Raw genomic sequence first — 288358 nt, 5'->3', positions numbered from 1 at the left:
GAAATGCTTTGTGAAAAGAAAGCTGGAAGAACTAAGGTTCTCCTGGGTCTGGCCTCTTTTGTATTCGTAGTACGCAATCATTTTGATGAAGTCTTCTTTCCTTGTTTTTGTTAGAAACAGCTCTAAAGACAGTGACTTGGCGCCAGATGATCTTAAAACTATAAGAACGTCTCTGTATGGATTAATAAAGTACTTCCTGAGCAAAGGTGGGGCGCATGAGGAAGTGCAGAGCATCATGGGCTATATAGCAGCCATCAACGATGAGGAGCAGGTATTTAGCATGCCTGTGTTAAACTATGGTTTCTTTTCTCTTGTCATTCTCTATTCCATCTTCAAAACGATGGGAGTGGGGGCAGCGGAAGAGATGTAATGCATGTAAATAATGCATATTGCAAATACAGCATATTGCATAAACCGTCTGCTAAGTGCAAGCACCGTATTTTTCGCTCTATAGGACGCACCCGACTATAGGACGCACCTTGTTTTAGAGGGGGAGAACAAGAAAAAAAAAATCTCCCCCTCTCTGCTCAGCACCCCTTCAGCGAAGCGGCAGGATAAACGGAGCCCCTTCCATTTCTCCTCCCGCTTTGCTGAAGGGGCACTGCGCAGCTCTCCCTCTCTGCTGAAGCCAGGAGAGTCTTGCTCTCCCGGCTTCAGCAAAAGGAGCCCGAAGCCTTTGGAGCGCAGTGGGAGTTCCCGTTGCGCTCCTAAGGCTTCAGGCGGCTATCCTTGAAGCCTGGAGAGTGAGAGGGGTCGGTGCACACTGACCTCTCTCGCTCTCCAGGCTTCAGCGAAAGCAACGCGTAGCCTCCGGAGCGCGGAGGGAGCGCTCCCTCTGCACTTCGGAGGCTTCGTGTTTTTATCGCGGAAGCCAAGGAGCCTGCATTCACTCCATAGGACACACACACATTTCCCCTTAATTTTTGAAGGGGAAAAAGTGCGTCCTATAGAGCGAAAAATACGGTATTTCATATAAGGTAACAGCCTCTTCCACAAACTCTTCTTTCTTAAAGGGGATTCTATTTGTTTTTACCCTGCTATGTGTGGCAGATGGAGTTCTGCAGCCCGTGGTTTGTAAATCCAGATCACACTGCTGTCTTGTGCAATTCTTTCCCCTTCCTCCAGAGCGAATTCCACCCTCCCTTCCATGCAGTCATCTAATCACGGCGCAGTGCTATCTCTGCATCGGCACTAAGCAGGATTCACTTCTTAACCAGGGTTTGAAGTAGCTTTGCTAAACCTGGTTCAGCAGAACTTCCTCAGTGCAGGTTGCTATGCTAAACCAGGGGTGAGGAATTAGATCTGGCCAGCTCGTTGGATCGAAAACTGGGGGGCCCCTCCCTCCATGAGTCAGTTTGACTGCCCACCTGTCAGGGACCTGATACTGTATAAAGTCAGATGGTTCAACTTGAAAACCCATGGCTGCAAAGGAAGACTCATGAGCTCTCTCAATTTTTCATTTCATCCTTTGCACCCTCAACTTGAATTCCAGCTGTGTCTGCAAAGGATGAATTTGGTAGCGCCTTCAGTTCTTCCTTCTCTGCTTTAAAGTGGCACCTTTTGAATTTGGTGCATTTTGCCGTTGCCAAAAAAGGGACGTGGGTGGTGCTGTGGTCTAAACCACAGAGGCTAGGGCTTGCCGATCAGAAGGTCGGCGGTTCGAATCCCTACGACGGGGTGAGCTCCCGTTGCTCGGTCCCTGCTCCTGCCCACCTAGCAGTTCGAAAGCACGTCAAAGTGCAAGTAGATAAATAGGTACCGCTCTGGCAGGAAGGTAAACAGGGTTTCCGTGCACTGACCAGTCCATAAGGGATCAAATACTTATTTCACTCATTATAATGCACCTCAATCTCCGGCTTTTGTCTTTTGGGTTTCTGGGGGTTTTCCTGTTGTTATTCTGTCTCTGACAGCTACAATAAACCTACCATTAAAATTATGGACTGGTCATTTCTTCGTCAGAGGGCAAACGGGCAAATTTAGCAGGGGATCAAATACTTCTTTCCCTCGCTGTATATGAAACTGGCATGGAACAGAAATAGATCCATCCACCCCTACTAGATAACAAATCCACACAATTTGGGGTTTGCTGCATCTATTTATTCTAAAAGACAGAAGTAGGAAACTTGGGAGTAAAACTGTCTGATTGGCAACAGTTGGTTGAACCCCTGTCTGTTCAACCCCAAAATTATTTCGGCTGCTTAAAACTCAACCGAGGGCTTGTCCACACATCACCTAGAAAGTACGGATCTAAGAGGTTTTCTGCTTGTTTTTTTGTTTGTTCCCACACTTTCCCCCGGAAAACCTGCTGTTTACCACTGAATGGGAACAACCATCAATCGGTGGAACAACCAATTGACATTTGTTCCAGTTAAGCAGTAAAGAGCAGGTTTTCCCGAGGGAAGGCGGTGGGGTGAGTGTGGCTGAGCCCTGAGTATCCGACTTGAACATCCAAGCAGCTCAATACCTCTCCGCCTTTTTCTCTTGTTTTGCCTTTCCTGGCAAGTCTCTGATCCCCAGCTACAAACGTTCGTGGAGAAAGCATGCAAATCCCAGTTAGGGCTGTGCCTGACTCGAATTGGGTCCATTCCAATTCCATTAGGGGCGCTGGCATTTTTTAGAAACCCCTCGCTTCAAATAATCACCCCCCATCTCTGGAAATGAAAAGCTGTTTACAGTGCGTGAGATTGAATAGTGAGAACTGTGTGGCTTTTGCACTTTTGATTCAGTTTTGTTCTCCCCCAAGCTCTGTGGCGTCCTGGAAGTACTTTTCAGCCTGCTCCACACCAGCCCAACTCGAGACCAGCTTTTCTTGTTGCTTTTTGAGCCAGGAAATGCAGACATCCTCTATGCTTTGCTGCTGAACCAGAGGTACTCGGACGGACTGCGGGAGCTTGTGTTTAAGGTAACTTGCTGCATCTCCTCTAAAACGATAGATCTAGCAAGATGAAGCCACATTTTCTAGGAAACATCTTTCTTTTGGCACAACTGAGTTCTGCACACACCGATGAAAGCTTACATAGAATGCACGCCGATAGCTTTAAAAAATATATCTCCCTTTGCTGAACTGTTGTACAGTTGTAGCTTCAGCTTCTGGAAACTGACTGTCATTAGCTAATGTTAAACTCCAATACTGTGTATATTTGCTCAGAAGTACCGTATTTTTTGCTCTATAAGACTCACTTTTTCCCTCCTAAAAAGTAAAGGGAATTGTGTGTGTGTCTTATGGAGCGATTGCAGGCTGCACAGCTATCCCAGAAGCCAGAACAGCAAGAGGGATCACTGCTTTCACTGCGCAGCAATCCCTCTTGTTGTTCTGGCTTCTGAGATTCAGAATATTTTTTTTCTTGTTTTCCTCCTCCAAAAACTAGGTGCGTCTTATGGTCTGGTGTGTCTTATAGAGCGAAAAATACGGTAAATCTTGCTGTGTCTACCTGCTCGCAAGCAAGTTGGTTTAGGATTGCAGTCTTCACCTGAGAGGAGTTTATCGACTTTTGGGTTTTTTTTTAATAATAATGTCCTTGTTCAAGCTGGCACTGCATTTATGGCTGTTTTTAATCTTAGTTTGATGGTGTGTTCTGAGCTCCCGTGAGGGTTCTGTAGAGCTGCGATTTATTAAGAATAAATAAATGTGCCCGTTTGAAATTTGTTCTAATGACATACGGACCCTTAAACGGCTTAGAAACAATACAAGCGCAGTCTAGAGAAGAAATGGACCCTCTTTATGGTTGTTTCTAATATCATCTGATAAATCTCAACACGAAAGCTAGCTCTCATGTATTCTGAGACACAAACGTGGCCGAGAAAATAGTAGCCAGGGTGGGCCTGTGTAGATTGGAGTCGAAGTTGGTTCTAAATGACTGGGATTGAGGCGTTCCCAAAGTAAAGGAAGGATTGAACTCTGATTAATAAGAATACACACAGAGGCTTGAACCAGCAAGACTCTGGGAAGGGTGCGTATAATAATCTGTGTCTCCACCTTCCAGCCCAGGTCATTTTATTCACAAAAGAACTTTTTACAGAGTGTTCGTAAGAACCAATCAGATTTCTTCTGAGCACTGCAACAAACCCCACGTGGGGACAAAGTTAAACTACCAAAACTAATTAAGCACACATATTTCTGGGGTGAACAAAACAGAACTACAAAGGAGTGCATTTGGCAACCCCTGAGGTCATAAACAAGCAATACACATGATAAGAAGGATGGCCAGGAAGACAGCGATCATTATCACCTTCAGGTGAGATCTGTTTCCTTGCCCTAAGATTAACATCCTAAGATTAACATATCAGAAAAGCTACAGCAAAGAAACTGCCCACTGTCTTTGATGACCCAGGATGCCTGCTTGGCGAAGCAACTGGCAGTGTACGTGACTGGTCAAGAAAGAGAAATGGAACAGGAATGATCAAGAATCATATCAAAATAGTTTAAACCCAGTCAACGCAATGCTTTCATTGCTGACACAGATGGCTTACTCTATATTTGTTATAATTCCTCATAGCAATCCCACCTGATCACTACATGGGATGGCGAAGACCAGGGCAAATGTCTCACCTCTGTAATCCTGCACTGTTTGGGGGATGAAGCCATCATGAATAGGAAATTATTCACCTTCCACCTCCAGAACCCAGCCAGAGTTGTGTTGCTGGTTTCTTGCTTGTGAAGAAGGGTCTTTGGTGTGCATCAGTGCTACTGGGGAGGTTTGGATCTGGCTGGCCACATAGGGAAGACCTTCATGCAGCCTTTCTTTGCAGATCATGGGGCAGATGTTGAAGTGCACCAAAGTCTATGAGCGGAGCAAACAGCGTATGAAGCTCAGAGAAGTCGGGTATTCCGGACTGGGACTGCTCCTGAACGAATCTCCAGTGACCACATCTCTTATTAAGAACCTTCTCAACCAAGTTCTTCATGCAGGTACTTGGGTGGTTCGATACTAATACTAATAATACTAATACTAATAATATTTATACCCCACTCATCTGGCTGGGTTTCCCCAGCCACTCTGAGCGGCTTACAGTGAAGGAATGGGTTTCCCAAATCTAAAGCCTGACTGTGCAGTCAGTCTGAAACGGCCCCCAAAATCCCCATTTTTCCTTCTCCAAGGGTGCATTAGCTAAAAACCATTAACTTGAGCACTTGAGCAAATGCATAACAGGAACCCAGCTGTATAAACAAAGCCCTCTCCTTTATCAGTCCGTGACGCTTAATGGATGGCCTTGTCAGTTCCGATGTGGAGATGGGATGGCAGAGCTGGGGCTTATCTTGTGGGTTGTAAATATCCTGACACACTGACGCACAGACCTTGCAAGACACCCCCGCGCTCGGGGATGGCGCCAGGAGTGCTCTTAGAGTTGGCGACCTTCTTACCCCAAGATGAGGAATACAGGAACAGGAACATCCTTTTATGGTCAAGAGTACAGGAACAGGAACATCTGTTTATGGTCATGGATGTCAACTTACGTGTATGAACGTACAAGGCTGGATTCCTGGGGAAGGGGGGAGAGGGTGCCTGGAGGATATATATACTGTGTGAAATTTCTCTTGCTTTTGTGCTTGCTGTGAACCTATCACACAGTGCCTTCTGCTATCCGGAGAGCAGAATAAACTCTTTCTCTGAACCAAACCTCGGTGTCATTTGACTCCTTCCTCCCTGCTCTGGGAGCAACACTCACCCTACCAATCGGTAAAGTCTAATAAGGCTACAACAGCACACACACAAACACACAGACACACACACACAGCATTACAAACTTCCCAATACAGGGCTGCATATCTTTCTCACCATCCTCTAAACCATGGCTTGCCAACCTGGCGCCTACCACCCACTAGTGGGCGTTTCAGGATTCTAGGCGGGCGGTAGGGGGTTCTAAATATTATTTTTTGTTGGATGAGCCTCAGTTTAAGCTCCAGAGACACCCTTGTTACAGCACTTTAAAAAGTTCCCCACTGTGTTGTTGAACCCTAACAATTTTTTCTTCTCGTCTGAGATCTGAAATAGGAAAAATACATTTATCAGTTCAATTCATTGTAGTGTTTTCATGGCAAAGTGCAAATACACGAAACCCCCCAACCCTCTTCAATTTGGTGGTTGGAAAAGGGACAGAGATGGACTCATGACATCTTCCCTTTTTCTCATCATGTGTGTCTTGAATCCTTACTCTACAGATCCAGTTGTGAATATATATTTTTTATAATATTTTTTATTAATTTTAGCTTACAAAATTTTAAAGACATACCACACAAATTATTACATACATATTCTTATTTGGACTTCCATCAGCTCCTCTGATAATCCTCCGTCATAATCACATCTCCTGCAATTCTTAACTTAATATTGCCTTTACATTTCTTAACAGATCATCTCTCCCTTTCCATTTTTACAATATTTCTTAAATTACTCCTCACAGAACTTCTTGTAAACCTACAAATGTAGTTTGATCATCACAAATACTTTTCAAATACTCTGTAAATTTAGTCCTGTCTTCGGTGAACCTCTGGTCCCGCCGGTTTTGGATTCTTCCTGTTAGCTTATCCAATTCTGCATAGTCCGTTAATTTCATCCTCCATTCTTCCAATGCTGATAATTCTTCTTGCTTCCATTTTTGGGCCAGTAATATTCTTGCTGCACTTACCGCATATAAAAAGAGTTTACAGTCTTTTCTATTTATCTCATTTCCAACAATACCCAAAAGAAATGCTTCTGGTTTCTTTATAAATGTATATTTCAACATTTTTTTCAACTCATTATGTATTATCTCCCTGAAGCCTTTCACCTTTTTACACTCCCACCACATATGATAAAATGATCCTTCTTTTTCACAGATCCAGTTGTGAATTACAGGGACTTTATTGCAGTGGTTCATCTGGCTCACAGAGCAGATATCAATGTCCGAGTGGCCATCTGTCAAAAGGTGAGTTGTTTCTGTTATCGTTTTGGAGTGGGCCAGGTGGTAGACAGGAACATCACTGGTGAATCGCAAATAATGGGTCTATGGGACGAGGTCTGGGGAGAGACAGTAGAATTCTTAGGATATGTCCAGAAGTTGATGCAGCGTGCAGTCCTGTTCACATGGGGCAGAGGATTGGGAAAAGGCACCTGGTGGCTATGTGGAACTGATCCTGTGGGACAATGTTCATATCTCTCATCTATTTTTTTTTTTTTTTTTTTTGGTAACCTGGTGAAGATAATATGAATTGGCTGCATTATAACTATAAGAATTCCTCAGAATTCGACTCCTCCACTTTTACACAGTCCATTTGTCTCTCTTTTTTGTAAAATTTTTATTTTATTTTTTAAAAATATATAAACATAAAATAAATTAATTAAAAATCCATAGAATGAGATTCCTCTGAATCTCAAGGTTTCCCCCCATCTCCTCCATGGGTCCTATATACAATGTTTACAACTGCATATCAGCTCATATCCAGTTTTTCCATCAGTCTAAATCATGGGTAGGCAAACTAAGGCCCGGGGCCCGGATCCAGCCCAATTGCCTTCTAAATTCGGCCCCCGGACGGTCCAGGAATTAGCGTGTTTTTACAGGAGTAGAATGTGTCCTTTTTAAAAAAATGCATCTCTGGGTTATTTGTGGGGCCTGCCTGGTGTTTTTATATGAATGTGTCCTTTTATTTTAAATGCACCTCTGGGTTATTTGTGGGGGCTGCCTGGTGTTTTTACATGAAGAGAATGTGTGCTTTTATTTAAAATGCATCTCTGGGTTATTTGTGGGGCATAGGAATTCGTTCATTTCCCCCCCCCCCCCCAAATATATAGTCCAGCCCCCCACTAGGTCTGAGGGACAGTGGACCAGCCCCCTGCTGAAAAACTTTGCTGACCCCTGAAATTGTCCATAAGTTTTGTTACTTTACAAGTGTGGTTAAAATCTTGCTAATGTTTTCATCTGCCCACAATTACAAATAAATAAATTAGAAATTTTCCCCATTATTTTTTAAAGTTCTTGTCCTCTTGGTTTCCGAGCTTCCCAGTTAATTTTGCCATTTCATCATAGTCCATCAACTTGGTTTGCCATTCTTACCTGGTCAGAATTGTTTCTTCCTTCCATCTCTGGGTTAGTAACATCCATAAGGTTGTTGTCACATACAAAAAATGTCTTTTCCTGGTCCTTTGGAATCTTGGTACCTATAATTCCTAATAGAAAAGCTTCTGGGTTTTTTTTTGGCAAAAGTTTTTAAACATTTTTTTCAGTTCATTATAGATCATCTCCCAGAAAGTTTTTGTTTTCTTACACCTCCTTATTTTTCTTTACATTTCCAGCAGATATTTGTACTTGTTCTATTTTTGCTAACTTAGTAGGGGTCAAATACCACCGGTACATCATTTTCATATAATCTTCTTTCATTGTTCAACATGCCGTAGATTGCAAATTTGTTTACACAGTACACTTGTCTCTTAAACCATCTATTTAAAGTTTGATCTGTTGTATTATAATCCCTGCTCTGGTTTTTAAAAATGCATATTGTTTTAGGCTGAAATTATTATAAAGATGGCATGTGGCATGACTAGAGATGGGAAGGCTTGGGGGGGAAAGTGGAAAAATTGGGGAAAACCCCCAGTTTTTCCAAAGCCATTCCCCCCCCCCCGGGGAAATTGAAAAAAGGTGTGTAGAATATTCAGATTATATCAAACTGCCCCCCCCCCCCGGAAAAAAAAACCGGCTTGGGGAAAAACCAGGAAAAAACTTGGGTTTTTCCCAATTTTTCTGGTTTTCCCCCAGGTTTTTTTCCCGTCTCTAGGTCACACCTTTAAATTCTCAGACCTATTACTTAAGTTACCGTATTTTTCGCTCTATAGGACGCACCCGACCATAGGATGCACCTTGTTTTAGAGGGGAAGAACAAAGAAAAAAAATTCTCCCCCTCTCTGCGCAGCGCTCCTTCAGCGAAGCGGCAGGAGAAACGGAGCCCCTTCCATTTCTCCTCCCGTTTAGCTGAAGGGGTGCTACGCCTTAGCTGAAGGGGCACCTACCCTTCAGTGAAAGGATCCCGAAGTCTCCCGCTGCGCTCCAGAGGCTTCAGGTGATTATCTTTGAAGCCTGGAGAGAGAGAGGGGCCGGTGCGCACCGACCCCTCTCGCTCTCCAGATAGCCTCAGGTTCCTTTCACTTGTGGGGCTGGCGGTGGGGAAAGCCAAGCGTCCCTCACCGCCAGCCCCAGGGAGCAGCAGGAAGGCTGCACGCAGCCTTTCCGCTGCTCCCAGAGCTTGTTGGGGCTGGGGAGGGAAGCCCGGGTCCGTCCCCCCCAGCCCCAGGGACCACACATTTGCTCCATAAGACGCACAGACATTTCCCCTTAGATTGTAAGAGGAAAAACGTGTGTCTTATGGAGCGAAAAATACGGTACATGCTGGTTTAGCATCCTGGTGGCTCTTTCTGAGGCAACGTGATTTACAGGCACACAGAAAGCTCTGAAAGGTTCCTCTTGCAGATTGATGTTGGGTCTTCAGCTTGCCCGCTTATTGCTTTCTGCAGCTTTTGCAAATCCTCCATAGCCAGCCGGATTCAGCGCAGCAGATTTCTCAGCAGCGTGGCTGGCAGGAGACGTTGGCGAGGCTCTTCCTGAAAGAGAACGCCGAGGTCAGGAACGGTGCGAGGGAGAACAGAAACGACTCTGCCAGAGAGGGTGAAAAACACGCTCCGGGTAAGGAGTTTCAGAAACACTCTTCTTCAAAGGCCGACGGGGGAGACGCTACCAGTTTTGCATCTGTCAACGGTTCCTGCGATCGGTGGAGCCTAGAAGACAGCAAGCCTGGGGTGATGCTTGAAGATCCGTCCGGCGCAGAGATGTCGTTCATGGCTGAGGACCAAGATGAGCTGTGGCAGAAGAACCCTTCTCACCTGAGCTTGGACCTGTCGAGCGTTGACTCCTACGAACTGGGCGACGGTGGGAGTCAGATGGTGGACAGCCTGCCCAGCACCCCTTCGCCTGTCGAGAACACCAAAACATTCTCTGGGCATCTTGAGAAGGAGCCAAACTCTGCGGCGGAGGTGGCATTCCCGGCAGATCTCTCATTATTTGAAATTCGCGAGGTAATGTGTTCGTCCTTCTTCTGGGCAAACTTTTGCGGTTGTTCCCATCGCCGCCCATCCAGTAAAGTTTTAAAAATTACCGTACTTTTCCGTGTATAAGACTAGCTTTTTTTCTTTAAAAATTATGCTAAAAAGTGGGGGCATAGCTGTCAACGTTTCCCCCTTTTAAAGGGAAATTCCCTTATTCCGAATAGGATTCCTCGCAAGGAAAGGGAAAAGTTGACAGCTATGAGTGCGGGTCGTCTTATACATGGATAGTGCATAGGGTGGACGTTTGATTGGTTGCTGCTGCAGCTGTCAACGGCTGTTGGGCGTGTGATTGGTTGCTGCGTTAATAGCTGACGCTGATTGGCTGACTCTGCGGCAATTGGGCGGGCGATTGGCAGCTTCTGCCGGCGAGGGGACAGATGAGAGGCAGATTTTGCGACGCATGCAGGTGAGTGATTTTCGGCAATCCCCCTCATTAAAAAGCTCAATAGCCCTGGGTAACAGCCCCCCCCAAAAAGCTCAACAACTCTGTGCCATCTCCCCCCATTTTCTTCAGTTTGAAACCCCTTATACATGGGGGCGTCTTATACATGGAAAAGTACGGTAATCAAAATTCTTTCACAGTTAAACTTTTAACGAAAAGAGAGAGAAATAATGCGTGTTCATTCGGTTTTGCTCAAAAGATTTCAAGATTTGTGCTTTTCACATGGTTTATCAGCGCAAGTTGATTTTCTGCTCTCCCTGAATAGTTCACACTATTGTGGTTTTCACTGCTCGGTTAATTACCTTTTCTTTTTATAGTGTATCTTTTAATATCATTGGATGCCACTTGGGGGCTGGTCAGCTTAAAAAAAAAAAAAGATAGAGAGAGAGACCATAATTTCTAAAATAAGTACATATGCCATCAGTCCCTGTTCCAAAGGATAAGACTTGTTAGGTACTCATAGTAATAATATTATAATTCCTTAAAATGCACGATTGTTTCCATAGGCATGTGAAGAAGATCTCATACAATTACTCACCGATGCCCTGCTTTGTGTGATGTGGAGAGGCATAGAAAGATCTGACGATGCCGCTTGGGTTGAGAGGGGGCAGGTTTTTTCTGCCCTCACCAAATTGGGGATATCCAATGAGCTGCTACGGCCAACGGATGAAATAAAACTCAAGTGAGTTTATTTTAATAATTTTTAAATATATATATACATACGTGTGTGTGTGTGTGTGTGTGTGTGTGTATATATATATATATATATATATATATATACACACACACACACACACACACACACACACACACACTTCCCCTTGCCCAAAGGCCACAGGGCAGTTTTGTTGTTGTTTAGTTGTTTAGTCATGTCCGACTCTTCGTGACCCCATGGACCAGAGCAGGCCAGGCACTCCTGTCTTCCAGTGCCTCCCGCAGTTTGGTCAAACTCATGTTGGTAGCTTCAAAAACACTATCCAACCATCTCGTCCTCTGCCGTCCCCTTCTCCTTGTGCCCTCCATCTTTCCCAACATCAGGGTCTTTTCCAGGGAGTCTTCTCTTCTCATGAGGTGGCCAAAGTCTTGGAGCCTCAGCTTCACGATCTGTCCTTCCAGTGAGCACTCAGGGCTGATTTCCTTAAGAATGGAGAGGTTTGATCTTCTTGCAGTCCATGGGACTCTCAAAAGTCTCCTCCAGCACCAGAATTCAAAAGCATCAATTCTTCAGCGATCAGCCTTCTTTATGGTCCAGCTCTCACTTCCATACATCACCACTGGGAAAACCATAGCTTTAACTACACAGACCTTTGTCGGCAAGGTGATGTCTCTACTTTTTAAGATGCTATCTACAGCATAGTAAATAACACAATGTATGCACAACATGTGTCCATAAAAAGGTAAAAGACCAGCTGTATCAGCTCATTCTTCCATTCTAAGCAAAGAGTTGGGAGAGTCTTTGCAACCTGAGAAACAAGGTGTGATTCGTTTTCTTATTCCATCACCCGTATTGTAATTGGAACACTGTTTCGTGTGTCTGGAATTAACTTCACAGAACCTCTAACTCCTATTATTATTATTGTTGCTGTTTTTGGCATATACCTGTCTCAGGAGACAATGGAAGAGTCAGACCACTGGAGAGTTAGCATGTCTTCTGTGATGTGTTTTATTGCAGTCAGGGCAGATGAAGACGTTATTACTGATATATTATTTACCCGCCCTTTGCCCTGAAGCCCCAGGCTGGGTTACAACATTGAAACAAAATTTTAAAAGCAGTTTAAAACACCTCCCCATAGCAAGAAATACGGTGGCAGAGCTGGATACATAATCAGGTCCTTGTTCTCTGAAATTCATAACGTTCGCCTCCTTTGAATAACACGTTTCCTCTTTGAATTTAGCTTGCTAGAGAAGATGTTGGAATGGGCAGTCACGGACAACAGAGACACTAAATCTCTCCCAGTGTATTCAGAAAACGCCTTCCGGCTCCTGCTTATCGTGCAAGATTTCCTGCAAGCGGAAGGGCTTGTTAATTCAAGTCTTTGGACGGAAAAGGTAGGAATGAATCTGTAAAAACAAGAGACAGGTTGTCGGGTGGCTGCTGATGCCTTCGCGTCCGGCCTGCAGACAACAACAACAACAACAACAACAACAGCAACAATAATAATAATAATTTATTTATACCCTGCCTTCCCCAGCCAAGACCGGGCTCAGGGCGGCTAACAAGCAATAATAAAAACAAGTTGATTAAAATACAATTTAAAAGATTAAGGTACAACATTAAAACATTAGGATGCAGACTCTTCACAGGAGGAGAAAGGAAAAAGAAAGAGGGGGAGGGAATCAAACTGATTCTAAGCCAAAGGCCAGGTGGAACAACTCCGTCTTACAGGCCCTGCGGAAAGAAATCAGATCCCGCAGGGCCCTGGTCTCATGAGACAGAGCGTTCCACCAGGCCGGAGCCAGTGTTGAGAAGGCCCTGGCTCTGGTTGAGGCTAATCTAACTTCCTTAGGGCACCTCCAGCACTCTCATATGTTAACGTCACAGGGGCTATTTCTACTGCTCTAGGGAGCGAGTTCATTTTTTTTTTAAAAAAAGACACATCTTGGGACTCACACTAATAATATCAATTAATAAATATATATAGTTTAATGTTTAAAACGTGATTGGATTCTAAACACCTTCTCCATGGCAGGGATCCCATTTAATACATTAATAGGCAAATCTTGAAGTTTCTACACAGTACCGTAATAAATAAGAAAAGCAAGTATAGCTGCTGTTTTCCTAGTATATAGGTCTGTCTGTTTGGAAGCTCGCTGGCAGCGTGCAGACACAGCCCTTGAACCCTTGCTGGTTTGGGGTTTCTGGGGGAGATGCAATGGTGTTAAGATTCAGGGTGTCTTCCACTGGTGGAGCCCTTGCCCTACTCTGCCTCACTTCCAAATTCACTTGTTCAAATTCATTCATTCAAATTAGCATGTGTGTGTGTTCTAATTTTACGATTTTAAGTTGTGGGGGGGAGTAATTTTTAAAGCAATCCTGGGTTGCACATTGCTTGGTCTCGCCGTGAATCGAGATATGTATTTCACTGTTCCTCTGCTTTAATGCTTTTTTTTTTTATAAAAACCATAACGTGTTTTCTCCTTCCCCTGTGATTTCCTAATGGTATTTCTCATAGCTCTTAGAAGAGTTGGTGACTCTCATGGATACCTTGTCCGTCTGGTACTCTTCCGGCCCAGAGTATGTGAAGTTCTACCAAGTACAAGTCCAGATGCTCCTTGGATTCATTGGACAGGATAATTTGCAGGTTTGTTGTCGTGCGTATTGTACAGCATGCAGCTGCTGCGATGCGGAATAGTGCTAGCAACATCCAGGGTCTGTATCATAGCTGTCAACTGTCCCTTATTTGGCGGGAAACTCCCTTATCTCAGCGCCGTGACCCGCTGCTGTCCCTTATTGATGATGTCCCTTAAATTTCCCGGGTTTCAAAGGAAGCAGCTCCTCTCCCTTCCTCCCTCCCTGCCGGCCAGGGAAGAGGGAGGCTCCAACTGTGTTGCTTGGCTGCGTTGCTCACCCAATAAGGAGTCTAAGAACGACTGGGGGGTGGAGCTTGCATGCCTTGTGCCGATCAAATCGGCCGCGTTGCCTGGGGACTTGCCTTTGCTCAGCACTTCCCAGCAGAGAGGTGACGGCGGTTTTCCTTGCTGCATCCCCTTTGCTGGGTCGCTGCACTGTGGGAACCACCGCTTGAGGCTTCGTTTGGCTGCTGGCTGGGCTTTCTGCCTTTGGCTCGGAGGGGCTCAGAAGTTGAACATACCTGTTTTAGGAAAATCCCTTATTTTGGCTGCTGATCCCTTATTTTTGAGGCTGCCGGTCCCTTATTTTCAAATCTGTAAGTTGACAGCTATGGTCTGTATAGTGTGTTGAGAATTAGATTTCATTTGCCATTCTTCTCTGGTTGGGACTTTATTAAACTGTTGGATTATGCCGAAATGGCAAAACTGTCCGGAAGGCTCCAAAACCAAAGAAGACCAAAACTTTAACAAAGAATGCGAAGAATGTATAATTTATCTTGGAGACCACTGCAAACAGATAAAAACATTAGCAGGATTGCAATAACACTTGTAATGTAGCAAGTATTAGGGAAATAATGGAGTTATGTAGAATAGGGACTCTTGAAAAATATGCAGTAGAAAAGGTTAACAATCGGACCCATGGAGGAGAAGGTGGGAAGTCCAGAGATTCAGATGAATCTTTAAATGTGGATGTGTATAGTTGTATTGTTACAATTTTATACTGATAAAATCAAATAAAAATTATTTATAAAAAAGATTTAAAGTGGGCAGGAGTATACAAGTGAGTTTATTGTGATGAGAATAGGTCATTGTGAGCCTCAAACTCCCCCTTCTTTCTCATTTCCTCTTCTGCAACAAGAATTTTCTCTTTGTAGTTTTGGCTCAAACTACAGTTTGCTGTTCTCTGCAAAGAAACAAAATACCGTACTTTTCGCCCTATAGGACGCACTTTTTCCCCTCCAAAAATGAAGGGGAAATCTGTGTGCGTCCTATGGGGCGAATACAGGCTTTCTCTGAAGCTTGGAGAGCGAGAGGGGTCGGTGCGCACCGACCAGGCTTCAGGAAGCTATAAGCAAGCCTGGGGAGCCCGCGGGAGTTCCCGCAGGGCTCCCTAGGCTGTGGATAGCAGCCTGCTGCACGGAGCGCGGGGCGCCCTGAAGCAGAGCGCCCCGCGCTTCGGGCAGACATCGGGCAGCCCCACAAGCTCAGGGGACAGCAGGGAGGCGCAGCGCCGCCATCCCGCTGTTCCCCGACCTGGTTTGGATTCCTCGACCTGGTTTGGGGGGGGAATAAAGGGGGGGGGAATTTCCTTTATTTGCCCCCCAAAAAACTAGGTGCGTCCTATGGGACCAAAAATACGGTAGCTTTGGGGAAATTTGGGGGCACTTTGGCTGATGTGGTTGCCCCCTCTCTCCCTCCCTCCCTCTTCAGGTTTGCGCAATGGCTGCAGCCAAGCTAAACACCCTCCTTCAGACCAAAGTGCTGGACAACCAACTGGAGTCCTGCTACCTCCTGGGCAGGCTGGAAGGCATTCTGAGCCGATCGATCAAGGAAAAGACAGAGACCTACTCCTTCCTGATCCCTCTCGTCCGGACGCTGGTTTCCAAAATATACGAGCTGCTCTTCATGGATTTGCACTTGCCTTCCCTGCCTTCGACGAACGGGAGCCCTTCCTTTTTTGAGGACTTCCAGGACTATTGCAACACGGAGGAATGGCAGACTTATATTGCCAAATTTGTAAGTCGCAAGGCCCTCCTTCGGCCGTCGTTTTTCCTTTCTCCTTCAGGCGATCACACGGGGCCCCCGGACGTTTGACGGTCTGTTGACCCTGTGCCACCACTGTGATTGCTTTCTTCTCTGCCACCACCCCGTGGACACACGGAGTCCAGCCAGTTGTTAACATTAACAAATAATCAAGTTTATTTTTAAATGCAGGAACAAGCTTATGGTTTCAGTTAACTTTTCTTGGCAGTTTCTTAATCTTAGTTCCTAACAACTTCAAACTGATTATCCCCAACTATCTGCCTGACTCTGAAGTGAAGGCCCAAGACAGGTGTTGATCATTATGTGAGCTGCGCACAGGTGGTCTGAAGCCAGCTACCACCATTCCTGTGGAGCCTCCTTTTATTGAGACAAATATGCAAGCCAGGCAAATACATTTTGGGCTGTGACCTTTACACATCTTCCGTCCCGAGATTGTGGGGTGGTACAAAGCTATTTTGGCACCGTCCCGAGATTGTGGGGTGGTACAAAGCTATTTTTCCACAGCGTCATTTTCCCCTTGCACAGTGTATGACGTAGGAGACAAAAGGTCTCTAAGGAAAAAGGTTACAGACAGGACACTGCTGACTTCTGAGACTGCAAAAGGTCAGACATAGGTGGAACGATGTACCAGACAACTGTGGCTTGTCTGGGGGGGGGGCGGTTTCCCTGCACCCCAAGGTCACGCGTGCAGGCAGACGTGGCTGCCTGCTGGTGGGGAGTGTGCTCCTTCCGGACCCAACCCCCCACTCTCCGCGATATCCCTACATGACTCCACCTAACAATTCCTCTCACTCTCTCACAATACAACTCTACCAACCCACACCTAATCCTCCCTCTTCCTTCTTCACCTCCCAAACCTCAACTGACTTTCGTATTGTTTTGTTTTTATTTTCAATGCAGAATCATAACAAAAATTACAAACATTGAATCCAAAATAATACTATACAAACAAAAATTGCCGGAACATATAGGAAAAAAAACAGAAAACGAAAAAAAAAAACAAAACGAAAAAGCACACATCTACAGAAAAAAAACACCATTATCATTACGTACATAAACACAAATTGACTTCCTTTCTTTGTTCTGAGACCTCAAAAAATTTACTCTTACTGTATTGTTGTGTCTAGTTAGATTACTTCCACCTTGGTACTTTTTTTTTTTTACACCATTTTTCTTTTTCTTTAACCCTGTAAAGCATCATTCATTACATACCAATATACTAACTCCAGAACAATGTTTTTTCATATACTCTTTAGCACAACCCCATTCTTTTAATAATTTCTGGTCCGATTGTCCCCTTATGTAAGCTGTGAGTCTTGCCAGATTTATGTATTCACAAAATTTAATTTGCCAATCTTTCACTGACGGAATTTTTCTGCCTTTCCAGTTTTTAGCTATAAGCATCCTGGCAGCTGTTGTTGCATAAAGGAATACTTTCCTTTGATTTTCGGGGATATCATTTGTAATTAAACCTAAAAGGAATGCCTCCGGTTTTTTTCTGAAAGATATTTTAAACATCTTTTTGAGTTCTTCATAGACCTCAACTCACTTTCAAAACCTCCCACTCTAACTTTTACTCCTCCCTTGCATTCCCACTGGCCAATCACATCACACACTCATTTAACCCTTTCCTTATGACCCATCTAGGAGTCAAACGCCACACTCCTGCACAGGACAGAGGAGGCGTGTTCACTATAACCCTCTTAACCTTTTGTGCACCAGATCATTCCACATATGAAACAGTACGAACTCAGCACTTTCAGCGACGGCCACGAGCGCATGGCAGTATTTTGGAAGGATTGTTATGAGGAACTGATGGTCAACATCCACAAACGAGAGCGGGAGCGAGGAGAAAGCAAGCTCAAATTCCAGGTGACCTTTCATTACTTCCCAAGCAGACACCGCAAGAACTCTTCCTATGGCATCATTGCCTGGCCATGAAGATCCCAATTTGGTCCAAGGGTGGGGGTGGCAAAAAACCTCTCATGGGTAGTCAACCCGGTGCCCTCTAGATGTTGCTGGACTAATAATAATAATAATAATAATAAATTTTATTTATATCCCGCGCTCCCCAGCTGAAGCCGGGCTCAGGGCGGCTAACAACAGTAAAATAGTGCAACATTCTAAAAATATTTCATTATAAAAATTAATTAAAATCAGATTGATGGCAACCAAAGGAGGGAGTCAGGCTGCGCCCTGACCAAAGGCCTTGTGGAACAGCTCTGTCTTGCAGGCCCTGCGGAAAGATGTCAAGTCCCACAGGGCCCTAGTCTCTTGTGACAGAGCGTTCCACCAGATTGGAGCCACAGCCGAAAAAGCCCTGGCTCTAGTTGAGGCCAGCCTAACCTCTCTGTGGCCTGGGACCTTCAGGATGTTTTTATTTGAAGGCCGTAAGTTCCTCTGTGGGACATACCAGGAGAGGTGGGCCTGTAGGTACGAGGGTCCTAGGCCGTATAGGGCTTTAAAGGTTAAAACCAGCACCTTAAACCTGATCCTGTACTCCACTGGGAGCCAGTGCAGCTGGTAAAGCACCGGGTGAATGTGATCTTGCAGCGAGGACCCCGTAAGGAGTCTCGCTGCAGCATTCTGCACCCGCTGGAGTTTCTGGGTCAGTCTCAAGGGCAGCCCCATGAAGAACGAGTTACAATAATCCAGTCTGGAGGTGACAGTCGTGTGGATCACAGTGGCTAGGTCAGGGCGAGAGAGATAAGGAGCCAACTGCTTAGCTTGGCGGAGATAAAAAAATGCCGCCTTTGTTATAGCTGTAATCTGTGCCTCCATGGAGAGGGCCAATTGACAAGCCAATTGACTTCCTCCCTGGCTGTTCTGACTGGGACTGGGGTGGTGGTGGATGTAGTTCAAAACATCTGGAGGGCACAAAGTTGGGGAAGGCTGCCCTAATCTTTGGCACCAAGGCTTGCTGAAGACACCTTTTGTTTTCAGGGCTGGTGGCAGATCCGTGAAATCAACTGGATCTCTCTTCCAGCCTTGGGACTCTTCATTTGGAGAACGACTCAACGGAATGATTTGCTTCTTCTTTGCCTTTTGCTGTTTTGGAGAGTATTAAAACAGCCCCTTGTATAGATGTTTCCATGTCCTTTGACAACCCCTCTTGCATTTACAGTCGCACCTTGGATCCCGAACGCCCTGGAACTCGGACGTTTTGGCTCCCAAACGCCGCAAACCCAGAAGTAATTGTTCCAGTTTGCGAACGTTCTTTTGGAACCCGAACGTGTGACGGAGCTTCTGCAGCTTCCGATTGGCTGCTGGAGCTTCCTGCAGCCAATCAGAAGCCGTGCCTTGGTTTCCGAACGTTTTGGAAGTCGAACGGACTTCCGGAACGGGTTCCGTTTGACTTCCAAGGTACGACTGCATTTAAATGTTTCAACTTTCTCACCTCCAGGAGTTTTTTGTGGAGCCGTTCAACCGACGGGCAAGGCAAGAAAACCTGCGTTACAACAGCATGTTGAAGCAGCTGAACAATCAGCATACGGCAACTCTCCGACAGTGGAGAGCTGCCAAACTGTACCTCACGTGTGAGCAGGGACCCTGGGCTGAAAGGTAGGTGGAGGGTTCCCTTTTCTCTTGCTCCTTCAGGTAGCATTTTGAATCTCTTTGGAACGACTCTATGTGTCTTGTACATTAAGGTTCGGACTACCCATGTGTGGTGATCACACAGGGTCCCCGGACGTTTCACCATTTATTGATCCCGCTGCCACCACCCAGGCCCTACCTGGTACAATACGGAGTCCAGTCAGGCTTAAATTGGAACATAAACTTTTGTTTATTTATTGCAGTTTAACAAGCGTGTGGTTTCGTAAACGGTCGCAGTCAATTACAATCATGGGGTGCCTATCCAGACCTATAACTTCCGCTACCTGCTCTCACTCACTAAACCACCTCTCAGATATTCACTGTATTTTTCTCTGTATAAGACACACCAGACCATAAGACGCACCTAGTTTTTGGAGGAGGAAAACAAGAAAAAAAATATTCTGAATCCCAGAAGCCAGAACAACAAGAGGGATTGCTGCGCAGTGAAAGCAGTGATCCCTCTTGCTGTTCTGGCTTCTGGGATAGCTGTGCATCCTGCAATCGCTCCATAAGACGCACACACAATTCCCTTTACTTTTTAGGAGGGAAAAAGTGAGTCTTATAGAGCAAAAAATGCATTACTTGTCTCCCTAGCCCCTAACTATTCCTGACTCAGCTTATTTCACTACACTAACTCAACCTACCCACAAACTCTATCCCAATTCACTCCCACTCCAACCAACCTCCCAACGAACTCCTCCCTTTGCCTCTCCCAGAGCTGGTTTTATAGTCCCTCTGACTCCACCTCCCTGGGTCCTGATTGGGTAACCCGTTTAACTATTTCATCTCCAGCACTCTCATGTGTTAACGTCACACCATGTAAAGTTTTGGCGCGTGGCTCATTTTCCAGCAAATAATTTCTGATGCACACATTCCTATGCACATATTCACACACCCCTGAGCTTCAGGATTTTCCTCCCTAGTTAATCCTTTTCACAGTTCAGTTATGCAAAGACCCATGACCATTCTGGTACTTTAAACATATTGTGGAAGCTAGGGCTTTGGTGGATCAATACAAGATCTTGCCGGGAAAATGGGGACAGGGGATGGCATATAAGGAGAGGTAGATTCTTTTCTCCATCCTCACTTGAAAATGCCTCTTCTAACATATGGCCGTGCTTGTCAAAGTTTGGGTCTAAGGGGTTTTTTAAATGTGTCTTGTCTAATTGAGGACAGACTACCGTATTTTCAGCTCTGTAGGACGCACTTTTTCCCCTCCAAAAATTAAGGGGAAATGTGTGTGCGTCCTATGGAGCAAATGCAGGCTCCTTAGCTTCAGCGATAGCAACGCGAAGCCTCGGAAGCGCAGAGGGAGCGCTCCCTCCGCGCTCCGGAGGCTTCGCGTTGCTATCGCTGAAGCATGGAGAGCGAGAGGGGTCGGTGAGCACCGATCCCTTTCGCTCTCCAGGCTTCAGGGATAGCCGCCTGAAGCCTTTGGAGCGCAACAGGAACTCGCGCTGCAGCTATCCCTGAAGCCTTTGGAGCGCAACGGGAACTCGCGCTGCGCTCCAAAGGCTTCGGGTTCCTTTTGCTGAAGCCGGGAGAGTCTTGTTCTCCTGGCTTCAGCAGAGAGGGAGAGCTGCACAGCGCCCCTTCAGCCAAGCGGGAGGAGAAATGGAAACGGCTCCGTTTCTCCTGCCGCTTCGCTGAAGAGGCGCTGAGCAGAGAGGGGGAGATTCTTTTTTCCTTGTTCTTCCCCTCTAAAACAAGGTGTGTGCTATGGTCGGGTGCGTCCTATAGAGCGAAAAATATGGTAACCTGTGACCTTCCAAATGCAGTTGATCTCCAACTCCCATCGCCCCCAGCCTGCTTGGTCAAGTAGAATATGTTGTAGTTTAACAACATCTTGGGGTCCACAAATTAGCCACCCTAGAGAATCCTATCTTCCCTGGAAGAATACAAGCCAAAAACGATGCTTATCAAAGACTTCTGTGCCCCACATGCTAGGGAGTTCTCCAACTCAGACTGAAGTAGATTACCTTTGGGGGGAATCCCACCCTGTGAAACCCATGCAGAAGCAGGTCTTCCACCACTGTCGACAAACCATTGCTCAGGGCTTTAAGCGACTGCAGCTTGTTTGTGAATTTTGAAATCCACCTGCAGCGATATTCGTCTGTGATTTAAAGCTTTTTCTTTCTTGTTTATTTTTGTTGGAAACCCTTGTAGCAGTTAAGTTCTGTGTCTGATGCATGTCAAATTATTTTGGGTATATTCCTTTCGCCAGGAAGCTAAATCGTATTCACTGGAAACTTTCAAATGTGGAAAATTACTCACGGATGAGGCTAAAGTTGGTACAAAATTACAATTTCAACTCTCACCAGGAGGCCAGTGCCCTAAGGGATAATCTAGGTGAGATCTAATATCTTTTTTTGAATAAATTTTATTTTTGCATTTTCTGTTTTACATAAACAAATGAATCAAATACATAAACATATAATCCCTTCTGACTCCCCCCCCCAGCTCTTAATGTAATGATTTCCCCCTCTGCATCTCTTTCATAATTCTATTCTTATAAATCCTTTGTCAGTCCATAGTTCAAATTTTTACTACAAGTTTTCTGTCAATCCAACAATGTATGCAATTGTTTACAATAGCTTTTCAAATCAATTAGAAACCTTCCCCATTCTTTATTAAAGACTTCCTCTTCCTGGTTTCTGATTCTCCCTGTAGGTTTTGCCATCTCGTCATAGTTCATCAATTTTGTTTAGTGTGTTTTATAAACTCATTTTTTTAAAATCTTAAAATAGTCTGATTCGTCTCTGATCTCTCCCCCCCCTTGACTTCAGGAAACTATGTAGTCTAAAATACGTTTGTGCAAATCAGTTTGTTCTCCCCCCCCGCATCCCTTGCAATGATTATAACAGTATAATATGAACAGAAACCATTTGATTTAATAGAACTTTTGTGTGGTTAACTTCCTTCAGCGATATACCGTATTTTTCGCCCCATAGGGCGCACCGGCCCATAGGGCGCACCTAGTTTTTTTGGGGGAAAATAAATTTTAAAAAATTATTTCCCCCCCAGGCACCGGGCTGGGGTGGGGGAAGCCCGAGCTTCCCCCGACCCCAGCCCCCAGAACAGGCTGCTATCCGCAAGCCGTGGGAGAGCTGCGTGTCAGCGCCCCCCAGGCTTTGGGGTGCAGGCAGCTCTCCGCAACCCGTGGGAGAGCTGTGCGAAGTCGGCAGCTCTCCCACGGCTTGCGGATAGCTTCCTGAAGCCTGGAGAGCGAGAGGGGTTGGTGCGCACCGACCCCTCTCGCTCTCCAGGCTTCAGCAAAAGCCTGCATTCGCCCCATAGGACACACACACATTCCCCCTTCATTTTTGGAGGGGGAAAAGTGCGTCCTATAGGGCGAAAGATACGGTAAGTCTAGCAGAATGCAGCTGACTTTGTAAAATCTCGCTTTATCTCAAAAGGAGTCCAGCAGGTGCTGCCATCGAGCGAGGCTTTGCTTCTGGAGGCTGTGAAGCAAGTGAAAGTCAGCGATATGGAGGATGATATACTTGAATTGCCAGATGAAGATCCCTCATCTAATACAAGCATGTATGTCGCAAAGCCTGGTTATCCAGAGGTTGGAATCCAAAGAGCTGCTTTGTTCTTGCCCAAGGGCGCAGTAGGATTTCCAATATAAATTTGATTTGAGTAGCTGATGGCCATGCCTTTGTCACAGATACTCCCCCCCCTCCAGGTCCCCTCTGTTTTTAGAAGTTATTTTACACGTGGGCACGAGGAAACTGCTTTCAAGAAGCACAAACCCGGAGGTTGAGCGGAACTAATTTTGCAGGTGTTTTGGACGCCAGACCAAACGTCTCTCCAGAAAAGAATGGTTAAATCTGTTCTGCACAGGTCCACTCTGTGTTGTTGTTGTAATTAAAAATGTGACTTAAGCTGATTGATCAGTCCAGCGTTTTAAAGATTATTTTATGCATGAGGAAAAAAATGTTAAGTCCCACATTTAGGTACAAAAAATACAAGTACAGTATAGGTTGAGGAAACCTGACTTGGCAGCAGTACATGTTAAAAAGATCTGTGTCCTGGTGGCTCACAAGCCGAACATGAGCCAGCAGTGTGATGTCCACATCACAATTAGTAATAGTCTGAATCTGTTCTGAGCTAGACAGACTACATCTGGAATACCATGTCCAGATCAGGGCTCCACATTTTAAGAAAGAGATTGGCAAACTGCAATATGACCAGAGAGGACAATACGGTGAGAAATCGGGAAACAAAGTCCGATGAGGAGTGATTGAAAGAGTTGGCTATGTTTAGTCTGGAGAGGAGAGATGATCTGAAGGACTGCCATGAAGAAGATGGAACACACCTGTGCTCTGTTGCTCTAGGTGTCAGGACTAGAGCCAATGGGTGGAAATTGCAAGAAGCAACTTAAGCAGAGGTTGGATGACTATTTCTGTTGAGGATGCTGTAGTTGGATCTTGCATTAAGGAGCCCGCGTTGAGCAGTGGCTTGGATTAGATGGCTTCTAAGGACCTTTCCAATTCTATGATTTTGTTTGCAGTGGTGGTCAGCTCAAGTTGGAACCTCTGCCCAAAAGGTGAAAAAGATTAGACCTTAACCACCACGTTTGTTTGATGATGATAATCAGAGATGCGTTGCTGTACTAGGAACAACATGAGCAGCTGCAGACCACCTACTTGCTGCATTTAAATCAGAACTCAGCTCTTTTATGCATGATAAAACTGCTGTGTATATTGTTAGGGGAGAGTGCAAAGAGAGCTATGGGTGGGGGGAATAGAGACTTGCATCTTCTGAAGCTCCCCGTTGAGTCTAGCCTGTCATTTGGTGTTCCTGCTGCAGGGATGAAAAGGAGGAGCAGAGTCAGAAAGAAAAACTTGTGCTCTCTGAAGACTGTGAACTTATTACAATCATTAATGTCATCCCCGGCAGGCTGGAGGTCACTACCCAGCACATTTACTTCTACGATGGCAGCATTGAAAAAGAGGAAGGTGAGGCCTACGATGTAACAATAGCGAGCATTGTGTGGACAGTTTTGCTGTACGCATTTTAACTTTGGAATTACCATATTTTTTGCTCTATAAGACTCACTTTTTCCCTCCTAAAAAGTAAGGGGAAATGTGTGTGCGTCTTATGGAGCGAATGCAGGCTGCGCAGCTATCCCAGAAGCCAGAACAGCAAGAGGGATCGCTTAGGGCTTTAAAGGTCACCTCACCACCAACACTTTGAATTGTGCTCGGAAACGTACTGGGACAATAAGTTATATGCCCGTTCAACATATTTCACAACAATGACCATCTTTTCTTTCCAGGTATAGGTTTTGATTTCAAATGGCCTCTTTCTCAGATTCGAGAGATTCATTTGCGTCGCTATAATTTGAGGAGGTCCGCTCTGGAGATATTCTTCGTTGACCAGACCAATTACTTCCTAAACTTTAAAAAGGAGGTATGTCTTCTTAAAGGGTGAAATTCGTAACAAGGTGACCTCTGGCAGTTGCCGCATGGTAAAAAGATGAACAGTTTTCAACTCAGCTGTACAATGTAAACATTCCTGACTGGTTGAGGATATACTGCACTATTTGTTGATTTGCCCAGAGAATTTTTTTATCTCAAAAATCCAGCTCTTTGAAAAAAGTAACTATAAACCTACTGAAATCGGCATTCCATCATAGCATAAGAGAGTAAAGATTTGTCTTTTTGTGTAACTTGTTTTTTATTACTTTGAATGTTTGATGTACATAATTCTTTGATAAAGTGCTAAAGGGGAAATCAAAGGCGTGGTTTTATTGATAAGCTGTTAAATTGGCTGCGAAACAGCAGGCTTCTAAAGCAAATTCATTGGACTGGCTCTTGAAAAAGACAATTGTATAACCAGACATAGAAGATTAATGGGCGATATTCAACATTAGACATATTCAGACTGGACCCATTGAAATCGATGGACTCAAGTAACTAGTCCAATGATTTCAATGGATCTGCTGTGAGTATGACTTAGTTGGATTGAGTAGACATAAAAAGTTAATTTTCTAGAAAGCAGGAGGGATAATATTTGATTCAACAATCATTAAATTCATGTGTGGGGTGGGAGGAAACAGTAAGGGAAAAATTACATTCTTTCCAGAATGCTTATTTGGCATTTTCTTGGATGAATTAATCTATTGTAATCTGTTATAGGCAAGAAATAAAGTGTACAGCCGAATTCTGTCTCTATGTTCCCCAAATATTAGTGGGACAAGATCTCCACAAGAATTATTTAAAGCATCTGGACTGACCCAGGTAAGAAGATGTTGCCAGGAATGGCTTGGGAATTTTTTTATTTTTAATTATGGTTTCTGTAGTAGGGTAGAACCTGGGTAGCTTACTCCTGTCCTTTTAAAAAGCCAGGAACCTAACCGTTCTCTCTCCCAGTGATTTCCCAGCTTCAGAACTCAGGAAAAACCCCATTTTGTTTTATATCGGGGATGGGGAACCTGTGGCCTTCCATTGGCCGCTGGACTACAGCTCCCATAAGCCCTGAACACTGGCTGAGCTTTGGGGGCTGATGGGAATTGTAGTCCAACAAATCGCTGGCAGGTCACAGGTTGCTCATCCCTGCTTTACAAAACATCCCCAGTAGTCCGCTCTGCTGACATAATAATACTTTTTGCAAACCACTTTTGAGTTGCAATGTGCGATAAAATTACGTAAAATAAATATACAAAAGGCAACCTCCACCTCTTTGTGTTCTGATCCCTCTGTTAAGAAAAGCCTGTTGGCAAAGTATAATACAATAAGCCCTAATTTGTGATGTGTAAAAGATGGAGTTCCCATTTCCAGATATGACTGGGTTTTTTCCATCCTTCTGATGTTTGGTTAGCCACATCAGACACAAAATTTCTGATTTGGATGCAGCATGCACATTGCCATAGCTGTCAACTTACAGATTTGAAAATAAGGGACCAGCAGCCTCAAAAATAAGGGATCAGCAGCCAAAATAAGGGATTTTAGTCAGCCAGCAGCCAAACGAAGCCTCAAGCGGTGGTTCCCACAGCGCAGCAACCCGGCAAAGGGGATGCAGCAAGGAAAACCACTGTCACCTCTCCGCTGGGAAGCGCTGAGCAAAGGCGAGTCCCCAGGCAACGTGGCCGATTTGATCGGCACAAGGCATGCAAGCTCCACCCCCCCAGTCGTTCTTAGACTCCTTATTGGGTGAGCAATGCAGCCAAGCAACACAGTTGGAGCCTCCCTCCTCCCTGGCCGGCAGGGAGGGAGGGAGAGGAGCTGCTTCCTTTGAAACCCGGGAAATTTAAGGGACATCATCAATAAGGAACAGCAGTGGGACATGGCGCTGGGATAAGGGACTGTCCCACCAAATAAGGGACACTTGACAGCTATGCACATTGCCCGTAAACATGACAGGGAAGCTTGCACATGAACTTTATTGGTTAATCACTTGTCATATGGACCCACCAGCGCTCCTGCTCTTTGAGCACTTGTAAGGCGGACCGGTGTCTCTTTCCTAGAAATTCCTAACGGACTTCCTAGAACCAGGAATGCCCAGGGGTTCCCTCGAGGAAAGCCATCACTGTCAAACAGTAACACAGGCTTCCTCAACCTCGGCCCTCCAGATGTTTTTGGCCTGCAACTCCCATGATCCATACCTAGCAGGACCAGTGGTCAGGGATGATGGGAATTGTAGTCTCAAAACATCTGGATGGCCGAGGTTGAGGAAGCCTGTGGTAACACATGTCTACTCCAGATGGCCATTAGCAGTGCAGAACCGGAAGGAATTCCAACCAAAGCCTTGTGGTTTTGTTTACAATTTTAAGAGACTTTGAGCCATTGTGTTAGGGCGGGACGAAAGTCCAAAATAAATAAACGTGTAAACTTGAATTTCCCCCTTAATTTTGTCACCTGAAGATATGTTGTTTGGTTCATTCAGCTACAGTGGTACCTCAGGTTAAGTACTTACCGTATTTTTCGTCCCATAGGATGCTCCGTCCCATAGGACGCACCTAGGTTTTTTTGGGGGGGGGGAAATAAAGGAAAAAAATTCCCCTTTATTTCCCCCCCCCCAAAACCAGGTTGGGGAAACCGAACCAGGTCGAGGAACAGCGGGATGGCGGTGCTGCGCCTCCCTGCTGTCCCCCAAGCTTGTGGGGCTGGCCGATGTCTGCCTGGCGCGCGGGGCGCTCTGCTTCAGGGCGCTCCGCGCGCCGGGCGGCAGGCTGCTATCCGCAGCGTGGGGAGCCCTGCGGGGAACTCCTGCAGGGCTCCCCACGCTGCGGATGTCTGCCCGGCGCGAGGGGCGCTCTGCTTCAGGGCGCCTCTCGCGCCGGGCGGCAGGCTACTATCCGCAGCCTAGACTGCCTAGGCTGCGGATGTCTTCCTGAAGCCTGGAGAGCGAGAGGGGTCAGTGCGCACCGACCCCTCTCACTCTCCAGGCTTCAACGAATGCCTGCATTCGCCCCATAGGACGCACCCAGATTTCCCCTTCATTTTTGGAGGGGAAAAAGTGCGTCCTATAGGGCGAAAAATACAGTAATTCGTTCCAGAGGTCCGTTCTTAACCTGAAACTGTTCTTAACCTGAAGCACCACTTTAGCTAATGGGAACTCCTGCTGCTGCCGTGCCGCCGGAGCACGATTTCTGTTCTCATCCTGAAGCAAAGTTCTTAACCTGAAGCACTATTTCTGGGTTAGCAGAGTGTGTAACCTGAAGCGTATGTAACCTGAGGTACCACTGTACTGGCAAGATGTGTGGCCTAACCGTGATGCTCATTAACAGCTTCGATTTTTCGTTTTCTTTTATTTGTAGAAATGGGTGAACAGAGAGATATCAAACTTTGACTACCTCATTCAATTAAACACAATGGCAGGACGAACCTATAATGACCTCGCGCAGTATCCTGTAGTAAGTTTCCTCCCCATCCAGTGTCTTCTTTTCAGACTAGAATTCAGTATTTACATTTGTGGGGAGAAGAGATGTCAGACCTGAAACCTGTTTTCTCTTCCCCATTCAAGTTTCCGTGGGTCCTACAGGATTATACTTCAGAAGAATTGGATCTCAATAACCCAGCCGTGTTCAGGGATCTGTCCAAGCCCATTGGCGTGGCGAATGAAAAGAACGCCAAGGCTGTACTGGAAAGGTACTGTATTTCATTTAAAATGACCAAAGTATTTAGTTAAATTTGCATTCTTATTGGGGTTTTTTGGGGGGGGCGGGGAACTCTTAGTATGTTTACCGTCCTATTCTGTGTTCCATCTGATAATGATGCTGTTGATTCAAATGGTGGTAAAGAAATTCACGGAAGCCAAACGTAGGTGGGAATCGATAGATGCGAGTTTAGTTGTTAACAGCGTTTTGAGACACACTTGGCCCAAACCAGCAAGGAAGGAAGCAATACTTGAAGCTATGGGTGGGGCGGTGGTGGTGGGGAGAGCAAGAATAGCTATACAGTGGAACCTCGGGACAATTCGGAACCCGAACGCTGAAAACCCGGGAATGAATGCTTCCATTTTCGAATGCGCCTCGGAAGTCTAGTGGCTTCTGAGGCGTGTTTCTCCATTTTCTCAATGGAACTTGCTGACCGCCCATTGCGCCTTGGTTGTCAAATGTTTTGAAAGTCGAACGGTCTTCCAGAACGGATTGCATTCAACAGCCGAGATACCACTGTACAGTGGTACCTTGGTTCCCGAACTCAATCTGTTGTGGAAGTCCGTTCGACTTCCGAAATGTTCGCAAACCAAGGCGAAGCTTCTGATTGGCTGATTGGCCCCGGAAACAGTGCCAACAGCCGAAACGGATGTTTGGCTTCCAAAAAACATTTGCAAACTGGAACACTTCTGGGTTTGCGACATTCAGGAGCTAAGCCGTTCAGGAACCAAGGTACCATATTGATTGTATTGACAAATAACCATGGTAAAGAAAATAACCATGGTTCATTATTGAGACTTTGTGCTGTGTACAGCCATAGTAAGGTAAAGGTAAAGGGACCCCTGACCATTAGGTCCAGTCGTGGCCGACTCTGGGGTTGCGGTGCTCATCTCGCTTTATTGGCGGAGGGAGCCAGCATACAGCTTCCGGGTCATGTGGCCAGCATGACTAAGCCACTTCTGGCGAACCAGAGCAGCGCACGGAAACGCCGTTTACCTTCCCGCCGGTGCGGTACCTATTTATCTACTTGCACTTTGATGTGCTTTCGAACTGCTAGGTTGGCAGGAGCAGGGACTGAGCAACGGGAGCTCACCCCGTCGTGGGGATTCAAACCGCCGACCTTCTGATCGGCAAGTCCTAGGCTCTGTGGTTTAACCCACAGCGCCACCCGCGCTCATCTTACTTTCAAACTAATGCTTGCTCTCCCCAAAATATGTGTGTTGTTCAGTATTTCCCCCACTGTTCTAAAGTGAGCATAGTTGCAACACCCTGTGATAACGCCGTTTCCCAAACATTTTTGGAGGAAGAGTGTTTTTAATATCACAGGTGCTAACCGGTAACAGAATAACATATGGGTTGGGAATCCTGAAATGTTCATATACCCGCAATCAGCATTTGATTCAATTGGTGAGAGAATTCAGCTATGAAACCCCTATTGTCTCTCTCTTTTTTCTAAAAGATATGAGAACTTTGAAGACCCACTTGGAATTGTCGACAAGTTCCACTACGGCACTCACTATTCCAATGCAGCTGGAGTCATGCATTACCTCATCCGGGTAGAGCCTTTTACCACATTGCACATCCAGCTTCAGAGTGGCAGGTATGAGTATGACATGAATCAGTCGGAAACATCTCCATCCGTGCTGTCTCGGTTAAGGATGAACCCTCCTCTCTCTGGAAAGCACATGTCTCTGGCATATTTTGTAATGGAATTCTACAAAGCATTGATCCAGAGCAGAACTGCGACGTATAGTTGTTGTTGTGTGTTTAGTCGTTTAGACATGTCCGACTCTTCGTGACCCCATGGACCAGAGCACGCCAGGCACTCCTGTCTTCCACTGCCTCCTGCAGTTTGCTCAAACTCATGCTGGTAGCTTCGAGAACACTGTCCAACCATCTCGTCCTCTGTCATCCTCTTCTCCTTGTGCCCTCCATCTTTCCCAACATCAGGGTCTTTTCCAGGGAGTCTTCTCTTCTCATGAGGTGGCCAAAGTATTGGAGCCTCAGCTTCAGGATCTGTCCTTCCAGTGAGCACTCAGGGCTGATTTCCTTCAGAATGGATCGGTTTGCTCTTCTTGAAGTCCATGGGACTCTCAAGAGTCTCCTCCAGCCCCATAATTCAAAAGCATGACGTATAGTTAGCAGAGTAAAAACACGTTGCAGGATTCCCAAAAAATAGACCAGAGGCAATTGTATTTCATCCAGTAGAGCTTTATTGCTACTGAAGGCACATGAGCATAATGTTCACGAATCCGATACATTCAGGACTGGCACTGTCCATAAGAAATCCATTTGTAGCAGGCTTAACTTAAACTTACAATACCTTATAATAAGTCTAAACTAAGCACACTGTGTACAGAACCACCACACCAGAAAAGGAAAAAAAGATAGAAAGAGAAAGGTTGAAAACCAGGCTCCTTCTGGCCCTACTTTTATAGTCAGCACGGCCTTGACAGAAAGAGATAACAGGACCAGTTTTTAAGCCAGCTGTACTCAGCTTATCTGAAGGAATAACCCAAACACCATGAACTTTCTGCTTGCTTCTTTCACACAGAGAAGCTTCCAGAAGCCCCTTGAATTAATTAGAATAGGAAAGATCTCTGCACATCAGGTCAATACTTTCTGCACTAAGAAATGCAAACTGATATATTTTATTTTCCCCAACCTGGGGAAAAAACAAGACAGTTACAGGATCATATCATGACATCTCTGCATACTGAAAAAATGCCCCCCCAGGAGGTAAGCACTTTTGCAAACATTTTCAGAGAAACCACACATCTTACAAAGTATTGGGTTAAAACAGGGGGCAGCAAACTTTTTCAGCAGGGGGCCGGTCCACTGTCCCTCAGACCTTGTGGGGGGCCGGACTGTATTTTGGAAAAAAAATGAACCAATTCCTGTGCCCCACAAATAACCCAGAGATGCATTTTAAATCAAAGGACACATTCTACTCATGTAAAAACACGCTGATTCCTGGACCGTCCGTGGGCCGGATTTAGAAGGCGATTGGGCCGGATCCGGCCCCCGGGCCTTAGTTTGCCTACCCATGGGTTAAAACATTAGTGCATTCCATTGGACAAAATGAATGTGGATTTTACATGGATTGTAAGCTAATATTCGCCTGAAATTGCCCAGCTGCCATCCATAGAATGAGACCCACAAGTGTGGCGCAGTGGTTGCGCTGTCATTTGAGGGACTTAGCTACGTTAGTAAAGAAACAGCAATTTTAATGTGATGCAAACACGCAACACCAGATGGCGCCAGAAAGCAGGGAATTTTAAAACACGATTTTCCATAGGACTTTCCTCTCTTTCGTTTTAACGATCTAATTTCTGACTTATTTATAGCACCTCCCCCGGTGTTTAGATCCGCCCTAGGATTAAGAAGGTACAGGTTCAGATCCCCGCCTCTTGGGAGGTTTTCTCAAGATGACCCTGGACCATTTGCCATCTCTTATCCTAGCCAGCGTATTTGCTGCCCAGAACTCCTTGGAGTAAGAGAGGAATAACAATGCAATAAATTAAGAAAAACGAGGCCACACACCTAAACCCTTGTGCTAGCGGATAAATCTCATTGGACATTGGGGCTTACTAAACATGCTAGGATTTTGCTATAAAAATATACAGGAAGGTGGTTGGGATTATTATTTAAATTTACTTACTTGGTTTTTCATATTAAAACTTTACAATCACACATCGAACATACAGCATAGAAACAAGATTCCAAAGAATCTCCAGGACTTCCCGCCTCCCCTTTGTGGGTCCTTTTGTTAATCGTTTCCTCCTGCATCTTTCATGATAATCCAAAATCTCTTACTTCTCCATTGCGTCCAAAATTCACCATTAAGCTACAAGTGATATTCCAACCCTGCTAACGAGTTTAACTGTTTACCATGGTTTTTAAGATAAGTTATAAATATCCTCCATTCCTTATTAAAATTTTGGTCTTCCTGAGTTCTGATTCTTCCCGTCATTTTGGCTATTTCGGCATAATCCATCAACCAGAGGTGAATCAAAGCTGCTCAGTTAAAAAACGGTAATTTGCATTGGCAGGTGCACAATAAAGAGTTTTACTCTTTGGGTTGCTTCTCACATTTTACAGATAAGGAATAACAACTTGCCAGTTATTTACCGTTGTTATGAGAATTATGGACGTGGGTGGCGCTGTGGGTTAAACCACTGAGCCTCTTGGGCTTGCCGATCAGAAGGTCGGCGGTTTGAATCCTCGCGACGGGGTGAACTCCTGTTGCTCGGTCCCTGCTCCTGCCAACCTAGCAGTTTGAAAGCACGTCAAAGTAGATAAATAGGTACCACTCCCGCGGGAAGGTAAACGGCATTTCTGTGCACTGCTCTGGTTCACCAGAAGCGGCTTAGTCCTGCTGGCCACATGACCCGGAAGCTGTACGCCGGCTCCCTCGGCCAATAAAGCGAGATGAGCACCGCAACCCCAGAGTCGGTCACGACTGGACCTAATGGTCAGGGGTCCCTTTACCTTTACCTATGAGAATTATAAGGTCTAAGATACAGTGGACGCTTGGGTTGCGAATGTGATCTGTGCGGGATGCACGTTCGCAACTCGCAGCAGCGCTTCTGCGCATGTGCGGGTTGTGATTCGGTGCTTCGGCGCATACACGACCGCCCAAACCTGGAAGTAACCCACTCCGGTACTTCCGGGTTTTGTCGGGTCTGTAACCTAAAAAAACGCAACCTGAAGCATCTGTAACCCGAGGTATGACTGTATAAAATAAATGTTCGTAAATGTGCCAGGCAAACACATACGTAAATATGTTAACCACGTGTCTGAAACAGTTCAGTGACCTCAAATATTCCTCTGCAGTTTGGATGGAAATGGGAAAAGCCTCTCCATTTTTCTCTGTGCTCACAAATCCTGCCTTAAAGGCACATTTGTGTATGAATAGGGTGAGCCTGTGACCTGGACTCAGGAATTAAGTATTTACCATCACAAAAGAATGGCCAGGCTGTCCAGGTAAACCCATTAACAGGTTTCCTGCCGGACAGGATTCTGCTGTAGACTGCCCCTTCTGTGATGTATGTGTGATGTATTGGGGGGGTGGTCTTGAGCTTGTTGTTGCTGTTATTTAGTCGCTTAGTCATGTCCGACTCTTCGTGACCCCATGGACCAGAGCACACCAGGCACTTCTGTCTTCCACTGCCTCCCACAGTTTGGTCAAATTCATGCTGGTAGCTTCGAGAACACTGTCCAACCATCTCATCCTCTGTCATCCCCTTCTCCTTGTGCCCTCCATCTTTCCCAACATCAGGGTCTTTTCCAGGGAGTCTTATCTTCTCATGAGGTGGCCAAAGTATTGGAGCCTCAGCTTCAGGGTCTGTCCTTCCAGTGAGCACTCAGGGCTGATTTCCTTCAGAATGGAGAGGTTTGATCTTCTTGCAGTCCATGGGACTCTCAAGAGTCTCCTCCAGCACCATAATTCATGGTGCTACACCATAATTCTTGAGCTACAGATTGGCAATTTCAAAAGTCTGTATAAGGGCTTTCACACTACTGTTCTGGGTTCCTCTCCTCCCTTGCTGAGTGGGGCCCCCTGTTGCAACAGTTCAATAAAGATCAGGCTCACTAGCTGCTTTGCTTCCCAATATTCTCTGCTGAAATAGATTGCTCGCATCTTCTTCCCTTTGGCAAATGACTGTACTGTTGAAATGGCAACGAGATCACCCTGGCCTATTTATTCTGAATGTTTGTAAGTGATGCCAATAAAGGTTTGATGATGATGAATACAGTGGTACCCCGGGAAGTACTTAATTCGTTCCAGAGGTCCATACTTAACCTGAAACTGTTCTTAACCTGAAGCACCACTTTAGCTAATGGGGCCTCCTGCTGCTGCCACGCCGCCGGAGCATGATTTCTGTTCTCATCCTGAAGGAAAGTTCTTAACCCGAGGTATTATTTCTGAGTTAGCGGAGTCTGTAACCTGAAGCGTCTGTAACCCGAGGTACCACTGTATTCTCTGGTTGGCCTCTGTTATTTTCTCCTATAGATAGAGAACCCATATAAGGACCCACATACGGGCTCTTGGGTTTAATAACACCATTGTGGACCACATGATGGTAGGATTGGGCCATTTAAGCTGTCAAAGGAATGCAGACAGCTGTGCTGTTTAAGCAGAATCCTGGTGTTTGCATTGATAGTACCCCTCCTTACGCCTTGGATTGCATTCAGAGATTTCTCAGGGCACATGTCCCATGTGTTCTCTAACCCACAGATTTGACTGTGCGGATCGGCAGTTCCATTCCATTCCTGCTACCTGGCAAGCTCTCATGGAGAACCCCAACGATGTGAAAGAGCTCATCCCAGAATTCTTTTACTTTCCAGAGTTCTTAGAGAATCAAAATAGTAAGTAGTGGAATGTTTTTCTGGCTGTGCGTTTCCCTGAGGAGAAGCTGCCTGGTTATAGTTAACTATTCTAAGTAAAGTGCTTGGCTGAAATTTTGATCCCCTAGTTGCAGGGCACATAGAAATTCAGATATAGCTAATAAATGTGGGAGTTGTTTTTAGCCAAATTACTGGTTTTTAGAGGTGGGGAAACTGATGCCTCACAGATGATGTTGGGACTCCATCTCCCAGGTTCCTCATTCCTGATATATTCTGTTGTATAACTGTTTCTGAAATCCATTTCTGTGACAAAGTAATCATTTACCTAAGCAGCATTTTTTTTGTCCTCTCACCTCCCTTCCATATGGACTTTTAAAAACTCCTGATAAATGCTTCATTTATCGTTTCTGAGCACAATTCAAAGTGTTGGTGCTGACCTTTAAAGCCCTAAACGGCCTCAGTCCTGTATACCTGAAGGAGCATCTCCACCTCCATCGTTCTGCCCAGACACTGAGGTCCAGCGCTGAGGGCCTTCTGGCAGTTCCCTCGCTGCAAGAAGCCAAGTTACAGGGAACCAGGCAGAGGGCCTTCTCGGTAGTGGTGCCTGCCCTGTGAAACGCCCTCCCAGCAGATGTCAAGGCAATAAGCAACTATTTTACTTTTAAAAGACAACTGAAGGCGGCCCTGTTTAGGGAAGTTTTTAATGTTTGATGCTGTATTGTTTTTAATATTCGGTTGGAAGCCGCCCAGAGTGGCTGGGGAAACCTAGCCAGATGGGCTTGGTATAAATAATAAGCTGTTGTTGTTTTGTTGTTTGTTTTTCATGGTTAACAGCAACCTAATTGTCTTAATTGCGGCTCTACAGATTTCAGCTTGGGTCAGCTGCAGATCTCGAAAGAAGTCGTGAATGATGTTCTTCTCCCGAAATGGGCGCAGTCACCAGAGGACTTCATTTTTAAACACAGGAAAGCTTTGGTGAGCTATTGATTGCCCTCTGAGTTCAGTGGAGTGTCGAAAATGCATATAGCACATGCTGCCCGCAAGGTTTAAGCTGTACGTTTTGTTGGTACCGTTTGATTTGCATGTACAATAATTCGCAGCGGCCTTGGCTGCCACTTTTCCTGCGAGTGCTGAAACCCGTTCTCTCGGTCTGTCCTAGGAGTCGGAGTACGTCTCTGCTCATCTCCACGAGTGGATAGATCTCATTTTTGGCTACAAACAGAGAGGGTCAGCTGCGGTGGAGGCCATGAATGTGTTCTATTACTGTACTTATGAAGGTACCAAGCTATGTTGTTGTTGTTTAGTCGTTTAGCCGTGTCTGACTCTTCGTGACCCCCTGGACCAGAGCACGCCAGGCACTCCTGTCTTCCACTGCCTCCTGCAGTTTGGTCAGACTCATGCTGGTAGCTTCGAGAACACTGTCCAACCATCTCATCCTCTGTCGTCCCCTTCTGCTTGTGCCCTCCATCTTTCCCAACATCAGGGTCTTTCCCAGGGAGTCTTCTCTTCTCATGAGGTGGCGAAAGTATTGGAGCCTCAGCTTCACGATCTGTCCTTCCAGTGAGCACTCAGGGCTGATTTCCTTAAGAATGGAGAGGTTTGATCTTCTTGCAGTCCATGGGACTCTCCAGAGTCTCCTCCAGCACCATAATTCAGAAGCATCAATTCTTCGGCGATCAGTCTTCTCCAAGCTATACGTTACTCTTAAATCATTGTATCATGTGGGAAGGAGTTAAATGTGATTTACATGGCAAAATCATTGCACCTTGCTGATTTCTGCCTCATAGCATTCTACGGCTAATTCCCATTGAGCTGCAACATCGAGGTAGGGTAGGGTGCGGGGAGGCAAAGTGTTAGGAAAATGTTCTTTAAGAAACAGATAAAAGTTCCTGGAAGCTTTAAAGAGAGTTCCAGAATTTTCTTTAGTATGTAGGAGTGGCATTCTCGGCTTGTCTGGTGTCAGCTGGAGGTGAAAATAAAGGGAGAAAGTTGCAGGCTGCAATTTCCGCACAAGGAAAGCGCATGTGCGCACACACGCTGTCAGCACGCACACTGACAACAAGGTTGGAAATAAGACAATGTGTGCTGCTGATATTGTGGGTTTTGCTGTGTCAGGATTGTCAATTACTGGACTGAGATTATACTGTGCTGGAGAGATAAAGAAGGAATGCAAATAGCTTGTATATAAAAGTAACAGAAATGATTGTGGGTCATCCCACGTCAGTTCAACGTGGTCATGCCACGCACCATCTCGGATTTTGATGAAACCTGGTGTACACCCTTCCCTTATGGTTGAAAGAAACCCCCTTAAATTTTTCACCTCTGTCTCAAACGGTTTTAATTTTATAGCACTTCAAAGTTTTGTGAAAACTGTGTTTCTGTTCCTCTTGAGAAGACATAAGAGACCCATAAATTTTATTCTTTGTTGAGAAAGAGCATGTCTTTGCAATAATTTTCACCATCAAAAACTTTTGATTCCATCATGCCCTCCCACTGAAAATTTAGGTTTTCTAAACCTCATTTTCCACCAAAAAAACTACATTTATACATTTTTTTAGGCATTTATAAAATCTTTTGAGTGTCTGTGTATTTTTCCCTGAAATCCTCATCATGTTATTGAGCTCTGTGTAAAATTTCAAAGAGATCTTATCATTGGTTATGGAGAAAAAATATAAAACGCACACAAGGCTGAGGATCTCAAGAGGGACAGAAACACAGATTTCATGAAAACTTGAAGTGCTATAAAACTAAAACTGTTTGAGATAGATGGGGGAAATTTAAGGGTTGGGTTTTTTTCAACCATAAGGGAAGGGTGCACACCAAGTTTCATCAAAATCCAAGACGGTGGGTGGCGAAACCCTTGTTTTTTGCATTGATTTGATGTGGAATGATCCTTGTGCAACCAGTCAAGCATTAAAGAAGCTCTTGACTGGAGCTTCTATGACTCCTGTTCTTGTCCTCTGCCTCCGAGGAAAAACTATAAACAGTAAGAAGTGGTTTTACTGAGGTGCCACCACAGAAAAAGAAAAGCGCAGAAGTGTGCGGGCAGTAACCTTTAATACAAAGGTCTCCATCCCTTAACGAAGGAGCATCATGGGAACAGTTGCAAAGGAGGCAGCAACTACATGCCTCCCAGTAACAGATAAATTAGGCGAAAGACCTTGTGTCTAAATTGTGTAATTAAATGAATGGGGTGCGCTGTGCTGATTTGTTTACTGTCGTCCCAGGAGCTGTAGATCTTGATGCCTTGACCGACGAGAAAGAAAGGAAAGCTTTAGAGGGGATGATTAATAATTTTGGACAAACACCTTGTCAGCTACTCAAGGTAACTCCTTTGGCGGCAATAGAGAACACAAGTTTGCTATCCAGGCTACTTCCTGCACTGAAACACTCCTTTTGCATATGCTTTGGGTGGAGGGGAAGAGAGGGGAAGAATATATTGTTTCTGGTGTGTGTGTGTGTGTGTGTGTGTGTGTGTGGTCCAAAGGCACACAAGGCCTTTGAGTCTTGTCGAAATTAAGTTGGTCTAGCTCTGGTCAGGGATGCAGGTGGCGCTGTGGGTTAAACCACAGAGCCTAGGACTTGCCAATCAGAAGGTCGGTGGTTCGAATCCCTGTGACGGGGTGAGCTCCCGTTGCTCGGTCCCTGCTCCTGCCAACCTAGCAGTTCGAAAGCACATCAAAGTGCAAGTAGATAAATAGGTACCGCTCCAGCGGGAAGGTAAACGGCGTTTCCATGCGCTGCTCTGGTTCGCCAGAAGCGGCTTAGTCATGCTGGCCACATGACCCGGAAGCTGTACGCCAGCTCCCTCGGCCAATAAAGCGAGATGAGCACTGCAACCCCAGAGTCGGTCACGACTAGACCTAATGGTCAGGGGTCCCTTTACCTTTAGCTCTGGTCAGTGCCTGGGAACCACACGGTCACCACCTTGAGTTCCACGGCAGGAGAAATGTGGACTGTGAATGTAGAAAAACAAATAAATATGCAGAGTTGAAAACTTAAATTTGGCTAGAGAGCCCCTTGTGGGGCAGTTTCATCCTGCCATCATTGTACTGGATTTACTAAGTTATTCTCCTAGGCTCCTTGCAAAATGTGCTTGCCCAATAATTGTGCATGGTTAGGCATGCCTGAATTCCTAGTAAGTTCGTTGCCAGGTGTGAAGAAGGCTTCCACAATTGCGACTTTCCCTGCTATTTATGTTTTACCCAGGAGCCGCATCCTGCGAGGCTGTCTGCGGCGGAAGTGGTGCAGAAGCAGACCAGAAATGAAAACGCCGCATTTCACCTGTTTCAACATCTCCCTGAATTGAAGTCATTCTTCATTGAGGTAACATCTTGACAACATTGCATAAACATGAATTTAGAGAGAGTTGGCTTGAAAACAATGGGGTTATTTCTAGCTAGGCCAATGTCTGCAGCCATTCCGCCTGTCTTGCTCATTGCAAGGCTTAGGGTTACCTATTTGTGATGCATGCAATGTATTCAAAAGGCTTGGGGCCCTGGCACTGTTCCACAAAATCAATGAGTGTTAGTCTTGACCTTTCTTCACCCACCATCCCTTCTTGCAAGGCGATTAACAGTGCAATGATTCTTCAACATCAACTTTGTTGGACTGGTCATGTTGTGCAGATGCCTGATTATCGTCTTCCAAAGCAACTACACTATTCCGAACTTAAAAATGGAAAGCGTAATGCTGGTGGTCAACAAAAGAGGTTTAAAGACACTCTCAAGGCAAATCTAAAAAAATGTAGTATAAACACAGAGAACTGGGAAACACTGGCCTGCAAGCACTCCCGTTGGAGAACAGCCTTTACCAAAGATGTCATGGGCTTTGAAGACACTCAAACTCAGAACGCAAGGGAGAAACGGGCTAAGAGGAAGGCACGCTTGGCAAACCCTCACCGTGATCAACTCCCGCGTGGAAACCTATGTCCACACTGTGGAAGGATGTGTGGATTCAGAATTGGCCTCCACAGTCTCTTACGGACTCACTGTTAAAACCAGGCATAACAAACTCGGCCCTCCAGATGTTTTGGGACTACAACTCCCATCATCCGTAGCTAACAGGACCAGTGTCAGGGATGATGGGAATTGTAGTCTCAAAAACACCTGGAGGGCCCAGTTTGCCTGGTTAAAACCATGTTCATGGAAGACAATCTTACTTGGCTACGAGTGATTGCCAAAGAAGAAGATACCCAGTCCTTATCTCATATGCACATATTTGGGATGGAGTGGCGAGGAGAATAACATTGCTAGGAGCATACTTTTCTGACACTTCCTTGCCCTGTGCCTTTAGGGTACATGAGCCCAAGACACTGGTTTTCGACTGGTGGGTCAGAAACCTGCAGCCGGACTCCCAACTCCCATCAGCTCCAGCCAGCATGACCCCATTGGTCAGCGTTGATGAGAGTTGGAGTCCGGCAGTATCTGCAGGGCAGCTGATTTCCCATCCCAGCCATTATTGGGATGCAGTCTGACGAAGTAGATCTCAACAGCAGCCCTACAAGCGGAAGAGGGGGAAAATGAGGGTGTGGATCCCCAAATGCTTGGTTGGGCTGAAGGTTGACCCTTGCTCTAAAAATGTTGGAGACTGCTGCACCAAGAAGATTTGCACAACTTGTTGATATCATGGGGAGCTTTGCCAAATACTGTCTGCCCAATCTCATCCAACTGTTGCCAACTGAAATTATTATTTTTTTCCACCCACCCACTCCTCTCTCTTAGGGGATCAGCGATGGGATACCTATTGTTAAGTCCATTGTCCCCAGGAATCAGTCACGTTCTTTCATGTCACAAGGGAGCCCAGAGATTTTGGTGAGTAGGATGTGACGAAGAGTGCTGTTGTTGTTGTTTGGGATTATCAACTGAGTTTGATAGTGATTTGTATGCTCTTAAGCCTTAAACGGCTCAGGACCGCAATACCTCAAGAACATCCTCTTTTCATACAAACCTACCCGGACCCTGAGGTCATCTTCTGAGGCCCTCCTTTGTGTGCCTCCTCAAGAGGTTCGGAGGGTGGCAACACGAGAACAGGGCCTTCTCTGCAGTGGCTCCTCATCTGTGGAATGCTCTCCCCAGGGATGTTCGCCTGGCGCCTTCATTATATACTTTTAGGTGCCAGGCAAAAACGTTCCTTTTTAACCAGGCCTTTGCTTGATCTGATTGACATCCTATGCCCTTTTAGAGTGTGGTTTTTTATGGGGGGGCTGTTGGGTTGTTGTTATATTTTTATTATGTATTTTGTGGTTTTATATCTTGATTTTATTTTGTGAACTGCCCTGAGACCCCCAGGTATAGGGCGGTATATAATTAATAATAATAATAATAATATTGATGCTGTTGCCCTATATAACTGTGAAAAACCACAAACATGGAGTGTTCTTTCAACTGAGCTCATTTTGCCCTGGTCTGAAGCACTTTCACTCTCTTCAAGTAGATGAGATTATTATTACAGTGCCTAGTAAATGGCAGTAAAGATGCATCTCTACCCTCATATTATTATTATTATTATTATTATTATTATTATTATTATTATTACTGCTACTACTACTAAAATCTAAACAAGGGGGGAAGTAGGAGGGGAAAGAAGAGAAGGAAAATCAGCTGTTCTCCTCCTTGATATTGATCGTTGTATAAATGTAGCTAGTTAGACGCACTGCTTTAATCGTTGATCGTTTCTCTGCTTTCTCCCACTGCACATCCTCCTGAAGGTAACAGTGAGTCAGAACTGCGTCATTGGAACTCATGGGTGGCTGCCATACGACAGAAATATCTCCAACTATTTCACTTTCCTGAGAGATCAAACTGTGACAAATCCCAAGTGAGTAAAATATGAATAAAGATCATTTTCTGGTCTTTATCGTGCCATGATTCAGGAGGACTTTCGTCAGACGTCTGACGTGTTATCCTTGGTTGTAAACAGCACAGATGTAGGTGCAGTGGTACCTTGGGTTAAGTACTTTCGTTCCGGAGGTCCGTACTTAACCTGAAACAGTTCTTAACCTGAAGCACCACTTTAGCTAATGGGGCCTCCTGCTGCCGCCGTGCCACCACCGCCCGATTTCTGTTCTCATCCCGAAGCAAAGTTCTTAACCTGAAGCACTATTTCTGGGTTAGCAGAGTCTGTAACCTGAAGCGTATGTAACCTGAAGCGCATGTAAGCTGAAGCGTATGTAACCCGACGTACCACTGTACAGAGGGAAAAAATGTGTATTAAAAGCTGGTGTCATGCAGTAGTTAGAACATGGACCATAATGTCTCAGAGCCTCTACTCAGATCTATGCTCAGCTGTGAAACTCGCCAGCTTTGAAAGTATTTGAGTGGTTCAGACATAATGCCAAGCCATGTGGATAAGCAACGAGAAGCCTTGGGATCACACCTTCTGTTATTCTTCCCACTCCCAGTCATGGTTTGAGGCAAACCACAGTTTCCATTTTGTCTGAGCCAGCAAACTATGGCCAGCTCTTCATGGTCACCCTTATCTTAGTCACTTTGATAAGAGAGTCACCCCTTGCTGTCAGCATCGCCCTTGAGCCAGTGCCAGCGACTGGGCTCAACCACTACAGCCCCGACTGGGCCAGGCGAGCTGGGGTAGCACTTCCAGAGACCTTATTCTGCAGGAAGCAGGTCTAAGTGCTGTGGACTCACAACTCAGAGCTGTGAGCACCGAATTCACTTCCAGAAGACAGTCATGCACAGCAGAGTATAGCAGAGTATAAATCACTCAGAGAACAGCTCTGTAGAATAACTACTTTTATTCTATCTACAACTATTATACAAACTATATACAGAGCTAAATGGAGATGCTGGACTGCACTGAGTGTAACAGCTGCTTTCTGCAGCGACCTTATCTACACACAGATAACACTCAGTCTCTCTAACACTCAGTCTCTCCCTTTGATGTGAGGCTGGAGCGGAATAAGTAGCGAGCAGAAACCGCCCCCTCCTCTCTGGAAAATCAGCAGAGAACATCAGCAGATTCTTGCAATGGGAGGGGTGAAATCTCCTCACTTGCTACCTGCCATAGTAAAAGGCCTTTAGCTAGTATGAGAATAATGATGCTCATTACTGAGATTAAATATACACAATGAGCTTTGGGAATTTTGATAAATTACAAATTGCTTCCCTGTCTTTTGCATAGCTTTATTTCATTTTCTGTATTTGTGCGGGTGAGTTTAATGAACTCATATTTATCTTGAAATTATGTTATTTGAGCTGAGCATTGTAAGTAGTGGAAATTAATGCCTTTGAGGAGGCAACACAGACCTTAACGTAACCAATTGTTTGCAGAACACAACGAAGCGTGAGTGGTCCTTTTGCGCCAGGACTGGAGATTACACCCAAGTTGTTTGTAGCATCTCACGATGCAAAGCTGCTATTTAGTGGAGGCCATTGGGACAACAGCATCAGAGTGACGTCACTCACGAAGGGGAAATTGATGGCACAGCATATTAGGCACATGGGTAAGTCATTTCTGATAACGGGGAATGGGAGAGGGAGCATAGCTGTCAACTTACAGATTTGAAAATAAGGGGCCAGCAGCCTCGGAAATAAGGGATCAGCAGCCAAAATAAGGGATTTTCAGAGCACAGGTATGTTCAACTTCTGAGCCCCTCCGAGCCAAAGGCAGAAAGCCCAGCCAGCAGCCAAACAAAGCCTTAAGCGGTGGTTCCCACAGCGCAGCAACCCAGCAAAGGGGATGCAGCAAGGAAAACCACCGTCACCTCTCCGCTGGGAAGCGCTAAGCAAAGGCGAGTCCCCAGGCAACACGGCCGATTTGATGGGCACAAGGCATGCAAGCTCCACCCCCCAGTCGTTCTTAGACTCCTTATTGGGTGAGCAACGCAGCCAAGCAACACAGTTGGAGCCTCCCTCCTCCCTGGCCGGCAGGGAGGGAGGGAGAGGAGCTGCTTCCTTTGAAACCCGGGAAATTTAAGGGATATCATCAATAAGGGACAGCAGCGGGACACGGTGCTGGGATAAGGGACTTTCTCGCCAAATAAAGGACAGTTGATGGCTATGAGATGGAGAAATGGGTACTTCAGTATGTTGCTTTGATCAATTAGCAAGAGTCGTGCACAAACTAGAAATGCAAAAGGAAGTCCCTTATGGAATGGATTCCCCCTCCCCCCAGCGCAGAGAATTAGAGCTATCTCTGTTGCTTTGGTGCAATAGTAGTTCTGCTTCCCAAAGTGATCCTGCTAATCTCATTGGATGATTTGGAGCCCAGATAACCCACCAAGGCATTGGTCTCCCTGTCTTCTCTCCCCCCTGCCCAATTTATTTTTATTGATTTTCCAAATTATTACAAATCAACTCAAAACAAGTTAAATTACCGTATTTTTTGCTCTATAAGACTCACTTTTCCCCTCCTAAAAAGTAAGGGGAAATGTGTGTGCGTCTTATGGAGTGAATGCAGGCTGCGCAGCTATCCCAGAAGCCAGAACAGCAAGAGGGATCGCTGCTTTCATTGCGCAGCGATCCCTCTTGCTGTTCTGGCTTCTGAGATTCAGAATATTTTTTTTCTCGTTTTCCTCCTCCAAAAAACCAAGTGCGTCTTGTGGTCAGGTGCGTCTTATAGAGCGAAAATACAGTAATACAATTTAATACAATACAATAATATTAATACAATCAGGTTTCCCACTCCTGTTCCATCATCATTTCCATTCCTGATTATCCTCATTTTCTCGGATAGGCACATCCATTCTTATTTAGAGTCTGGCTGACACCCTTCACTTGCCGCTAAACCATTCTTCCAGCTGGCTGCTTTGCAGCGCAGAATCACACACCTGTTTTTGTAGAAGCTGGCACGCCGCAGTCCCTTTTAAATTGCATTTTGAAAGTTGGGAACGTATCTTGCTGTCCTCAGCTAATCGCTGTCCTTCTCTGTTCAGATATAGTGACATGCCTGGCTATGGATTTCTGCGGAATCCATTTAATTTCGGGCTCAAGGGACACCACTTGTATGATATGGCAAGTTGTTCAGCAGGTAAGTTAGCTTCGGCAACCAGCAATGGGTTGGGAAGGGTTGGAGAAGTGTTGTGACCTTGAGGTGTGATTGTCTTAAGAGCCAACTCATGCTTTCTGTGGTTGCTGAATTATGGAAAAATGTGCAAAATGTACAGGAGCAACTTGGGGCTCTGCGATGGACGTGTGCCAGCAAGCCATTGGGATAATGGCTGACAAAATAGGCTCTGGTGCTTGAAAGCTCATGTTAAGGTGCCAAAAAACCTCTTTCTTAAGATTGGCTGTTAACTCCTCGGAGCGTTCTGCTGCACATTGAAGGTGCAAATCTCTTGTTCACACTTTTGAGGCTTCCTGCAAGGAACAAGCAATTGTAAATGTGACAAAATGTTGCCCGCTGCCCTATATTCCGAATTGGGTCTGAAGGATCCCTTAAGGAGTGTGACTCACAGTTCCTTCGTTTATTTTTATTCAAGATTCCGATATTCCCTTCTTCCTCCAGCCTCAAGGAAGTCGATAGAGAAACCATCACAGAAAACAACACATCGTTTATACCACAGAGTCGTAGTTTTACTGATATTTACTAATATCGGTAAAACCCCACTTTAAAATAGTTTACCCCGTTCTGAGTACTCCAGCTTTTTTAGGAGTGTGGTAGCTGCTTCACAAGGCTGTGTTGATTTTTTAAAATGATGATCTATTTTATTTTATTTTAAATCACGTTTTCACAGAGAAATGAGTGATTCCCCCGGGCCTAAGGGCAAAACCACACTGTTTTTATTGTAACTCACTCTATGTGGGGCTGCCCTTGAGACTGACTCAGAAACCCCAGTGGGGGCAGAATGCCGCTGCGAGTCCCCTTACGGGGTCCTCGCTGCGAGATCACATTCACCCGGAGCTATACCAGCTGCACTGGCTCCCAGTGGAGTACAGGATCAGGTTTAAGGTGCTGGTTTTAACCTTTAAAGCCCTATACGGCCTAGGACCCTCGTACCTACGGGACCGCCTCTCCTGGTATGTCCCACAGAGGACCTTACGGTCTTCAAACAAAAACATCTTGGAGGTCCTGGGCCACAGGGAGGTTAGGCTGGCCTCAACCAGAGCCAGGGCTTTTTCGGCTGTGGCTCCGATCTGGTGGAACGCTCTGTCAGAAGAGACTAGGGCCCTGCGGGACTTGATATCTTTCAGCAGGGCCTGCAAGACAGAGCTGTTCCACCAGGCCTTTGGCCAAGGCACAGTCTGACCCCCTCCTTCTGTAATCCAATGGTTCTAGCCCAATGGTTGCCATTAATTTGATTTGAATTAATTTTATAATGAAATGATTTTAGAATGTTGTCTTATTTTATTGTTGTTAGCCGCTTTGGCTGTGGAAGGGCGGGATATAAATAAATTATTATTATTATTATTATTATTATTATTATTATTATTATTATTATTAGCATTGGCTAAAACACTTTCCAAGGTATTTTGGTGTGTATGGTATTACACGGGTCTGTGGCTGTGTATTCAAATCTGCCTGGACTTGCATTTTGTGAATACAATTGAACCTCTGTTTACCATCGCCTCTTCTTACTGTTGTTCCAAGTCGCGACCACGGCAAACCTGGAAGTAACCTGCGGGTGGGCTGCCGTTCGCGCATGCGCAGGAGCGGTGGCCGCCGTTCCCACATGCGCACAACGGCGCCTCTCCCAGCGACCTGTTTCGACCTCTGGACGGACCTCTGGAACGGATTATGGTCGCAAATAGAGGTTCCACTGTATATACCAGCAGTAGTCTGATTCAAAACATGACTCTTACCAGGATTATATGTTGCAATCATTTTCTGTACATTGATTTTGTGAGAAATTGCTTTGTTAGTTGCATCTAAGCGCATTGATGTTTTGAAAGGGCCTTCTGTATGGTTAAAATATATATTATTGTTATTTACACCAGGGAGGCGTTCCTGTAGGCCTGGCATCTAAACCATTGCAGATTCTGTATGGACACACCAATGAAGTTTCTTGTGTTGGCATCAGTACAGAACTGGACATGGCTGTGTCAGGGGGCAGGGTGAGTTTGCTTGCTATTTCCCCAACACTGAAAGCAAATAACCGTCCCGTGATTTAATTCTCAAGTCTTGGGCGACCTCGTTCATGTGCTTCGTAGTTACCCCTTGCATTTACGCTCGCGAGTTGTGTTTTTAGGCTGCACTGCTGCTAGGCAGACTTAATCTGGGAATAAGTACCAATGAACACAGACTTAATTCTACATATGTACAGGATTGTACCGTTGCATGTTCAAAATGTGACGTCCTTTAAAGGGAAGGGACGTTTAAAGAAGATTGGGAAATATTTATTGAGTATATGGGGGGAAATGGTGTACGTTTGGAAATGGTGGCAGCATTAAGATAAATTCAAACAGTGTAAATAAGTTTTGATGGATGTAATAATGGAATGCTGAATGGTTTAGTTTATATAAAATATGCAGGGATTTATGTTATGCGAAATGAACCATGGAAAGAGAAGAAGGGAAGTCATTGATATTTTAAAGTTGATTAAATGAATTTTTAAAATAGCAGTATGTTTGTGTGTGTGTGTGCGTGTGTACGTATATTTATATTTATATTTATATTTATATTTATATTTATATTTATATTTATATTTATATTATTTATATTTATATTTATATTTATATGTATGTGACGTCCTTGGCATTGGGTCTTAGGATTTTGTTTTTTGCTTTTGCTTTCATATTTATTTCCAAAATCGTTCCTTCTCCTCCTCCTCTCTTTTAAAGTGAAGGGTGGAGAAGGAAACCCAGTGTATCTGACAAAATAAAAATGTAGAATTAAAACATGCACACACATTGCAGATCAGGGAAAACCCAAAACGGCTCCAAACCTGTCAAATGATAAGCCAAGCAATTAATTGATACTGTATAGGTGGAGCCAGAAGGGACGCGGGTGGCGCTGTGGGTAAAACCTCAGCGCCTAGGACTTGCTGATCGTATGGTCGGCGGTTCGAATCCCCGCGGCGGGGTGAGCTCCCGTCGTTCGGTCCCAGCTCCTGCCCACCTAGCAGTTCGAAAGCACCCTTAAGTGCAAGTAGATAAATAGGTACCACTTTACAGCGGGAAGGTAAACGGTGTTTCCGTGTGCTGCTCTGGTTCGCCAGAAGCAGCTTAGTCATGCTGGCCACATGACCTGGAAGTGTCTTCGGACAGTGCTGGCCCCCGGCCTCTTAAGTCAGTCACGACTGGCCCGTACGGGCAGGGGTACCTTTACCTTTACCTTAGGTGGAGCCAGAGCAGAAGATGGGGAAAGGCAACTGATGCTGATTTTGTCCCCATCTTCCACCCTGATGTGTTCTACAAGGGCTGAGACTGCTGAGAAAGGATGCCGCCCCCTGGACGGGTTATAAGGCAGGCAGGAGGGCAGGCAGGTCCATGGGCAGGGGCACGTTAAGGATGGTGGGGCTGTACCCCATTATTGGACCAGCCTACACTGCCTCCCCTGTGTGTCCATTTTGTGTGTGTCGCTCTATTTCTAACAGAGCCGCTCTCATCACTGGGATTCTCAGTTCAAAACACCCCTGTTTTAAACTGAGTTTTAAAACACCCCTGTCTGTACTGCTGTCATGCAGAATGCTTCACATGGTTCCACATATGCTTAAAAAAAATACATTGAAACTTGAAGGAGCGTCTCCACCCCAATCGTTCAGCCCAGACGCTGAGGTCCAGCGCCGAGGGCCTTCTGGCGGTTCCCTCGCTGCGAGAAGTGAGGTTACAGGGAACCAGGCAGAGGGCCTTCTCGGTAGTGGCGCCCGCCCTATGGAACGCCCTGATGTTAAGGAAATAAACAACTATCTGACTTTTAGAAGACATCTGAAGGCAGTCCTATTTAGGGAAGTTTTTAACGTTTGACATTTTACTGTGCTTTTAATATTCTGTTGGGAGCCGCCCAGAGTGGTTGAGGAAACCCAGCCGGATGGGCGGGGTATAAATAAATTGTTGTTGTTGTTGTTGTTAACGTCTTAGAACCCTTTTTGAATGCGTGGCTTTTTCTTTCTCCCTTCTGAACAGGACGGCACTGTGATTGTGCATACGATTCGGAAAGGTCAGTATGTGAAGACTCTGCGGCCGCCCTGCGAGAGAGCTCTCTCGCTCACTGTCCCAAATCTTGCTGTCTCCTGGGAAGGACATATAGTCGTCCACACCAGTGTAGAAGGAAAGACAACTCTCAAGGTATGGGGACAGCCAGACTCACAAAGGCCTAGATGCATGTGTCTTGTTTTATTTTGCTTCCAGGCTAGGGTGGGGTTTGGAGAGGGAATCAGTGGTACTTCTTAAGTCAACTGGGCACTCTTAGGCCAATTCTTACCTTCCCCCCCCCCAGCTTGCCACCCTCCTAACCTACTTTTATACAGTGATACGTCTGGATACGAACAGGATCTGTTCCAGATCCCTGTTCGCATCCCGAAGTAAACGTAACACGCGATTGCGTGTCTGCGCATGCGCGGATCGCGTTTCGCTGCTTCCGCGCATGTGCGTGACATCATTTTGAGCGCATGCGCGAGCAGCGAAACCCAGAAGTAACGCGCTCCATTATTTCCGGGCCGCCGTGGAGCGCAACCTGAAAATATTCATCCTGAAGCTACTACAACCCAAGGTATGACTGTATTGTGAACCATCCTGATACCTTTGGATTAAATAATATAGTCATACCGTGGTTGTCAAATGCCCTGGAATTCGGACGTTTTGGCTCCCGAACGCCGGAAGTGATTGTTCCAGTTTGCGAACGTTCTTTTGGAACCCAAATGTCTGGCGGGGCTTCCACGGCTTCTGGTTGGCTGCAGGAGCTTCCTGCAGCCAATCAGAACCTGTGATTTGGTTTCCGAACGTTTTGGAAGAACGGACTTCCAGAACAGATTCTGTTTGACTTCCAAGGTACGACTGTAATAATAATGATGGTGATGATGATGATGATGATGATGATGATAATAATAATAATAATAATAATAATAATAATAATATCCTTCTTTCTTAAGCTTATGGGCTCAGATTCTCCCAAAAGTGTGTAGTACACCTAGCACGAATTGAAGTTTATTTATTTATGTAAGAACATAACCTTTAAAACCACCACATCGCTCTTTCATATGTGGTGGACATGTAAAAAGGTAAAAGAGTATTGGCAAATGATTTATAATGGATTGGGAAAAAATGTTTCAAATTATTTCCCCCAAAAAACAGGGTCCTTTCTGTTGGGGATAACTCAGACTGAAATTCTCAGGTGTCAGAAAAGGTGATTTATGTATGCAACAACTGTGGCCCGTGTTTTGTTAGCCCCCAAAAAGAAAATGAGCGGAGTCCCAACCCAGAAAAATTGGCAACTTAAGTTGACAGAATATGCACAACTTGCAGACTTAACATATAGAATAAGAAAACAAGAAGAACATACGTTTAAAGAAGATGGGGAAATGTTTAATGAATATATGGAAAATAATTGTGTACAGCTGAAAACACCGGCAGCATTAAGATAAATTCACCGGTGTAAATAATGTTTGATGGATGGAATAAAGGAAAACCGATTGGTACAGCTGTTGTAAAATATGCAGGGATACAAGATATGCAGAATGAACCATGGAAAGAGAAGAAGGGAAGTCATTGATACCTTAAGGATGCAAAACGGTTATCTGAAATTGTAAAACACAAAATGAATCAAAATTATGTTTTTAAAAAAGAAGCACAATTTAAAATTGCCGCAGGCTGGTGTGAGCAAAAGGTTCGCTTTTCTCTCTGTCTCTCTGCCTCTTTCTTTCTCACAGCATTTATCTGCCTCTGTTCTGAAGAAATGCCTTCATTATGCAGTCTCCTGCAATCAGTTCTGCTTTGTTTTTCTCAGGATAAAAATGCACTACATCTCTATTCTGTGAATGGAAGGTATTTGGGCTCCGAGAGCCTGAAAGAGGACGTGTCGGATCTGTGCCTGGCTGGGGAATATATTGTCATGGGGAGCCTACAGGGATTTCTATCCATACGAGATCTCCACAGGTAACGAGAACGGTTGGGAGGGGCAGGAAGTACCGTATTTTTTGCTCTATAAGACTCACCCCCCCCCCTAAAAAGGATGGGGAGATGTCTGTGCGTCTTATGGAGCGAATGCAGGCTGCACAGCTATCCTAGAAGCCAGAGCAGCAAGAGGGATTGCTGCTTTCGCTCTTCTGGCTTCTGAGATTCAGAATTATTTTTTTCTTGTTTTCCTCCTCCAAAAACTAGGTGCGTCTTGTGGTCTGGTGCGTCTTATAGAGCGAAAAATACGGTACTTCAACTGAAGCTGCTTCCATGGCTGGGGCTGCCAACTGCCCAGCGTTCCTTGGTTCTCGACTTAAAAGTTTAACCGTGAACCAACTGTTGACGTTTGCTTAGCCACAATCCCAGCCCTCGGGGCCGCCGAAATAAATTAAGGGTTTTCTTACTATTTGCTGGCGGGAAGGTAAACGGCGTTTCCGTGCACTGCTCTGGTTTGCCAGAAGCGGCTTAGTCATGCTGGCCACATGACTCAGAAGCTGTACGCCGGCTCCCTCGGTCAATAAAGCGAGATGAGAGCCGCAACCCCAGAGTCGGCCACAACTGGACCTAATGGTCAGGGGTCCCTTTACCTTTATCCCTATAATTCCCAAAAGGAAAGCTTCTCTTCTTTCCGTTTCAGTGCGTATAGAGTTCTAGTTGCCGTTGTCACATATGCAAATATGTGACAGATATGCAAATATATGTCAAAAGGTCCCCCCCCCCCCCGCTTTGTAACCATCTTCGTCCTTTCTGACGTTGGACCTCCCACTACCATAAGGGGTACCAGTCACTGTCAATATTCTCCCTACAGATAGGTAGCCGTGTTGGTCTGCCATAGTCAAAACAAAAAAAAAATTTCCCTTCCAGTAGCACCTTAAAGACCAACTAAGTTAGTTCTTGGTATGAGCTTTTGTGTGCATGCACACTTCTTCAGATACACTGAAACAGAAGTTGCCAGATCCTTCTATATAGTGAGAAGGTGGGGAGGGGTATTACTCAGAAGGGTGGTGGGAATGGGTGATTGGCAGATAGCTGTGATGAGCCTGTTGACGACTCTTAACGACTGCAATAGGTCTTACAGGAAAAAGCAAGGGGTGAGAAGGTGAAAAATGGCTTTGTCATGTATAATGAGATAAGAATCCAATGTCTTTGTTCAGACCAGGTCTCTCCATGGTTTTAAGTTTGGAAATGAGTTGCAATTCAGCAGCTTCTCTTTCCAGTCTATTTCTGAAATTCCTTTGTAGTAATACAGCTACTTTGAGATCTTGTATAGAATGTCCTGGGAGATTGAAGTGTTCTCCTACTGGTTTCTCTGTCTTGTGATTCTTGATGTCCGATTTATGTCCATTTATTCTTTGGCGTAAGGTTTGGCCTGTTTGTCCAATATAGAGAGCTGAAGGACACTGTTGGCATTTGATGGCATATACAATGTTAGACGATGAGCAATTAAATAGTCCCGAGATGGTATGTGTGATGTTGTTGGGGCCAGTAATGGTGTTGTCTGGGTGTATGTGGCAGCGAAGTTGGCATCTGGGTTTATTGCAGGCTCTGGTGCCAGTGTCCGTGTTACGTCTGGTTGTAGTATTATTGTGGGTTAGGAGTTGTTTAAGATTGGGTGGCTGTCTGTAGGCAATGAAAGGTCTTCCTCCCAGAGCTTGAGAAAGAGAACTGTCATTGTCCAGGAGAGGTTGTAGATCTCTGATGATGTGTTGTACTGTTTTAACTTGGGAGCTGTATGTGATGACTAGAGGTGTTCTGTTATTTTCTTTTTTGGGTCTGTCTTGCAGCAAGTTCTCTCTGGGTATCTGTCTGGCTCTGTTGATCTGTTGTCTAACTTCATCTGCTGGGTATTTTAGTTCTAAAAAGGTTTGCTGTAGAATATTCTCCCTGTATCCAGACATCCTCATCTAAAATATACCTTTGGCGCATTTCTAACCGGGCTGTTCTGTTTCCATTTATTTCAGCCTCAGCCCCAGCACCTCCCCGTTGGCCATGCGGCTGCCGATACGCTGTGTCTCTGTGACCAAAGAGTCCAGCCATATTCTGGTGGGCCTCGAGGACGGCAAGTTGATCATCATCGGCGTCGGGAAACCGGCAGAGGTAAAACCTACCCTCAGGAACTTTATCTACCGAACGGTGGGCAGCTCACTTATTTCTGCTTTCCAGCTGGGCAAGAGGTCGCCTCTCTGGCAGGGCAAACGTCTCAGCAAGCTTGAGCTTTCCGAATGGAAGAAATAGTTTTCGAGATGTTCTTGCCGTTTCTTTCCAAAAGGTCTTCTGCTGGAAACAAGAGCGTAGAAGGGAACAGTACATTGGGAGCTGGGGCAGAATCAGGTGGACTAAAATAGAGGTTTTACTATAGCTGAGATTACAACTTTCTGCTGCTTGCTAGATCGGGAAACTGTCTGAACTGAACTTGCCTGCTGTATAACATTTCATTCTAAACACTAATGCGGCACTCCTGTTTGCAAGTTACGGAATTTGATTTCGGAAGAACACTGAACAGACAAGGATGAACTGCAGATTTTTCTTTGTTTTGGCTTTACTGCATTTGGGTTTGACCTTGAAAGCTATATTTATAAGCACCACCTTATCCTTGCCCGTTAGAGTTAAGAAAAGGGCAAATGCTGCTATTTTGTTCTGGGATGGCTCTTAAGCTGCTGTATTCAAGTATCACTTGTATAGCGTTCATCAGGCACTGCACAAAAACAGGGTCTTACCGAACTTTTTTTTTTTTAAACACAACTGCACCAAAGTATTTCGGTGCCATTGAGGAAAGATGCTGACATAAGCTTTGTGGACCAGTGGAGAATGCCACATTGCATTGAGTTTGAGAGAATTCCTTCTAATTTCACAGTGATGCCTAATAGGGCATTCCTAAATCAAGCAAACCTCTGGACTAACATCTCCAGAAGATTCTAGGAAGTAACTGATAACTATCTCCGATTGATTCCTGAAGATCATGTGAAAAAAGCTCTGCAGTTTGTTTTCCTATCTCAAGCGTCACACGGTTTGAGCACTCCACAGATTTCTGAAATGTTTTGCACCGCTTGCCTCTGGTCCTAACTTAAACCTGTGCCTGAGCCATTGGTTTGCTGAAGTCAAAGGCAACCAAACATTGCACTAGCAGTATTCCTTTCTCGTATGTTATATTGTATTGATTAGGTAATTGCTGGGCCCCACAAAAAGCTGCTCTGGAAGGCAGAACACTAGAGGGGGCTTGGAGGGATTAGCAAAAGTTGCTTCCATGACTGGAAATCTCTGCAGGATCTTAGCCTGTTCTGCAAACTGTGAAGGGATAAATCTGTTTGCAGAAGGGCATATCTGATTCCAATCTAGTGTGTGCTGTTGAGACCACAGATATTGATCTGCCTTTAACCTCACCAGCATGATTGGGCCATACATATGTCAGCATAGGCTTTAACTTTTATGTATTTATGTCAATATACCTTACATGTTTTTTTAATAGTGATTCTTGCACTAATTATTTCACCTGAGCAATTTAAATGTGTACAGATTTGGTGCAATGAATGATCTTATTTTTGCTGTGCAGAATCGTCTTCCTTCTGATTCATTGTCAAGCGTTTTAGTTTTCCTGCTAAAGCGTAGCATTTTGCTAGCTGCATTTCTGTCCTCTGCTTGTTTGGAATGAAAGTGAGCCCCATTGTGTTCCATGAGACTTGTTCCCTAGCAAAAACTTAAAACTGATTTTCTTCTCTTACACTGGACTTTTAAAAACTGTGCTTATTAAAAACACCAAACCAACAACCAACACCACAAAGCCAGAGATCTAAATTCCATTTTTTCTCTGATTTTAAAGGAAGGCCAGAGTTCTTATAAAACCACTTGACATTAAGGCCCCATAACAGTCAGAAAGCACAAGACAGACATCCATGTTGCTTTGCTTATTTGTGTGCCCTAAAATTGTCCAAGCGCTGAATTATTTTAGGAATAAATTGCCCATTATGTTTTGTTTTGTGTGTGTGTGTGTTCGCGTGAGCTATATCTTGTGCTGTCTGTGCTTTTCCAGAATCTCCTGAAGTTTTTATTTAATTTATTCCCCTTATCCGCTCCCTCCCCTTCTTTTTGTTTCTCTCAATTACCCGAAACAGATGCGTGTGGGACAGCTCTCCCGAAAGTTGTGGGGTTCAAGCAAACGCATCAGCCAGATTTCATCAGGAGAGACTGAATATAACACGCAAGATTCCATGTGATTTCTGCTGCTGCCTCCTCTTGGGGAATTCCACACATTTATTTAATCTTCTGATTATTTTCCAATCGTATCTTTCAACTTGCTCAGTTACGTTTGAAGCGACAGCACAGTTTCCACAGCAGATATGGGGAATAAGCCTATAGCACATGTCATTTTTGTAATTGTGTTAATATGTTAGAATTGGGCGAGATAAGCTGATTCGATATTATTTAAGCAAATGAATTGTTTGTGAGAGATATGTATGCATTCATATGTTCATATGTGTATATTTGTGTGTAATGTTTGTTTGTACATATATGTGTGTGTTTGACACTTAACTGACATTCGCAGGATAATGATGGCAATCATGGGTAAGTTCGCTGAATATCTGAAAAATTGATTTCTATAAGCCTTTTGCATACATGCCAGTGAATGCGGACAAATATTCTGAGGTCAGCATTCACTGGTATAAAAGCTTTTGAACACTTGCCAAATTTGTCTGGGTTATGTGATTGTCCGCATCACCAAACCATTGACATTGACTGTAACATAATATATATTTATATAGGTTGTGATCCAGTAAATTCATTTACTTGTGCACAAGCAAATGGGTATGTGCATAGCTAGTTTGTCGCTGCCCCATTCTGTGAACTAGCTTGTTGTTTAAAAATTGGCCTTGGGAGAGCAGGGAGTGTTGCCCAAAAAAGAAACAGAAGATCCAATTTAATACCTGAGCAGGACATGGGCAGTCTTTTGGATCTTAACCAATGCCTCTAAATTTCCTGTCCGTTATAAGACAAACAGACTTCCTTGTTTCACCTCCAAAGCTTCCATAGTTCCAGAAATCTAAAAATGAAAATTATTCAGACTCAGCTTGTGGGGTGGGGAGAGTTTTCCGTGTGCTCTTCAGTTGAATTCTGCAATTGACGTCAGAATCGTATCAAGCAGCTGGGAACTATTCTTCAGGCGGTGCCTCTGTCGTCCAGTTTGGATGTCGTGCGTTGGATTGTCAGTACGTTAAAAAAGAATGTGGACTCTGAACCGTTACATGCCGCTGGAAATTAAACTTGAGAGGTAGGGTCATTCTGAAAAGAAAACGTGCAATATCTAGGCACCTGATCCAGCAATTGCAGTCCTTTTTGCACAATAGCAGATTTTTACACAAAGGGATGGCGATTCCAGGTCCAGCGCATGCAAACAGTGCTTAGTGTGGTGTGCAGAGATGCTGTCTCCAGCAGCGGGGAGTTGTGCATGGCTGAAACCCACCTGCACACTCCCAAAAGTGATCAGCAATTTGCTATTGTTTCCGGTCCTTTGGTAACGAGGAAGAGATGGTTGTGCACAAGGCTGCGGTATGCTAACGTGTCTTTTTCGAAGGACATTTCAGATACAGCAGAAGTAAATGGGAGAATCTAAGCGCCACCTGCATTTTCGTTATTTCTTTGGACCACGTGGGAGCCACGGTTTCCTACGCATGGAACGCCATAGTTTTGGGTGAGAGCTGAAAGATCTGTTTGTTTGGGATCCCAGAGCGTTCTTTGATGGTTAAAGCCAGAGGCCTTGGTTTTAGACCTGAATTTGGGGAAATTTTGACCTCTAGGGCAAAGTCTTAAGTTGTTGTTGTTGTTGCAATACGTTGTAGGGCTTTGCTCGCTTGCTTGTTGGAAGAGTATCGTTTAAAACACGGTCTTTTATGGAACCGGTCAATAAGTTGTTATTTTATTATCACGCTCCAACAGACTGTGCAAAACTGGTTGAAGTGAGTGGATCACTTTGCTCAAATTTCTTTCCAAGCTGGAAAGATGTTGAACTACATGAGAAATACAAGCAATTTTCAGTTTATTCCTTGACTTTTGTGCAGATGTCTTTGGAAATTGGGTAATTTGTTTCCGGGATGAAGAGCCTTTGGCCTGCCAGATTTTGTTCAACTCCCAACCCCAGTCAGCACAGCCAAAGATCCAGGATGATAGGAGTTTTTAGTCCAGCAACATCTCTGCAGGCCACAGGTTTCCCATGTCTTCTGATTTATTTATTTAAAGGATCAATGCTCTTGTATTGTGCTCTTTAACAAAGGTTATTTAAAAAAAGGATTTAGTGGGTTTGTTTTAATAAATCTGGCTCGGGTGTGTAGAAATTCTGATTGGAAATAACTTTGCTGCTTATTATAGGGATCAACTGGGATTTCAGGGATTAAAGCAATTTTCACACACGGCTGAAATTGAGAATGTGCTTATACAAGGTGGGAGCAAGTTAAAATGAAAGCAGTCGTTATTGTAGCAATACCAAAGATAATCTGGAAGCGTTGAAACATTTATGAATGTGAAACTGGTTCATTAAAATTTAAAAGTGAAGGAGTATTGATCAATATTCTGCAATGAGTCACCTTTTCTTTTTTTAATTCAAAAAACTAGGTGATGTAATTATGCGGTTACGGGTGGGTTTCTACAGTGTATTGTTTGGGGGCATAATGTTGATGGTTATTTTGGATTTTTATTTTTTTTAATAACTATAAAGAAATGTCAGGCTGGTGAACAAAGACGAATTCAGGGGAGCAAACTAGAGAAATTGTGGGAACTGTTCACATGCTTGTTCTTTCTCCAGTGATATTTGGAAGGCGTCCCAGCAAAACGCTGAGTAACTTATGAGTCTTCTGACTGTTGAAGAAAATAATTACGGAAAGCCAACATGGTGGCCTCACAATGTCGTTGGACGCATTGCCATCAGACCCGGTCACTGTTGCCAATGGTTGGGGAATGATGGGAGTTGCAGTCCAACAATGCCTTGAAGGCATCATGTTGGCTGTGGGTCAATGGAAATATTGGGCACATGGAAATTTATCCGTCTTCGATCTGTGTAGAACTTCCCTCCACAGCCGAGTGGTGCTTATAGACTGAGTCCTTTCACGCCTTCAACTACGCTTCCATTCAGAGAATGGAAGCCTGGTTTCAGAAGTGATCCTATGCCAAACCATGGCTTAGCTCAGGCATAGGCAGACTCGGCCCTCTAGATGTTTTGGGACTACAACTCCCATGATCCCTAGCTAACAGGACCAGTGGTCAGGGATGATGGGATTTGTAGTCCCAGAACATCTGGAGGGCCGAGTTTGTGTTATGTCTGGCTTAGCTTAAGGGTAGGGCAGTACTACGCTTAGGAGAAGAAGAAGCTGCTCTTCTTATGGAGAATACTGCCATTTCAACATCTTCTCTTGCAGTCGCGGTTTGGCTTAGGGTTATATGACGGGTGTGCGATTTCAGGTTCCCCACGTGCGCTGTAACTGCCAGGTCTGTGCCATGTGCTACCCCAGTGGCATGGGTCATACCAGGAAACCAAATGCTTTGCTGGCTTCTCTGTAAACTCCTGTACAGAAGCATTCAGGTTCCTCATGCCACTTCGTAGCATGTCAACAAAAAGTCTTCACTTTGAGAACACTAAACAGAGCTTTGAAAGCAGCAATAATGGCATTTTCCCGAAATCTGGCAGCACCGTGCAAGAGCATGTAGGGAAACTAATGATCATTGTTGACACGAGAGGGGCAGGGCCATTTTGCCATTTTGTTGTTGGCTTTCCCCAATCCCCTCTTGCTTGGCTACAGACATGCATGTTCTTCCCCACCGCGATGCTACAAGGAAAAAGAATACGGAGGATGTTCTTGTACTGCTCAACGGCCGTTTTGAATATCCCAGCTTTGTTAATTAGCAACCTGCCCTGGAAATTGTGCTGCTATTTAAAACCGATTTTTCTAAACAGAAAACAAAAATTAATTTACCATGTGCCTCTGCATTTGCTTAAAACACCACAATTAAAATAGAAACAGGACACTAAGCCTTATGTATATATACAGGCAAATGATAATCGCATACTGATTATTCTGATAGTGCAATTCTGATTACAAATGGGTTTTAAATGCCAAAAATGCCTTCAGATTTTGGGTGGACGTGTTTTTGATATATTTAGGTTCAACTAGTCCTTGTGTAACAACAGCAAATATTTCTGTTAGTCTGTGCAATACCTTTCCTCTTTTTGGGGGGGGGGTGCTTCTAAGGTTAAATAATACACTGTGTTTTTGACGGTAAGGTTTAATAATTTTAAGTCTGTATGTATGTATATTGGCTAACACGGAACTGATGTACAGCATGGTGGGAAATGTTCTAAAATTTGCACTTCGTAAGATTTACAGATTTGTAATTTAACCCTTTTTAAAAGGCTTGCTCAACGTGTACATAAAATTGATTGTCAAATTAGGTTTGTATATAATGGGTCTGCAGCCAATTAAATAAAATTGGACGTGTGTTTAGCCTCTCTCCTTTTTCGTCGCCCCAAAGCACTGTGCCTGCATTCAAACATCTGCAGGGGCACCTCGGCTGGATTGCAAGGTGGGGCGCTCCGTGTGCAAACAGGGGCTGTGCAAACAATTCTCTTTAGCCAATCTGTTGTTCAGCAGGGATGGCAGATGGTAACTCACAAACACGGCTGGAAGTGTCCTGTCCAACCCCAGGAATACCTTCACATCTGATACGAATCTATGCGTGGCTTGCACACCCCCACACTTTTAGCCCTTGTGTGTTCCGATACATGCCTGGAAAAAAAAAGATTTTCGGCCCTGGCTGAGCTGTAGCCTACACAGAAACTATAACTTCTGCTATGGGAACATTTCCTCGGGCCAGAATAGCTGCTAGTCGGTGAGGGGGAAGCATGTGAGAATAAGAGAGTTGCTGTGAAAGAATGCACAACTATATTTACCGTATTTTTCGCCCTATAGGACGCACTTTTCCCCCTCCAAAAATGAAGGGGAAATGTGTGTGCGTCCTATGGGGCGAATGCAGGCTTTCGCTGAAGCCTGGAGAGTGAGAGGGGTCGGTGCACACGGACCCCTCTCGCTCTCCAGGCTTCAGGAAGCTATCCGCAAGCCTTGGGAGCTCGGCGGGAGTTGCCACCGGGCTCGCAAGGCTTGCGGATAGCAGCCTGTTCTCGGGGCTGGGGGGGGAAAATAATTTTATTTATTTATGTCCCCCCCCCCCCAAAAAAAAACACTTAGGTGCGCCCTATGGGCAAGTGCGCCCTATAGGGCGAAAAATACGGTAATAATAATAAGAAGTAATAGTCAGACTACAAGGAGGAAGGGTTGCAAGACGGTAGCTGCTCCCTTTAAAAAAACCAAAACTGGAACTGATCTATGTAAGAATTTGATGGCCAGCGACCTTGGCCATAGAATACAAACACCATTTTCATGGAACTTGAAAAGGGTGAGATTTTTGCCTCCCCAATAGTCAAGACCCAGCTTTCCCTCGCAAAGTAGCTTTTGCCTCCTCCTACAAGCAGCAGTGATCCTTCGCGTAAACCCTTTAGAGGCAACGAACGAAGTGAATGGTTAAAGTAGGGGTGCCACACACACTAACTCTCCACCCCCCCCGTCATCAAAGTCCAGGACAGCTTCTCTCCCCCAGGTCTGAGCTCAGCAGGTAACTGCTATCACCTGTTCATTCAACATTGTATATTTTCTCCACCTCTGTCTATGGGTACAAAAGGCGATTTTACCATAATTACAAGCATTGCATAGCCAGCATGTGCATTTCAAATGATCTATATCAGGGGTCAGCAACCTTTTCCAGCAGGGGGCCAGTCCACTGTCCCTCAGACCATGTGGTGGGCCGGACTATATTTTGAAAAAAAAATATATGAATGAATTCCTATGCCCCGAAAATAACCCAGAGATGCATTTTAAATAAAAGCACACATTCTACTCATGTAAAAATGTGCTGGTTCCCGGACCATCCGTGGGCAGGATTGAGAAGAAGAATGGGCCGGATCCAGCCCCCGGGTCTTAGCTTGTCTACCCCTCATCTATATGCTTTGTGGTACATTTTAAGGGAATTATTAAGAACGGTCAACAGGACAGAGGGAGAAATAGGTTCCAGACTGAAAACATACTACTCACCAAAACAGGTGTGTTGGGTTCTCCGTGGTACCGCGGGATCCTTTTCTCCCGAGTTTCCTGCAATAGTGATACAAAAAAGAATTACCTAGCAACTATGAATTGTGGGACACGGGTGGCGCTGTGGGTTAAACCACAGAGCCTAAGACTTGCCGATCAGAAGGTTGGTGGTTCGAATCCCCGCGATGGGGTGAGCTCCCGTTGTTCGGTCCCTGCTCCTGCCAACCTAGCAGTTCGAAAGCACGTCAAACTGCAAGTAGATAAATAGGTACCGCTCCGGCGGGAAGGTAAACGGTGTTTCCGTGTGCTGCTCTGGTTCGCCAGAAGTGGCTTAGTCATGCTGGCTACATGACCCGGAAGCTTTACACCGGCTCCCTTGGCCAATAAAGCGAGATGAGCGCCGCAACCCCAGAGTCGTCCGTGACTGTACCTAATGGTCAGCGGTCCCTTTACCTTTTTTATGAATTTTGTACTATACTGCAAATGTCTTTTTGAACCTGGCAAACAAAATATTCCAAATATTAAACATTTGTTTATTTTTCAAGGCATATTAACACCACACATTCAATCTATTCATATTCTTCAAGATGAGGCTTTTTGAGTTTTGTGCACCTCTGAGACTCAAAGGGGGGCGGGAATCACCAACTCTTACCGCATGTTTGTGCCGGCCTATTTGAGACTCACTATGCCTCTCACGGATTGCTTGGGGGGGGGCAAGAAGCCGTTGCAGAGGCCCAGCAGGCATTTGAGCATCTCAAAACACACAGGCCTGGCCAGGATGCTAGAAACATTTTCTGAATTGAGGAACCTCCATCCCCCCAAAAGCTGAATGCCATGGTATAAGCAGGTTTGCAGGCCAGAACTCCTCATGCTAAACATACACCTATTTACGCTCAAATGCAACAACCGCTTGAAAAATGTGTGAATTTCTTCTTCAGCTGTTACCTGGCAGCAGCGATCTGCACTTGTTCTTTAAGGCACCTCAGTTCCCAGGCAGATGGCATTAACACTTTTTAAAAAAGTGGGCAACCCTGTTCATAAATCAAGTGAGCTATGTCCAAAGCCTCAAATAATAATAATAATAATATCTTTATTGTCATTGCCCCCTCTCAGGGACAACGAAATTACTTGACTGCTCCATAAAAACACTAATTAAAACAATACAGTATAGTACAGCAAGGAAGATTAGATGACTTTCAAAGTCCAGGCTTCCCATTCAGGGCCGAAATCGCTCTGGAGAAGAAGCTGTTCTTAAGACGGCTCGTTCTTGTCTTCATCGTCCTGTATCTCCGTCCCGACGGCAGGAGCTCGAAGAGACAGTGACCAGGATGCGATGGATCTTTTACTATGTCCAGTGCCTTCCTATGGCACCTTGTGGCATAAATCTGCTCTAAGGTGGAGAGTGGGCAGCCAACAATGCTCTCTGCTGTCTTAACAACTCTGCACAACCCCATCCTGTCCTGGGTAGTACAGCTTCCGTACCACACACATAAGCCATAAGTGAGCACGCTCTCAATTTAAGACAATTTATTTCACTATTATCACTGAAGAGCCTCTTACCTGTTCTGTTCAGGCATACCAAACTATGGTTTGTGGTACCGTAGACAAGAACCCAAAGAGGGACTGAGTTTCCAAACACAAGCAACCATAGTTTGGAGATTTTTATTTATTCCGGTTTTTTGTCCTCTTTAGTGCTCAAAAGACCACTCCCCTCTATGAGAGTTGCTGGAGTCAGAGTGATCAGTAAAAGCATAGGCTGTCCATTCAGACATCATCCCAAACCACAAGTATAAACCATGGTTTGCAAACCCACTTCCAGCCACACCTTCCGATTCTGTTCTGCCGTTTGCTCACAAGTCACCCTGCCAAACCATAGGTGGTTTTAAACAATATCTAAATTCAGCCACTTGTTGTTGTTTAGTCGTTTAGTCGTGTCCGACTCTTCGTGACCCCATGGACCAGAGCACGCCAGGCACTTCTGTCTTCCACTGCCTCCCACAGTTTAGTCAGACTCATGTTTGTAGCTTCGAAGACACTATCCAACCATCTCGTCCTCTGTCGTCCCCTTCTCCTTGTGCCCTCCATCTTTCCCAACATCAGGGTCTTTTCCAGGGAGTCTTCTCTTCTCATGAGGTGGCCAAAGTATTGGAGCCTCAGCTTCACGATCTGTCCTTCCAGTGAGCACTCAGGGCTGATTTCCTTAAGAATGGATAGGTTTGATCTTCTTGCAGTCCATGGGACTCTCAAGAGTCTCCTCCAGCACCATAATTCAAAAGCATAAATTCTTCGACGATCAGCCTTCTTTATGGTCCAGCTCTCACTTCCATACATCACTAAAATTCAGCCACTACCCCCAAGCAAATTAAACAAAAGCCAATTAAAAAGGTGTAGGGTTTCTTCATCAATTTATAAGCTTTATAAAGGCGTTTGTACGTTGCAATGGCTCAATGGAGAGCTCCAGCTCAGTTGGCCAAGCCTGAGGCTTAGATCAGAATGCATTTAAGAGCCTCAGAAAGTCTTCTTTAGGGCAGTGACACGTTTTTGCTACAAAAGACTAACATGGTTCCCCTTTTGGAGCAAATGCATCTCATTTCTTTCCTCCTTTTTGTGTGCTTAAGCGCTTGTTTGTGCTACCTCAAGAACTTTTTTCCTAACTCGCTGCATCAGACCATTGACGTAAAGAGAGAAAGAGAGAGAGAGACTCATATGACCCAAATGACTTTGTGCTTTGTACACCTGAGACCCATATGGCCAAAAACCAACCCAGGAAGAAGACTTGAGGGATGTGACTCTAAAAAAAAAGATGTCAAAGCTGTTTCAGCCAGCATCTGGGATGAGAGCTAACAGGGCATCCTATGATGCAGAAGTCATTCACATCCATGGGACTTCCTCTCAGAGAAGTGGATATAGAATTGCACCCTACAGGCAAAATCCTATGCGTTTCTATCCAAAAGCGAGGGCTGCTGAGTTCAGTGGAACTCAGGGTTCCTGCTCTGCTTGCAAAAACTCTCCGGTTCAAGACAGAGCTTGGAGAGTTATCAGCAGCCGATTCACTGCAGACAATACTGAGAAAGATGTGAGGATAGCCTGACTCAAAGGAAGGCAGCCTGCTACGATCACACTTGCATTCTAGTATTGTGCTAGACTGCAGCTGAAGTCTAGTTTTCAGCTGACAGGCCTAACAGGTAAAGGTAAAGGTAAAGGGACCCCTGACCATTAGGTCCAGTCGTGACCGACTCTAGGGTTGCGGCACTCATCTCGCTTTATTGGCCGAGGGAGCCGGCGTACAGCTTCCGGGTCATGTGGCCAGCACGACTCAGCCGCTTCTGGTGAACCAGAGCAGCGCAAGGAAACACCGTTTACCTTCCCGCCAGAGGAGTACCTATTTATCTACTTGCACTTTGACGTGCTTTCGAACTGCTAGGTTGGCAGGAGCAGGGACCGAGCAACGGGAGCTCACCCCACCTTGGAAGAATGGCAGATGAAAGTGATAAACTATATGGGACTGGCAGAAATGACCGGCAGAATCCGAGACCAGGGAAAAGAGACGGTGGAAGAAGATTGGAAGAAATTTAAGGACTATCTTAAGAAACATTGCAAAATTATTGAAGGCTAGAACAATGTTGATTCAGAAATTAAGGAGTTAAAAGCTGTAACGATTATGTGATTAAGAAAAGAAAGGTTAAAAAGTACATAGAAATTAGGGAAAGGATTTGTTGAATTGACTTAATTAGAGAATGGAATACAGAAAGGGGAGGTATGAGGAGTTCGGGAAAGTAAGTTTTATGAATATAAGGGATGGAAACTATACCAGTTTTGTATGTGTGTTTTTTCTTTTTTGGATTGTATGTATAGTTATTGTTTTTGTTTTTATTGTTCTGTTTATTCTGTTTTATATAAATTCCTAAACTTTAATAAATATATTATAAAAAGAAAAAAGCAACGGGAGCTCACCCCGTTGGTATGTCAGAAGGAAAATGGATTGATATTGATTAGCAACTTCGTATTATTTTGTAAGTTGCCTGTTGCTGTTTCAGTTTTTAGTGCACTGCTTAAACCTATTTTTAACACATTAAGTAATGTACAGAAAAAATATATTCTAATCTCATCTAAGAAAGCAGATCCAAAGTTCAAGAAGCACAAGAAGAACATACGTTTGTATGGAAGATTGGAAAACGTTTACAGGTTTACAGTGGTACCTCTGGATACGAACGGGATCCGTTCCGGAGCCCCGTTCGCATCCTGAAGTAAACGTAAGATGCGATGGCGCATCTGCGGGTCGCGTTTTGCCGCTTCCACGCATGCGTGTGATGTCATTTTGAGCAACTGCATATGCACGAGCGGCAAAACCCGGAAGTAACACGCTCCGTTACTTCCGGGTTGCCATAAAGCGCAACCCGAAAATATTCATCCCGAAGCTACTTCAACCCGAGGCATGCCTGTACTGAGTATATGGGAAATAACTGTGTACAGCTGAAAACGCAGGCAGCATTAAGATAAATTCAACAGCGTAAATAATTTTTGATGGACGTAACAATGGAAAACCGATTGGTATAGTTTTTGTAAAACATGCAGGGATACAAGATATGCAAAACGAACCATGCAAAGAGAAGAAGAGACGTCACTGATATCTCAAGGATGCAAAATCTCTATCTGAAACTGTAAAACAGAAAATTTAATAAAAATATTAAACGAAGCTCTGGTTCATAAGCAACCGCTGCAAGACTTTTTGCACCGGAGGGCAGCGGAGCAACCTGCCTAGGAAAAAAAACAAAAACCGTCGGCGAGGCACTGAATATTGACCAATATTTACCAATGAATTTTGCTTCAGCTGTCCTTGCAGCTTCGACGGGATCAAGGGCTTCGGGAATGCTTTGTAACCCAAAGCCTAAGGGAGTGCAACAGTGCAAAAAAGTGAAAACAGTGCAAAACAGTGCAAATGCACCGCTTTTCTTCCCGGAAAGTGTAAGGACTCCAGACCAGGCGCTGCAGCAGCAGCTGCGCGCGGAGAGGCGCTGCAAAACGCACCCTTGGGCGCAGCTGGGACTGGACCTCCATCAGCCGGGTTGCGTGGGGGGGGGGGTGCGTGCACGCGCGTTTCAAGGAAAAGTCCCGCCCCCCTCCCCGCCTTCCCCGCACAGCCGATAGCTCGATTGCTCTCGCCTCTCCCGTTGCTCGGATCTCCGCCCTGCTGCCGCCCAAACTGGGGCGAGGAAGGGCTGCTGCCATGCTGGACTTCGCTATCTTCGCCGTCACTTTCCTGCTGGTCCTGTTGGGGGCCGTGCTTTACCTCTACCCGGTAAAGGCTGCACCGCGCGCGCGCGCCGGGAGATCAAAGGGGAGATCAAAGGGGTTCTAGAATCTTGGGGCGCCGAGAGAAAGTGCCCGCGCGGAAGCGGGCGGCGCGTCCCCCGCAGCGCTAATGGCTTTACTGGGGAGGGAGTCCCGCCGTTGGGTTTAGTTAGTGGCACTTAGTGGCACCGGGTGAGCAGTGGCGTAGCGTGGGTTGTCAGCACCCGGGGCAAGGCAAGTAATTTGCACCCCCTAACCCGTGGATTTGCGCCCCCTAACCCTAAGCCCCAGATGTTGCGCCCGGTGCGGCCGGCCCCCCCTGCACCCCCCACGCTACGCCACTGCGGGTGAGCCTGCACCGGAGGTAAGGTGTGTTTATTTAAAAGCATAACAATCAGTGGCGTAGCGTGGGTTGTCAGCACCCGGGGCAAGGCAAGTAATTTGCGCCCCCTAACCCATGGATTTGCGCCCCCTAACCCGTGGATTTGCGCCCCCTAACCCTAACCCCCAGATGTTGCGCCCGGTGCGGCCGGCCCCCCCTGCACCCCCACGCTACGCCACTGATAACAATAACGACAACAGTAATAATAATTTATTATTTATACCCCGCCTATCTGGCTGAGTCTCCCCAGCCACTCTGGGCGGCTCCCAATCAAGTGTTAAAACCAGTACAGCGTTAAATATTACAAACTTCCCTGAACAGGGATGCCTTCAGATGTCTTTTAAAGATAGGATAGCTGCTTATTTCCATCACATCTGAAGGGAGGGTGGGCGCCACCACCAAGAAGGCCCTCTGTCTGGTTCCCTGTAACCTCACTTCTCGCAATGAGGGAACCACCAAAAGGCCCTCGGCGCTGGACCTCGGTGTCCGGGCTGAACGATGGGGGTGGAGACGCTCCTTCAGGTATACAGGACCGAGGCCGTTTAGGGCTTTAAAGGTCAGCGCCAACACTATGAATTGTGCTCGGAAACAGCACAAGCAGATATTACTCTAGCGGACATTCCTGCATTGCAGGGAGTTGGGCTACTCGGAAGTAAGTCCGAAGTTCTTCCCCTCCAACGATTCTGGCCGCAGCACTTGACCCATAGCTGTCAACCTTCCCTTTTTTTTTGCGGGGAATTCCCTTATTCCAGCGCCGTTTCCCGCTGCTATCCCGGATTATTAGATATCCTGTAGACAGGTGAGGCTGCTAATCCCTTATTTTCAAGGCTGCTGATCCCTTATTTTCAAATCTGAAAGTTGACAGCTATGACTTGACCCCCAACTCTGAACAGACTACGGGACCCAGAATCCTTTGAGGGAGGGGACGTGCCTCCAATACGCTTTAAAGGCATTTTTGCAAAGTGGGGACTACAGTTCCCATCGTCCCTGACCGCTGTCACAGCTTGCTAAGGGTGATGGGAGTTGTAGTCCCTAAAAAACAGACAGGGATTCGAAATTTTGGCGTAGTGTGTACATGTGCAGCTGAGCAGGGCAGAAACCACAGGAGATGAAAGCAAGGTGGTCTTTTCGAGGAGGAGGGGGCTAAACTTCAGGAGCAACTTTCCAGTAGCTAATAATAATAATAATAATAATAATAATAATAATAATAATAATTTATACCCCACCCATCTGGCTGGGTTTCCCCAGCCCCTCTGAGTGGCTTCCAACAAAGTATTAAAATACAGTAGTTTGTTAAACATTAAAAGCTTCCCTAAACGGGGCTGCCTTCAGATGTCTTCTAAAAGTCTGGTAGTTGTTCTTCTCTTTGACATCTGGTGGCAGGGCGTTCCACAGGGCGGGCGACACCACCAAGGAGGGCCTCTGTCTGGTTCCCTGTAACTTGGCTTCTCGCAGCGAGGGAACTGCCAGAAGGCCCTGGGCGCTGGACCTCAGTGTCCGGGTAGTTTATCCTTGGCTATGAGCCATGGCTGCCGATGTGCGACCTGATGTTCTGCATGTTTAACGGGAGTAAGGCCCTCACTGAAGTCGGTGGAGCTTTCCACTTAGTACAGGTACGCAAGTTTGCTGGCTGACAATACGGTCTTAATAGTTGTTTATTCAGAGGCTGGCTGCTAGGGGGCCTGCTCCCTCGCGAGTGTGTTGAGGATCACAGCCCTTCGCAGAGGAGCCCACCATCTTCCTAGCAAGCCAGTGCTATTCCGACTGGCAGGGGTGGTCCTGATTCGAACTCGGATCACGTTTCACATACAAAGGGTCCCGCTTTTTTCAGCGTCGGGTCAGGAAAGACTGCTGCCTCAAACCCCTGTGGATGTGCTGCCGTTTGATATCTTGAGTTGATCTATCTTTCTGCCCTTTGAGCATTTCAAACTTGGGGGGGGAGAATACTTTTAGATATCCACTGTTGCTTTATAATGGTCTCACTTAGTACATCTGTACTAATGTGCAGCGCATAATCTTGATGTTCCGTTCAAGCCTCCATTTACGTGGCGGAATTCCATCAACCGCGGATTGTGGTTCTGATTATTGCTCCTTTCCTTCCTTAGTCTTCCAGACAGGCTTCAGGTATTCCAGGGATGACTCCGACAGATGAAAAGTAAGTAGCTTCTTACATGTTCGATTGGGGCAGCGATGGGAAATCGTGTCTCCAGATGTTGCTGTGCTGCAACTCACATCGTCCCTGACCATTGGGCAAGCTGATCAAGGCTGATGGGAGATGGAATCCAGCAAAACTTGGCAAGCTGCAGATTCTCCACGCTTGATCAAGGGCCTGAATCTTTTCCTCTCCATGCACTGCGGATTAATATTTTCATGCACAAATGGGCTATGTTCTGATCTTTCTTGGGAGCCAGTGTGGTGTAGTGGTTAGGAGCGGTAGACTCGTAATCTGGGGAACCGGGTTCGTGTCCCCGCTCCTCCACATGCAGCTCCTGGGTGACCTTGGGCCAGTCACACTTCTCTGAAGTCTCTCAGCCCCACTCACCTCACAGAGTGTTTGTTGTGGGGGAGGAAGGGAAAGGAGAATGTTAGCCGCTTTGAGACTCCTTCGGGTAGTGATAAAGCAGGATATCAAATCCAAACTCCTCTTCTTCTTCTTCTGTGAGGCGTTCCCAAAGTAAAGGAAGGATTGAACTCTGATTAATAAGAATACACACAGAGGCTTGAACCAGCAAGACTCTGGGAAGGGTGTGTATAATAATCTCTGTCTCCAGCCCCTGGCCCAGGTCGTTTTATTCACAAAAGAGCTTTTTACAGAGCGTTCGTAAGAACCAATCAGATTTCTTCTGAGCATTTCAACAAACCCCACGTGGAGACAAAGTTAAACTACAAACACTAGTTAAGCATGTATACTTTTGGAGTAAATGAATGAAAACTACAAAGGAGTACATTCAGCAACCCGGGAGGTCATAAACAATCAATACACATGATAAGAAGGATGGCCGGAAAGACAGCGATCATTATCACCTTCAGGTGAGATCTGTTTCCTGGCCCTAAGATTAGCATCCTAAGATTAACATATCAGAAAAGCTACATCAAAGAAACTGCCCACTCTCTTTGATGACCCAGGACGCCTGCCTGTGTAAGTGTGTACGTGACTTGTCAAGCAAGAGAAATGGGCAGTAGAGGAAATGGCCAGAGATGCAGAGGGTTGTGGGATTTGATCAGAAATTACTGTCAATGTATCAAACCCAGTCAACACAATGCATTCATCGTGGACACAATGGCTTGATGCATATTTTATAATTCCTCATAGTAATCCCACCTGACCCCACACTCTGGATATTTGCACTCCTACAGAGGTGCTGATAGGGAAAGTTCCTATGGGGTACCTGTGCCGCTGAAGGACCAGGTGCACAGCCTGGGAGTCATTTTGGACTCACAGCTGAACACAGAGCCGCAGGTCAATTCTGTGTCCAGGGCAGCTGTCTACCAGCTCCACCTGGTACACAGGCTGAGACCCTATCTGCCTGCAGACTGTCTTGCCAGAGTGGTGCATGCTCAGGTTATCTCCCGCTTGGACTACTGCAATGCGCTCTATGTGAGGCTACCTTTGAAGGTGACCCGGAAACTACAGCTAATCCAGAATCCGGCAGCTAGACTGGTGACTGGGAGCAGCCGCCAGGACCATATAATACCGGTCCTGAAAGACCTACATTGGCTCCCAATACGTTTCCGAGCACAATTCAAAGTGTTGGTGCTGACCTTTAAAGCCCTAACCGGCCTCGGTCCAGTATATCTGAAGGAGCGTCTCCACCCCCATCGTTCAGCCCGGATACTGAGGTCCAGCGCCGAGGGCATTCTGGCAGTTCCCTCATTGCGAGAAACCAAGTTACAGGGAACCAGGCAGAGGGCCTTCTCGGTAGTGGAATGCCCTCCCATCAGATGTCAAGGAAATAAACAACTACCTGACTTTTAGAAGACACCTGAAGGCAGCCCTGTTTAGGGAAGTTTTTAATGTCTGATTTTTTATTGTATTTTTAATATTCTGTTGGGAGCTGCCCAGAGTGGCTGGGGAAACCTAGCCAGATGGACAGGGTATAAATAATAATAAATTATTACTAGTACTACTACTACTGCTACTCTTGCCCAAAGGTTCATGAGGGCTGTCACATCCCTGGGTACCCCATTGGCAGCAAAGCTGTGTCCAGTGTATACTCCTTGTATACACCTTGCTGTGTCCAGTGGCTCCACCAGGAGCATTCAGAAGTGAAGATCTCTGCATGGAGCACAGGGAACTCCAGCAGGTCTTCAAGTGCCAAAGGTTTGTCACCAACTGCAACATGTCTGCCATAGCAAAGGTGTCTGTGGCACAGACAATAATGCCGACTTGGGCAGTGGATGGTTCTAATGGACCCCTCTATATCTTTGCATGTTCAGAATTTTGATGGCAAATTGTATGGGTGATATTCAACTGAAAGTAATCAACCAAGTTGTTCATTAATTTCAGTGGAGTAAAATTTAGTTGTCCTACCACCCGGTGGTCATCTCTGTCCTTTCTTCGTTCCAGAGATGGAAACCTCCCAGATATCATCGCTAGCGGTAGCTTGCATGAGTTCCAGGTGAATCTCCATGAGAAATACGGCCCTGTGGTCTCTTTCTGGTTTGGACGGCGTCTTGTGATTAGTCTCGGGTCCATGGATCTCCTCAAGCAGCACATCAACCCCAACAAGACCTGTGAGTGCTCTTCCTTCCTGGTGTTTACAAAAATACGAGTTGGGTTTGAACCGTAGAAATGACCGCATTCATTGTGGGATAAGCTTTTGAGGCGGGACACGGGTGGCGCTGTGGTCTAAACCACTGAGCCTTGGGCTTGCCGATCGGAAGGTCGGTGGTTCAAATCCCCGCGACGGGGTGAGCTCCCGTTGTTTGGTCCCAGCTCCTGCCAACCTAGCAGTTTGAAAGCACACCAGTGCAAGTAGATAAATAGGTACCACATGCTGGCCACATGACCCGGAAAAACTGTTTGCGGACAAACATTGGCTCCCTCAGCCAGTAAAGCGAGATGAGCGCTGCAACCCCAGAGTCGTTCGCGACTGGATTTAACTGTCAGGAGTCCTTTACCTTTAAGCTTTTGAGAGTGGCGGCCCGTTTCATAGTGCAAGAACTCAAAGCCGCCAGTGATCTCTGCGTGTGTGAGAGAGGGAGACGCTCAAAACTTACTCCAGTCTTCCCTGCTGAAATTTGGTGGGGCAACGTGGAGAAGAGATGTTTGACCCAGAGGCTGCAGTTTACTTGACTCTGACAACTATTTAAATTTCTCCTGATGCTTTTTGAAAAGCTCCTTGCCTTAGAGGATTGTGGTATTTAAGTACCGTATTTTTCGCTCTATAAGACGCACCAGACCACAAGACGCACCTAGTTTTTGGAGGAGGAAAACAAGGGGGGGGGGGATTCTGTATCTCAGAAGCCAGAACAGCAAGTGGGATCGCTGCACGTGTTTAGTAACACTTAAAAATGGTTTCTGGACAGCTGGACACCCAACGCCTAACCAAAGCCGTCGCCTTCATGGCCTTAAGGGATCTTTGGACGTTCATATGTATTACAGTGGTACCTCTGGTTAAGTACTTAATTCGTTCCGGAGGTCTGTTCTTAACCTGAAACTGTTCTTAACCTGAAGCACCACTTTAGCTAATGGGGCCTCCTGCTGCCGCCGCACCGCCAGAGCACGATTTCTGTTCTCATCCTGAAGCAAAGTTCTGAACCTGAAGCACTATTTCTGGGTTAGTGGAGTCTGTAACCTGAAGCGTATGTAACCCGAGGTACCACTGTACTGGGTTCACTTTTTTAAAAAAAGTATTAAACTTGCTGTGTGGCATTTGGGGGCGCTTTTGCTCATGCCGCTGCGTGGATCCCCGGGCTTCTGCAATTATTATTATAATTATAATAATTATTATTATTATGTCACTCTTCTGACTGGATTGCCCCAGCCATGCTGGGCGGCTCTCAGCAAAATATTAAAAACACAGTAAAGCAGGGGTCGGCAACCTTTTTCAGCCGTGGGCTGATCCACCATCCCTCAGAGCATGTGGTGGGCCGGACTATATTTTGGGGGTGGGGAAATGAACGAATTCCTGTGCCCCATAAATAACTCAGAGATGCATTTTAAATAAAAGCACACATGCTACTCATGTAAAAACACGCTGATTCCCGAACCATACGCAGGCTGGATTGAAAAGGTGAATGGGCCGCATCCGGCCCACGGGCCTTACGTTGCCTACCCCTGCAGTAAAGCACCAGCCATTAAAAAGCTTCCCTGAACAGGGCTGCCTTCAGATGTCTTGTAAAAGTCAAATAGTTGTTTATCTCCTTGACATCTGATGGGAGGGTGTTCTTCAGGGAGGGCGCCACTACCAAGAAGGCCCCGTGCCCAGTTTCCTGTAGCTTCACGTCTCTGGCAGGGAGGGAACCGCCAGAGGCATCAAAAGCAGGGCATCACAGACATCAAACAGAAGCCGAGGCGGCTTCTGCGAATCCATAATATCCCGCTGAATTTGGCACAGCTGAGTGGTGTAGTGTTCAAGCCACCGTGAAGCTCAATGGATGACCTTGGACCAATGGACGCCTCTTCTGAAAACCTATCTCGCAGGATCGTTGTGAGGATCAAATGGGGAGCTGTGAAATCTAATGCAAGAAATTAAGTGTGGAAAGGCGTGTGTTCGGGTTGGGGTGGCATGGAGTTCAGTCCTTGCCCAGCCAGGACGCCCACCGTGAGGTGACCTTGGTGCTATGGTTGCCCCTCACAGGGGTATGAAAGGAAAATATAAGTTAGATGTGGATTGCATGGCACTATAACTGCCCCGAGACCTCTGGGTATAAATTCAATAAATACAGTGGTAGCTCGGGTTACATACGCTTCAGGTTACATACACTTCAGGTTACAGACTCCGCTAACCCAGAAATATTACCTCAGGTAAAGAACTTTGCTTCAGGATGAGAACAGAAATTGTGCTCCGGTGGCGCAGCAGCAGCGGGAGGCCCCATTAGCTAAAGTGGTGCTTCAGGTTAAGAACAGTTTCAGGTTAAGTACAGACCTCCGGGATGAATTAAGTACTTAACCTGAGGTACCACTGTAATAATAACAACTATAATTAAGAATGCAAGGGAGACTGGATATTTGAAGACACAAGAATTACAAGCAATTTGTGACATAACACCAAACATTCCTCTTTGGACTCTCAGTCTACTTTGTTTTGTTTTTGCTTTTATGCTTTTTCAGTCAAAAGTAATACAATTGGTTCAAACAGAAATTGTTTTACGCTCCTTAAGAACAGCTTCCCGCATACTGCAATGTGGATTTCTGACAAGCGCCCCCAGAGTTACGGTGGTTGTTGTTATTTATTAAATTTGCATACCGGCCTTCATATGAAGACTGCAGGAAGGTTTGTGACCTAAAAACACAAGGTGAAAGCACAAAATACCTGACGACGACAGGGGGCCTGTTTCAAATTTGGAGAGAGTGCCGTGGGCGCCGTTAACAAAATGGCGGCCATGGCGTCTGTGTGGCGTAACGCCAAATGGCTGCCACATCTAAAAGGACGGAAAAAGATACCGGACCACAAAATGGCTGGGGGCGTGCCTCTTTCCACATGAATGGGGAGAAAAGGCGCCTACATCAGACGCCATGCTTGCTTGCAAACAGAAGCTTTTTGCACTTTTCCTCTTCAGAACATGGCAGAGGGTGGGTGCCCAGTCTGGGCATCAGTAAAATGATCAGGAGGGGGGGTTCCGTGTCGGCAAGGCTGAGCCGGCGTGGACAGAACTCGAAAGGGAATCGCAAACAGACTCTTGTGCATTTAGGATTTGATTTTTGAAGAGATATTTATGGTGCGTTTCTTCTGGTGTTTCCCGCCACGGTCGTAATAATGCGGAGGTGCCTTTTACATGCGGTAAAAACCCTGGAATATGGCAAGGAGGGGTCTCTGTGAAGAGTGCCAGCTGCGTTTTTTGCTAATTGAATTGAACGGCAGATGGCTTGGAGTTTTTGGCAGTGCTGGGCAGGGGATATTGCCGGCCAGCAAGGTGGCTTGCATAATAAGTGGATTCTGCCGCAGCGCTCCTAACTGCTCTGCTGGCTTCTAATTTATCTCCTGTGATTGAAAAAACTCTTTCAAAGAGGACCGCCTTGGTGGTCTTGTCAAAGTGTGTCTCGGAAACTAAAATGGAGGGGAGGGCTAGAATTGTATGGAAGGCACCTTGTCGGAGGAAAGGTTAAAAAGGTAAAGGGACCCCTGACCATTAGGTCCACTCGTGGCCGCCTCTGGGGTTGCAGCGCTCATCTCGCTTTATTGGCCGAGGGAGCCGGCGTACAGCTTCCGGATCATGTGGCCAGCATGACTAAGCCGCTTCTGGCGAACCAGAGCAGTGCACGGAAACGCCGTTTACCTTCCCGCCGGAGTGGTACCTATTTATCTACTTGCACTTTGCCGTGCTTTCGAACTGCTAGGTTGGCAGGAGCAGGGACCGAGCAATGGGAGCTCACCCCGTCGCGGGGATTCAAACCACCAACCTTCTGATCGGCTAGTCCTAGGCTCTGTGGTTTAACCTACAGCGCCACTTGCGTTCCTTATACTCCTATACTTAAAGGTAAAGGTAAAGGGACCCCTGACCATTAGGTCCAGTTGCGGACGTCTCTGGGGTTGCGGCGCTCGTCTCGCTTTATTGGCCGAGGGAGCCAGCTTCAGGGACATGTGGCCAGCATGACTAAGCCACTTCTGGCGAACCAGAGCAGCTCACGGAAACACCGTTTACCTCCCCGCCGGAGCGGTACCTATTTATCTACTTGCACTTTGCCGTGCTTTCGAACTGCTAGGTTGGCAGGAGCAGGAACCGAGCAACGGGAGCTCACCCCGTCGCAGGGATTCAAACCGCCAACCTTAGGATCAGCAAGTCCTAGGCTCTGTGGTTTAACCCACAGCAACAAATCTATTCCAGGGGTAGCTTATGTGGGGGTTTTCCCATCAGCCCTAAACAGCATGGCCTTTGGATTGGGTGTAGCCAGCATTTTTGTTGGGGGGGGGCAGAACTTCAGTTAGCTATGTATTTTTATTGTTTTGTATTGATTTGGGGGGGTGGCAGCTGCCCCTCCCTGCCCTCCCCTTGGCTACACCCATGGCCATTGGAGAGGGATGGTGGGAGTTGTAGTTAAGCAACAAATTAAGGGCACCACGTTGGCCACCTCGATCTGCTGTATGAGGAGCATTGGTAGATACCAACTCTGCCCTGGTATTTTTTTGGCAAGGAAGCGAGAGAAGTAGAAACTGCTCCCCGTTAAATGTTTTGACAGACCCACGCGTCACTGAATACTGCTCTTTTTGGGGACGTCGCATGGATTTCTGTTGGATTTTGGATTTTCTCTCCCTCTACCTAGCGGATCCCTTTGAAACGATGCTGAAGTCCTTGTTGCGGTACCAGTCCGGCCTCGGCGGAGATGCTGGCGAGAGCTGCTTGAGGAAGAAGCTCTATGAAAACGGAGTAACCAAGTGTCTACAGAGCAACTTCTCAGCCATTCAGAAGGTGAATTGCCTAGTCTTGAGGGTTCACTGCGTTGCTTGGTAGCAATGTAGGTGGGTAGGTGGGTGTCTCTCTGAGCAAGGCAAGTCCCTTTTGAGGCACCGGCAAGGTGGTGGACGTAATGAGATGCCAAGTTATTAGGGCTGTTGTTGTTGTTTAGTCGTTTAGTCGTGTCCGACTCTTCGTGACCCCGTGGACCAGAACACGCCAGGCCCTCCTGTCTTCCCCTGCCTCCCGCAGTTTGGTCAAACTCATGCTGGTAGCTTCGAGAACACTGTCCAACCATCTCGTCCTCTGCCGTCCCCTTCTCCTTGTGCCCTCCATCTTTCCCAACATCAGGGTCTTTCCCAGGGAGTCTTCTCTTCTCATGAGGTGGCCAAAGTATTGGAGCCTCAGCTTCAGGATCTGTCCTTCCAGTGAGCACTCAGGGCTGATTTCCTTAAGAATGGATGGGTTTGATCAACTTCATGCAGTCCATGGGACTCTCAAGAGTCTCCTCCAGCACCATAATTCAAAAGCATCAATTCTTCGGCGATCAGCCTTCTTTATGGTCCAGCTCTCACTTCCATACATCACTACTGGGAAAACCATAGCTTTGACTATACGGGCCTTTGTTGGCAAGGTGATGTCTCTGCTTTTCCTAATATTGCTGTTGCTAAATCTTTCATCATTAGCATGCAGAAATCTGCTTGCTTCCTCCCCAGTTAAATCTTGCCCGTTTACTTCCATCTTACATTCTTTAAACTTTGCAAAGCATTGTCTTGGCCCAGAGTCCCATCTGTGCTCTGAGATGTGGAAGCTCCCAGGTGAGTTGGCATCCACATGGACTTCTTTCTTGGAGGGAGCAGCTTCATACTCTTGTCTTTGGGGATGTGCAGGCCTTTTTTAATGACGCGGGTGGCGCTGTGGGTTAAACCACAGAGCCTAGGACTTGCCGATCAGAAAGTCGGCGGTTCGAATCCCTGCGACGGGGTGAGCTCCCATTGCTCGGTCCCTGCTCCTGCCAACCTAGCAGTTCAAAAGCATGTCAAAGTGCAAGTAGATAAATAGGTACCGCTCCGGCGGGAAGGTAAACAGTGTTTCTGTGTGCTGCTCTGGTTCACCAGAAGTGGCTTAGTCCTGCTGGCCACATGACCCGGAAGCTGTACGCCGGCTCCCTCGGCCAATAAAGCGAGATGAGCACCACAACCCCAGAGTCGTCCGCAACTGGACCTAATGGTCAGGGGTCCCTTCACCTTTACCTTTATATGATGCAAACTACTAATAATTATAAATAGCAGAATGTAGGCACCCTATATATAGAAATGAGCAAACCAGTGATATTTTAGGGAGCAGGCTAGCAGGCGGGGTCCATTACTTACATCGTAGGAGCCTACACAACACAAAACACTGTTTTTATTTTTTTTTAGAGGAGGAAAACAAGAAAAAAAATATTCTGAATGAAACAGTGGATGTATCATTTTTGTGGTTCATGCTGTGGCCACTGACATGTGATTTGATGGTGAATTTGGGGTGACCCAACGCAAAAATCCTGAGGATCCATGTGGATCCGTGCTCTGTAACCACGTTTTTGCACCATTGCGGCCCCACGCAACAGTGTGTGTGTGATTTTTTTGGTGCAGGCTGTAGCCATGGACATGCTATGTGATCTGATGGTGAATTTGGGGTGACCCAATGTAAAAATCCTGAGGATCCGTGGACTTTTACCTCCCCCCTCCCAGGCAGCCTCCGCTAGCGTCCCTTATCTCTCTCCCGATCCCACCGATCAGCTGTTTCCTTTCAACACTCCCTTCCCTCTTGTTTGCCTTAGTGTCTTTTCCTTAGCTGGAGCAGTTTTATGCTCCTCCTTTTCTTCTAATTTCTCTCCTTATTGCTTTAGTCTTCCTGTTTCCCCCCTTTGCGAGTTTGCTGTCTTTACCTCCCCGTTCCCAGGCAGCCTCCTTTATCTCTAGCGTCCCTTATCTCTCTCCCCGCAAACGACCAGCGGCTTTGTTTCAACACCCACTTCCCTCTTTCAAAAAAAAAAAAAGCATGATCTGCTTTTTGCCCCTGGGCAATTCAGCTCCAGGGACCATGCATCCGCCCCATAAGACGCACAGACATTTCCCCTTACTTTTTAGGAAGAAAAAATGCGTCTTATGGAGCGAAAAATACGGTATATTGTGGCATTTTTGTATTGGATCAGATTGTTAGAAGGGGTGCGATCTTCGTTGTTTCTTCAGCTTGCAAACTGCCTTGCATATCGTAATATAGAAAGGTGGTCTAACAAATTAAAAGCGAAATGAAATATCGATAGCCGTCGGGACAAGACAAGTAACAAATGCTTCCTTTACCTTAGTTCGTTCTCGAAGTGTAGCTTTATGAGGCTTTGCCCTCGGGTGGGAAAAAATATTGTGCCCGGGAAAGGGAAAATGGGAGTCAAACAGACACTCAGGGAATAGTTCGGAGAAAAAGCTTTATTTCTACCATCCATGAACTGGTAGATGGAGCAAGTGTGATAGTTCACAAAACAAGCACGAGTTCACAGTCATGTGCACAGAGCATATATTCCCCTTCCAGTTCCCTCCCCTTTCTCCTCCCTCAGGAGTCCTGCCCAATGTTGAGGTTCCTGAGCATGTACAGAAAGCTCCTGTCTTGGGACTCTTGGACTCTTGGCACCCTTCCCAGGAAAGGGGGAATGAGAGCGGTTCAGCATGTCCAAGATGTTGCAACTGAATGAGATAAAAGTCAATTCTTAGGCCTGCTCTGACAGAGTCTATTCATTAGCTTTTTGAAGCCTTCTCGTACTGATAAAAGTAATGCAACAGCAGAGCAAATGAGCAGATGCTTAGCTGCTGAGAAAATGATTTTGAAAAGCTTTGAGAAGCTTTGAGCCTGCTTTGGGGGGGTGACTTCAGGCCTAGGTGGGGTCACCTGTCCTCACCTTCCTTCAGAAGTAACTTGGGGGGACAAAGCAATGGTTTGACACAGGATCTCTCTTCTTTTCTTCAAGCTGTCAGAAGAGCTCCTTGCAAAATGGCTATCCTTCCCCGAATCTCAACATGTGCCCCTCAGTCAGCACATGCTTGGCTTTTCGATGAAGGCCGTCACTCAAGCCGCAATGGGCGGCAGGTTTGAGGATGACCAGGAAGTGATCCGGTTCCGTAAGAACCACGATGCGGTAAGCGTCTGGAAGGGGAGAGAAAGAAATGTTATTTCTCAAGTCCTTGCTTCTGATTGTCTTGCAATCCCTGCACTTTTTGATTCCCAGGCACATTTAGCCTAAAACAGTTGAGGCCAGAGTGGATAAAAATCTCTGATTAAAAAAAAGAAAAATCGGATTTTAAAAAAATTAAATCGAATTTTTGAAACAAAATGCTTTTGGAGGAAAAATCTTTGTAAAGATAGTTTTCTATTTAAGTCACGTTATAGTTCAAAGGCTATTCATCAGGAAATAAGGATTTGTTTTAAGTTTTTCATGTGTGCTAAAACTCAGTCTAAGTTCTTTTAAAAAAAAAAAAGTTTAACCACATCATTATATGCTATAATGTTACAGTGGTACCTCGGGTTAAGTACTTAATTCGTTCTGGAGGTCCGTACTTAACCTGAAACTGTTCTTAACCTGAAGCACCACTTTAGCTAATGGGGCCTCCTGCTGCTGCCGTGCCGCCGGAGCCCGATTTCTGTTCTCATCCTGAAGCAAAGTTCTTAACCTGAAGCACTATTTCTGGGTTAGCAGAGTATGTAACCTGAAGCGTATGTAACCTGAAGTGTATGTAACCCGAGGTACCACTGTATTGTTTTAGCTAAATAAATTGTTTAAATTGTTATTAATGAAATGATTGCTTTTCTCCTTCCAATTAAGTACAGCAGGAAAGTTGTCCAAATATAAACAATTAACTTACTAAACCTCACAATAATTTCATAACTGTCTATATATTTCTAATAGTATAACCAAATCAGTAATTTTTTATATATAGTGGTACCTCGGGGCCCTAAGCTATAGCTTGTTCAGCTTATACGTAAATCCGGCACTTCTCCCACCAGCTGCAAGCTAGAGATTAAGGCTGTGGCGGACCTTTTCTTGGTCTCGCAAGGCTATGTGACACCAAACCGAGCCCCAGCCTTTGCCTCCAACTCCAGAGGAAAGATGGGGACTGAAGTTTTGGATGCCCAAGGTGTCCAGAACGGTAGGCTTGCGTGGAGAGGAGGGGGAGATTTCTGCCCACCACCAACTTTGACGAAACGAAACTGTGAAGCCCTCGTGGAGACATTTGCCCATAGCCACTCGGCCAGCTTCCTAAGCGATTTGAAAATGAGCTTTTTTGCACCCTGACGTTCTCGTTGCCATGGATCTGATTATGCCTTTTGCTCACAAATAAATATAATTTCACAAGTACAGTGGTAACTTGGTTCTCAAACTTAATCTGTTCCGGAAATCCGTTCCAAAACCAAAGCGTTCCAAAACCAAGGCGCGCTTTCCCATAGAAAGTAATGCAAAATGGATCAATCCATTCCAGACTTTTCAAAGCAACCCCTAAAACAGCAATTTAACCTGAATTTTACTATCTAACGAGACCATTGATCGATAAAATGGAAGCAATAAATAATGTACTGCAGTCACACAATCAATCAGTAGCTGAACTGGGTTCCATGCAGTCACAAAAACAAAAAAAGAGACACAAAAATGCAAAATACCGTATTTTTTGCTCTATAAGACTCACTTTTCCCCTCCTAAAAAGTAAGGGGAAATGTGTGTGCGTCTTATGGAGCGAATGCAGGCTGCGCAGCTATCCCAGAAGCCAGAACTGCAAGAGGGATTGCTGCTTTCACTGCGCAGCGATCCCTCTTGCTGTTCTGGCTTCTGAGATTCAGAATATTTTTTTCTTGTTTTCCTCCTCCAAAAATTAGGTGTGTCTTGTGGTCTGGAGCGTCTTATAGAGTGAAAAATACGGTAAATTAACAAAAACAGACCTCAGCGTAACACTCAAAACAGAAGTGTGGCACTCAAATGAGAAGTGTAACACTCAAAACGGCTTCTGAAAAAGACTTGCACACCGGAACACTTACTTCCGGGTTTGCAGTGTTTGGGTTCCAAGGCGTTTGAGAACCAAGGTACCACTGTAGTTGTAATTTCTGTTGCCATGATCCCAAGTCCTGTATTGCTGAGTTTTGTAGCCGATCATTTGTTGGAAGGAGCATCCTGGCTCTGTTTCAGCAGCGCTCTTTTGGACCATTCGGTGTGATTTATCCCAAGGGATTGATCTGCCCACTTTCTATTAATGGAGCCTTACCTTCAGCTGTGCCAGTAACTGCTGCGTAAGCCTTCCTCCTTGAAAATACCGCTCTAATGCAGTAGTCGTCAATCTACACCTAAGGCACGTTGGCTTGGATCCTAAGGTCAGTTGACTTAAGGAAGTTCATGGAAGTTAAGTTTCCTACCCAAAGAAGAAGAAGAAGAGTTTGGATTTGATACCCCGCTTTATCACTACCCGAAGGAGTCTCAAAGCGGCTAACAATCTCCTTTTCCCTTCCTCCCCCACAACAAACACTCTGTGAGGTGAGTGAGGCTGAGAGACTTCAGAGAAGTGTGACTAGCCCAAGGTCACCCAGCAGCTGCATGTGGAGGAGCGGGGAAGAGAACCTGGTTGCCCAGATTACGAGTCTACCGCTCTTAACCACTACACCACACTGGAGAAGCGGAGACGCGAACCCAGTTCTCCAGATTACGAGTCTACCGCTCTTAACCACCACACCACACTGGAGAAGCGGAGACGCGAACCCAGTTCTCCAGATTACGAGTCTACCGCTCTTAACCACTACACCACACTGGAGAAGCGGAGACGCGAACCCAGTTCTCCAGATTACGAGTCTACCGCTCTTAACCACTACACCACACTGGAGAAGCGGAGACGCGAACCCAGTTCTCCAGATTACGAGTCTACCACTCTTAACCACTACACCACACTGGAGAAGCGGAGACACAAACCCAGTTCTCCAGATTACGAGTCTACCACTCTTAACCACTACACCACACTGGAGAAGCGGAGACACAAACCCAGTTCTCCAGATTACGAGTCTACCGCTCTTAACTACTACACCACACTGGAGAAGCGGAGACGCGAACCCAGTTCTCCAGATTACGAGTCTACCGCTCTTAACCACTACACCACACTGGCTCTTTTTTTGCAGGTAACCCACAGTTACCTTCAAAAAAGGCACCCCTCCACCCCAGAAACCATAGCTAAAGGAAATGAAGAGCTCTTGCTGAACCATGTGGTTGGGGAGAAGATGGAAACCTTTTATTCAGTGAAGTTCCTTATGTTTTGTTTTAGGATTCGGGCCAATGAGAGCCAGTCTCTTATTGCAATTACAGTGGTACCTCGGGTTACAGACGCTTGCGGTTACAGACACTTCAGGTTACAGACTCCGCTAACCCAGAAATAGTACCTCAGATTAAGAACTTTGCTTCAGGATGAGAACAGAAATCATGCTCTGGCAGCATGGCGGCAGCTGGAGGCCCCATTAGTTAAAGTGGTGCTTCAGGTTAAGAACAGTTTCAGGTTAAGAACGGACCTCCAGAACATATTAAGTTCTTAACCAGAGGTACCACTGTATAGAACTAAAGCCCTAATTTTTATTTTTCCGGGGAGACTGATTTAAGACAAGATGCTTAATAAGACTTGGAAAGATAATGCGATTCATCTGCACTTGTTTCAGATCTGGTCAGAGATTGGAAAGGGCTTCTTGGATGGGTCCCTTGACAAAAGCACGACTCGGAAAAAGCTGTATGAAGATGGTGAGTTTAATTTCGGGGTCCGTGCATTAGCCCTGCAGGTGTGGATGCGGCAATCGCATCCAGGCTGCAAAATCCATTTTCTTTTTGTGTAGGTATGCTTGCCTATTCCTTTTTTTAAAAAATAATTTTTATTGACTTTAACATATAAATTATAAAATGTACCACAAAACCTATCACTTATACAATCTTTTTAGACTTCCATCAGCACCTCTGATGATCCACCGTTTTAACCACTTCTTATGCATTTCTTAACTTCATATTGCCTTTACATCTCTTAACAAATCATCCTTCCCCTTCTCCATTTTTGCTATACTTCCAATAATACACCTCACAAAACTTCTTGCAAACCTACAAACGTCGTCTGATCTTCACAAGTACTTTTCAAATAGTCCGTAAATTTGCTCCAGTCTTCCGTGAATTTCTGGTCCCGCTGGTTTCGAATCCTTCCTGTTAGTTTATCTAGTTCTGCATAGTCCATTAACGTCATCCTCCAGTCTTCAATCGTCGAGGTATGCTTGCCTATTTCACAGGATTTGCCCAGAATGTCTTCAAATCAATAGGCCTTCAAATCAAAATGTCTTCAGACCATTGCCCTGGATTTGGTTCTCTTTTAACTGTTTTCACAAGGAAAAAAAAACCTCATCCCTGCCACTGCAGAGAGAGGCTTAGAAATGTGAGGTTAAGGGTAGTTTGGTTTTAAGCAGAACTTCCAGGAGGTATTGCTCCAGCAATCTACTGTAGTACAGCCTCTGGCAAATTGAATAAGGCAGAACGTAAATTTTCAAATACTTTGTGCTGTCCTTTGCAGGCAGTGTGTTGTCCAGTGCAGCTATTACATCAGATCGTCTGCCTTACGGAAGTGAATTACACGCAGCTAGGAACATGTGGTTCTTGAACCAGTCCGATGTCCGAGAATCCCTCTCTGCATTCATCTTCCCACTCCCCAAATCGGTGTGCCCATTAAGTGGATTGCACATAGCCACAGGCCTTTACACTTTAAAATAAACTGGGCACATTTTGTGTAATACTTTTCATATTTGTAGGCAGGGGAGAGACTCTGGTTATTGGTTTAGTCCGAGAGCAGCTAACTAGTGACCCACAATACAGTCATATCTTGGTTCTCGAATGCCTTGGTACTCCCAGGCTTTGGCTCCCAAACGCTGAAAACCCGGAAGTGTTCTGGTTTTCGAATGTTTTTCGGAAGCCGGATGTCCGACGTGGCTTTGGCTTGAGTGCAGGAAGCTCCTGCAGCCAATCGGAAGCTGCGCCTTGGTTTTCGAACATTTCGGAAGTCGAACGGACTTCCGGAACAGATCAACGTATTTTTCGCTCTATAAGACGCACCAGACCACAAGACGCACCTAGTTTTTGGAGGAGGAAAACAAGAAAAAAATATTCTGAATCTCAGAAGCCAGAACAGCAAGAGGGATCGCTGTGCAGTGAAAGCAGCAATCCCTCTTGCTGTTCTGGCTTCTGGGATAGCTACGCAGCCTGCATTCGCCCCATAAGACGCACACACATTTCCCCTTACTTTTTAGGAGGGAAAAAGTGACTCTTATAGAGCAAAAAATACGGTATGTTTGAGAACCAAGGTACGACTGTATGTTGTTGAACCCCCAACTTCTATATATCCCCGATAGCATGGCCTGCCATCAGGGATGATGGGAGTGTTAGTCTAGCAGCAGGATCCCTGGTAGCTATTATTATTCTCTCTCTCTCTCTCTCTCTCTCTCTCTCTCTCTCACACACACACACACACACACACACACACACAGACACAGAGACACACACACATTTTTCAAAAGGACACAGTAAGCAATAAATCACGTCTGCATTTACGTGCCGAGAAAGTGATGCTGAGATCTCTTGACAATGCGCTCTGTGCAGCCCTCCCAAAAGGGGAGCTGCATGTGAAGGGATGTGCTTAGCTCAGATTCCACCTCTTCAGAGTCCAAGATGGATGGTGGCTAAAAATATCGTACTTAGACTTAGAGTGGTTTGTAACTTTAGGAATGTTGTGGCTCAATATTCAGCTGCCTTGTATGGGAGAAAGCGTAGAAAGACAATTACAGATTTATTCATTTCATTATTTGCTTGGGGGTGTAAGAAATGCTTCTTCCCCTCCATGCTATATATATTTTTAATAAATTGCGTTTTCAAAAAAACAGGGAGCATATTTAACCCCTCCCCCCCATCCCACTTACAACTTCATACCAAATACAGCATGTATACATATACTATATGACTTCCCTTCCACCCTTTTCCTGGTTCCTTTGCTTTTCTACTGCTCTGTGTAATCCACACCTTTTAAATCATCTAGTTTGTTATCTATTAAATACTCTGCCTATTTCAAGTTTGCTGGATCAAGACCTGCTAAGCTATGTATTTGTCTATAAAAGTAAAGGGTAAAGGGACCCCTGACCATTAGGTCCAGTCATGGCCGACTCTGGGGTTGCGGCGCTCATCTCGCTTTATTGGCCGAGGGAGCCGGCGTACAGCTTCTGGGTCATGTGGCCAGCATGACTAAGCCGCTCCTGGCCAGCCAGAGCAGCGCCATTTACCTTCCTGCCGGAGCGGTACCTATTTATCTACTTGCACTTTGAGGTGCTTTAGAACTGCTAGGTTGGCAGGAGCAGGGACCGAGCAATGGGAGCTCACCCCGTTGCGGGGTTTCGAACCACCGACCTTCTGATCAGCAAGTCCTAGGCTCTGTGGTTTAACCCAAAGCGCCACCCGCATCCCTCAAGTCTCAGCTTACCAAAGACTTATTAGATACAAATATGAAAGTATTCTCAAAATGTACGAAGTGTTGTTGGAGTGGGAAACTAAAGAAGGATCTGGGAAGGTAAACTGCGTTTCTGTGCACTGCTCTGCTTCGCCAGAAGCGGCTTAGTCATGCTGGCCACATGACCCGGAAGCTGTACGCTGGCTCCCTCGGCCAATAAAGCGAAATGAGCGCCGCAACCCCAGAGTCGGCCACGACTGGACCTAATGGTCAGGGGTCCCTTTACCTTTAACTTTAAGCTGAGACTTTTGTTCTGCAAAGCCATTTCCTCACACTATTCATTCCCCCCCCCCCATATATGAGAGCCAGTGTGGTGTAGTGGTTAAGAGCGATAGACTCGTAATCTGTGGAACTGGGTTCGCGTCTCCGCTCCTCCACATGCAGCTGCTGGGTGACCTTGGGTCAGTCACACTTCTCTGAAGTCTCTCAGCCCCACTCACCTCATAGAGTGTTTGTTGTGGGGGAGGAAGGGAAAGGAGAATGTTAGCCGCTTTGAGACTCCTTCGGGTAGTGATAAAGCGGGATATCAAATCCAAACTCTTCTCCAAATACATGCATATGGCTCTGTAGGCTCCCCTTTGAGAAGATGCACCCACTTAATGATGTTTTGGGTTGGAGGCAGTAGGTGCCGTTCCACAGTGCAGAGGGCTTTGGAGAAAGAGATCTGCATTTAATCTACAGCAGCTGCGGGAACCGTTGGTCCTTCGGATTCTGCTGAGCTCCAACTCCCATCAGCACCGGGGAATGGCCAGGAATGATGAGAGTTGCCATTCTTCAACATCTGGCGGTCCAAAGTTTCCCCACGCGTGATCTGTAATGCATGAAGCAGCCCTCACGAGGGAGCGGACTGCAAACCGCCTGGCAGGGTGTGTCAAGGCGGACTCTGAGACAATGTCCTCTGCCGGCTAATGAAAGAACCGTTTTGTTTTCCTGTGCCCGAAGCTCTGATGGAGATGGAGATGGTCTTGAAGAAAGTCATAAAAGAACGGCAGGGGAAGAATCTCAGCCGAGACATCTTCATAGACGCTTTACTGCAGGGGAAGCTGAGCGACAAGCAGGTATCTACATCTGTGCTGTAATTAACCATTAATGGAAGTCCCGCTAGACCCGCTGGTAATTGCATTCTGCTGGGCTTGATTAATTTAATTGCCTGCATTGTTTCTCCCGATTTTAATCTTCATCCGAGAGAGGAGGAGAGAGGGGCGGCGGAGGGTTTTCTCCTTTAACAACCTTGAAGCTTTAAATACCGTATTTTTCGCTCTATAGGACACACTTTTTCCCCTCCAAAAATTAAGGGGAAATGTGTGTGCGTCCTATGGAGTGAATGCAGGTTCCTTGGCTTCAGCGATAGCAACGCGAAGCCTCCGAAGCGCAGAGGGAGCGCTCCCTCCGTGCTCCGGAGGCTTTGCGTTGCTTTCGCTGAAGCCTGGAGAGCGAGAGGCGTCGGTGCGCACCGACCCCTCTCGCTCTCCAGGCTTCAGGGATAGCCCCCTTAAGCCTTTGGAGCGCAGCGCGAGTTCCCGCTGTGTTCTGGAGGCTTCAGGTTCCTTTCACTGAAGCCAGGAGAGTCTTGCTCTCCCAGCTTCAGCAAAAGGAACCCGAAGCCTGAGGAGCGCAGCAGGAACTTGTGCTGCGCTTGGAAGGCTTCAGGGATAGCTGCGCGCAGCCCCTCCGGCAGGGAGAGGCTGCACGCGGCTATGGCCTCTCCCTGCTGGAGGGGTTGCGCACGGCTATGGCACAAGCCAAGACAGCGAGCGGGATGGATCCCGCTCGCTGTCTTGGCTTGTGCCATAGCCACGTGCAACCTCTCCGGCAGGGAGAGGTTGTGCGCAGCTTGTACGCTGCTCTTTGGGGCTGGGGGGGAAATAAGATTTTTTTTCTTCATTTCCCCCTCTAAAAACTATGGTCCGGTGTGCCCTATGGAGCGAAAAATACGGTATATAGATTTCTATTTGATTACTCTCTTTGCTTTCGTCCCGAGAGAAGCGTTTGAAGCAGCTACTTCTGCTTAACATGGCTCCATGCAGCATTGACCTTTGTGGGGGAGCGGCTAGCCCGCGGCTTGCAAGGCATGCTGGTCCAAGCCTTTCAGGTTCCATGTTTGAACCTCAGGCCGCCATCTTGGAATCCTTGAGCAGCCGGCATTTAAAGGCCGCTGCTATGACTCATCCTCCTGAATGAGTCAGAAGCAACTTCTGTTCCAAGCGTGACTTCCTCCCTGGAGGGAACCGCCAACTCAAGTTGAGTGAGCATGTTCCTTGGCAAGGTCATTTCTCGTCCAAAGGGAGACCCTTTGGGCAAGCAGTCTGGGACCTTTAATAAGGCACAGCATTCATGACACCAACTTGAGTTCAAACCCCACTCAGGGGAAAGGGACAGGGTTGGGGCCCCCTTGCCAGTTTGAAAAGCTACTCATGTCTGGAGCAAAAGAGAGGGTGACCCTGTGACTCAAATGTACGACACTCGCTCCACAGATCAGCTCATTAGCCGTTTGACCACCACAGCAGTTGAGCACCATTGCTGGTACAGTGGTACTTTGGTTCTCAAACTTAATCCATTCCAGAAGTCCGTTCCAAAACCAAGGCGCGCTTTCCCATAGAAAGTAATGCAAAATGGATTAATCCGTTCCAGACTTTTAAAAACAGCCCCTAAAACAGCAATTTAACATGAATTTAACAGCGATTTAACATGAATTTTACTATCTAACAAAATAATTGATCCATAAAATGAAAGCAATAATCAATGTACTGTACTATAAAATAAATAAGACAGTATTGTAGATGATAAAAATTATTTTTTTCCCCTTACCTGCAGTGATGATAGTCATTGTTTGGATGGGGGGCTTTTATCCATTTCCGCGGTCACACAATCAATCAGTCAGTAGCTGAACTGGGTTCCACATAGTCACAAAAACAAATTAACCGGAAAAGCCTCAAAAACACAAAATAAATAGCAAAAACAAAAGCGCCAACCTTAATCAGTTCCGGAAGTCCATTTGACTTCCGAAATGTTCAAAAACCAAGGCGCAGCTTCTGATTGGTGCAGGTGCCCCGGAAACAATAGCAGACAGCCGCATTGAACGTTCAGCTTCTGAAAAACGTTCAAAAACCAGAACACTTATTTCTATGTTTTCAGCGTTTGAGAACCAGGGTACCACTGTACACCCTATTGAACACAGTGGTGGACAAATATGAGGGCTCTTTGTGTGTCTGTGTAGGTTTTTGAATGTTTGCGTGACGTTGCACATTTTTTCTACTCAGAACATCTGTAAAGGGGCTATGGAAGATAAGTCATTCCTTCTGTTCCCAAGTTTTTCCTACTATATCTGTAATTAGCAAGTATAGAATTAATTCCAGGTCCTAATATTGTTATTATTTTACATATTCTAAACAAACTTCTTATTTAGACTATTAATAACTAGAGCAATTACTCAGATCCTGCTATTTTATTATTTGTCCCCTCAGCCAAGATTTTGGATGGGATAGTGACAATTTTTACCATGTACTGATTCGGTCCCCTGAACCAGACTTTGTTTCCTAGATTTTGGAAGACACAATGATATTCTCGCTGGCAGGGTCCATAATCACAGCTAAGTGTAAGTACACAAAACGGAACCTAAAGCGTTGTGCAACTGACGGGCGTAGACTTGTGCCTGTGAAAACTCAAGACACAATAGATTTTAGTCTTCAAGGTCCTAGGCCAATGGAAATATAGAAAGTTGCCCATAGGACCAAGCCTAGTCATAGGTGAGCAACGGCAAAGAGTGTATTATGTTGGGACTCTGAAGTGAGACCTACGTAGCAGAAGTTGCACCTAGTTCCATTCTCCACACAGAGGCAGCTTGAAGTCCAAAATAGTTTACTGGGGCAGAAGATAAGGCTTCAGTAAAACAGTTCCAGACATTGATATAGGCATACAGCTTGTCGGCTTTGCAGATACAGATATATACAAATATTTCTGTTGATGCAGCAATTCAAGACTTAACACAGACTCCGACTCCCAGACAAACCCACTGATTGACCAATGAACTGACATGCCTTAATCAACTGGCTTGGCTGACCCTACACCTGTGGGCTTATCCTATACATGGGGTGATTTGTGCCCAAGAAGGAAATTAAACCCTTCCTCCATGTCCAGTTCTTGCAACATACTATGTTTGATGAATTAGGACTAGGAAGTCTTGGGTTCAAATCACTGCTCAGCCATGAAGCTTAATATTGCCAACTGCCCTGTGATCCTTGCATGAAGGATGGTACAGAAATTTAATTAATTAAAATGGATGACCTTGGGTCATTGCCTTTCCAGGCTAACCTACCTTGTCGAGTAGTCCCAAAGATAAAATGGGAAATTCCCACATACAGAGTCCTGATGAAGGACAGAATATTATTTTGATCATTATATCAGAATCAGAATTGATGCTTTTGAATTATGGTGCTGGAGGAGACTCTTGAGGGTCCCATGGACTGCAAGAAGATCAAACCTATCCATTCTTAAGGAAATCAGCCCTGAGTGCTCACTGGAAGGACAGATCCTGAAACTGAGACTCCAATACTTTGGCCACCTCATGAGAAGAGAAGACTCCCTGGAAAAGACCCTGATGTTGGGAAAGATGGCGGGCACAAGGAGAAGGGGACGGCAGAGGACGAGATGGTTGGACAGTGTTCTCGAAGCTACCAGCATGAGTTTGACCAAACTGTGGGAGGCAGTGGAAGACAGGAGTGCCTGGCATGCTCTGGTCCATGGGGTCACGAAGAGTCGGACACGACTAAACAACAACAATCAGAATCAGGTTTCACTTGATTGGGGTGGCTTGAGTAGGGGTGAGATTGGTCCCCATCCATCACATGAAGCCATTTTCTCCAAACCACAGCCAACCGCCCCATACCCGATGCTGTACATGCCATTGGGCATGGCGCAGGTAGAGACATGACTGCAGATGCATGATCATGAGCCTTAAAAGTACGCTTTTTGTTGTGTGCCGGCGAGAGAGGCTTGCTGTTACAGACTGTCAGCAGATCAGTGGTAAGAGCAAGCCAGCTGGGATAATGGAGTTCTCAGTAGTGCTGAAGGGATGGGTTTCCCAAATCTAAAGCCTGGCTGTGCAATCAGTCTGAAACGGGCCCCAAAATCCCCATTTTTCCTTCTCCAAGGGTCCATTAGCTAAAAACCATTAACTTGAGCACTTGAGCCAATGTATAACAGGAACCCAGCTGTATAAACAAAGCCCTCTCCTTTATCAGTCCGTGATGCTTAATGGATGGCCTTGTCAGTTCCGAAGTGGAGACGGGACGGCAGAGCTGGGGTTTATCTTATCTTGTAGGTTGTAAATATCCTGACACACTGACGCACAGACTCTGCAAGACAGGGTCTGTCAGCCCACGGCTGGAGATAGAGATGGCGTCAAGGGAAACTCCTATAGCTGAGTGACTCTCTTAACCCCAAGATAAGAGTACAGGAACAGGAACATCTGTTTATGTTCATGGATGTCAACTTACGTGTATGAACGTACGAGGCTGGATTCCTGGGGAAGGGGGAAGAGGGTGCCTGGAGGATATATATACTGTGTGAAATTTCTCTTTCTTCGGACTTGCTGTGAACTGACCACGCAAGTGCCTTTCTGCTACTCCGTAGAGCAGAAACCAATAACTCTTTCTCTGAATCAACCTCGGTGTCTTTTGACTCCTTCCTCCCTCTCTGGGAGCAACACTCACCCTACCAATCGGTAAAGTCTAAGAAGGCTGCAGTGCAGCTGACCCCTGCCCTAAATGGGGCATGGGGAAACTTCTACAGGCTTGAAGTTGCAGATAGGTGGAAACATTAAGCCTCACTTGGCTTAGTCCCCCCCCCCCCCCCGCGCGTGGTTTGCCATGCTGCAAAGGAAAAATTGGTTGCCTGACACCATAGCGATGTCGGTTGATTGACAGGTAGGCAGTTTCCCACCCGCCTGTCGAAATGGCCATCTCGTGGGATGGATCCATATCCATGCTCTAGAGATTTCCAGCTCCTTCAAAAGCTATTCTAGCCTAGGGGCTATGAGCTAGAAGTCTATCATCTAAATCTGGGCTCTGCTTTAAACTCACTGGATAGCTTTCAGCAAGCTACTATCTCCCCAGCCTCCACCTGCAATGTGGGAATAACAATAATAATTGTCTACTTTACAGGGTGGTTATAGCGCTGGCTGAATCTTACATGTGGCGCACTTAGGAGAAAGCACTTCATAATTGCTAAGTAGCAGCCTTACTTCAAAAGAACTCTTTAGCCTTTTGAAATGTCCTTCTGGTTTTTGCAAGCCTATATTTTCATTTCCCCAGAACAGCTGTTTCCTCTTTGTGGGTAGCACTGCTTCGTATGATCTGATCTTTACATTCTGCGTTTTTGCTTTTTTTTTTTTTAGCTACCGTACAGGAACTGTAAATCGAAAGCAAGAAATTGCTGACTTAACATATCCTCTCGTCTTCTTCTTTTTCTTTTAACAGTGTGCACCTGGGCAGTTTATTTCTTGACTACCTCAAAAGAAATTCAGGAGAAGCTTTACAAGGAAATGGACCAAGTTCTTGGAAAAGGTCCAGTCACACCTGTGAAAATTGAGCAACTCAGGTACTCACTTGGTTGTGTGTGTGTTTTATGACTGTGCTTGGGACTCAACAGCTACAACTTCACTGATAACCTAACCAGTTTTGAGAGCAGGATTGTACCACACACCCCTGGATCTCTTCCACGCTGTTGCGATTTGGCATGTAGGAATCTCATGCAGGCAAATTCAGCTTGTGCAATTAAAGACGATTTGGCGCTTGTGTGCAGCAGCATAGCTGTCAAACGTCCCTTATTTGGCGGGAAACTCCCTTATCCCAGCGCCGTTTCCCGCTGCTTTCCCAGATTGATATTATCCCATAAATTTCCCAGGTTTCAAAGGAAGCAGCTCCTCTCCCTCCCTCCCTGCTGGCCAGGGAGAAGGGAGGCTCCAACTGTGTTGCTTGGCTGCGTTGCTCACCCAATAAGGAGTCTTAAGAACGACTGGGGGGTGGAGCTTGCATGCCTTGTGCCGGTCAAATCGGCCGTGTTGCCTGGGGACTCACCTTTGCTCAGCGCTTCCCAGCGGAGAGGTGACGGTTTTCCTTGCTGCATCCCCTTTGCTGGGTTGCTGCGCTGTGGGAACCACCGCTTGAGGCTTCATTTGGCTGCTGGCTGGGCTTTCTGCCTTTGGCTCAGAGGGGCTCAGAAGTTGACCATACCTGTGCTTGGAATTGGATGGATACATCATTGACGGCCCACTCACCCTTGCCGGGGAAAAGGTCTGTCTGGAGCGAGGGCACATGGTGGGGGAAAAGGAAAGGAGCTGGTTGAGTACAGTGGCAGGCGGCGATCTCGTGGGAGGGAGGGCTGTTGGATTTGTTTTGGAGGCTCCTTCAATTGACTGTTATGGGGGAAAGGAAAGGAGCTGGTTGACTAAAATCCCTTATTTGGGCTGCAGATCTCTTATTTTCGAGGCTGCTGGTCCCTTATTTTCAAATCTGTAAGTTGACAGCTGTGTGCAGAAGTAAAGGTAAAGGTAAAGGGACCCCTGACCATTAGGTCCAGTTGTGTCTGACTCTGGGGTTGCGGCGTACAGCTTCCGGGTCATGTGGCCAGCATGACTAAGCCGCTTCTGGCAAACCAGAGCAGCGCACGGAAACGCCATTTACCTTCCCGCTGGAGTGGTACCTATTTATCTACTTGCACTTTGACATGCTTTCGAACTGCTAGGTTGGCAGGAGCAGGGACCGAAAAACGGGAGCTCACCCCGTCGCGGGGATTCGAACCACCGACCTTCTGATTGGCAAGTTCTAGTCTCTGTGTTTTAACCCACAGCGCCACCAGACATCTGACTTCTTGCAGTAAGGAAAGTGATAGGAAAAGTCCCGGGCGAATTTGGATTGCAGTTGGCTTGATGCAATGTCATCATATAGCCTCTCTGCAAACAAATCTGAATGAAGGACTTACAACCTCCCCACGGGTTTTATGCAAACAAATCAGGATGAACGCTCAAGAAGCCGGTCATCCAGACTGACCTTCCACTTCTTCTGTTACCCTCTCTTACACCAATTTCCCTCCTCCTTTCTACGTTTTGTTTAAGTCCAGATATAACCATGGTCAACACAAACCAGAACTGAAGTGGGTTTGCAAACCCTGGTTACGAGGCAATCTTGTAACATTGTTGTTGTTATTTGTCGTTTAGTCGTGTCCGCCTCTTCATGACCCCATGGACCAGAGCACGCCAGGCACTCCTGTCTTCCACTGCCTCCCACAGTTTGGTCAGGCTCATGCTGGTAGCTTCGAGAACACTATCGAACCACCTCGTCCCCTTCTCCTTGTGCCCTCCATCTTTCCCAACATCAAGGTCTTTTCCAGGGAGTCTTCTCTTCTCATGAGGTGGCTAAAGCATTGGAGCCTCAGCTTCACGATCTGTCCTTCCAGTGAGCACTCAGGGCTGATTTTCTTCCGAATGGATCGGTTTGATCTTCTTGCAGTCCATGGGACTCTCAAGAGTCTCCTCCAGCACCATATAGTGGTACCTCGCAAGACGAATGCCTCGGAAGACGAAAAACTCGCAAGACGAAAGAGTTTTTCGAGTTGCTTCGCAAGACGATTTTCCCTATGGGCTTGCTTCGCAAGACGAAAACGTCTTGCGAGTTTGTTTCCTTTTTTAAAAAAAACCGCTTGAAGAGGTGCAGTTGCGACTGACCGTGCTTCGCAAGACGAAAAACCACGCAAGACGAAAAGACTCGCGGAACGAATTAATTTTGTTTTGCGAGGCACCACTGTAATTCAAAAGCATCAATTCTTTGGTGATCAGCCATCTTTATGGTCCAGCTCTCACTTCCATACATCACTGCTGGGAAAACCATAGCTTTTACTATACAGACCTTTGTTGGCAAGGTGATGTCTCTACTTTTTAAGATGCTGTCTAGGTTTGTCATTGCTAGACAGCATCTTGTAACATTAGGCCCTGATTTTTAAGCAAATCCATGGACCAAAGGTGGAACTGAAAGACTCAGGGGGCATGGAGTACGTGAGCCCCACATCAGAATCTGTGCTTCTTTTCTTCAAAGAATGGATAGCAGTTTGGGAATGTTTTGCACCTGCGTTCTGGCCAGTCGAAATGCAATTTGGACCCTAGTGGATTGATCCTGCTACAAGTTGCACTGTAACTTAACGTGAAGCCCTCGGTTTTGATTCTTACCCTTACAGAATCTAAGAAGCCTGCTTGAGGAGTCTGAAGAAGTGTGTCCAATGGGGTTGTCATTGTTGTTGCCGCCTTTTTCTTGCTTCAAATGAAAGGCTTGCAATGGGTTTCTCTGTTTGCAGATATTGCCGGCAGGTTCTGTGTGAGACGGTGAGGACATCAAAACTGACACCAATTGCAGCTCGGCTGCAAGAGCTGGAGGGCAGCGTTGACCAGCATATTATTCCCAAAGAGGTAGGACTGGAAGCCAGCGCTCAAAGCCTCCCTTTCCTTTAATCAGAGAAAAGTCATTGTTAACATTTGTTAAAGTTTGGAAACCTCTCAGAGACGTTTTGCATGAAAAAGAAATAATGATATTTAGATTTGAGGGCTGAAAATAATGTTTGCTCATAGAAAGTGGATTTGTTGGGTGTTATATGGGATTAGGGACGTGGGTGGCACTGTGGGTTAAATCACAGAGCCTAGGACTTGCCGATCAGAAGGTCGGCGGTTCGAATCCCCGCGACGGTGTCAGCTCCCGTTGTTCGGTCCCTGCTCCTGCCAACCCAGCAGTTCGAAAGCACGTCAAAGTGCAAGTAGATGAATAGGTATCACTCTGGCGGGAAGGTAAACGACGTTTCTGTGCGCTGCTCTGGTTCGCCAGAAGCAGCTTAGTCATGCTGGCCACATGACCCGGAAGCTGAATGCCGGCTCCCTTGGCCAATAAAGCGAGATGAGCACCGCAACCCCAGAGTCGGCCACGACTGGACCTAATGGTCAGGGGTCCCTTTACCTTTACCTTTATATTGGATTGGATGAAGCGAATATTGTTTTTATATAGCAGACATAGGAAGAATCAGAAGTTCTTTACTTTCTGAATCTTATTTTTCGCCTCTTTCTTTCTTTCTTTCTTTCTTTCTTTCTTTCTTTCTCTATTTCTCTCCCCCCCCTTTTTATGTTTTTATTGTATCTAGATCAAAGCGTTTGTTTGGTTCAAAAAAGAGGAAAGATACTAAGTTTTGTATTTTTCCTCTATAAGACTTAATAATTTTTTAAAAAAAGTTTTTTTTAAAGTCTCTCTTTCCTATGGATGAAAGCTAATATTTTGTTTTTATTATAGGAATGCTTAGGTAGAGGTTTATGCATAAGGTTAAGAAACCAGGGCGTTCTTTTTCCAGTAAGCCAGGCTATGAGATCACCGAGACTTTTGCCCACGTCTGAAGACCCTTCGTGTAAACCACGATTAAAAAGAAAATCTACTAAGTAACCTTGGTTTCCTGTATCACCCAAGCTATGGGTTACTAGCTTCATTTAAATCAGGGGTAGGCAACCTAAGGCCTGGGGGCCGGATGCGGCCCAATCGCCTTCTCATTCTGGTCCGCGGACAGCCCGGGAATCTGCGTGTTTTTACATGAGCAGAATGTGTCCTTTTATTTAAAATGCATCTCTGGGTTATTTGTGGGGCATAGGAATTTGTTCACTCCCCCCCCCCAAAAAAAATATAGTCCAGCCCACCACATGAAATGAGGGACAGTGGCTGAAAAAGGTTGCTAACCCCTGATTTAAATGGTACATTCACATCCTCCCTCATCCTGACCCCCTCCCCCAAGCTGTGCTTGCTTAGAGCCAAACCCCACTTTTCTCTAGGCAAGTGTGCTCAGGATTGCATCCTGATGTCCGCTTTAGCAGAGAGCATCAAAGCATTCTTCGCATCCAAAGGGAAGGCTCAAATGAGCCAATCTGAAAGACAAACTAGAATAAGACGTCTTCCATCAGTCTTGTTTTAATCAGCTTGCCTAGAAGTTTCTATCTTAATTTCCATCCGTAAAACAAAATGAAGCCTGCAGGGCCTGGGTTTTTTTGGTGTTTTGCATTCCTTCATTTGAAATACATTCCACCCCCCCACCCCCCCAATAATAGCAGTGTCTTATTGCTGGCCTCCGAGCAGATGTCTGCTTTCGCTAGCAAAATACCCCCCCCCTAAAAAAAAACCCCACTCCTTTCAAATTTAACAACTGGAAATTAGATTGGTTCACTTCAAATTCATTCTGCAAGGTGGCTGGATTTTGCATGAATAAAGCTTATCCAGTTTCCATCCTGTACCCGTTTGCTGGGAAGAAAGGCCTGTTGAGAGGTACAGAATCCCTCTGCAAAGCCCGCAGTGGTCTGCTAGGGTGCGCCGTTTGTGTGCGGCAAATGTGGTGTGTCATCTGACCTGGCTAAAGTGATGCATTTTTCATTTCGTTTCAGACTCTCGTGCTGTATGCGCTCGGTGTGGTGTTACATGACAGCTCGACTTGGCCGTTGCCCTATAAGTATGGAAACACAAGTAACTTTATCTATTTCTGTCTTTCCCCTTCCCTTCCAGCTGATTTTGCCATGTGTTTCTAAATGGATGGTTGTGCTGTAATAATAATAATAATAATTTATTTATACATACATACATACATATATACATACATACATAGGGACGCGGGTGGCGCTGTGGGTTAAACCACAGAGTCTAGGGCTTGCCGACCAAAAGGTTGGCAGTTCGAATCCCCATGACGGGGTGAGCTCCCGTTGCTCAGTCCCTGCTCCTGCCAACCTAGCAGTTCGAAAGCAAGTCAAAGTGCAAGTAGATAAATAGGTACCGCTCAGGCGGGAAGGTAAACGGTGTTTCCGTGCGCTGCTCTGGTTCGCCAGAAGCGGCTTAGTCATGCTGGCCACATGACCCGGAAGCTGTACGCCGGCTCCCTCAGCCGATAAAGCGAGATGAGCGCCGCGACCCCAGAGTCGGTGACGACTGGACCTAATGGTCAGGGGTCCCTTTACCTTACTTACATACATACATACATACCCCGCTCATCTGGCTGGGTTTCCCCAGCCACTCTAGGTGGCCTCCAGCAAAATATTAAAATACAATAATTCATCAAGTATTAAAAGCTTCCCTAAACAGGGCTGCCTTCAGATGTCTTCTAAAAGTCAGATAGTTGTTTATTTCCTTGACATCTGATGGGAGGGTGTTCCACAGGGCGGGCGCCACTACCAAGAAGGCCCTCTGCCTGGTTCCCCGTAACTTCACTTCTTGCAGTTAGAGAACTGCCAGAAGGCCCTTGGAGCTGGACCTCAGTGACCGGGCTGAACGGTGGGGGTGGAGACGCTCCTTCAGGTATGTTGTTGTTTAGTTGTTTAGTCGTGTCCGACTCTTCGTGACCCCATGGACCAGAGCATGCCAGGCACTCCTGTCTTCCCTTCAGGTATATTGTAGAATCATACTTTGGGTTGAAGTAGCTTCAAGATAAATATTTTCGGGTTGCGCGCTGCGGCTACCCGGAAGTAACGGAGCGCGTTACTTCCGGGTTTCGCCTCTCGCACATGCGCAGACGGTCAAACTGACGTCACGTGCCTGCGCAGAAGCGTCAAATCGGGACCCGAGCATGTGCGGACGCACGGACGCGGGTTGTGTTCGCTTCTGGATGTGAATGGGGCTCTGGAATGGATCCCGTTCGCATCCAGAGGTACCACTGTACTATTTTAGAGGCAAGGGGGAGGACTGCATGTTGGAATTCTCCCCAGTGTGTGTTTGTTGTTGTTTTGTTTTAAAGCCCTGCTCATGGAAAAATAGCATGTGGGAAAAGAAGTCTTCTCTTGACCTGGCTTCCCAGGATAGCTCAGTTGGTAGAGAACGAGACTCTTAATCTCTGGGTTGTAGGTTTGAGACCCATACTGGGCAAATGTTTCCTGCCTGCAATGTAGGAATATGCAGTTGTCCCATGCAGGGATTGAACCTGCAGCCTTGGCATTATCGGCACCACGCTCTAACCAACTGAGCCATAGCAGCCAAGGGAATATGTGATGATAATAATAATAATAATAATAATAATAATAATAATAATAATAATAAATAAATAAATAAATAATTTTATTATTTATACCCTGCCCATCTGGCTGGGTTTTCCCAGCCACTCTGGGCAGCTTACATAAAAAATGGTAAAACATTAAGACATTAAAAAATTCCTGTTACAGGTTTACCTGTCGTCTGTAGGGAACGAAGCAGTCTTTCAGGTATTTGGAGCCTAAGTCATTTAGGACTTTAAACAGTAATGTGAACACCTTGAATTGGGCCCGGAGGGAAATGAACTGACAACCGGTCTGTTGTGCTGCTTGTATGGGATGGCGAGAGGTGATATAGCCTCTTGCCATATGATTGATGATCTGGAAATTGCTTACAGCTGTATTGCATTAGACCTCTCCTTGATGCCTTCCTTTTTAACAGACGGGAGGTTTTAGAAGTGCGGGAAAACCAAACATCCCCCCCATACAGTCCCAGAACATGGTTCTGAACGTACAGTTCAGTTCTATATTTTTTTGAACCTAATTAAACATCATGGGTGAGGCGAAAAGCCCCTTTTGTTAAGACGGATTTGCACCCTTGCTTTCAAACTCAGGGCTTTGCAAATGTGTTCTTGCAAAATGCTTTTGGTGGCATTTTTTTTTAAATCGATAACTTCCTTTTCTGAACGTTCATGACCTTCTGTGGCAAATGCTGCGTGCAGGATTTTCTTTTTAAAAACAGGTCGCTGTGAGAAGGAGATGTTGCAATCGCAATTCATAACGAAATCTGTGGTTCGGAGGAGGAAACATCAATCATGGGTTTTTGTTTTTAAGGAAATGGAGGTTCTACCTCATTCTTTCCAGACTCATTTTTATGGATTCTTGGCTTCAGATTTTGACTTCTTCAGCATAACAGGAACTGCTCTAGCTCCCTTTGGCCTCCAGATGGCAACTTTTAATAGCTTGGGCACCGTAGCTCTGGGGTTGCTTACTGATTTCAGTTCAGGGCGGAAACACAATAGGGCTTAATCTAAAGAAATAAATTCAGTCCAAGGGCCCCTGTTCTCTTTCCGGCAGCCATAGCTTTCTTCTTGGAAAAAGGAAGCAGAGGAGCAACACAGCCAATAAGAATCGTAGATGCTGATATAGTCTCCAGGAGTTCCACAGGAAGAACTGGAAGTGCAAGGGCTGTTGTCCCTTTTAAAAAATGGCTGCCACACTCTTCTCTTGGGGCCGGGGAAGGGTGAAAAGTAAAAAAATGGCTAGGTGTTGGATATTGGGAGTACAGTGGTACTTCTGGTTGCGAACAGGATCCGTTCCGGAGTCCCGTTCACAACCTGAACAGAGCGCAACCCACGTCTGCAGGACGGGATTCGCCACTTCCGCACATGCGTGTGATGTCATTTTGAGCGTCTGCGCATGCAGCGAAACCTGGAAGTAACTAGTTCCATTACTTTCGTGTCGCCGCGGTACGTATCCTGAAAGAACGTAACCTGAACCTAACGTAACAAGAGATATGACTGTACAGTCGTACCTTGGTTTTCAAACGCCTTGTGACTTGAACGTTTTGGCTCCTGAATGCCGCAAACCCGGAAGTGAACGTTCTGGGTTGTGAACTGTTTTTGGAAGCCGAACGTCCGACGCAGCTTCTACGGCTTCCAACTGACTGCAGGAAGCTCCTGCAGCCAATCAGAAGCTGTGCCTTGGTTTTCAAACGTTTTCGAATGTCGAACGGACTTCCGGAACGTATTCCGTTCGACAACCAAGGTACGACTGTATTGTTAAAAAGTCCGCAGCCTGTGAGATCTACGACTAAACAAAATTGTCAACCACGGAAATGCTGTCTGGATTTTCTGCCTTAGGCTCTTCAGTGGTCTGCAATTGATGTGGAAACAGACACATTCCTCATACAACACTTGTCTTTAGGGCAATGTGAGCAGCGGAGGGAGAATGGGTTGTGTGTTTGTGTGCGTGTGCATGCATAGGTGTGACCTGTGCAAAGTTATTCTCTGCTTGCTTTCTAAATTCCTTGTGGAGAACCTGTGGCCCTCCAGATGTTCGTAGACTCACAAGGTTGGAAGGACAAAATTTTTTTTTTCTTCCAGTAGCACCTTAAAGACCAACTAAGTTAGTTCTTGGTATGAGCTTTCGTGTGCATGCACACTTCTTCAGATACCCTGGTAACTGGAAGGTTGGAAGGGATCATGAGGGTTCTCCAGCCCAACCCTCTGCCATGCGACACTTTTTTGACCAGTGTGGGACGCGAACCTGCGACCCTGAAATAAACAATCTCATGCTCTACCTACTGAGCTATCGCCATTGCATGTTGCTGAACTACAACTCCCATCTTCCCGCAAATCCCAACTGGCTTTTAAGAAAAGGGTGCAACACTCAAACAGCTGAAGGTTTGAAGAATAAAAAAGTAAATAATTCTTTTCACACCCAGCGAAATACCATGCATGCAAAATAGCACATGTGCTGCAACACAGCCTCTACTCAATATTATTTTCTGCCGTGAATGCTCTTTCCCCTTTTAGCTTTGGAAATAAACAGCCTGGCATCATCTTAATTTTCAATTACCATCCAATAACAGCCTCACTATAACAATACCAAATTATAATACAATTACTAATACCAGTCATTCAAATACCAAATTATTTAACGCCTGGCATCATCTTACCGCCTTGTCAGTCCCTCGATGATGGCAATCTTGACGTTAATTTAGACTAGGCTGTATAATTGCTTTTAAAAACCCACTGACCTGATGGTGAAACAAGCTTTTCATTCTAATGAATCATCAGCTTCTGCACAGGTACTTGTTCGCAGCCTGGCTGGCTTGAGAAAAATTGGGAGGAAGCTTTGTGCAGGCTGGCTGGCAGGCTGCAAGGAAAGAAGGAAGGAGAGCAGAGAAATTAGATTGCAGGGCTTTTGAGCAAGCAGTACAGAATCGAGCGAGAAAAGGGTTCAGGCACACAGACACTGAGGCCCTGTGTATTTTGTACTGATGTACTTTCTGGCTGCCTTATAATGGCATTCTTGCAGACCTAGTTTTTGGGGTCAGGGAGGTTTCCCCAACCTGTCCACAGTGATCCATGCGACGGTCACCTCCAGGCTTGACTACTGTAATTCGCTCTATGCGGGGCTGCCCTTGAAGCTGTCCCAGAAACTCCAGCGGGTGCAGAATGCTGCAGCGAGGCTCCTCATGGGGTCTCTGCCATGGGAGCATATTCACCCAGTGCTTTTCCAGCTGCACTGGCTCCCGGTGGAGTACAGGGTCAGATTTAAGGTGTTGCTTTTGACCTTTAAAGCCCTTCACGGCCTAGGACCCTCGTACCTACGGGACCACCTCTCCCGGTATGCCCCACGGAGAGCCTCAAGGTCCATAAATAGCAACACCCTAGTGGTCCCAGGCCCTAAGGAAGTTAGATTAGCCTCAACCAGAGCCAGGGCCTTCTCAACACTGACTCCAGCCTGGTGGAACACTCTGCCTCATGAGACCAGGGCCCTGCAGGATCTGATTTATTTCCGCAGGGCCTGTAAGACAGATGAGGCTGAATTTTAATATTTTAATGTTTCAATATTTTAATGTTGGAGGGCGGGGCATAAGTAAAAATTATTGTTGTTATTATTATTATTATTATTATTATTATTATTATTATTATTATTAATTTCTTCTTTCTCTTGTAGATTTGATCCAGATAGATTCAGTGACAACTCTGCCATGAAAAACTTCTCCCTTCTGGGTTTCTCAGGGAGCCAGGAATGCCCTGAACTGAGGTGAGCATATTTTTTTATTGGGGGGGGGGAGCAAGAACAGAGCATCTCTGTTTCTGTGAGGAGTGAGGCAGCAAGAGAGAGGGGGGGGGTCTTTTGGGTAGCATTTTCTCCAGGTCATTTCGCCTAATGGATTGTGTGATCTCCTCCGTTGCCCGTTCTTGCTTTGATCCTAGAGATAAGATGGAAGGGAATTTTTCTGTCCACTCCTCTTTCTTACTCTCCACCTTGCCTCCCGAGTGACTGGGGCCTCCCTACAAAAAAAGGCTCTCTCCGGAGGGTTTGGGGTGGGGTATAAAGCTGAAGGGACCCCTGACCATTAGTCAAGTCGTGACCGACTCTGGGGTTGCGGCGCTCATCTCGCTTTATTGGCCGAGGGAGTCGGCGTGCAGCTTCCGGGTCATGTGGCCAGCATGACTAAGCCGCTTCTGGCGAACCAGAGCAGTGCATGGAAACGCCGTTTACCTTCCCGCCGGAGCGGTACCTATTTATCTACTTGCACGTTGATGTGCTTTCGAACTGCTAGGCTGGCATGAGCTGGGACCGAGCAACGGGAGCTCACCCCGTTGCATGGATTCGAACCGCTGACCTTCTGATCAGCAAGTCCAAGGCTCTGTGGTTTAACCCACAGCGCCACCTGCATCCCATGTTTGGGGTGGGGTACTGTCATGAAATCCTACTCGTTATTGATCCAGAGCAGATTCCAGCGTATGCCTAGCAGAGTAAAATCTTAAAACATGTTGCGGGATTCTCAAAAAAATAGAGGCAATTAATATTTCATCCAGCAGAGCTTTACTGCTACTGAAGGCAAATGAGCATAATGGTCACGAATTCAATACATTCAGGATTGGCGGAGTCCATAGAAATCCAGTTGCAGCAAACTTAACTTAAACTTACAATAACTTATAATATAAGTCTAAAACACAATGCTAAGCATACTATGTACAGAACACCACACTAGAAGGAAGCGAGATAGAAAGAGAAAGTGAAACCCAGGCTCCTTCCGGCCTATTTTTATCGCTAGCATGATCTTGACAGAAGAGATAACAGAACCAGTTTAAACCAGCTGTACAGTGGTACCTCTGGATGCAAACGGGATCCGTTCCGGAGCCCCGTTCGCATCCAGAAGCGAACGCAACCCGCGTCTGCGCATGTTGCTGCTTCCGCGCATGCGTGTGACGTCATTTTGACCATCTGCACATGCGTGAGCGGTAAAACCCGGAAGTAACGCACTCTGTTACTTCTGGGTCGCCGCAGCGCGCAACCCGAAAATACTTATCCCGAAGCTACTTCAACCCGAGGTATGACTGTACTCAGCTTCTCTGAAGGAATAACCCAAACATCAGGTACCTTCTGCTTGCTTTTTTCACACAGAGAAGCTTCCAGAACCCTCTGGAATTAATTAGAATAGGAAAGATCTCTACACATCAGATCAATACTTTCTGTTCTAAGAAATGCAAACTGACAGGTACCTCCTGAACATTGCGGGATGGGACACAGGGAGAGGAGGGGAATTGCCCCAAATCCATTTGGGGGCATTCCCTGCCCTCCCTTAGGGTCCCACACTCCAGAGACGCGTTTTGGAGGATCCAAAGCTCTGACTTTTTCTTCACTGAGGTCCAGCACCGTGGGCCTTCTGGCGGTTCCCTCACTGCGAGAAGCCAAGTTACAGGGAACCAGGCAGAGGGCCTTCTCGGTAGTGGCGCCCTCCCTGTGGAACGCCCTCCCACCAGATGTCAAAGAGAACAACAACTACCAGACTTTTAGAAGACATCTGAAGGCAGCCCTGTTTAGGGAAGCTTTTAATGTTTGATGTATCACAGTATTTTAATATTTCCTGGAAGCCGCCCAGAGTGGCTGGGGAAGCCCAGCCAGATGGGCAGGGTATAAATAATAAATTATTATTATTATTATTATTATTATTATTATTATTATTATTTGCCTTCTCCTCCCCTCTGGTTACACAGGTTTGCCTACACGGTAGCTACAATCCTGCTGACCGTGATCGTGAGGAAACTCCACTTGCGTGCTGTAGAAGGTCAAGTCGTGGATACCAGATATGAACTGGTCACCTCGCCGAAGGAGGAAGCCTGGATAACCATATCCAAGAGAAACTGAGGCGAGCCGCGGAGTTTTATTCCAAGAGAAGAATCCTATTAGTGCCATCCGCCGTCTTCCGTTATCTCACTGTAATAATTTTTCGGCATTCTTGGCCTAAAATACTTCCCCTCTTCTTTAATGAAAATGGCCTAAGCTAGGGCTGCTGTATGTTCAGAATTCCCCAGACTTAACCAGAATATGGCAGTCAGAAACAGCATCTGGGTGAAAATCGCTGACATGTCCGGGAAAATCTGGACGTATGGCAATCCATGTCTAGATTTTGGCGAATTTCCTTAAAAACAGTTCAAAAACTTATTTTCATTTCACAATAAAAGCTCAACAACTGTTGGCAAAACTAAAAAAACAGCTCAAGAACTTTGCCCATCAACCACTTTTGTGTCCGGATTTTCACTTTTTGAAACATGGCAACCGAAACACTGAAGATAATCAGGTTGCCTCTAACAAAACTGTAATATAATCTGAAGGATTGACAGAAGAGGATAATTTTATAGAATAGATGTATTGCAGACTAAGCTCCCACCACCGAAAGCTGAAAATAATTAGAGTTGCAAAATAGCCGCACATTCTGTTTTAGATGCTCTTATGCTGTACACACCCAATGTGTGTATAGGTAGGTTGAGGTAAGGCATTTTGTATATGCACCATTAAGTTCTGGCAAACTTGTTTTTATATATGAAGGAACACTTTTTATTCTTACAGGGGCGGGAATCACTTTTTCAGGACTGTGTCGTTGCATGGGAAAACACAATTTTTGGTGTAACGTTTGATGAGTTCTAGCCTTAAATTAAGCCTTGACTTAGCTACAAAAGACTGGCTGTTAAGAAGGTCAGCTTAGAGGCCAGAAGCCCGTTTTCAATAAGTATAACATCGTAAAACCCTACCATTGTCCTTACTTCTCCATGAGCTGTATTGGAGAAACAAGTTTCGAAACGGAATTGAATAAATCCGTGGGTGAATATTCAAGATCACACGCAGAAGCGGATTAGTTAGTTACAGCTTCTCATTTGTATGCCTAGTCCAGGCTCCAATCCAGTTTTAAGTCAGTTGCGACTAATCCCCATTGAAAGCAATGGAACACATTCATTGTAAGTTGGAGACACCCCATTGCATTCAATGGGACTTGGCCGCAACTGGCTTAAACTGGATTGGGACTGATCAGGTTCAGGAATGATGCACAGCAATTGTATCGATGAATTGTCTCTGTGTGCAGGAGTAGTTCTGAACTGAATTAATCCAGAAGAACACACCTAAGGACGTTGCATTTTTATTTTTTCAACGGAGACCTCTGGGAAGAGCTGCCTTTCTGCCATACAGGTTTGAGGGGTCAAACCAGCTGCGCTACCAATGCAGTGTTTTGTTTTCAAAAGTAGCTCCGATCAAAATGAATCTCTGTTATGCATTATCATCAACCCATTTCATATACAGTGGTACCTCGGGATGCGAACGGGATCCGTTCCGGAGCCATTTGCATCCCGAACAGAACGTAAGACCCGGCAGCGTGTCTGCGCGTGCCACATTTTGCCGCTTCCGCGCATGCGCGTGACGTCATTTTGACCGTCTGCACATGCGCGAGCAGCGAAACCCAGAAGTAACGCGCTCTGTTACTTCTGGGTCGCCACGGAGCGCAACCTGAAAGCACTCAATCTGAAGCGTATTTATCACGAGTTATGACTGTGTTGTTGTTTAGTTGTTTAGTCGTGTCTGACTCTTCGTGACCCCATGGACCAGAGCACGCCAGGCCCTCCTGTCTTCCACTGCCTCCCGCAGTTTGGTCAAACTCATGCTGGTAGCCTCGAGAACACTATCCAACCATCTCGTCCTCTGTCGTCCCCTTCTCCTTGTGCCCTCCATCTTTCCCAGCATCAGGGTCTTTTCCAGGGGGTCTTCTCTTCTCATGAGGTGGTCAAAGTATTGGAGCCTCAGCTTCAGGATCTGTCCTTCCAGTGAGCACTCAGGACTGATTTCCTTCAGAATGGAGAGGTTTGATCTTCTTGCAGTCCATGGGACTCTCAAGAGTCTCCTCCAGCACCATAATTCAAAAGCATCAATTCTTCGTTGTATGACTGTACAATGTTCCAAATTGTTTTCAATACCAGGTGCCCTTTTTTTTTTAATCAGAGTTCCTCTTCCTGCTAACTTTTTAAACTGCAATTCTTCTACCCATGCAATTAGCTTCAATGAAAAATAGGCAATTAAAAATAGTCAGCAAAATTAGTACACTAAGTTTAAAGGCTTGTGACCGGTTAGCAGTCCCGGATTTTTATTTTTATTTTTTCTTTCCCTTGCTGAGCTTTCTACTTAATGCTTGAAAGAGTCCTCTCGATTGTGCTACAAACCATTGCTTAGGCTTAACCTTATTTGAATTCCCCACCTCCCTGCGCTTCGCCTGGGGTGCCCTATGCTTTTGTATGACACCTACAGGCAACAAGCATTTTAGGCATGTCCCCAATTGATGCACGATTCCCAGAGTGTGGGTCCTTTTGGCCCCGGAACGGGGCTGGGAATGGATCTCCCATGCAAAATTGTTGCCATCTGTACTGGGGTGAATCAAGCCCTTTCCAGAAGCCGGAATCTCTAAGATTTTGAGGTGAGCGTTTGACTTGATCACTGACCAGCACGATAAACTTGTTTCTCGACATCAACACTATGCAACTTTGGAAGAACCAGGCGATGGACGATAAAATGCCTTAATGCTGCTTGCCGCAACTTTGTGGCCAGGTACTTTAAACCTTTTGAGTGCCACAAGATGCCTTTTTATCCTCCGAAAAGCAGGAAGCAGATGACCTACTTATACAAAACGGCCAAAACGCAGCCGCCAAGGGTGCAAAAGACTTTCCAGGGCTTGTAAGAGGATGCCGGGAATCTTGAGTACCAGTAAGCATGTTCTCAGCTTCCTATCTGCATTTGCAACACCTGCAGTAGGGTATGGCCTGCTGTCTCCCATGCATGCGGCAGAAAATGCGAGAACATCTTGTAGACATGGAGGCTCTGCATCTGTGATTGGATTATGCAGGGAACACATGCGGAAGAGTTTCGATGTCTTCAATTTTAGGCATGCAGAGCTCTGTGCGTCTCCCGCTGTTTGCATGCAAGTTGCAGAATGGGTCGTGCTTTGCCCAACATTTCAGTGAGTGTGGTTTATAAGGCGAGACTAGAGTGTGCATTCTTTGACTTCAACCGCAGATAGGAATTAAGAACTTATTTTCGCATTACTTGGTCCCGGACTTGTTTGGGTGTGCTGTTCTCCTGCTTCCTTTCTTTCCTTAAATAAAGTATGCTTTGACATAGTTTGATTGCTGGGGAAGCCTGCGGTTGTTTTTAACATGGTTTTCTTTACAGGTTGAGCCTAGGGTGGAGAATCGCAGGATTAACTGGAACTGCTCCTTCATCAGGTTGTGGCTGGCGTTCGAAACCCCCATTGCTCTAGACGCCTTTTGCGACAGGGTATTTCATGAGCGTGAGCAGTTTCTGAGCTCTGGGTGCAGGACTGCACCTAAGATTTCAGATTAAACTGCAGAGTGGGAGGAAAGGAGGACCATTTTCTGCCTCCCCTCTTCCAGCTACTCTCTGAAGACTGGAGAAGAGACCCTCTTAAGAATATTAGGGGGGCGGGCAGGGGAAGGACTAGACCAGGCATAGGCAAACTCAGCCCTCCAAATCTTTTGGGACTACAACTCCCATCATCCCTGACCACTGGTCCTGTTAGCTACTGATAAGTAGTTGGTAGGTTTAGATGAGCTGGAGCTAAGTAAGGCTTTCTCCGAGACTTTCCAAGACTTTCTCTAAGACTTAACTCAAGTCCTTAACTCAAGCTTTGTGAATATAATAGCTGCCAAATGACAGGGATAAAATACTGTGGCTGATGAAAGCTAATAAAAGACTGATAAAAATAATAAAAACCGCATCAACTGATGCGGAGCTCAAGTCGACACGAACACTAAGCTTAAAACGTTGACAGGTTCTTTTATCCTTAAACCAGATGTGGACCAGACAGCTCTTCAGAGAGATGTCGCCTTCAAATAGAGGACTGCCCTCTCTAATGTTGGGCACACGGCCATTCTGCTACCTGCCAGTCTCTTTAGCTGAGCGGAAGACACAGGAGTGGAGACCTGCAAAACACTGGCAACTTATAGTTTAGTCATACTTCAAAAGGGAAATTAGTATTGCAGGTGCACAGGTAAAACATACATGTTCAGCATTCTTGCAGGTGTTTAAGACACCATTGCAGAACAACCAACCAACTCTGCAAGCCACTGGCAATATGCCAGGTTTTCTGATAGAAATTGAAGGTGTAAACGCAAAGTGTCTCTCCAGAGCTGCAGCATTTAATTTATTATGGCACCGTGTGGAGTGTTTCTAAAATTTATGACTAATAGTTTGCTTAGCAAGGTAAGCATCCATTTTCTCCGCCGGCTGAATACCAACCACAATTGCAGCATGCTCATTATTTAAAAAATTGATCTGGCTGTACGGGCAAGCCTAACAGTCAAGAACACTGGGAATTTCTGTCCAAAGAAACCATAGCTCCTGCAGTCAATTGGAAGCCGCGTCAGATGTTCAGGTTCCAAAGAATGTTTGCAAACCGGAACACACACTTCCGGGTTTGCGGCGTTCGGGAGTCAAAACGTTTTGAGTTGCAAGGCGTTCATCAACCAAGGTATGACTGTACTTTGCATATATTATTCTTTAGCTATGTGTTCTGCAAGTCAAAGCTTCTTGAATATTTTAACAACGAATAATAATAATAATGGGACGCGGGTGGTGCTGTGGGTTAAGCCACAGAGCCTAGGACTTGCCGATCAGAAGGTCAGCGGTTCGAATCCCCGCGACGGGGTGAGCTCCCGTTGCTCGGTCCCTGCTCCTGCCCACCTAGCAGTTCGAAAGCACGTCAAAGTGCAAGTAGATAAATAGGTACCGCTCTGGCGGGAAGGTAAACGACGTTTACGTGCGCTGCTCTGGTTCGCCAGAAGCGGCTTAGTCATGCTGGCCACATGACCTGGAAGCTGTACGCCGGCTCCCTCGGCTAATAAAACGAGATGAGCGCTGCAACCTCAGAGTCGGCCATGACTTGATCTAATGGTCAGGGGTCCCTTTACCTTTTAATAGTAGTAGTAGTAGTAGTAATAGTAATAATAATGATGATGATGATGATGATGCTATTATTTATACCCTGCTCATCTTGCTGGACATAGCTTCAGTATCAAGGAAAGAGTCAGCATTGCACATGATGTCGCCTTCCTAGCTGCAATTTAGCTACTCTTACACAGCAGACACTTCCAGCACACAACTTGCTTGCTTCAGATCTCACCCTCCTAACACCAGTTTGCAACAACGAAAAATGTGTGGGCTAAGACTGATGATGAGCTTGATTATATAGCGTTCTATTCTATGTAAATTCCTTTAAAAAAAAGATAAATCTCTCTCTTTTTTTTGAGGGGAAGAGGCACTGGCCTACAAATGCACTGAACTATAAATAATTAGGCAATCCGTTCCTACTCAAAATCTGTACGTTCACCTCCTCCGCGCTGCCAAAACGCACTGTTTCTTGTCGCCTTTTTTAAATTGGCAAGGCTGGAGGGTTCTTTGCAAAACTCGCTTGGGGATTTTTAACTGCTGGCACCATCGTGGACTGTAATGGTGCTAGGAAATAGAGCCGCACACAAACTACGGTGGCTTTCCCACACCACCCGCTTCCTTAATCCAGAGGTTTCCTATGCTTGAAAAATCCAGATAGGATTGCTGCATTGATTGCATAGGGCAGGGATATCAAATCGGTTAACCGCCATCGACAGGTCGATCCCCGGGTGATAGCGGTCGATCACCCCGCAAATGATTGCAAAAATGGAAGATGGAGTTATCGCTGGCGGGGTTACTGTATTTTTCACTCTATAGGATGCACTTTTTCCCCTCCAAAAATTAAGGGGAAATGTGTGTGCGTCCTATGGAGCGAATGCAGGCTCCTTGGCTTCAGCGATAACAACGCGAAGCCTCCGAAGCACAGAGGGAGAGCTCCCCCGCACTCCGGAGGCTTCGCGTTGCTTTCGCTGAAGCCCCCGGAGCGCAACGGGAACTCCCGCTGCGCTCCGGGGGCTTCAGGCAGCTATCCGCAAGCCTTCGGAGCCCAGCAGGAGTTCCCGCTGCGCTCCGAAGGCTTGCGGATAGCCGCCTGAAGCCTGGAGAGCGAGAGGGGTCGGTGCTCACCAATCCCTCTTGCTCTCCAGGCTTCGCTTCGCTGTAGAGGTGCTCCACAGTTTTCCCTCTCTGTGCAGCGCCCCTTCAGCGAAGCGGGAGGAGAAATGGAAGGGGCTCCGTTTCTCCTGCTGCTTCACTGTAGGGGTGCTGAGCAGAGAGGGGGAGAAATTTTTTCCCCCTGTTCTCCCCCTCCTATGGTCCGGTGCGTCCTATGGTCCGGTGCGTCCTATAGAGCGAAAAATACAGTAATACCTGGGCAGTGTTGCATGGAGTGTTCCCTGGCAAAAAGCAGCAAAACTATGCCACCCCCCCCCCCAAAATAAAGCTGAACAACTTTGGCCCCATCAAAAAAAACCTCAACAACAACTATGGCTTGCACCCTCTAAAAAAGCTCAACAACTTAGGGTTGCCCCCCGCTAAAATGGGTAGATCACTGCTAGTTCTTTTTTTCTTTTTCTTTTAAAGATATTTATTGAAATTTTCCACCTTAATACAATTAAAAAAAATCAAAAAAGAAAAAACAAAAAAGTTAAAAACACAATCCGTATTTTCAATCCGTTAACAATCCGTATTTTCAATAACATATTTCCCTGACTTCCCCACACCTCCCCTTCTTATATTCCAATTCAAGTTGTTAGTTCAACAAGTTCTTATCCCCAATTTTTAACCTTTTTATATTTAATTCATTTTAGAAAAACCAATTTTAACTTATAAACATCAATATTTGTACATCACTGCTCATTCTTAAAACCTTTTTCTAAAGTCGACCCAAATTCCCTTCCACGAATTCCCCAATTTTCATACTAATAACAAAACAAAATAAAAAACAGATTATAATTGTGCACCCTTTGGATTCCCAAACCCCACCACCCCCTTTCCCGGTTTCAATCCCCCACAAATGTCCATCAGTCTTAGTCTACTATCAGCCTGGAGACCTCACGTCCGAGGCTCTTAATTCTCTCTCAATTCCTCTCTGCCGGTTTTTTTGGTAGTCCTTAGTGTTAAACACCAGATCTCAGAGAAGCTCTGTCCCAATAAGGTCCATGTTTCTTCCAGCCAGACGATCACTGCTAGTTCTTTCTTCTGGGAGTAGATTGCAGGTTCTTGGGAGCTAGACATCCCTGGCATAGGGGAACTCCGTATTTAGGATGGAGAATTGGAGCAGAACGCTGAATGGATGGGGAGAGGAATTGAAGGACTCACAAGAGTTTCACAATCTACATTAAGCTGCGGGGTGGACAGGCCCTGAGGCCCAGGAGCATCGTAAGCAATAATACAGAATCAGGAAAACATTGTGGATCTTTGCTGGTGCCGGCTACTCCACCAGATCAATCTGGATTTGGGCCTAGAAGACCAAGGAAAAGCATTGGCGAACGGAGGGTGTTTAGTATGTGTGAGAAATGAGGATGTTGCTTTTTCACATAAACCACAAATGCAGCATTTTAGATAAATGTCAGCAGTTCAGATCGATTCGCACCTGAAAACTAGAGATGTTTAGAGCTTGTGGGCTGGGATGTGGTGTTTGGCTTGGCTCAATAAGTAACTGCATAGGATCAAATAAGGGAAATAATAAATAAGGGTAAAGGTAAAGGGACCCCTGACCATTAGTTCCAGTCATGGCCGACTCTGGGGTTGCGGCGCTCATCTCGCTTTATTGGCCGAGGGAGCCAGCGCACAGCTTCCGGGTCATGTGGCCAGTATGAAGAAGCCGCTTCTGGCGAACCAGAGCAGCGCACAGAAACGCCGTTTCCCTTCCCACTGGAGTGGTACCTATTTATCTACTTGCACTTTGACGTGCTTTCGAACTGCTAGGTTGGCAGGAGCAGGGACTGAGCAACAGGAGCTCACCCCGTCGTGGGGATTTGAACCGCCGACCTTCTGATCGGCAAGTCCTAGGCTCTGTGGTTTAACCCACAGCGCCACCCGCGTCCCTAATAAATAAGGGTAAGGGGCGCTGAAATAAGGGTAGTGGGAGATGTAAACAGAGGAGGGACAAATTAGGCAGTCGTGATAGGCTGTAAACCTTGTAGTACGCAGCCAATGGGGAATCAAAGCAGGTGACGCTGTGGGTAAAACCTCAGTGCCTAGGACTTGCTGATCGCAAGGTCGGCAGTTCGAATCCCCACGGCGGGGTGAGCTCCTGTCGTTCGGTCCCAGCTCCTGCCCACCTAGCAGTTCAAAAGCACCCCTAAGTGCAAGTAGATAAATAGGTACCGCTTTATAGCGGGAAGGTAAACGGCGTTTCCGTGTGCGGCGCTGGTGTTGGCTCGCCAGATGCAGCTTGTCACGCTGGCCACGTGACCCGGAAGTGTCTCTGGACAGCGCTGGCTCCCGGCCTCTTGAGCAAGATGAGTGCGCAACCCTAGAGTCGTACATGACTGGCCCATACGGGCAGGGGTACCTTTACTTTGTACTCAATATACTCTTTGCTGCTTTGTTCAGATTGTATTTTAAGGGCCTTAGGACCCACTTCTTACAGTATGGAAACACAATTTGCAGCATTGCCCAACCTCACTGCTGATCACCAGCGTTCGCTTCCAATTCCCTGAGTTTGTAGAGCTTGAGCCTGCATGCAGTATATCCCACTCTGATCTCAAAGTGGCAGTTTTAAAAATAGTTGCATAACAAGACTTTGCCCACTGGAAAGTGCTGAAGAAATAAGACGCAGCGAGGATAGCAGATATGATAACTTAGCTTTAAATCGCCCCTGACCTGACGTAAAGGAGACAAGAAGAATCGCCAGCTGACCGTGTGGCAGCTCCAAAATTCAATTTTTAGATTAAAACCACAAGGCGTCAGATGTTGAGGTGTCAGATGGGAGAAAGGCTGGATTAGGAACCACCACAAAGAGAAAGACAAAACACTTCTTACTCATACGGAGCAGGGTGTGGGAAAGGGATAAAAGATAAGTGTTACCATGGCAATAGTTGCTTGAAGACACATATTTTTAAATCTATCTCAGTGTAAGCATTCCAAACACATTTGTCTCTTCCTTTGAATTGCTGCTGTTGAAATTTCTCCTCACAGCTCTCGAAAGAGCATCCCCCTCCATCTGAAATGAAGGGATGCAATGTTGCCCTCTTATTAAAACAAAGCTTCGAGGTAAAGAAGAGGCTGTCATTTCTCCATTTATCTTGTCCTAGAGTTTTTGACAGAGCTTCCTTCCTGTCTGGGAATTAATTGTATGCCACTTAATAAGACAGAACGCTATTTAAATGCTACTTGTAAGCAGTCATTCTCTTGGCGTACCTGTCAGGGTTAGTATTGAAATGGGTGGGGGGCCTGTGACCCTCCAAATGGTGATGGACAGCCGGATGCTGTTGAACTACAACTCCCATCAGCACCAGCAAGCATGACCAATGGCCAGGGATGATGGGAGTTGTAGTCCAGCCACGTCTGAGGGCCACATGTTTCCCACCCCTATATCGACATTTAATTGGTTCCAGGAGGTTTCCTCCCTGTTTAAATTTGAACCCTGGCATGTCTCCAATGGGACCCTCAAGGCAACTCAGCAGAGCACACTAAGACCAAGCTATTATCATGAAACCATGGAAGGAGCCCTGCTGGATCCGAACAAAGGCCTTTGCAGTTCCACATCCTGTCTTCCACAGTAGAGATCCAAACGCTTTTGAGAAGCCCAAAAGCATGTCATCACAGCCTCCTCTTGCTGTTCTCCCACAAAATACTGTCTCTGTTCCTGTAAGTAGCACAGCAGTCACTGACAGCCTTATTATTGTTGGTTGATTAATTAAATTTATATATCGCCCTATACCCGGAGGTCTCAGAAACCAATGTTGGCCACAACATAATTCAGATGCAATAAAGGGAGCAGGTGGTGCTGTGGTCTAAACCACTGAGCCTCTTGGGCTTGCTGATCTGAAGGGAGTTATGCCACCCCCAAGCCAAGGAGATAAGTCACTAGACAAACTTTAGAAGACATTTGAAGGCAGCCCTGGATAGGGAAGTATGGACACGGGTGGCGCTGTGGTCTAAACCACTGAACCTCTTGGGCTTGCTGATCAGAAAGTTGGCGGTTCGAATCTGTGTGACGGGGTGAGCTCCCATTGCTTTGTCCCAGATCCTGCCAACCTAGCAGTTCGAAAGCACACCAGTGCAAGTAGATAAATAGGTACTGCTGTGGCGGGACGTTGTTGTTGTTGTTGTTGTTGTTGTTGTTATACCCTGTCCATCTGACTGGGTTGCCCCAGTCACTCTGAGAGGCTTCCAACATATGTAAAAACATTTAAAAAATTAAACATGGAAAAAACTTTCCTACACAGAGCTGCCTTCAGATGTCTTCTAAAGGTTGTATAGTTACTTATCTCCTTGGCTCAGGGGTCACATAACTCCATACCCTCCAACATTTCTCCAATGAAAAAGGGACGTCCTAATGAAAAGCGGGACCATCTGGGATAAAATCAGAAACTGGGACAGCTTCTGTAAATCCGGGACTGTCCCTGGAAAACAGGGACACATGGAGGGTCTGTCTACTCCTTGCAGCAACCAGCCTAGCTTCAGCAGAGCTTATCACAAAGGCCAGAGAGCAGAAGGCAGTCCTTAAGATTGAAGTAAGAAAAGCACGCAGATTACCTTGCATGACAGAGTGAGGTGTATTTGGCTGCAGACAAGCAGAGACATCACCTTGCCAACAAAGGTCCGTATAGTTAAAGCTATGGTTTTCCCAGTAGTGATGTATGGAAGTGAGAGCTGGACCATAAAGAAGGCTGATCGCCGAAGAATTGATGCTTTTGAATTATGGTGCTGGAGGAGACTCTTGAGAGTCCCATGGACTGCAAGAAGATCAAACCCATCCATTCTGAAGGAAATCAGCCCTGAGTGCTCACTGGAAGGACAGATCGTGAAGCTGAGGCTCCAATACTTTGGCCACCTCATGAGAAGAGAAGACTCCCTGGAAAAGACCCTGATGTTGGGAAAGATGGCGGGCACAAGGAGAAGGGGCGACAGAGGACGAGATGGTTGGATAGTGTTCTCGAAGCTACCAGCATGAGTTTGACCAAACTGCGGGAGGCAGTGGAAGACAGGAGTGCCTGGCGTGCTCTGGTGCATGGGGTCACAAAGAGTCGGACACGACTAAGCGACTAAACAACAACAAGCTATGTCTGGAGGAGTTCTTGGAGAAGGTTCAAGTGCCCCTGTTCAAAACAAACACACACAGACAGCCATTTGGTCAGAAGTCATGGCCTTAAAGCGGCTTTGCTGTGCAACTGTGCTAATAATTTATTGGAGGCAAACAGCTTTATTGCCAAATTTGGGTTCCATCTTAAGGGCATTAGAACTGCTTTTGAATGAGAAGTATCTTCATTCATGTCTCGGCAAAGATCAGATTGCTAATAACACTAGCAGCTGGCATTCCCTTCCTTATGTCTTGTTTCCCCTCTCCTACAGAATTCAAGCTGGTCCCTTCTGCTAAGAACCTAGAGATGCAAGACCCTGTTCCAGTCTTGCTCTCCTGCCTGATTTCTAATTAACCAAGAAAGAGAATTTAAACTGACACCTCTCAAGTCAACGATGAAGCACAGATTGCAGCAAGGGTAATATTGATCCATTTCTTTATGTGAGCTACTGCAAAGGGAGGGGTGATCAACAGCCACAGAAGCCAGGTTATGTGGGCCAATGCATCCTGGAAACACAAGTTCACATTCATATTTTTTTCTTAAGCCTAGATAGGAAAGTGTCAGGACTAGAAGTTCATTGTTGTTATTTACCCTGTGTGAAAAGGTTCCTACCAAACCATTTCCCATACTCTGGGCTTTGTGTATTTGATATATTCTGTTTTAGGTATTCATTCTGTTTCTTCGTAATCTCTTAACAGCGGTTCTCTGGATGGCATGCAACAATAATAAAATTGATTAGATCTGTACATTCCAGAGTAAAGAAAGTTCTAAATGGTGGCACTTAAAACACAACAGAATAAAAGCAGCCATTAAAAAGGAAAAGAAAAAAGACAAAGGCTGCAATCCTAACCATGTCTACTCAGAATGAAGTTCTCTTTAATTTAGTGGGAGCTACTCCAGCAGTTCGAAAGCACGTCAAAGTGCAAGTAGATAAATAGGTACTGCTCCGGCGGGAAGGTAAACAGCATTTCCATGCGCTGCTCTGGTTCGCCAGAAGCGGCTTAGTCATGCTGGCCACATGACACGGAAGCTGTACGCCAGCTCCCTCGACCAATAAAGCGAGATGAGCGCCACAACCCCGGAGTCGGTCACAACTGGACCTAATGGTTAGGGGTCCCTTTACCTTTACCTTACTCCAGGATAGGTAAAAAAGGTAAAGGACCCCTGGATGGTTAAGTCCAGTCAAAGGTGTCTATGGGGTTGCAGCTCTCATCTCGCTTCAGGCTGAGGGAGCTGGCATTTGTCCACAGACAGCTTTCTGGGTCATGTGGCCAGCATGACTAAACCACTTCTGGCGCAACGGGACACCGTGATGGAAACCAGAGCGCACGGAAACACTGTGTACCTTCCCACCACAGCGGTACCTATTTATCTACTTGCACTGGTGTACTTTCGAACTGCTAGGTTGGCAGGAGTTGGGACAGATTCGAACCGCCAACCTTCTGATCGGCAAGCCCAAGAGGCTTGGTGGTTTAGACCACACTGCCACCCGCGTCCAGGGTAGAATACTAGCAAACACCAGTTAATACATAAACAAGAAAAAGAAAGCTACAAGATTAAGCAGCCATACTAAAATGCACTGGTCATGCCTATTTTGAAAGGAAATATAGTCTTAACTGTGCTTTATGGAGAATGCACTCACTTATCCCAAGGTTGCACTGCGGGACACAGAAAGTAAGAGGAGAGGTTTTGCTAAATCACTTCTACAAACTGGGAGCAATCACAAAGGTTGGGAACAGCAAAGAACATTGGGGCAGGAATTCACATACCTTACTGATCACCTGGTACTGATGCGGTTAGAAACCATGCCCAATCATTGCATTAAAGGTAAAGGGACCCCTGACCATTAGGTCCAGTCGTGACCGACTCTGGGGTTGCGGCGCTCATCTCGCTTTATTGGCCGAGGGGGCCGGCGTACAGCTTCCGGGTCATGTGGTCAGCATGACTAAGCCGCTTCTGGCGAACCAGAGCAGCGCACGGAAACGCCGTTTACCTTCCCGCCGGAGTGGTACCTATTTATCTACTTGCACTTTGACGTGCTTTCGAACTGCTAGGTTGGCAGGAGCAGGGACCGAACAACGGGAGCTCAACCCGTCGCAGGGATTCGAACCGCCAACCTTCTGATCGGCAAGTCCTAGGCTCTGTGATTTAACCCACAGCGCCACCCGTGTCCCTAATCATTGCATTGGGCCAAAGTTACAAAACTGGTATTGGTTGTTACTGGGATTTAATTTTGAATTTGAGTATATACCTGGTAAGAAACAACAATGCAGGGACTGCTGACGCTTGTTGTCAGTGCAGGATTTCTTAAAGCCTTGCATGTTACATTCCCTTTGGAATGACTGTGTTCCTCTTGTTTAAAAAGGGAGCAGGAAATGTATGCCTGACCTGAGGGATGTCTTATGAACTGAAGGGTCATAGGAGAGGATTTCCTTCTAAAACTTGTGCAAGTGCCAAGAGTGACCTACAATGTAGCGTGAGGAATTAGATCAGAAAATAAAATGAGGAAATATGAATAATGTGGTGGCACACGAAGCTACTTCATCTGTCCTAGTGAAATAACAATGGGACATTCAAAAGCTCTGTACTGTATTAGATGAGAGGGAAACTGTCACAAAATGTTGCCGTGTACTATTGCCTGCCATTGCCAAGCAGACATGCCATCTTTTGCCCAGTTTTCCATTTTTATTTTCCAAATGACTGTCGACATTCTGTGGCTCCTAAGTAAGCCCAGTCCTCTTTGGGATGTTTTTGGGGCAGTTTGCCCTCTTAGATGTTATATTTTAAAACATTTCTCTGTTCTTTGGCAAAGCTCAGGGTTCCTTGAGCAAGCAGACAACTTGTTTGTGCTCAGTGGCTCCATTTTGGTTGCAGTCCGGTTGACACCCATCACACGTTTCTGTTAGAAGGCGCGAGTAAAAGCTACCCAAATTACGGAAAAGAATAACATGAATCTACTGGAAACTGGTGAAATATCCTATGGAGGACTGCATTCATTTGTGTTAACACTACACAACCACACAACAGCCCCTCTCTCTACACACACCCTATATGCTTCCGGGCTTATCTGCTGGTCCGACTTGGTTTTTAACTATCCGTTGGCCTTGCATATGAAAGTTGCACTCATCTATTGGGGAAGTGAGAGCTGGACCATAAAGAAGGCTGATCGCCGAAGAATTGATGCTTTTGAATTATGGTGCTGGAGGAGACTCTTGAGAGTCCCATGGACTGCAAGAAGATCAAACCTATCCATTCTGAAGGAAATCAGCCCTGAGTGCTCACTGGAAGGACAGATTGTGAAGCTGAGGCTCCAATACTTTGGCCACCTCATGAGAAGAGAAGACTCCCTGGAAAAGACCCTGATGTTGGGAAAGATGGAGGGCACAAGGAGACGGGGGAAACAGAGGACGAGATGGTTGGACAGTGTTCTCGAAGCTACCAGCATGAGTTTGACCAAACTGCGGGAGGCAGTGGAAGACAGGAGTGCCTGGCGTGCTCTGGTCCATGGGGTCACGAAGAGTCGGACATGACTAAACAACAACATTGGGGCTGCTCAAGAACAGCATATCTACATGGATAGCTTAGTTGGGTTAAAGAATGGTGCTGATGACACCAAGCTTGCAGGTTCAACCCCCGTATTCCTGCATTACAGGGGGTTGAATTAGATGATTCTTGGGGTCCCTTTGAACTCTAGAATTCTAGTCCACTCATTATCCAGCTGCCACCATCTCCAATGAATTAAGAGGACAGAAGCGAAAAGGTCTTGCCCTTCCAGGAAATTGCTGCTTCGTTTAATTTAGGAAATACAGCTTGCCATCATAACTGTGATAGAACCAGACATTTGTATCATATTTCTCCTTCTCCCAATTTGCCAAAGCTACAGCAATGGGTTCCTAAACCAACGCCTCTCTGAGACGAAGGCACGAGCCCCTCCAACAGAAGCATCAACGGTAGATTTGTACTTCCTTGATCTGAACAGTGGATCATTTTTTCTCGTGCAGGAGTTTAGTCAGATGTAAGGGACTGATTACATTTATCTTGTTTGTTCCAGATAATCCTTTAAGACAATTTAAGCTTTTCAGCTGCTGCGCAGTGGCTCCTTCCCTGCTGTGATCCGAATTACAGCTGAATAGCTATCCAAGAATTCTAGCATATCCAAGCAACAAGAGAGGCTTCGGCTTCGGTTTGTACTCAGTAGGTTTCAGCCCCCAAAGATGTCAAAGAGAGACATATTTTTTGATATATATATCTCTCTATCTATCTCCTTGGGTCCTGCACTGTCGCCTCATGTGACGATAATGGATGCAAAAGGGTAGAGGCTTCAAACAAGGGATAAATGGATTGCCTCTGCACAGAACCTCTGGGAAAGCTGCCGGCTCACTTCAGCATTTATTAGCATTCATTCCCCATTCCAAGCTCTGCAAAAATATGAATCTATTTCTGCAACACTAGATTCTGCTCCCGGCCTTCCACACCTTGCATTCAGAAAAAGGAAGACTGTATAGAATGTGGCCCATTTACACCTAATTGAAAAAATGTGCTGCACTGGGTGATGCTTTGCTTTCACACAGTTTTGACTTCCGTTAGCATAATTTACAAGGGTTCCGTTAAGTAAAGCTCCCTTTACATTCGAATGTTTTCGAGGCTCCCAAAATGTCCATATCACGTCTCTTTTGGGTGTTAGCTTACCCCTGCTGCAGAGCCATATTCACAAGAAGACTGTACTGTACAATAATGATACTTTACATTAGTTCAGTGGTCCCTAAAGTAATGGGATCACCTGGCAAAATGACACACTAGGGTAATAATTAGAATATGAAAGGTGATCCTATTACCCTATTGGATTAAAGAGCTGAAACAACCTTATCAGGGGTACTGTAGCAGTTGCCAATCATTTTTGCTAATGGGATAGTTCGGTTGCCTATTGTAAACTGACGCATATTACATTTTCAGTGAAATGTTCTCAACATGGTGGAGTCCCAAATTATTCTTTCTCTTTGTATGAGAACCATCTGTCCTTTCCAATCTCAGATCCAGAAATGAACCCCCATATACTGCATTGATCCCCAGGAAGCACTGCTGGCGATCTGGCAGCCTGCCTCCAAAATTCACATTACCAAGCATTTGGGAATAAACAAGTCTCTCATGGATGTATATTTCTAAAGTCGTTTTTCTTGCTATGGAGAAACCAGTAGCGTGCAATAACTCAACAAGACAATAACTGAACTGCTTCTTTTTATCTGTCCCTCCAACATTCACCTTGGCTTGCTTTTCCAATTAACGATGAAAAATGGAGGACTTTAACAGTGGATCAATACCCCTCCTCAGTTTAAGTTTGATCACAACAGGATCCAGCCACCAGCCAGTTCTCAATGTAGGTGTTCAGACCAAAACCATACGATATACAATATCTTTATTGTCATTGTCCTATGCTGAACAATGAAATTGAAAAACTACATAAAACATTCAAAAACCCCTAAAAACTCTGAAACCCCATTTTAAAATACACTGTACTATAGAGACCCCTTATGCTGCGTTTAGAACCAGAATTGCATTTGCGTAGAAACTGTTTCTCAGGCAGCTAGTCCTGGCCTTTATAACCCTGTACCTTCTTCCAGAAGGCAGATGCTGAAAGAGATCATTTCCAGGGTGCGCACTATCCTGCGCTATCTCTGCCGTTTTCTTATGGCACCTGGCAGCATAGATTTGATCTAAGGTGGGAAGAGTGCACCCAATTATTCTCTCCGCGGTCTTTACAACCCTGGATAGCATTGTTTTTTTCCCTGGCCGTTCAGCTCCCAAACCACACACAGAGACCATAACTTAATACGCTCTCCACAGTGCAATGGTAAAATGCCATCAACAGGTCCTTTGAGAGATTGTTTTTCTGGAGGTTTCTCAGAAAATATAACCTCTGCTGTGCTCTCTTCATCAGGTCTTTGCTGTTTTCTCCCCAGGTTAGGTCGTCTCTCAACTCCATTCCCAGAAATCGAAACACCGAGACCTGTTCCACACACTTCCCCTCAGTAATAAGTGGCTGAATATTCAATTTACATTTCCTAAAGTCCACAATGATCTCTTTTGTTTTCTTTAAGTTAAGGAGTAAGTTGTTTTTCCTGCACCACTCCCCCAACTGCTCAGCTTCCTTTCTATAGGCCGCCTCCCCCTCTCCAGCCGTGATTAAACCAACCACCGTTGTATCATCTGCGAACTTAATGATCTTATTAAGATTGGATATTTGGAGAGAGGTGGGGCTGGTTCACTCTGGGAAGAAGGCAACAGAGTTACCAGGAGCTCTTTGTCCATGTTTTGCCATGCACAGGAGAAAGTGGCAGAGATGCTATAATGAACGTGAAGCTCCTTGGAAATGGGGACAAGGCAATGGGGGGTTTCACACTTACATCTAATCCCGCCTCAAATCCCACCTTTGTACAGTCCTTCCATCCCCATGTCCTATTACAGGGGTCACCATATGGCTTCCAAGAATGCCACACCAATATGCCCGCCAGTTCTTCTTATGGCACCTGGCTCCTGCTCCCAGACCATGCAAGCGGATCTGACTTGCAAGTAAGAAAAGGCACAGCACTCAAGAGTCACAAGCAACGAAGGGAAAAACACTCTCCTATTTATCCAATTGACCTCCCTTTCCTCCCCACTTCCTGTCTCCCACCATGGTTTATAGCAACGTAGCTGCTCCAGAGCAGAAAAACACAAAAGGCAAGGCTTGTTTAAGGCTTATTCTTAGTTTACAGCACCACACGCAGGTCCAGTTGTTTGGATATCTGAATCTGTGGTTTGTAAAGCGAGGGCTGGGTATTAATTCATTGTGTTTGGATAAATGAATTTCCGTACAACAAGCATTTGTATACTGTGACTTGCATGCATTCCTAGTTCAGAGGCTGCTGTTAGTGCAGATTAGTGCTGGTTGATTAACGCAGGGAGTAAAATAATCCGTTTGCTAGAGTATATGCTGGCCTCCTGTACGCTTCTGGATACAAGTTTTTAAATCTATTGTTAGAATAGGCCGCCTGCCCCTCTTCCTTCGCTTCATGTGTCAGCTTCCTAAATCAGCTAAGGCCAACCTCTCTGGACGGCACATCTAATGCAGTTAATTTGAACTGAGTGCATCAGCAATCTCTGGGGCTGCTCCTCAGTAACGAACGCTTGTTTCCAATGCAGAGATCTTCCAGTGCCTGAGTTTTGATTATGCTTCAAGTACAATATAATAAGCCCTTATTATCTGAACAGTCACTAACGTCGCTAAGGTTATACTGATGCGATACTTTAGAATATTCTACAGCAGTGATGGTACTTTAAAAGCAGCACTGAAGAGCTGATGTCTGCCCCGTTTTTTCTTTCCTTTTCTTTTCCCCCAACAAAAGCTCCCAAAACTTGAGCAGCTATATGGCGACAGGCAGAAATGCACCTAGTCGACAGGCAGAAATCCTCCTGGGCCGTGTTCAGAAAGTGGTGGTGGGGGATGAGTGTTCAGACCCCTGGGCTCTCACTTGTGGGGTGCCTCAGGGTTCTGTCCTCTCCCCCATGCTTTTCAACATCTACATGCAGCCGCTGGGAGAGATCATCAGGGGGTTTGGGCTGGGTGTTCATCAGTATGCGGATGATACCCAGCTCTACCTCTCTTTTAAATCAGAACCAGTGAAGGCGGTGAAGGTCCTGTGTGAGTGTCTGGAGGTGGTTGGAGGATGGATGGCAGCTAACAGATTGAGGTTGAATCCTGACAAGACAGAAGTACTGTTTTTGGGGGACAGGAGGCGGGCGGGTGTGGGGGATTCCCTGGTCCTGAATGGGGTAACTGTGCCCCTGAAGGACCAGGTGCGCAGCCTGGGAGTCATTTTGGACTCACAGCTGTCCATGGAGGCACAAGTTAATTCTGTGTCCAGGGCGGCTGTCTACCAGCTCCATCTGATACGCAGGATGAGACCCTACCTGCCCGCAGACTGTCTTGCCAGAGTGGTGCATGCTCTGGTTATTTCCCGCTTGGACTACTGCAATGCGCTCTACGTGGGGCTACCTTTGAAGGTGACCCGGAAACTACAACTAATCCAGAATGTGGCAGCTAGACTGGTGATTGTGAGCGGCCGCCGAGACCATATAACACCGGTCTTGAAAGACCTACATTGGCTCCCAGTACGTTTCCGAGCACAATTCAAAGTGTTGGTGCTGACCTTTAAAGCCCTAAACGGCCTCAGTCCAGTATACCTGAAGGAGCGTCTCCACCCCCATCGTTCTACCCGGACACTGGCGGTTCCCTCACTGCGAGAAGCCAAGTTACAGGGAAGCAGGCAGAGGGCCTTCTCGGTAGTGGCGCCCTCCCTGTGGAATGCCCTTCCACCAGATGTCAAAGAGAACAACAACTACCAGACTTTTAGAAGACATCTGAAGGCAGCCCTGTTTAGGGAAGCTTTTAATGTTTGATGTATTACAGTATTTTAATATTTTTTTGGAAGCCGCCCAGAGTGGCTGGGGAAGCCCAGCCAGAAGGGCGGGGTATAAATAATAAATTATTATTATTATTATTATTAGTAGTAGTAGTAGTAGTAGTAGAGAGCAAGGAGTGAGGCAGTGATGGGGAGAATGTCCCCTGATGATGAGCATCTGTTTAAAAGACTTATTAGGAATCCTGCCAGATAAGAAGAGCAGAAACGACTCCTGCAAATGCAAGGTGGATGGACCAGAGCTTTCTGTAGATCTTTGTGCCTTTTATAAATGGAGTGCTTTAATTACACTAAATTATATAGGAACAGGATGGTTTTCTAAACAAACTCTGTGTTGAGGGGGAACTACCACCCAGCTGCTGCCTTCTCCGTTCCATGTTTCCCCTCAAGCTGAGAAGTATAATAATAATAATAATAATAATAATAATAATAATAATAATAATTTATACCCCAGCCACTCTGGGCGGCTTCCAAAAAAAATTAAAATACTGTAATACATCAAACAGTAAAAGCTTCCCTAAACAGGGCTGCCTTCAGATGTTTTCTAAAAGTCTGATAGTTGTTGTTCTCTTTGACATCTGGTGGGAGGGCGTTCCACAGGACGGGTGCCACTACCGAGAAGGCCCTCTGCCTGGTTCCCTGTAGCTTTGCTTCTCGCAGTGAGGGAACCGCCAGAAGGCCCTCAGCGCTGGACCTCAGTATCCGGGCTGAACGATGGGGATGGAGACGCTCCTTCAGATATACTGGACCGAGGCCGTTTAGGGCTTTAAAGGTCAGCACCAACACTTTGAATAGTGCTCGGAAACGTACTGGGAGCCAATGTAGGCCTTTCAAGAATGGAAGATTTGAGACTGGGTGATAGTTGTCCCCGGCCCTGCTCCCACGGTGGAGTCTACCTCTTCCCGAATCTGAGCGACTTTATCTGCAAAGTATCGCATTCTGAAACAGGAATATGACTTCTGCTTTTGCAAAAACGGGTTGGACCAAGTCCTTCATGGATGTGACTCACTCCAGTTTGCTCATGTGGGCAGAGAATTTAGATCAGACAAGTGGCTGATGGAAATTGGCGAGAAATAGCGGCTGCTTTCTGTAGAGGAGGAGGAGGAGGAGGAGGAGGAAGAAAGTTCCTGTTGCTGGCATCTTGTAAAAAGGAACACTGCTAAATTCAAGGAGCTCTGTTAACATTTTAGAATAGAAGAGGTTTTGTTGTTAGAACAGCAAGCGAGGAAGATTGGCAACTGCAGAATTTATAAATTGCATGAATATCCCTAATGCATCTCTTCAAGTTGGTACACTGGGGGTGTGCAGGCTTTTGTTTTGCTTTGTTGTGATACTGCTCCCCTAAATAAGCTCTTTGTCTGCTAAGTGTCTACCTGGGTAACGGTTCCAAATTAGCGTCTTTTCTCCTGTGCTCAGAGCAGCTAGCAAGTGCCTCAATTAATCTTTTGTTTAAAAACGCTGTTAAGTACTGACAAGAAACAGGCTGGTATAAAATAAATAAATAGCCCTCTGAGATTGTGCACACGCTGCAGGTCAGGTAATATAATTAGAGTTCAAATTCCAAGGGAGCTATTCTAAGTTACTCCCCATTCAACAGAGCTGTACACTTGGCGACTCCTTACAAAAGCAATTATTATATGCAAACGTTTAGAAATCTCTCTGGTGTGAGCTGCAGAATTTGAATCTCTGATGTAGGGTCTGGGAGGGATTCAGGCTCTGCGGAGCTTAAAGAGAGAAAAGTTTCTAGCCCTCATTATTATAAAGGAGAAGTGTGTTTGTTGGTTCGTTTATCCAACCAACCAACCCTGAAAACTGTAGGTTGGTTTGTTTGTTTATGATTTTCATTTTTATACATTTCAATAATTTTACAATCATTTCAACATTGCGAAACAACTTCCTTCCCCCTTTTTCTGTGGTTCCTTAAATATATTTTTTGTATTTTCTGCATATTCCAAATTAACTTAATTGACTCATTTATTCATCTGCTTTAAATATATACTCTTATCAAACTGTGCTTAGGTTTCGTATCCATGAATGACAAACCATCGCCCTACTTCCCCAAGATCTTGGCAAGACCAAAAAATAAAAATAAAATAAAATTACTCTGAAGAAGAAAGACCTAATCACATTTGCAGCCAGAGCAAAACATGCAATTCACACAGTTTCACCTTTGGTTTGGAAACAGACAATAGTTTATAATAGAAGCATTGTCATCTGTGTAGCATGGGGTGGTTTTATTTGTGCTGCACTTCGTCCCTGGTAAAATTGCCTTCCCACATCCCCCTCAGGGACAATAAATAGAAGGTAAGGCAAAGTACGGAGGCTGTAGCTGGACTTCCAACTCCTGCCAGCCAGCTGGTAAGGGACAGCGAGGGATTAGGTGCACAATCTGAGCAACAATACCACCTTGAGTACCGTATTTTTTGCTCTATAAGACTCACTTTTTCCCTCCTAAAAAGTAAGGGGAAATGTGTGTGCGTCTTATGGAGCGAATGCAGGCTGCGCAGCTATCCCAGAAGCCAGAACAGCAAGAGGGATTGCTGCTTTCGCTGCGCAGCGATCCCTCTTGTTGTTCTGGCTTCTGAGATTCAGAATATTTTTTTCTTGTTTTCCTCCTCCAAAAACTAGGTGCGTCTTATGGTCTGGTGCGTCTTATAGAGCAAAAAATATGGTGCTCATCCCACCTTTAGTACTCTGCAAAACATTGATCTGGCATTCATTTTATACTGCACAATGTTGTTTTCTCTGGGTTGCAGAACTGACATGCCTCCGTGTTAGCATGTCGTTCTGGTATGCCCACGTTCTTGTGTTAGTAAGAGACTAGAAATGAGAAGAAGCAGGAACTAAAAACTTCAAAGGGCATTTAAATTAAACCAAGAGCCAAGTTAAAGGAGGCTGAAGCTGATTAGGAATGAGTCACAGGTACCTGGAAAGTAATGCAAATAATTAAGGTCTCCATGATAGGATTCTCCTGGGTGAAGGCAATTGCAGAAGGGGAAGGAGGAGAGTAGACTTCAGCGGGGGTTCCTGGAGTGATTTTCCAAAACTCTCCAGATGTGGGAGTTTAGGAAAAAAACAAATGTTATTTGGCGGTAAAGGTTCTTGGGACTTGAACCCACACAGTGTGGTCTGCAGAACAGTTCCCTAATCATTCAGCCACAACAAACAGGCTGATCATTGCCATTTGCTGCCCTCCTAAGCTGTAGACTGGGACGCAGGTGGTGCTGTGGGTTAAACCACAGAGCCTAGGACTTGCTGATCAGAAGGTTGGCGGTTCGAATCCCCGCGATGGGGTGAGCTCCCATTGCTCAGTCCCCGCTCCTGCCAACCTAGCAGTTCAAAAGCATGTCAAAGTGCAAGTAGATAAATAGGTACAACTCCGGTGGGAAGGTAAACGGCGTTTCCGTGCGCTGCTCTGGTTCGCCAGAAGCGGCTTGTTCATGCTGGCTACATGACCCAGAAGCTGTACGCCGGCTCCCTTGGCCAATAAAGCGAGATGAGCGCCGCAACCCCAGAGTTGGTCACGACTGGACCTAATAGTCAGGGGTCCCTTTACCTTTACCTTAAGCTGCAGACTTAGTCCGAGAAAGCAGGAAGAGCCCTCATTGAAGGGGTACAACATAGAGAGTTGATGTTTTGTGCTCCTCCCCTGCACAGCTCACAACTTCTCCTCGTTTTAGTCATTCCCCTTTTTGTTAGTGGGATGGCTTGGCCAGCGGAGGGTTCCGCCGGTCTATCTGTCATGGCAGTATATCTGGAGTTCCACCAGTATTGTGGGGGCATCACTGAGTCCTATTGCCTCAGCCAGCAGATCTTGAGTATAGCATTGCACACCCAACTCCATTTTTAAAAAATAGCTAGCATGTAGACCCAAACCAGTACATTGTCTATATTGGGTGTGGGGATGAGGACCTACAATGGGAGCTGAAGTTCAGGAATGTCTGAAGAACCACAGGTTCTCCACCCCCGATCCAGAGGTATTGATGATTATGATAAATGATCACATGTCGCTTGAAACACCCAGCGGAGAGGTAATGCGGCTTGGCCACACTGATTTTCATCTGATACCCCAATGCAGTGAATTATCATTTCACATACTGATCAGAAAAAACCACAGACAGCTGTATGGAACATTGCGCTTGTCTAGCAGCCAAGACCGATGTCAGGTTTTGTCATGTGAGCGTGTCCTAAGGGTCTAGCTTTTGCAAGACACCATCTGCTAAAGTGACTTCCGATCTCTGTTCTCCGTCCAGACCTCTCTGAGCTGCCGTTTCTGCCAGGCCTTAGCAGACCCCTCTGCTCTTGCTAAATAACTGCGTGGCAGCAACGTCGACAGATCTAAAGTTGGGCTGCCTTATGGAAAAAGAGTGAAACGTATCACATGGGAGGAGGAGGGCAGCGGCTTTCTCTCTGATGACTCATCATCCAAATGTTTTCATGCTTCCAATGTCAAAGTCAGACGACAATAACAGGAGACGGAGTTTGTGTGCGGTCACCATGCTTTTTGATTTGCAGGCAGGAGAAGAAAGAGGATCTGCAAGCACAGCTCGCAAAACGCAAAGGAATGTGAGCAGTCACTGTTATGACTGAGGCACTGTATATATGCGCAGCCTAATACAAGAGGCGTCACTAAAAAATTCATGGACGTACTGTTGCCAAAGAGATCGCTTTCCTAAACAGGGTATTTTTAAAAAGACCAAGAGATGGCAAGAGATACGGTTAAGGTTGCACGGGCATTGGGCAGACTTTGTAATTCTGTATGCTGATTATCAAATAATGAAGAAATGAACCTGTGCTGCCAAGTCTCGTAGTAGACCAGTAAGAAGTAAGTTAGATTCTGGGAAAAAACCAATTATTCTCAAAGTCAATCATGTGGATGTTAGCCACAGATGGGGCAAGGGCTACACCCTTGGCTACGCCCTTAATTTGGACATAAAAATCATTTTTGTATCGGAAGAAATTGTTTTCAAAAACAATGTCCAATAGTTGAATTAAGAAATGATATAGTGGAATTTGTATTTGCCTGGATCGCAATAGTTTTTCATTTGTCCCTCTTGAATGAGTTTTCTGTTTGTGGCTTCTGTAGTAGATTGTGTATCTTGTTCTCTCAATTTTTGGATTATTAATATAAGATTTAGAATGTAGAATGGTTTGGTAGTGTTTTGTGTGCCGCTTATGTGCTGCTTACTTCTTACTGGATTATCAAATAATGGCTTTTGTCATCCTATAGACCAGGGATACTGTGATACTGGACCACAAATCCCATCTCCCCTGATGACTGGTTTATGGGCGTTGGGAGTCGAGAGGGCCATAGGCTCCAAATCCCTTCTTTGAAACGGAAACAGGTAGCCTGGATAACTTCAGCATTAATTCCTTCCCACTCTGATTAGATCTCCTTCACAAGTACTCTCATTTCCAGGTCAGCACCTTCTGCCTTTACCCTCTGGGAGACATCCACTGCTTTCGCCCAACCCTGCCTGGTTGTTAAGCTCCAGGTTCTACCTGGCTATTTTTTCTAGGCAAGTAGCAAAGGCTGAATTGCAATATGCAGCTGCCTAAAAAGTGGTTATGTCATTGCTGGCAACCACAGACAGCTTTATCGTTTCGCAGAGAGTTGGCTAAAAGCCACGCAGGGTTGAAGCGCCACGAATTGTGGCAAGGAGGTGAAGATGCTCAGCTGATTTCACTAAAATGCACTGTTATAATCACGAGGGCCTATTATTCACTTACATAAGGTTGAATGTGCCTTTCAATTATTCTAACACGGAAACACTCCTGAATTGATGCCCTCATAGCTAATACAGTGCCGCAAAAGCTATCTCATCAGAACCTTCCCTGGGGTGCAGTTCTGGGGTGAATTCTCCTTCTCTGACTGCACTCAAACAATGCCAGTGTGTTTATGCAACCATACCATCAGGGTTCGGAAGTCAGGAATGAGTGAAGCAGAATCTGCCTAAGGAGAGGCTCTGTTATCTCCTATGGGAAGGACCCTGCCAAATCTTTGCCATCAAAGACCGTGGATATCACCTAAGATCCTGTTATTGTTGTTTAGTCATTTAGTCGTGTCCGACTCTTCGTGACCCCATGGACCAGAGCATGCCAGGCACTCCTGTCTTCCACTGCCTCCTGCAGTTTGGTCAAACTTATGCTGGTCAAACTTATGCTGGTCCTCTGTTGTCCCCTTCTTCTTGTGCCCTCCATCTTTCCCAACATCAGGGTCTTTTCCAGGGAGTCTTCTCATGAGGTGGCCAAAGTATTGGAGCCTCAGCTTCAGGATCTGTCCTTCCAGTGAGCACTCAGGGCTGGTTTTTTTAAGAATAGATCGGTTTGATCTTCTTGCAGTCCATGGGACTCTCAAGAGTCTCCTCCAGCACCATAATTCAAAAGCATCAATTCTTCGGCGATCAGCCTTCTTTATGGTCCAGCTCTTACTTCCATTCATCACTACTGGGAAAACCATAGCTTTAACTATACGGACCTTTGTTGGCAAGGTGATGTCTCTGCTTTTTAAGATGCTGTCTAGGTTTGTCATTGCTTTTCCAGCAACTAAAATTACTGGCTAAAAATTCATTTTAATGCAGACCCAGAAAGCTTACTACTGTAACCTCTTTATTGAGAGATATACATAATTCTATATGGTTTTCTGATACTTCCAAAACGACCAAGATTATTTCAGGGTACTTAGCTGAGATCTTTAAAGCTAAATCTAAAGTTGACTGATTTATTCAATGGTGGTTATCTAGTCTTTCATATATTGTATGTGTTTGGGTTATCAATGTATTTGTATGATTTTATGATTTTACTGATGTAACTAGCCTTTACTGGCATAAGTTAAAAGTTACAACTAAAAATTTAAAGCATTCTATTGTGACCAAAGCTCCAGCTTCAAACATAAATACCCAAAAGTGGACTGCCAACAAATCCCATTAATCACTCATTAATCTGTCTGGAGCAGGGCGGTCCAACTTTTCATACCAAATGGGACACAAGAGTACTTTGACACGGAACCTGTGGGTCACACACTGCCTTGTTGTGCGGGGTGGGGAGGCAAGGCCAAAATTTGATGCCTCCCCCAGCCCTCTCACTGCCTTCCCAAAGCTGACAAAGCGAGGCACTGGGCTTTGGAAAGGAGGTGCAAAGCTCTGGCACGGTCCGAGAACCTTCCCACCTTCTTCCCAAAGCTGGGAAACGGCTAATTAGACTTTGGGAAGGAGGTTGGAGGGCTCTAGGACCCTGCCAGAGCCCCCATGTCTCCTTCCCAAGGCCCAGTGCCTTTAGAAAGGCAGCTTGAGGGCTGCAGGGAATGGGAGCATCAATTGTTGCCAGGGGCCAGAAAAAATATCCCGAGGGCCGACTGTCCTGGTCTAGTATCACCTCCTCCTTATGATGATAGGAGCACCTTTAGGGGAGGGATTTCAGAAAAACAAAGGGCTGTTTTCTCAGTTGTTTAAGAATGATTTTTAACACCATTTAAAATCTAATCCCTGTGTCAGATCCTCATTAGCTGCTGCTGTGAAATCACTAAGGCTTTTGCTCTTCAAGCCTTCAGGATTGTCTGCCTGTCCCATATCTCATGTGTTATGAGGTCATGCTGTTGGAAGAAAAAAACCCACCCTTTTGCTTGTCTTCTAGTGAGTCTTCTTGTCTTTGGCAAAGAAAAGCTTTTTATTTATCTCCATAGGAGATAAATACATTGTATTGGGCAGAAAGAACCAGTGAGTCATGGTTGTACCTAAAGAGGCAGCCTCTAGAATCCTTTCAGTCTACGAGTTCTGCTGAAAAATAGTAATGAAAAGGGGGGAAATGGATGGACTTCCTGTAAAAATATGCTTCGCACTTCAGAGGACATAGTCAAATTGGTTCACAGAGGGAAGCTCAAAATGAACCTTTTAAATCTATTGTGTTTTCTCTCTCTCTCTGCACACACACTCACAGAATACACATATGACTAATATTATCCGAATCAGCCATTGATAAATATCTTGGTTTCTAGTGGGTCTTACTAGGGCTATTTTAAAATCACCCCCCTCCTGATCATTTTGTTGTTGTTTAGTTGTTTAGTCGTGTCCGACTCCTCGTGACCCCATGGACTAGAACACGCCAGGCACTCCTGTCTTCCACTGCCTCCCACAGTTTGGTCAGGCTCATGCTTGTAGCTTCAAGAACACTGTCCAACCATCTCATCCTCTGTCGTCCCCTTCTCCTTGTGCCCTCCATCTTTCCCAACATCAGGGTCTTTTCCAGGGAGTCTTCTCTTCTCATGAGGTGGCCAAAGTATTGGAGCCTCAACTCCACGATCTGTCCTTCCAGTGAGCACTCAGGGCTGATTTCCTTCAGAATGGATATGTTTGATCTTCTTGCAGTCCATGGGACTCTCGAGTCTCCTCCAGCACCATAATTCAAAAGCATCAATTCTTCGGCGATCAGCCTTCTTGATGGTCCAGTTCTCACTTCCAGACATCACTACTGGGAAAACCATGGCTTTAACTGTTATGCACAAAACATTCTAATAAGGGGTAAATGCTCTCCCAAAGGAGGTGTTTATTATGATAATGAAGACTGAGAGAGTTAAGATTTTCTCCACTTTAGAATACCATTGAATCTGACAGAAGGGGACTAATTTGTTGGAATTAGTGAAATTAAATGGAATTCCAATTACAGCCTTCTGGATTCAAGCGATATATTTCATCATTATGAGTAGCCAGGATGTTGATTATAGGGAGACCACTCTTGTCACCATCATGGCAAGAGGGATTTTCAGATTTAAATTCAAATGAATGAAGGCTTTGGAGCCTTGCAATTGGAATGCACAGAGACCTGCAAAAGGAGAGGCGCAGACTTAGGCATTGGTGCCCAAAGGTCAGGATCCTAGGCCCATGAACCTTAAGTCTACCAGTGACTAGGACACTAAGACATTAAACCTTTAAAGCACATTCCTGCCACCCCAAGAATGCTGGGAACTGGTGCTTCCCTTGATGCCTTTGTCAGAGGTTCTCAACCTTTTTGAGTCCGCGACTCCCTCGACCAACTGCATTCTTTCTGCGGCACCCCTGTGAGTCTCAGGAGCTCAGTTAGGTCCCCCCCCTTGCCTGCAGAGCTGGCAGCCTCTCACCCTTTTTCAAACACCTTCGCTTGTGGATGTCGGAATCAAGCCTTCAGTCAGAGGAATTGGCCACTCTCCAGGTGCCCGGCTTGGATTCCTTGTTGATCTCCCCCGTCAGCGACTCCCGGCAAGACAAGGCGAGATCCCGGCGATCCTCCTCAAACGTGAGAAGAACACACCTTCCCTCCTCCCCCATCCCCAGGGGGGGGGGGAGAGAGACAGACAGAAATGTATTTACATGCCTTTATTTCTGTCTTTCCAGCAGTACAGAGAAAACGTGTCTGCACTCTCTCAACACCAACATCAGAGAGAGAATAACTCCTCCCATGTACTTCCAGTACAGGGTCATGTGACACTCTGAGCTAACATCCGGTGCTCAGTGCACAGAATAGACTGTCCCTTGTTCCCACGGTACAGTCCCAAAACATCAACATCCTGTTTGGCTTTCCAGCCATCTGGAGCACTCAGCAGCATTGCTCCTTTTTCGTAACAGTGGAGTGTTCCTTCAACCTCCTCTCCTCTCCCTTCTCCTTGGGTCTTCTAAGCAGCCGCTGTTGCCCCCCCCCCGATCTCTGAGCTGCCCCCCTGCCCCAAAGACTGGTGCCTCTTCACACTGCCCCACAGGAGCCTGGGAAGCACCCCCTGGTCAGCCCCAGAGGCACCATTCGCCTGCGACGCTTATAGCCAGGGCTGCTGCAACAAACAGCTGTGCAAGCCTTTGGGAGGCAAAGACGTGAGAGGGTATCAGAGGAGGGAGGGAAGGAAAGAGGGACAGAGGCCAGTGTTGCCCGTGGCACCCCAAACCATCCTTCAAGGCACCCCAGGGTGCCATGGCACGCTGGTTGAAAACCACTGCCCTATGTTATGCATTCAGTGGTCTGTGGTCAGCTGAGCTCCAGTCTGGGCTAAGGAGTCTAAGCTCCTGCATTCTGACTCGATACATGGCATCCAATCATGTAGCATTATCAGGGTTTGGGCTACTGGCATTGGCTCTTCAGCTCTGAGTTACGATTCGCAGCCAATCATGTTGAGAGTGGGAGTGGGCCAGGCCTTCAGAAATATATATAAGCAGTTGCTCTGCCCCTGTTGTTCCGTTACATTAGCTCAATAAGGTCTCTTGCTGTTATCCCTGTTTCTCGACTTGTAGAAGCCCACTGTTATGTACTGAGTCGAATACGATCCAAAATGCAGCAGTCTGATTGGTCCTAGAACAATAGGATTCAGAATGCAGCAGTCTGATTGGTCCTAGAACAATGCAGCAGTATGGTTGGTCCGCAGGAGCCACCCAATCCAGCTCCAGGTGGAAGTGAATCCACAACCTGATTGGCCTACAGGAGAATCCTGGAATTAGCCAATCACATGCAGCCCATTGTGTAAATAATGTACCGTATTTAATGTAAGAAAATCAAGTATCACAATCTAGATGACAGTTGTCCACATTAAATGTAAATCTATGTATCCCTAGCAGAGTATGAATTATTTAATTATCCCTGCATAGCTATGTCGAACAAAGTGACTTATAAAATATAAATAAGGTTTACGGAGTCTTAACTCAGTAAAAAAGAAAAGATAAAATAAACAGGATTAGCAAACAGCTTAGATTGCAGATGTCTTCTCTTTTACCCTAAGAGTTTGGATCGTGAAACTTTTTACAAGCATGGAGAATCTCAGGTGGAAAAACTTACAGAGCAGCGACAAAGAGAAAGACTCTTCTTTATAAACATTTGTTTCCTTGGCTCTGAAATACATCAAGGATTGTCCCGTGTCTGGAGGTACGTGACATACAAATGGTTCATTCTTTAAGACTGAGATAATTCAAGGGATTTCAGAGGAAGCCAAACATATTGATGCAGCAGTCCTTGTATTTTGTGCTGTCTCCATGGTTACTTTCCAAACATCTTGAAACTGCCCTGGGATTGTTTCGAAACAAGGGATGCTCGTGAGGTGAAAACACACAAGGGAAGATAGCGATTGAGGTGCTGGATTTTTTAAGAGTTTAGGTCTTGCTGGATCAAACTACGGTCCAACTAACCCAACATTCTGTTTCAAACCAGGTGAATTTGGAAGTCAGGCTAATGTGCCTTGGCAAGAGGTAGGGAGGAAGAGGGAAGGGAACCCTGACTTTCTAAGACGTTTTCAAAACGCACTTCTACATTTTGGCTTTGGAGAAATCTTAGCATTCTATATTGCATTGCATCGCAATTCCCCCATTTCATGATTTGTTAGGACATTTGTATGGTATTTGGTTATTTTGTAAGCTGCTTATGTACTATCTTGGTTTTGAGTGGTATATAAATCTATGAAGGAAAATAAAAGAAGGGAGAATGCTCACAAGCAAAGAATGAAGATGTAGCTGTCATGGTTAAAAGGTAAGGGTAAAGGGACCCCTGACCATTAGATCCAGTCGTGATCGACTCTGGGGTTGCGGCGCTCATCTTGCTTTATTGGCCGAGGGAGCCGGTGTACAGCTTCTGGGTCATGTGGCCAGCATGACTAAGCCGCTTCTGGCGAACCAGAGCAGCGCACGAAAACGCCGTTTACCTTGCCGCCGGAGCGGTACCTATTTATCTACTTGCACTTTGACGTGCTTTCGAACTGCTGGGTTGGCAGGAGCAGGGACCGAGCAACGGGAGCTCACCCCGTCGCGGGGATTCGAACCACCAACCTTCTGATCGGCAAGTCCTATGCTCTGTGGTTTAACTCACAGCACCACCCGCGTCCCATAGCTGTCATGGTTAACACCTTTTATATAAGCCTCTCCTTTATGGCACAGAGAGGGAATGTTTGGCTGTTTGGATAATGTGTGAAATTTACCTCTCCCTGTCCCTGAACCCTGGCCAGGTTGGCTGGGGCTGATGGGCTTTGAAATCCACCAATATCTGGTGGATCATGGGTTAATTTAATCTACAGTAATCCTTATGACTTAATCTAAGGCTAGTATTCCTTAGAAACATTACTTAAATCAATGGAAGTATTTGGAAACCACAAGTCTATGGACTGAGCTGCCTGCCACTGCGTCCAGTACTGTGGCCAATTGTTTGATGTTGTGATGAAGCTGCATGCGCCGTTGGAACTGGGGTTAATGGAACTTTTACACACTGTATTGTTCCAGAAATATTTTTAGTTTATAACCATTTTCCTCTTCAGCCTCCCTATACAGCCAAATATATTAATCCCCCTACAAATGCTCTGATTGCATCTCAATGAAAGATTGTAACAAACAACAACGATATAAATGCTCAATTTTTAAAGAGTTCAGCTCCTATAGAAATAATTCACATGTGTGAAATGATGCAAATACGGCAGAGGGATAAACGGGAAAGAATTCTTCCAACATTCTGGCTTTGGGGTAGCCTAATCAAAGAAAAGTTGTAGAGGTGATGAGTGATTTGCCTGAGATTTCTGAGGAAACTGAGTTCTCAGTGAGGTGGTTAATCTGCTCTGGGTTATAAAGCTTCGGATGACAATGGGCACATAACTGAATATTCCTTCTTGCAAAAATAAACCCCCGCTCACAGAAAACTAGCATGTCAGGGAGAAAGCTAAGCCAGAACCATTATCCCTGACATCTAGGTTTCTTTGAGGGGGACCATATTGAAAGAAGCAGCATTCAATCATTCATGGTAGCTCAGAGTCACACCTACAGTCTCAGACACAGGTTTGCCACCTCAGTGAAAGCCGAAATGTAGCCTTATTAGACTTTACCGATTGGCTGGGTGAGCGTTGCTCCTGGACGGGAGGAAGGAAGTCAAATGACACCGAGGTTTGGTTCAGAGAAAGAGTTTATTCTGCTCTCTGGATAGCAGAAGGCACTGCGTGAATCAGTTCACAGCAAGCACAAAAGCAATATAAATTGCATACAGTATATATATCCTCCAGGCACCCTCTCCCCCCTTCCCCAGGAACCCAGACAAGTCAGCTTATACACCTAAGTTGACATCCATGACCATAAAGAGATGTTCCTGTTCTGGTACTCTTGACCATAAAAGGATGTTCCTGTTCCTGTATTCCTTATCTTGGAGTAAGAAGGTCACCAACTCTAAGAGCACTCCTGGCGCTGTTCCCGGGCATGGGGGCTGACAAGGTCTGTGCATCAGTGTGGTCAGGATGTAAGATAAGATGTGCCATCCCTGCTCCACTCGGAACTGACAAGGCCATCCGTCATTACCAGCCTTCATGGACTGATAAGGGAGACGGTTATGTTTGTACAGCTGGGTTCCTGTTATACATGAGCTCAAGTTAATGGTTTTTAGCTAATGCACCCTGGGAGAAGGAGAAACAGGGATTTTGGGGCCCATTTCAGACTGACTGCACAGTCGGGTTTTAGATTTGGGAAACCCATTCCTTCAAAAGTAGACACAATTGGGTAATCACTTTTGTTGTTTGCATATTTCACCAACGCAGTCCAGATCTGTTAGGGAGGTGCTACACATCAGCTGGACCTCTCCCTGCACGCAAATCCCTGACACAGAAGCCTAAGGAGGCAGGACAATGTGACGGAAAATAGCAATGCATGCTTTTACCTAGCAGCAATGACCAGCAATCAATCCAAGGAACAGGGCTTGCAGGTAACCTTAGCAATAATCAAGCCGTTGAACCCAAAGTCCTAATTAAACTGCTCACAGGGGGCGGCAGATCCAATATTTTGGGGAAACTCCCTAGCAAGACTAGTGTACGAGGGACGCACTAGGCCTGGCAGGTTGGAGCATCAGAATGTGACATGGGGAAACACTAACTGGGATGCTTTCAGACATGGAGCAAAGTGGTTTACCTGTTGTACCGCATTTTTTGCTCTATAAGACTCACTTTTTCCCTCCTAAAATGTGTGTGCGTCTTATGGAACGAATGCAGGCTGTGCAGCTATCCCAGAAGCCAGAACAGCAAGAGGGATTGCTGCTTTCACTGCGCAGCGATCCCTCTTGCTGTTCTGGCTTCTGAGATTCAGAATATATTTTTTCTTGTTTTCCTCCTCCAAAAACTAGGTGCGTCTTGTGGTCTGGTGCGTCTTATAGAGCGAAAAATACGGTAATTCATTCTTCCCTACGAGTCGTCTGAGGATGGTTTAGTAACCTGTGACAGAGCATTCTCCTTACTTTAGCAACTTGCAGTTCTTTAGCTCCTACCATTCTCCGGTGGTGAAAATTCTACAAGTCCCAATGAGTAATATTAGTAAATTTGTAATAATTGCCTGACCATCCCGTAATGCGCAGGTGCGATATAACTGAAGCATCGTTTCTCCCAAATGTTCTGCTCTGTGATTCTGTGCAGACTAGACCCCACACTTTGTAGGTGAACGTGTCAATATTGTTTGGCCTCTTAACGCTCAATGAAATCTGTCTTGTTTCCTGTGAACCATATGATCGGATCACCTGCCTAGGCAGCTTTTTGTTTTCAAAAGAGCATCTCTTTTCGACCCAGTTCTTCCAAATGTTTTATGTGATTAGTGTTTCTCCATTCACACGTAAAACATTTATTGGCTTGTGGGAGCATTTTGGGTAGGGGAAGCCTTCTTCCAAGTAGCTGTCTAGGGCAGATTAAAGGAGGGGAAACAATCGAAAAATGTGTGTTCGTGTGGTGGGGGCACTTTTGGAAAACAGATGAGATTTTTCTGAAAAATTGTAAATAATGAAGTGATTATGAATCAAACTGAGGGGAACTTGTTCATCACCTATCACTAAATGATGTACTGTGGTACCTCGGGTTACATACACTTCAGGTTACATACGCTTCAGGTTACAGACTCCGCTAACCCAGAAATAGTGCTTCAGGTTAAGAACTTTGCTTCAGGATGAGAACAGAAATTGTGCTCCGGCGGCGCGGGAGCAGTGGGAGGCCCCATTAGCTAAAGTGGTGCTTCAGGTTAAGAGCAGTTTCAGGTTAAGTACGGACCTCCGGAACGAATTAAGTACGTAACCAGAGGTACCACTGTATGTGTGTACTGCAGATAAAGGGTTTTTCTTTTCAATTGTTAGGTGTGCTGTTCACTGTGCCAACAAAAGTTTGATACCTGGTAGTCCAAACGGCAGACTAAGGAGTGGCAAACTACCAAGGGCTCCTCAGTCCAAAAGAATAAGTGCGAAAGAGTTTGACAAAAGAACGCAAAATGCTTGTGTTAGTTGGCACCTCTTTCTTGAAATGCCTTTCCCCTTTTTTTCTGATTTAGCGCTACGGTGCTAAACCAGCCACAGAGGAAGCCATCTGGATGCTGCCTTATCTCTGAGCAGTTTAATTTAGAACAAGAAGACTGTTCCACAAAGAGGCACTTGAAAACTGCACCTTTTCCTATGTAATTGATTCTCGACTTAACATACCGAAATGAAATTTTCACAAGGGTGTTGCTCTGCTGCAATACAGCTTTGGCGGCTATAAATTCACAGCTGAATGCTGGAAAATGGCACCCAATTTTGTCCTTCCTAGTTCTTTATTGTCTTATAAATACTTGGTGGAATTGGATATAACTTTCACGAGAACCAGTAATTAATCTTTTCTAAGACAGGTATAAACAGAACGGTAAAATCTCATTTATTCCAGAATGGTGGAAATACCTTGCACTTAGTGGACTATGCATGTATAATTTATGCAACATTGATAAATCCTAATAATCATTTAGGGATCCAGTGGATACACAATTTGAACTCAGGTGTATCAGCTGAATTCAATGTTACTATTTTCCTCCCAAGGGCATTCGTTTTCAGGTATTGGATATCTCATGCTTTGAGAGGCGACAATTTAGGAGAGTGGGGAATATTACTTATTCACTATTTCACGTGGCAAATAATGACAAAATACAAAAGCATTCTAGAAATATATGCAACATTAGGGAACTCTGCTTGTTAATCTCCAGAGGAAAAAGATGCATTTGTTTTTCTAAACTCTAAACAGGGAGTTTGGCCTTGTTGTGGCTTTCAATAGGTTTAATGATTGAAATTATAATCCAGGAAGGTGAATGTGTAATATGAGAGGAGTTATTTAGCGGGATGCTATTTCTCTGCATACGTATTTTTACAAAGAGATCATCAGTATTCCAAATGTCATTTATCTTTGTGACAGTAATAGGTATTTCACAATTCTTGTTTTAACTACTCTCAACAGTAGCTACATCAATTTATATTCTAGTCAATTTTATGATTATTTTTTAAGCCTCCACTGTGCAAAGGTTTTCAAACATTGGGCATGATCTAGCCAAAGTTAAGCATGGTGAAGTCCTGTTGATTTTAACGAGAGGGTTACAACTCTGTTAGCTACCCATGGAACGTAACACATTATAAAAATAAAAATAAATTAAAAGCATTGATTCCCACTCTCCCCAGTGGGGCTTGCTTCTAAGTAAGTATGCATAAGATTACCTTTCGTATAGGGGGGACGGGCTGACTTTAGTCTTGTGTGGTCTACTTTATTAATAGAGCCCTTGTGATCCACTGACATGTTTTAAATTAACAAAGCAAGATTGTGTGCTCAGTTAAGGCAAAATCTATGTTATGTATTCCCAAGAGCACTCTCGTTTAAGAACAAGAAAAGTGCTGTTCTGGATCAGACAAAGGCCGACCAAGTCTAGCAGTCTTTTGCAAGAATCCTAGTCTCCCTTCAGAAATTGGTAAGAAGCCCAGAGGCAGCACCTAGCACATTGTGGCTGGTGAATATATGTTTATTGGAAATAATAGCTGAAGCAATCTTTCCAGTCAAGATTCCAGAGGGGTAGCCACATTAGTCTGCTGCAAGAACCAATAAATACTATGAATTTTAACAGATTTATTACGGCAGAAGCTTTTTGTGGATTAGAGTCTAGTTCCAGGCAAGACTTGCCACACATTTGGTCCCCAAACGCTTATCCTGCAATAAATCTTTTACCCAGCCATAAATTTTGTGGGTTTCCCCCTTTAAAAATAAAAAAGCTCAGTCAGTAGAGCACGAGACTCTTAATCTCAGGGTTGTTGGTTTGAACCTCATGTTGGGCAAAATATTCCTGCACTGCAGGGGGTTGGACTAGATGACCCTCGTGGTCCCTCTACAATTCTATGGTACTATGTACAATTCTCAAATTAGGATGGCTTATAAATAAGAATGCATTTCTGAAAAACAACAACAGCAAGTAAGTAAATGCCCCTTTAAACAATAGATTGGGTTCCAGAAGGCTGTGTGCTGGTTCGAGGTCGTGTGCCAAGGGTGAAAAAGAAAAATAGCCTCATTTGCAACACATATGCCCTTTTAAATTGTGGTTCTTTTTTGTGGGGGATGTTATTGGGTTGTCGTTCTTATTTTGATTAGGTATATCACACTCTATAGGGATGCGGGTGGCGCTGTGGGTTAAACCACAGAGACTAGGACTTGCCGATCAGAAGGTCGGCAGTTCGAATCCCCGCGACGGGGTGAGCTCCCGTTGCTCGGTCCCTGCTCCTGCTAACCTAGCAGTTTGAAAGCACATCAAAGTGCAAGTAGATAAATAGGTACCGCTTCGGCGGGAAGGTAAACGGCGTTTCCGTGCGCTGCTCTGGTTCACCAGAAGCGGCTTAGTCATGCTGGCCACATGACCCGGAAGCTGTCTGCGGACAAACGCCGGCTCCCTCGGCCAATTAAAGCGAGATGAGCGCCACAACCCCAGAGTCGGTCACAACTAGACCTAATGGTCAGGGGTCCCTTTACCTTTACCACACTCTATATTTTGATTTTGTTCTGTGAACTGCCTCGAGACATCCGGCTATAGGACAGTATAAAAATTCAATAAATAAAATAATGAAAGTGATATAGAAAAATAAGGGCGGTTGGCTTTTGCTGCCCAACTCCCCAAGGGACTGAGTCCCCTATGTCCAGGATTTGTCAGAGATGAAGGGATGGAGGCAGGATGCAGTGAAAGCAAGGCAGATCTTTATTTTTCTGTTGCGACAGAGTTCCCTCCCCTCCTAGCAAGGAGGCAAGAGAGATCCAGAGCCCAGGAGAAATATCTCTTTTCAGGGTTTGCATTTTGGCATGAAGGAGGAGGACACCCCCTCTACAAACAGTCAGAAATTACATCACACACAAGGCGGGTTTACTGTGGCTCAGGCAGACCAAGGTGTGATATTCCTGAGGATTTAGCACGTTTCACGAAGTTCCAGACACAGTTTACACAATACATTAGCATTTGATAAGACCACCAGGATGACCATCGGACATCCCTCAACGCAGAGCATCTGGATATAGATATAGGAGAGGAATCCCTTCAGAAACTTCCCTTAATTGCTATCTGCCTGCCTGTTCTCTGGCAAGGGGGATTAAGGAGGCAGAGGAAATATTGAGAGTCTTTTGGAGAGCCAATATGGCTTTATTATTATTATTATTATTATTATTATTATTATTATTATTATTATTATTATTAATATACTGCCTTCAGGGTGGTTCACAGAACAAAATCAAAATATAAAACTACAAAATATATAATCAAAATAAAAACAGCAACCCAATAGCCATTGTAAAAGGGCATAGGATGTCAATCAAATCAACCAAAGACCTGGTTAAAAAGGAACGCTTTTGCCTGGCGCCTAAAGGTGTATAATGAAGGTGCCAGGTGAACTTCCCTGAGGAGAGCATTTCACAGACGGGGAGCCACTGCAGAGAAGTCCCTGTTCTTGTGTTGCCACCCTCTGGACCTCTTCAGGAGGTACATGAAGAAGCGCCTCAGATGATGATCTCAGGGTCTGGGTAGGTTCCTATGGAAAGAGGTATTGCCCTTGAGGTATTGCGGTCTGGAGCCGTTTACAGCTTCATAGGTCAAAACTTTTGGATTGCTCTCCTGTGCTATGTTAGGCATGTGGTTTATATACAGTGGTACCTCGGGATGCGAACGGGATCTGTTCCAGAGCCCCATCCGCATCCTGAATGGAACGTAAGACACGACGGCGCTTCTGCGCATGCGCGAGTCGCGTTTCGCCGCTTCCGCACATGCGTGTGACGTCATTTTGAGCGTCTGCACATACGCGAGCGGCGAAACCTGGAAGTAACACGCTCCGTTACTTCCAGGTTGCCATGGAGCACAACCCGGAAGTGCTCAACCTGAAGTACATTCAACCCGAGGTATGACTGTACTTATGTATGTGTATTTGCAGTTCCAGAAGGACATCTACTTCTGCTTCATTGACTATGCAAAAGCCTTTGACTGTGTCGACCACAGCAAACTATGGCAAGTTCTTAAAGAAATGGGAGTGCCTGCCTCATCTGTCTCCTGAGAAATCTCTATGTGGGACAAGAAGCTACAGTTAGAACTGGATATGGAACAACTGATTGGTTCAAAATTGGGAAAGGAGTACGACAAGGCTGTATTTTGTCTCCCTGCTTATTTAACTTATATGCAGAATTCACCATGCGAAAGGCTGGGCTGGATGAATCCCTAGCCGGAATTAAGATTGCCGGAAGAAATATCAACAACCTCAGATATGCAGATGACACAACCTTGATGGCAGAAAGTGAGGAGGAATTAAAGAACCTTTTAATGAGGGTGAAAGAGGAGAGCTCAAAATATGGTCTGAAGCTCAACATCAAAAAAACGAAGATCATGGCCACTGGTCCCATCACCTCCTGGCAAATAGAAGGGGAAGAAATGGAGGCAGTGAGAGATTTTACTTTTTTGGGCTCCACAATCACTGCAGATGGTGACAGCAGCCATGAAATTAAAAGACCCCTGCTTCTTGGGAGAAAAGCAATGACAAACCTAGACAGCATCTTAAAAAGCAGAGACATCACCTTGCCAACAAAGGTCCGTATAGTTAAAGCTATGGTTTTCCCAGTAGTGATGTATGGAAGTGAGAGCTGGACCATAAAGAAGGCTGATCGCTGAAGAATTGATGCTTTTGAATTATGGTGCTGGAGGAGACTCTTGAGAGTCCCATGGACTGCAACAACAAACCGAACCATTCTGAAGGAAATCAGCCCTGAGTGCTCACTGGAAGGACAGATCCTGAAGCTGAGGCTCCAATACGTTGGCCACCTCATGAGAAGAGAAGACTCCCTGGAAAAGACCCTGATGTTGGAGAAGGAGAAGGGGACGACAGAGGACGAGATGGTTGGACAGTGTTCTCGAAGCTACCAGCATGCGTTTGACCAAACTGCGGGAGGCAGTGGAAGACAGAAGTGCCTGGCGTGCTCTGGTCCATGGGGTCACGAAGAGTTGGACATGACTAAACGACTGAACAACAACATTTGCCTTGTGCAATGATCAACATTTATTCTCTATTTGAGACCTCAGCGTTTCTGTAACAAAAGAAAATGGAATGTTGTGAAAAACAGATATGGAGGCTGAATTATCATCATCATCATCATTATTACTATTATTTTTATTATTTTGGGGGGGAGGCAGGATGAGCTCCCTCACCCCCACCCCCCAGATGGTGGAATTGTGGCATCCAGTTCACCTCTCCAGCCACCACTATTCCTTTCTCCCCACACCAGGGCATGTGTGGGCATAGGAGACACCCCATCCCATCCCTCACCCCCTCACTCCACTCCCCCCAACTCCCCCCTCACCCGCCAAGCCTTTCTCCCCACAGGCCGCCATGACGTGAGAGGGGGGGGGAAAGGGGGCGGGGCACACGGGGACACCGGAAGCGGCCCGAACAGTGCGCGGCAGCGCCGGGAGACCGCGGAAGGCGGGGTTTGCGTGTGAGGGAAGCGGGGAGCGTGCGCGCGTGCGCGCGAGCGAGGGAGAGCGCGCGCGAACGAGGGGGGGGGGGGAGGAGGAGCAGCAGCCGTTGTGGAAGCCCCCGGCGCCTGCGCAGTGGCGTCCGCCGCTGTTGGCCGGTTGCGCCGCGCCTCCGCCGACGCCTGGCCGGTGGGTGTTTCTCTCACGGCGAGGGGAAAGAGCGTGAGGCGCCGCGGCCGGGGGCCCTTCGGAGGGCGTCCGTCGCAAGGGGTGTGTGGGTGGGAGGTGGAGAAGAGAGGGGAGGGGGCGGCTGTCCGTCCCCGCGGCTGAGGCGCGGGGTTGAGGGGGGGAGGCGAGGGAAGAGGGGCGGGACGGAGCGCGCGAGCATGTGAAGATGGCGGAGCTGCAGATGCTGCTGGAGGAGGAGATCCCCGGGGGGCGCCGGGCCCTCTTCGACAGCTACACCAACCTCGAGCGGGTCGCCGAGTACTGCGAGACCAACTACATACAGGTACGGCCTTACGTGTGAGGGCGGGGGCGCGCCTTTCCCCCAACCGGGTCTGGTCTCCTCCCCCCCCCCAAAAAAAAACCCCGCCGCCCCTTACTGAGGTGAAATCTCGGGGCGTCCTACGCTTCGTGCTTCTGGAGGCCTGGAACCCGGAGTGTGGGGGTTGGGCGGTCGTGGGGAAGGGCGACACGCGTGTCGCGGCGGGATTATCCGCGCGAGAGGCCGCCTCGGCATATCTTGGGCGCTGGGAGAGATGCTCGCTTTCGCAGGCTCAGCCCCGCGTTGTGTGTGTGTGTGTGTTTTAAACAACAGTGGAGCAAGCCCGTGGACATTTTTTTTTGGGGGGGGACTCAGCCAGATGGGCGGGGTGTGAATGTTTTTATTTATTAGATTTCTATCCCGCCCTTCATCAAAAAATCTCGCAAGAAAAATAATAATAATACATGGGGACGGGTTCCCTTTTTTTGCCCTCCCGGTGACCCTCCCCTGCTGCTCGCGGATCGCAGAAGCCGTGGGATCCTTCGGATCGTAGATCTGGAAGGGACCACGAGGGTCATCTAGCCCCCCCCAGCCCCCTGCAGCGCAGGAATCCTTTGCCCAACGTGGGGCTCGAACCCACGACCGTGGGATTAAGAGCCTCGAGGAAACGCTTCTCGTTCTGCAGCGTTTTGTGGAGTGATTTGTGCTCATGCTGCGCTTGTTAAGTGTGTGTGTGTGAATGCGCACACGATTCTTGGCAGATGCTGCTGTGAAACGATTTGAGAACAGACCTCTTTCCCCCTTACAATGTGTCGCTCCTTCTAGATAGGTGGTGGCCAGATGTGCATTCATAAAGGACTGCCTTCTTCCCTCCTCCTCCTCCTCTTCTAAGAATATCACAGTATGCTCAGAATAAGAGGATATTAGTTGATCTTGTAATTCAGACTCCCAAGCCACCAGACTGCCCGTTACTGCTGAAATATTCAGCGGGCAACATTGTTCTGGAGGTGATGATGTTAAACTGCATCTTCAGGGCTCCTCCTGTGATGTGGTAGTTGAGGTTACTTGCATCTGGGTGGGTTAGCATTTTGGTATTTCTGCTGTGTCTTGGGGAGAAGGAAAAAACCAACCGAGTTTCCTTCTGAATAAACATGCTGCGTGCTGAAATTATACTTGAATATTCAAACAGGCAGTTGGCCTAGCTTAGGTTGCATGTAGAGTATTTTAAATTGCATCCTCGGCACACCAGCCTTTCATGCACACTTGCAGGAGAGAGGTGATACGGTTAATTCTCATATTATTGCATGGTATGCAGTGTCATTAAAATGTCACATTGATACAATTCAGCAGCTCTCTGCCTGCTGACTGGCATTTTGTCTTTCAAAGATTTTTCAATGAAGCTGCCATGTCAATGACTGCATCGTGAAAAGATGCTGAGGAAAGACAAGACAAATGAGTAGTAGATCTCCAAAGGCACAGGGATGGGTGCATATGTGTAAGTTCCAAATATAAATAATGGCATAATGATAAATAATGGCATAATGACAGCTTGTCTTCCACGCATTGCTGATTAAAAGGGAAATCGGATATGGCTAACAACTGAATGCCGGTGATTTTGCTTCAAGTGGGCATTGTGAAGCTGCATCTGTTGCTTCAGTACATGCCTAGGTTTTATTCACGTACCTATTATTATTGAAGTCTGCATTGCCTTCCAACTCGTTCTAATGAATCTAAGCTTTCTGGGCTTTATGTAAAGGAATGGTTAAAGAAAAGAAAGGCAAATTTATTTTCTCTTGGCATAGTCAGGTCACTTTACAACAAGTGAATTCTGCAACCTGTTTTTGATTTGAAAAATAACATAGCTTGGGGCATGTAAGGGTTGTGAAATCTTGGAATTTGTTGTATCCATGATGTAAGTATAGCAAGTTCTCGAGGAGAGACCAAGAAACAGTAAAAGACATTTATAGAATGTTTCTCTGTATCTTCTAACGTATTATTTGAAGAACAAGGGAAGGGTGGAGCATTTACAATGCCACAATGATAATATGCATTGATTCATTTGCATTATTTGAATGACCAGACCTATTAATTGGGTTATCTTTGTGTGTTCAGAGAGCTTTTGTAGTTGATCTGCCTTGGTGCATGTACCATGGTTTCACCATGGTGTCTTTTATGTGTAATAGCTAATGGTCTGAACTAAGCAAAAGTTTTTCTTTTATAGCACAGGATGAATGAGATCTTTTTTGCCATGTTGAATCATGGTGGCAACGGGTAGGCTTGCAGGATTTTTTGCTTTTACTTTTAATAATAACGATGGAAAATATTCTGGCATTTGACCTGGAGATGATTGAATTTCTGATCAGGCTTTGCTGAAATGGTGGTGTGATGTGGCGAGAGCAATTATCATCGCCCCCTGATATCATAGCCTTGGAGAATTTTATTGAGGCTTGCAGAAGGTTAAAGAAGTATTGTTTGCAGAGGAACATAGAGTCTGATATAATGATAGAAATTTTAGCCAACTGTGCAGATTAAAGCTTTCACTTCATATAGTTCTGGTAACAATACTTCTTGAGCTGAGATATTTTTCTGTCAGATTTTTGATACTTAATTGTTATATTACATGATGTAAGGTGGGTAACTAATAAGGACCAGAGTGGAAGATAGATCTTGCTCAGTTCACATGTAATTCTAAACCAAAACATGGATAAAAGATTGTGATACTCCTTCTGCTGCAAGCTAAGCCATGATTTGACTTATGTTGTCCAAACCCAGGGTCATGCTTTGTTTTCTTCAACCACAAACTGTAAATAAAGAACAAACCTTGGCTACTGCTTGTGGAGTGAAATAAATCTCAAGCCCAAATTCTGATAACACTCGATTAAGTCCAACCATAGTATACCTTATAGCAGCACAGCAGCAACAGGACTGAAGAAGGAACAATGCATCTTCAATCTCATCTCCATGATTCCACATGCCTGCACATTTGGGCTAACCTATAGTTTGGCTTAGTGTTACATTTGAACTGGGTCATTGTGAAGTTGGAAAATGACTCAGAATCTGCTAGTTTTCAGAATGGCAGTTTCCAGTGGAAAACAAGGTATGGCTGGACCACTGAAAACTAGGTTTCCTCCCAGGAATTACTGGGAAAATGAGAACTTCAAAATCACTTAAAAACCCCACTTTGCAGCCATAGTTTTTGCTGTGGTATGGGCCTGATTTTTTAAAGAAAGCAAGACTAAAATAACCTGAATGTGTCTTTAGCCCATATATATTGTTTTGAGTGCAACTTAACTAAGCAAAAAAGAGAATTTACAGATGGAGAAATTAGATTTCAGTTTAATTTGGAACAGATTCCCTCTGTTGTGCAAACTGTTCTCAGATATGTGGCTTAATTCTCTGTGTGTTTACTCTGAAGTAAGGATCACAGTGTTTAGTGGGGATTACTTTTAGGTAAGTATGCATGGTATTTGTAGCCTGAGTGAGTACTGAAAGGATCTTCAGCACTTGCACCAATTTTTGAAGAGTTAATGTATGTGCTGAAGTGAGCCTGCTGCTTCTAAATGACATTTTATACTCCCACATAAATATATGCATGCACTGCTTTTTCATTTGCAACATATGCAAGTAGAAACATGGTCTTTTCTGCTCTACTCATGCATATTTTTAAAGGAACAGGGGGTGATTTATACATGTGTGCACCCTTCATATCTGAAGCGCAATGCATGTATTTTTACAGAATATTATAAAGAAGCAGCCTAACACAGATAGGTGAAGTAGTGAGTGGGATGTGAAGGCAGCTTGTATGAGCCGGCGATTTGCAAAATGCAGATATAAGAAGAGGCTGTAACTACAGAGGATTCTTGCTAAACATATATGGGGTACTAGAATTCTGAAAATGACATTGTGGATGGTAATACACTGAAAAGTAGCAAATTGAACAATGTTTCTCACTTAATATTTTATGATTTCTTGACAAAATATGTATACACATGCAGGTGTTGAGTGTTCAGTATTGAAGTTAGTGTATCAGAATTTATCCCAGAACCTTACTTTGTAAATAGTTACAGTTCAGAATCTACTTTTTTATACAGTCATAGGCCATACAGTCATACCTCAGGTTACAGACGCTTTAGGTTGCGTGTTTTCGGGTTGTGCACCGTGCCGAAACCTGGAAGTACTGGAACGGGTTATTATCTTCTTACCTAAATAAAGATTTTTATTTTTTAAGCTATGCTGGGAAAGAAGCGCAACTTTTAATCTTCACGATTACCTTCATAGCTGAATGCAAAACAATGTAACTACACTTGCATGTTGGTAATCTGACAAGAGCATAAGTGTTGTCTTGAAATAAACAGTGTGATTTTTGTACTCTGCCATTTGGTTATATATAAACTCTGTGTGAGGGAAGGGAAGTCTCAGCACTTTTCCCAATGCCTTTTTTTATTTGTTCTCCTGTATGATGGGTTGGAAGTTTTTACTTTGCCACACAAGTTAAAAAGGAATACAGTATGTTGGTGAGAGAACTGATTCTTGGAATGCAACAGGGCTCCACTTGGTATTTGGGAGCTACCGTAGTCCTCCTGAAATAGTGGTTTTACTAAGGAAGATCTGATAGTTTTGAATTAATAAGTACTTCTGTTTGTTCATTCCTTGAGGTCAGAGCATGCCACATTACTACTGCACAAGGAAATTGAGTAATCTTGAGAGATTCTCCCAGTTAAGGATGCTTTGGGATGAAATGTCTTCTCCTGCTGAGCAAGACTGCTTTTTTCCAGCGCTTTATTGTCTCTGGCCATTTGCAGAGATAGCTGACTCAGTATTACAGAGGGGAACAGGTCTAACCTTGCCTGTGGAATAAATTCCTTTAGGAAAGGAAAAGGATTGCAATCAAGAGCAATAGGGGGGTATATAAGTTCTAAATCTATAAAACAGAATAAATAACTCAAAGTAGTATTGATGAGATGACTCGTGATGTAACACAGTGATGCTACAGAAACCAAGAGAAAACTGTAATATTCACCATCTTTCTTGCATTGAGACAACCAGTGCTCTTTTACTAGATAAGGAGGTGCTGGAATTTACCACGAATGTCTCCCTTTTTCTCTTAGAATGGCAATGGCACCCGCCTGAGAGGTGCTGGAAATCACCTGAGAGGTACCAGAACTGAGTTCCTGTGAGTTCCCCCTGAAAAAAGCATTGGAGATGACCAAAGTTATCACAGTGGTTAAGGCTGGGGATTTCTCAGGAATTTGGGCTCTCTTTACTGCTGGCAATATTTGAGTTATGATGTCCTTGTGATTTCTATACAGTGGAACCTTGTGTTATGTACCGCCATCCTTACGAATGCTTTGGGTTACGAGCTCTGCTAACCTGGAAGTACATACTTCCGGTTGCAAACTTTGCCCCGGGATGCAGGCGGAAGTCGCTCGCTGCTGGTGCAGCAGCAGCATGAGGTGCCATTAGCGAAAGCGCGCCTCATGTTAAGAACGGTTTCAGGTTACAAACTGACCTCTGGAACGAATTAAGTTCGTAACTGGAGGTACCACTGTACTGGAAAAGTCTAAAACGGAGATGAGGAACCTGTGGCCCTCCATATGTTGGTGGACTCTAACAATATCTGGAGGGTCACAGGTTCTTTATCCCTGGTCTAAAGTAAGGGTTAGAAGGGATGGGCAGAAAGCTTGATGATATGCCACCCTAGAATCTAGACAGAAACCACATAGGTAGAAATTCCTTCCATGCAGACAATTGTGTGACTTCCTCATGTACTTTGTTATATGTGACAAACACATGTGTCTTTATTTCTTCTGGGTAGAGGTTGGTGGCAAGCTGTATTTGTTAGTTGCCTACCACATTTGCACCTTGTGAGATTACAAATGTGACTATTTCACACCGGATGAATTATTCACACAGTTCTATAGAAGAGACTTCTATCTAGGAAATGTCATCTTGTGAGAAACAGCCCTGGAAAAGGGTGGGGAAACATTATCATTAAAGAGATTTAAGGATACAGGAGGAAAAATCAGATTGAAATGGATTTAAGACATGTAAACACTTCAAGCATCTAATGCTTTAAACACATACTGGACAGATTTAAAAGGCATTAGTGGTCTAATTGGGATACTTCAAAACTAATGTTCCTGCTTTTTAAGAACAAGCAAGCAAACAAACTTGCTAATGTCAAAGATTTGTGTGCAGTAAAAATCAGTGTGCGCACCTAGACTAAACATATTCCAACTGACATATGAAATTGCTGAGTGTGTGAAATACATACATAGAAAATACCCTGATGTGCAATTTTTTGAGACAGTACTTAGATTAAAATCTAAATTTAAGTACTACAGTTTATTTGTGATGTATTAAATTGATAATATTGGACACCTAGACACTTGAATCTGTTCTTTATGAATAAACTGAATCAGGGGACTGATTTCATTTTCTTAGGGGCTAGACTACATTGGCATTGTCTAAAAAGGCACAAGGGATATGCAGTCTATGGCCCAAGGCTGCTTGACTTGTCAAGATGCCCTTTTCACTGAAGCACACACACACAGACAGGCTTGGTTTAGAATAGTACAAATGAAATGTGATTGGCTTTATATAGATGGTAACATTGTGGAGGAGACAGTACATATTTCCTCATTGTTTCTGGCATGAGGAAAGACCAGCACTAGCTGGGAGGCTCAGGAAAGTATCATTACCCTCCGCAGAACTTCCCATGTGCTGTTGTCTGCCTCTTTTGGAGGAGTGAGTTTGGAGCCACCTATGAACCACCTAGTCTGGTGGGAAGACCCAGCTTTCTCTGAACTGTGTTTAAGCCAGGCTGCTGAGCCCCTTGGAATACAGCAAGATGAGCATGGCTCACATTTTAATTTAATTTAGTTTAGTTTTTGTTGCTTAACTTTGGTTTTGCTTTATGTATTATTTCATTCTGCTAATGAACTTATCATACGTTTGGTGAGTTACTTTTGTTTTATTTGACATTATTGAAAGGTTTTGCAACATATTTTTTTTCAAATATTTTGATAATTAGTTGATGGTTGGGAGATGCTTTGAGCATAGGAAGAGTCTGCTGGGCCCAGCATCCTGTTCTCACAGTTGCCAGCCCAATGGCAATGAGAAGGCCAAAAGCAAACCCTGAGTGCAACAGCACTCTACCCATTTGTGATTCCCAGCAACTGGTATACTGCCTCCAACAGTGGAGGTAGAAACAACATAGCCATCATGGGCACAAATTCCTGTGGAGAAGTGACATACAGTGGTACCTTGGAAGTTGAACGGAATCTGTTCCGGAAGTCCATTCGACTTCCAAAATGTTCGGAAACCGCAGAAGTTGCATTGGACATTTGGGTTCCAAATTGCACTCAACTCTTGCTTGTGTACAGGATTCTGGACTAGATCAACCACTGGCTTGATACACTAGGCTCTTCCTATGTTCTTATGTTAGGATAGTAGCTTTGGCAAGAACAGCTAAACTAATCTCTTGCCATACCCCTTGTGTACATGATGTAATCTCCAATTTAGTAAATTTGATTTATTGGAAGTAATAGATTCTGCATACTTGACAGAAATTTCCATCATCTGTTAGTCTTTCATCAAGCAAGATAAGTAGAATTTCTGACTTCTAAGTATAGAAGATCATAAACTTTTAAGATAAAATATGAATATATGACAATGGGATATAAATCCATACTGCTACAAAAATAACTGCAACTTAACCTATGCTCTTGCTTTGCATCCTGATTTTTTACTATTCATTTTTAAATTAACCCAGAATGCTTAGCAGGCTTCTGAATATCAAATTACAGTAAATTTGCCTTCTGGCATTTGAAAATAGAATGAAGAGGGTAGGTGTCTATCTCTATTGGTGCTGATATTTATATTTCATATGAATAAATGTATTTGACTGTCTCTTTTGGCTGCTGTTGGGAATTGTAACATGTTGGTTCTCAAATTATGCTACTATATAGTTGTTTTGCACAGCTGTTTAATACTGATTTATGACAATACTATTTTAAAAAGAATTGTTCAGATACTAACTTATTATTTGGAGTATCAGTACACTGAATTCTATTCGGTTGCTTATGTTGTAGGAGTTTTGCCTACAACACATGTAAATCCCTGTGGCTAATTTCTTTTGGTTTTTAGACAGGAAGTGGCTCACCACTGTGGTGAATATTTAGTTGCAGCCTGTGCCTAGACTAGAGTTAGGTGACAAACTCAAATGTTCTTCAAAAGTCAGTACAGTTTAGTTGAAAATGTAGAGCCTAGCTTCCTTATTGAATATATGTATAAAATAACAGAAAAATACAGTTAAAATAACAGTACAGTGCCTAATAAATAACAATATTGTAAATGAAAATTAATTGAGCCTGATTGGCCAAAGATCTAAAACGCTTAAAAAGTAGGTAGTAAGTAGATGAATGGACTTAATTGTCAACACAGGCTGTAAAAAAAGGTATTAATGGAAGTTTTTAAGGAGCCAGTATTTGTCTGTTCAGGGGCTAGCTCTCTATAGCAATCTCTAATTGACTAATTACTTGGGCCTTTGATACTGCAACAAAAGCATATTGTTATAAATATAAACCATTATGTAGAGCATGGGTAGGCAAACTAAGGCCCGGGGGCCGGATCCGGCCCAATCGCCTTCTAAACCTAGCCCGTGGACAGTACGGGAATTAGTGTATTTTGACATGAGTAGAAATGTCAAGTAGAAAATGCATCTCTGGGTTATTTGTGGGGCCTGCCTGGTGTTTTTACATAAGTAGAATGTGTGCTTTTATTTAAAATGGATCTCTGGGTTATTTGCGGGGCATAGGAATTCGTTCATTTATTCCCCCCACCCCCCACCCCCAAAAATATAGTCTAGCCCCCCACAGGGTCTGAGGGACAGTGGACTGCCCCTCTGTTGAAAAAGTTTGCTGACCCCTGATGTAGAGCTTCACGTTTGGGTTGTCCTAGTCATTGATAAGACATTGAAGAGGAATTGAACTTCCATTTGTCCAGTGCTGCCTCAACATAAGCACTCCAAACAGGAGTGTAATAAAAATGGTTTCTGTTGTGGTTTGCACAGAAACATGAAATAAGTGCTGGTGGTTTGCTGATTGCATACTTTGACTTCATTACTATGAGGAATCTTTTAAAACAATGTTAAAGCATATGTGTTTGATGTTTCCTAGTTGAATTCTGTCATGGTTAAAGACTTCTCTTTCCCCTAATATGCCGTAATTAAAACTTGTGGTTACATAAAAGTTTTGTCAGACAAGAGTGTTTCCATTACCTCTGCAAATCTAACAGTGGGAGAGGAATATTCCAGCAACATTGTAGAATATGTGTGATAGAATTTGTAGACAAGTTGATTTTTTCCTATTAAAATATAGGTGCTGAGTATGGTTTCCCTCTCTCTTTAGGGCGGGGGTTATTGGGTTGTTTTTATTTTGATTATATATTTTGATTTTGTTCTGTGAACTGCCCTGAGACCTCCGGGTATAGGACGGTATATAAAATCAATTAATAATAATAATAATTTTAAGTCACAACACCCTCATGTTTTTCAGTGCCTCTTAACATCTGATATCCCTAGACTATTAAACTGAAAATTACTTTCTTAATTCACACATGTGTTACTTTAGATGATGTAAGTTAGTTGTACTATTAGAATTTTGAAAAGGAAAGAGTATTAATCTGTTTGAGTCTTAATTTCCTAGAGCAGACTTGTAAATAGCTAAGTGCTTGGATGCCTGTGGCAAGTGAAATTTGTCTGCATGACGTAAGATGAGTTTGAATTTCTTCTAGTCATAAAAAGGCACTAGCTGTCTCTTCTCCTTTCTCTTTCTGGAAGACCATCATCTCTGAAGAATATCAGACCCTGTTCACCATTGGGTATATATATATCTGGTCTCTGTAGAAGAATTCAAATCCCTGTTGAGTTTGTATTGTACACCTCTCTCCCACTCTCTATGATATGCAACTAAGCTGTGGTCGCTGCCTGATTTGTCCCACTTAGGATTGTGTGTTTGTGTCCCAGCAGGGGACACCCCCATCGTTCAGCCCGGACACTGAGGTCCAGCTCTGAGGGCCTTCTGGCGGTTCCCTCACTGTGTACAGGGAACCAGGCAAAGGGCCTGATGGGTGGGGAATAATAATAATAATAATAATAATAATAATAATAATAATAATAATTATTATTATTTCCCCCACCCAGAGTTCTCCCATTACAACCTTTGCATTCAGACTCAGACTCTTCTGCAACGATTCCAACTATCGCTTAATATTATTTTTTCAGCAGTCCTGTCCCCATCCCCCTAGACCAGATGGCTGCTTGGGATAAACCATCTACTTGGCTGAGATTACACCTGTCTGCTATCATTGGTTGTATTGTGAACACTGCTCACTTCAAAGAGATCGTGCAGTCATTTTTCCCAGGTCCTGCAAACATGTGGATGCTGCTCTCATTTGAGTCTTATTTTCTCTGCAGAAGCTTCTATATTCAATGTTATGCTCTCCATATGTTGTTGGACTATATCTTCCATCAGACCCAGCCAGCATGGTCAGTGATGATGGGATGGGAGTTTATACTCTAAACAATATCTATAGGGCACTATATTGACTTCCCCTGCTGTTCTGTCCTAAGCAGGGTTCCCGCCTGGGGGGTGAGGATGTAGCTAGACTAGGGTGTATGCTAAGCACAAATTCCAGGGATCCAGGGTCATGTACTGCTAGTCCCAGGTCAAGTAAGCAAAGGTCTAGCACAAGTCAGGTGCCAGCAAGACAAGGTCATATAAAGGAAGGAGGGATCTAGGGAAGTAAAGTTAGGCAAAACAGAGGTTTAGGTTGAAATGCAAGCAAGCTGGGTAGCACCCTAGATACCTCCACGTGGCACCTAGGCAGGAAGCCAAACAAGGCAAACTTAAATGTTGTTTTAACACCAGCAACTGAACCTTAAATGGGAATGCACATTCCTCTACGTAGCTAGCTCCGCTCATGATGAGTGGAGCCTCTGTTCGTAAAGGAATGTAGAGGAGGCCGGGGTTCTTTTGTGGCCTCTGAGCTGAAGTTACTGGAGTCTGAGGACGGCTATGTGCCTTTTCCAGGCACTAAAGGCTGTGGCATAATGTGACCCTCCTGCGAAGGAACGTATGTCAAAGACTGGTTCTATAGGTGAATCCTTTTCTCAGTCCATCATGTCCTCTGTATCCATGGTCTTTCCCCCCGAGAATGTGGCCATTAGAGCTGTCAGCAATGCCGACTGCATTAAGAATTTTTGTTTGGAATAAAACAGCATTGTATACTGACTCTCACAGTCCATTGATGGTCTTAAAGTCATTACCTTATTTATGATTTTTGTTCTTTAGTAGTTGGGGGCACCTCGGTCCCCCCACTTTCAGGTTTTGTTGGATACCCAGGTGTGTTGGCATCAAGGGCAATGAACTAGTTGACCAGGCTGCCAAGATGGCGAGCTGCCTTGGTTTAAATCAGAAAAATGTACCACCAAGAGACTTTATTTGTATTCATTCATCTATTCATTGCATTTGTATCCTTTTTCACCACCTCCCATTTTTAAGTCCAACATGAAAGCCTGGTGGTAAGAGCTGTGGGAAGGCCAGACAAACTGTAGGTTTTGAAAGCTGAAACCTGTACTTCAGTTGTGGTTAGCCACCTTACTTAAGAGCTGAAGGAAGAAAGTTGTCTTGACAGCACCAGGTTTGAGGGCTGCCAAACTGCTCCTCCAAATGCCACCTGGATGGTCCTTAGGCAGCATGGTGGAGGCAAACAGCAGTGGGGGAAAGTGGAAAAGAGAGGCATTAGACACCCAGAAGCACAAAGGGGGGGGCAGCTCAAAATAGTACTGTAAATTGATTTTTTCAAAATAGCCAAATACGCTTTTAGCATAGTTAAATGCCAAGCTTTTTTGGTAAGACATTCAGGTCTCTTTCTGGATCTCTCTTGAGCGTTCTAGCCTTTACCTGGAAAACAGAGAGAGCCAGGCAGGGCAACTGTTGCATGTAGCATTCCATGCCTTCTCAGGCCAAAAAGGGTAAGGGCTTAGGCACTATGACGTGCCTTGACAGTTCAGCTGCACTCACTTCATTCTTGTGAAAGATGCAAGGGGAAGAAGAGAAGGAGGAGGGGTTGCAACTTAGGCAAGTGGGATGGGTGAGCATTGCCTCAAATCTTATTTGCAACGCTGCAGATACACTCTGATGCTAACATACCATGGCATTTCATGGGTTTTCGGCTGGGGCACTTTTGTCTAGTGTCACAAATAGAGTGGTGGTGCTATTAGTAAAACAAATCCCTATCTAAAGAAAAGGCTTCATTGTGCAGCTATTTCATTGAACTGGAGCTGTCTTTGTTCACACAGAGAAAAACTTGTAAACACGGATTTAAAATACCTCAGTGGACAATTGAAGAACAAATTGTTTCCAAGCATGGAAGAATGTAAAATCGTACTTGTCAGAATTTGACCTGCTTTTTTTTCTTAAATTCTATGCTAGACAGTTTCTGTTTGTAGTCCTATTAGTAAGAACAGAAAATTCACTTGCTAAAGGTTTCTGTTGGATTGATCCTTGCCCATCTTAAAGTTTAGGACAACTTTTGTACACTCTTGGGTGAGTTGATGTTTGGCAAATAGCGCAGTTTCTTTAAGGGAAATAAAGGTCAGTTTGCCCGGGGAAAAGTCACATAGGTTTTTAGGAGCTTTTCAGAAAAAGGGACAGAAGCATGGTAATGAATAGTTGACTTGAATGAGAATGTAGAAAGTGGAGAAACCCAGAGATCAGGAATGGGATGGGCAGATGAGTCATAATAATAGGTAGTGATTGAAGGGTCCCAAGAGAATAGCGAGTGTTGAGACAGAAGGGGTTGCAGTATGTGAGGGTTATGTGGAAAAAGCATTGAGGAGCTGGGAAAATTAAGGAGATGTTGCATGCACTAAAAGGTGGCCTAACAGTGATTCTTATAAATAAATTAGAAGTGTTCAAGAAGCCTACATGTAAAGTATATAATAAAATCAAATCTGGCATGACTATCAACTGCTTTTAACCTTTCCTGATGTGTGAACAGTTATTGCCTGTTACTGGTTTCTGCATAAAAGGCAGAACCATTTAGAACCTTTAATTTATTTATTTTAAAAATACTGTGTAAGCTTCAGTCAATCTTGCACGCAGTGAAACTGGGTATTCTATTGCGTGACATTCACATTGCCCATACATTCATTCAGGTTTTTTTAATGAGTGCTCTGAAATGCTGACTTGTTACAGTTGTTCTTAATGGCACGCGGGTGGTGCTGTGGGTTAAACCACAGAGCCTAGGACTTGCCGATTCCCACGACGGGGTGAGCTCCCGTTGCTGGGTCCCTGCTCCTGCCAACCTAGCAGTTTGAAAGCACGTCAAAGTGCAAGTAGATAAATAGGTACCGCTCCGGGGGGAAGGTAAACGGCATTTCTGTGCGCTGCTCTGGTTCGCCAGAAACGGCTTTGTCATGCTGGCCACATGAACCAGAAGCTGTACGACGGCTCCCTCGGCCAATAAAGCGAGATGAGCATCACAACCCAGAGTCGGTCACGACTGGACCTAATGGTAAGGGGTCCCTTTACCTGCTCCTTTAGGACACCCATTCATGAATGCTTACTTCGTCCAATCCAGCCCTCTCTCTCTGTAGATCTCTGTTGTGCTATAGTGGAGGTGAAGCTCTGTTTTGAAGTGGGATGAATTGATGTTACTTTGCCACAAAACCAGAGCTATGGAGCAGTTTCCCTATAGGGTTGTAGTCTCTGATCTTCAGTGGTAGTGTGGCAGATTTCACCCTTATAATCACGGCTACAGGCCTAAAGTGAAAATGACATATAACTGTGAGGTGTGGAGTCTCCGTTACACATTAAATTTATTGCAGATGAGTGAATTGTGGGTGAACTACTACCTTAGCCCCAACCTCTGCTAAACATTCCAGGCCCGGTGTCTAGGCTCTGACAGACGTACAAGTTAGGAGGCTGAGCTGCATTGTGCGGCTGTTGTATCTTGGGTGCCAGTGAGTAAGATTTTCCTGCCTTTCCTCTGATCCTCGACGGAGGGGAGAAATTTGTTCAAACTGTCAACATGGCTCAGAGAGCTTACAAGGCCACAGACATGGCACTTCATTTATGAGGGCATGTGTCAGGGCTACCCTAGGTCCCAGCTCACAAAGGACCAACGCTGCTTCGTTGTTAAGTATAAAAGCCTTTATTGAAGTTCAGTTTCACTTCCAGAGCCGCAGCGCGCAGCCCCACGTCTAAAGTGTCAGACCACTGATGCTCCGTCTGAGTCTCCTCCCCCTTGACACCAATTTAAGAGTCTAGCCTTGCTCCACCTTCTCCGCTGCTCCTTCCTCCTCTGGGTCCGCCTGCCCGCCGGGGTTCCGCCCTTTCTAGCCTCTTCTCCCGCTGATTCCCCTGAGCCTTCTCCCTCCCTCCGGCGGGCTTTAGGAGCTGGTTCCCCATCCGGGTCTCCTGCTGTTCCGCGCGCCTGCACATTTGAACTTGGCGCGCGCGCCCAGCCAGCAACTTTCCTCCTGACCGTTCCACTGCTGCTGTCACTGCTTCCCCCATCGGGGGGGCTAGCTGCAACTGACCTCCCCTCCGTTGGAGGCGTGGTCAGCCCTGACTCCCTCTCTGGAGGAGACACTGCTCCTGACACATGTGACTCCTCCCCCCCACTACGCTCTGGTGGGGAAACTGGTCCTGATCCTCCACTGCTGCTTTGGGGTTCCCCTCTGGCTCCTTGTTTCTGGTGCGTCCCCCCTGGGACCCCCCTTGCCCTGACCATCGGCGCCCCCTTCTGGGAATCTTCTGATTCGCTGGAGAAGCTCATGGAATCTCTCGGGCCACTGTCATACTCCCCTACGCTGCCCTCGGATTCTTCCCCTTCGCTCTCCCAATCCTCTCTCCCCAGTGCTCCTGCTCCTGATTCCCTGACATCCATCCCCCCCTCGAAGCCCCCCCTTCCCCCCTCCCCCTCTTTGGGTGTGGGTTCCGGGTGCTCCAGTCCAGTGGGTGTGAGTGCGGGATACCATTCTTCCCCCCTGGTGTGTAGCCGGTCCACTGGATCCGGCCCAACCGCAACGGGCTCGTCGACGTCGATTTCCTCTGCTTCCATCTCTCTGCTGATGTGCTCGAATCCAGGATCCTCCCCCAACACGTCCATGTCCTCCCCTCCCCCGGGTACCTCTGGTGAGACAGCTTGCAAAGGTCCCCGCAGCAGCTCCCTGCGCCACCCCACCTCCGGTTGAGTGTCCCACCAATAGGAGCGGTCTGTGGCAAACCCCGAGAGAGACCCCTCCGAGGAGCTAGTGTCTGGCGTCGTCTCTTCAGCTGATGAAAAACCCTGGAACGTACTGGCTGACAGTGTGGGCGTGAAGAGCCAGTCGTCGAAATACTCTGCCGGCATAGGTCTGTGTGGGAAGAGTGCATGGAACTCGTCTTTAAGATAGTGCTCCTCCACGGCATAGCACGGTACCCACCTGTTGGCACTGGCTGGGGTACCTTCCCTGGCGAGGAGGTATTCCACCCCCTCTTCCCCCCACCTCGAGTCCAAAATCTCCGTGACCTCGTTGAGTGGCGTCGCCCTCCGTGACCCCTCCCTCTTCGGAGATTCACTAAGTGTGTCTGGCGCGTTCCCTGTCGCCTGAAACCTGTGGGGTTCCCTGTAGGGTGTGAGCACTGACCTATGAAAGACTGGGTGCATTCTGGAGCCCTCCGGGAGTGTCAACCGGAAGGCCACTGGATTGATTTGCGCCGCGACCTGGTAAGGTCCCAGCTGCTTGTGCTTGAGCTTCCTCTTAGCTAGCGTCCTGGCCGGCACTGCCTGGGCTGCTAACCAGACCCAGTCCCCCACCTGGATGTCCTCCCCGACCCTCCTGTGCTTGTCTGCCTGCATTTTGTAGGCGTGTTTCGCCAGTTCCAATTGCCTGCGGAGTTGCTCGTGGACCTCCTGTAACTCTGCTGCTAAGTGCTCTGCTCCCCTTGGCTCCCCCTCCCCCTTCGTCTCTAACCCTGGGAAAGTTCTGGGATGCCGCCCATTATTGGCGAAGAACGGTGTCACTCCCGTAGACCCGTGCTTCGTGTTGTTGTAGGCAAACTCGGCCAGCGGTAGGTAGTCCACCCAGGTCGAGGGTTGTTGATTGGCGTAGCATCGCAGGTACTGCTGCATGATGGCGTTGACCCTCTCCGCTTGTCCGTTGGTCTGCGGGTGTCGTGCCGACGCTAAGTTGATCTTGACGTTCAGGATGCCCAGCAGCTTCTGCCAGAAGCTCGAGACGAATTGGCGACCCCGGTCGGACAGGATGGACCGCGGCAAGCCGTGAGCTTTGAACACGTGGTCTATGAACAGCTTGGCGGTCTGTTCCGCTGTGGCCACCTTCGCGCACGGAATAAAGTGTGCCATCTTGGTGAACATGTCTACGACCACGAGCACCGCTGTTTTGCCTCGCGAGCTGGGCAGATCTGTGACAAAGTCCAGGGCCACTCTCTCCCACGGTTCGAGCGGCGTCTGTAGGGGTTCTAGTAGACCCGCTGGCTTCCTGTGTACTGGCTTGGCCCTTTGGCAGGTGTCACACCTGGAGACGTAATCCGCGACTTCTCCCCTCACCTTGGGCCACCAAAAGTCTCTGGTTACTAATTCCGCCGTTTTGTCCTTGCCGAAGTGCCCAGCGCTGGGCGCGTCGTGTAGCTGCTGCAAGACTTTCGCGCGGAGGTCGTCTCCGGGCACGTAGAGAGCCCCTTTGCGGATGAGCAGTCCGTCTCGTATCTGGAACTCGTCGTCCTTCGCTGTGCCTCTTCGCACCTCCTCCATCTTGGATTGTGCGAACGAATCCGTCTGCAGCGCTCGACGCACCGCGTCCAGGTCCACGGCAGCTGAAGCGCACGCCCACGCTTTCGGTGCGAAAATGTGCTTGGCCGCCACCGGCGCCGCTTCCTCGAGATACTGCGGCTTCCTGGATAGTGCATCCGCCATGACGTTGTTGTCTCCCGGGATGTATTCTATCCGGAAATCGAAATCCGCAAAGAACTCCGCCCAGCGGATGTGTCTCTGGTTCAGGAACCGCGCCGTGCGCCAGTACTCCAGGTTCTTATGGTCCGTGCGGACTTGCACTGTGTGTCTGGCTCCAACGAGGAAGTGCCGCCACGCCCTGAAAGCTGCATGAATGGCCAGCAACTCCCTGTCCCAGATGGTGTAGTTCTGTTCCGCCTTGCTGAGTTTCCTGGAGTAGAATGCGCACGGCCTCCATTCCCCTTGCGGATCTTGCTGCAACAGGACGGCCCCCACTGCTCTGTCTGAGGCGTCCGTCTCAACCCTCATTGGTCTGCTGGGGTTTACATGTAGCAGCTGTTCTTCGGACGCGAAGAGACGCTTGAGTCTCCGAAAGGACTGCTCCGCCTGGTCCGTCCAGGTGAACTTCTTCTTCTTGGAGCTGAGGGTGTCCGTGATGGCCGCCGTCTCCTTCGCGAACCCTTTGATGAACTTGCGATAAAAGTTGGCGAAGCCGACGAACCTCTGGACCTCCTTCCGATTGCGCGGGCTCTTCCAGTCCAACACCGCGCGGACCTTGGCGCTGTCCATGGCGAGTCCCTTGTCGGACAGCTTGTAGCCCAGAAAATCCACCTCCGTCATGTCGAACTGGCACTTCTCTAATTTGGCGTAAAGTCTGTGCTCCCGTAGCCTCTGCAGGACCTCCTTGACGTCCCTCTCGTGAGCCTCCTGCGATTCCGAGAAGATCAGGATATCGTCCAGGAAGCAGACGCACTTCTTGTAGAGGAGTCCCGCTAACACGTGATGCATGAAAGCTTGGAAGGTATGGGAGCCATTTTGCAGACCAAACGGCATTACGCGATATTCATAGGTGCCTAAAGGTGTAAACATGGCTGTCTTCCACTCATCGCCCTCCCGCATGCGTATAAGGTTGTACGCCCCTCGTAGATCCAACTTGGTGAAGATCCGTCCCTTCCTCACCGTCGCGAGCAGGTCGTCGATCTTGGGCATGGGGAATGCTGCGGGCTTTGTTTTGGAATTTATGGTCCTAAAATCAACTATGAGTCTCCGTTGGGGCGTGTCCTTCTTCTTCACGAAAAACACGGGACTGCCCCCCACTGCTTTAGATTCTTGGATGAACCCCCGCTTCAAGTTGTGATCTATGAACTCCCTGAGTTCTTGCAGTTCATCTTCATTTTTTTTTTTTTAAATAATATTTATTGAAGTTTCCAAAATACAGAAAGAGAAGAAAAGAAATTATGAAGATACATTCAGAACCTTATTTTCAAACATCCACTTTCTGGGACTCCCCCCTTCCCCCACCCCTACCGTATTCCCCTTTCATATTGTTGTTTCCACAAGTTCTGTTTCTGATTTAAAGCACAATTTATATACCCCATTGTTCAAATTTAAATTTATACAAACCTTATGCAACACCCTTGATAAAAAAAAGCAAAAGATCTCTCCCCATAGCCCGCCCCCTTTTCTTTCCACAATGTCCCCCTTTTTTCCCATTAAAGTAAAAGCACACAGAATAAAAGTATAAAAAAAATAAGAAATATATTAGAAAAAAGAAAACCAATTCAGAAAATAGTTGCAAGCCTTTGGATTCTAATTCTCCCTCCCCTTCCCCGGTTTAATTTCCCTTATCCTCCAATCTATGTTTCCAGCCTGGAAGTCTTAAGTCCATCAATCCCATTTTTCCCCCAACTCCTTGCAGAATTATTTCCCATTTTTAGGATTACTTTTTAAAAATTAATTCCTAAATCTTTAAAAATGTCAAATTATAAAATTCCCCCCATTGTTCTTTCAAGGTTATAGTCCAGCTTCCTCTTGTTCCGCTGCTAAAACTTTCTTATTCAGAAGTTTAGTAACTCTACATGGGTTGTTGTTATTCAGGAACAAAAACTTGCGTTCAGTCCCTTCCTTCTTCAGTAAAGTATTCTGTTGTCTCCTTTTAGTCTAAACACCCTGTAGACGAGATTCAGTTTCAGTTTTGCAGCTTTCCCAGGAGATAACCAGTTCTGTGAAATTCCGAAGTGTTGTATTTTTCCCGGCTTACGCCCATCTTTGTAATGTCCCGAAGCTCCTCTAGGGGGGTTGTTGTAACTTTGTTTCCAAAAATCCGATTGTTCTCCGTATTTTCGCCATTTTGTATTCAAGTCTTAACAAATTATATCAAGTTGTAACAAATTTGACCAGCAAGGTCCTTGTAATAAAATCCTCTTTAAAATTCCGACTTTGACAGCTACTTTGACAGCTGTCAAAATCACCGGCTCTTTTCACCAGGCTCACTCCTCAATCGCCCCGGTTCCCAGGGAGGGGGGTGCATTTTCCTTCTCCTTCAATTCTTCCTCCAGCACAATTCTTGTACTTTCCCATCATGGAATTCTTGATTTTAGCAAAGATACCGTTCTTTTTGGGCCTTGGCTTCCCAATCCTTGTTTTAAAATGTCTACAATAGGGAGGGGGACTGACTTCCTTTTTAGATCCCCCCCCGCTCGTCTCAAATCCAAAAAATTTTTCTTCTTTTAAACCCGATTTCCAATTTACTCACGGGTTGTTGTTAAAAGTCCAAATTCTCAATGGAAGAAGTCAGCGCTCTCCGCCGGATGGCATGCGGCTTCGCTCGGCAGGGGTGGCAGAGGACTCAAAGCACCACGCTTCTCCCCGGCACCCGATCCGTAGCCTTTAAAAAGGCTCCTTCACGAGTCGGGAGGGCGCTAGCGGTGCTAGCCGAGTCTCCAAGTCCACGGCCCCCGTGGCCGTGGTTTCTAAGGGTCCCCGCATCGCCGGTGCGGTAAAACCCAGCCCCTGCCGAGCCGGCTCCCTCCGGAGCTCGGAGGGAGTCCGCCATTCGGCGATGGCGCCAACCCGGAAGTCCTTGCAGTTCATCTTCAGACATGGAATACAGTTTCCCAGTCGGCAGCGTCGCTCCCGGCAGGAGGTCAATCTTGCAGTCGTAAGGCCTGTGGGGAGGCAGCTTATCCGCTTCCCTCTCGCAGAAGACCTCCAAAAACTCCTTGTACTTGTTGGGTACCGCTTGCACCATGCCTAGGTGTAGCTGCGGTTCATCCTCTTGCCCCTCCTCCTCCTGGCGGGTCTGGATGCAGTGTTCTGCGCAGTAGGAGGAACAGAAGGTCAACTGCCGCTGGTACCATGCCAATGCCGGGCTGTGCCTATCCAGCCAACTCATACCCAACACTATGGGCGTGTCCGACAGGTGGGTGACGTTGAAGCTGATGACTTCGCGGTGGTTTCCAATTTGCATCACCATCGGTGGTGTTTGCTGTACCACCTCTCCTCCCAGTAGCTTCCTGCCATCGACCGTGACGACGTTTAGGGGCATCGTGGCTGGCATGAGTGCTATGCGATGTTGCTTGATAAAGTCCACTCCAATAAAGTCTGCGTTGCTCCCAGAGTCAATGGTTATTGGTACTTGCATGGTGTGCCCATTGGGCAACTGGAGCGATGCGGTGAGTTGCACCACTGGTTTGGGTGGGAGGGGGTCTGTGGGCTGTAAAATCTCTGGGGACTGCTTCACTGACTTGCCTGGTTGGGCCCCAGTGGCTCTGTTTCCAACCAGGCTTCTTCTTCCCCCTGCAGCTGTTTCAGCTGCTCACCTGTTCCCTTTACTGTTGCTGAGGCTGCAGTGTGCTTCTGGAGCCTCTGGGGACACTCTTTGGCCATGTGCTGTGCACTGTCGCAGATGTAACACTTCCTGGTCCCTCTAGGAGCCTTCCCCTTGACTGCTCCCGGTGTTTGGGCTCTGCTGGCAGTCTGAGCCCTTGCACCACCAATCTCCATCGGCTCTTCTCCCCTTCCCAAAGGAGGCATGGACAGCGCCCGCCCCGCCTCTCTGGGAAAGAAAGGGGTTGTCCTGGCTGGGGTGCTTCCCTTACGTCCTTCCAGGCGCACACCAATTGCCAACGCTCTTTGGGCAACTTCTTGGGTATTTTGGGGTCTTTCTCCTCTTGCCAGTTCATCTTTCACCTCTCCACTTAGCCCCTCCCAGAACAGGTCTCTGACAGCAATGGAGTCCTTCTCCCAGCCCAGCACGTTCAGTAAGGCAAAAAAGCGCGAGTGATACTGCCTCACCGTCGCTTTCCCTTGCTGTAGTCCATGCATTTCCCTCCGAGCAATATCTACATCTACCGTAGATTTAAAGCAAGCGTCCATAGCTTTGATAAATGCATCGGAATCTTTGAGGGCAGGGTCTTTTTCGCGCCACAAATTCCGCAGCCACGCTTTTGCTTCCCCATGCAAATGAGTGATTATGAAGCCCACCTTCTCTTCCTCATCTCTAAAGTCTTTCCGAAGCAAATTGAGCGCGTAAACCACGTCAGCTCTGAAGTTAGGGTATTGCTGCAGGTTCCCATCAAAGTGCGCCACCAGGCTGCCCCCCCTCTTCCCGAGGCCAACTCCCTCCGGTTTGGGTCCTGGCAGCCCCTCTTTCCCCCAACGGTCCCACCTGGCTTGCAGATCCCGGCAGAGCGCTACTGCTTCTTCTTCTCTTTTCCTGGATGCTGCTACTTCCGCGTAAAGCGTCGTGACTGCTTCTTGCAGTTCTTTCACCTGGCTCTCTGTAGTCATCTTTGCCTATCTTCGTGAGCTCGCAAAACACCAAGTCTTGCCCCTCGCTGCACCAACTCACGCTGCGAGGTTTTTATGTGGGACGGAGCATACTGTCAGGGCTACCCTAGGTCCCAGCTCACAAAGGACCAACGCTGCTTCGTTGTTAAGTATAAAAGCCTTTATTGAAGTTCAGTTTCACTTCCAGAGCCGCAGCGCGCAGCCCCACGTCTAAAGTGTCAGACCACTGATGCTCCGTCTGAGTCTCCTCCCCCTTGACACCAATTTAAGAGTCTAGCCTTGCTCCACCTTCTCCGCTGCTCCTTCCTCCTCTGGGTCCGCCTGCCCGCCGGGGTTCCGCCCTTTCTAGCCTCTTCTCCCGCTGATTCCCCTGAGCCTTCTCCCTCCCTCCGGCGGGCTTTAGGAGCTGGTTCCCCATCCGGGTCTCCTGCTGTTCCGCGCGCCTGCACATTTGAACTTGGCGCGCGCGCCCAGCCAGCAACTTTCCTCCTGACCGTTCCACTGCTGCTGTCACTGCTTCCCCCATCGGGGGGGCTAGCTGCAACTGACCTCCCCTCCGTTGGAGGCGTGGTCAGCCCTGACTCCCTCTCTGGAGGAGACACTGCTCCTGACACATGTGACTCCTCCCCCCCACTACGCTCTGGTGGGGAAACTGGTCCTGATCCTCCACTGCTGCTTTGGGGTTCCCCTCTGGCTCCTTGTTTCTGGTGCGTCCCCCCTGGGACCCCCCTTGCCCTGACCATCGGCGCCCCCTTCTGGGAATCTTCTGATTCGCTGGAGAAGCTCATGGAATCTCTCGGGCCACTGTCATACTCCCCTACGCTGCCCTCGGATTCTTCCCCTTCGCTCTCCCAATCCTCTCTCCCCAGTGCTCCTGCTCCTGATTCCCTGACATTTATTTTTGCTCCCTCTGGTGAGTCCATGTTTACCGTATTTTTTGCACCATAACACTCACTTTTTTCCTCCTAAAAAGTAAGGGGAAATGACTGTGCGTGTTATGGAGGGAATGCCTACGGTGGCATGCCTACGGATTTTCCTCCTCTAAAAACTACGTGCGTGTTATGGTCGGGTGCGTGTTATAGAGCGAAAAATACGGTAAATGTTATATATCTTGGTATGGAGAAACTTTCATTTTGAGAGTGGTTCCAAACCAGTTGGCATGGGGTACACATTCTGGTGTTGGAGGAAACAAAATGTAGCAGTGTATCACCACCACTCCTAAGCCAGGGGTCACCAGTGCTGTGCTTGCGGGCATATATGTGCATGTAAGTCTCTGGTACCCACAGGGTTTCCCAGTGCCCCCACCCCCCAACTGTGCTGGAACATGAATCCGTGATTGCAGTAGGCAAAACTGGAACAATGCTGCTGTATGGTTATCTGAGAACGCTCTGGAGCTGGCAAAATGAACACTCTTTTTTTTTAATACAATTTTTATTAATTTGTTGTTTACAATTTCAGATAAACATTTTACATCCTTAAGATATCAATGACTTCCCTCCTTCTCTTTCCATGGTTCATTTTGCATATCTTTTATCCCTGAATATTTTACAAAAAAACTATACCAATCAGTTTTCCATTATTACATCCATCAAAACTTATTTACACTGTTGAATTTATCTTAATGCTGCCAGCGTTTTCAGCTGCACACAATTATTTTCCATATACTGTATTCGATAAACATTTTCCAATCTTCTTTAAACATATGTTCTTCTTGTTCTCTTATTCTATATGTTAAGTCTGCAAGTTGTGCATATTCTGTCAACTTAAGTTGCCAAGCTTTTTTGGTTGGGACCTTGCTCATTTTCCATTTGGAGACTAACAAAACATGGGCCACAGTTGTTGCATGCATAAATCACCTTTTCTGACACCTGGGAATTTCAGTCTGAGTTATCCCCAACAGAAAGGACTCTGTTTTTTGGGGGGGGGGTGCGGAAGTAATTCCAAACATTTTTTTCAATTCATTATGAATCATTTCCCCATGCTCTTTTACCCTTTTACATGTCCAAGCAAAGTGAACAGTATTAGTTGCTTTCATCACCTTGTTATAGGCATGACCATGTGTTTGTAAGTGCTTTCGGTCATCTTTGCAATAAAACTTGTTCCATGGTGCTTTATAGTTTCTGGCTTCTCTGGGAACAAGTTGCTTTGCAGCACTGGAGAGGACACGTAGCAGGAATGATTGCATCAATAGCCCCCCACATTTCACTGTTCCAAAATGAGGCTAGGGTCATGACACAGTCCTAAGCCTTGTCAACCATAAAATATCCTAGCGCATTAAAGGATCTGTTGATAAGCAATAGCAAAATTGTAGAGAGATGGGGTTGCAATTATTTGCCTCACTTCGACAAAGTTAACGGGTTAAAGCAGGGGCATTAAGGAAAATGGGCTGTAGCCCCTCAAAAAAAATGCCTGCTATTAAGATAGTTGCAGAATAGAGTTTCAGTTGCATCTGATGAACTTGGTGCTTTAGAAACAGATAACCAGATGGTCAGCTTTTCTGTTTTCATCCAAATGGACTCTGACTGTTTTCACGCTGAATCATATTTCTGCTGTTGCCAAAACTGATTTCACTGGTTACTTTAAAAAGCAAATTACTAGCTTTGAGTTGAACGATGACTACACGTTTGGCTTGCCGTTGACTCTAGAAGTGCTGCTCTTGCTAAAAATGTTGGAGTGCTGATTTATTGACTGCATTCACTTGGCACTGGTTGGAATAATAGATACGGGAAGGGAGGATGTAACCTTTGCAAGTTTTGAAGATTATGTATTTCTTAGCTGGTGTTCCCTTAAGTTAAGTTTTGAATAGCTCACAGCTTCTTTTCCCTCATATTTTCTTTTCTGTTACTTGAAGCAGAACAAACCATGTCATGAGGCACATGGCTAGTCATGAAATACATAGTACAAAGAGGAGGATGTTCTCCTGCCAGCTATATAGGGGGATATGTGACACTTCAGATGCTCTTGGACTTCAGCTCTTAGCAGCCTCAGCCCCGTGAACTATACACTTTCTATGTTTTATTCAGCCTTTGAATTGTTGCTTGATTTGAATACAGGGCATTGGGGAGATTTAGTTAGATGCAGCAAACTGGCTATTGGGCATCCGTTAAATATTTCACTTGGTACAGGATGACCTGGCATAATGCTACATAATATGCTACATGGTACATAACGCTAAGCCGTGGCTTAGACTACAAACAAGCAAACATTGGCATTTCCAGGCGGAAGATCACGGCCACTATACTCATCTCGTTCCCTGGTTGCTGTGCTACGTGGCATTAAGACATGGTTTGACTTCACATCTGATCCTGGACTTCTGCTTTTAGCTTATCTGGGGAAAAACCAATCACTAATCAGGGTTTGCATGTAGCAAAAAGCCAAACCACGCAGCAGCATAGCCAAGGAAAGGCACTCAAGCAGCCACAATCTTCCCTCCAGGAACCTGGTTATTTGCTTGTTTGCACGAAGCCTGGTTTGGCTTCCCATATGTACAAGTGAAGCCAGTATCTTGTGAATATTGTCTAGAAAATGCTGATTAGGTATTCAGGAAGAAACCGCTTTGGAGTTCACTTGAGTTAGGAAGGGTAAGAGTGATAAATCAATGGGTTTCCCCGCCCCTTTTCCTGTATTTATATTTGCAGTGGTCATGGTAATCTATGTTAGGTGCAGTATTTCATTCATACTGGTCAATTTTGGTATAAATGAATGTGTCCAAAAAGGGCACAAGAAATATCTCCAGACACTTGGGCACCAAAAAATCTGTTGTGGGCAGGATATCCGCTATAGTGCATCAAAACAATTTCCAAAATATACTTCAAAGGTTGAATTGTGGTATTTGGAGAGAGTGATAGGTGGGTGCACAGATTACAGTTGCATGTGCACCTGTCCTCATTGGCTGAGAAGTTTGTGTTTATTATCTCACCAAACTAGGCAACTTTTTTCTCAGTTGTTGTTGTTGTTGTTGTTGTTGTTGTTGTTGTTGTTGTTGTTGTTGTTGTTAGAATCTATATATCGCCCTATACCCAGAGATCTCAGGGCGGTTCACAGAACAAGATCAACATAAAACACCTCAATCTATATAACCAGTGCTTTTTTTTTCTAAAAAAAATGTTTAGGGGTACTCTCATTTTCCTACTCATATTGAAATACTGCCCCTCAATGAGGCCAAATTTAGATTCACAAAATGTGTACAGTAGTGGTATGCGTACCCCTGCACCCCTCCAGGAAAAAGCACTGTATATAATCAAAATAAAAACAACAACCCAATAACACCCACCCACCCCCCAGTTTACATTTATATGTAAATACTGCCCTCTCCGAGGTCTCTGGGTGCCATTAATCTGTACAATGAGTGGGAAGGGGGTGGTGGAAGAGGAGCTGCCAGACATGAATGTACTCTGTGCATTGGCCCAAGGTGTGGGAAGGTTCAAAGAGAGAGTGTCACCTGTTACCTCAAAGTAGTTCGTATGAAAATGTTGCATTTCTGATTATTTTGCTTTTCTCTTTTAGTCAACAGATAAGCAACGGGCCCTAGAAGAAACCAAAGCATATACAACACAGTCTTTAGCTAGTGTAGCCTATTTGATCAACACCTTGGCCAACAATGTTCTACAGATGCTGGATATCCAGGCATCCCAGCTTAGGCGTATGGAATCTTCAATCAACCACATTTCGCAAGTAAGAAAACTTGTTCTTTATGTTTGCTTAGTTTGTATCAAGCACCTAGTGTGGTACGGTGGATAGGATGGGACCCAGATCATAGGGGGGGGGATCCGAATTCAGTCCACTAAATGCATTTGATGACCTTGGACAAATCAGCATCTTCACAAGGTGGTTGTGAGGATGAAATTGTACAACCTGCATGTGGTGGAAGGTTAGGAGACTCAAAGAGATGTTGCCACAGATACAACTTGAAAAGAATTTGGCTTATCAGTATGATCTGGAAAAACTACCTTACTGCAGTTTGCAGTAGCAGGTCAAACTTTCTTAAAAAGTAAGGTGATTTGTTTTCTTTTTGCCTTCAAATGGTGTTTTAATTAAGACATTTTGGGGAATAATTCTAGTAGATTGGGAAAAAATCCAGGTGGTGTGCATTTCTCCCCTTTTCTCCTGTTACCTTGACTTTTGTTAGTTTAAAATCTTGATCGTCTTTCTAAAATTTGTAATTTTGATATGCATTATTAATCCAGGCAAGGGTAGTATAGAGAATGAAATGTCTTTCTGCTAGGAAATCGATTACTCCTTTTTAAATATCATAAATGTTTCTCCTGGAGCTTGAAAAAAATAATAACAACCACTTCATTGTGAAGTCTCAATTCCACTTGCTTAACGCCGAATAGGGAAATTTCTTCATAGCCTGCGTGTAAAGAGTCTCTGTTATAAAACAGTATATGCATAATGGGACATGACTCATGAAGGTTCCTAGCTGAGCTACATGAAGATTTCCAGTGTAACATTAATATACACTGATTATTATGAATTAGTGAAGGTTAAAAGATTTAAATGTAATTTGTGATTGTGCACTGTCGGTCCCAGTTTTCAGAATGAGTGTTTTGTTTTTGTTTTCTGGATACCCCTACTCTCTGGGAAAAAAATAATTAAAACAATAATTCTGGCCAGCTAAAAACTATTAACTCATTCATGCAAAATGTTGTAAATATTGAAGTGGTATGATTTTAGTAGAGGAGAGTTATGTTTATAAAATTTGTTAGAATGTGCAATGTATTAATAGTTTAAAGCAAGCTAATAGAGCTTTAATGATATTTGAAAAGCAGATTTTGAAAATTGAAACATTAAAAAATATTTTTGATAGCACTTGTGTTTCTTTGCCTTGGTGGTTTTTTAACGAGCTTTTAAAAGACTCTTATGATAAGTTCATCAAAATAGAAGTCTGTACATGACTGGATAAAGGCTGTATTGTTTTTCTTTTTTTGCTCAGTTAATAGATGTATAGCAATTGCATAGTAGCACTTTATTTTTCTTCACGTTCTAATCTGACTTGCCAGTTTCCTAAATGATCAATTGTGCCAGTGGCTTTCCCATGCAGTATTGTTCTCCACATTCAAGTATAATTTGACCTCCTAGCGAAAGTTGATCTATTGGATCCTGCAAGGAAGCAAAGGCAGCAAAAACTTTGCAAGGGCGATCCTGGTGGTTAAGCCCCATTCATGTTTTTTGCATGATGCCATGTTGCAGAATGAGGTCAGGGAATGTCACCAGGTGAGACCCTCGTCTCCATCTCCCACAATGCAACCTGTTGCAAAGCAAAGTTGTAATTGTTTGCTTGCTCAGCAGAGTCTTTCCTAGTAATGTTTGGAATGGCCTTTGTTGGTAGCAGCATAACTGTAACCATTTGTATAACATAAGAGGAGATAGCTTTATGGAAGGAATCTCCTGGGATCCTAGGGCCTGGTGCTGCTGCTGCTGCTGCTGCTGCTAATAATAATAATAATAATAATAATAATAATAATAATATAATTCATTATTTACACCCCACCCATCTGGCTGAGTTTCCCCAGCCACTCTGGGCGGCTTCCAATCAAGTGTTAAAAACAATACAGCATTAAATATTAAAAACTTCCCTAAACAGGGTGATCTACCACTTCTTCCTGTACAAACATTGAGGCACGAGCAGTATGTGTGGTTCGTGTTTCAGGAAATGACATCTCTGCCAGGACATCTGCTCAAGTTACTTTTTCTAACAAGAAAATTAAAGCTGACATTTGGGGGAAATGTTTACAATGAGCATGGTAATGACCACAACAATATATGCCATCTATCAGTCGTCAGAAGCATCAGAGGCTAGCTTTTAAGTCTTGCTATGTTTACTTACTTACCGTATTTTTCCGTGTATAAGATGCCCCCATGTATAAGACTATTTTTGGGGACTCCAAATTAAGAAAAACACCCCTCAGTACTACCCATGTATAAGACGAGCCCCAATTTTAAACCTAATATTTTGTTTAAAAAACCTAGTCTTATACTGTATATGGAAAAATATAGTATATAGCATTAATAGGATGCTTTTATGGTAACATTCCTACTTAATTCAGACATTTTAGATTCCCCCATCCCATTTAGGCAAATATGAAACTACTGTACAGTATATCTGTATAAACCAAAAATTCTGATATTAAATGAGAATAAATATAAATTATATTGGAACTTAGGGGAAAATTAGAGGTATAGTAATGACACCGACTAGCTTGCTTAATGTGTCTTAAATAAATTCATTTTACCAGTCATTAATCTCTAGTATTTTATTCTTTTATGCTCGCAGACAGTTGACATACATAAAGAAAAAGTGGCCAGAAGAGAAATTGGCATCTTGACCACAAATAAAAACACTTCAAGAACTCACAAAATCATTGCACCAGCCAACCTGGAGAGACCAGTTCGCTATATTAGAAAACCTATTGATTATACAATCCTAGATGACATTGGACATGGGGTGAAGGTAAGTGGTAATGTGGAATAATTCTGATTTATGAGTCTCCCTGTATGTTTTCAGAATGCAAAGATTTGTATGCAGGACTCCTTCCCTCTCCCAAATGGCAGCATGGTCCTTTTTCTGAACTCCTATTATTCCTTCTGTATCTCAGTCTTTAAAAAACAAAAACCCCAGCCTCCCTGCTTTTCTGGCTACTTGTGATATCTGTATTTTGAGAAATGGGTAGAAGGCTTTCAACATGGGAAAGAAAGCATTTGGTGCCATTCCCTTCCTTTGGATTCGGTTGTCAAACAGTACCTTTGTGACAACAGGGTATGTCCCTCTCCCTTTTCTGTTTGCATGTCCCAGATGTTGTCATGACCCAGATATAATGCCACCATGTGTGTGGCATTGGCCTCCAAGATCAAATACAATTTCCAGATTTGCGTGATATGCAAAATCTAGGGACCAGCTTCCTGTGTGTCTGTACTGGGAATTTTTAAATCACGGGAATAAATAAAAATAATAGTTAGGCTTCAGTCTGCATGTAGTTCTAACAGCCCTTGTAGCTGAGTCTAACAATGCTAAATTGTGAATCGAGTTACATGTGCAGTTTGTCTGCTTGATTTGTGCAGATACACATCTGATTGCATGTTCAAATTTTGTTCAGATTCTTGCATGTCTTTTCCTAAAGTACCCTTTCCCTGTGGTATTTTTGCAATTCGTTAGGCATATCTCAAGAGTAATGTGAATAAGAATGATTTGCAAGGCTTACAGCCATTCAGTCAGAATATTGCAGCAAGATAATGGCATAGTTGCATGCCATTTTATTTATTTCCTTGGGAATTATTTGAGCTTGCAGAGAAATAAATTTGTAGTGCAACCCTAACCATACCTACTCAGAAGTAAGTCCTATTGAATTCCATGGGGCTTACCCGCAGGTAAGTGGGGTTAGGAGTGCAGCCTTAGTTACTCATTTGATGGCTCCTGAACTACAGGCATTACATGCCTGTTTACATTTCAAAAAAGTGGAGATAAATATCATCAGTGAAGCCATAATGAATGTTTAAGTACACAAATATATTCCAACATTCTTCGCTTGGAGGCAAGTGTCACTTTAATTAGTTAACTTCACTGAAAATGCACAATTTTTCAACAAGTACTAGTCTTAAATATTGATGAATTTGAAACCTATTCTATAGTGCCTTTTAAAATGCATGTCTATAAGCTTTTCAGATTCTTACAAAGCTGAAATTGCTGTACCAGTTACACTAATGTTTACCCTTGGAGTGCAGAAAATGTAGTGTCTCTTTGATTTATGGAGTTACATTCTCTTTTCAGCAGTGTAAATATCAAGGAGACAAGTAGTGCATGCACACTGTATTATCTGAAAGGGAAATTCTGAATAAAAAAACTTGAAGAAGAAAGAAAAATGCATAAACAGTATTTACAGTGTTATACTATCTTTAATCATTAAAGCTTTAAAAATGTGGTAATCAGTTGTAGAGCTCTTTAAATAGCCAAATAAAACCTAATGCTGATATTTAGAGGTTTTAGTTCAATTCCACTCTGAATTAGCTGCTCTGCATATTTTTTTTTGTAAAAAAAACCCCTTGGTTTTTACAATTATAATACAAATAGATTATTTGTAATCGCTTCATGAACAATCTGGTTTTAAAGGTTATTTTGAAAAAAAAGTTCTGCAGAGCAATGATATAAACCATGTCTATGAAAATCTTTTTATAAAAGTTACTTTTTGTTAGCTACATCTCACAAGTAGTGTGAATAAGCTGGACCCATGACTGGCTTATCAAGCAAATTTGATGAGAAAAAATAAGTTTTGGGTTTTAATTTAATAAATCAAAAATAGTAATGTGTATATTTGATCAAGTAGGGTATGCAGTTCCATGAAACCTTCTGTAATGATGTTAGGTTAAACAGCAGAAGGCTTGTGAGAACATCTATATTGGGTAAAGTTTGGTCACACTCATTGTCTCTGGTATTGAATGGGAGTTGTGAAATATGCCACACATATAATTAAACAACCTGAAAATTATTATTTCTCAATTGGTTGAAATTTGTACATGCAGTAGTAAGATTTGCTTCATATTACTCTAAATAATTTTTTTAACTTAGTCCATGTAGAAATAAAATGTTGGTTGCCAGAGGTTGTTTCATGGGCGGGTTAATAGTGGCTCTCTAGCTGTCTCTCATGAAATAGTGTTTGAAACATTGAGTGCTGACCTTGGAGTTAATAGTGTCTTAAGATGATTCTAATAGTGGCTTTATAAATTTCATCTCGAAAACCATTACATATTCTGCTTTAATCACTCTTTCTATGATCTACTGATACATTATTTTGTTGATGCTAAATGCTTAACTTCTTTCTTTTTCCCCCTTCTCTCTTCATATCCTGAAGTTTCAACTAACCTTTCAATGCTTTTCTTCCTTACCTCTTTTATTTGCTTCATTTATGCATTAAGTGGTTGCTTAGATTTAAGGTAAGAAACGACAGGGCTGAATTTCATTCTTATTCTTCAGACTATTACATTCGGGGAGAGTGATAATTTCTGGTGGGTGGGGTGGGAGGGAGTACCTCCTTGAACACTATTCTTTGGTCTTAAAACGTTTTTTAAAGCATAACAAAATGATGACCATAAGGATCTGGATAATGGATGATTTTCATGATAAAAGAAGATACATTTGTGACCTCTGATCTCCCCCTGTGTAATGATCTTTTTATCCTATATATGATGTGATTTGATTACTTTTATGAATAGTGCTTGAATTTGCAAGCTTGCCTGTCTTGAAAAATCAAAAGTAATGTGGGGCATGATTCTTTTATGAAAAAGTGATGTTTACCAGCTAGCCATTCACAGCCCACTTCTGGGACTGCCAAACCTGCTAGGAAATACGTATAGTACTTACGTTAGACTGTTATTGCAAGTCAGTACACTGGCACAAATAGCTATGCTCAAATAAAAAACGTAAGCTATATTGTGAGACTGCCCTTATTTACATGGATTCCCCCACACTTTGTAGCTTTGAACGGTATTAGGAAGAGCTTAACATTTTTCTCAGTGTGGTCATGCTTGAACACAATCATTCATGTCATGGTGTTTGCAGTCAAAAGTTACAATATGGAAAAAGATGGGCATGCCTAAATTCCATTGGAAATCAATCTGATTTAAATGCTTGATGGTATTTAATCTGTGATCTGACTCTTTTATAATTGCATCCAAAGACATTTTAAAAATTCAGTTACTTTTAAGTGTGCTCAAGGGTTTCCGGCATCCAGTGGGCTTCTGGTTTTTTATTGGAACAACATATTCTTTCCAGTCCTTGACATGTCAGGAATTAGTTGTTGTGCAACCTATCTGGCTTGCCAGCTTGGAAAAGCACATTGCAGATCCCCCTGAGCACATGGAGCTAATTGTGTAGCTCCCATTGGAAAAGCAGCGGAAGATTTTGAAATCTGGTTGAAACTAATTAGAAATGTAAAGATCAGGTAATTGATTGTTCACTATGTTTAATTATACTAATAATTAAAATGTAATTTAACATAAGGCAACCTTCTTCAAGTTTGGAAATGTGGAGCATGCTTTCCGGTGTCATGAGAAACAACTGTGATGGGGAAGAATTAAGCCAAACTCGGGTTTAGGAAATGAAATTATTCCTAACTTGCTCTGCATGCTCAAATTATTTCCAGCAGCTTCATAGCTTAGATGAGAGATTCTTTAAGGATAGGGGGAAAAATAGCTTCTCATAAAAATGGATCAACATTGCACAATTCCTCCATCTTAAATATTTCTGCATATGTGTTTACTGCTTTCCAACATCAGTTTAGGAGTTTGAGCGTAGGTGCTCAGCTGGAACTGAAGTAGCAAACAAGCAGCATTTCTTACCCCTTTTCTGAGGATAGCATTTCATCATTCTAAGAATGCTATGAAGAATAATTCTCCCTTTTATTTTGTTAAGAGCTGAATTATCATAGAATCATACAGTTGGAAGGGACCACTAGGGTAATAGAATCCAGCCACCTATAGTGCAGGAATCTTTTGCCCAACATGGGACTCAAACCCATTGAAACTAAGAGTCTGAGCTAGATTGAGTGGAATTATCCATATGAAATTGCTGTTGAAGTCCAGCTTGGAACATGTGTCTTCAACACCCATGCTTATCAATTAACCAACCCATAATCTAGCCAGTTTATCTATACTTGGAATCTGCCATCTTCTGTCAGTGATTGGCAGGTATCTGCAGCTAGTTTTAAAGCAGCCAACACTAGAATCGTTAATGGATCCCTTATCCCTGGCTCCTAGATGCCTACTTAATATGTTGTCTTGCATTACTTTAAGAATATAGTCAGATTTCAGGAAGAGCAACCTATCAGTCTTCAGAAGGTAGTTAAGAAGCCGTTTAATGGTCTATGGGGGATACTTTTAAGAATGTGTTATAGCTAACTGTTGTCATTTAGGAAAGATGCCAGTCTTACTTAGGAGTAAGTACTATTGAACTCAGTGGGACTTGCCACTAAGTAACATATAGTGCTACCAATGCATATTGACATAGTTGCGTCTAGGATTCTAGTTGACTGAACACAGCATGGTATAGAGTTTTGAACTTGGATCATAGACATTCACGTTCAAATCTTCACTCAGACACAAGCTAATTCGGTGTCCTTGGGCCTGTCAGACTCTTTCACCTTCATCCGCTTCGCACAGGGTTCTTGTGAGTATAATATGGGGTAATTTCTGTGTATGCTGCCCTGAGCTCCTTGAATGGGTGGCATACAAATGTGAGGCAGTGATTGAAGGTGATAAAAAAAATATATCTGATGTAACTGACCATGGTAAGGAGCTCTCAGCCCCCAAAGCAGATATGTGACTCTCACCTTAGTTTTCCAAATATCTTTGAGCTGAAAATGGCGAGTCCGTTTGTGTGCCCATGCCCTTAACTGGTATGGATTTTGACAAAAGGGGGTGCGATGCAGAAAGGGACTTCCCCTTGATATATTTATTTAATTCCATTTATGGACCAATAAAAACATTCCACTACTAGGCTGACTGCAGAGGCGTACACATTCTGCATTTCCAGTGTTGGGCCTCCTCAAAATCCAAGTCTTCTATCATATTGGCCAGGTGGCCAATATGATGCCCTGCAGATGTTCAGAACTACAACTCCCATCACCCTGTCCATGCCAGCTGGGGGTTGGGATCTAACAACCCCTGGGGAGTAGCTTCTCAGATGTAGCCGGTTTTTGTGTGCACTGGAGCACATATGTATTGTTTGTCAGGTGTTGCAATTGAACCAACCCCGTGCGCAGATCCTTTGTTCCCTTTGCCAGGTTCTTGGTTTTGGGTGAAGTAGAAAAGCCTCAGCAGTTGTACAGACCTTTTCCCCATCTCTTTGTGCTTGGCCACTTCATTGATTTGGGTGAGAAGAGGGGCTGCTGTGGGGAAAGGAACCCTTTCCCTCTGTCCCGGACCCTGGAAGCAGCAGGGTCCATTGGAAATATTCCTCTCGCACCCTCACTGTTTACACTAATGCAAAACACCAACTTAAAATCCGCAGGGTATGCTTGAAGGCCACTTTGATAGCTATTGCTGAAGAATATGTATTTGCTGCTGCCTACACCACACACACATTTAGTGAGGAAATGCTGTTTTCATTGTTTCAGCAGTGCTTTCCTCCTTAATAATTCTGCATGACATGCGAGCAATATTAGATTATTGCGAGCGAGCTCCTAAAGCAGTTGGGTGAAGGAGAGATGATGTTTTGAATTTTAATCAAGGGAAATATATAAAAAAAGTATAATTGACAAAGACTGTTCTCTGTTTGTTGAAGCTTCACAGTTCATTCTGAAGATAAATTAAGAACCTCTTCTTCCTCTCCCCTGCTTTCCAGTTATTGAGTTTGGGAAAATACATATATATTTGGGATACTTAGTTCACTTAAACAATTTTGTAGCTTATTTTTCCTTTCACTGCTTGTTACACCTCTGTCGGCTCTTAGTTTTCTGAACTAAGTAGTAGATCTGAGTACAAGAAAATGGGGCTATGTATGTTTTGTAAAAGATTCCATCTTTTTCATCCTCCTTGAGGGTGTTGATTCTTTAATCTTTTCGTTTGCACAGATTCCCCCCCTGTTACCCCTAGCTTCTTGCCAATCTGGATACTGTTAAATCAAAGCCGTGTAAAACATCTTAGTCATTTCTGGCTTCTAAAATAGCCATGTAAAATCAAAGTTGCTTCTTTTTTAATGTCAGGCATATGTGCCACAATCCTGAAACCTTTGCAGCAATGCTAAGAGTTTGATCGTCCCCACAGAAACTTTTGCTTTCTTTTCTTAGAAGTCTAAAATATCTTGTCATTTAACAAGCTGCTTTTGAAAAATCCTCGTGTCAAAATCAGTTTGTGTGTTGTGGAGCTGTTATGCTGTAAAACCCAAGCTCCAAACACAACAGGGCTTATTGTTCCCTAGATTGTGACCACGGGAATGAAATTGAATATGGTGGGTTTCCGTCCTTCGCACTTGCATCCTAAAATGACACACACGTGATATTGCTTACATTTTGTAATCTATATTAGCTTTTAAAGGCATGCTTAACTTGTTGCAGTGTTCACATTCATGCTAAAAGTGGCCACATGAGTTTTTCCTCTTTATGTGTACATGCTGATGATCTGTGGCCAATCATGGCTGCTGTTGTAGCAGAGTGACTATATCTGCTTCAAAGACAACGACATACTTTGACTGTGTGAAGTAGCTCTCAACCTATTTTAAGATAAATTCTTGTTCTAAATGCTGTGATTTTTGTGTGGAAACCCCACAAGGTCACAGAAATTTTCATTGCACCTCTGGTGGAGGACAAAAGCCCAGTGATTGCGAGAGGTTGAGTCGCACGCAATCCTAAAAGAAAAATCATGGCGTTTGCCATATTTTTCTGTGTATAAGACTAGGTTCCCCCCACCAAAAAAAATAATGTCAAAAATCAGTGGATAGTGCAGAGGGTGGACTGGCGATTGGCTGTTGCCCCCAAAATAGGGGTCGTCTTACAGATGGAAAAATACGGTATTTTTTAAACAAGCATTTTACTAGCTTGCCTTTTAGTGTGTATCGAACCTGGATAAATATTTCCATGCCTAGTAGTGAATCTTGGATATTGTATGTAGAAAATGCAGTGTAGTGATCTCGAAAATTTATCCAGAAGAAAAAGTGAAGGCATGCTGCATTTATACAACCATCTTGTAACAATCATATGGGCCAGTTATTGGGGACGGACAGACAACTTTTGGATCCAGCTTTGAAATTTGAAAACCTAGTTTTCCCAGATTCAGAGATCTTTCAAGGTTGAGGTGTCTTTTCCATAATGCTCTACCTCATGCTCCACGATGTGGTGGGCGATCCTGTCTTCTAAAAGTGTTGCTTTTTAAAATATGAAATTTTAGATTCAAAGTCCAGGGATAAGGTACCGTATTTTTCGCCCTATAGGACGCACCGGCCCATAGGACGCACCTAGTTTTAGGGGGTGGGCCCGAAAATAAAGAAAAAAAATTTATTCCCCCCTCCCCCAGCCGCGGCTTCAGCGCGCCCCGCGCTCCGGGCAGCAGGCTGCTATCCGCAGCCTAGGGAGCCCTGCGGGAACTCCCGCGGGCTCCCCAGGCTTGCTGATAGCTTCCTGAAGCCTGGAGAGTGAGAGGGGTCGGTGCGCACTGACCCCTCTTGCTCTCCAAGCTTCAGCGAAAGCCTGCATTCGCCCCATAGGACGCACACACATTTCCCCTTCATTTTTTGAGGGGAAAAAGGGCGTCCTATAGGGCGAAAAATACGGTAGCTTTCCTAGCAGAGTGCGCACATACACACACGCACACACAAGCTCTTTCCATACACAAACACAAGTATTAGTTTTCCCATGTTTGTGATTTACGTGGAAACAAGCAGTTAATTTTTTTCTTTTTTAAAAAAATCAACCCACCATGATGCTGATGAACACAAAACATTAAATTATTCATACCTTGCATTTGCAGCTTCATAAATGTAATTTGTCATCAGCATCTCATGAAACAGATCAGTAAAATGGCTACCAATCGTAAAAAAATGAGGTGATCTATGACAGAAATAACTCTTGGTGATATAGTCTTTCTTTTATACAGAAAATGTCACTTCTTTTTTTTTTTTTAAAAAAGCCATATTTTATTAGGGTGGTGTTGCAAGTGAAGCTTCATTTCATATATGAAGTTGATTTATGAAAGTGCTTAGTGCAGATAGAAAGTGTCCAAATAGATACTTTGGGAAAAAAATTCTTTTGGGAAAGGCTGCAGTGTTTGGACTATAAAGCAGAAAGACCAGGCTTCCTCAACCTTGGCCCTCCAGATGTTTTTGGCCTACAACTCCCATGATCCCTAGCTAGCAGCACCAGTGGTGCTGTATGAGACCAGCACAAGTGCCCTTGAATGACAAGGACGAAGGGTGCAGAAGCAGCAATATTCCTACTGCTACACTGGCTTCTGTTACTTCAGAGTAGACTCTTTTCAGCAGAATGAGATATTCACCAATAGTTGGCCAGGTCTTTGCATCCCTCTTGGGAAGTGAGGATACTAGATTATTTCTTAAATTGAGCTTTTAGGATTCCTCCTTGTGCTTTTGTAATACGTGGTGTAAGGGTTTCACGTTACGTACAACTCATTCCCTGTCCTAGGCACATCTAATAGCTTCATAGACACTGCAGGTTGGTGGTGGGCAACCTCTACCCCCACCCACCCCGACCCTGAAGTTGCTGGGCCCAAACTCCCATCAACCCTAGCTAGCACGCTCTAGTTGGTCAGGTGAGAGGAGAGTTGGAATCAAATGACACCTGCAGGGCTGCAGGTTCCCCACCACTCAGTCAAACAAGAAATACCGTATTTTTCGCTCTATAAGACGCACCAGATCACAAGACGCATCTAGTTTTTGGAGGAGGAAAACAAGAAAAAAAATATTCTGAATCTCAGAAGCCAGAACAGCAAGAGGGATCGCTGTGCAGTGAAAGCAGCAATCCCTCTTGCTGTTCTGGCTTCTGGGATAGCTGCGCAGCCTGCATTCGCTCCATAAGACGCACACACATTTCCCCTTACTTTTTAGGAGGGAAAAAGTGAGTCTTATAGAGCAAAAAATACGGTAAGTGGTTTCCTGAAATATATATTAAGTGCTTTTGAGAGACACTTCATGTGTTGTGCTGTGGCAGAGTTGCATTTGCTACCGCTAGAATGTGTAGCCAGGGTTCCGTAGCCAAACCCCTAGGCACGTCCCCTGGACGCATGCAATGCAAATGTATTTTTAAACTTTATGTTTTATATAGTTCAGGGATATATTGTGGCCCTCCAGTTGTGGTTGGACTACAACTCCCATCAGTCCTAGCCAGCATAGCCCAGTGGTCTGGAGTCGTAGGCAAATAATATCTAGAGGGCCACAAGTGAGCCGCCCCTGATTTGTATTATAATACATAAAGTTTGGAAACCCATTTGTCTTTCATTTATAGCCTACATTTCAGTAAAATATCTCATCTGTATTTCTAGGCTGCAGTTCTAAACCTACTTTCTTGGGAACAAACCACATCCAACCCCGTGGGGCTTACCTCTGAGCAGACATGGGCAGGATTGGCATAGCTAGAAATGCAGTGAGGGAAAGGATGTTGCCTTGAGCCTAGTAAGCAAAGTTTGCCTTGAGATAGGCACACTTTCCTTGTGGCTGGTGATTGGAAGTTAAATGTGAAATCAGTCAGAACAACTCTTAAACACCCCATAGAGCCACAAGTCCTTTGAGCACATCTTAACTATTATATGTAGAAATTGCACATAGGTGCATGGCCACTGGGGCTTCTACATTATTATTATTATTATTATTATTATTATTATTATTACACATTCCCCTGCTTTTTTAATGTTGCAGATCAGTTCCCAAAGGGCTCTTAATTTATTCTCAGTCGTTGACCTGAAGAGTTCAGTGAGGTTTGCTTTTCTTCCCATTGCCTCTCATGCAGGTTAGTACACAGAATATGAAAATGGGTGGCCTGCCTCGTACCACACCACCCACCCAGAAGCCACCCAGTCCGCCAATGTCAGGGAAAGGAACGATTGGGTAAGTACAACTTCACGCGCATTGGAAAGGGGGCAGGGTGCAAAAAGGGAAGGTAAAAAATCCTTTCTTGCTTTTACTATTGCTTCATGGCTCATTAGTGCCTCAAAATGACATTGTGGGCTTTGGAGGTGTCTTGTCTCTCTCCCCCCTGTAGGCAGATAGCACATTCATAGCCTCGCCAGGAGGCGGAAATAATGGTTGAATATGGTTTCTTTCGGCAGGAGCCTTTTGGGCTTTTGTTTGTAGAGTAGCTCTACACTGCTGTACCTAGAAAAAGTAATGGCCCTGATTATCCTGTACGACATGAACAGAGAAATTTCATGGGCCCAGTTAGGTCCGCTGAGAAGCGCGGCACCAGCATGTGGAGTGTTTTTAGAGGCTCAATAGAGCCCCCATTTTCTCTCTTCCTCTTCTGACCAACTAAGTGTGCAGGCACCATGATAGACCAGCGATTGGACCAGGAACTCTCTGCATGCTTCCCCAGTCTGCCCTCTCCTCTTAATGCAAGTCACTGATGCACCAGAGCAGAAGTCACTTACTTTGAGAGGAGAGGGAGAGCTGTCTGGGGACATGGGCAGCATGCAAAGATCTCTCTTTTTTGGCACCGCCTTCTTGTGCGCCGTGAAGGGGGAGTAGGAAAATTGGGCTCTGTTGTGCCCAAGGGAATCCTTCACAGGCGCTGCCCCGGCGGTGGACTGGATCCTGCCCTGTGCATTTTCAATATGAACAGTAAGCAGGAGTTCTACACTGCCTTGCCCAAAGGTGTTTGGTGTATTTCATTGTCTGAAATTGCTTCCATACATATGTTTTTCTTGTGTAGGCGTCACTCTCCCTATCGCACACTGGAGCCAGTGCGTCCTCCAGTGGTACCAAATGACTATGTACCTAGCCCTACCCGTAATATGGCTCCCTCGCAACAGAGCCCTGTTAGGACAGCTTCTGTGAATCAGAGGAATCGCACTTACAGGTATTCAGTCTGCTCCTGCACAAAATATTAACAATAATTAAGACACATAACACAGCTTTATAGTGATCTGCTTTTAACCCCCCCTCCTCCCTCCAACCCTTCACTTAGAACTTCATAAATTCATGTGATTTCTTGGGAAATCCATTGGGAGTTAGAGGGAAACCATGCTCGTTGTGCTACATGTTGTATAATGCGAAGTTGTTTGTCTAGGAAGAGTTTTTTTAAAAGATACACAATTTGCTTGCCGAATTGTGTATTGTAGCATATGAAGTCTTGAATAGAACTGTATCCTGTTTGTTTGCTTGCTTGTTTGTTTGTTATAACTTCTATTTATTTGCCTCTCCGTCATAAGACGGTCATGGTCGTGCACTGTTTCTAAAATGTGGTGTCTACAAATGAGGGTGATGCTGTCATGAGGCTTTATTGTTACTTCTCAATAAGTTCTGAAACCTGAGATTCCATGCTGAACAGACATTATTATTATTATTATTATTATTATTATTATTATTATTATTCCTATACCTGTAGATGAGACTTTGGTGCCTGTGAAAATGTTGGTAACATGAAATAGATAGGAAACATGACTGATTTAATTCCTTTATGTGGATTTGCAGAAGTAATGTAAAAGCTGGAAAAAGGCCTTGGCCTAAGATAGGTCTGCGCTAAGGAAATTGATCTGCAGAACAGATTAGCCCTGGCCAGCATAAAATGTAATGGTATGTTGGTGAGATTTCATGGTGTCGTGCCAAAAACTATTTTAGGCCTAAGCGTTTTTACTTGTGGAGTATAAAGCAATGCAGATAAAACCAACCTCCTTTTAATATTGGCCCTTTGCCCATTAAGAGTTGATATTTCTAGGGTCCTGAAAGCCATTTCCTATAATCTAGCAGGCAACTGTTACTCGTCAGTGATGTACCCTGATTTTAGCTTGGACGTAGGGGGGGAAACGGCAGCACGCCTTTCTTTGTCCCCAAAATTGCGAAGTTTAGCAATCTGCGTGTGCCTGGCATGGAATGGAATATGGATGCCTTTGTGGTTTGTTTGTTTTTGTATAATTTCTTTAGCAGCAGCGGGAGCAGCGGAGGGAGCCATCCTAGCAGTAGGAGCAGCAGTCGAGAGAACAGCGGAAGTGGAAGTGTGGGAGTCCCTATTGCTGTCCCTACTCCGTCCCCTCCCAGTGTGTATCCAGGTAAATCTCGGGGGGCAGGGGCTCCTCTTGGGTTTGGGCGATTCCTTGGTAATGGCAATTATCTGTAAGCTGCTTTGAGTCCTGTCAGGGGGAAAGGCGATGTTTTGCATTGGATAAGTTGAAATCCTCCTCCCATTCCCCACCCCGTTTTTGCTGCGTACCTAAGGGGTAACCCTTTCCCTACATAAACATTATTCTACCTATCCTTCCTCCCCCCGCTGCTGCCATTCTTGGGGCTAGAGTTTTAAGCGTTTGTGGAACGTTCCGCACAAAATACTCGAAAGCTTTTCTAATCCTTGCTAACCGTAACTCCTTATTAACTCCTCCTCTTCCTCCTCTTTCCACGTAGCCCCTGCCAGTTCTGCTGGCACTTCTCCCCTTCCTGCTACTTCTGCCCCTGCTCCCACTCCTCTCACTCCTGCAACTGCCCCATCCTCTGCCGCCCCAGATGCTGCTGCCGCTGCTGCAGGGGCTCAGCCCCTTGCCGATGGCTTCACATCTCCAACTCCCCCTGCTGCTTCTTCCACTCCTTCCGCAGGTGAGTTTCAGCTCTTCCTCTGGAGGCAGGTCAGCCAAGATGCAATGGCAGCCTAAGGCTGGTTTTGTTGAGTACTACCGATTCACCGAGTTTCCTATGCTTGTGTGGTTTTCATTGGGAAAGCGTGACATTTCGTTTTCCATCCTTTCATCATCTTTCTCAGCTGCTGAAATCACCTTGTTATACTGAATTGTTTGGCTTGCTGTGTTTCTTTGTGCGTTGTTTTCAAAATGCCCCTTTGTCTACCATCTGTCTCGGTTATTTCGATCCAAGCATTCTGACAACCGTACATTATTGACTTACCATACTTTTCCGTGTATAAGACTTATGTTTTTTTCTTTTCAAATCATGGTAAAAAGTGGGGGTCGTCTTATACATGGGTAGTGTATAGGGTGGGCGTTTGATTGGTTGCTGCCTCAGCTGTCAGCGGCTATTGTGCGTGTGATTGGTTGCTGCATCAATGGGTGGTGTTGATTGGGTGACGTTTTGGCAGTTGGGCGGGTGAATTGCAGCTGCTGCCGGCGATGGGACAGTCAGGAGGCAGATTTTGCGATGCATATGGGTGAGCTATTTTTGGCAACCGCCCCCCCCCAAAAGTTCAACAATGCTGAGCAATCCTCTGCAAAAAGCTCAATGACTCTGCGCCATCTCCCCTCATTTTCTTAAATTTGAGTCCCCCAAAATAGGGGAAGTCTTATACACGGGGGCGTCTTATAGATGGAAAAGTACGGTATTTGCAGCTTGTTTCAAAAAACCAAGTTCAACATTTTGTAGGTAACATTGTATCAGAAACTCATTGCTTGGAATCATGGTTGTAAATCTTACATGATGGCAGTGTGCAAGGCAGTTTAATATTTAGAGGGAGCAACTGATCTATAAGTAGCAAAATAGATTTTTCAGGTTTAATTGATTAACCTTTTAGGGGAAAATATTGCTGTACTCTAGACTTTACCAAGGCTCTGCTTTTGGATTTGAAAGTTGAGCGGGGGGGGGGGGGCGAGAGACCACCTGAAACGAGCAGCATAGTTGGGGGTTCTGTGACTGAAACCCATTCAAACTTGGAGCAGTTCACGGCTGACTCTTACATGGATATTTGTTATTTGATTATTTTGCAGTTTTTGGCTTTGCTAAACATGTGTTCCCTTTCCATTCAAAAGTATTATGGATGTAAAAGTTTCTGCTGCAGTGGTTTGTTCCAACATGTTGGTCATCAAGTGGTGAACGTGCATATAGGAACTAAACCTTAGTTGAGTTACTCTGGAAAATCGGGCAGAGCGCACTGTGGTTGTGTACTTGTTTCATGTTTCCGTCAGCTTCTTTGAGAGCCAATGGAGAATCAGCTCAGAGACCTCCTTTTTTAAAATGCTAGGTAGAATGCTACCATTCTGCTCTGCCCCATATTCATCTTAACAAGTTTCCTTTGAAGTGTAATTTAAGGTATCCTGTCATATGTGCCTGCTATGTCAGCTGAACTGCTTCGTTTTCAAAAGCATAACATTGTAGGGTTTGTATTCATGCCGCACCTCTGAATCATCTGAGCAGCTTTTAAGGCATGTGAAAAAAACACACCAATGGGTTGTTTTCAAAGCTGTCTTCCCACAAGCAGAGTAGACTTGCACTCATGCAGTGGAATTCCACCTTCCTCTCTTTAACATTGCAGTTTCTTTCATACCTCAAATTTACTCTAGAGGGTTGGGGGACCCGTTGGACTTGGGTTTTTTTGTGGGGGCGGGGCGGCAAGAAACTGCAAGGAGGGAGGTAGGAAAGATGAAGACCCGGTGTGTGAGCCAAAGGTCTACTTATGCAACATTGGGTTCCACCCTTTGTGTTCAAACGTCATTTTAGATAAAGCTGATATATATATATATATAATTTTTTATTGAAAGTTAAATGGGACAGTCATCCCTCGGGTTACAGATGCTTCAGGTTGCGTTTTTTTGGGTTGTGGACCGCCGAAAAGTTCAAAGGGGAAAAATAAAACTTGAAAATAAGCCAGCAATGGAAGAAACAAAACGCAGCAGCTAAAAAGCAGAGGTAAAAACCGCAGCTGGCTGTAAGAAAGAAAAGGGGCGAGCACGGGCTGCCCCGACCTTAAATGAACCCTACTAAGCCCGCCCCTGCAGCCAGCCGATTGGCTGGCTCGGTGAATAATAAATACTGATGAATCCCGGGATTCCCCAAGTCGCGCGGGGCTGCAGCCAGCCCTGCGACGATGTAGAAGGGGCGTGCGCCCGCAACCCCCCCTTATGTCGGGAGTGGCTTTGCGGACCGCCGAAACCCGGAAGTACTGGAACGGGTTACTGCCGGGTTTCGGCGGTCGCGCATGTGCAGAAGCGCCGAATCGCAACCCGCGCGTGCGCAGAGCACCACTTCTGTTTGAGAACGCTGCGGGTGCGAACGTGCGTCCCACACGGATCACGTTCGCAACCCGAGCGTCCACTGTACATAACCATATATGTCCATCAAGCATGGCGAGACGAAATAAAAGAGAGAAAAAGGAAAAGAGAAACAGCACCTGTGTAGAAGGGAAAGCGAAGGGGGGAACCCAAAATTGTATACTTTACAAAGTTGTTACTGTACCTCACCAGATCTTCACCTATTACAGTATTTGTAAGAATGGATTCCAAATATTGAGTTTGTCCATGGCAAGTCTGCGTTTATATGCAAGTTGTTCATATGCTGCAAGTTTGTATAAGTCTTCAATCCAATGGTAGAAGGGAGCCACGTTTCTGTCTTTCCAATTCAGCAGTTTCAGTCTTTTTGCTGTGGTAAGGGCATGGAGAGTCCACTCATATGAAGCGGAAATCTTTATGTGAAAAGGCAGGATTCAGCTTCAACATTTTTGTCCTTACCCTGACACTTTTCTCCCTTCCGAAACAGGTCATCCTGTTCAGTTCTACAGCATGAACAGACCTGCTACTCGGCACACCCCTCCAACAATAGGGGGCTCTTTGCCGTACAGGCGTCCTCCTTCCATCACTTCGCAGAACAGCCTTCAAAACCAGGTGAATGGAGGACCCTTTTATAGCCAGAACCCAGGTAAGATGCACCGCAGTGAAAATCAGTACTCTAACCCACCAACAAAAATGCCAGTGTTGTGGTGCCTTTAAAGATCTAACCACATGTTGTCGTGATGATGAATAATTTGACCTTTACCTTAAAATCCTAAATATTAATCTCTGATTGCAGGGAAGGGGTTGCCTTTCTTTGATAAAGTATTATATTTGAAATGTGGCTGTTTTGGTAATTTATCAGTTTGTCTGTACTTTCTGCATTTTATTTTCCTCTGGCCTCACTGTTTACAAGCACGCACCCCATTCCCCGCCCAAACCATATACCTGTAACTTGAGATAACACTTTATTCATCTGATGAAGTGGAAACTAATGCCATGAAAAGGTTAGTCTTTAAGATGCCCAAAGCCTCGGTGTTTTCTGCAACAGACAAACATGGTTATCCCTGAGACAACGTTATGTTTTCCCTCACAGTTCTTAGTTCACTAGGTGGCCAACTTGCTAAAGAGATGGCTTGTGTTTGGAAGGAAACCTGGCTTGAATCAGTTGCACATCATAGAAGCAAGCATGGGGATCTTGTCAGTTTGCTAATGTTTCATAGGAGATCAGTTGATGGAATCCTGAAGTGCACAACTGCAAATAGGCGTGTGAGTTGATTAGTCTGAGAGCCTGTAACTTGACAGAAGCCACACTGGTTGAGCTTCATGACTTACCGTATTTTTCGCTCTATAAGACGTACCAGACCACAAGACGCACCTAATTTTTGGAGGTGGAAAACAAGAAAAAAAAATATTCTGAATCTCAGAAGCCAGAACAGGAAGACGGATTGCTGCACAGCGAAAGCAGCGATTCCTCTTCCTGTACTGGCTTCTGGGATAGCTGCGCAGCCTCCATAAGATGCACACACATTTCCCCTTACTTTTTAGGAGGGGAAAAGTGAGTCTTATAGAGCAAAAAATACGGTATGTTGTCGCATAAGTCTGGCTCTTCCACACCTAAACCAAAACCTGTCTACTGAACCTAAGTGCCTAGAATATATATGCATGTTAATAATGGATCTTCACTCAGTGCACATAACCTGCACGATGTCTGGAGTTTGCACACACCTGTTGAACTTGAATATTTGTGTATGGAATATTTTGTGTTTCTGTGTGTACATGTTCTAAACATGCCGAGAAGTGTCCCTAAATATGACAACGCATAACACTCACAAATGTGAAAAGGTGTTAATAATAAACATGACTCTTTGCACGCTGAAGGAGAGAACCTATGATTATTCACTCTTTTATGGGGAGACCGACTTCTGAAGGTTGGTTTTTATGCAAAGGTGTTTTCTGGATGCTCAGCATCTTTTGTGGAATCCTTTGTTGCGGTAAGAGTTGTTAAATGGGTGGCCCTTCATTAGTCGGTCATTTTGTTGTCGAGGCACCACAGAAGATGCCAAATAGCCAATAAATATTAGGTAATTCTCATTCAGTCTGTTTAGCCAAGCAGAATGTTATGATTTAAAAGGGTAGCTTGCTTGGATTGCAATTTTACAAAAAGAGTGGCTTTCCCGTGGCGCAAATAATGAGAGGTTTGTAAGTGTAGAGTTTTAGCGAATGAAGATGGGATATGTCATTGGACTTGGACCTCATCCAGGGTAGAGGCAAAAGGACCTTCAACAAAGACTCACTGTCGGGAGAGGACTGCTGAGGGCAACCAGATTACTGTGGTGCCATAAAGAGGGAGGGAAATGGCAGGGTAGGGGAGCAAGGAATCCCATTTGAAAATTGGCCTGTTACCTTTTCATTGAGGGAGCATCAGAAGAAAAATGCATTTGAGAACATGGGCTTCAGCAAGGGGGAAGGGGCGTGGTGCTTGCTGGGGGAGATCTTGAGACTGGTTCTCATTCTTTTCATTGTACATGAAGTGCAGATTGAAATGCACTCCTGCATAGACTTCCCCATGTTACAGGCACACTCTGTACAAGAGAAAGCAAAGCAAAAATAGGTTCTGCACACGACAGCTTGATTTTAAAAACGAAGTGATTGGCAGCAACCATGATCTGAAGCGGCAAGTATATAGGTAGCTCAATTTTCAAAAAGTTGTGAGTGCTGAAATATTCTCATTTAGAAATGAGTAGCACCCACTGAGTAGCACAGTGGCGCTGTGGGTAAAAGCCTCAGCGCCTAGGACTTGCCGATCGAAAGGTCGGCGGTTCGAATCCCCACGGCGGGGTGCACTCCCGTCGCTCGGTCCCAGCGCCTGCCAACCTAGCAGTTCGAAAGCACCTTCGGGTGCAAGTAGATAAATAGGGACCGCTTACCAGCGGGAAGGTAAACGGCGTTGTGTGTGCTGCGCTGGCTCGCCAGATGCAGCTTGTCACGCTGGCCACGTGACCCGGAAGTGTCTGCGGACAGCGCTGGCTCCCGGCTTATAGAGTGAGATGAGCGCACAACCCTAGAGTCTGGCAAGACTGGCCCATACGGGCAGGGGTACCTTTACCTTTACCTTTTAGCACCCACTGAACGACTCAGCAGAGAGTGAAAGAAGAGGAGTCTCTGACATCATTGTTCTGCCCTGACTCTCAAGTTGCCAAGACCTGGGGGCCGGGATTGGGTTTTGCTTCCAGTTAAACTGTGACTCCAAGTGCAGCTACTTTACCTACCCATAGAAGTGAAAGATTCTCATGGACTTCTGTGGAAGGCAGTAAATTGCTTCAGCTGCTGTCTCAAAGCCATGCAGAATGGTGCTTAATCGCATAAGCACACTTCTAAAACCCTGTTTTAAACAGTCAGGTCACACTGTTCATGAAAGTGTTCTGTGTTCTGTGTGCTCAGAAACACCTCAAGTAAAGTTATTCTAAGTCCCAATCCTGAACATTTTCTCAGACCGGGTTAAGAGATTGCTTTCTAATTTGCTTGTAGATTTTGAATTTTTATGAAGAAATGTGAAGCTGTAAACGTTGGTCTTTGGTAATGCAAATGCAGGCTATGTAAAAATGAAGCCCTGGAAGGTCCTTGTGGGTTGGGGAATATTTTCCCTGACTGCACCAGACTGTCTTCCTAATAGCCAAGGATTTCTGTGCTTCTGCCGGACTTGTTTCAGGACTGGTTCTGTGGAGACTGCAGGAGACGAATCCCTTAAGCATCAATTATTTCTGTATAATAATAATAATAATAATAATAATAATAATAATAAGTTATTTATATCCCTCCCTCCCCAGCCAAAGCCAGGCTCAGAGCGGCTAACAACAATAAAAATAACACAGTTTTACATAAAATCACAATCAATTAATTGAAATACATTCTAAAATCAATTCAGAATCAAATTAATGGCAACCATTGAGCTAGAGTTCTATGAGGATTACCAAAGGAGGGGGTCTTGGCCAAAGGCCTGGTGGAACAGCTCTGTCTTGCAGGCCCTGCAGAAAGATGTTAAGAAACAAGCCTGATGATTAATACAGCTTAAAGCAAATTTCAGTGTTGTCCTTGGCAGCTAGGTTCAAGTTGACCTGTTACTATTTTTCCTCCCTTTTTCTTGCATTGAGTAGGAAACCACAGTGCCCATGCAATCTCTCATGTTTTGGGTTCAACTTTTCTAACCGGAGGCCTGCTTTTTTATTGTTGTCGTTCCTTTTCTGCAGTGTCTCTTGCGCCACCGCCTCCCTCTATCCTACAGGTAACTCCTCAGTTACCACTCATGGGATTTGTGGCCAGAGTTCAGGAGAATAGTAAGTATGCGTTTTTATTGTCCTTTGATTCAGGTAGAGATATTTTAGTAAGCTTAAGCTCACCTGCAGGCGTTAGGTTTGGATGATGACAATGTCTCTTGATCACACACAACCTTGTAATGCCCACTTGCTTATCATCTAGCAGACGTTCCACATTTAGATTGGTTGTTCATAGACTGTTTCATAAATTTTGTGCATCTACCAGTCAGCAGCCAAGACAGTGCATTTTGCAAAGTGTGACGCTGTGGTCTTCTGCCAGGCAGAAGCGGAACACTTTTCATGTGGGATTGGGTCGATTACCTTCTGCCCCCACTGCAGCAGTGTCCACATAGTGATTAAACTCAGAGCTTCAAAGTTCCTGCTTTACAATCTAAAGGACATGCAGTCCGCCCCAAAGCAAAAAAAAGCGACTTAATCAGGAACTGCCATTCAGCATAACCATATGGGATTGAGAACATAAGGACAGCCCTACTGAATTCAACCAAAGACCCACCAAGTCCAACATTTTGAGGCCAGCCAGATATCTATAAAAAACCACTAGAAGAGTGCAAGAGCTATAGCACTTCCCCCCCTTGTGAGTTCCCTAGCAAATGATGTTCAGAGACATACTGCCTCTGAGACTGGATTTGGAAGAGGTAGGTAATGTGGAACATGAATCTCTCTAGAAAAGGGCTGGTCCTCCAGCACTGCTTAATTGTCAGAGATGATGGGAGCAATGGCCCAAAGACACCTGGAGGGCCACAGATGAGCTACCTCTTCCCTAAAGTGGAAAAGCTGCTGTTTTTATCGATGTCCAGTGTTTGAGTGTCAGACTCGATGGAAGGTGAACTTTGAACCTTGATCAGTGATTACAAGCACTGCCTTGGATCTTTTCTGTAAAAGGAGGACAACCCATCGAAGCAGACACTAGACAGAGGCAGAGGGGGGAAAATAAGACTTGTAAAGCTCTTAATATATTGGACGTGCTGTGTAGCCTTTAAACTCTAGGAACTGCAGTGTGGATTTTTCTAGGAACTGCAGTGTGGATTTTTGCTCCTCTAGTTTCAGACACACCTCCACCCCCACCCCCAGTAGATGAGCCAGTCTTTGATGAATCCCCACCACCACCACCTCCTCCAGAAGATTATGAGGAGGAAGAAGCCGCTGTGGTAGAATACAGTGACCCATACGCTGAAGAGGATCCACCGTGGGCACCAAGGACCTACTTGGAGAAAGGTACATTTGCTGGAAGTTCTAATCGTAGAGTTAACAGCTGAGGCAAGAGTCTTTTCCAGCCATTTGACATGAGTTCAGCTCACTGCACCTTACTGGCGATGCCTCATCCTTGAGATCCTTCAGATGTTACATCCAAAATGTTGCCCGGTGGTGGCACAATGTAAAATTAACATTTTACCAGTTGATGGTGTGTCTCAGAGTCCGATCCACTTCCTTCAGCATGAGGGAAGACAAAGCCAACGTTGGCCAGTCCCTGTGAAGCAACTGCTGCTCTCTCGGCTGGTGCTGGATCCTGGTAGCCGGTACTTTGCTAGTTTCCCCAGGATTCCAATACAAGCAGGGAACGGCTTGGATCTGTGTTTTGTTGTTGTTGTTTAGTCATTTAGTTGTGTCTGACTCTTCGTGACCCCATGGACCAGAGCATGCCAAGCACTTCTGTCTTCCACTGCCTCCCGCAGTTTAGTCAAACTCATGCTGGTAGCTTCGAGAACACTATCCAACCATCTCATCCTCTGTCGTCCCCTTCTCCTTGTGCCCTCCATCTTTTCCAACATCAGGGTCTTTTCCAGGGAGTCTTCTCTTCTCATGGGGTGGCCAAAGTATTGGAGTCTCAGCTTCAGGATCTGTCCTTCCAGTGAGCACTCAGGGATGATTTCCTTAAGAATGGATAGGTTTGATCTTCTTCCAGTCCATGGGACTCTCAAGAGTCTCCTCCAGCACCATAATTCAAAAGCATCAGTTTACTCTTTTTTTTTTTATTTAATAAGCAAGCCAGCTCTTTCAAATCTCACGGTTTGGTAAGAAAAACCTGTTTTCCATATCCTCCCCATTAACAATTGTCATTCTTTCAAGCTTGCACCACATGGCTGGGAAGTAGGGTCTGGCTGGTGGGCTGGATCCTGAACTGCCCCACTCACTGGGAACTCCACTTGCTCCTCAGTGCCAAATGCATGCCTGCTGGGATCAGCTTGACTTGTCTGATTGGAGCTCCCAGATGCAACCGTTCCTGCCTTCAAGCAGGGCTGGTAAGCCAGAGGGATCAGCTCCACATAGCTGTTCTGGTGGGAAACACTGCATTGGCTTTCATTCAGCACTGATTGCAATGATCTGGTTTGCACTCTAGATCCATTATTTCCTTGCAGCCTTGCCTGCTCCACCCCTGACTTCAGGGCATGGCTGTTGGGAAAATGGCCTCACAGGCCAAATTAGGACCCTTTGGCAGACTTAATTTGACTCCCATGCCTGTTGAGTGACTGTCCTTTAGTATCCTTTGCTCTGTCACATAACAGATCACAGCGTGAAAAAGCATATTGAATAGTAAGTTAATTCATATTTCTTATTACATCTGTAAGCCAACATTAATTCAAATTCCCCCTTTTTTTCCCCTTGGAGAGGAAAGAAACGAAAGAAGTTTTTGTGCGTGAGAAAGAATGCAGAAAGAAAGGGAATCTTAGCCGATTAAAAAGTAATTCCATAAGGTCTTCAGCCACCTGAATTTGTGGGCCGTAGTAAAACAGAACTATGCAGAACTACCAAAAGATAATGGAAGTTCTGCATCTGATATACTAGAAAAACAACAATAGGTGGACAGTCCTTTTGAACTGAATTGGTTTTTCTTTCTCTCTTGCAAATCTTTCCTGGCCTGTTTGTTTTTTTTTGCTCGTATGCAGAAACTAAATTCATCTCCATTTCATCAATGCACAAGTTTGAGAAAGGAAACGAGCAGTTAGAATTCCTCGATAGACCTGCCTTTTGCTACTTTTAGGAAAGCAAGCAGCATTTTTAAAGGATGCGTAACCCATCAATTTACTATGTGGGGACTGTTCTCACCAAGATCCCCTTTTTATTATATGAAACCAGAGGGGGAGCATCATGTTGTGTTGACTTTTTCCAAAATAGTTTTATACATTGGTCATTTGGGAAACCCTAAATAGGCTTCCTCTTTTTCAGTGGTAGCAATTACTTGGTTCAGTCTTTTGTATATTGGAATGAGAGGCGTGGAGTAGGCCAAAATTTCTCCCATTTTTATTTTTAGAACTGCAGCATTTTGCAGCACAAAATATTCTGAAACATCGAAAGTCACGTTTTGGCCTTTTGGGCGAGGAACTGACTTCTTGCGCAAATAGGGAGAAAGACAACATTCAAATCGGCTACTGCTAAAGAGAAATTTCTGCTGTTTGGGAGATGAGGGATTGCCCAAATGAAAGCTATAATATGATTTTGACATTGCCTTCAGTTCAGGCAACTGCTTTCTTGGGATCTTGCTATTCTCTCCTTTTTCTGTTTGCTCCTAGTTGTGGCGATCTACGACTACACTAAAGACAAAGAAGATGAACTCTCCTTCCAGGAAGGCGCCATCATCTACGTCATTAAGAAAAACGACGATGGTTGGTATGAAGGGGTGATGAATGGAGTAACGGGACTCTTCCCAGGGAACTACGTGGAGTCCATCATGCATTACTCAGAGTGAAGACAGCCACAACAAGAGGCAGATTTGCACCTTGCTTGCCATGAGGTTGTTGGGCTCCCCAGATCTTCTCCAGTGGCTGGGGGGCCCTGTCAAATGAACTGAAGGAAGGAAGGATCATTGTAAACAAAACCACTCTTATTTTTTTTGTTTTGCTCTCCCCCCCCCCCCAACCATTTTATAAAATAGTGATTTGAGTTGTTTTGGAGAAATGGCTCTTCCATTTGCCAGCGGCGGCTGGGCTGAGCGGAACGACGTATTTGAATAAGCTGACCGATTCGGGTGTAGATATAGGAGATGTAACGAACTTGCCAATTAACCGATCCGTTGCTCAAATTGTGACCCATTCAATCAAGACATGGGATTTTTCTCAGGAATAATGTAAGCCCTGGTATTGGGACATCCCAGATGCCAGTGCTGAAGGGTTGGCTTCGATAGGCCATCCACCCCCCTCCTTCTTTGCCTTTCCCCAAGTCCCCATTCTTCACTCTCTTACTATTGGAAGAGCGTTATTGTACTGGCAAACATTTTGGGGGTCACACACCAACTGGATCTCAGGTTGGTTCCTTGCATCTCTGACCCAAAACACTTCTGCAGCTGTTCAGCGCATGTAGCCTGATCCAGGTGCACACGGAGCTGGTTTCGAATCACATTCCTCTTGCTTTGATAACACAGGAAGCTGTAGCTTTCTGCTTGGCCTCCTGTTATATAGATCCTTGAAAGCTTCGAGCGAGGCCTCTCTCATTTGGTGAAATGGTTGTTAAAAAGTTGGAAGGAAGATGAAGCTTGAAATTAAGATTTGGGCTGCCTCCCTATTTGGAAAAATATCCAGGAAATAGTTTGCACCCTCCTCTCTTAATAAGTGACATATTGTCCAGATTCTGCTTTCAGAATACGTATAAGCCACATCTTGTGGTTTCACATATCAGGCTTCAGCCCTGGTTCTTCTCCCGAAGGCTGGCTGCAATCTTCTGAAATTACCTCATGTTTTATAGTTTGTGGAATTAGAATAGAGAAGAATTCAATATCTCTAGAGGTGGGGGAAGTTTGAATTCATTCACAAGTTTCAGCTAAAAGTTGGAGCTGCTTGGCTCAAATATCATCATGCATACCAATCGGATGGTACAAATTGACTTCAGTGCATATCATGAAAGGCTTGTGGAGGCAGGCAGACAAATGTGGCCAAGGCGTGTTAGCTGATCTTGCTAGGAATCCAGAGGGCTGCCTTCTGTTTTGGTTTCCTTTGATGGCAAATTAGAAACGGAAGAGAGCTTGAGCTACCTTTTCTCCAGTCTTTCAGATGGGTCATTTTCTTAAATGTGAGAAGCCTGCTGTAATGGCTTCTTAAGTTTTAAGGCCAAACTTGATGACACGTGAAATGTCTTTGCTTTTGGTTAAATTGCAGCTGTCCTATTCAGGATCAGGCATGGGATAGTAGGGGGCTAACCATTTCCCCCCCTACATCACAGTTCCCTCAAAAATAGCCTTTTCCAAGCAGTTGTTAGTTGCAGAAGGACGTTGCTGCCGCCGCCAGTGGCAGTTTCCCTCTCATACAGAGAGCAGCCTTGAAGGAATCCCTGTAATTTTTGTTGGAACCGTGATGTGGAAGAAAATGTGTCTCCCCTCCCCCCCCCAATATGCCACAGCCCCAATCCTGACGCCCATAACAGCAACCCAAATGAACCATGGATATGCAAAATTCAACCACACCTCTCCCTGACCTGTTGAGTCTTCACTTGAATAGTGACCGAAAAGTGATGAACCTGGGACCACATGTTATGCTAGCCTGCCTTTCTTAACACCAACTAGCCAAAATTCCATGAGACCAGCAAAAAATGTGGTTTTGCAGGCATCTAGTTCCTCTATCTGCGCAGGCTGTCTTGGCTTACCCTCTGCAACTGGTGTGCTCGGAAATCTTCTTCATCATGCTTTGCTCGAGCCAGGAGCAGAATTCAAGCGGTACCAAGAATCTAGCGTAGATTTTATGTATCTCCTATCTGCACAGTTTGCTTATGTGGGGAGCGCCCGCAAAGATAGCAAAATCAGTGCTCTGAGCAGCTCTAGCCTCACTAAAATGGGATGGCTTTCAGGACTGGCTTGTTTGACGGAGTCAAGGCTTTATGGGGCTGTAGTCCTATAGGCACTGGAGCATTAGGGCAAATTTCTGGCATGATCAGTCTTTACTTCTTGTACAGAATGCACATGATAAGACTCCTACATATCTACATTGGTGCATGCTCTGTCTACCATGAGAGGACGTTGTCTTCTATTATGGCCACGATGCAACCATGCACATATGTAGGTATCGGCGTGTGTAATGTTCTGTGTGTGTTGGGATGCACACGGGCCCGAGACCACAGCTCGCCACACAAAGAACCTGCACGGAGATGCAGACTTCTGCATATGTGCTCCTCAAGGCCCTTGCTCAGCTCGACACGATAAACCCATGGCGCTCTCCTCTGATTCTGTGCAGGAGGAGGCAAGTCTCGGATATTGTTCTGGGCTTTGATGCAGAATGCCTGCAAGAGAACTAGGTGCTGGAAAGAAATGTTATTTTCCTTTCTGCGCAAAGCACATTGTGTACCTGCAAGGTAGCGTGCTATGTTGCAAAGAGCTTTTATTGCCGTGAAAAATCTGAAGGAAACGAGGCAGGATAATGAGGATGCTTGAATTAGAGTTTCCTCCTTCTCCAACTGCTCCTGCGGGGAGGGGAGCACCCCCCCACCCCCCTGTTTGGGGACCCATCTTAATTTTCCCCATTGTTGATGCACTTTAAGTCTGGTACTGGGCCCTTGACTTCTCGAGAATACTTACCCCCCAATTAAACCTCACACCATTGCTCCACCCTCCCCCCCACAAAAAAAACCAAACAGGTTGCCTTAGTGCCGGATTCGTCACATCTTAAGAGAGTTGCTGTCTTCTCAGCCCTTCTGGAAAAGGCCACAATATCGTTCATCTTAGATTATACAGCTGACCAAACAGCAGACCTGCAGTTCCGATGCCGAAATATCATAATCTGTCGCTTTTGAGGTTGCAGCTACCGGAGCTTGGTTTTATTTCTAAGAGCAAGGGAAGTTGGCCTGGAGTGTAGGTCCAATCCGGACAGATTCCTCACGCGCACAAGTTGTTTGGAGAAGCTTCTGAGATTGTATCTGTAGTGGGTCCCCCCCTTTTAAAAGTGCTTTCACTATAGAATTGGTTTATAAGGAGCTTCTCTGCACTGGTTTTTTTTTTTTTTTTAATGGTTGCATTTCCTTGGTTGTGTGGAGAGGGACTCTGATGATTGTTCCCGGCTCCTGTGGTGGGGGGCAATGCCAAGTGTTGCCCTAGAAGACTTGATTTTTGTGCCCGTTCCCCACAAACCTCCCGGGCCAAGATCACTTTCCATTGAAGCTGCTGCAGACGGTCTTTCCAGATTGCTCGCCTCTCGCTGGTCTTATGCTTTCTATTCTGCAGTACTAACGTAAAGAAATTTCTTGGATTTTACGCTTTTTTTATTTTGTACAGTTTTGAATTCTGTAGAATGTTTAGGGATGATATGTACACAGCCCAAAGTAATCAGACTTTGTATGTATGTAATGTTGCATAGACTGCATGCTATTTCAAGTCAGTGAGGGTGGTACTCCATCTATCGGTTGTAATTTCCTCTAAACGTTCCCTTTTTAAATTTAATGTTTACTTCTTTTTTAAAGAAAAGAAAAGGGGGTGGGTGGGGGACGGGAAAAAGAGGGTGGGGGGGACAGGCCTGGGAAATTGGAAATAAAATCATTTTCTCCCCATAGAGTCCTGCTTTCAAAAATCAAATTGAGGTGTTAAAAAAGTTATGATGATTTGATCATTTACTTTCAGCCTCTTAAGTGCAAACAGTGTAAGAGTTCCATGTATGATCCGGTATCAAGCTCCTGATCATTTATTCCTTCATAAAATGGCTTTCATTCCCTTGGCCTTCCTTCTCCCACTCATGCAAGTAATGGATCCAAGATGTGTGTGTTTTTCCTGCCGCTTGCATTGGCTTCCTGCTTAAAGACAAAATCTCGTTTTCCACAACACCAGGAACAAATCCTTCCAAGCCAGAAGAGTTGCCAGTCTAGAGTAGGAATGGTGTATCGCTGGAGTCTTTGCTTCCGGTTGTTGTTCTTTCCAGGGGCTGCCTCTGCTCTGCTTTGTGTAAACTTACCACTGTCCCCCTAGTTTTGCTCCTGAAGCCTTGCGCACATATGCTATGTAAAGGGGAAGAGGGACAAAGACCGTACTCCACGGCTCTGCACGGCACACAAGCGTGGCACAGAAGGTGCTCTGGAGACCTGCAAGTGAGTTTTGGCTTGCTACCTTGGACTATAGTAGCAATGTTTAGAAGGTGGGGGGGAGAAGAGAATTTAGTAAGAGGCTCACGAAACGTTGGCTGCCAGTTTGCAGATGCTATGCGCTGCTAATGCTCAGGTTCGGAGCCGTCACTCGAACATGCGGATGGCCTGCTTTTCTTTCTTTGCCCCCCCCCCTTCCCCCCATTTTGGATCATGTCATGACGATATTAAAAAGTCCCTTTGTTCCCGACTCTCTTCTGTAATCTTGCATGCAAATATTGGGAAAACCCAGGCCTGTCCGTTAATGGGACATTGCCTGATGGCAGATCCCCATCATTGGAGCATCGCTGAGGACCTTGAGTAAACGGGTCCCTTTCCACAAGGTTTCGGGGTGGAATGAACCTTGGGAGCTGTTGAGTTTTCGCATCAACATCTAGCTGTGTGGGGTGATTCTCTCCCCCCGTCCCAAGGAGGATAACGGTTGCCAACGTACTCTCTTTAAAGTAACAATTTCTTACCTGGGCTGCCATCATTCAATTTTTGAAGTGGCATCTTCAGTAAGTAGAACTGACTTCTAGTGTTTTCCAATCTCTGCTGGGCGAAAGCCTTAAATGTTCAGTTTTTCTCAGTGTTATCCCATTGATCTCGGCTTTGAGCCAAACACAAAGCAGGAAACACTTTCCCCTGTAGGAAAGGGGGGCTAATTCTAAATTTCCCCAAGCAAATTCTGCCGGGGAAAACCAACCAAGGGCATGGCTAGGTTTGGTGCTAAAATTGAATGGAGCATGATGTATGAATGGAAATAGGGTGTCTTCCAATTTGTAGTTTCTGGGGCAGCCTTTGAACACAGAACAGTATTTGAAAGTGTCATAAGCTTAATGAGGGGAATGATGACTTTAAAACTTGATAACCGGGGGGTGTTTTCTCAGTGATGCTGGTTAACCTCTCGGTGTTAACTTTGTGTGTGGGAGACATAAGAGGCAGACATAGATGTTAAAAAAACGGTGCACAGCTCATATCCTAAATGAAGATGGGGATAGTCCTTGTTCACGAGAAATGATTCCTTGCAAATGAGAGAGAATGGGATGGTAGCCAACTCGTAGGTTTTACTCATAAATGGATCCGTTGAAATTAAGGAAATGTGACCAATTTCACTGGGCCTACTGTGAGTAAAACTTAGTTGGATAACACCCATGACTCTTAAACCTGCAGTATTAAGACACTCACTTTTTCCAAATGAGGAGTGTTGCGGTATTTAAACGCAAAATGAAGCTAACTGATGTTGCCTAAATCTAGGTCGCCTTGATATTTTTATTCCAAAGGCCAGATTTTCCCAGGCAACTGAAATTTGGAGGGACTGTCATTTTTACCCGAGTATTAGATTTACCAACTTCTGCAGCTGCTATTATGTGTATGCAGCGTTTCACCATACCTTTGTTTGTAGTTACTGTGCTTTCTTGAGAAGAATGGCATATGCCTCTCTTTTTTCCTAGCGCCGTTTCTAAAGGCAGCAAACCGGCATGCCTTGAGACGAGCATAAAATTTTGAGACCAGAGTTGTGCTTGGACCGGAGAATGAAATTGTATGCAGTTCAGTGATTCTTTTCTTATTGATGATGCTATCTATCGTGTGTACCAAATTCTAAAGAGACCGGGTAAAAAGCACAGGCTGGTTTCTGTTAGGATCTTGCTGAATGCTCATGGATGAGATATCTCGATGACCAGGTGCTTATTTTTCTCACGTAACTATCATTGCTTATGTATGGATAGGTTTCTGAAACCTATCGCAATGGAAACAAACTCCAATTTGGTTTACACTGAGCAACTTCTGCTACTAGTGGCAAGTGTTTATTTCCTGAGCTCTTGTGGTGACCTCACAGATGGTGAGAATTGTGCAGGATTCTAAAGAAAGCCCTGTTAATTATGTTTTACTGTGTGTGCCATTAAACCACCTTCCAGTGAGTGAGGGAGCATAAATTTTTAAGAGTTTTTAAACTGTATTTGGAATTAACTGTTGCTGTGTACTAAACACTCTTGTTATAAGTCCTAAATAAAAAAAGAAAGCACACTCCAATCCCCTCCAAGCGTCTTGAGGTTGTCCCCTCCTTGCCAGATATGGCATTAATTGAACTGCTGTGTGGACCGAGATTAAATTAAATTCCTGTTGGTTCCGGGAATAACTGTGTCTCTCTTTGTAATAGTTCCAGATAATACCAAGATGTCATAAACTGCAATGGACGCAAAAATAGCGTTAAGGACACTCCTAATTTTGAGTGGCTCCAAGAACTTTAGAGGGAGCTTGGAAGGTGGAAGATCTGATCTAGGATACCACAAAGTTGCAGTCCCCGAAAGTGTGTATAAAACTTGCATTGAAATCCTTTAACTAACAGGATTTAACTAACAGTATCTCCCAATCTGAGTATTTTCAGATAAGCTAAGTGGGTATTTTTAATGCTTCACTATGTTTGGACACCACCTTAGGGAGCTAGGTCAATCTATGCTCCGCATGCAGCAGGTTTGTGGTCTTGTGATGCAATATTTTCCTTTATCCACCTGCGCAGGGCATGGTGATGGACTGAAGCAACGAGCCCTTGAATGCAGGGATTTCCAGGCACTTGTTGCATTTCATGCTTTTGCCTCAAACTCTTGTCTACACATACTGAAATTTGTGCTTTAGACATTCCCAGATTTCACAAGTGTGGGATTGTCAGTATTTTCTTCCTCTGGTCTGATGTGAAGCAGCAAGCTGATATCCTCTTGTTTTGAGAGACACTATTAACGAAGATGGCATTAAACTTCCAATTCCTGCTAATGATATTTGTGTACATGATGACCTAATTAAAAGCAAAAGTGGGTGTGTATAGAGGAATAGTAACATTGCTGAATAAGTAATGTCTTCTTCAAAAGGTGAATGTTCTGTTTCAGTAGAGACTTATGAAGGGATGCAAGGCACACTTGCAGAAAAAGTATTGATATACACCAAGGGCAGAGGCGTAGGAAGGTCAGGTGGTACCCGGTGCGAAAAATTTCTTGTCACCTCCCCCAATGATTTTTTGTTTTGCCTGCAAAAATGGTTTTACATTATTTCATATTTTCTTACAAAGGAATAAGTAATAATAATAAACCCCAAACCCTTTTATTTCTATCCCGCCTTCACTGGCCGAAGTGAGGCTAAGGGTGGCTAACATCAGATACATAACATTGGTATAAAATCAAACAATTAAAATCTAATTAGATGGCTTTCCGCAGGGTTAGGGTTGGGAACAGTAAGTGCTCCACTGAATTGAAATTTCAGCTATCACGACACAGGAAAACGGCCAAGTAAACAGCTATTTTCGTGGAGGAGGGTCAAGATATTAACTGATATGTATGAAATCTCATATAATCCCTAGTGTAGTAAGATAAGACCTCTGGAGCAGGCATTTTCAAAAAAATGGTTTTTTTATGAACAGCCCTAGTAGGGCAGTAATTGTTCCTTGATAATTTGTCACCCCCCCCATGATGGAACCTGGGGTGACCACCCCCCACCCCCACGTCCAAGGTTAATCTATGTATTTGCAAAGGCAAGTTAGTTTTGTGTGCAGGCAGTTCTGCATTCAAGCCCTAGTTTTAAAAAGTGCTGGGAAAAGCCTTGAGGCTGCTGCCAGACAATACTAGGCTAAATGGGCAAGGAGTCTCACTTCATACTATGCACTTGACCATGAATGTTTTCAAGCTCAAGGTGGAGCAAGAAGTATATTTTATTACCTAGATGGGAGGTCACTTTTTTCACTCAAATACAAAGGAGCCACGTAAGAGAAAGCCACTAGGATTTCTTTGCAATAAAGACCCAAGGATTCAAGACTGCAGCTAGAGGTTTCTTTTGCAGTTAGTTTACTTTTAAATAAAACTTAAACAGAAAATGTCACATGAGAACAGCGGACAAATTTAACTATATCTTTATTGACTTGTGCATATTCCATTGTAATGATTTCCGAGTACTTTGTCATTGAATGCATTTTTTTATTTTTTTCTCCCATGCTTAAAAAAAGTATATTTATACATATTTATAGAATATTTATATAGAACAAAGCTCTTCTCGACTGTAAATTACCACTTTCAATGAGATTCGCTTTCTTAAAGGGAAAGGAGATGGGGAGGCAGTCCCACTCTAAAGATAAAATGTGCAATTTTTTTATGTAAAGCAGTAAACATATGAATGTATTTAAGCACTTAGCACAAATCTGCACAGACAACATAATTGCTGCAATGTTGGTGTTTAACAGGTGCATAATGAGGGCTCCTTACCACTATCGAATGATTACCAATGCCTGCAAAACAAAGCTCAATTTCCCTCAATTTACAATCGCACAGTAGGTGAAGCAGGAAAAAGCAGACAAATGACCCAATCCCATTTTCAAACGCATACTTTGTGAGAAATCTAAGATGCTGCAGCACAGATCTTTATCCCCCCCCCCCCGCCCTCTAAAAAGCGAAGCACATTCTGGTCCAGAGAGTTCAATGTTTCCCAACATTTTTGTATTGGCCCCTGTAATAAAGATGTAAACAGGCAGCAGAACCTGCTAGACGTAGATAGGCGTTTAGAGAAAACTACCACAGACTGTCCTGTTATCTCTTTGGTAGAAAGAAAACCCCAAATACTGGTTGCTGAGGGCATGCGTACAAAGATGCCCTGCCAAGCTCAAGGCGGTGAACCATATCATCACAGCAACTGGTACCAGCTTCTTGCTGGTTCAGTATTGCAGTTTGCATATATTGAAAGCCATCATGTAGAGCGGTTCTCTTGCCACAGCTGGGCAAGGACGTGATCTACTAGAAGGGCGTTCACAATTGATAGTGTCGGGCTCATAAATTCTACACCCCCCAATAGGTCCTAAAGATACAGGTTTGCAATGTGTAGCTGAATTTTGAATTTGCTTTAGTGGTGGGAAGGGGGGAGTAAAGCAGCATACAGATGTGTACATTATACACATTGAACAAGATTGCCACTGATCGTAGTGCTTTAAATATTTACTTTATGGTTATTGGGGGTTTTTTGGGGGTGGGGAGTGGGCATAATGGTACACTCAAGCCTAAATCGGCTCCAGCACATCTAAAAGCCAAACTACACATGAAGCATGTAATCAGCAGAAGAAAAAGTACAAAATTGCTAGGTTGCTAGTATGGGAACAAGGACCTCTCCGTCTCCTCCCTTCCCTAACCTCCGCGCCCCCCCCGCCCCCGCTGCCTTGGGGCAGATGTGAGCTTAATGTTGGTTTTCTTGCACTCAACTATTTAGCAAAGAGAAACAAGCACAGTTGCAAATTCTCCAGTTCAGGTGTGATTTGGCCCTGCAAACCTTTTCAGCTTTCAAGATTAAGCGATACCTTTTCAAGTAGGTAACCATTAAAAAATAAATATAGGATACTTTTTTTATCCGGGCCAAAGGGTCTACAGAAGTACCTCACTATGTGTAAGAAGAAGCAGCAGCAGCATGTACTTTTTACACTTGGGATTATAAAGTTAGGGTTATGTTAAAAATGTCCAAATGCATTTTGAACCGATCTATCCTCGGTACTCTTTTAACTTGTAAGTGGTTTTTAAACATGAAACGGGATCGACATCTTTAAACACTAAAGGCGTTTAAGGCCAAGCGGTTGTCGTCAAAAGCAGTGTGGCTAACCTCTTCTCAGATTTGCAATTTGCTAATCAACAATGCAGACAAGAAAATGAAATGCAAGTAGAAATGAAAAAACGAAACAAACATTTGCATCACTGAAGTTTAAATAGGCATGAATTCAGCTGATGTTGCTCAGAAAAGTCTTTTTGAGTTCCATCTACATGTCTGCCCATGTTGTGCTCACTGAATATTCCTGTCTTGTTTTTGAACCCTTCCCAAACTTTCAAGAATGTCCACATGCCACATCCGACTTCCAAGGAGATTTGTAAAGAAAACTGCAGCCCAGGCACAGAGCACTGTAGTAGACCTGCAAACTCAATTTAAGACTCTGTAGGAACGACTGAAGCAATAGTGGAGAACCTTTGGCCTTTCATGTGGGGGTGGGCTCCCATCATAGAATTGTGGTTGAACAGGGACCCCCCCCCAGGGTCATCTAACCCAACACTCTGCAATGTAGGAATCTCAGCTCAAGCATCTATGACAGATGGCCAATAGCCTGGGATAAGGCAGTTTGTAGTCCTAACATCTGGAGGGCCACAGGTTCTTAAGATAGTTGTATAAATTAAGGAAGGGAGACATTCAAGAAGAAACAACAGTTGCCGCTGCAAAGATTAGGACACCATCCAGGGCAAAGATGCAACTTGCCCTTTTCTGTTCACAAACGGAAGAGATCGTGTGAGGCCTAAGCTGCGTTGCCCTGTTCTGTTTCAGTAACTTACCCCTCGCATCCACTGTAGGCAATTTAAAATCCCGGAGCACGGTTAACAGATAAGAGTTGCTGGCAAAATGGCGAAGCACCACACAATTAGCAGGCTTAGCTAACCTCAGAATGAGCACGATTTTGAAAAAAGATCCATGGAGAAAGTGCAATCCTACATAATGTCTAGTCAGAAGTAAGCCCCTCTACATTCCGTGGGACTTAATTGGAGGTAAGTGTGTAGAATTGCAGCATTAAATGCCTGTAAGATGCACATACCATATTAGCATGTCTGTAGCTGCACATACCATGAAGGTACAACATCCGTATGCTGCGTCCATAGCAGTGACCCCAGGAGGAATGACCGCTGGGAGAAGAAATGCAACAGTGCATCTGCAGGAGCACAACCAGACCCCTTCATCTGCCCCGGCTGCAACAAAACATGCCTCACCACAGGTGCTGTAACCTTCCAACAGTTCACCCCCAAAAGTGCACTCCTACATCGTCTCCAGAGACAGACAGATGCCCATAAACACATCTGGAAAATATGTTCTACATTACCGTTTCTCCGAAGACACCAATGGGTAGCTAAAATGGTACCTTCTTACCCCTGCTGTTGCTTACTTGTGGGGGGCACATTCTTTAATTTACCAGGGCACAAAAATTCATGACATTCTGAAAATGTCAATGTGGATCTTGGTCCGTGTTTGCATTTAAGACGTTTCGTTAAAGCTGGGGAGAGACATAACAGTACTCCAAAGGCATTGGTTCTAAATTAACAAAAGGGGGCAGGGAAGTGATTGAATTAACTGACTGGGCTGCCCAAAGCAATCCCACACTCTCTTCTTAGCAAGCTTATGTACCTGGCTATGAGGTTGCTACTAGACATGGAACAAATCTGGCATATTCCTCACACCTCCCAAATGAGGTGGGGTTTTTTCCCCCTTTAGGCCAGCAAGTGGTCCGAGCAGCAACGGAAAGAATAAAGTTGAGCACCAAATGCATTGTAAGTAAAAAAATAACCACCGTTTGTTGTAAGACAAGCTAAAATGCTGCAATGTAAATGGTTAAGGACACTTTATAAGCACAAAAATAGAAGAAATGAAACTCTGAACACTTTGAAAGTTACAAAAAAAAGTGCCATCCGACAGCAGTGCTTTAAAAATGCACACAATGGTATATTATTGCTCAAGTAAACTATTCTAAAAGAGGAAAACTGTGTCCAGGACACATTTGGGGAAGGGAAAACAAGCAGATTCAGCATCAGATGACATAGCACCATTCCTTTCTGCATTCAAGATTCTTCTAGGCCAAAAGCAAAAATGACTCTTTAACTTTCTCCAGCTGCTTCTAGGGCGAAATGTTAAGCCTTCCAAATTAACCTAATTTGGATACCTTTCTACAAACAGAGCTCAGGCAGACGACAGTCTTTTTTTAAATCAAAAAACAAAGGCAAACACCACCCCCTCAGCCCCAGAAGCAACTAACTTCTGATACCTAAGACAAGCTTACGATGGGCTCGTCTTTAAGTTTTAAAAGGTGGCAAGCCCTTTAAACACAAGTTCAGACCAAATTATCGCTGTCCTTCCCCTTACACACACACACTGCACTCGTATCAATTCAGTAATAGCCAATAAGAAGAAAGTTTTACAATCTGCATTGCATCGCACAGCAGATGCAATACTTGCTGCCTGGGCCTGCGCATCACTTGAATGGTTTAAGCGGAACGAGCAATGCGCTGCTGATACCCTGGCTCAACAGTGCACAGCACTAACTCACATTTGTTCAGCATGCTACCAACGAAACAAGCCATGGGCTGCTTGCTGTTGCGCGCAAAGCAATGGGAGTTTCTCTCCCAACAAAAATCTAGCTGCTTAGCCAAGGAGGAGCCTACCATCATATTTTTCGCTTCTCTCCTAACCGTAAAAGCTGGCTTGCACACAACAGCAAACCAGCGCCTGGTTTGGTTCCTCGCTGGCGTGCTAGCAAAAGGAAGAGCGAAGCTCGGTCTCTCCAGCACACTGGTTCTTCATGTTAAGCCATAATTGAGATTGGTGTAAACGTAACGCATGAGCTGGGCTGCTGCTTCAGAACTTCCTCGCCTGGTAAAAGTTCTGATTAAATTCCAAAATGCACTACTTGAACTTATGATAGCGCAGGTTCCTAGGACGAAGAGGTTTTTCGACTCGACTAGAGCATCGCAGATGACGGGAGCCAAGACTTAGCTCTCATGCCATCACCAAATCAGGCGAACGGAAATTGCACTATGATCGCCCTTTTGCTTTGTCCATTAACAAGCCATTCTGCCGCCCCCTGGGGTCACCTGTGTGTGAAGAAGCATTTCAACCACTTAAGCAATGCTTGCCCGCCCAGCTGTTGCGGAAACGGGGGTCATATTTGCACGTGCCCCTCTTCAGCCATTCAGAATTACCGTATTTTTTGCTCTATAAGACTCACTTTTCCCCTCCTAAAACGTAAGGGGAAATGTGTGTGCATCTTAGGGAGCGAATGCAGGCTGCGCAGCTATCCCAGAGGCCAGAACTGCAAGAGGGATTGCTGCTTTCACTGCTGTTCTGGCTTCTGAGATTCAGAATATTCTTTTTCTTGTTTTCCTCCTCCAAAAACTAGGTGCGTCTTATAGAGCAAAAAAATACGGTATATGGGGGGGGGGGGAAGGGTGCCCAATTGGGTGAGCAAACCCCATTTTCTCCACACTTCAAGCGGGAAGGTTGAAGCGGGTTTGCAAGTGCGCTTTGCTGAACACACTCGCAGCAGCCCTGCCCGTAACCCAGAACCTCGTGCCATCCAACATCTGAGGGGTGGCCAACTTCTCTCCACAGATACATGTTTTGAACGTCGGGAGAGGGCTTGCTCTGAGCGTTAAGAGATGCGGGTGCGCTTGGGTCGTACGCAAGATGGTATCTTGGCAACCTGCCGAGTAGCACCAGAGCAAGGAGCTCGCGAACTGAGCTGAATTGGTGGTCACACATGACGACTGGCACACCCAGAATGATTCTGAACTGAGCTTGCAGATGCACCATTTCTGCTTAAATGCCAAACGGATCTCTAAATAAAAATGAGTAACATGGATTAGAAGAGTGTGTATTTATTCTAATTAAAAGCACGATCCCTTCAGAGAAAATCCCACTTGGTTCATTGCAAGTTGCTCCCTGGTAAGTGTGAACAGGATTGGAGCCGGATCCTACACCTATTTAGTCACAAATATGTCTCCGCCGTGTTCCATGGAGCTTACACCTAAGTGCACAAAGGTGTAATAAAGGGCAGTGTCTTCTTAAGCGTTTTGATTAAATAAATCCTTTCCTTTCCCCTTAACAGTTCCAGAAGGGAATGTCTGTATTTTGAAGTCCAAATATATTTAACTCCAGGCCCACAATACAACACATCCCCTTTCCTATGTATGGATTTAATCTCAGTAGTATTACAACCAGAATGTTTTGGTAGATTGTTTCGGAGTTTTCAATCAACTGACAATGTACGAACGCCGATAGAATCTGTCAGTACCCTATACCCGTCACCGACTGGGAAAAATAGGTTTTTTTCTGATTAAAGTGCCTCCTATTATCTTCAATTTTTAAAAGGGCTTTTCTTTTAAGATGTGCCATCCAATTTCCGGTAATATACATATCGGTTGACTGAAACAAATAAATACAGATGTACAAAAACATTCTGGTTAGCCTCTATCATTGCAACAAAATACTTCACAATATATTATATACCTACATTTATAATACATGCACCAACATGTCTCACGTGACAGACAACAGATGTTTTCCTGAATTGCAGGAAAAAAGAAGTGTTTCAAAGATTTTGGTCCAATCCGTAAGAAGGATCTCAAATTAGTTAGCCCGCCCCTTGCCCCAATAAACCAACTGCAAACAGAGAAATCTTTTGGACTGATTGTGAACCGAAACAGGCGCCCATAGCTTCTGTTCGTGTGTGTGTTGTGTGAGTGTGTGTGCGTGCGGGTACACACACACACACACACACACACACACACACACACACACAGAGCTATTAAGACAAGGAGCTTCACAAGTGTATCAGACATGTCATTTGTAGAGTTCACTGGCGGCCACTTACTATCACCAGTCTCGAGAGAGTTTGGTGTTTTGATCCCTCTTGGGGGGCGCCGGCGGTGGACCTCTCCGTAACGTTGCATAGCCCGATATGTGGCTGCTTCCAAAGTTGCTGCTCTTCTGCTTCTCCGTGAGAAGTTCCGGCGGGGGCGGGGGCAAAGCCATGTCATCCATGGTGGCCGTCGGCTCCGCCCTGGATATCCGAGCCGAGGAGAGGGAGCCGTGCCGCGTGATGGACTTGCGCTGCAGAGTCCTGTTCAGGTCGGCCAGGAACCCGGGCTGAACGCTAAGGCCAGACTTGGGCGAGGTGGGCACTTGCGGAGCCACGGCCGCTTGCGGAGCCGCGGCGGCCTGCGCTTCGGCCATTTCCGCCTGCGTGAGCCGGGTGCTGTCGTTGCGCTTGGGGCGGGTGGGAGGAGGAGCTTTCTTCCCCGACTGTTTGGACCACAGGGGCTGGGGCTGAGGGTTGACGACGGCCACTTTGGGAGAGGTGTTGCCCGAAAACACGGCGGGAATCTCGATGGGCGGCAGAGGGAGGTCGATTTCAGGCGGCGGAGGGGGGAAGTCTGAATCCGACGGAGGGGAGGGAAACTCTTCCACGGTGCCCTTCCCGGGCGCTCCTGCGGCAGGTGCCTTTGCGGAAATTCCCGCTTGCTGAAGTACGATAGGCAGATTGAGCTTTCCTGGCTTGGGGGGAGCTGCAGGGGGGAGCGGAGTCTCCTTCACAGGAGACCCCAAAGGCTCTGGCGGAGGTGCAAATTTGCTGACCAGGCTATCCACCGACGGTCTCTTTGATTCGTGGTACTCCGCTGAGCTGTTGGATTTTATGCTGGAGTTCCGCTGGGGAGTCGGTGGGGGCTTCTTTCCTCCCGGGCTGGACGTCTTGGTAGACTTCTTGACCGGGGAACCCCCTGCCTTGTCCGGCGTGGGAGACACCACCGTCGGAGCAGGGGAGGGCGGCGGAGGAAAGGCTAGGCTACTTTCAGGTGGCGGAGGAGGGAAGTCGGGAGATGGGACGGCGGTGGGCTGCCATTTCGGCTTGGCTTTGACTGCTGGAGGAGACTGCGGCGGCACATTCAGAGGGGTGGGCTTTAAAGGCTGAGGCTCTGAAGCCGGCATGGGAGGCGGAGGGAAGTGGCTGGCGATTTGCTTCACCACCGATGGCACAGGGGACTGCGGCGAGGGCGGAAGTTTGCCGGAGTAGCTCTGCTGCTTGGGCAAAGTGGGCGGGGGGAGAGGGCCTAGCGGGACAGGAGACAGGGGAACCTGCGGAGTTGCGAAACTGGGCTGCTTCTTCACCGCTGAAGGAACCAGGGCAGGGGCAGGGGGCGTGGGTTGCGCCGCGACAGGCGAGGCGGCTTTTGAGCTACTCTGTGTAGGCAGAGTCATGGCAGGCTTAGGAGGGGCTTGGGGAGGTGGCGGCGCAGGCATAGGCGGGGGAGGCGGCGGCACGGCAGGGGCCGCGGCTGGCGCCTGAGGAATATTCTGATGAATCTGGTGGATTTTGAGAGGAGGGGGAGGAGGGGGTGGCGGCGTGAACTGCGGCACTGACGGGATGGAGGGCACGGGCTTCATGAGCTGCGCCATAGCTGAGCCGGGGGTAGGGGGAGGCGGCGGGGGCGGCGGAGGAGGGACCACGCCATTAGGGGGCACTGGGTTCTGGGGTTTTGCCGGTGGCAGAATTGGTGGGGGTTGCTGCATCATATGGGGGGGCTTGAAGAGAAGCCCCCCATGCTGAGAGGCATTCTGCAGCCTTGTTATCGTGCTGTACTTCACAAAGACGGTGGCTGAGCCGCCTCCGGATGACATGGACTGGCTGGGGAGGGGCGGCGGCGGAGGGGGTGGCGGTGGAGGAGGGGGTGGCGGAGGAGGGGGAGGGGGTGGAAGGGGAGGCGATGGCTGTGAAGCTGAATATAGGGGGGTCGCTTTGGCCTGCGGAGACAAAGCTGGTGGGACTGAAGTAAAAGGTCGGCTTATTGAGTCCATTCTAGCCTAAAAGGGAAGGGAATACAAAAAATAAAAATAAAATTCAAACATATATGAAAAGAGAAATGATTGTGAAAGTGCCTGCTATAAACTTAACTACTATGAATTACAAAAAGTCGAATAAAGTGTCGTATAACTAAGAGAGAAGGTTGGGTTGGCACTATATGCAGAGGGACCTGCACAAAGTTCGCAATTGCATTAGGGAAGACAAGATCTCCCATTGCTTTTAGAGCAGAATCCCTCACAACTGCCTAAGGTGGAAATATATATAGCCAAATTTGACGGGAGGGGAATGCAAGTGACCAAGCACTGATAATCAATACACAGAGTGAAAACCATCACGACTAACTATATCACAGAATAGGAAGGGGAGTCAAGGCATGCAGGGATTATTGCACTGGGGGGCGGGGGGGGGGGGAAGGAAGAGGTCAAACAGAAGGCACCAAGAGTTCTGGTCAAGTTATTAAGGTGATTTACTTTGTGACATCTGTTAATAGATAATGGACCACCAAATGAACAATCCTATATTTTATGACCATTCCTCCGTATTATGTGATTATTTGAGGGAAGCCTTGTGAAACGATGGTTTCCTGCAATTTAGAGCTATGCATACCATTGCAAAGAGTACTTATCTGAAATTCAGCAAGCTATAGAACTCTTTTAAGATTCTTCATTCTGGAAGAATTTTCCAGCAATATATGCTAAACCAGAACCATGACAGATTATTAATAAATTGGGGTGGGGGGGTGCATGACATTGTCAGATTAGGGCACTAAACACTCAGGCACTTGTGGACTAATCAGTGTGCTTAAATATTAGATATCTCTTGAAAAAAGTTAGTCTGCATGATTTTGGTTGCATCATTCACCCAGGTTAATAGTTCAAACAAGGCCCCTGACCTTAACTCTACCCCTGCTTAAGTCATCACAGCAGTGGAGCTCTGAGCTGTTCCGGGTTTTGCATTTGCCACATGAGACTGCGAGGCAACAGGAAAACAAAACAAAACATAGCATAAAACATAGGGGAGCAAGCTGTGACATGAAGCAACTGTTACCATAATGGTATATTCCCAGAATGGATGAGGCTTGGCTGTTTCTCCAAATTTAATGGAGAATTCTTGGCTGCTTCCTTACGTAGGAATCATGGCTTACAAGCAAGGCCAATGTTATGCAATGGCGAAATTCATATCCTATCACAATAATATAGTATTGTCTGTTGTATGATACTTACGCTAATTTTGCCAGACTCTTCCAGTTGGGTTCCCCGTTTCCAGGCCTCTGAGAAGATGGAGCTAACGATACTTTGAGAACGGACATGTCCTGTTTGGGTATCTGAAACTCCGCTATCTGATTGATTAGAATGATTGGATTGAGATTCTGCGAAAAGAAATGCAGAACACACATTGGGCATCAATGTGCAAAACCCACAAAAACAAGTTTATTTGAGTGAATCACTCTCACATGTATAATCGACTCCATGTCATAGCTGTCAACTTACAGATTTGAAAATAAGGGACCAGCAGCCTCAAAAATAAGGGATCAGCAGCCAAAATAAGGGATTTTCCGGGCACAGGTATGTTCAACTTCTGAGCCCCTCTGAGCCAAAGGCAGAAAACCCAGCCAGCAGCCAAATGAAGCCTCATCAATAAAGGACAGCAGCGGGACATGGCACTGGGATAAGGGACTGTCCCGCCAAATAAGGGACACTTGACAGCTATGCTCCATGTGTGAGCTGGAAGATACTCAATGGAATCGAACGCTTTCTCTGTTCATTTAACAACTGAAAACAGTGCACAGGACTGAACAGAAGCCTCTTTCATCTTGATGCTCTGGCAACGAGTCGCACAAACACTGTCTCAATGTAATTATTCTTTAGTTCACGTTCTTCACATTTGAAAAGGTGTATGTTTCTGAATTAAATGGTAGGTCTCATTTTCATGTCACCCAAGGGGTGTTTTTACAGTGAATCAAAACTTCTTATTTTATAGAAACAGAATGGTACTGAGGCTTACCTGGCAAACTAGATGAACTGGATCCAGACTTGATACTAGAACTGGAGAGGGATGTCCAGTCATATGCCGATTCTGTCCTTTTCAGGGCTTCTTGATAGTTTACGTACAATTGTTTCCCATACTGAACAAAACAGAACAGGGAATGTGAACACTGCATGATTCAAATCCCAAGCTTATCAACCCCATCCCTTTCATTTCAGACTAGTGGGCTTGCTCCTGACAAAACCTACACTGTAAGATTAGCTGAAATTTTGTTTGGTGCCTGCTGGAGTCTTGGTTTCTTATTACCAATCTGCACTGAAAGCTAGAAACAGCTGCTCGCCTGATGGAATAACAACTATCTGGAAAGTGCCATGGGGTGAAATTGGTAGTTCCAGCCAATAACTCTTCTAACACACCGAGTTACAATTCTCCAGACAACTACAGAGTTTTGCATATGAGGGTATAGGGAAAAATCAAGAAGGCACAGATGCCATCCCAAGCACGAAGTTCCATATGACATGGAATCCTAGGAAGAGGGTTACTTGTCAAAGGAGGAATAAAAATGTTAAAGAGGCTGGAAACGCTTCAGCGTGAAAATAAATGGTCACAGAATGCAGAATGAGTGATACCCAACTAGGTCATACTCAAGAGAAGACCCAGATTTCAAATCTAAGGGAGACTAAAGTTGGGCATCACCTATTAATTTGGACATACTTTTGGTTTAATGTGTTATACCAGCCTGGAAATGCATATTCTGATGACCAGCAGAGTAAATAAAAACGGATAACTTTAAATTGTTACAACAATCCATTTTTATATAATCATATACTTTGTTATATGCGAGTAACAATTTTTAAAAGAATATATTTAAATCTGATTTTTAGAATCCCTGCCCTTAAAAACAGTGTCTATGTTTGGACATTAGCAACGCCATTCTGTGTTTATACTTTCCAACTCTTATGGTATGACAGCTATTGGGAGAGGAGCAGAGAACTGGAACATACCTTAGCAATACGGATGCCATTTACCCACTGATGTAGGGTTCTGATATCATCACAACACAAATATTTAATATATTGCGACTTCTTCTGAATCTGAGGATGCTGCAAGAGAAACATTTATCGCAATCAGGGTGAACTGAATTTAAAAATAACAACCTTAACCTTACAGCATTAAGACTACTCCTAGGGAAGCAGAAGAGTCCTGTTCAAAGATTTTGCAGTTGCGATAGCAAAAAGGGAGGAATGCATCCTTTGAATGCCAGGGTTCATATGTCTTCACTGAAGCTGTTGACAGAAACTGCTGCAAAATATGATTAAGAACTTGCCGCCTTCTCTCAAAGGCAAATGAAAACAGGATCTGATGGAGAGGGTATCAAATCAATACTGGCTGATACAAAATAAGCCTTTTTTTTGCGTTTCATGAAGAAATGGGCAACACGCAGCACACAAGGTGCAAGAAGTTTTCCAACAACTAGTCTGTGGCCTTTTCCCCTTCCCCTTTTCATTTCTCATATTGACAGCTACTACTCAACACTTACTTTAAGTACTAAACAATAGTCTGTAGGGGCTTTATACTTGTTCCGATAGTCTTGGCCGTAGTAAACATTTACATGGTCCAGCTGAAGGAAGCATACAAGATCCCGAGAGACCTATAAAAAGAAACACATACGGTCATGGACGTAGAAACCCTCAAATCATTTTACCGTAACTCTTTCAAAGTTACCTCCTGTGTAACTTTCAGGTTAATGTAAACACAAGGAACTAATCTCAGTAGGCAACTAGAATAAAACAAATTAACCCAAGACAGGAATAAAAACATTAGTACTATATAATCAGCAGAATGGAAAATGTTACAAGATCAAAGTGGAACAATTTTCTAGGATCTCTCAACTATGAAAAGAACTTCAAATTAGATTAAAATGCCGGTGTTTCCAAAGTAAAACACAATGCCTTCGTGACGTACACTAAGTCACTATTGAATTAGCACATAAAAAAAATATATTTCAACTGTGATATGCTAATGGAACCCAACTGGAAATTAAGAAAAGCATGACTGTTAAAATATTACCAGAAAGGGGACATAAAGATTTCTTTATCAGGTGGTGATTAATATTAAATAGATATTTTCATCATTATTGGGAGTGTTTTCATTCAAAAACTGAGTCCACCATGGGGATGGGTAAAAGATAGGGCTTGGTTAACCAAAGACCGTATTTTTTGCTTTATAAGACTCACTTTTTCCCTCCTAAAAAGTAAGGGGAAATGTGTGTGCGTCTTACGGAGCGAATGCAGGCTGCGCAGCTATCCCAGAAGCCAGAACAGCAAGAGGGATCACTGCTTTCACTGCGCAGCGATCCCTCTTGCTGTTCTGGCTTCTGAGATTCAGAATATATTTTTTTTTATTTTCCTCCTCCAAAAACTAGGTGCGTCTTGTGGTCTGGTGCGTCTTATAGAGCGAAAAATACGGTCTGGTGCGTCTTATAGAGCGAAAAATACGGTATCTTCTGACAGAGATTGAAATAGATTCAGTTATCAGAGCTGGCTACTACTTATTCCTTCTTGGAAGAGGAAGAGTTGGGAATTATGGGTAGGATTCATCTAACCGACCCCATCAGTGGAAGACCCCTATGCAAGGACTTCCGCTTGTGCAATGGGGCTTTCCCCCTTTCCTCCCCAGGAAATCGGCTTGGGAGAGTGGAGCAAAACCCTCAGAACAGTGTGAGAGAGGAAGAGAAGGGGGATCATTTTATCTGGCGGGCTGCAAACTTGGGCCGATGGGAGTGACAAACTGGGATGTCAGGGTTTTGAAAAGATGAGAGTGGTACAAGTCTTCTGTTTTAGAAACAGAAGATTCACCTTTGCCTTTCCTTTGGGAACATAGTAGATTCCAGAAGCACGCAGAAGAAAATAACGCTTCTTCCAAGATTTTTTGCCATCATCCTTCAGCCACAAGACACCCTCAATTTCTGGCACCGTTACTGAGCTTCCGCAAAAACACTCCTGGAATAGAAAGTTAACATAGATTTGAAGAGAATATTCTGCAGTCACAGGGATATTTCTTCCAGCACACATTAGCTAACCTTTAGATTTAGATTATGAGCTCTGTAAGGTAAAGGTAAAGGGACCCCTGACCATTAGGTCCAGTCGTGGCCGACTCTGGGGTTGCGGCGCTCATCTCGCTTTATTGGCCGAGGGAGCCGGCGTACAGCTTCCGGGTCATGTGGCCAGCATGACTAAGCCACTTTTGGTGAGCCAGAGCAGTGCACGGAAACGCCGTTTACCTTCCCTCCGGAGTGGTACCTATTTATCTACTTGCACTTTGACGTGCTTTCGAACTGCTAGGTTGACAGGAGCAGGGACCGAGCAACGGGAGCTCACCCCGTCACGCAGATTCGAACCGCTGACCTTCTGATCAGCAGTCCTAGGCTCTGTGGTTTAACCCACAGCGCCACCCGCGTCCCTATGAGCTCTGTAGGCGGGACTTAAGATTCCTTCACCATTCTTGCATAGCAATAAATGAATAGCAGCAGCAGCAGCAAAACAGCCACCACATCAATAATGTGGAAAGTCTCACCTCCAGTAGTACTTCCTTGTTCCTGTCTGCCATTTCAGAGGTTTCTCTTTTCCCTAGAAGATAATTCTGTAAGAGAGAGATTGAGATTTTCAGCTGAAGCTTAGAATTCAGAAATTTAATCATCATGATATCCCTATGCTGATAAGGGTGCCGTGTCTGAGAATAACTTCTCCAGGTTTCCACACAAAAACTCCCCTATAAACCAGAGAAGTTTTTAAAATTTTTATTTAAAGTACTTACACTCTCTTCTGGATTTTATCCAGATAACTGAATCTACATGTGCTTGCCAAATACCTGACCCAATCAGGACTCGGCTAAATATACATTTCTGTAAAACCAAACTTTTACTCCCTTGGAGTCTTTGTGCAAGGTATCTATGAAGCCTTTGATTGAAGTAATTAGGATGGGATTGGACATCAAAATTGTTGGAATATTGGGGAGGGGGATCTATAGAATATTTATGACAATCAAGATAGGCAATTTGGATTCAAAACCAATCTGTAGCATGGGACAAAGCAGAGATATCTCTTGTTTATCCAGTTTATATTGCCACAGAACCACTAGGAAGAAGGCTGAAGCAGAACCAGTTCATGAAATCAACATTATGAAGGAACAAATTCTTTTTGTGGGGGGATGCAGATGATGTCCAGACCTATTAAAACACCTCTCAAACTCAGAAAGGAGTCTGTGTTTTTTTTTTTAAAAAAAAGGTTGCTGGGCTTCGAATCAACTTTACTAAATCTGAAGTCATGTTTTTTAACATTCCACTCCATGTAAGCTCCAAAGAGATTTATCTGATATGCTGTTAATCCCTACACGTTACCATAATTTTCACCATTTGCATTCAAATATCTATAAATGTAAACAAAGATACTTTTATGGCAAACCGTGGAAAAGGATGGGGAAACTTGGTAGCGTTTGAGAAAAAACGCCCTTCCTTAAACAACTCTGTTTATTTCAAATGCTCCTTACAACAGATATAGAAATTGAAAAAAAAAAAAAAAAAGTACACCAGTTTGCATTTGGCTCAAGAATATGCCAAATTTTGAAGGCTCTCATATACAAGCCAGCAAGTGAAGGGAGCTGCGGAACGTCCAATAGCTCTCTATTGTAAGACTAAACATATAAGTCACATGGTTCCCATTGTGGCTGAGGACAGACAATGGGTAAAATTGGAGTCTGGGGAGACTGCCAGGGCTCTGCTTTTTGTTCACTCATTCTACAAAGAGAACTGTGGTTTTAGTCCCAGAGAAAATTTATTAAAGAGAGATATGTCCGCTATTGTGTGTATAATTTGTGTTTCATATATTAAAATATAGTAAGTGCCAGAAAGGTGCTCAGATGTGTGTGTGTGGGGGGGAGCAATATACTTACCTGGGGATTTTTGAAAAGTGCATATTTTTCTATACGTTCTACAAACATAAGTTTATTTTGACTGTCTCTTGTCCAGTTGAGGAGGTTTTCTACCAAGTTTTCATGGTCTTCAAAGATTCTCTCTGCGTAATAAACAAATCACATAATAAATATTCTAAGCTATAAACACAGGAGCGGGGTTTTTTTGGAGGGGGGGGGCAACGGTTTGCTGACTCATGACAAAAAGCAGTAATGACATGGTTAAATATATCTGATATATATGTGTCACCATTAGCCAGGAATCCTGCTTATCAGGACATGCAAATGTGGGCAATATAAACAAACGATGATGGTAATCCTATTTTATTTAAGCTAACAAGACTCCTGAAGTGGATTACCGAAATCACTAGTAAGACAGTCCCTGCCCTCGGGTTTATAATCTAAAAATGGGGTTTACAGACTTAGAAAGAGCAATGGAACTGGGTTTGTTTACTTGACTTTTTTGCCATAGTATTTTCCACATGCAATTATGAGTAGCCACATTAAGCACATCCAGTAATTCCATAGGTTTTTAATAAGAGATCACAAAAAGTACAACGTCAGGCCCTTCACTAAAAGTCTTAGATCTCTGAGATGTTGTAACACATAGTTTGGAAACTGAAAACTCAAATACCTGAGATTATGAATACAGAGCAAGTTAGCAAAGAGTTCTAAAACAGGACTACGTATCGGTAAAATTGTGCATCCGCTCGGCGCAAGAGACAGGAAGAAGCTGTACTTCAAGTTTTACTAACCCATTTGTAATTCTGAGATGGTTTCTACCAAAGACCAGTCTAAGCTAAAACCACAGTGGGACTTGTCCATCAAGTTGTCCAGCACTTGTCTTACTGTCTGTCGTTCATCGACCATCATTGTTTTGGAGCTGTCATCTGACATGTGGACTCTAATTACAAGCTGTATGTAGACAGAAGGAGACAGAGTTAAATCAGCCAGGCAGAAGTTGAAAACATAAAAGTAAATGCTAACATGTTCATGTTGACGTTTTTCTAATTAGGCCTATGTTGTTATCAATTAGCTTTAAAAGGCTATAAAATGGCAATCTGAATTAACCTTGCAACTAGCCAACATTTTTGGCTTAATAAGTTGCTATTCTGTGAATAACACCAATTCTCCTGTTGATTTCAGTGGAATTCAAGAGCGAGTTAAGTAACTGCAAACTAAGAAAGGCGCCAAGTCAAAAATTCATGAAATTACATGCATTTCATTACTGTTATCTCTCAGTAAAATCAGATAATAAGCTAGCTTGCGCCTATTTAGTTTTCATATTGTAGGCATACTACCATGGTACTTGGTTGCAAAATGTGTTAAAATTTAAGACATCTTTAGGGACTCCCCTTTACACTATTCAGAATTTGAGAACTAATCAACTAGGATGTGATACAAATGCAAACTACACTACCAGATGAGAATATCATGCTAGAAAAATACACGATGTGAATACAACCACGGGGAAAATATTTATGCCATATGTATGCATTCCTCAACAGAGAACAAATATTTCAAAATAGACCTCCACAACATATCAAGACTGACTTTGGATAATGCAAGAACTATAGTTTACCTTTTTAACTTGTGCCTCTTTAATCTTCTCTAAAGCAACCCTGATCTTTTCAGCCTTTAGCTTAGCAGCCTGTTCCTCCTGTGGGAGAAGAAAAGTTTGTTTAACCAACACTAAGCAAAGCTTAAACCACTGAAAAACTTTTGAGTATTGATTACCCAGAGGCAACAATCACTCAACTAAAACAGTATGATAGCGTGTAGTACAGGCATAGGCAAACTCAGCCCTTCAGATGTTTTGAGACTATAATTCCCATCATCCCTGACCACTGCTCCTGTTAGCTAGGGATGATGGGAGTTGTAGTCCCAAAACATCTGGAGGGCTGAGTTTGCCTATGCCTGCTCTAGTAGAACCACTTAAAGCAAACTACTCATTTCCTTAAATCACCATTTTTCTTACCTGGTATTTTCATTATTCTTTATGCTTATTATCCTATTCTTACTATTGCAACACCCTCCAACAATACCCAGCTACAAGTTATTTAATGGTTCTTCCATCCATATATAAAGAACATGGAATCCTACTAAGAGTTTTCCTGCTTCAAAATTACTTTTCTCTACTGTGAAAGATACCACCAACACAAATTCATCATTCCCTTCTTGATAAAAAGACATGCGCCATTCACGTTAGTTTCACCTGACCTAAGCAGCTGCACATTTTTCTACACAGTGGCATTTGTGCTGCGCATTTCATCCTCCCGAGAAAGCTCTTCTATATATGGATTTTCTCCCTAGTCACATGTAGCTACATTCAGCATCATCATTTTCAGTCTGTTCTACAAAGAGTGGTGAAACAGGAAACAGCTGCTAACAGCAACGGCCTTGGTTCACCAACATTACAACCATCTTCAATGAAAGTAACAAGTTAAGATGATAACAGCAATAATAAATGAGGCCTGAAACGTTATCTGAATAGTCACTTAGGCAAGAAACAAAGAAGGTTATTAAGCTGGTGTAAGGACCTTCCTTAGATGGTTTCATGCAGCTTGAAAAGTAAAACTGGAGTGGAACTTTTAAAGTATAACTCTTGCAAGCATCTAAATGTTGTTGCCATTTGGGGGGTGATGGGGTGATTTAAACACCCTGGAACAACTGTAGCCCTCCCTTAACTCACTTAAGTACCCACAGTTTCACATTGGTTGCAGGGTCATATTTCATTCGGTCTCAAACTATATAGCTATTGGCCGTCCTATCTAGGAAGTCAAACCCAGTTAGATCGGCTCTTGCACATGACAAGTTATAGCTTATAACCAGTAACTATTTCAAGAGACTGTTATGGTTAGATTAGACTGGCCTACTTTTGCATGTCTCCTTTTCTTCTGTCTACTAATAACACAAGCAAAAAGCCATTAGAAGGACCAGCGGCTTTACACAGAAAAAGACAAGGCTATAAATGGAAGCAAATATTGAAGGTTAGCAACTTAATTATGAAAGGTTGGCAGCGTTGGCAAGACAGAGAGAACTTATAAAAAGCTTATGCTTATTTTCCGATTTCCATTAAAAAGAGCCCCATAAGCCACCTCTCAAAATATGTACTAAAACACACGTGCTGCAAATGCAAAGCTTGCTGAGACAAGGGACTTATTGGAAAGTGCAGTCCTGGAGCATTAAATTGAAACAGAGGGAGGCTCAAATTCTATGCTGAGTGCCAGGAGGCACACAAAACTTGAAATGAGGTGGACCAGGCAGCAACTTTTTCTTAGCAAATAAGAATTATAGCCCACTGTACGATTTGCAGCATATGTAGAAATGATGTACGCACACCTGACCTGCACAAGCAGACCAAACTGTGCTTTCGAAAAGGCAGCTACACGTCTGCTAAATGATTTGAGGAGCCCAGCTGACAGCTGGGAAAAGTGTCAAATGAGGAGCGCTCCAGCTGAAGGGTCAAGTCTTTATCTCCCAGTTCATTCTATGAGCCATATTTTTTAAGAACGGTTGCAATTAAAGAAAACCAAGCCTTCCATCTTGAGACAATTTACTGAATCCTATAATGAGTTGCTACAAGAAAAGTTAACACGGCATTTAGCAATCAGCAAGCCATGCCACACACAAAAACTGCCCCCCAGCTGCTTTACAGCACTGAGCACAACCCACAGGTCAGAGAACAGCAACCACCTTAAAAACGAATCGACAGTGGGTGGCAAATAACAGGACTGGTGGGCTCTGCCGTTATTTGAGAAAGAGAAAATACAAAAAATGGTGTGACCGCTCCTCTTTTGGGACCCACATGCTGGCATGACTTCTGGCTTTTTGCCTAAAATAAGTCTCCACGTCAATTAACATGGTGGGTAGGGTGAAAGCAGGTCACATGCTGAACTGCCTCTTAAATCTGGATAAATTCCAGTTCTTCATTCTGCACCTCAGATGATCTTTGGGGGGAATTATACTGTCAATTTTTTGAAGACATAAATTTCTTTAAAATTGTTGTAGGGTTTTTAAACAAATTCTATTTTATTGTTTTTAACTGTTTCAAATTATGCTTTATTTTATTTTATACTGTATTCAATTAATACAATTAATTTATGCCCTGGGCTCCTTGTGGAGGAAGGTTAGGATACAGTTTTAATATAAATCAATAAACTTGCTTTGTGCTTACTAGGACCAGTGAAATGTATTTCACGGTTTAGAAAGATGGAAAGTGTGTTTGTTGAAAGAAGGTACTGTAGAAGTAAAACCAAAGTGTAAGCATTATCACTAACAAATGTGCAGGCCAAATAGCACGCCCACCCCAGTCAGATCAGGGCCTCCACAATGCCTCAAGTTGCTTGCATATTCTTCTGTCCCTTTTAGCTCTATGTTTTTCTATATATGAGTGTTCACCTAGCTTTTCAAGAAGCGAGGCTGTCCAAGTCAGTAGTGCTGAAGATCTCTGATTATTATTATTTATTTAAAATGTTAAAGCACAGTAGTGGAAGAGTTTTTAAAAAGTTAAAAACTTTTTAAGGTTCAAATGTACATTGCTCTGCCTTAACGAAAAGCAATAACCCAGAAATCTTCGGAACTCTGCTGGCAGTTTTAGATCCCCCTTCATAGTGTACAGAAAACGGGAGAGCTTCATTTCATCATTTCAGAGTGGCTTCAAACTTGCATGACAGTTTGAAGTCCAGAGACCACAGAGCAATTCAAACACATTGGATTTTTTTTAAAAAAAATGCAGATACAGTGGTACCTCTGGTTGTGAATGGGATCCGTTCCGGAGCCCCGTTCGCAACCTGAGCAGAACGCAACCCGCGTCTGGGGGTCGTGATTTGCCGCGTCTGCGCATGCGGCGAAACCCAGAAGTAACCCGTTCCGTTACTTCCGGGTTGCTGCGGGATGCAACCTGAAAACGCTCAACCTGAAGCGTCTTTAACCCGAGGTATGACTGTATACATGAAAGCCCAAGAATGGGGTCCATGCACACCCCTACTAAAAAGACCCTGTTTTGCAGTATTCTCCCCTAACTAAGCTAAGAAAAAACTTCCAACTCCAGAACTGTGCTTGCAGTTTAGTAAACCAAAACTTACTAAAGATGCCAAAATATGTCCAAAGGTCTTTTATCCTTTGGCCAAGTTATTTCTTAGGCACTGAGATGCAAGAATGAACAATGTAAATATATGTCTAATTACTACTTATGCAGGGATGCTTTTCAAGTTCTTTTATTAGCACGGCTTGTGCTAAACAGTGCCAAAATCAAAGCAACTATGAAATCTGTTCCATGAATCTAAATGGAATTGAGCCTCGTTTCTCATCTACCAAAACTGCTGGTGAAGCTTAGGGGAGGTTCACAACCGGTCTGTGATTGTAGGGCAGGGGTAGCCCGCAGAGTGCCCCTCATGTGTTGCTGGATCCCAACCCTCATCAATCCAAGCCAGCATGGCCAATACTCAGGGATGATGGGAGATGCATTCCAACATCTGGAGGGAACCTGGTTGACTAATCTGGTCCAGGGAACCAGCACTTAAAAATAAAATAAAAAATATAAACTTCTTCTGGCCTAGCAGAAGCCCCTTGGTATAACTCTATGCCAGAGCTTTCCAAACTTTGCATGTTGGTGACACACTTTTTAAAGACATGCATCATTTCATGACATAGTAATTCAGTTTTACTAGCAAACCGGAGGTTAAACAAACCCCTTTCCAACCCTGGGAGGAGCACAGGGAGCATCCCCGTGACATACCTACACGGTGCAACTGACACATTAACATGTCGTGACACACAGTCTGGAAAGCTCTGCTTTACGCCATTCTTTGGATACTGCCCATTAACTATAAATAGCTGATAATTCAAAAGATCAGATATTCAATACAAAGCTATTAATTCTGCAATGGACTGTTAACTTCTATTCTGCTGCTCCAAAGTTTCCTCTTAGATGATACTACACAGTATTTTCTCTTGAAACAGATCCAACTCTTTGGGGGTACATGGTTATAGATAGCCAGTTAGGACTTTATTATTTCACCAACTCAGAAAACACAGGACATAAAACTCCATCACTAGAAGGAAATGTTTTTAAAAAATAATAGTTCAATTTACAACATTGTTAAAATAGATGCCATAAATAGTTGCTTCTAGGCATATATTCAAAAGAGAAAATGCTTCTTAAACATAGGAGGCTTCCACAGCAAACTAGCAGCTTAGTGAATCAACATTTTCATTGAGCTTTCTTTTTTCTTTTTTTTACTCCATAGGCATGCAAGAACAAGCATTGAAATGTTTTGTTAAAACACAGTTTTAAACTGTGCCACTACTTAAGTTGCATGGGCTAAAAAAAGAAAGATTTCTAAACCAGAGATTGTGAAGTAGCAGAAAATGACTTTTGTTCTGGACTGCTAGTTCAATTTGCTACAAAACGACAGTGCGCTAATGATCTTTGCTAATTGCGGTAATGGTATTTAATTCGTCATTGCAGAGAAGAGTATTATCTTACTGATCCACTAACTATACAGCCAATTCTGGACATCTAAGCTAGCCTAGGATGTTGTACTAAATCTGTTGATATACTAGGGCAGGCACTCTATTTCCTGAAGGCAGTTTTCATTACTCCAGGAAAAACTATTCGTTCCACTATAAAGCATTAACACATCAGATTTTAAGACTATTTCGTCAATACTTATCATTCATCACCCTACGGTTTATTATATTCCAAACAAATTTGGCTTTAGTTACACATTGAAATTGTGATTGCAAACAGCAGCAAATTCAGAGACTGATTTTGGAAGGGTGGTGCGAATATGCAGTAATACATTGTCAAGAATGCCAATGTTATCTATAGCTTGTTTGCAAGCAAAAGCTAATTTTTAAGAAGGTGGGCAATGTTGATGGAGAAGCCAGGTGCTCTGGTGAAGTGGATCAGCTTCTGAGCAGCCTAAAGAGTTTCCTTAAAACAGGCAGCGGCCATGAGCAGGAGTATCTAATGGATTGAGGTTGAATCCTGACAAGACAGAAGTACTGTTTTTGGGGGACAGGGGGCGGGCGGGTGTGGAGGACTCCCTCGTCCTGAATGGGGTAACTGTGCCCCTGAAGGACCAGGTACGCAGCCTGGGAGTCATTTTGGACTCACAGCTGTCCATGGAGGTGCAGGTCAATTCTGTGTCCAGGGCAGCTGTCTACCAGCTCCATCTGGTGCGCAGGCTAAGACCCTACCTGCCTGCAGACTGTCTCGCCAGAGTGGTGCATGCTCTAATTATCTCCCGCTTGGACTACTGCAATGCGCTCTACGTGGGGCTACCTTTGAAGGTGACCCGGAAACTACAACTAATCCAGAATGCGGCAGCTAGACTGGTGACTGGGGGCGGCCGCCGAGACCACATAACACCAGTCTTGAAAGACCTACATTGGCTCCCAGTACGTTTCCGAGCACAATTCAAAGTGTTGGTGTTGACCTTTAAAGCCCTAAATGGCCTCGGCTCAGTATACCTGAAGGAGCGTCTCCACCCCCATCGTTCTGTCCGGACACTGAGGTCCAGCACCGAGGGCCTTCTGGCGGTTCCCTCATTGCGAGAAGCAAAGCTACAGGGAACCAGGCAGAGGGCCTTCTCGGTAGTGGCGCCCGCCCTGTGGAACGCCCTCCCATCAGATGTCAAAGAGATAAAAACTACCTGACATTCAGAAGACATCTTAAGGCAGCCCTGTTCAGGGAAGTTTTTAATGTATGACATATTAGTGTATTTTTGGTCTTTGTGGAAGCTGCCCAGAGTGGCTGGGGAGACCCAGCCAGATGGGCAGGGTACAAATAATTATTATTATGTTATTATTTTTATTATTTTTATTATTTTTATTATTTTTATTATTTTTATTATTATTATTATTATTATTATTATTATTATTATTTTATTATCTTTTAGCAACTCTACATTAGTTGAGCCTCCTGTTAGGAATGGATTGTGCCCTCTAGAATAGATTACTGTAACATGGTCTTATGTGGTGCTATACCTCTAAGGCTATTTGGGAGCTGCAGGTCTTGTAGAATGTCACAGCCAACCTGTTGCCTATTGTGGTAAGATGATAGCATATCTAACCAGAACTGATTAAACCACCCTGCTGGAACTGCCATCTAGCCAGCAAGATCAAATGGCAGGGACTTGTCTCCATCACAGAGAGTATACCAAACATAAGCCAAATTTATAGATTTGTGGTTTCCACTTCTTGGTTTTCTTAGCTAACTTGCAATAATGCTAATTTGCAATGAGCCACAAGCTCACTTTGGCCTGTTTCCAGAAGCAGTGAGAAATCATGGTTTTCTCATTTGTAAATAAAGATACAGCAAGCCTCTTCCTTTTGAGTGCCAGGAGAACGCTGAAAACTTTCACTTCCTGTTTTTAAGCCAACTATAGTTTCTTGTCCAAATGCAGGGAACTGCAATTTGTTTAAACTATGGATAATGAGAATGGGGAAGAGATCTGAAAATGGGGAAGTTTCATCCCAACTGGTTCTTACGAACCACAGTTGGGATGTCACAGAGAACTGTCTTTATTTTTAAAATGGGAACAGAAGCTGCCAACTTCCTGCTCCTGTGAAAGACAAGTCAAGAGAAGTGTGTGTTAGGCTGTGGCTTGTTCACGTGGCAGGAAATTATGGTTTCCCATGACATCTGAACTAGGTCTTTCAATTTGAAAGAATCAAAGAAGCAGCACAGATATTGAGTTTCTCTTTTTTCCCAGTTGCTTCAAATTATTTTGAGCATGTCGCTTTGCAAATTCATTACTAAATCTCTCTACAATTTTAGTTTTTCTATCTAGCAAGTATCGACAAAACTTTATGTAATCACCAACAGTAATCACTCACATCCTATCAAAAACTTTCCCTTACCAAGCCAAGTGGTGCCATTTTCTCTCTAGAACAGCTTTCCCAAGTCGTAGGTTCCTATATGCTGTTGGATTACAAACCCCATCATCCTCAGCTAGCATGGCCAATGGTCAAGGATGAGTTGGGTTGTAGCCAGACAACATCTGTACACTCAAGCTTGGCAAAGGCTGCTCTAGAAGAATTAAAATAAAATGTTTTTCATCTAATCAATCATGATCTTATTTATAGCTTTGCTGCTTAATTGATTTTAATCATGCTTCCATAAGCAGCCTTCACCTGTTGATAAACAGGAATCAGGAGCAGCTGAGGAATTATGGTTTTCTACTGTAATAATAATTTACAAAAGAAATGAAGAATGGGGAAATGGGTTAGAAGCATGACAGTGCCCTATTTGCATTTTCTTAAATCAATTGTTAGGAACCTACGGTAGTTGAAGGTTATGTGCCATACAAGTTTCAACATACAAGTTTTGGATGGAATCTGGATAACGGCTAATTTTATTATTATTTATTAAATTGATATACCACCCTTCATCCAAGGATCACAGAATCACAGAACTGTAGAGTTGGAAGGCACAACCATGGTCATCTAGTTCAACCAGTCTTTTGCCCAACATGGGGCTTTAATCCACAACCAGGAGATTTAGAGTTTCATGCTCTACTGATTGAGTTATCCACAGGGAGGTTTACAGTATACTTATGGCTTTAATTAAGAAACAATTTTCTGCTGCAATTGTGAATTCGGTTTTCAGAAGAATGAAGAGCTAATGATAGAAACCATCTTAGAGGGTGGAGCCTGGGTTCACTTCCTACCTTGTGGCTCTCAGTCATGTTTCCTGCCTTTTAAGCTTTAATTTGCCACACCGCCAAAAAAATTTTTTTTTTTTTTAAAGATTCAAAAACTGGGTTTAGAAAGAAGCACATAACTGGAGCAAACAGTTTTACTGAAATGTACTAATTTCAGTAATTTTATTCTGAGGATGGAAATAGTGCAGGTTGTAAATTTCTGGAGTGGAGGGAACCCATCGACTATGATGAGGTTAGCTACTAGAAATGCTCTTTCCAAGGTTATTATGGAGAGAGAGAAATCAAAGTAAACAGGTTCTTTATTGTAGCACAACATGAATTTGATATTTTTGATCCTTCCAGTAGCACCTTAAAGACCAACTAAGTTAGTTCTTGGTATGAGCTTTCGTGTGCATGCACACTTCTTCAGAATCTGAAGGTATCTGAAGAAGTGTGCATGCACACGAAAGCTCATACCAAGAACTAACTTAGTTGGTCTTTAAGGTGCTACTGGAAGGAAAAAATTTTTTTGTTTTGACTATGGCAGACCAACACGGCTTGATATTTTTGATGTTTTCTTAAATTTTCAATTTCAACTGATTTTTGGCAACATGGACAATGAGCATCTTAACATGCCCTACTGCTCCGAGGGCATCCTTTGAAATAGCTTAGTTTGTAATAGACTGATTTTAGGAAAGGACATCTGAATAATTCCGGCCTTCCTCATCCAAAGGTATTTTAAAACGAAGTGCCTCTGCTCCAACCAGAGGAAAAGTCATTCTCTCAACCACCACAAGCTACTGGAAGCAAAGTCCAAATTCACACACACAAACATCAACCAGGAATGCCATTCTATGAATGCCATTCTATCTACCAGGAAATGGTCACATGCAGGTGGGAAATAATAGTATCACCTTGGTCAGCAAATGAGAAGGCTTTCCTGCAATGTTTCTCAGAAGAAGGGAGGTTTCCCTGTCCAAATAGGAATGCTTGTGCAGAAAAGAAAAGAAAGAAAGAAATTAAGTCAAAAAGAAAGTCAGTACAGTAATTTTCTAGTGTATGATTAGCAGCAGACAGGTGCAACTTTTCCTCTTTACATCAGAAGCACTTCAATAATAGTTCCAGGTGTATTTTAAGCGGCAAATAGGCAAGTGAGTGTTCAGGATATATACTTTTTGCATGTTTGCAAAACTCCTTTTTTTTTTATCCGTGGCCAATTCTCATTTTGCGTGCCCTACTTGTTCGCAATTCTACAAAAGTATTACAGAATTAACTATTATGCAAGTAGACTACTTCTTGATATCAGTGCATCCTGTTCGACCAATTAAGAATATTAATACAGGCTGAAAACTTCCTCTCGCATTCAAAGCTACTTAATAATAATATAAAAGTGACACATTTTCACACATTTGCCAGGTGCTTCTCAACACACCAGACTTCTCAACTGACTGGTGCATTACAACAAAGCAAGCCATGAAAACAAATTGGTTGTTCAAAGGTTTATTAAAGAAAGGACAGGTCAGTAGCAATGACTTTTGTGGTAATGGACTACAGGCGCCACCCATTTTTGACTGTTTTCACCTTTATTATGCCACACTATTATGAAAACCTCTTCCAAGTTCTTGGGTTGTCCCTGCTATATGGCAGGATTCACCTAGAACCGATTGTGAGATGTTCCTCTTCTGTAAAAGGTGACTGAATGCAATAGATACACAGGGTTCATCCTCACAATCCTTTGATCCCATCATAGCTGCAGTTTTTTGTCAGTGCAGTTAAATCACAGATTTAGGTGGTTGTTATGTAAACCTTATCTGTAGCTGCTGGGCACACACTGAGCTAAGCCTAGATGAGGTTTGAGCACACAAAATAAATCTGTTTCATAAACCTAGTCAAACTATTTTGATTCATAGAACAGAGCAAAGGCTAAAGTCTATTTTATTTAAAATTCTAACTCACTCTTCTAGTGACCATGCACCATTCAAGGTGTCTTACAACTGTTTAAAATCATACTATTCACTGCAGGACTTTGAGGATGATTTTTCAATCATGTGCAGTCTCTGATTTTGCTATTGTTCATCATATCACCACCTCTGGCTTCATTTGGTTTCTTAACTATGCTAAGATGTTTTGGATAGAGTGAGTTGTGGTGTTCTGTGCTCTTCTAGAAACCTGAGACTCAGCTACATTAGGAAAGAAACAACGATTTGAATGCGCTGTAAACATGCAACACCAGATGGTGCCAGAGAGAAGGAAATTTTTATATGTGCTTCTCCGTAGATTTTTTGTTTATTTGTTATAATGATCTAATTTCTGACTTATTTATAGTGTGTCCCCCCTCCCCCCGTGTAGATCCACCCGTGGAATGGCTAGAACAAGACAGTCCCTTCGTCACCAAGAAAAGGGTGAGGGTATCTGGAGAACTCCTTGGGAGAAAGGTGATGGCAAACCTAGACAGCATCTTAAAAAGCAGAGACATCACCTTGCCAACAAAGGTCCATATAGTTAAAGCCATGGTTTTCCCAGTAGTGATGTATGGAAGTGAGAGCTGGACCATAAAGAAGGCTGATCGCCGAAGAATGGATGCTTTTGAATTATGGTGCTGGAGGAGACTCTTGAGAGTCCTATGGACTGCAAGAAGATCAAACGTATCCATTCTTAACACAACCTTAACACAAGGTTGTGACACAACCTTGATGGCAGAAAGTGAGGAGGAATTAAAGAACCTTTTAATGAGGGTGAAAGAGGAGAGCGCAAAATATGGACTGAAGCTCAACATCAAAAAAAACGAAGATCATGGCCACTGGTCCCATCACCTCCTGGCAAATAGAAGGGGAAGAAATGGAGGCAGTGAGAGATTTTACTTTCTTGGGCTCCATGATCACTGCAGATGGTGACAGCAGCCACGAAGTTAAAAGACGCCTGCTTCTTGGGAGAAAAGCAATGACAAACCTAGACAGCATCTTAAAAAGTAGAGACATCACCTTGCCAACAAAGGTCCGTATAGTAAAAGCTATGGTTTTCCCAGTAGTGATGTATGGAAGTGAGAGCTGGACCATAAAGAAGGCTGATCACCGAAGAATTGATGCTTTTGAATTATGGTGCTGGAGGAGACTCTTGCAAGAAGATCAAACCGATCCATTCTGAAGGAAATCAGCCCTGAGTGCTCACTGGAAGGACAGATCCTGAAGCTGAGACTCCAATACTTTGGCCACCTCATGAGAAGAGAAGACTCCCTGGAAAAGACCCTGATGTTGGGAAAGATGGAGGGCACATGGAGAAGGGGACAACAGAGGACGAGATGGCTGGACAGTGTTCTCGAAGCTACAAACATGAGTCTGACCAAACTGCGGGAGGCAGTGGAAGACAGGAGGGCCTGGTGTGCTCTGGTCCATGGGGTCACGAAGAGTCGGACACGACTAAACGACTAAACAACAACAACATCTGGAGAACTGGCAGGCACCTGCACAGACCACTGCAATTAGCACTAGGTTTCTGGGTCCCATTCAGCTACAGCATTGCAAGAGGGGAGGAAGGACAGAGAAATGAGGAGAAAAACAATGTAAGAGTGGCAATAGTTGTTTTTACAAGCCACACTAAACCATAGCTTAGTGCAATGTGCATGGCAAATGGGTTTTGGATGTTTAGCCTGCATACATAGATGGGAGGCATTCAGAAGGATTCACTTCTACTTAAAATCACAGCTTGCAGTATTATTTCTACCAATAACTGTGGTCAGCTATGTTAGCTTAAGCAAGCCAGAAATCATTGAAGCCAGCTTGTTTTGCGCTATGTATAGCTCATATTAAACTGGGTTGTGGCTTGGTGTCAAGTGCTGAAATTAAATATTTTCATTAGAAATTGCTACCCTGAAGAGCAAATTATTTTAGACAAATGCTATAGTATTGGTTGCTTGGTTGAAAGTTGCTTCAGGTTACTCTGGGCAAGATAAAGCAACTAACGGATTGATTGATTGATTGATTGATTGATTGATTGATTAAATAAATAAAAAGTGTGGACTGCCAATGTGCTAGCAGAAGCAGCATCCTGTTACAATAGATTTTATCCATTTACAAAGCACACAGAAAGGCCAGCCAACCGCCATGCAGCATTTTTTACTATGGATACCCCGGCCAATGAATCCCTGCTTCACATGGATTCTCCTTTTGTTGATGTTACCGAATGATATTCTAATACACAGAAAAATAATCACCTATGAGACAAGAGTCTTCTTGCATAAACTTTTTTGGGGGACCTGGAACCCCATTCAAAAAGGAATTCATACATGGACACCTGGAAATCTATGAAGCAAGGTTTTATGTAAACCACTTGGAAACTATTTTGGCATGTAAGCTGCATATGTGTCATCATAATAATCCAAATTATTGTTTAATACAAGAAAACAAAATATACCTTAAAAGGTAAGGCTTCCTACTAGAACAACAGAGATGTTAAAAAGAAGTTTAAAACTCTCAAAGCCTACTGAACTTAGCAAATTCAGTCAGAAGGGTTCAAATGATATTTTAAGTATGTGTAGCTGGTGCATCATGTTGCTGGACACAGGTACAGAATTCAGATTAAAAACACAGAGCCTCTTATACTTAACAGTAAAAGGCAGCCTTTCTATAAAATTGCAAATACCTACTCACAAGACAGAACACCTTCTTACAGCTTAAAGTAAGTTTCTATTTTTCACAGTTACAAGTGTAATTCAGAAATTGCCAAATCCAGTTTGAAATTATTTATTACATTTTAGAATCACCCCTCAACCCAAATATTCTCATAGTGGTATACAACGTTGCTATAGCAGTTAGCAACCTGCTTTCCCATCCCAACCATAAGCGGGCATGCAAAAGATTATGCTACCATGAGATTCTCTTATCGTATCTCTGATGATACTGTAACAGAACATGCTTTTCTTTTCTATAAAGAAGTTCCTTCTACATGCAACTGTAAAACTACCATATAACCATCAAAGTATTGTATAATAGCCGACAGCAAGAGTGATGATCCTAAAAGCGCTGGTCTAGCTGAGAATAAGGTTTTCCAAAACATATATCTCTTTCTATCTTAGTATGCAGCTAGCCTGTGTGTGTGTGTGTGTGTGTGTGTGTGTGTGTGTGTGTGTGTAGGCATTCTAGTCATTTATAGAGGCAGTAAATTTAGATAATAAATTTTATGCCTATTCTAGGCAGCAGGTGGCAATATTGTGCAATTGATAATTAATGAAGACACAATTGTTTTATTTAGTCCTGCATTACAAAACATTCACACAGAGCAGATAGGGATATAATTCAGAGCTTTAAAGTTGGTGTTTTTTTTTTGTAAGTTCAAGCAATTATTAGGCTAAGATATTATTGTCCAAATTTGTCCCATGTATTTGATTCTAAGACAAAGATATTGTACTAAGTTTCTACAGATTTTTTAACCAGAACAGTACAGTAGTTCTGATTCACACCATCAGTGGGGTTGGTTTAACTGAGATTAGAAGTCCTAGTATTACTGTACCCTGAAACCTTATGGGGGTTTATAGATTTTCTCAAGCACTGCTTACACCAATATGAACTTTCCCATCATCTAGACCAGGCTTCCTCAACCTCGGCCCTCCAGATGTTTTGAGACTACAATTCCCATCATCCCTGACCACTGGTCCTGCTAGCTAGGGATCATGGGAGTTGTAGGCCAAAACATCTGGAGGGCCGAGTTTGAGGAAGCCTGATCTAGACCCCTTCTCAAAGTGTCCCATCTACTGATGTCAGGCACCAGAAGACCCAAGCCTTTTTCAGGAGCAGCACCTCAGGTGTGGATGCTCTCTCTAAACCTGTGTGTGCTCAAGCACCTAACTCTTTGAAGTTTTAGGGGCCGGTTTTCATTTGTCCAGGCTTTTTAGTTCAGTTCCTTGTTGCTGCCTCTGTAGTTTTAATGTTTTACCTGCTGCTGTCCAGGATTTTCATTTAGTTTTAATGTTGCCTGCTGGTTTCATGCTGTTTGTGACTTTATTTTGCTGCTTTATTTTGAATGTTTTAATGTTTCTTGTTTTTCGTTTTCAAGTTTAATTTTGATGAGGCAGGGCATACATTTATCAGATTTATAAAAAGAATCAGCATGATGCAACTCTGAGAATGGATGCAGAATGTTGCATCTTCCACACTGCTGCTTTGTAAATGCAACTTGTAATGGAATCAGCATTGAAAATTTTCTCATACGTTGTACACTGAGGAAACTAACACACACAGACACACACACAGGTGAGGACCCCACTAAGAACTTACAGGCGCCAATTCAGCCTCTTCTTCAGAAAAGTCAATGCGACGTCTGGCTTGCTTGCTGGAATGTTCCACAGAAACAATATGCTGTGAAAATGTCAGAGGAAAAGGATGGGGAAGGGCAAAGGAGAAAGGGGTGGTGGAAGGAACTATTTATTAACATGCAGGACAGGGGCAAGGAGCGGCAATATGAATTAAAATATATTGAACATTGAGCACCTTTGCAGACCCTGTGAGATTAGCCATTTCAGAGAAAATAAGCATGTATTTTCTCCTATTGCACAGCTTTACTAATAAACAAGTTTGCAGTTACATTCTATATGGAGACAGATTGGCAGACCAACGTTGTGTTATAAAGATGTTTGCAAATGTGACATGAAGACTGGAAACAGAAACCCTGCCTTGTAGGAATCCCTTGCAGATGAACACACTGCCTGGAAACTGTCAGGTCCGTGTATCCACAGCAGTGAGCAGAGGAGAAATTACCGCTGGGAGGACCACAGAGAGAAGAAATGCCACGGTGCACCTGTCCCAGCGAAATCAGATGCCCTCATCTGACCCAGCTGCAATAAAACACGTCTCTCCCATATTGGTCTATAAAACAGCCACAGCAGGCACTGTAACTCTCCAATGGAGAACGCTTCCATTGTCTCGAGACAGACTGATACCAACAGGAGAGTAGTCAAATTGTGGAGAAAACTGTTATCTCACTGGTGTAAGCTGGTGCTGTCTTTTACAACGCCTTTCAAGTTTTAAGATAAAATGTTGGCAATCCTACAGACCAAATGGGAGTAAGTCCCTTCACAGCCAGTGAGACTTATTTCTGAGTAAATGTGTATAGTATTGGATTGTACATGGGAATTTCAATTAAAATATTTAGCTCTGAGTGTAAAGAGCATAGGGTTCTAATGCTGTGTTGAATAATTTGTTTGGTATTAGGCTACACCAGAAATGCATCATCAAAAATCAGAATGTATCACTTAATTTGCAAATATTTTAACCTACAGCTTCTCTATGTTTTTACTGTGTTACACTACTTCTGCAACAGATTCTAAATTGTTTATAGCCATGTTAGCTTTTAGATGCATTTGTCAGCTCCGCTATTTGTAAGCTTGCTAGTCTGTAGAGAAAGCAAATGCAAACAATTAATAGCTTACCCCAAACACACACATTAGTTTTGTAACTCCTTTCCGAGTAAGACCTGCCTAAATAAAAATAAGTTATCTGACACCAGAAAATCACCTTCTGGTGACTTTCTGATGATGAATAAAGCTCTTTTTATTTAGACAGGTTTTCCACCTGCTACTGCAGGTGAATTTTTTTAGCTGGAGTGGTCCACTTTTTACCAGCTTGTTTCAAATAGCACTTTTCTTTAAAGGTTTGTTTTATATTGTTTTTATCTTATTTGGGTGTCATTATATAGATATATATACAAGGGGCACGGGTGGCACTGTGGGTTAAACCACAGAGCCTAGGACTTGCTGATCAGAAGGTCGGTGGTTTGAATCCCCGCAACGGGGTGAGCTCCCGTTGCTCAGTCCCTGCTCCTGCCCACCTAGCAGTTCGAAAGCACGTCAAAGTGCAAGTAGATCAATAGGTACCGCTCCAGCGGGAAGCTAAACGGCATTTCCATGCGCAGCTCTGGTTCGCCAGAAGCGGCTTAGTCATGCTGGCCACATGACCTGGAAGCTGTACGCCGGCTCCCTAGGCCAATAAAGTGAGATGAGTGCCGCAACCCCAGAGTCAGCCACGACTGGACCTAATGGTCAGGGGTCCCCTTACCTTTATATAGATATATGGGACACAAATTTTAAAATAATAAATAGATTTGCCCTTATGCGATTTATATTTTACTACAGTTGACGGCCACAGAATGCTCCATTTGCAATTTCTGTTTTGAGAAGAACTGTTAGTTTCTAGGTATGTTGTGGAAGTAATTGGTTAAAGCAGTACCTGTGATGTGGCTAGACGGTGCCACCGAGACACCATCCTGAAAACGAAGTCCCTGCATCTTTCCAGAATGGGGATGAATATACTGACAGAACCTCACTTTCACCCTGTCCTGTCCAGGTAAACTGAAGCAACACGAATGTTGTGAGGTCACCACAAGGATTACCACTTGTTTAAAATTATTCTGCTGACTACTTATGGAACAGCTGAGAAATATCCATCACATTGGTGTGTTTGCCTTCAAACCACATACTGTTTACCAAGTCAAGCTACAGAGAGTTTGATAATGAGCAATTCTGAGCAGATAAATAAGGGGGGGGGAGGAATCTCTGCAGCATCCATGGTGGTTTCCAGACTGAGTATTGCTATATTCCATTCTGCCTTTTTGCTCCCATAGGTTATGGCCAGGTTCATATGCAATGCTAAAACCAGGCATTCAATTTTAAACAGGTAATAGTTAATTAAATAAGCCAGCTTCATAACCCATGGCTTGAATTCACCTGTTTAGAAACCGAGTGCTGTTTGTGTTTTAAATCAGGAATGCCTGCTTCATTCACAAAGCTAAACTGAGATTCTTTGAAAGCAACACTAAATTCAACAGAGGTCCTCCCCTCCTGCTCATGCAGAAGGGAAGAGGGATGAAGGGGAAGTGTGCAAGCCATGGGATTTAAATGGGTTCATAGAGGCTTATTCGTATTAAGTATGTGACTGTGGCCTATGAACCAATATACCGTATATAAATGGGGGTGGAGGAAAATAATGGAGAATATCAAATAGCAATTTGCTATTTTTTGAAGGCTCTAATGTTTCACCCCTCCTAAAGCTGCCCTAGTGTCCTGCTGTGGAAGAGAATTTAACAAAAAGAAACCTGTAAAGCAATTATGCATCTTCTGCAAGATACTATTGACTACTCAACTGCAAATAAGGGCCGACACACTAATACAAGAGGTGTGGTAGGCCTTATATAAAACGTCTCCCTTTTAGTTTTCCTCACCACTGTTTTTGACTTTTTTAAAATAGCAGCAAATCACGAGCCAACTCCCAAAGGGAAAGGAACCAATGGATCACATCTGCCTTCAACATCCTTCATCAACCATTTTTTAAAATGGTAGTGGAAGCCATATTTAATTTGGGACACATAATCTACATATGAACAAAATCACACATTTTAAATAGATTGTATTGTTCTTGAGAGTAGGAAGGGAAATTCAAATCAATTTCCCTCCATATAAGAGTTCCTCCAGTAATCTTATAGCTGTAGCATATTATGTGAAAGGAATGTTGAGACGGAACTTCTGTACAACACATTTAGGATGAACACTTCCTTCATTTGAAATCTGTAGTGCATATATAAAGACTCTCATTGCAAACTGGTATGCTACTTTGAGTATTTCCACTGAAGTTGTTCCAATAGAAGAGTGAAGCTTTTCTTTTCGTTTTGTTCCAAAAATAACAGATGCTAAACTGCTGATATTTATGCTGCCAACAAAGCTGTGAGCCAAACTAATATTTCAAGATCGTTACTGATCAAAATTCCTCTCTGCTAGTTTATTATAAATTAACAAAATAAATAAATCACTGCTGATGCTAAACAACAATAATGAAGACACAGTTTCAAAACTTCATGCATATTCAAAATGTAGTATTTTGAGAGGTAGAATACTGCCTCCTCTCAAGCCAATTACCATCATGCTGTGAAGCAGACTTTATCCTGTGCCTATAGGACTTTTAACTAACAACTGTGGTTGAAACACCTTTTTGCAAACCAGCCTTTTGGAGTCCACTGATAGCAACATAGCAAAGTGGAAGATCTCTTCATAGACAAGACTGCTTGTCTTTTTGCAACACTGGTGATTAAAATGGAATTTGAATCCCTGAAAATTGCTTGACCCTGCCTTAATCTTCCAAATGCATCATCAAAAAGGACAGGACATTATCTCTATCTATGCTTCCTTGCCTACTGATCTCTATTCCACAAATAGATGTCATACTACAACATGCCCAAAAGTAAAAATTTCTGCAAAATCTCAAACATCCGATTCAAAATGCAGCATGCAAATTGAGTAAATATGCAAAGTAAGCAGATCTGCATAGACTAATTTCCAGCACCATGCATGGATCTTGGCACAGGAGAACGCTACCAATTAAAAGTTAATGGGACCTTGCAGTGGTGGGAATAAAATAGAGCTTTGCATCACATGATACGAAGTGGAAACAGCCAAGAGGAATTCTGAGTCAAAGGAGGAACAAAAAGGGAATAGCAGAGGAGAGCAAAATAGGCCTGCAAACAGGGGAGCTTTGTTCTTGATGGAGGATAATGTATTTCTCTCAGCCAAAATTATGAAAAAAAATCACCTGGGGCCTTTTCTATCACAGGATATAAGTTAGACCGATTCATCCACTACAAGCTATTTATGATGGCTGTGGATATCCAAAATTTCAGGTAGCAGTCTTTCTCAGCTCTACCTGGAGAGGATGGGGTCAAATCTAGACCTTCTACATATCAAGCATTTGTTCTGAGAAGCTACAACCAATCTCTTGACTAGTCTTCCTGGAGCAGTGACTGTGGAAGCTATAGCCCCAACATAATCTGGGGGGTTGGGGTGGTGTCATAATTCCCATCATCCATGACCACTGCCTATGCTGGCCTAGACTGGTAAGAGTTGAAGGTTCTCAACCCTGTCCTGAAGTGCCCTTAACAAGATTTTCCTCGTGCATGATGTTGTATGGAACTCTGTAAAGCACCAATATTGAAGAAGACTGTACTGAATGGAAGTAGATCCCCGTGCTTTGAGCAGGGGATGGCCTGGCATACACAGCTTTTCATCTAATGCGAAACAGCAATATTTTCAAAATGCGTTCTACCGAAGCAAACTGCCAACACAGTATCAGTAAGCTGTATGTTCCTAACAGTCCATGACAAACTCAGAAACAAACTGGGCTAACATCATGACTTGAAGTCATTTAAAGAAGACTGAATATCTATGATAGAAATAAAACAGCAGATTGTTATGGCAAGACTAACAAATATATTATGGCATAATTATTTGTGGACAAGAACTAGAGTTCAGCACCTGATGAAGAGGACTCTAGTACATGAAGCCTCGTGTCATATTTGTGGTCTTGCTATTAGACCATGTTGTTTCTGCATGCATACAGAGGCATGGCTATCCCTCTGGAAATGGTTCTTATGGAAGACATTCTCATATTACTTTATTTCCACAAGTTACTGGAGAAAGAAAAAGAGTAATTTCGAATTTTTGTACACAGGAGAAGCTTTTCCCCACTCAAAAAGTCACTGCCCCTACAGACTTCTAAAGAAGAACACAACTGAAGTGTCTGACGATTATCACTAATCTAAGAGTGGAAGACAGATTCTGAGTAAGTCAAAATACTTTATATAAAGTTACATGAGAAATTCAACTGTGCCGATAAGTTAACATGTTCAGCTACTGAATTTAACGGAACGTGGTTTTCTGTATTTATTTCAGACTAATTCTGGAACATGATATTAACGGTAGTTTTGAAATCTCTTAAATAGATACTTTTCTTTTTAGCCTGTATCTACATCTTCAAATGGACTGATCCTTAGGCAAATGCCCTCAGTCAATTACTTTTATCTATCATAATTACACAGAATTGTCAAAGACCACATGGAAGGCTTCAAAATTCATTTGCAAACTATTAACTGAGAATGTTAAGGATCAGATATGATTGCCATCTCACCAAGCAAGAGACTGGATGTTCTAGGCAGGTATGAATGATGTTTTATTGAGCCATTTCCTCTCAATGGTTTTTATCCTTCCTTATATTACTGCTTCATTGCAAAGCCTCACGGATTAGGAACAAACAAATATGGCATTTCACCCGTCAGTCATTGTCTTGCTCTTCCCTTTAATTACAGATGATATTGATGGCTCTTAGGTTTTTCTTCAAGCCATGTTTTATGTAAAGTAGAGCTGAACTACTGGGATTCTCCTTCCCCAGGAGATGGAGCAAAAGTGCTATATAGTCTGAAGTTCAAGAAGTATCAGACAGGTGATGGTTTGTGAACAGAAGAGCCCTGCAAGTTCAGACCAAAGGCCTGCTTGGTCTAGCCCATAGTGGCCAACCAGGTGCTTCTGGGAAGCCTGCAAGCAGGACATGAGTGAAACAGCAAACGGAATTCAGAATCCTACTCTGATATTGGAGGTAGAATACAGCGATCAAGACCGCGATGGCGGCTTCACCCAATGGTCTAACACAAGCAAAACCACCGCCGCTCCTGAGTCCCTCTGCAGTGCTGCTATAAGATTGCTGTTTAAAAAAGACTCATTTTGCCCAGAGAATCAATACAGATTCTGACACCTTGACATCATACTTATACCTCTGAGCAATTAAACAAGTGGCTTAGTACTTCATTGAAGAATATGCACGTGAAAGGAAGATGTCCAAGAAAGACAGGAAAGTACCAATTTTCTCTAGGAAATATTTAAAAGGAGGAATTCTTGCTTAGCCCAATGCATGATGTTTATTACAACATGTTTTACAAAAAGGCACTGAGGCAGGCTAATGAGTTGCATTTTTAAAGCCTGAGTAACTGTGAAGAATGAATCATACTGTACCTCACTAACTGGCTGTCCTTGTTGAGTCAAATCTAGTTCTTGAGGTCTTGTCACTTTATCAATGTCCAAGGAGTCCATACTGGAGGCTGCAGATGTGATGCTGGAACGGGAGGAATTGCTGATAGAACGGACTTCAGCATCACTCACAGTACCTGCTGAGGCTGTCCTCCTATGCTGGGTGGCAACTATAGGCTTGCTATCTTCCATTATAGGTTGCTGTGCCGCTTCATCCATACTCAGAGATGCCTTCTCTAATTGTGCCGTAATGTCATCCAGGGAGAAGATAGCATGTGAAGGCTTTGTCACCCGGCTAGATGACGAAGAGGACAATCCTTTCATACTACTGTGTTTAGCAGCAAGTCGTCCACCACTAGATGGTTTCTGAGCCATTTTTCCTTCTGTGGCAAAGCGTTTCATTGACATGCTGTTTGCAGACTGGGACCCGATGCTGCTGAGCTCCTGCTCAATGGAACAAAGGTCTGCCATGAGCGCATCAAGATCCACGGTTTCTCCCTGATTCAAGGCTTCTGCAATGAATGACAAAAATATGATCCAGATTCTATCACAATACTCTGTTAAACATTCCACTGTTCTGATATCTAATTTATTTGGTCAGTCTACAGCAGGAATTTTCAAGTTTTCTCCCCTTTCCAGATTGACTTATTTGTGTATTTTTTAATGTTTTATTGCTTACTTTTGTTATGTTGCAATTATGTATTTTTTATGTTCTAAGCTGCCTTGAGCATGGTTTAAACTATGAAAAGGTGGCATACAAATAAAATGGCGTATGTATGTATGTATGTATGTATGTATGTATGTATAGAAACTGGATGTCTGCACTGTGTTCTGGGGGCATGTTTGAGGGCAGGAATAGTCAATATGGTGCACTTCAGAAGTTGTGGACAACTTCCACTGACCTTATTGGCCATGTGCATAGGCTCTGGAGGACCCCAGTTCTAGAGTGCAAACATAGGGCAGCAGCAGGGTCTATTGACTCTCACTATTGGCTCCCTTAAACAGTGTGTGCCCTAGAACACATTCAATTCTACCACCAACTTGCCCTATATTGAAACTGTTAATATTGTTTACTGCGGTTTTAAAATATAATTTAATGTTTCCTGTAAGCTGCCTTGGAAGGATATACATCCTAAAAGCAGCACAAATTGCAATAAATAAACACATTTAAATCGTTAAAACGTAAGAGAAAAGTAGTACATGACACGTGTAATTCAAAATTGTATTTAGATTTACATCTTACTAGGTTTCAGCTTATGTACCATTTTGTTGTCCTATTCACTCTCATTATAGTGACATTACAATTTGCATTTTATAAATTTTGCAACAGGGTTTGGACCGTAGAGTCAGCACTTCTTAAGAAAACAAGAGGAACCTGTTGAATCAATTCAAAGGCTCATCTAGTTTGCCATCCTGTTCTCACAGTGGACAATTGAGTGCCTATAGAAAGCTCAAAAGTAGAACCTGAGCAATACAGCACTTTCCACATCTGCAATTCCCAACAACTGGTATTCAAAGCTATATTGCCGTCAACAATGGAGGCAGAAAATAGCCATCATGGCTAGTAGTCACGGATAGCCTTTTCCTTCAGAAATTTGTCTAATCATCTTCCAAAGCCATCCAAGTTGGTGTCCATCAATTCTTCCAGAGTTTAACTGTGTGGTGTGTAAGGAAGCCCTTTCTTCTGTTTGTCCTGAATCTTCCAACATTCAGTTTTACTGGAATGTTTAACAAGTTCAACCATTCCAAGTCCAACACTTCATTTAATAGTAAGATTGAGGAGGAGCCAAATGGATTCTGTGCCCACTAAAAGTCATGTTAAGTGTCTTTTATAAACAGGTCCCATTCTGATACACACAATGTTTTCTGTTATTAGAAGAATTCTAAGTTTTAAGCATTTCCCCACCTCCTCCAGCTGAAAATGATTTAATAATGCATCTTACCATTTAAATTGTACATTGAAAAGCGATAGGAGAAGTTGGCAATATTAGTCTCCTGGCGAAGAGGGGATCTTTTCACTGGCTCCATGGGCTTATCTGTATCCAGACTCTAAATAAAACAAATTGGAGGCAGAATAAGCTACAACATTGTAAAACATAAATCAGCAAAGTCAAACATGGGCAAATATATTGCTTTTGTATCTGTGCTATTTTAAAATCTTGTTCCCCCCCCCCTTACATATGTTCAACAGGAAAAAAGCTACCAACATTTGATGGCACTATGATCTACTCCACAGTATTTGCCAAATACACAACCGTTTGTGTGCCTTAACTATTTCAGTTTTACGTGGCAATATAAGACATTTTAGCCTGTATAGTGTTCATATAACAGTTTGAAAACAGGTGCATTCGTTGCCAGTCAGTTTCTGGGCATAAGTGCTCACACTAATGTTTAAAACTATAGCAAACTTAGTCCTCAAATATCTGAGAGACCACCTTTGCTTAAGATCAGCAGGGGGGACCCTCTTGATACTTCCACTGTCCTATGAAGCTGGAGATGTTGGTGACTTGGGACAGGGCATTCTCTGTGTCAGCCCCTACATTGTGGAATTCCCTCCCCACCAAGGTGCACACGACACCTACACTGTACAATTTTTGTTGCTCAGCTCTTTGCCCTGGCCTTTGACACATGAAGTGTATATTTTCAGGACCCACCCTATTCTTGTGACTGTAATCAAACTAGTTTTAAAGTTGTATTTTACATTGCTGTGACCCACCGTGGGACCTTAGGGGGACGACTGGGTATTAAATCCAATAAATAATAATAAGTTGCATGGACATGGAATATAGACATTCGATGTATGACAGCGGCCCAAAACTAATGATGCACTTGTAAAATTATAAGCATGTTTGCATGCTTACAAATCTTGGGTTCTGCTAAAGCTATCATTACATACAGCAATTGCAGACATTCCGATTTTAGATGGCATGGACGATGGAGAAAAACAAAATCTCTGCACTACCAACTCAGCAAAATAACAACACTAGTCAGGCTGATTAGTGTTTCTATGCATAAATTCCAATTTAAAAAACCCAAGAACTTAATTTTAGTTTTAAGCATTATTTTAGTTGTCTTTTTGTATGCTCCTCACTTTCTGCTATTTATCAGAAGCAAGCAAGGAACTTAACAGAGTTCTAATATCACAGATTTCCTAAACAAGTTAAAACTTTTCAAACACATAATCCTACCATCTTCTGCATCAAGTCCTTAGTCATATGGCAATAAGGTATAGGTAATGGACCCCTGGACAGTTAAGTCCAGTCAAAGGTGACTATGGGTCACCTCACTTTCAGGCCGAGAGAGCCGGCGTTTGTCCGCAGACAGCTTTCTGGGTCATGTGGCTAGCACGATTAAACCGCTTCTGGCGCAACGGAACACCGTGATGGAAACCAAAGTGCATGGAAACGCCGTTAACCTTCCCACCACAGTGGTACCTATTTATCTACTTGCACTAGTGTGCTTTCGAACTCCTAAGTTGGCAGGAGCTGGGACAGAGAAACAGGAGCTCACCCTGTTGCACGGATTTGAACCGCCAACCTTCTGATCGGCAAGCCCAAGAGGCTCAGTGGTTTAGACTACAGCAATATCACTGCATTATACAGCAATAAAAGTGGCTGTGCATCTGACAGGTCAATAGACAGCTCTGCTACCTGTCAGCGAGGAACTATTATCACGTTACAAATGCTACCCATTCCCTGCTGATATAGCTCATACAGTCAACAACCAATACACTTTACTCTATAAATGCTGATCTCTTTCACTGTGGAATGAGGAGAGTGTTATAAAGTGACTTTAACCTGTGTGAGTTTGTCTAACTCCCCAAGCCAAGCCCCAAACATCTTGTCCAGATCCTGATCTTCTTTATCGCTATCTTCTTCCGCGCCATGATCAAGTTCTTCATCTGATAGCTGTTCCATCTAAAAAAGACAAATAAGCAGCATTTTAAAGGTGAACGCTTTGTATGTTTTGAAGATTATATGACGTTATTTCAGAACACACTTATGCTCAACAACCTTCCTAATGTTTCTTTATAAGTGGATGACCGCAACGATCAGTTAAGTTTAAAATATTAGAGGGTCACTAAAAAACTGGTAAAAAAAATCCACAACTCTTATTGCGAAACATTTTCTTTCCATAAAAAATAGAACACCCCCCCCCCCGTTTGCTACACCCAAGTAACAAAGAGAAGCAGTTCACTTTGAAAATTCAGCACATGATAACTTAATTCCAGAAAGGGGGCTTTTGCGTCACAGCCTAATGCTTTGGACATATTCAAACGATCACAAACTAAAGCACTTATTTCCTCTCATGTCCCTAAACAGACGTCTTCCTGGTTTTATCAAACCAGTTTGTCATGACATCTGAACCACCAAACTGTGGTTTGAGTGATGTCTCCAAACCAGAATCAAGTCACTCAAGGTCACTGTTAAGTCTCTTTGAATTATGTTTGGAGGATCACAAATGTGATTTTGAATGAACCCAGTATGCCTGCCAATCTTGCTGTCTCTTCAGTTCTTGCTCAGTTGAAAATATGGCTACAGTTTTTTTTGGTTTTTTAAAATTACTGCTCAAGGGTTTAGAAATTTAAATTGTTTCATCGATGTAACCTATATATGAAGAGATTACTGTATTATGCTGCCTCCCTTACAAACTCTGCTCTCCTAAAAATAATCCTGCTCATCACAAGATCTTGTGCAACAGAAATTTGATTAAAGCACTGGCCATTGCTTTACAGTGCAAATAGTTTCATTTTCATATAAAATATCAAATCTGAGAAAAGCACACTGACGCTGAGAATAAACCCTTTAGTAGCCGAACAGCACAGTGGTAATATCCTGTCTATCAAGAATCAACCAAATGCACTGACCCAGGTAGAGAAGACAACTGATAGCAAAGCTTTCCACTGAAGCACAAAGTGTTTGGTTAAAAAAAAAAAAAGGTGTAAAAAGGTTCCTGTATTTGGCTTTGAAGCAAATGGCATAATGGTAGCTTTCCAACAGAGTTCGTGATAATAGGACCACACTTTTGTCCTCTTTTCAGGAGAAAGAAGCAATAGCTTTCCACTGGAGGATTAGGAAGTCATTGTTTCAAAATCACTCTTTCATAATAGGCAAAAAAACAACAACAAAAAAACCCCATTAAGATCCTCGGCATGCATCTAGCTGACATTTCTTGTGAGTCAGTGCCAGCAACCATTTTTGCACTGGAAAAGTCCAGGGAATTCAAGCTGACCACAAGTTGTGCAATATCACTCAATAAGAAATGCACTCTCCTAAATAGCAGAATATACTTCTGCTCATAGAAATCCTGCTTATATAGGCCGCAGGGAATGCCTGGAAGACATCCTGTCACAGAGTTCAAATATTAGAGACTGTCCAGACTCTTTGAGTCATATATCCTCTATGATCTCTACACAAAATAAAGGCACAACAGAACCAGCTATAACTGAATATATATATATATATTACCATCTGCTTTCAATAAAGATTTTAACTGAATTATGGTGACTATCCAACAGGAAGGACAGTTATTTTATCATATGACACAGAGTAGAATAAAAAGTTGGCAGATAAGCTAGATATACACATATCCTAGAAACACTGACTATGTTAATATGGCAAGAACTCAAGAGAAAAGGACTACAAGACACACACACACTGCAACACAAATGACAGCAGACTTGATAGAGCACTAAAAACGAGAAACACAGCCATTTGGGCAACCATGGCCTCGTTCACATATAACTGTAAGTCAGAGTTAAATAAACTATGTCTTGCTGGGAACAAGCAAGCATGTGGTCCACACTGCTCAAATTGCTTCCATCTCCTCCTCTTGCCATGCTGGGTGGAACAAACCATTAACACTACACGGGAAATAGCATTTGTAGTTGCCACAACTCAACAATTAACCATGGTTTTGTTACAGACCTCACTTTTTGATTAAGATAGTGTATATCAGAAAGAAATGAAAGCGGTTGGTGCATGATCTAGAGAGGAAGGGTTGGATAAGCAGCAAAGATTCATGTTTCCTCTCTAGTCCACTCTATGGTGTCCTCCCAGACTACCCCATCATGAAGCTGTGAAGTGATAAAGTCCGATAAGAACAGTATTGGGCAATTTATTTCACTGAAAAATCATAATCTTAGCATCACCTCAAGCAAAAGTGGTCATAATAAAGATTTCGAAATCCATACTGGGCAATACCTTTGTTAGGCCAACCCAAACGCTGCAAAGCAACATGCAAACTTTCTTCAAGCCCAATGTCAAACAGTGGGTGGGTGGGGTGGATGGGTGAGCAGGCAGAACAGAGGTGGCTCATGCTGAAGTCAGAGTCTGCATCTGGTCACAGCCTCAAGGCTGAACGTGAGAAGAGGTGGCAGACATTCACATGAGGCTTTGTTGGCTACTATGCAGATTGTATCAATTGCTACTAGGAAGATGGAATATGAAATGTCTGACCCACATTTTGGGGAAGATAAAATGCTTTTATATTCCAAAAATAGGGGACAATATTCTGGTTGGCTGAAATGAAAATACTGTCCTCATATGGCTTTTGAAATTACCTCAGTATGTTTCTGAATTTATTTCTATTCTTGTTATTTGTGTTTTTCATCTTTACTATTAAGGCAACTTCCAATGCACTTAATTGGAAGTACAGTCATACCTTGGAAGTCGAACGGAATCCGTTCTGGAAGTCCGTTTGACTTCCAAAACATTCGGAAACCAAAACGTGGCTTCTGATTGGCTGCAGGAAGCTCCTGCAGCCACTAGGAAGCTGCGGAAACCCCGTCGGACGTTTGGCTTCCAAAAATAGTTCGCAAACCAGAACAGTCACTTCTGGGTTTGCGGCATTCGGGAGTCAAAACATTTGAGAACTAAGCTGTTCAAAAACCAAGGTATGACTGTACCCAAACAAAATTGTTCTTGGATGCTTCAGACCTTAGAGCATGTTTTAAAAAGAGGAAATCTGACAAAATAATAGGGAATGTCAAAACTAGTTCTATTAGACATATTAAATAAACAGATTTGGAAATCTAGACATAGCTGATTTGTAGAAATGTGTGTACTTTCTCAGCTAGGCTTTCTAATCTTATAAATTCAATGTCAACATTCACAGCTAACCTGAAACACTGTTGAATTGACTTCAATAACTAGTTCTTTCCTTGGAAAATGAAGATTGCATTGTATTACATTAAAGCATAGAAGGAGTTTTCTTTGACTCACTTGAATTTAGCCTTCATTCAGGTCTGCCCAATTTAAAGTAACAGTCAGTACATTCTCTTTCTCCTATGAGAAAGTTTAGAAATAACATCAACGGATTTCAGGAAATTTCAAAGGACCAGTTATTCTGCAGATTATTTGTAGGTGAACAGATAACCTCAAAACTGCTAAAATGGTTAGCAGAAAGACGAGCAAGAAGCACATCTGAAGACTGTACAGTTAAAAAAAATGCACACAGTAAAATCTTTATTCATCCCTGCATCTTCCAAATCCTAATGTAACTGCTTGCCAAACTGTTGAAAAGGAAGAGCTTAATAATTAAATTCTTTATTTCCTGGACAAGGACACCAGCCAAATAATCCAAGGAATTGTTAGACCAGCAACAATTACTCTAATAGTATGCTGGCATGGAATTAAAAAAAAATCTTAATGCTTTTGAATTGCAGTTCTTCCTAGAGCAACACTAGTAACACTCCTCTATAAATTGATATTTTACAAGCCTCCTGCTACCACAGCGCTATTTCTGGTGCATAAAAGAGGAAGTTGAGGAAGGATGTGTTTGAAGTGAGCATTTCATTTTGTTTGAAGCAAGAGACAGCTGCTCTCTTGTCAGAAGAGTCTGATTATTGTCTTGTGGGAAAGATTCCTACAGCCAAGCGGGTAGTTTCTTCTTCTTAATTAGTAGTGTCGTGTTCATGAAAGGGAACACACTGCACCCAAAATTTAGATAATAGTCAAGTTAATATTGGCAATCCAGCTTATAATGTTTAGTGATGAATATCACTGCTGTACAGATTTCCTCAAAGGAAACATTACTAAATAAGCCCTTTGTTTTCGCTTTCGGGAGCATTTAGACAAGATTTAAAATCTGGAGCGGGCAAACACATTGCTACCACTGACAAGCTGTGGCACTAACAACACCTAGCCACCTGTCCATGTTCCATTTCCCTGAAGGTCAGGGATTCACAAATACAGTTGTCAGAGGTGGCCATAAAGTTAATTCTGAAAACCAGCAAGGACACGGCATCTAGTACACTGCATAATAATAATAATAATAATAATAATAATAATACAGTGGTACCTCGGGTTACATACGCTTCAGGTTACAGACTCCACTAACCCAGAAATATTACCTTGGGTTAAGAACTTTGCTTCAGGATGAGAACAGAAATTGTGCTCCGGCAGCACGGCACCAGCAGGAGGCCCCATTAGCTAAAGTGGTGCTTCAGGTTAAGAACAGTTTCAGGCTAAGAACGGACCTCTGGAACGAATTACCGTATTTTTCGCTCTATAAGACGCACCAGACCATAAGAAGCACCTAGTTTTTGGAGGAGGAAAACAAGAAAAAAATATTCTGAATCCCAGAAGCCAGAACAGCAAGAGGGATCACTGGGCAGCGAAAGCAGCGATCCCTCTTGCTGTTCTGGCTTCTGGGATAGCTGCGCAGCCTGCGTCCGCTCCATAAGTCGCACACACATTTCCCCTTACTTTTTAGGAGGGAAAAAGTGAGTCTTATAGAGCAAAAAATACAGTAAATACTTAACCTGAGGTACCACTGTACATTTTTGAAACCTGCTAGCAATACAAGGAGAAGACAGTACCTCTTTCAAAATACTATATTTTGCACCATGATACACCATCAGTGTCCAGGGATACAGGGGAAAGGTTGCCATACACACAAACACACAGCCCATTACTCGTTCCCCATAAAACCCTTTCACCAAGCTGCAGGTAGAAAAATGATGCTGTTACTTTACATCTATGGCACACACACAGCCAGCCAAGCAAGACTTGTCACAAGAAACCATGACTGCTGCCAAACCTACCCAAAATGTGTTGATTCCTTTCTGAAGAAAAAGCACCTCTGTAACTTCTTGCCCTCACATTCAAAGCCGCTGCCAGACAGCAAATAATCTTGAAACCCTCACTTCTCTTAAAAGTGCCCAAAAGAAAAGGGAAATATCTGTAAATATTATTGCTATTACAAAAACTTTTGCATCAGTGACAATGTTGGCTTTGTGTGATCTTCCCAATTAACACCATAAGCATATAACTATCCTGAGTATTTAGTATACAGGAGTTCATTTGCCGGGGTGCTGAGCCACTTGAAAGGAACCTCATAAAAAGGGGGGGGGGGGGCAAAAAGGATGTCTTCCATATGTGGAAATGATGGTGTGTTTCCTTTTATTTAAAGAAATTTAATTACAGATAATACTCTGGGCATTAGCTGTGTCTTTCAAGGCTGGACTAATTAAAGCAGAAAGAACAGACAAAACTATCTCAGTGTAATGAGAAAATTTTTAAAAAATACTTAAGAAGCAGCAACATACAGCAAAAAATAAAATAAAATGGGAAGATCCCAAACCTTGGACATAACTGAGCTCCTAAGTTTCAGGTGTTGAGAGCAGAAAGCAATGCACATACCGTATTGGCCCGAATATAAGCCACACCCGCAAATAAGTCGCACCTTTAAAATTCAAGGGCGGAAAAGAAAAAAGACAATAACCCAAATATAAGCCGCTCCCTTAAAATTCCGCAGGCACTCATACCTGATCCATTTTACTGTATGTATGTTTCAGCAGCGATGTAGTAAAAGCCAATTTTTGTAAGGTTGCGGATTTAAGCCGCACTTTAACTTTTCACGGTTAGAATTTGGAAAAAAAGTGTGGCTTATGTTTGGGCCAATACAGTAGGTACACCTATGCAGTTCCTCAGGTAACACATGATGTTATTTGTGAGAAGTGGAACATGCACAAATCCATCAGTAGAAAATCTCAAGTTCACTGAGCCCATGGACTAAAGTATACTCTGTTTAGTAATTTTTAAAGACATTTTGGCAGATAGCTACTCAATCATTGCAAGTTGTTGTTTTAAAGTTTTCTATGAAGTAAAAGTGAACTTTGGGGCAGGAAAAAGGAGAGTGAAAACAAGACTGGAGATTGAAGCTATACAAGAGGTTATAATAGCACAGGTTAGCCAGATTACTATTTGTTAAATACCTGCACATTGGTCAATATACAAAAATAAAACCAGTGCCTTCAGACTTACTATCTGGAGAAACAATCTGGTATGAAATAGGGAAAGAAAAATGAATGTTACATAGATATTGCATCAAAATTACTTAAGTGTTGAACTGCAGAACAGTTGAGTGAGTAATTGTGAAGTAGGCAAGCCTTGTAGGCTAAAGAAGGAAGTATGGTCAGTAGCTGTAGAAAACAATTAGAAAAGTGGTTGAACCACGTATGTACAAGAGCAAAAGATTTCTAGGGCAAGGCCAAGTTAGGTAAAGAAGAAGGCAGCAACCAGCATTCAGGTATGGGCAAAGTGTTGACCTAACATGAAGGATGTTAAGGGCTGGTGTATTTTGTTTTTAAAGTGGCAGCCTAGAAGCTTTTTCCAGTACATAAACAAGAACTGAAATTAGTTCAGGACAAGGCAAATAGTCTGGGACAGCCAAATAAACCAAGTAAGGGAGACTTCTAGCAGTTTGACTTAAAGCATGACCAACACTTCAGCCTTAAGGCTTCCTAAACAGTTTCAAACAAGGAGCCTGTCCCTCCCCCACCTGCAGTCAGCCTTGCATCTTAGAAACCACTTTGGAGAAAGGGGCAAGACAGAGCTGAACATTTCAGTCTTTCCCTTCCTGCTAACTTCCTTCTGGAAAAACCCGGCAAAAAAAGAACACAAAAAACAGGCTGCACCTGCATGTCAAGAGATCACCACTTTCTCGCCAACCCCAGGCCTCTTTTTCACTGCACCACCTAGTTTCAGTAGTGAGGAGGAAGAACAGTGGTTGGAACACAGGGTGCTGCTGCCTTATACCAAGGCCATGTGGCTGCATACTGTCCACACCAGGGCTGGGGAACCTGTGGTCCGTGAGTCTAGTGCTGGATTATATAATCAGTGGAAGGTATCTCCTCCCTTTTAAGTGCAAGTATGTGTGCGTGAGAGAAGGGGTGGGGTGGTAGAGGAATATACAGTGGTACCTCGGGTTAAGTACTTAATTCGTTCCGGAGGTCCGTACTTAACCTAAAACTGTTCTTAACCTGAAGCACCACTTTAGCTAATGGGGCCTCCTGCTGCCACCGCGCCGCCAGAGCACGATTTCTGTTCTCATCCTGAAGAAAGGTCCTTAACCTGAAGCACTATTTCTGGGTTAGCGGAGTCTGTAACCTGAAGGGTATGTAACCTGAAGCATATGTAACCTGAGGTACCACTGTATTCCAGAAGACCAGGAGAAAAACCTCTAGCACTATACTGCCTTTCAGTTTTTGTAATTGGTGTGTACAATCGGCATCTAATTGAAAACAGATAAAACTGGGTGTCATCCACATTCTGGATCTCCAGGCAACTACTTTGGCAGCTGTCTTTTTGTGTGTGTTTGGGAAAGAACAGAACCCTGTATGACCCCCCCAAAGGACACCTGCAAAGGGGTTGAGCAATGCCCCCCCAGCATCACCTTCTAGTTCACAGTTGTTTAGAATATCACTTTTTTGTAATCAGAAGTCTCTCTGTTCTAATAAATCAGTGATTTAAAGTAATTAGCCAGCTGACCAACACTCTAAACTATCTAGGGCTGTACAGTGGTACCTCAGGTTACATACGTTTCAGGTTACATATGCTTCAGGTTACAGACTCCGCTAACCCATAAATAGTACCTTGGGTTAAGAACTTTGCTTCAGGATGAGAACAGAAATTGTGCTCCGGCGGCGCGGCAGCAGTGGGAGGCCTCATTAGCTAAAGTGGTGCTTCAGGTTAAGAACAGTCCTCCGGAACGAATTAAGTACTTAACCAGAGGTACCACTATATATGTGCTGGCCAAGACAATGATACAAATATCCTTGTTCTTCTATGTCTCTAACCATTGGTGGTTCTTCTTTTCAAACCTGCAGCTGAGAATGCACATAGAAAACCCTTCAATAGAAAGCTCAGTTCCCACCGCTTCACTCTTTGTGACAGAAGTAGAGAGCTAGACTCAGTCGTCTCCCCTCCCACTTTATTGCTAAGCAGTTGTGAGCAGGATTTTAGCTTTCAAAGAAGGGCTGTGTGTGCACAGCCCTGGCTGCTCTGCCTGTACTCTTTGCGATCAGCTAAGTCTAATTCAAAGAAGCTGGCTGCTAAAAATAGCAGCTGAGCAGAATGTGACTCAAGGCCTTTTAAAAAAAATAATACCGAAACTATTTGGTAAGCCAAACTTGAACAAAAATCAATGTCTGAGGTTATTGAGATCCATCTTAGTGAGAGGGTTTGAACAGAGTAATATTTTTTTCCCATGCAGCTGCCTCTGGGGTTGGGGGCTTTCACACTTGCATTTTTTGTAAAGTGTTCCATCAGCTCCATATGGGCTGTGTGAAAACAAGTTATCTGGGTACTTTGCAAACTCCCACATGAGTACAACCTATACCTGCAATATGCAGCCGCAGGTCAGAAGTGAAATATTTCGCCAGAAACTGAAGCTCTAAAATTAAGGTTCAGACATACAAAAATCTTAATCCAAAAGTCTTCACATCCAGGGGCTCAACAGCTGAACATTGACCTCTTAAGCATAGCTTGTCAAACATAATTTGAGAGTGCTGTTGGCTTTGCCAAGGTCCTATTCATACATTAAGTAGGATCTCTGTTGTTAGAACATGTAAAAGCAGAATTTAAATGTGGAAGTGAACGGGCTGCATTATTTGCTTTCTTCAATTTATATTTCTGAACGCAGCCTGCAAAACTATAGTACACAGAATATCAAAAGATTAGAAAGCAGCACATTTCAAATTTAACTACAGTGGTACCTTGGTTTTCAAACATAATCCATTCCGGAAGTCCGTTCAAGTTCCGAAACGTTCAAAAAATGAAAGCACAAGCCTCAATATGGAAAACTCAAAACGGAAGCCGTGTTTCCTGTTCGACTTCCGAGGCACATTTGAAAACTGAGGCACTAACTTCCAGGTTTTCGGCGTTTGAGTTCCGAAACATTCCAACTTTGGAGGCGTTTGAAAACCACTGTATTCAGAAAGTTACATTACACTCAGCCACGACAGCATTTTAAGAGACACTGGTTACATCAGCACAGGTGAGCTGTTACATGGGATGCTGCCCTCAAATTAATTTATTGATTAAATTTATACACCACCCTTCATCAAGAGATCCCATGGTAGTTTACAGAATAAAATAAAGATAAAACACAGGTAAATATTTAAGCTAATACCACAAAACAATAACCATCCTTCTCACAGATGTAGTTAAAAGGCTGTAGGATATTAATCAGCCAAAGGCCTGGTTGAAGAAGAATGTTTTCGCCTAGTGTCTAAATTATAAATAATGAAGGTGCAAGGCGAATCTTCCTGGGGAGAGCTTTCCACAAACGGGGAGCCACTACAGAAAAGGCCTGTTCTCGTGTTGCCACCTTTCACACCTCTCATGGAGCAGGCACATAAAGAAGGGCCTCAGATGATGAACACAGAGTCCAGGACAGTTTATATGGGGAGAGGCAGTCCTTGAGGTGCTGTGGTCCTGAGCCGTTTAAGGCTTTATTGGTCAAACCAGCACTCAAAAGCTTCTTAGGCCAAACATTTAGCAACACTGATTAACAAATTGCTTATCTGTAGTAGACCTTAAAGGGATTTGAAAATGCTCCTCAAATCACTGCACGTTGTTCTTTCTCTTACTATAAAGACCTCACTGCCCATGTTCAATCTATTGCTAGCTCTTTCTTTTTACCATTCCTGGAATATAAAGAAGCACAATCATATTATAAACGGTACCTTGGTATTAAACTGACAATAAACATTTAGAAAACAAAAGACACTGAGTGAAGACCACACAATCTAAATCTTGAAGAAAAAATTAAAAATGAGCTATGTCCGCACACTCTGCAACAAAGGACCGATTGCAACAGTTGAAGAACAGTTACTTGAAAGAAATGTCCTGCTGAAATGGGATTTACTTCAAAGCAGATAAATTTAGCACCAGGAAGGCAGTATGAAACTATATATATATATATATATATATATATATATATATATATATATATGTTTGTTGGTTGGTTGGTTTGTGTGTGTGTTTGTATGTATGTGTATATATATCTGAAACATCCTCTTTATATCATCAGGAAGTTTAGTGGTGTAAATGATTTTTTTTTGCCTGGCATTGTGCAGCAGAACCTTGTGTTCAAAGGGAATGTCCTAAGTTCCAGTCACTCTTGGAGGAAACTGATTTTCTTGATCCAATTCAATTAGGCCCTGTTTGGGCACAGAAACTGCTTTGGTTGCCCTATAAGGTAAAAGTTAAAGGAACCCTGGACGGTTAAGTCCAGTCAAAGGTGACTATGGGGTTGCAGCACTCATCTCGCTTCAGGCCAAGGGAGCCAGTGTTTGTCCACAGACAGCTTTCTGTGTCATGTGGCTTCTAGCGCAACTGAACACTGTGACTGAAACCAAAGCGCATGGAAACACTGTTTACCTTCCCACCGCAGTGGTACCTATTTATCTACTTGCAGTAGTGTGCTTTCGAACTGCTAGGTTGGCAGAAGCTGGGACAGAGCAATGGGAGCTCACCCTGTTGCACGGATTCGAACCACCAACCTTCCGATCAGCAATCCTAAGAGTCTCCACTGAGACTCTTAGGATTGCTGATCGGAAGGTTGGTCTAAACCACTGAGACACCCACTCCCCTGTATGATGACGTGTCAGAAAAGAGACAGGGGAAATGTGTTCTTGTTCATTCTCCTGTACCTTTCAGCAGCTTTTAATACCATCAACTGTGATATCCTTCTAGAGCAGCTGTCCAAGTTAGGAGTGGGTGACAGCCCTTTGTGGAAGTTCTGGTCCTACTTGGATAGTCATTTCCAGAGGGTGATGTTCAGCTCCGTGAAGCCTTCAATGTGGGGTTTCTCAAGGTTCAATTTTATCCTCCATGCTGTTTAACATCTACATGAAACCACTGAGTGGGGTTATTTGAAGTTTGGAGTACATTGTCAGCAATATGCTGATGACACACAGCTCTACTTGCGTAGCAGTGGATGTGCTAAACCGTTGTCTTGCCTCGCTAATAGACTGGATGAGAGCCAATAAACTGAAGCTCAATCCAGATAAGACAGAGGCACTGTTAGTGGGTGGTTCCACAGACCGGATGAAGTGGGAAGTTGCCTGCTCTTGTCGGGGTTCAATAAATCAGTTAAGTGAAATATATTGCAAATAAATTATTTAAAACCAGTCAGCTTAAATTGAAATATTGGATGGGATTTCCTGGGACATAGTTGTAATGGGGTGGGGGGGCGGATTATATCTTTTAGAAGATGCAAAGACTATAAAATAATATGGCCTTGATCTATAAAAATCCAGCTTATAAAGACTGAGCTTTCTAAAAAGCCATCAATAATAAACACCCTCTTATTCTTGCTAAATGGATCCTTTATATAAGGATTTAAGTGGCAATTATGTGAGTATTCAGTTTTTTTAGATTCCCTGCCATGTGAGACATTGTTGGTTTGTACAATGTGGGTACTTATCCAGTAAAAGTCCAGAGGAGCTGCCAAATTCCTTTCAACAAGGACTCAGTATCAGCATTTCAACTGTGGTTTTTTTTTTGGTTTTTTACAAAGATGGACACAGTCTTAAAACTGCTACAATAAAAACATCTTTTCCTGCATACAGTTGTCATACTATATAATTATAGTTCATAACCACTAAGCTAAACCCAACAGCAATCTGATTCAATTCTGTAGTTAAGAAATACTGTTACAGTAACAGTTTTTGCTGAGCTATGGCTGTAACAAGTCTTAAAAACAAACACAAAGAACCATTAAACAGGAGTGGGGAATACATGCCTTCCTCAGTTGCATTTCTGTAAGCATATTCACCTGAATTTCTAATACTGGAAGGAACACTTAATCACCAATAATACCTGGTCCCCAATACCTGGTCCCAGTGCAAGACCTCTTTCCCTTATCCAGTTCAGATACTCACCTAAAATCAATCCCAGTTTGACATATCCAAAGCATACTCAATTTCTCCCAGGTGCCTCCAAGGTCCCTTCCAGCTCTATGAATCCCTGATCACCCTCCCATTTTCACTCCCATGCTACATTCCCCAGAATTCCCACTTCATTCATTCACAATGGTTTGAACTCTGCAACACAATTATCCTTCACAGGCATACCTTCTCTTTTACATGTCTGTGGAGGCAGCACTGCCTCAATTAACTCTTTTCCCAATCCTAAACGTCCCAACCCCTGCAAGAGGCTCGGACAACTTGTAACCCAACAAAGTGAACACAGTGTACCAACCACCAGAAGATCAAAAAACCTACTGGCTTTCCTGCCAGTCTGTGATAGAAAACATGATAAGCCACAGTACATCGCTGGTGGGCTGAATTTAGCTTAATGGGTCACGAGTTCCCACCCCCTATCTTCTTCCTAACCAAAGCACACAACGGGCAAGTCTGAACAAAGGTAAGAAGTGTTCTTCATTCCTATCACTGCAATTCCCAAACAACCCCAAACGGCCAACCAAGATATCATGCTTTGTCAACCACTTGAGAGTAATCACCCCCGGGGCAAAAATGCTTGAGAAGGTGGAGGGGCAGCCCCAACAGCAAATGCTCAGGCACTGATAACATGAGCTGTTGGGCTCTGTTTTGCTCTCTTCACTATTACGCAGAGTGCCTATTCTTATAAGCCTTTAACTGTAATTAAATATTTAATTGTAAACAACCATATTCTAAAAATGGTAACTGATGATGCTTGCACAACTCAGCACAATACACGGAACAGGCAGGCACAGATAGGGGCTGGTTTAACCACTGGGTCTAAAAACTCAGTGCTTCTTCCTCCTCTCACATATAAATTCCCTCTGTGACTTCCTGGTTCTAGCAAACTACAGCTTGGCACTTGTTCTCCAAACCAGAATGGGAAACTGAAGTGCAAAGCAATTCTGGTTTAAGGAACAAGTATAAACCATAGTTTGCCCATTCAGACATAATGGCAAGCTATGGTATGGAAGCCAAGAAGTCAAGGAAGAAATAAATGTGTTAAGAGAAATTAAAGGCACCATGGCCAGCCATATTTAAAAGTCAAACAGGCCCAAAGACCTGGGATTAGTTCTTTCATTTAAGAAAAAGAACCCTCAATCAGAGTTAAAAGTAAACTGCAATACATATTTCACCTAGGAGACAGCAGAAGCACTTTGTCCAGCTATTCACTGGGAACAGTTTCTTTGCCATTTCCTACATGAGAATCCGTGGAAAATACAACCAACACTTCGCAATTCCACATGCACTTCTTGGGAAACTAACAGCTCTATCTTTAGCATGGTTATCTGAATGTAAACCCAACTGAGTTCAATAGAATTTGTACAGGTAGGATTCCAAGCAAAGATTCATGTCTTACCATATTTTGGAAGCTAATAGCTTTTCCTACTGCCTCTACACTGCAGAGACAAACATAAACCACACATTGAACAGTCTGGCTGCATTCCTTTCTGTGGAAGCATAATGCAAATGATTTTCACTCACACCATTGTCTGCTTTTAGAATCAAGACACAACCTGTTTCCTGAATTATGTTTACATGCATATATAATTTTCTTCTTTGCATATTTGCAAAATTTGTGTGCATTCAGCTAGTATGCACACACACCCCTAGAGCTTGCAATGTATTTCCCAGTCTTAAACTAATAGTTCCAGCCACAAATCAACATCAACAGAAGTACAGTCTCCCGATTAAGGGAAGTAATAGTACCATTCTACTCTGCCTTGGTCAGACCACACCTGGAGTACTGTGTCCAGTACTGGGCACGACAAATTTAAGGAGGACATTGACAAGCTGGAACGTGTGCAGAGGAGCGCAACCAAGATGATCAAGGGTCTGGCCTTATGTGGAACAGATGAGGGAGTTTGGTATGTTTAGCCTAGAAAAGAGACTGAGCGGTGGTATGATAGCCATCTTGAAATATCTAAGGGCTGCCACAGGGAAGATAGAGGGAGCTTGTTTTCTCCTGCTCCGGAGGGTAGGACATGAACCAATGGCTTCAAGTTACAAGAAAGGAGATTCCGACTAAACTTCAGGAAGAACTTTCTGATGGTAAGAGCTGCTCAACAATGGAACAGACTCTTTGGGAAGGTGGTGGCCTCTAATTCTTTGAAGGTTTTAAAGCAGAGGCTGAACGGCCATCTGTCATGATGCTTTAGTTGAGATTCCTGCATGGCAGGGGGTTGGACTAGATGACCCTTGGGGTTGGGGACCAACTCTACAATTCCATGGTCCTATGAATCCCTCCCCCCATTTTTTATTTGTATGCCGCCTTTCCACAGTTAAAACAATGCTCAAGTCGGCTTACAATATGAAAAGATTGACATGATTACAAACATAGCAAAGTAGGCAAAAATAAATAAAACACATTAAAAACTTCACAACCAAACGGAACAATTTCCACATAAAAATGAAGATACAAAAAGTTAGTGTCAGTAATGTCAGTTAATATCAGTAACAACAGCAAAAACTCCCAACAAACTTTCCCCAAAATACCCCAGTACAGTGGTACCTCGGGGTAAGTACTTAATTCGTTCCGGAGGTCCGTTCTTAACCTGAAACTGTTCTTAACCTGAAGCACCACTTTAGCTAATGGGGCCTCCCGCTGCCACCGTGCCGCCGGAGCCCAATTTCTGTTCTTATCCTGAAGCAAAGGTCTTAACCTGAAGCACTATTTCTGGGTTAGTGGAGTGTGTAACCCGAAGCGTATGTAACCCGAGGTACCACTGTACTTGCTGGGCAGCAGCTGCAGCAGCAGTCCTTATGAGGCCTGGAAGGCCCCACCTTGGGCCAGGTAGAGAGTGGAAAAGTCCTGCTTTTCTCCTTGCCATCTTTTCTCCTCAGACACTGCCCTATTTCTGCTCTATGGTAGATAGGGGAATACCAGTAGCAGATCTGTTGCCATCTACAAACTAAACCATATTCACCAGCAACTTTTAGGCATCAAGGTAATGTAGTGGGTTGCTGAGCCAACCTTACTATTGTGCCACAGCCCGTAAAATAAATTTAAAAAGCATTAGTTTGCTTTTGCCTAAGTCTTTAGGACATAGCAAAAAGAGCTTAAAAAATGCACTGCTTATGCTATCTGCGGATTCAAAAACACAACTGTTCGTTAGTTGCAGAGTTGACAGACAAGTAGAAACAGCAAGATGCCAGAAGGCAACACCTGCAATCTTGAATTCTTACCTTCAACAGTCTAAGTGAACCATCCTTCCTGCATAATTACATAGGTAATTATTAAGCAATAACAGGGTTGCAATTGTTGAACTTTGTAGCTTGCGGCCAATAAAATTATTTTTTGTTCTATTTAATAAAAGGTAGTTGTAAGGACTGAATGGTGTTCTACCATCCCCACCATATAGTCCCCCCCCTCCACATTGCAACTACTAAACTTGCTTTTCACCTTGCCAATCCCATTACGGAAGCCAGTTTTCTGTTCTATCCTGTATCTCTCTTTGCACCTGTTTTCAGCTTCAATACCCATGCCCCTCTCCTTTTGTGGCAATCGGAACATAACTATTACTGGGATTTTACACTTCAAACTTTGTGATACAGCTCCCTGCTAAAATGCATAAAATAAACTTAAGATACTGCTCTGTCCATCTGTAGTAAATTTCATCTCTAAGTAAGTTTATCAAATATATACTTAGAATACAAATATATACACAAGGAAATAAATATAATAGTATAATATTTAATGCATAATTTCATTATTTACTGTTATCATTCTCCATGCTATCCTCCTGTTGTTATCCTATCATTTCAGCAGTGAGGTCTCAAACGCTTCAATTTCAAATTTTTGCTTACAAACGTGAGGCCAGGATTTTTCAAACTGTTCCTTTTTCTGCCTCCTTTCCCTCAGTTGTACCAATTTTGTTTATTCAGCAAACTATTTTTGTACTGTAGGAGTTGCGAGTATATGCCATTTTGTGACCAGTAACATTCATGTAGTTATTAACAAACAGCCTCCTAAAATATGCTGTTATGATAGCATGTCTGTTTTCATATAACTGAAATATTAATAAAGAGTTTAAAGGTAAATAATAATGAGTCAGTTTCAGTGTTTTAATAATACTTTCTCAGTATTATTTCACCATTTCACAAGCTCCATCACATGTGCATGAAATCAACTCCAGATTTTCCACATTTCCAATTTTGACTACAATATTGTGTATCATAAATAAGACTACTACATCTTAAAGCAATTCTCTTTAATACTTACACTTGGAGATAATTCTAAATATAACATTTTAGACTTCTTCTGCAATATCTTTAACATTCTTTGCCATCTTACTTTAAACTTGTTTCCTTTACCAGATTGTGTTGTTGGTGGAGATACTCCTTCAGGTATACCCGGCTGAGGCCGTTTAGGCCGTTAAAGGTCAGCACCAACACTTTGAATTGTGATCGGAAATGTACAGGGAGCCAATGTAGATCCTTTAGGACCGGTGATATATGGTCCAGTCAGCCACTCCCAGTCACAAGTCTAGCTGTTTTATTTATTTATTCAAGAATGTATACCCCACTCTTCAAATGTATATGCATTAATCAGAGATACTTACAGCAATTAAGATATCATTTTAAAAACATAGAGACAGTCTCAGCAGCTAAAATGCAAAGCTCATCACAGAACACATTATTTGCCTGGTGAGGCAAAACCTTGCAAGAACAGAGAAGTATTTAAAACAGCAGAAGACAGCAAACAAACCATTGAAGGCTGACTGAACCAACTATGCTTTGGGGTTTTTAAAGGTATTTACTATCAGTACAGGGTAAGTGCAATATAGACCCATGGGCAAGCACTCACCAACAGCCTTGCTGCCATATTCTGAACCAACTGAAGCTTCTCAAAGCTCTTCAAAAAGGTAGCCACATATGTGGTTACATACAGCCAATGTAACAATTAAATCTGGATTATTAATTTAAACTGTGTGTTACCATGAACTGGGCTAACCCTCTTAATTCCCCCATTTAGGTATTTCTTAGTATTTTTAAAGCCTTTTGGTAATTACGAACAGCAAGGTGCCACCCAGTCAGCAGTCCCCAAATAATTCCCTGAGAGTGAAAATACGAAACCATGTTGTTTTCATCTTGTAGATCAAGTGTCTCTAGGTAAAGAGAATATCTCAGATGAAAACATTTTCCTGGATTGCTTTACAAGGGATGGTAACTTCGTGATCATTCTTCGCCAAATCACAGTTCCACATCAAGTTAAAACAAGCATGAATGGAAGAGGAAGGAAGCTCTTATTTACGTCCTTACTTAAACAAAAAACCTTATGTCACTAAAACAGCTGTGCAGCGTATTGGCATGGTTCAGATAGATCAGTGTGTGTGAATAACATCCCAATAGAACAATTATTTTCCCTTCCTCATAAATATCCTCCTTGGCATGAAGACATGTCTACTGAGATTTACATGAACCAATTCCAGGACACAAGAAAAACTGTGCTATCAAACTTACTTCACCATCCCAATTTGGTCAGTTGTATTTTGGTTTAGTAAGTCAAGATAGGAACAAAACTTTTGCCTGCACAGGGAACTCAAACTGCTCTCCGCTCCTTTGCACAACTCACAGTTAAAACAGGATGCCTCCAGTTAAACATAGTTTTCTATTTTGTCCAAATTGGGGGACTATGGTTACCAGCCTTAGAACAATCTAGAACAGTGGTTCCCAGAGTGGGTGGTGCCACCCCCTGGGAGTGGTGGGATTGCCTGAGGTGCTAAGATAAAGCTACCAGCGGAGACAGTCCCCGGATTTACAGATCAGTCCCCATACAAAATCCATTGAAGTTGAAAAGTGTCCCTGGATTCATTGAAAAAAAAATCTGGTAACCTTATGCTAAGAGGCAAGGTGGTGGCACAGGGGTGCTGGAGGTGTAAATGTCTATCATAATAAAATAATAATAATAAATTTTATTTATATCCTGCCCTCCCCAGCCGAAGCCGGGCTCAGGGCGGCTAACAACAGTCAAATAATCAAACAATCAAATAATCCAACATACTAAAATATTTCATTATAAAAATTAATTAAAATCAAGTTGATGGCAACCATTAAAAAATTCTGTGCAGGTTGCCAGAGGAGGGAGTCAGGCTGCGCCCTGACCAAAGGCCTGGTGGAACAACTCTGTCTTGCAGGCCCTGCGGAAAGATGTCAGGTCCCGCAGGGCCCTAGTCTCTTGTGACAGAGCGTTCCACCAGATTGGAGCCGCAGCCGAGAAGGCCCTGGCTCTAGTTGAGGCCAGCCTAACCTCTCTGAGGCCTGGGACCTTCAGGATGTTTTTATTTGCAGACCGTAGGTTTGAAAAGACCTTTGAAAAGACTTTGTATCACTGGAACAAATTCATCAATTTTGTTGAATTAAATAAAATAGTTTTAATTGGATTTTGAATAAATGTGCAATTAACTGTTATAGTTTTGAATTTTATTTGTTGTTATATTCCTTAGTGGGTTATGCAAATCACTTTTCTGAATAATGCTTTTCAAAGGGCAGGGAGCACCGAGGATGAGTTTATGGAACCAAAGGAGCGGTGGCCACAAAAAAGGTTGGGAACCACTGTTTCAAATTGCTCAATTGCTTGTGCTACAAAGAGAGGGGCAAAGGGCTAATTCATGGTTCACATCATTAAGTTGACATATGATCATTAGAATGAAGCCACTGTGTGAAGAGTTAATCCTTTCCAGTGGTTTTCATATCTGAAATAAATAAAAGAGAGTTTGCACAGTTTTAAGTATGATCAAAAACTAGAATTTACAGCTGGTTAGCCAACTCTAGTTGACAGAGCATGATAGGTGTAAACCACAGCAATATCTGTGCTAATGTAAAATCTATTAGTTAAGGTTAGTAAGGGAAAGGCTGGTACAATTTTCATATGACAAGGCAGAATGGGAGAATAGAATACCAGCCCATAATCACCACTGTTGAGTGCCAATCATTTCGAAGAATCTATTTTAATTTGCAACTTAGGCAATTAACCAAATGCACCGATGAACCAATTACAGACTTTTTAAAAAGGCTTTATTAAGAATGATACAGTACAGAAATAAGGCCTTATAATATTGACCTTGAATTTGGATTTTAACTGAAAGATGTAGCAATTTTTAACAAGTCTTATTTCCTGTACTTAAAACTTCTGCTACCTGATAACCATGAAAAACCAAAAGTGGACAGATCAGAAATGGATGTCATGTGACAGGATTCAGAGAATCAGCTCCTTCAGACTAGTATCAGAGTCCTGTCCCACTCACTTAGAAGTTCCCATAACGTAAATGTGATTCTATAAAATGGTCAATAGACTGGTCAGGTAATGTGAAGTAGCAATAATATTCTTCAAGCATTAAATTTACTAGATTCTGGGCAAAACTGTGTGAGTATGTGCAAAGGAAGGGAGGGGACATCAAAGGCCCTTATGCACAATTTCCCCCCAGGCGGAATCATTGTTACACCTCACACAATGGTGAGACCTGGGCAAGTGCGCAGGCTGTGATTCAGAGCCTTGTTATCTGGCTTAATGCAATCAGCTGAGCAGCAGGCTGCCTCGTTGCTTATGGGAGTGGGACTTTTTGAACAGACCTGCCAAGGGCGGTAGATCTCCTGCAGCAGGCCAACACCAATCACCCTTCAGGTACACCACAAGAACAAAGGTGTCACCTCATATTGTATTTTTACTGCTTTCTCCCGTTTTCTGTGGGGAGAGGTGTATAAGGTTTTATCATCAGGTTGCATATGAACCTGAAGACATTCATTCCTACACCTTCTTAGGGTGACAACCTGATACTGGAGTAGTTTTTGGTTCTTCAGGTGAGAGATGAGGGAAGTAGGTGGTATTTATACAAGGCATTCATTCTTAAGGGGGAAGTGTTATTGCTTGGCTGCTGATAGAGACACAGACAGACAGACAGACGATAGATAGATAGAGATAGATAGAATCTCTCTCTCTCTCTCTCTCTCTCTCTCTCTCTCTCTCTCTCTCTCATACTTCCCTTCTTCCAAAGATCACGAGGTGGTTTAAAGCACATTAACCTCCCTCCCACCCCACAAACACATTTAAAAGGCCAGACTAATAGAGGGGATAGATTATCTCCACCAGTAACCCTGAGTGAGAGATGAGGGGGCATTATTGGCAGGAAAGTTTTATTTAGGAGAGGGTCAAAGTAGACATGTGAGTCAGTGGTTGATGTTAGATTGAATTATAGGAGTGGTTGCGATGAATGAATAGTTTAACTGGCGGGCATGCTAGAAGACTGAGGTTTGAGTATGTTGGTTTATAGCATTTATCTGTTTGTTCTGAGCGTTGATTATGAAAGGGTGCTCTTGAATAGAAGTGGGTGGAATTTTTTGCTACAGTTAGATTAAGCTGTCTTTATCGCTGGAAAGGAGGGGCTAGGAATTTAATTAGATCAGTTTGTTTAAGTATATGATTAACTGGTCATATGGTGGTTTGGAAAGAGTTTGCTTTTTATTTTGCTTAGTTGTCAATTATATTATTTTAAAATCTGGGCTTTTTATTATGTAGTTTATTATAATTTGTAGTATTTTATTGCTATTTTTAGAGGTCATTTTGTTTAGTTGTTTAGCTGCTAACTATGTTCTAAAACTTGGCATTTTCAGTGTATTTCTGTAGCTTATGCTGATATTAGACAATGCCCAGACTTAATTGTTAATTTTGATGTTCTATAATGTGAATTTTTTCAGTACTTTATTATTTATACTCTATGTTTTAATATTTTAATACTGGCAACTGTTTAAAATCTCCCCCTCCCAAATATAAGTGATACACGACTTGCCTAAATAAATAAAATAACAAGAGACTTTTAATCATCAGTGGGTTTTACATTTATGCCAATTACAAAATATAAGTTTGTTAACAGTAACTGCATCTATGCCTCAACCAGCAAAGTACTGTTTGCCCCTCTGTAGCCTCCTGTGCCCACCAAGATCTGTTTGAGGGTCCCCCAACCCTCAAGGACAGACTGGGGGCTCCCAGAAAGGGGAACTGGCAACAACCCTCTCCTTCCCTTCTGCCCATTAGCAGATGTCTCAGTGGAGCAACTGCAAAAGATACCCCAACTGGATTCCACACATACGCCATTTTCACACATTGTTAATCCATAGTCTAGCCCAGATAAAAATTGCAGGTTCTCCATTCCAACTGATTTTGGCCACTGATATTAGCACTAGAATGGTCTTCCACTCTACTACACACTAGAGTGTTCTTCCTTCAGCATGGTCTCCATAATTTACCAAACTGAATTTCATTGTCTTAACTCTACGTCTCAACATAAAACTATCAACATAAAAAGATGACAAACAACATGATACATCTTCATAAGGCAATTTCAAGAAAATGACTAAAAACAATGATTTTAACAGACTGCCCAAGCTCATGGGGCCACCATGCAATTGGCTACAAAAAGCTATTTTTCTTTGTCATTTGCTATGGGGCTTCATAGGTGTGGCCCATAGCTTGTGTTTTCAAACTGTATACCAACATCTTTGTACACAACTTTTGTCAAAATTTAAGGGGACTGCGTCTAAGACTTATAAGCTTCTCATCCATGTGTCCATGTGGTCTATAGTGTCATTGAAATATTCATAGGAAGAAGATCTCAGGATAAAAATAGAAGATTCCAATTTAGAATGTTTGTAGACCCACCTGCCCCTGAAATCTATTTCTGCTAAAATGAAGAAGGCAGTTCTCAATATTGTATTTCATTGGCACTGGATCCTGGTGAAACATCATAGTATTAATCCAAATTTATTTCCATTGTGCTTGGGGGTTGTGGGTGGAACTGTACATATGTTAAGCATTACAATGATTTTTTCCCCTACAATTTCAGGCAACTCCTAAACCCAGATCCTCGTTTCCCACTACAGTACTGTCAAAAGATAGTGAGTTAGATTTTTCTGTGTAACACAAGGAATTTGTTGCTTTATTGCTGGCAATAGTGCAGGCACAGATAGCACGCCACTGGAAATGCAAAATAGGGTTGTGAAAGAAAGGATGGTTGGACAGGATCTTGTCTGTGGCACTCTCAGAAAAGCTCACTTACAATAGTAGACTGGTCCACAGCACTTCAAAACAGGATTGTTTTGAATCAATTTGGTTCCTATTTTTATGTTGTGTTTACAGAAAGTAAACTGTCAGGTCCCCAGTTACTCAGGTATCACTTTGGAGAGGACTAATTCTTCCACATGATGATAAGCTTAAAACAATAAGTGACCATCTACTTGCTCATCTACTGCTTCTGGAGCAACAGAACATGGTGATGGAAACCAGAGCACACAGAAACGCCGTTTACCTTCCCGCGCAGAGGTACCTATTTATCTACTTGCACTGGTATGCTTTCAAACTGCTAGGTTGGCAGGAGCTGGGACAGAGCAACGGGAGCTCACCCCGTTGCGGGGATTTGAACCACCGACCTTCTGATCGGCAAGCCCAAGCGGCTCAGTGGTTTAGACCACAGAGCTACCTGCATCCCTACTGCTCAACAACAAAGGTGTCAACTAAGAGGTTAACAGTAAAAATTAAAACCATAATATATAAAAGTGAGACATAAACATGAAATAAAAAATGGCTACTGACCAGTATAAAAATGTAATAAGAAAGTAAGTAAATGGCTTGTGCACCATACACTAAAAGATTATCATCCTAACTACAGGTCTCTGTGGTCTCTAAGAATGACTGAGAAGAACACTCTCCTGACTGACAACGTCCTCTGTGTGCCAAATGCAAACAAAGAACTGCACTCAGCTACTTTGATGACTGCTTCACATCTAAACTTCCTCAAGATATTTTGAGCTGTAGATGACAGTCAGTAAAAGTCTCTACTTGTCAAGAGTACATAACTTGCAATAGAGTCTAATAATATACACCACTGTGTTGTGTGAACCCAGCAACTACTGACATAATTGTTGTATGTGCTCTCTGCCATAATTGGAACTAAAGTAGTTTATCCTTAGAATGAATGGCTTAGAGACTGGAGTGTTTCAACAAAAGACTGATCTCGACAGAAATTTCTCACTCTGGATCAACCAGCATATCCACATTTTATTTAAATTAAAGACAGCTGGAAGGTTTTATGAAGCAAGGATAAAAATAGGCATCTATCCAGTTGACAGAGGGATACCCCTGCCAAACTGTTTCCCTTGTGAAACAATCAGCTGCTTGGCAGTACTTGATCCATTCTCAAGAAAATTTAAAAAACGGTTATGGAAAATGCATCTTGCATACAAGTGCCAAAATGAAGCAAACTCCCTAAACTAGTTAAATATCTCATTTTATACAAAACTAAATTATATACGCCTGAGGAGAGAGAAGGATTGTACTATGCTTAGCGCAATCAACCAGGATGTAGGATTAATAGCTTTTATTGCAATGTTTTTAGAAAAGGTGGAGGGTAAAGAGGAATAATTAGATCCTTGTATCTCATCTATTTGTAATAGAAAGAGAGAACATGCATTAATACATAGGCAAAGCCACTTACTGTTAAGAACAACTTTTCAAAAGCAAAATTTTTTGGAGTGCCCTTTCCTCTGTCTCTGCATCCTATTATGGTGCTTTGAACTCCATATTTTGAAGAGTTATTACATCTTATAGTCAAACACTATTAAAAGGTAAGCAGGATTATTCTGGTTAGGACAGGACAGACAAGACAGCTTTCACACTCATGCACACCTGACCTCCCAGTGCAAATGGCTTAGATTTTTATGAGAAGTCAAACACTTTAGCAACAGTACAGTCGCACCTCGTTTTGAGTCCATCCCGTTTAGGGTCCATTTCGTCGAACGTCTGCAGCAAACCCGGAAGTACCGGAACAGGTTACTTCTGGGTTTGCCGCTCACGCACGCGCAGAAGCTCTAAATCGCGCTCCGCGCATGCGCAGCGTGGCGCTTTGTTGAGCATCCCTTTTGTTGGGCGTCTGGGGCTCCGGAACAGATCCAGGACGCAAAAGGAGGTACGACTGTATGCGCAGCATGTGCAAGGTTGTAAATGGAAGCAGTTCAAGACTAACAAGAGGAGATATAGTAAGATAGGGGATTTCCTTAGATTTATTTGAATCAGACGGTCTACGGGCCAAGAGTAGCTTTCACCATAACAAAACAAAACCACTCCATAGTTACATAGAGAAAAACCTGAAAATACAAAATACTAAAACCTAAGCAGCAAAATAATAAAACAATGTGACAAACATGAAATAAAAGTCATAGAAGTGTTTTGCTATTATTGGCATAATGCTGAATCCTTCCTTGAAGCAGATAATGATGACCACATCTTCTAGGATTAGTCAAAATGTTTGAGAAAACACTGTACAGTACTGTACTTTATCTTTGTGGATTTCTGAATGGTAGCGACACATAGCATTCTCATGGAATCAAGTTCTCTTTCATTTTCATCTACAGTGGTACCTCGGGTTACAGACTCCACTAACCCAGAAATAGTACCTCGGGTTAAGAACTTTGCTTCAGGATAAGAACAGAAATCGCACGGCGGCGGCACAGCAGGCCCCATTAGCTAAAGTGGTGCTTCAGGTTAAGAACAGTTTCAGGTTAAGAACGGACCTCCAGAACGAATTAAGTACTTAACCCGAGGTACCACTGTATAACTTCCTGCCCCGCCGACACAGAAAATGTTGCAAGTGTATTGCCATTTTGTTGCTCCACTTGAGTCATTTATTTTGGTTTCCTCCCTGCTCCCCCCCACTAAGGTTGCTCCCACCCCAGTAAAAGCTATTCATTAATGACAGCCATAGTCTTTCATAATTTTACTAGGGCCATAGGTTCCATTTGTTTTGTAGCCTACTTCAATCCTTCAAAACTGAACCAACCCTCCTTCTTTAAGGCTCATGTAAACAAAAGGAACTGTAGTGAGAGATATGGAAGGGGGTGCAGCATTTGACACAATAATTGCTACCTTAGTAAAGAAGTGATCAATCACCGATCAATGTTAGGTAGCAGACAGACTTGCTCATAAAGTTCTATTCATCTTACAGATACAGTAACATATTTTGGCATGGGAGTGGGAAGAAGGGAACTGTAGAACAAGAGAGGAGGATAGGAATGAGGGCGTCCTGGGTGCAAGGGAGAGTTGTGAAAAGGAGGAGGCAGAGAAAAGGGGACTGAATTTTATAAGGGTGTGTGCACAAAGGGGGCTGCATATAGGAGAGAGGATCAGGCATGGAAATAGGGGTGAACTGTGTGCAAGGGAAAGTTGAGAAAAGCAAGGACGACTTTTTACAAGAGTAATTGCCACCTGAACTTTTCCCTTGGTGAGCACCTGAGCAGCAAACTGAAACTAACCTTGCTCCTGGAACCACCAACGTCACGTGCATATCCACCCAAGCACAGCCCTGTGTTTAGCTTAGACACATCATGGCTGGGCGAAGGAAACTTTTCAGCTCAAAGGCTGCATTCCCCTCTGGGCAACTTTCCAGAGCCCACATGCCAGCGGTGGGTGGGACTAGAGACAAAAGTTAGTGGAGCAATCAACATGAATTTTAACTTTATGCAGTAGGCTAGTTTCTACACAAATCCCCGCAAGGGACACCTACGCATTCCTGCATTGAAGGGGGTTGGACTATATGAACCTCAGGGTCCCTTCCAACTCTACGATTCTATAAGTCTGTAGCATGTCTATGCTGAATTCTTTTGTACTTGTATTGCTTCTTTTATATCTTATATTGTATTACATTGCATTACATTTTGAATTCTATGGAATGCAAATTGCAATACATACATTAGAAGAAACAAAAAAGCAGTAAAAATGCAATTAAAAATCATAACAGCATTTAGCACAGTGCACTGCAACTGCTACAATAGGCAAAAAAAATCATTAAATGGTCCACCGAGACCATCAGCAATTTTCAAGTGGTCCACAAAGGGAAAAGCTTTGGCAAACTGCATTATGCCATAAAAGCAATTCACTTTTAAAGTTAAAAAAACAGCTTTTAAAACAATGCAGGATGGTCTTCTAGTGAGAATGTTTTTTGTGTGTGTGTTAATAGGCATAATAAAATGTGTACTTAAAGTAAAAAGAAAAAACTGAAAAATGTGACCCAGATAGTTTAATGGTTCTGTGGTTCTCATTCATCATTTTAAAAACATCTCTGACCTAGTTTTATGTTTCTAATATTTGATATGCTTTTGCCAAAGAAACCAGATTACATTTTTTTTTTTTTTACAGAAAGACAGTGCAACTGTTTGGAATGCTGAGCCATTACTAGATAATGCTATCACCTAACATCCTATAGTCCCAGAAGGGATAAACTATAGACTATACCCACAGCAGTCATATACACAACATTTTTAGAAAAATACAAAGGCCCTTGTTCACACATACTAAGCTGCTGTTTGTTTAACAAAGCATGACTGAACAACAAGCAGTCCCACAGGTGATCAAACAAACCATGGCTTTTTTCTCCAATTCTTGATTTGTTTTCCAGTTGATCGTGCTTTGTAGCTAGATTGCACACCTGGGTTGGGATGGGCAAACAAACCATTGCTATGGAAGAGTGCCAGGTTTACAAGTAATACCAAACCATAGTTAAAATAAACCAAATTAATAAACCAACAAAAAGCATGGCTTCAGATTGTGGGTTTTAGCATGTCCATATATAAGTAGCTCAGCAGGGTTTGGGTAATCAAAAAACTATGGTGTTAGAAACTCAGGTATATAAACTAATCACCAAATGGGACCTTAAACTTGGGTTACAGTTGCCACAACGGTATGTCTAGGGACCCCCCCCAAGATCTTATTATGATAATCATAATCATTTCTATACCACTTTATGTTTTAAAGGGGAAAAAATCTCAAAGTTCACATTAAAACATCAAATAAAACAATTCAAAATAAAACAAATTTAAGTTTCAAGGAAAATATTTCAGATCCTTCTCTGTGACATTTTGCTTTTCCCATGTTTATTTACCTACTTAATTTATACACCTGCCCCATAGCAGAAGTACTCTAGGAAGTCAGTGTGGTGTAGTGGTTAGAGTGTCAGATTAGGATCTGGGAGGCCAGAGTTCAAATCCCCACACAGTCATGAAGCTCACTGGGTGACCTTGGGCCAGTCACAGCCTCTTAACCTGCCTCACAGGGTCACCGTAGGGATTAACTGAGGAGGTGGTGAACCATGTACTCTTTGGACAAAAAGGTAGGATATAAATTCAATAAAAGGGACCCGGGTGGTGCTGTGGGTGAAACCACAGAGCCTAGGGCTTGCCAATCAGAAGGTCGGCGGTTCGAATCACCGTGACGGGGTGAGCTCCCGTTGCTCTGTCCCTGCTCCTGCCAACCTAGCAGTTCGAAAGCACATCAGAGTGCAAGTAGATAAATAGGTACCGCTCCAGCGGTTTGCCAGAAGCGGCTTTGTCATGCTGGCCACATGACCCGGAAGCTGTACGCCGGCTCCCTTGGCCAATAAAGCAAGATGAACGCTGCAACCCCAGAGTCGGTCACGACTGGACCTAATGGTCAGGGGTCCCTTTACCTTTACTAAATGCAATAAATAAGCTCTTCTGCTTACCAGCGTAAGAAAGCTGGAGGGGCCAACCAGAGAGAGATGTCATTTGCCAACCTGACATTCCAGAGACCTCCATGTGGTCAGTTGGAACTGTGCCAGTCACAAAACGTGCCTGACGCCTAACAATTACTGTATAATGCTTGCAGGATACCAGCAATGGTTTTCCTACTGGATATAAGGATGAATTATAAGTCTGGAAGGGAAGGCTTGATTTTTAAAAAAATATAGAACTAGTGCTATTGTGTCACATATGAGTCCAGAGCATGTACTAAACACACACACTCAAATGATGGTCTAGCTTCCCCCACACCTACAGAAGTCCTAGATTTTTCTTCTTCAAATAAGCCTAGGTTCTTTCAAAGGAGAGGAGATGACATATGTTAGAAACTGAGAGGAGGTACAAACATGTAGCCTCAATATAAATAGTGAACAAATTGTAGAACAGGAGAGGAGAGAAATGAAGCTTGGAAAGAAAGAAAAAGGCTATTAGCGCAATCTGTGCTAAGGTAGTGGTACACACAAGATGGCCGGAGTCACATGCCCCTGGTTCAAATCAGCCCTATTTGCTAACAGGTTTTCCAAATGAACACTATCTGCATAGCTCATTTCCACCATAATGTTTGTGTGATGGAAATGACAGGGGATAGTCTGAAAAATAACAAAGCTGCAAAATATTTGACACAGTATCCCAGAGCTGCACAAAATGAAGAACCTGTGCAACAAGGAGAAAGGCTGGGAAAAGAGTGATAAATGGAATGAAAAAAGTGTTAAAAGTAGTGTGGCTAGACAAAGATGAAAACTACAGAAATTTGGTCTGCCTCATACATATAGAAATTACCAATGACAGTATAAGGGTGTAACTCATGAGGAAACCAAGCTAGAGTAACAAGATTAAGATAATGAAACATATATCTATCTGATGACAGAAAGAACTTCCGTAAAATAACTTTGGTTGCTCATAATAGATCAAATGGTTTTAAGATACCAGTTGAAAAGAAACAAACAACATCTTAAACAATAATACACTGATTATGGCATCAGCTTTTGTGGACCGCAGGCCACTTAATCAGATGCACTGAGTGTAATACAACCGTATTATGCATACATGTATATGGACGGAAGTGGAGTTACAGGAGAAGTGAACTGTAAAAGTACAGTGACCAAAATGGCAGTTTAAAAAAATTAAGTAATGTACAAAACAATATAAAAAACAAGCAACATATCACATAGGGAGAGGAGCAGGTAAATGAACCCATGATAATGTGGTTGACATTATTAGACTCTGTAACAGTGCTGCCTGGGTAGATATGGGGACAAAGCTGGCATGTGGTTTTTTGCAGTGTCTGGTTCTTGCATTTATGGGTTTTTTTACCAGGCCTCCTATTGCTGGTTTGTAACTGTACTGGTCTATTACCCAAGGTCTGCAAGATAGGAGTGTCATAAGAACAAGCCATGGCAACATTTTCTGGGCCTCTACAAATGTAAACCAACCAATATAACTACATGCCAAAAAAAAATAAAAAAATAAAAACATGCAGAGGAGTGTTTTGAAAATATGCCATGTGCAGAAATCAACAAGCATCCAAAATATTGTTCCCAAAGCATGATCCAATCACGTTCCTCTTTCTCAATAGGGAATAACCTTCCTGAAGATATTATCATAATTAATGATGGAGACAATGGAAGATAAAATCTTTCCAGTTCTCAAATCAGGGATTTATCAAACTCCAGATATCCAGAGGAAATAGCAAAACTAACTATGGTCTAAAGGCAGGACAGATTAACAAAAAAATGAACAAACAAACAAAAACTAGGACTGAGTTTATACACGGCTGCTGATAAAAATGAGTAGTGAAAATAATCCAAAAGGTTTTCATTTAGCATTAAAAATGGTAAAATAAATGGTATGAGTGGGATGTGTCTGACCCTGAACCTGACACATCAATGGGCATTAAGTCCCTAAAACCAAATGGTGGTATGCCTCTAGAATATTAAAAAGCAATAAAGTAAGCACAAATAATATCATTTAAGAGTGTTTTATACACAGGCAACCCCCCCCCCCCAATTTGTGCATAAGCCCAACCCCCATTCCAGCCTCTTCGAGGTAGAAAAAGACTCATGTGTCAGCAGTTGCACGTCAATCAAATGCGCACAGAATGGTTGCTGCTCATATTGGGGGGGGGGGCGCAATGGAGGAAACAATGGAGAATAAACTATTTCCAGTTCTCAAATCAGGGATTTATCAAACTTTATCAGGTCTGGTGTCCGCCTGTTGTACAAATGTTCCAGGGAAGATTTGGTGCTGGAGGGAAGGAAAGAGAGAAAGGATATATGCTTGCCATATTTGTCTTATACAGATTCCAGTTACTAATCTTGTTCTTTGAGGAAGAATTGCCTCAACCTTGTTTGTAGGTACCTGTTGCAACTGGTTCCCTCACCTCCCTGCATCCCTGCTCCGAAGCTTAACTTCCTCTTGGTGGGGGGAGGGGACTTTTCATTGGGTCCCAGTTCAAAATAGGGAAAAGGTCCAAAATTTCTCAAAGAGGTGGCAGTGTACGGCAACCCCACCTGCAGGGGAAGCAGCAGCCACCAGGACAAGAGCTGATGGTGCAGGTCAATGAGGAGTCTGGGTTCCAGCTGTGGCTGAAATAAAACACACTTCCTTTTTCAAAGTGGAGAGCAAGACAACTAGGGAGAAGTGGTGCCAGAAGGCAATGCCTTGGAGAGTGGTGGAGGGAAGAGTTCCCAGCCAAGGAACAGCTGCAAGAGCGGCCTGGTTTTTGTCTCCAAGCCTAACATACCAGCTCAGTGCCTCCTCTGCCAACGGTAGTATACCTACGGGACCGCCTCTCCCAGTATGCCCCACAGAGGACCTTAAGGTCCATAAATAGTAACACCCTAGAGGTCCTGGGCTCTAAAGAAGTTAGACTAGCCTCAACCAGAGCCAGGGCCTTTTCAGCACTCGCTCCGGCCTGGTGGAACGCTCTGTCTCATGATACCAGGGCCCTGCGGGATCTGATTTTGCTCTGCAGGGCAGACAGAGCTGGTCCGCATGGCCTTTGGCTTGGAATCAACTTGATCCCCTCCCCCTCTTCTTTCCTTTTTCTTTCTGTGATAGAACTCCTATTTGGGGACTTCCCTGGCTTTTTTCTGGCCTATGTAGGACCAGTCTGGATACTTGGCCTTGGGGAAGACTTGATGTTTTCATCCCTAAAAAAGTTTTTGATTTGAGTTCCTACTGAAATGAGGCTGCATTTTAATGTTTTAATGTTGTGTTTTAATCTTGTTTTTAAGTTGTATTTCAATCAATTGTTTTTATACCTGGTGTCAGCTGCCCTGAGCCCGGTCTTGGCTGGGGAGGGCGGGGTATAAATAAAATTTATTCTTCTTCTTCTTTCCTAAGTGTGGCCACCCCTTGGACTCACTGCTAGAGCTGATCCCAGTAATTGTGCATGCTATTTCTCTGCCAAGGGCACTGCAAAAGCCAACCCCTTCACCACCACTTGGTGGGACTCTGCATAGCTATTTGCTATGGAATTGTTCCAAGTTTCCCTGAGCATAGTTTCACCTGTGATGCTGTCCTGAGCCCCCCAGTAACAACCTGATAATACTACCCTTAAACATGCATCTCATGCCTAAAACATTATAATAACAGTGGTACCTCTGGTTACGAACTTAATTCGTTCTGGAGGTCTGTTCTTAACCTGAAACCGTTCTTAACCTGAGGTACCACTTTAGCTAATGGGGCTTCCTGCTGCTGCTGCGCCACCAGCATGCAATTTCTGTTCTCATCCTGAGGTAAAGTTCTTAACCCGAGGTACTACTTCTGGGTTAGGGGAGTCTGTAACCCAAAGTGTTTGTAACCCAAGGTGTTTGTAACTCGAGGTACCACTGTAAATGTATAACAACAGAGAAAGGATTTTTTAAATCCACATACAATAGAATTGCCATAATGTTTAAATGCGTTAGTGTTTGATAAATTAACAAACAAGTGAAATCAACAAACAGATGCAACCTCATATGAATATTTTAGATTCCAGAAGAGATTACTGTATTTGCAGACTGATCCTCAATGTGTTCAATAGGAACTGCAGTTTACTCCAAGTATGAATAAGATTACAATCCCAGTTGTGGTCTCCCTCAGCAATATTTCCTACTCACGTGCACTTTCCCCCAACTGTCTCCTTAAAATTGCTTGTTCCTGGAATACCATTGTATTCTGGAATGCAGTGCAACATACAGAGAAGGGCTACATACCAAGTGAGGCATGGCAAAACAACTAGATCTATATTCTGCACACATAACCGTAAGAGAAACTGGCACATTAACAGCCCGCACTGTCAAATTTAGTCACTGGAGAAAGACACTGAGACGCTGGAATCTGATTCAGCATTTTTTCCAGATCCTTACACTTCTCCGCCCCTTCACTTACAAGGGCTGCTTCAGTAAGCAGAGGGCTATAATTTAACAGGCTACACAAAAGTGGCAAAACTGTTCAAATATGATATGTACCTGCATTTCTACACACATATTTGGTTTCAGGAAACTGACTCTTACAGGGAGAAAGACAAGTTTTTTTTCCCAAAAGAGTAACCATAAAAATTAATTTGAATTAAACCAGAGAAAACTGTGATAAGCCAGCTAATAGCCTTTCAGATATAAAATATATTCATCTTGCACTACTTTAGTGTTATCATTAGAACGGTAGCTTCCACCTCTTGTTAAAGGCAGGACCCTTGTAAAATATCTGCTTCTGGAACACTTCACAAGTCCAAAGACAACCTCTTCTTGTGTCACTGGTACCTGCTATGCATCCATTATTTCTTTCACATCTCTGCAGCCTTATTTTTTTTTCTTGTTGTATATGTTTTCTTGGAACATGTATATATTCCCCACTATGATTCTTCTGTCTCCTTTACAGATTATCCCTTTCCACCTTTCAGTGGCACACTGTCCTTCCCAGAATTCACACGACTTCTGGGCTCTAAACTACATTTTTTATAAACCACCCAGAAGACTTTGGTTGATGGGAAATCTAGAAATCTATTGAGTGAACTTTCAGATACATCAGATGCATCACACTAAACTTGCCTTTGTTAACAACTGTGTGGGGTCTGGGGGTTTGTTTGTTTTTACAATCAGGCAGTATAGAATTTTTATGAAATAATGAAAATAAAAGATAGATTTCTTACAACTGCTGGTATTATGCAGATCTGTAACAGTGCTAGTTCAAGCAGGCACTTTCATTGCCATTTCTGCATTATCTTAAGTTTTGCTCCTTTTTGCACAAGAGGCCAGTATACATTATTGCAAAAATGGGAACAAACATTATCAAACAGTTATCTACAACAAAAAGCATTTCTCCTACTTCATCCTTCCCATTTCACCAATAACCCTCACCATGCACTAGAAACCTCTCCTTAACCTAATGGTAGCCACCAGCTGTGCCGCCAGGATTGATTCTTCAACACCATGCCAACCCCACTATTCTCTGTACAGCTATGCGAACACATTCTGAAAGGAAACATTTATTTCACGCCAATCCATGCTTGCAACCCCTTTGCCCTCAAGTTCTTAATTTGCGAGGCTTTCGCGAGAATTATTCCACGCGGATTTGCATATCCTTGCAAGAGAGGCTCTATGTTGGTCTGCCAGCTCCACAGGGCGGAGTCCCCCCCCCCCCCCGCTGGCACTGCCTGAATGCCTCAGTCCTGAGCAAACCCTTCCTCTGACAGCCTCTAAGTCCGTTCTGAAAGCTCGGCTAAGTGCTATTGCTTTCCTATTTTTACGTTCAAATCTCTGCCTATTTGACAGCAATCCTCGGGAATGCCGCTGGGAGAGATTTCAGATTTGGGGGGGGGGCGGGGGAGAGGGGAGCTAACCAGACCAACCCCTCTCTCTTCAGCGCGCAGCCTGCGCTTAACAGATTCCAGAAGGAAGGAGGGGTGTAAGGGTGGAGGCTGGATCCACAAGCAGTTGGGTATAGCAACAGACAGAGAAGGGATGTACTGTAATGCTGTTTTCTGCTGCAAGCCCATCCCTCCCCTCTCGCATGCAGGCTGGAGGAAAAGGGGACTGGCTCGCTGGGTTGCTTGCTCCGCGGAGACCTTTCCTGCATGCAGAAATGCGCTGTACATAAATACACCCAAGTCGTGCACTCCCCCCCAATAATTCAGAAAAGACCCTGCTGCACCCATTCTCCCAATGAAAACACACACACATACATACATACATACATAGATATGGATATATAGATGTGGATATAGATATAGATATGAATACATAGCTATATAGATGTGGATATAGATATGGATATATGGATATATAGATATGGATATAAATATGGATATATGGATGTATAGATATGGATATAGATATGGATATGTAAATGTATATATAGAAATATAGATGTGGATACAGATATATAGATGTGGGTATAGATATGGATATAGATGCAGATACAGATATACAGATGTGGATACAGATATATAGATGTGGGTAGAGATATAGATTTGGATATAGATACAGATACAGATCTATAGATGTGGATATAGATCTACAGATGTGGATACAGATATAAGCTCATGGGGGGGGCGGGTTGGGTGGGGTGAGGCAGGGTGGGGTACATTTCCAAACATGAATCCCTCTCCCAACACTTACTTAGCTTTTTTGGGGGGGGGGAGGAAAACATTCATACCTCTAACCGCCCCCTCCCCACGCTGCGACCCGCAAGCAGGGACAATAAAAAACGGGAGACCCTCCCCAGCGAGGGGAGGAAAAGCGCCTGGCGAAAAGGGGCGGCGGGGGGAGAGAGGGAGGGAGGGAGGGAAAGCGGGCGGCAAAGGCCGAAGTACTGGCGGCGGGGGGGGGGTCTCTCTCCGGCCCCACCCCACCGCACCCCCTTACTAACATCCCACCCCGGGGTAAGGCTCCGCCGCCTCTGCTCCTGGGGGAGGAGGCGGCGGAAGAAGAGAAGCCCCCCCCCCACTTTCCCTCACACCCACAACGCCGGGTGTGGGGAGGAGGTTTCGGGGGGGAAGGTGTGGCGGGGAAGGGCAGGCAAGCGGGGCTCTCACCGTGGCGGCGGCGGCGGCTGTTGCTCCTGCTTGGACACCCGGCGGCGGCGGCGGCGGCTGCTCCTCCTTTTCCCTCAGCGCCCTGGCTGGGCTTGGCTGCCTCCTCCGCCCGCCCGCCCGCGGAAAGCCCTCAAGCCAAGGCTGACGAGATTCCTTCCTTCCTCCGACGCCTCACAGTCTTTCTCTCTCAAGCCGCAGCAGCCACACCGCGAGCAGCTCCGCGCAGCCGGCCGGGCTCCCTCCTCCTCCTCCTCCGCCCCGCTTCTCCTTCTCCTCCTCCTTCTCCTTCTTCTCCCCTCAGTCAGCTCACTTCCGGCGCGCAGGCCTCGCCGCGCCTCCCCGCCTTTCTCCTCCTCCGGCGGCGGCTGCGGGAGCGGCAAGGAGATGCCTCTCGCCCGGCTCCGCTCCGACTGGGCCTCCAGGAGGAGGAGGAGGAAACTAGCCTCGCCCTCCGCGCGCCCCTCCCGCCAATCCGCGGAACGAGAGCTCCTCTGAGCATGCGAAGAGTTCCCCCCCCCCGCCCCTAGGAGCCGAATCCGGGGTCCCTCCGGCCCCGCCTCCAAACAAATATTCGAAGGGGCTCCCCCCCCAAAAAAACCCCCCAAAAGTTATGGGCCTTGCCATTCAAATGGCATCATGCAATGGATTACGTGGGAAGGGGCTTACCTACTGCCCCCCTCCATAAAATATAATAATAATAATAATAATAATAATAATAATAATAATAATAATAATAATTTATACCCCGGTTTCCAGAATATGTGCAGAGGAGGGCAGCCTAGAGGATGAAAGGTCTGGAAATCAAACTTTATTAATTAAAAACTGTCCAGTAGCACCTTAGAGACCCAACTAAGTTTTTTCTGGGTATAAGCTTTTGTGTGCTGGCACACTTCTTCAGATACCAAATTATGAGGAAGAGTTGAGGAAGTTTGGTATCTTTAACTTGGATAATAATAATAATAATACCTCGCCCATCTGGCCGGGTTTCGCTAGTCACTCTGGGCGGCTTATAGCACATAAAAAATGATAAAACATTAAGACGTTTAAAATTTCCCTATACGGGGTTGCCTTCAGATGTCTTCTAAAAGTCAGATAGTCTTGACCATGGGTAGGCAAACTAAGGCCTGGGGGCCGGATCCAGCCCAATCGCCTAAATCCGGCCCCCGGATGGTCCAGGAATTAGTGTGTTTTTACATGAATAGAATGTGTGCTTTTATTTAAAATGCATCTCTGGGTTATTTGTGGGGCCTGCCTGGTGTTTTTACATGAGTGGAATGTGTGCTTTTCTTTAAAATGCATCTCTGGGTTATTTGTGGGGCATAGGAATTCATTCATATTTTTCTCTCTCCCCAAAATATAGTCTGGCCCCCACAAGGTCTGAGGGACAGTGGGCCGACGCCCTACTGGAGAAGTTTGCTGACCCCTGGTCTTGATGTCTGATGGAAGGGCGTTCCACAGGCAGCCAATATTTTATTTAAAGTGGTCATCAGTTTCGGTTGGGACCCAAGCGAGGTTCTGGTCATGGAGTCGTTGGCTCGTCGACCACGAGGCTCGTCTGGTCTGACACCCCCCCAAAAAGGAATCCTGCCCAATGTGGGGCTCCGACTCTCAACCCTGAGATTTAAGATCATGCGTCTCGTGCTTGCCGGCTGAGCTGAGGTTCTTTGCCAAGGCATGAAGAACCCTTTGCACAAATGTAAGATGGGTTGCCGGTTGGCCGAGGTGGTAATCTTTCGTAATGTGGCTCCCTGTGCGAGGCCAGAATTTGGTGCCCCCAAGGAATCTTCTGGGACGTGGGTGGCGCTGTGGGTTAAACCACAGAGCCTAGGACTTGCCGATCAGAAGGTCGGTGGTTCGAATCCCCGCGACGGGGTAAGCTCCTGTTGCTCAGTCCTAGCTCCTGCCCACCTAGCAGTTTGAAAGCACGTCAAAGTGCAAGTAGATAAATAGGTACCGCTCCAGCGGGAAGGTAAACGGCGTTTTCGTGCGCTGCTCTGGTTCGCCAGAAGCAGCTTAGTCATGCTGGCCACATGACCCGGAAGCTGTACGCCGGCTCCCTCGACCAATAAAACGAGATGAGCGTCGCAGCCCCAGAGTCGATCACGACTGGACCTAATGGTCAGGGGTCCCTTTACCTTTTAAGGAATCTTCTCCATTACAGATCTTCTCAATGTTGCACCCCCTTACCTTGGCACCCTGTGATGGGGGACCTTCCGCAACACCCTAAATATGTCACTGCAGTCTTTTCAGTATATGTGGTGGTCTTGTAGTAAGGTTAAAGCTTACTGGGAAATGGTATGCAGTAATACCTCTGGGAACGTCCGCCTTGTCTAGTGTCCACTTCGGCGAACATACACAGCAAACCCGGAAGTACCGGAACGGGTTACTTCTGGGTTTGCCGCTCGCGCATGCACAGAAGCGCTAAATCGCGCTTCGCACGTGTGCAGAAACGCAAACCGCTCCGCAAAACAAGGTGCAACTGTACTGTATAATGAATTGAAAAAGATGTTTAAAATAACGTTTGTAAAAACAACAACCCAGAACCCTTCCTTTTGGCAATTATAGTCATACCACGAGTTGAATGTGCTTCGGGTTAAGCACGCTCGAGTTCCGCTCCACGGCAACCCGGAAGTAACGGAGCACGTTACTTCCAGGTTTCGCTGCTCGCGCATGCGCAGATGCTCAAAATGACGTCACACGCATGCGCGGAAGTGGCGAAACGCAACCCGCGCACGCGCAGGCGTGCCGTCACGTCTTGTGTTCCATTCGGGATGCAAATGGGGCTCCAGAACAGATCCCGTTTGCATCCCGAGGTACCACTGTATAGAGACAGAACTACCCAAACTGATTTGTTCATCTACAGTGGTACCTCTGGTTACATACGCTTCAGGTTACATACGCTTCAGGTTACAGACTCCGCTAACCCAGAAATAGTGCTTCAGGTTAAGAACTTTGCTTCAGGATGAGAACAGAAATCGTGCTCCGGTGGCAGCAGGAGGCCCCCATTAGCTAAAGTGGTGCTTCAGGTTAAGAACAGTTTCAGGTTAAGAACGGACTTCCGGAATGAATTAAGTACTTAACCCGAGGTACCACTGTACTTTAAATATATACCCTTATTAAACTGCAGGTTATTATATTAATCCTGCCAATGTTCTTATCTATTTACAATTTGTTTGTAAATATTCCACAAACCATTTCCGTTCTTTTATAAACAGTTTGCTATCTTTATTTCTTATTTTTCCAGTAAGTTTTGCCATTTCTGCATATTCTGTAAGTTTTTGTATCCATTCTTCTTTTGTTGGGACTTCTTCTTCTTTCCATTTTTGGGCAAGTAACATTCTTGCTGCTGTAGTCGCATACATGAATAAATTTCTATACAGTTTGGGTAGTTCTGTCCCTATAATTCCCAAAATTCTCTGTTTTGCTAATACAGAGTTAACTCCAGCTTGCTCAGTGTGATTTACTGCTGGCTTGCTCCTTTCAGAAGTAGGGCTGATCACTTTAGTCTCTTGGACCTATTACTGTTCTTGGGAGAGTGGTGTTTTTAGATGGTACTTAAAAATGTGAATATCTGGCATTGCTGTTTTAGCAGGTCCCCTGTGGCCCTGTACTTCTGTCTCAAAATCCTAACCTGATGCGGCACCTCTGATTAAGTTGGTAGTATTAATATTGTTTAATTTTTATGTCAAGCTGGTGTGTGGCAGCTGGGGGGGGGGAGTGATTTACAAATTAGGATCATTAGGGATTGAATTAAAATTGCCAATATCACAATGTCATTACACAAACCCATGGAATGCTGTGTACAGTTCCGGGTGTTGCATCTTTTTTAAAAAAAGCATATTTTTAGTAGCTGGAAGAGGTTCAGAAAATGACAACCAAAATGATCAAGGGGTTGGAGCAGCTCCCCTATGAGGAAAGATTAGAACATTTAAAAATGCCGAGAATGCAAGGAAGCAGGGACCTGATAACAGATTATACACGATAGGAAGAAAGTGGGATATGGAGAAAGAGAGAAGCTTTTCTGCTCCTTCATAACACGAGAACCTGGGACCATCCAATGAAACGGAATGTTAGAAGGTTCGGGAGAGACAAAAGGAGGTACTTTGTTGCAACGTGCACAATTAAGCAATTAATGTTTGATGTTTTGTTACGTTTTTATATGTTCTGGAAGCCACCCAGAGTGGCTGGGAAAACCCAGCAAGATGGGTGGGGTATACTACTACTACTACTACTACTACTACTAATAATAATAATTAATAGTTGTTGTTGTTGTTGTTAATATTATTAAATTGTGGTTTTGGCTCCCAAATGATTTAAGTGACAGCCATCAATCCTGGGAATCACAAGTGTCCTGCTTGTGGAGTTCACCTAGGCATCTGGTTAGCCACTGTGAGAAGAGGATTCTGGACTCGATCAACCTTTCTTTGTTCTGATCCAGCAGGCTATAGAGCAGCTATAGTAGGATCTAGGAGTAAACAAGAAGCCAGGGTAAGGATTTTAAGGAGGGGCGCCGTGGTCAGAGCGATGTGGAGAGATGTGAATAATTTTAGCAGCAGAGTGTTGGATGGACTTAAGTGGATAACAGCGAGATAACAGTAGACCAGAGGAAAGGAGATTGCAACAAAGTGAGAGATTAAAATTCTGCCCGTTCCTGTGCTCATGCAGGAAAGGCATATGAAGTACTACACTTCATTCCAAATTCACTAACCTAGATACTAACTACCTCCCAGTTCTTTTTGGTGTGTGATTTGAATCAATAAATAGCGTTAGAAGACACGAGGCATAAATTTGCATCTTTACCTGCCTTGGCCATAATAAGAAGACGACATTGGCATCGTTCTTTCAGGCATTCAAAGAACTTCAGGTGCATTAAATGTGTCTAGAATTGTGGTCGTAGTGAGTTCAGGCAGAGGCAACATTCAAGCCAGGGACTTCCTGATCCTTAGCGCAGTGTCTAAGCCACTGCACTAAACCACACTATGGGCATTACGGCGTTTATCACGTGTTAATAGGCAATGCATTCGTTTTAAATTAACTTTGGGCATGCAGCGTCACCGGCCAGCTCAGGCTCAGTCATAAATAAAAAGGAAATAGAGATACTTCCTGAAGCAGGCTGGGAGAGGGAGCAAGGAGAGTCTTCTAGCAGCTGTGACCCACTTGCTAGAGTGGCATGAAACAGCCCTGTCTCCCGTTCCAGCCTGCTCAATGGGCAGTGCCAAATCAGGGGACACACCCATGGACAACTGCGGGCAGGCTGGCCAAGTGAGACATGAGAGGGCAACACCCGGGGAGCGCTGCCCAGGCGAGAATAAACACCCTCCAGGCAAGAAATGAAAACGTAGACCAAGACACACCTAACAGCAGCTGG

At 44.2% G+C, this 288358-nt stretch overlaps 4 protein-coding genes and 1 long non-coding RNA gene across 26 annotated transcripts in view; 3 read left to right on the top strand and 2 right to left on the bottom strand.

The window, feature by feature from the left end:
* The window catches only part of NBEAL1 (neurobeachin like 1), a 147214-nt gene extending 87824 nt beyond the window's left edge, over nucleotides 1–59390 (top strand). For 3 of the 4 annotated variants that reach the window (XM_083625751.1, XM_083625749.1, XM_083625750.1), the window contains 33 exons: nucleotides 115–271; nucleotides 2744–2902; nucleotides 4750–4909; nucleotides 6818–6906; nucleotides 9483–10040; nucleotides 11019–11194; nucleotides 12408–12561; nucleotides 13686–13814; nucleotides 15514–15819; nucleotides 17569–17718; nucleotides 19250–19407; nucleotides 21665–21789; nucleotides 22857–22983; nucleotides 24256–24404; nucleotides 24725–24858; nucleotides 25587–25688; nucleotides 28208–28303; nucleotides 28414–28538; nucleotides 30006–30146; nucleotides 34788–34918; nucleotides 35763–35872; nucleotides 36057–36174; nucleotides 38125–38222; nucleotides 39107–39223; nucleotides 40621–40710; nucleotides 41607–41716; nucleotides 43186–43358; nucleotides 44790–44884; nucleotides 46792–46908; nucleotides 48919–49080; nucleotides 50738–50886; nucleotides 52869–53004; nucleotides 55017–59390. In XM_083625751.1, the coding sequence (XP_083481877.1) occupies nucleotides 115–271; nucleotides 2744–2902; nucleotides 4750–4909; nucleotides 6818–6906; nucleotides 9483–10040; nucleotides 11019–11194; nucleotides 12408–12561; nucleotides 13686–13814; nucleotides 15514–15819; nucleotides 17569–17718; nucleotides 19250–19407; nucleotides 21665–21789; nucleotides 22857–22983; nucleotides 24256–24404; nucleotides 24725–24858; nucleotides 25587–25688; nucleotides 28208–28303; nucleotides 28414–28538; nucleotides 30006–30146; nucleotides 34788–34918; nucleotides 35763–35872; nucleotides 36057–36174; nucleotides 38125–38222; nucleotides 39107–39223; nucleotides 40621–40710; nucleotides 41607–41716; nucleotides 43186–43358; nucleotides 44790–44884; nucleotides 46792–46908; nucleotides 48919–49080; nucleotides 50738–50886; nucleotides 52869–53004; nucleotides 55017–55118 (4903 nt within the window). In that variant the 3' untranslated portion in view covers nucleotides 55119–59390. The remainder of the gene's footprint in view (nucleotides 1–114; nucleotides 272–2743; nucleotides 2903–4749; nucleotides 4910–6817; nucleotides 6907–9482; nucleotides 10041–11018; nucleotides 11195–12407; nucleotides 12562–13685; nucleotides 13815–15513; nucleotides 15820–17568; nucleotides 17719–19249; nucleotides 19408–21664; nucleotides 21790–22856; nucleotides 22984–24255; nucleotides 24405–24724; nucleotides 24859–25586; nucleotides 25689–28207; nucleotides 28304–28413; nucleotides 28539–30005; nucleotides 30147–34787; nucleotides 34919–35762; nucleotides 35873–36056; nucleotides 36175–38124; nucleotides 38223–39106; nucleotides 39224–40620; nucleotides 40711–41606; nucleotides 41717–43185; nucleotides 43359–44789; nucleotides 44885–46791; nucleotides 46909–48918; nucleotides 49081–50737; nucleotides 50887–52868; nucleotides 53005–55016) is intronic. The other variant, XR_014551175.1, reaches the window with a different exon arrangement.
* Nucleotides 59391–66185: 6795 nt separating this feature from the next.
* Nucleotides 66186–108041, top strand: CYP20A1 (cytochrome P450 family 20 subfamily A member 1). The gene is made up of 13 exons (XM_083631399.1): nucleotides 66186–66327; nucleotides 68808–68857; nucleotides 71270–71436; nucleotides 76130–76275; nucleotides 79265–79432; nucleotides 82972–83050; nucleotides 86778–86893; nucleotides 89376–89430; nucleotides 92312–92432; nucleotides 95181–95292; nucleotides 97288–97352; nucleotides 102541–102630; nucleotides 104595–108041. Exons 1-13 carry the CDS (start codon nucleotides 66256–66258, stop codon nucleotides 104743–104745), a joined length of 1392 nt encoding a protein of 463 aa, XP_083487525.1. The 5' UTR covers nucleotides 66186–66255; the 3' UTR covers nucleotides 104746–108041.
* On the bottom strand, nucleotides 95208–102330 carry LOC310743449. The gene is made up of 3 exons (XR_014539027.1): nucleotides 101615–102330; nucleotides 97253–97346; nucleotides 95208–95328 (listed from the first exon to the last, which is right to left on the bottom strand). It is a non-coding gene; the product is annotated as an uncharacterized lncRNA (long non-coding RNA).
* A 21189-nt stretch (nucleotides 108042–129230) lies between the features above and the next one.
* ABI2 (abl interactor 2) lies at nucleotides 129231–204348 on the top strand. Of its 15 annotated transcripts, none has more exons than XM_083630216.1 (12): nucleotides 129231–129356; nucleotides 171833–172000; nucleotides 174603–174779; nucleotides 177236–177253; nucleotides 184771–184868; nucleotides 185689–185835; nucleotides 186900–187024; nucleotides 187374–187562; nucleotides 190443–190601; nucleotides 194203–194289; nucleotides 195331–195504; nucleotides 197799–204348. In XM_083630216.1, exons 2-12 carry the CDS (start codon nucleotides 171938–171940, stop codon nucleotides 197972–197974), a joined length of 1413 nt encoding a protein of 470 aa, XP_083486342.1. In that variant the 5' UTR covers nucleotides 129231–129356; nucleotides 171833–171937; the 3' UTR covers nucleotides 197975–204348. The 15 variants fall into 15 exon arrangements, with proteins under 15 accessions (XP_083486342.1, XP_083486349.1, XP_083486348.1 ...); XM_083630220.1 differs by lacking the exon at nucleotides 129231–129356 and adding an exon at nucleotides 145372–145753 and having other exon boundaries at nucleotides 186903–187024; XM_083630213.1 differs by lacking the exon at nucleotides 129231–129356 and adding an exon at nucleotides 145372–145753.
* Nucleotides 204349–211720: 7372 nt separating this feature from the next.
* RAPH1 (Ras association (RalGDS/AF-6) and pleckstrin homology domains 1) lies at nucleotides 211721–283423 on the bottom strand. Of its 5 annotated transcripts, none has more exons than XM_083626408.1 (16): nucleotides 282991–283423; nucleotides 247957–248076; nucleotides 246103–246208; nucleotides 244145–244671; nucleotides 237597–237677; nucleotides 232242–232316; nucleotides 223257–223334; nucleotides 222430–222589; nucleotides 221657–221778; nucleotides 220283–220348; nucleotides 219565–219708; nucleotides 218247–218357; nucleotides 217711–217809; nucleotides 216725–216845; nucleotides 215944–216089; nucleotides 211721–214719 (listed from the first exon to the last, which is right to left on the bottom strand). In XM_083626408.1, the coding sequence occupies exons 2-16, from the start codon at nucleotides 248074–248076 to the stop codon at nucleotides 212734–212736; spliced, it is 3942 nt and encodes a 1313-aa protein (XP_083482534.1). In that variant the 5' UTR covers nucleotides 282991–283423; the 3' UTR covers nucleotides 211721–212733. The 5 variants fall into 5 exon arrangements, with proteins under 5 accessions (XP_083482534.1, XP_083482535.1, XP_083482536.1 ...); XM_083626412.1 differs by lacking the exon at nucleotides 211721–214719 and adding an exon at nucleotides 214730–215689 and having other exon boundaries at nucleotides 282991–283419; XM_083626409.1 differs by lacking the exon at nucleotides 232242–232316.
* Between the last annotated feature and the right edge of the window lie 4935 nt (nucleotides 283424–288358).

This window comes from Podarcis filfolensis, assembly GCF_964270895.1.
Source record: "Podarcis filfolensis genome assembly, chromosome: 1".
Taxonomy (NCBI): domain Eukaryota; kingdom Metazoa; phylum Chordata; class Lepidosauria; order Squamata; family Lacertidae; genus Podarcis; species Podarcis filfolensis.
This window is presented reverse-complemented; position numbering and strand designations above follow the sequence as displayed.

Coding starts and splice junctions, on each gene's coding strand:
- ABI2 (XM_083630213.1), top strand. CDS start 145,637: ATGGCGGAGCTGCAGATGCTGCTGGAGGAGGAGATCCCCGGGGGGCGC. Junction 190,602..194,202: donor CTTTTATAGCCAGAACCCAG/GTAAGATGCACC, acceptor CCTTTTCTGCAG/TGTCTCTTGCGCCACCGCCT. Junction 194,290..195,330: donor GGCCAGAGTTCAGGAGAATA/GTAAGTATGCGT, acceptor TTGCTCCTCTAG/TTTCAGACACACCTCCACCC.
- RAPH1 (XM_083626408.1), bottom strand. CDS start 248,076: ATGGAACAGCTATCAGATGAAGAACTTGATCATGGCGCGGAAGAAGAT. Junction 222,590..223,256: donor AAGAGGCACAAGTTAAAAAG/GTAAACTATAGT, acceptor GTCTACATACAG/CTTGTAATTAGAGTCCACAT. Junction 220,349..221,656: donor CACTTTTCAAAAATCCCCAG/GTAAGTATATTG, acceptor TCTCTCTTACAG/AATTATCTTCTAGGGAAAAG.
- CYP20A1 (XM_083631399.1), top strand. CDS start 66,256: ATGCTGGACTTCGCTATCTTCGCCGTCACTTTCCTGCTGGTCCTGTTG. Junction 68,858..71,269: donor ATGACTCCGACAGATGAAAA/GTAAGTAGCTTC, acceptor TCTTCGTTCCAG/AGATGGAAACCTCCCAGATA. Junction 89,431..92,311: donor GTCCATAATCACAGCTAAGT/GTAAGTACACAA, acceptor TTCTTTTAACAG/TGTGCACCTGGGCAGTTTAT.